Here is a 288358-nt window from a genome sequence, read left to right on the forward strand (position 1 = left end):
GAAGCAAACAACTGTCAAAGTCAATCTTGAAAATATGCTTGACATCTTTAGTTGAAAAGTCATTTTTGATGGCCAGGCAGCTCCAATAAAGATCGTAATGGAAAAAGAAATGAATCACCCTATAGATGCCCCAGGTGCATTGAATACCTTTAAATGGCACTGACATTACCTCTTAAAAACAGAGGTTTGGAAAATAACAGAATTATGTACATGTTTATTTGCCATTCAGCTATATGTCCTCCAGTATTTATCCCTTTTGAATAGTAAAATCAACTGTAGTTTATGACCGTTATGCCATATGAATAGTAATTGAACTGTGCACATACAATGTTTCAGTTGCTAGCTATGACAAGAACAGCCCATTTTCCATTCCAGGAAGTTTTCATGTAATCTCTCTCTGCATAGCAGGAAGGGACCTACTCTGTAGGGTTGCCAACTGATCCGAGCAGAATTTACATGATTCTGCTTGGTATGCAGGAACTGGTGTGTGAAATTTTGGGGTGTGCGGAGATAACCATCACCTGCTGATGTTGGCATATGTATATATATGCTGCTGCTGTTATATATGTATATATATGTATATATATGCTGCTGCTGTTAAAGCTGCTGTTAAAAGCACATTATGTTTTAAAAAGTTGATACCCCTAATGCTGTGGCATACCTAATATACAGCTGTTCCTGTCTGTGTACTTAAAAAAAAAATCCACTGAGTTTAACTCATTTTTGCCCGGTCCACAGGCCGGGGTACAATTAGTCCCTGTTGCATATATGCAGTGTTGGGCAGAAATAGTTTAATGGTTCTTGCTCCCAAGTAGGTGTACATAGGATTGTAGTAAACCAACCTCTTGATTGCAACAACTACTCAGGGTTAAATAGTTTGAATTCCTTTATGTTCTTGTTGCCATTAATTATTTATGACATTCCTGAACTGATTATTCTATATCAGAGGTCTCCAAACCCCGGCCCGGGGGCCAGATGTAGCCCACGGCAAGCCTCTATCCAGCCGGTGGCAAGCCTTTTGTCCCCTGAATGCCCCTGGCCCACTTTGCCAAACATGACTGGAACTATGCTCTGGTTGCATCTGGAGGGTGTTCTGAGGGCCAGAGAGGCTGAGTGATTGAGCCTATTCGTTCATTTATTCACACATCAAAGTTCCATCTCTAATTTATTTATATAAATTTTATATTTAAATTTTTTTCCAGCCCTCAAAACCTGCCAGACATTTGATGCGGCCCTCTGGCCAAAAGGTTTGGAGACCCCTGTTCTATATGTAACATTTGTATTCCAGGCTTCCTCCCAGGAGTTCAAAGTGACAGCTGTGGATTTCTCAGGTGGTCTCCTAGACCTTGTTCCATTTTGCTTTAGAAACAGAACCTCACCATCAGACTGCCTAGGATTTGACACACCCATGCAAATTCCAGGGTATGCCCCAAAGGCAGATGATACAACTTCCTAGCTGAAGCCAGTCTGAATTTTCTCAGTTCATGAATAGGAGACCCTGCCTATCCTGGGTATGCAGCTTTGAGTTCATGGAAGTAAAGCAGGATATGTTGTAACTAAATACGCAGAAATTAAATGTGATTTCCATTTGCTCGTACAGAAGTCTAACCTTCTATCAGTAATCAGGTGTGTTACAACTGTAATTCTTTAGTTGGCATTTCTGTGGGGAAAGATGGAGAAACATATTGGTGGCATTTTTTATTTTTTTTTGCTAAAAGTATAACTCAGAACTCTGAAGAACTACTTTTTGCTAAAAGTAGAACTTACAGACTTTTGTTTGTTTGTTTGTTTGTTTCAAGGGGTGAATTTTTGGTTATGTGTTAAACTGTCTCGTCATGTGGCCATCATCCATATTCCTGTGATGTTTGTCCCATATCACAGTGTTGCATGAATCCCTATCTTCTTTTCCAGTGTTCAACAAGAAGAACTGGGGAATAATTAGAGTCACAGGGGGCAGATAGTAAACTAGAATAATTAGATTATAATGTATAAAGAGATAAACTTATGGTATTGTGTCGCCTTGATTTGCCCAGTACAATACATTTGCCCAGTGGTTCCCGAACTGTGAGCCATGGCTCCCTGAGGAGCTGTGGAATTTTCATAGGAAACCAGCTGCCCTATAAAATGTATAGGATTGTAGTCGAATAGGAAGCTGTGGCCAATGGCCCAGTAGGTCAAAGGAGCCACCAGTCAAAAAAGTTTGGGAATTACTGCATTTGCCAATACAATCACAAGCAATCCGTTGGTCTTTTGGTCATAAGAGGCCAAAACATCTTAAATATTGTCTTGATTGAGTGTTGTGCTTTACCTTCCCACTACTCCTTCTCTTGACTTGCTCAGTCAACTCCTCTAACATATATATTTACCTATATTTACCTATAATTCAGGAACAAAACCTTAGAACTGCACAAGTAACAACACGCAAACATCATGCAACATCATGCACAGGTACCACCATGCAGTTTTAGTTATCATGAAAGTGCCCTGAAACAACAGGGATGGGTACATACTATCCATATGTATTTGGACAATCCATTTTTTAAAGGATCTGTCAAATACTTTTCACAGCTAGGTTATGATATTTTGCTTACTGACACAAATATGCTTTGGAGTGGATCGCTAGTCTGGCAGTCAGTCCAGGAAATCAAGGTATGATGTTTATCAGGGTTCTGACTAAGTACTACAGACTCTGGGATTAAAGGTTCTCCATAAACCAATTATATTAGCACCACAATGTTTTAAGCATATGACAAGTGATTTAAATGTTTTACTATTAAAATCTACAGCTGTCCCTTTGAACAGCCAACTTTGATTTTAATTTTTTTTCCAAAATCAGCTGGCATATGGCAGCAACATTTAAGTGAATAATTTAGGAACAAAAACAGAAGCTGCTAAATGGGAGTGTTAGTGGTGTCTCTCAGGACAATTAAATATGTTACATTGAAAAGAAAGGGGGACAGATTTAGAGCTTTGATTAGTTTTCTTTAGAAGAGGTTTATGAGTAACTTCCTATACTTTGCAAGTAGATCTTGTTGGCTGGAGCCATCTGCTTTTGCATTAACTAAGCATATTGTGGGATCTTTTGCATTTATTAAGCATATTGTTGTGGGATCTTTCCTCGTGGAAGAAGCTGGTCTAGTTAATCATGATATTCTCTTTGATTCAGGTGATGTTGGAAGGAGGCATCTCCAACAAGGAAGTTGCTAAGGAAAACAGACCTACTTTAAAAATATGTAGTAAAAGGAGTAAGAAAAAATATTTATTTAATACACATGCGTGCTGTCTTTCAATCAAAACTCTGTTTTATGACAAATAGCATCACCTGACATTTCTCTTTCTGTAATCACAAATGTAGTCACCCCAGCTCCAGTACCTTTTAATAGTTACCTAGTGCAAGAGGAAATGTTGACAGTTTGTAAGGGCCCCTGCCCCCTCCAATTCTTCCCCCAGGGAGGAGCTCAACATCTAAAGGGATAAGACAAATTAGGTTCCATCCCTGACCAAAGGAACATTCTGTGTCAACGTTTACTATAGTCTGGTTTGCACACCAAGTCAGTAAGCACATCCCAGTCTTGTTCCAGGACCCCCTATTTTCTGCCACTGGTGGTTTTCCACAGGTGGCTGCTCACACAGAATTTCTTCACTCTTATGAATAGAAGTTCTCTTTAGAACTTCTAGATGAGAAGAGACAAGTTGCCATGCCTAGTGGGACATGCCCTCCAAACGGGAACTGATGGACCTGAGAACCCCTGGGGTGGATGGCTAGACCCTTTGCCCCTCATCGTCATTTTTTTCTCTTGCCTCGCTTCTCTCTGCCCTTTCATCCCAGCTGCCTTTAAAGCTGACCACCTCAGGCCACCATGCCCAACATATCTCCTTGAACAAACCTTTTAACTGCACCACATCAAACTGGATGTGGTTTATGGCTTTCCACTCCTTCAATGCATCTTGGACATTAAGTCAAGAGTTTTTATCTTATGGGGGAGGGGAATTAAAAATTTTTCCTGCTTTATATCACTTCTGGCCATGACATCAATTCCAGGCTAATAACATCCAGTGGGTCCCAACAGATGATCATTCTAAAGAGTGGGTCCTGGTGCTAAGAAGTTTGAGAACCACTACTCTAGAACAGGGATGTCAAATTTGTTTCATACAGAGGGCCGAAGTTAGCATTCATGGTATCTGCTGAGGGCAGAAGTGACATCAACAAGCTGAGATGATGGCCAGAAAGAAGCACATTGTTCTTACATAGAAACTCATTAGCTGCAAATGGCAGAAGAAAAAATGTGCAAATTTGTTCATATTTTCAAGATATGAGAGAATCCAAATATCAAGCTGGAAGAGCCCATTTATAATGGGGGCAAGAGAAATTGCTTCTGTCGGTCACATTTGGTTCATGGGTCTTTTGTTTGACACCCCTGCTCTAGAAGCTTCTGAGGTTGGCTTTGCTCAGTCACAGAACTCAATTACTGTACAGAGACCCTGAAGAAGAAGAAAACATTTCCGTAAGCACAAAATCTTACCTTTATACAGATCAATGCTTAATTGTACTAGAAATAGGTAATTTTAGTTTGCCTTTTTTTAAAGTGTTCCTCTTAGAAATCACAGAAAGAGCTACTTATTCAAATACAGTTGATTGCTTATTCCATACCTGATAACTTGTTTACTGATAAGCTACTGGGAGACCTGCAGAATACAGAAGATGTATGACTTGTATAGGTCACTAATAAAATCTCTTCCTTGATGTAAAACTAAAATTGAATAATCAGAATTATGATTCACATGTTCTCCATGCCATAGGTTATAGCTTGAAAGGATCTGATTAAATTGAAAGGAATAGCTTTATTACTCATTGTTTTCACCTTAAGTAGGCTTTTCTGACTGACTGAAGATAATACATGTAGAATTTGATTACAAATCACTTGTTTTTATCTGATATAGTGCTTTTACTTATATTCTGGTAAATGGGGAGGTAAAAAAAACTATAATTAAGAATTTTTGCCTACCTTTTCGCTGTATTCCTTCTGCATTACATTTCAGAAGTTTAATATTTAATGTATGCTAGAATGGTAGCTGTTCTAAATTTAACTAATCTAAGACTCCTTCAAATATTTCTTTCATTTTTCCGGTTACAAAGCCAGCTTTTCACAATCTATTTGATGCTTACAGAGTTAAATTAAAAGACTTTTAGCAGAGAGAAAGAAAAGTAATGTCCCAAACTTTCAATTTAAGATTAAGAACAAATAATAGGAGCACTTCTATAAATGTTCCTGGTGATGGTTGGCAAGAGAAAAAGTTTTCTTCAAATCTTAAAAGCTTTTTCATCAAATATTTTTGTTCAGGCTTCTGAATGGATTGCCAGATCCTTAGAAAACTACTGTAGGTGTCTCAGAATTATCCGCAAGGCTTTCAAAGATTTTCCTATGTTTCATCTCCCTTACCAACTTAGATGATGCATTTAAAAGGTCATAATTCCACCACCTGCCAGAGTGGAAAAGTTTGCCCTTTGAGTAGTCTAGAAACCAGAATTAGCCTCTGCAGAGTAGATACAGGTGAGCTTCTCTGATTTCTCTGGTTACCCAGTTTCTCTGCCTCAAAAGTTGACAATTCTAGCATTATGCCATCTGTAATGATACTACCTGCAAGGCATTTTTAGGTAACCTGGAACAACTACATAAGTGCTCCACACCAATCAAAGACAAAACCATGCTCTGCAGTTCAGTGTCAAGACTCGAAGGGGAGTCCATGGGAAAGGTAGTTTGCTCCAGTCAGTTCAGTATTAAAATGGTGGTGGGAGCAAGCCAGATGGCAGAAGCAAGCAATTTCAATTGGAGACAAAGAGCAAGAGAGAAAAGATACAGACAAGAAATTGCTAATGTCATTTAAGCGTGACAAAGTGAGCAATGGAGGTGTAGAACTGGACAGCAATCTCAGACAGAAGCAAAACAGGGAAGACTGTTCAGAGGTGGTCCAGAATACAGCAGCTCATGTCTGAGGATGGATGCTCATTACAGTAGATTTGATGCAGAGTCTGCATCACCTTCACATAGTACAATGTATGGGAAAGCAGCCAGGTAGGCAAAGAGCCTGAGTGTGACAATTCAGAGCCCACCCTTCAGCTCTGGCACTACCTCCTTTCTCTATATGGCCCTGTTTGAAATAAACAGGATAAGTGGAGCATGCTGGAAGCTCCCAGCATGCTCCGCTCATCCTATTTATTTGAAACAAGACTATTGTGGAAGGAGGTGGTGACAAGGGTATGGCGTGGGGGCAGGTACCAAAGGAATCACTTTGCTCCATATTAACCCTCCTTGCCTATCTGGCTGCTTTCTTTAAGCAACCAGGTAGGCAAGGAGGCAGTAGCAACAGTTATGTTGAGGTACAAGCTGGTCTTTTGGGTGGGGGAAGGTATATACTAGCAGGGGTGGCCCCAATTTAAGTGAATGGCTTCTTTAAAACTCTTACAGTGCAAGTGCCTGTTTTCAAGAGGTTAGAAACGACAAATTCTTAACAAAAGATACTTTTATTGGATCTTAATATTCAATCATTAGTTTATGATCTTTAGAAAGAACATTAGAAAAACTTAGGGTTTTTATTTCCTCTAACTCATGAGCCGAAAACATACCTTTCAACAACATGGTAGGCAATGTGCTCTTGTGAGAAACATGCAGGCATTACAACAGAACTGCATATAAACCTAGACAACTCTGCACTATAAACATGTTTTCAAAGATGCATGTGGATAAATTTAATTCTGTATCCAATAATCTGAATTAGATAAAGACTGTGCCTCTGCACTTGTGTATGTCCAAGGACAAAACAGTTATCCACTCTACATAATATACATCATTAAAGTCTGTTGTGAACATACTTGGCAATAAATCTTGCCTCCACGTATGCAGATCTTCTCAACATATTATCTAGTCCCTTAATCTTGTCAGACTAGTCGCAGCAGAACTGATACTGTAGTGTAGCAATGAAGGTGCAGTCTTATGCAGTACAAGGTAACTTTCACATAACATGGAATAGTTTAACAAAAATTGAATCAACCAAGAATTTAACATACCATAAAATAATCTACATTTTTTAAAAACATCTCATCAATAAATTTGTATTTACAGAATTTTGTGGACTTATTTATAAGATGTAATGATCCACTGAAAATGTTTACAGTATTTATTACAATTATGAATGTATAGCTTCCAAGACTCAGAGGCACATAGTTTGAGAAGCCAAATACATTGGAACTTAACAAAAACCACAGAAAAAGGGGGAAGAGACTGATGGCCATAACTCCAGCATTAAAAAAAAATCAAATTAAAAGTGACATACTGAGGAATCCTCCAAAATCATGATAGAAAGTAGCTACTTGCTTGCTGAAAAATAATTAACCCCACTCTATAAGTCTACAAAATCATATTTACAACCAGACTTTATTCAGAAGTATCACTAAATTCTGCAATGCAGTCATTTCTAGCCTGTCATTAGAATTTAGAAGTTCCAGTATAGTAATTACAAATGAATACAATATTCAGCTTCAATCTTAATTAAGAACACCCAAGTGAAAACAGATTGCAAAGTCACATTACAAATATTTAAATGGAGAAAAAGTACATATTCAGTATTGTTTGCAAAGTACAGAAGCCAATACTTCAGGTAAAGCTTCAATTCTAATCCAAGAACATATATTTAAATTAGCTTGATGGCTCCAATATTTTGTAGTTTCTTCAGTGAATAGTGTCTTTAGTCAACTTTTACCACACTGTATATTTTGGTCACAAACCAAAAACAGGCAAAGAATCCAATTGTTCCTAAAAAACACAAAAATGGAGAAATAACTATCAAAAATATATCAAAAGATTATCTGATGGCAAATGAGAACTCCAGGAGATCCCCTGGAGAACCCCACTTCCTCTATACAGATGCATTTATTTCACATCATAATGGGCTGAATAGGTATAGATGATAAAAATGCTGCATAAAAATGCAAAAGCTAGTGCCCTTTTGCCCTGACAATATTGCTTTTAAAAAGGGAAGCATTTATTGGAGTCTGTAGTGTAGTCAACATTTAAATTCAACTTAGGTCACACCACCTTATTATTCATAAGACATGTTATTCATGCCTTATGAATAACAGAGCTTGTACACATGATTTCTGGATGAGAAAATTTATCTCTGTATCTCCATCCACAGAACAGTCACTGCAGACCAAGCCTGTGAATATTTTCCCACTGAGTATAGAATACTATGCCCCTTGAACTCAGTGGGACTTACTTCTGACTAAAAATACATAGGATCAGGTTTCACAGTGTAGCATGTATGGGACTGCATCTTTAATGAATTTACACCCATAACTCATGCTTTTTCCTGAAGAATGGAAGAGAGTCAGTGAGCGTGTTTTTGAAAATTCAGGAATGGGTGGGGTGGACAGGCATGTGTGTCCTTCAGAATGCCAGTCAGATCCAGAAAGACACCGCAGAATGGAACATTTCTGGATAGCCTGCCCATGATTGCATGATAACCACCAGCTCCCCCAAACCAACAGTTGCCTTTAAAGACATACAATCCTTTGAAGATGCAAGCAACAAAGATCCTCATCTAGTATTTGCAACATGATCTGATATATTAGAGAGCTTTTTCATGAGAAGTGTGTGCAGATGGATTAAAAATGCTTTGTCTGTTTTGTGTAATGAACTAAGAATTTTATATGAATGTATAAAACCTACTTTCTGAGGATAATATAAATGATTGGAAATGGGTATTATTCCCTTTTATTCTTGTATGATACTTTTCTGCTTTTTATATAACAGGTGTAATTCCATTTCTCCCCCTCAGTAGAGGCAGAATCAAGATTTAGCAACAGTTCATTCACTATGAAAAATTTCAGCAAGACCCACGAATGATATCATTGTAATTTTTTTTTTCCACACTAGCTAAGCTACTGATGTTTAACTGACTCATTTACCCTGAGACACTGTTGAGGGCCCAGCTGTGAGTCAGAGATTTGTCACATAGCTCCCAGTATTTTGCCTGCTGTGTCTGATCAATGACCCGGAATGCAGTGTGAGAAGCAAGTGCCCCAAGCATGTGCTACACCGACATAGCAGCAGGGCACCGTCAAAACCCTTCTTGAGACTGACCATTTTTAACAGATGAGTAAGCAGCAATATAATAGTTTTGATACAACAATTATGAGTTTCTCTTTCTAGCTTTTATATCGTCTTGACACAGGAAGCTCAATGCCTTTGGGGCCTGCATGTGCAATTTTGATAGCTTGCTAGAGTGATCTCATTTTAATATAATGAAATTTACTATGTACACTTGATATACTGCTTCTTTTCTGTTGTAAACAATTTATGAAGTTATTTGGGGGATGGTGAAGCAAAAAATCACACTGTACAGTACATGCTGAAAGAGACTCAACATTACAAATATATACAGAAACATAGTTGAGAATGTTACTACAGTGGAGTCAATTCACATTTTACATGTAATGGTTCTGATGCATTTTCCTTGATCCCTTAATATTTGGAGAATGCAATTCTCAGAATAGAGCAGATCTAGTTATATAACTACTCTAATTCTCTAAGATATAAAGATTAGGAGAGTGCAACAAAATAAAGGGAAAGAATTTGTATCTTGCAAATTAAGACTAAATTCTGAAATGGTCCCATCTGCCTTCAGAAATGGTGACGCTGACTGCCAACATTCAGTATGAATGTAGCAGATAATATATAGAAGGCATAGGAAAATACATTCCAAGGACCACTTCTTATCTTAGAATTCCAACAAGTAGGCATTTTTTTGGCAGTCACCATGCTTGGGTCCAAAAGTGCCTTACTGCTAGTGGAAAGCCTGTCCAGAAAGCTGTTTCCAAACTTAAAAAAGAGTGTTGAGTAAAAAGTGATTCCAGTTTCAAAGAAGTTCTTCAGTTTGCACAGGACATTGCACATACCCTCTGAACTTTTAAAGGCCCACTAAAGTTTGTGTGCTAGAGTTTGTGCCTTATTTTTCTTATTCACCATTATTTCTCACACAGTAATATTACCCCAGATTTATTTTTATTTTACCTGCTCTTGTATTGTTTTATCTAGTTATATTTTACATTTTGAATTGTTTTATTGTTGTGTTATACACTGATTTGAGCTTTATGGAAAATGGTACATTAATAATGAATGAATGAAAGTCAGATGAATTTTAAATAGAAATTCTATTACTTTTACAATTAAGGGAGGGACTTACGTTAATAGCTTACTTTAGTTTAGTGTTTATTTATAATTGTTTGCCCATTCTAACTTAAGATCGAGTATCAAAATATATACATATTTACCTGTGAAAAGGAAGAAGATCAATACCATTATCATGGTGTAGCCAAAGTATAAAATTGTGCTTGCTGTACCCGCAATTTGAAGTTTGGAAAAGAAATAGTGTACTGCATATATTAGAAAATAAACAGCAGTAAAGCCACTGGTAAGGAATGAGCGCCACTGCCAATGGTAATCCTAAAAAAAGAAGAAAGATACTTGTTTAAAATTAGAAATTTTTCTAGACCAAGGCTATACTGAATATCCTATCTGCACATCTGAGTCAAACAAATACATTGGATACATTATTGGATATTTCACATTTAACATTCAGGTCTTGTACAAAGTCTTTACTACCCCTTTCCAAAATTCTATGAATTTATGGAATTCAGGGAATTTTCACCATAGACATAAGTGTGCCCAGTTGTACCCCCCCTTCCTAGACCACAGGATTATACATCCAAGATTTATGCACTTGTCCTGCAACTATTTTTCCCAACTCCTAGATACAAATATTTTGGGAAACAAAGTACCTTAAATTTCCCCAATAGTGAAAATAATTTTTAACAAAGGAATATTTATTTGATGATATTAGAGAGGACCTTTTCTGATGCTTTCTTTAAACTTCATAAAATCAGAGCTGAATCAGTCATTGTGTAAAAGAAAAAAAACCCTGTAGGCATACCTCTGCACACAAGTGGAAATAGCAAAGTAGAATTGTAGCCTCAGAACATGTGATAACCAGAATAATGAACACCAGAAACAGAAAGCCGAACATGTAATACATCTGATGAGACCTAGAATAGGAGCATTTAAATATTAAAAAATTAATACAGGTATTACTACAAATGTAGTATTGGTGCAAAAACACTGAGTTTAACCAATTCACCCCATTTTATAAAGTAGCAAGCAGTCTATAGTTCCAGCAATATTATTTGGAGACTGCTCAGCCAGTGTCCATCTCCAATGGGTTATTCAAGAAACCATGGCATATATACTATACAACTGCTCAGTATGGGAGAGTACTTCCTGATGTTCAGAGTGCTTCACATATATTCTCTTGATGTAATCCTTACAACAACTCTGTAATGACTGTCCTCATATTGCATCTGGGGAGCTGAAAGAAAGTGACTTGTCCAAGGCAATTTGGTGCATTCATGGCACAGGCAAAATCTGAACCAGGGAAGTGCTGATTTGCCATTTGGCTGCTCACAGACCTTAGAATCTAGAGTCAGCTTATCCCAACTATCTGTCCCAAGGCTTGCAAGGCACCGAGACATAAAGGAAGTGGTCCCCAAACTTACCTGAGTGACGACGCCCCACAGCCTCTTCTTCCTGGCTCAGCCAGGCACTGTCATCTTGGATCTTACAAAAATCTTGCGAGATCCAATGTGGTACAGCCTGACGAAATAGGTAAGAGGGGCCGCTGGGGACATTCCGCAGTGCCCTTGTGAGTGTGCCGTGATGCCCTAAGATTCCAGCCATGAGGTGAACTGAGGCAGTTGCTTTAGGCAGCAGGCTTAGGAGGCAGCAAACGGAAGAGGAGTGCCCTGCACTCTATGCCTGCCATGTCCCACACAGCTGTATCGCTCCACTCTCCAATCCTCTTTATTCAAGACCAGGTGAATAAAGGTGGTGCAGAGGAAAAAAACACAGCAGAGGGCCATGGTGATCACTGTTCAGATCACTTGCATACACTGCTGGAAGGTAAAACAAGATCATTCCACTTTCATCTTGCTGATGCAGCCAGCAACAGCCAGGCAGACGAGAAAGATATAGAGTGTCCATCACCTCAACTTCCACTGTTACCCATTTATTCCCAGCTGGATTGTGTCTACAAATAAATAGGCGAGACAGAGCATGCTGAGAGCGGAAGTGGACTCTGCTCCCAGGATGGTCCACCCAGCCTGTTGGAAGATGTATCTGGGCAGGAAAAAGTAGAAGGTAACAGGTAAGGACACTCTGATATCACAATGCTACCATTCCCTTTCTCTGGTTCTTCAAATAGCTGGGTAAAGAAGGCAGCCACACACACACAGCAACAGCAAGATCAGGCCTGCTTGCAAGCAGAAGGCAGATAGCTGATTTACTTGCAATAGTAATGACTTTTTACGACATCAAAGCAGATCAACAATACCTCTAAGACAAACAAGCACAGAGCCAAGAGCAAGTGCTTTAAAAACAACCTAACATAAGTATTGCCTTTTACGGGGATCAAGCAATCAAGTAGTACACTGGCTTACCATATGCTATTAAGAATGAAGAAAAGTTGTATGAAGATACATCCAAAGGGCAGAATGCCTCCCATAATAATGCCAGGTAATGGTTTCGTGTAAAATGACTGTTCAGGAATTTGACGAGGAATCTGATTGGTACGAACTGGATGTTCTATCGCCTTTAAAATAAGAAAGTGGGGTTGAATTCCTAAACAATTAAATTTCACTTAAACACTATGTTCAGAAGCAAGTATCTATTAAAAACAATACTAGGGTAATGGTATGCCAATGATCAGAATGCATTTGACCAGGACACAATTGTGTCTTGATCAAATATATCCTGGTCATTGATGTCTCTGGACATTTGCATCCCACTGTAACTGAGAAACAAACCTCATGTTATATGTCCTAAGCCTGTTATCCCAGCTGTAGCCCTACCTTTGCATTTTAAAAATAAATATTTAGGCGTGCCCGAGAATCCACAGGGTTTCTGTTCTGGAACCTCCTGTGTTTAACTGAAACCACAGATACCAGGGAACGACCCCCCACCTCCTGGAGGTGAGGGTAGCTCTGCTCCCCTCAACTCCAGAGGGCCTCTGAGAGTCCTCTGAGCCTATTTTTTCATAAAACCACACGTGACTTTTTTTTACTCTCAGTCTGAGCCCGGCAGAGGCCGCGGACGGATGTGCATGGCCCCGCTGGGCTCAGAAGACCCTCCAGAGGTGAGGAAAACAGAGCACCCCTCGTTTCCTGAGGGGGCACACATGCGGGAAGGCAAGGGGGTCCCATGGACCCAATCCTCAGATAAGTGGATCTGCAGATACTTGATCCTGCCCATACATATATTGGGAAACAAGTGTCCAGGACACAAAAACAAGGGCCACAAATGTTCAATATCGGGATGCATTTGACTGGGACACAATTGTTCAGGAGGCAATGGCCCAGTCACTATTCAAAACAGTTCACAGCTCTACTGACTTTCTTTTGTTGTACTAGGAATCCAAGGAAAACATAGGAAGAGCGATGTAATTAGAAGTTCAGATCGAGTTCGAGAACCTTTATTGGCATAAAACAAATTTGAAAGGGCACAAGAAACAAGTTCTGTTCACAGCATAAATTCAGACAGATGGAACACATGGGGATAGAAGTTCAGATATTTCCTTCTGAAGCTGAACAAGATGCAATTGTTTATGCAGGATTGCTGCAATGTGATGTTTTATTCATGCAAATCAAGCATCTAATTTAGAGATGACCTCAACAGCCATCATACTTCCTGTAGGATAGCATGACCAAACATTTATTTTGTAGGCAGCTTAAAATCTGTGAGTGGTCTCTATCATATATTACATTCACATAAAACAGTATCAAAAAGATAATCACTTACATTCTTCTTAAAACCAAAGTAGGCCCCAATGAATGTCAATGGTACAGATATGCAAAACCAAAGTGCCAGAACAGCTACCAAAGTACCAAATGGAATAGCTGCTGAGGAACCTTCTCCCCAAAGAATCAGGTTCATGAAAAAGAAATCTGCAAACACAATGCTAAAAGAGACAAGATTTTTAAGTAATAATACTCACACTTGATTAATTTCAATGTTACTGAAATCATATTACTACATGTCTAGCTGAATGTTAAAGCCAGGTGACATGCAGAAATATCAGGCAGAGAGGTCAAGCTAGCCTTTCTTCCTTAATCTAACAGGACTGAATTCCAGCAGGAGCTGACGTTTCAACTAAATAGCTCCAAATATGTGTCTGTCTTAACTGCACTTGAGGGGATGGCTGCTTGCTGTGATTAAGCATGAAGATTTAACATAGGGATTGTACAGTATATGACACCACATGAGACCAACGACAGTGTAGTTTGATAAGGAGCCTAAGGAGTAAGGCCAAGAATCAATGAACAGCAACTCTGCCTAAAGAGGTACATCTGTCATGCTGGTAAGGCTTAATCAACTTTTTCACATGGTAAATGTAAGCATGGTTTAACAAACACACACAAGTTGTACATAGCTCTGGCATGCAATTTTGTTGACATACTTTACATCTGTTAGCCTTAGAAGTTTTAGGCTTATCATATACATAATTTAATCATACTTAGCTTACCCGGGACAAAGGAAGGCTGTCAGCAGAACATTTGTCTTCCATTTTTCACCACCAAATGCTGCATAAAAATATGCCCCACATACAGAGCACCAGTTAAATAAAGACACACGCAGTACATTCAAATACAACATCCCATTTATTTATGCTTTGACAGTATTGAATTATCATGAACTACAGAAACATGTCAGAGAAAACAAAAGCTTATTATGTTTAACTTCTTAAGCTGAAATCAAAATGTCAGACTAACCTCTTATCTGATAAGGTATATTACAACCAGTTTACTATTGTAAAATATAAGCCTTCAGTGTGGCATCTACTCTGTATGTATCTATGTCTTGTCTATTCTATATAAGTTAGGGTTTCATCCTTGTTCATTATTCCCACCCCAAAGGAATCTTATTTATTCATTTCTGCACTGATTGGAAAGTTAAGACTCAACCATTTCAAATGAAATGCTTATGCAGTTTTATATATGCGACAGTGAACAATTACTGGATGCATACTAAAACAAAACACAAATGCCACAACAATGGCACTGATAAAAGTCGAGTAAAGCCAGCTGTATTTCAACTTAATATGGCACTTATCTTCCTTTCAAGTACATGAAAACCAAAGAAAACTGCAGTAAGAGCAAACATATGCCAAAAATGCAATACAATTTCAAAAGCCACGAACAGACTAGCTTCCTTATTCAAATGTTGTCATTTATCCCTCTTTCCTTATAAGAAAATTGAACTGAGAGCAATTAAAACAAGAGTCAGTACAATGAGAACAGCAGATTGAAAAGTTTACTAGAATACGAACAATCTAAGCCTGCATGCAATCTCTCTTCAATCTTAAACATTCCTCCATCTTGCCCCGAGGATAAACAGAATTTTTTTTAAAAATCACTACTGTGATGATAATTTAGACTAACGAACTTAAGTGCTGCCATATTAAATATACTTTTATACTTACATTTGTAGAACCTGGCAGCAACGTAACCTGCTGGAGTTCCAAGCAGCACCCATAAGACCACAGCACAGGTCATTAGTGCACCTCGATTTGCAGGTGACAAAAACCCCAAGCAAGCAAAGACTGCAAAAGGCAGAGAGAAAGTGTTGCAAGAGGATTTTTAAAGGTTCAGGCATGTAACTTTATCTGTATCATTTTTGTGCAAGCTGACTAAGTATAATGGGAGAATATTATATTTTTCCCAAAAGGTTCAGATTTTCACTTTGTAACTTTTGTATACTTAGGACCAGCACAAACATAATGCTGCTTGATTCCAGAGCCACAGTTAGGAGATTTCAAACTACTCTGGTGCTATCTTTAGTGAAATGCCAGAGCACATTCAGCTCTATAGGGAAACATGTGAGGGATTCTCCAGAGCATGCCAATGATGCATGCGCTTAGTCCCATGCCTCCCCCCATCCCCATGATCAGCATTTGCAGCAACAGAGAGCAAGGCTTGGGCTAAGTGCACACTCTGGAAAATCCCTTGTGCATTCATCTCCCCTCAGAGATGAAGAACTGGACAGGTCTATTTGCCCCACTTTCAGAGCTATGTTGTTTTGAAAGGAGAAGGAGAGCCCGAGTTAATGGGCCACTTTTGACCCTTAACTAAAATTAGGCAATTAAGGAATATGAAATCAAACAGCCTGCACCAAGCTTTACAAGTAATCAGTATTGTTTTATCAATTCATCCCCTTTTACTTACATAGAGTAACACAAGTCATAATTAAAATCTGTGTTCCAGAGCCTAGAAACACAGAAAGTAGCATTCCTTTTCTTGGGGGCCTAAAGACATCCCCGTGAACCAATTTCCAGCCAAATTCCTCCTGAGCATCTTCCTGAAAAGGAAAATAAGCCAACTGAGCACTGGGTACAATTCTCCATGGCTTAATTCTGAAATAAGAAACCATAATAGTTTATCATTATAATAATTAGCAGCAGCAAGCCTTTGAGGTTGGATACTGGATTGAGAGCAAACCATAGATTGTTACATTTCAGTGAAGTGGCAAACTGTATTTTGCCTCAGACTAGAAGGCAAAGAATTGGCATTGCCAATTCTCACTGCTAATCATTGTCTTAACAACAAATCATGGTTCACTGTGAAGTCAGAATTAAATATATTATACACATGCAAAAGTGTCAAGCTTTACCACTAGCTGCTCTCATTCCATCACAGATGTTGTGGCACACAAAAAGAATCACTCATTTTCCTCTAGCTGCTCTGCCCATCCAAAAACTAAAATGCAACAAAAGCTTCTAGATAAAGATGCCAAATCTCCATTCTTGAAGCCGCATAGTTTTAGTTCTTTCCAAGTCAGAAGCCTACAAAGGTGGTGGAAGAAAACCCTTGTGCTTTTTTTCCTGTTTGTCCAATGTGAAAAGAATTATCCTTCTTATGGGGCTTTTGGAATTAAAAAAAAAAGTAACTCAAAAGCTATTCCAATTGTTTCAGTCATTGGGCGCAAAAAAAGAACAAAGAAAACCAATATAGAATTCACCATCACCTTCTCACCTGCTGTGCTTTTAAATGAACTGTGTTTTTAAGCAAATGAGAGCTGCCTGAGAACTTCTTAGGAGGTGGAAAGTTGGCATGCCCATGAAGATGGAGAGAAAAATTTAAAAAGCAACAATATGGGGGCCCCCATATCCACAGATCCTGTATCTGTGGATTTACTTATCCGCGGATCAAGTTCAGAGGCTCCCTACGCAGCTCCCTCTGAGCCCAGCAGAGGCCATGCACGTCCATCTGCAGCCTCTGCTGGGCTCAGACTGAGACTTACAGTTTAAAAAACGCAACTTCCAGTTTCTCCGTGAAACTGGAAGCGACATTTTCAATGCCTTATGAGGCATTAGGAAGTCAACCAAAGCCTGGGTTCATGGTTTAACTTAACCACAGGGGTTCCGGAATGGAACCCCCACGGATACGGGGGCACACCTGTACTTAGCATTTGTGCAGTAGTGGCACAAGTCAAAATACTTGGACTCACATTACTTTGCATGTATGAACATGCAAGAAGAGAACAGCTATCCCCATTTTGCAGATGGAGGTGCTGAGGCTGAGAAGAGGAGGCTTGCCTAAGGCCACCTAGTCAGTTCATGCCAGATAAAAACAGACTTAGAGAAATGGGTATCCTACTGGAAGGAACAAGATCAAACAATCATCAGCCCTTAAGTGCAGCCTAACTTTTTTATAGATTTCAAAAAATGCCTCAAGTACCCAATATTACTAGGCATGCTATATTATAGCATCTAGATAGGAATTCTACTGACAGGCATAATGTTCAACATGAACCAATAAGTTACTCACAGTAAACTGAATTTTACACAAGAGCAAACTAATAATGAGATAACTTCTTAAAGATTGTATCATTAAGAAGTCCAAGTCTTGAAAGATAACACAAATATTCTATTCCCTATTAATATCTACAAATGGAATATATACTAATGGAAATGCAATTATCTCCATAGACAAGCTGTGTTTGTCTTCCTTTAGGAATATTGTATGCTGTGATCATATACCAACTGCAAAATTCTGCCATTGGCTCTTGCTGCACAAGGAACAGCTGACTAATTTATGAATGTTAGCAATAATTCTGAGCATTTGTCCCCTGCTGGACACAAGCAGAGCCAAAATAAAGCTATTGTGGATTTTAAAAAAAAAAAATTATTCAGAACAAGACATGACTGAGGCAACAGCATTCATACCAATTCTAAACACCAATATTTAGAACATATGTTATAACATATGAGATGTGTTACTTGGCATGTTTAGGGACTGGAAAAATTTATTTATTTATACAGGTATTTAGATACTGCCTTTCTTTGGTTGTCAGATTTCTCCTCAGACTTTAATCCAAGGCGGTTGTAATGTCCACTCTGGGGGCCGCCTCCCCCCCGTGGTTCCCCGCCATTTATCCGCCGTCTGAGTTGAAACAGAGGCAGCAGTCCAGGCCCTTCTTACATGGTTTAATCGGGTGAGTATCTTTACATTCATTAGCGTTGCTACAACACTCCTCTGTTAACAAGAGTTCCTCCTCTCCTTCCACCCACTCTCCCTTGCAGGTGTCCAGCTGAGTTGTCTTACTGGCTGAAGACGCCCAGGAACCTCCCTGGTCCTATGCTCAGCGCCTGGAGCCTCCAGAGGTAAGCCCCGGTATGCTCTGGGTTCCTCCCCTCTCCACTTGTCCTGGGGTGCCAGGTGCAGGGGCCTCCTCCAGGGCTTGCCCAACCCGTTTGCCCTCCTCCCTGGGCTCCCGCCTCACTCTCCTGGCACCAGCAGGGGGTGGCCTTGTTCTCTTCACAGGCCGTCCTCCCTGCCCTTGTCCTGCCTCCTCTCTCCTCACCCTCCCTGCTCCTTATGAGGCTTTGCCTCAAGTCTCAGCGCCCGGCCCCTTCCAGGTCAGGTGGGGCCGTGGGAACCCGGCCGCAAGGCTCCGCCCCTCCTGGGTTCCCCCAGGCAGGGAATCCCCACCTCCCACCATCCAGCCCTCTCCTGCGGCCACAGCTGGGCAAAGGCACCTCCCATGTGCCTTCCCTCTGGCCGCCGCCACCACCGGTGCCAAGAGGTGAGTCCTCCGCCTCCATGGTCAGCAGTGTCCCCAGGCAGGGGCGGGCCACAGGGAAGGTGGGCACCTCGCCTGGGGCTGCCGCCGGATGAGCCGCGGAGTGCTCGCATCCGCCCTGGCCGCCTCTCCCCAGGTAAGTCGCCTCCTCCCCTTGTGCAAAGGGGCCCCTTGTGCCGGGCTGGGTCCCTGTGGGCGTGCCTTCCCCATTGCAGGGCGCATCCCTGTGACAGCGGTTTACATAGGCAGGCTGTTCTAAACCCCCGTAGGGATTTTTAAAATTGAATAGTTCTAGTCTTTCATAGAACTCCTCCTTTCAGCCGGATTCCTTCCCGGTCTGGCCTCTCTCTGGCCCTTCGCCTGCCAAGCTCCACTTGATGGCAACTGCCACCGAGGGTCAGCTCATCAGTGTATCAGCGTGTCGTCAGTTCTCGGTTACTTCTGGTTGTTTCGAACTGGCAGCCTCAGATCTTCAGGCAGCCTAAGATCTTCAAGCCTACAAGGCGGCAGCTCTACCAACTGAGCCAGACCTCCTGCCCTGTTTTTTGCTGTCAAAATTAAGTTGACAGCAAATGCTAGGAGCAGCTATGAAGAAAATTGCTATACTTACAGTTGAATCCATTTGATTATATCTTGCAATGTCTTTATGCAGAGTTCTTAACATGATCATAGCTACCATTCCAGAGAGGAAAAGGACGATCACTAGAGAATTCATAATACTGCAACGAAACAAGATTATCAGCTATCAAAAGTAACATCTTGTATACCACAAAGAGCACTCCAAAATGCTGAATTATATAATTAAGATTCTGCCTTACCTAAACCATTGTATATGTGTATGTGGCATGGATTCTAAGATGTAATCCCATCTGGATGCCCACCTAATCTCTCGATTTTCCTGAAGAATAAATTGTAAGTTACTATAGTATATGCCTTACCATTACAAGTAAATTCAAATGTTCTGACCATCCCTATACAGTAAGTTGCAAAGTAACTGGTACCATTTAATATGGCACCAATCATTTTTCAGGACCAACAACTTTTCTGATTGATATTTTTCATATTATTTACAATACATCAGAATTCCATTCGATATCTTCAGTAAAGTCAAGAAACCAAGAATGGTCTTAAAAATTTAATATACAAACTAATGAACACTACAAGTACAATATCTTGTACTTTGGGACACTAGCCAAAATCTCTTCTCTGTGAAGAATGCATAAAGAACCACTTCCAAAACACTGTAAGAATTTCCCCCACCTTAGCAATAGCAGAGAAAAACAAAAGGCACAATCCATAGAGCACCCTAGACAGGCTCAAGTTCCCTGCACCAGTCTCCTGGTGTTGAAAAAGTGCTGTAAGGCACTTCTGCTCCTTGGGTGAGTCAGACGGCCAGCACAGGGGACTCACACTGGCCTCCGGATGTCAAGCCCCAGCAGCACAGCAGAGGGTAGGAATGTGCTGATGGGAGTCTGGGGACAGCAGCATCCCAGAGGTGTTCTGGGGTGGAGGGAGAGTGGGTGAGCCAGGCCCAGGATGGGGATGAAGCCAGCATGTGGTACTGAGCTGGACTGTAACACGTGCGGCTTGAGCCTAGTGCTGAGCTGTTAAGATCAGTGCCAACTCTTTAGGTGGCACAGATCCAAATAGTCCCATTTGGGCCGCTGCCACATTACCCAGGGAAGGGGAGTTGATTCCCCTTGCCTAGGTTGCACCGCAGCCAGTTCTAATCCTGTGCTGCATACAGTGCAGGCCAGCTGGCCTGCCTGTTCCAACCCAAGATAAGATTGAGCTGAAAGTGTAACTACCACCATTAATGCAATACGTTCTGGAAGACTACACTGCATAAACAGACTTCTGTCATTGAGGCCTGAATCCTGTGCAGATTTACATGGGATTCAGCCCTACTGGAAATATTCTGAGAAAAATGTTTAGGATTATGTTTCAAGACTAGAACAAATATACCACTAACTCCAGCTACAGAATTACTTTTGCTTAGGCATTAAACTACTTATAGTAGAAGCTTGCTGGGAGATTGCTGATTAACCAAATATGCTGGTTGACAAACCTACTTTCTAAGCAGAGTCCTTGTGGAGGAGGAGTTCCCATTCCTATAGGGCCCTCATGAGCAGTGGTGTAACTAAAGGGAGTGCAAAACACTTTTGCTCCAGCAGCCTGGAATAGCTCCAGAGGTGGAAGGTCTGTTTGCACACTGCAGTGAGGTGCCATGCAAAACCTAGTGTTTTGCACCCCCCCTAGCTACATCATTGCTCATTAGGAAGAAAGGTGGGTGTTGCAGCACCACAGAGGAAGTCCTATCTAGTAAGTGGACAGATGGCCTGGTAATCAACAATTTGTTAAGCAGCAAACCAGTTAACTGTTGACTCAAGTGGGTAGAGATGCTGCTTAACCAAATGTGCTGGTTAAAGTACAAGTTAACCCCTTTATGCCCAGTGCACAGATGCACACATTTGATCCCTGCTGCATATATGCAACATTGGGCAGAAATGGCTTAAGCAAGGTATACTGTATCAGAATTCTAATATTTCAAAATATGGTTTATTAAGCTACTTACAAGAGTTATTTCCCCTATTTAAATCACTGTACAGCACAGCTCAATGAACCAAACCTCTTAAGTCATTTATGAGTTTTTATGCAAATTTCACAAAGTTGCTTTAAAATTTCTTTTAAAAAAAACTACTTTTCACATTACAGCTCCTCCAGAAGACACAAGGAAAAACAAAGAGAACCAACCTCAAAGGTAACTGAATATGTATAGGCAATTTTGACAATATCATTAGTAGCTTCGTTACTTAAGTCCATAGGTGGTCCTGAGCAGTCTGGCTTGTCAACATCTGTGTGCTTGAAACTGTCCCCCCCCCCCAAAAGAGGAAGATTATTAGTTAATTCAGACATTTAAAAATTTGACCTATGAAACAGTAAGTTTTATTAACTACCATATATTAACACAACAGCGCTAGGGTTGATCAAGAAAACACCTTTGGAGCAGTTTATATGACTGCATTATCCTTTCCTACTATCAGGAAGTTTCCTAAAATGGAACAGACTGCAAAGCAATAATATAATATCTAATATTAAATCAGAATAAAGTTTAACTGCATTTTCTTATACAACCTCACCTGACAAATGCACAAAACTGGCAGATATACAACTGTATGGAATTTTCCAGATCCGTTTTAAAAAGCAGAAGGAATTGTTGATGAACACAGTAGATATTCAACACTGTACCACACTAAGAATAAGAAATACTCCCCTCATCCACTAGTCACTGGACAGGGCGGCCGCAGCAGTGATCACAGAGGTGCTGGGAAGGATGGGGAGAGCTTACCTCTCTTCCTCAGCATCCAGCACCATCACCACCACCACCACTTCCTCTCCCACCATTCTCTCAGTCAGCCACCACAGAAGGCAGCAGCGCTGTTGGACACCAAGGGACAAAGATAAGCCCCCCCCCCCCCGCACACTGCAGTGTGAGAAGAGGACAGAGGACTCCCTGGGCAGCAAGCTAGGGGAGGCAATAGATAGGTGCAGGGTGCTGCCTGCCTACATGCCACTTCCTCCAATTTGCTCCCCAACAATGAATTCTCAACAGAAGTCATGAATCAGCTGCCCCTTCAGGGGGTACAGTGGTTTATACATGTTTAGGACTGCATGTCATTATTCACAGTCCCTACCCCTATTGTTTCATATGGGAGGAAAATTCCCCTTTATAAGTTGTTTTAATATAAGACCAAGCTTTCTGATTTTCCTTGTGACCCCTTTTTTGAATTACTGTGTATAGATTTGCTTACTCTGTGCTGCTTTTATTCTTGTTGTGTTAGATTTTTTTATCTGCCCTTTTAATTGGTAATTGTTTTAATATTATTGTTATTATAAGTTTTATTATATTAACTGTACACTACTTTGAATTTTGGAAAAGTGGTTTAAAATCTTTTAAATAAAAATATAGGTGATGCCTCAGCATCTGCAGGGGGTTCTGTTCCTGGAACCCCCACGGATGCTGAAACATACAGATGATGAGAGCCGTGGGTCAGGGCACCCAGACCTCCGAATGTGACCAGAGCTGTGCTCCAGTCGTGACTGGATGGTGTTCTGAAGCTCCCAGAGATGTTTGATGGGCACTTCCAATTTTTATCAAAAATCAGAAGTTTTTACAGCTATCTGTAAATATCTGATTTTCTTCATGCAGCCAAAATCTTTTATTTCACAAATAAAGCTGAATGATCACCTTTTTGGTTCAAGTTTAGCAGCTACTAGTCTTGCACTAGATGCGTCATGTTCTACATAATGATAGAATATTTTGATCTCCACATGGTTGAATATATAGAAGGTATTATGCTGCTGAAACTCTGTCTACAGGGGAAAAAACACAACAGAAAAAGGTTAACTAAATACATGTGTGAATAGGACAAAAGCATAAAACATGATTTCAACTTGAGAAAGTCAGTATGAATGACCTTTTACAAAATATGAACAATGACTGAGTGACAGAGTATATGTTCAAATTTTCCAGAGTTTTAGCTTTGGGGAAGGTGTAGTACTTAATAGTCTACAAAGGACACTCTGCGTATGCAAGTTCCCAGGCTCAATTCCAATTCCCATTAAAAGATCTTCAAGTGTAGGACTGGGAAAGATTTGGACCCACGAACCTACAGAAATTCTGCTAGATAGAATAGCCAGTACAATGGATCATCCAGTTCAAGTCTAAGATAGCTCCTTATATTCTTGCTGAGAAAACCAGCACATTTTCTTAGGTTTCATTCTGCAACTATGCCGAAGGTTGACAGTGTTATTAAAGACATGAAGAGTGCTGTTCTAAGTGCCTTTCCCTCCCCATCAGAGAAGAATAAGGGCAATAGTACCAATCTTTCCTAGAACTTCCCCATCCTCTGACACTTCATGCTAGGACTGGAGAGAGAGAAGTAGAAAAACTCTTCCTCGAGCTTTGTAATCTATTGTTCTCAAACATCTGCTTTGGGAATGTCAGGAAAGAGACCACAAGATAGCTCATCTTTGCACTTCACTTTCAACAATCAAAGTATGCAACAGAAAGGGAAACAGAAACACACACACACACACACACACACACACACACACAATTCAAGTATCCTACAATAAAAATGAATTGTTACTGGTAATTTCTGAAAAGCAACACATAACTAATCTCTATTTTTGTATATGGACCTTGTGATGAAAGCATATGGAGGTCGAGCCTCATTATTTGTGAGGGTTCTGTTCCAAGCACTCACACGGATGGCAAAAAATGCACTATAGCAAATCAATTTAAAAAACAAAGTTTCTTTGCTCCGGTGATTTAAAAACAGCCTTGCTGACCTTTGCAATGTAATATAAGATCTTCTTAATAAGACAATCCATCAATCAGTCCTCCTCCAAGCGCTTCACTCAGTCCCTCCCTTCACCAATGCAAAGTGATCACCTTTCTTTCACGTGCTCAGGGGGAAGGGACGGGTCCCCTGGAGAGAGAAGGATTACTGGATTGTCAGCCAGCTGCCCCCCTCTCTCTCTCATTATTGTTAAAGGACTGTTCAGTTTTTTAAACTGATTTTAAAGGGATGCATTTTTCCCCTTCTCCAGGGATCAGCACATTCCCTCTCATTTGCAGTGGCCATTTGTGTTGAGTCAAATCCGTGTATAAATAGTCTGGACCTGTATGCACAAGGAAAAAGCAAACCCTTGTATCTGTTATTTACTAAATTTATTAAAAAGTCAATCTACACTATTCTCCCCTCATCCAACTTTCTACTGTATCCTGTTTTAGTGTAGGAAATAGAACTGACATATACTAAAAAACATACTATGGTTTGAGTTCTAAATATTTGTCTTGACAAAACAAAGTTAACATTCACATACCAGCTACTTCAGAAGGTGTTAGTTCCCACATCATTAGTACATTAAAAGATTTGAGCACTGCTTCCCAGCACAACTTTCTTTCTATTTCTTTCTTTCTTTCTATTACTTTCTTTCATTTATAAAATGAAGCATAAACTGCAGATGGTATGACTGCCAGAAAAGAGACTTCAGTCACAAATTTCAATATAGAAAGATATATAAAGACTTTCTATAAAGACTTCAGAAATTAAGTCAAACTTCTTGCAATGCAAGAAACAAAATACAAAAGGCTAAATTTTAGACCAACTGTTTACCTTCATTTACCATATCAAAACCATTTTAAAGCTTTAATTACAATTAAATATCTGTACTTTTTTTTTATAGAGAGTATCAATGATGCTGTATCATGAATACTAGAAATGCACAATAGCCAAGCACCTGTAAGGATTACACAAAAAGTAATGACTAAGCAAAGCAATCTATAGCACAATACACCAAAAATGGCATCAGTTTTGCCAGACTGGCTGTAGTTTAGAGAAATGGCATAACCATGTAATATGCCAATTCAAGCCGCTTCCTCATGAGGAAGCCACTGAGCAAAACCAAGGCCATTTTCTATCCCAAAAATATCCTAAAGTTGTTCAAACACCCTTGGCAACAACAAAAAAGTTTAAAACTCTTTTAAAAGTAAACCTATATAATATTTCACAGTTTGGAAACAAGTTATCCTACCCATGGAGACCAAAAACTAATTTGAAAAATCCTAATTTTCAAAATTAGCAAGATGGCCAATAGATTAACATCCCTTTTCTCACATAATCATATCACACAACTTCTTTTTAAAAATGCTGTTTATTAACAACCCCATCAATAATAACTGGCAGGGCACAAGTTGTGCAAATTAATCAACGAACAGGCTAATGCCAATAGCCCAGTTGTACTGATCAGCTATAGTAAACTGCAGAGAGACATCAGAAATAAGCAGACTGAGGGGAGCACAATACTATGCTACATTAGCTACCTATTGTCATTTGAATTAGCCTTTGTGCATCTACTCTGTCTTCTCTCCATCCAGGATGATTCACAAATGTGTCAAAGAAAGTTCCAACACTCATCTATTCAGAGAACATATGAAAAACTTCAGGGGACAAGACAGCCACACAAAATAGATATAGTTTATGCACTAATAAAAGCCTCTTCAAACTTACACTGATAACACAGGCATCTTTGGGACGTCCATCTTTTGTTATATAACAACCAATAGGAAATCCAGGATTGCAAAACCTTTGGTTATCTTCTACATCATAGCACCATGTTACAGGCATGTTGTCTATAATCCTATAAAATAAATATATTATCTTAGATAAAGGACAACAGATTAGGACATTCCAGAGTTATGTGCTTTGACCTATAGAATACTATGCAAAACCTATACACATCAAGAACTCGAGAACTTTCTTTCTCTGTAAAAGGCAAAAAAAAAGAGAACAGGATCCAGAGAACTGTCAGAGGAGCACCATCCCCAATATGGTGCTTTCCTACACTCTCTTCCATTTTTTAGCCACCACTGACCACAGAAAAACTGATCCTGGGGATCAGGAAACCCTCAAAAATAGCATGATTCATGGTATGGGGGGCTTCCAATGGATAAAGGAGTCCAAAATTGTGCCCTTACTTGCATAAGTAGAACTACGATTCTGCCCATACCAACCTTCCTCAGGACAATACTTAAAACACAAAAGCATACTATTATACTGTTCAGCTGTTTTGGTAGATTTAAATTTAATTTAAACAAAAACAAAACCTGAACTAAAAGTTTAAGAACTTTTAATTCTCCAGGCCTCCCAATCTCTTATAAGGCATTAAAAATGTCACTTCTAGTTTCTCTGTGAAACTGGATGTTGCTTTTTTTTTTTTTTTTTTTTGCTTCAGAGGTGAGTCTGAGCTCGGCAGAAGCCTAAGATGGATATCCTCAACTTCTGCTGGGCTCAGAGGCCCCTCCGGAAGTGAGGGGAGCAGAGCTCCCCTTACCTCTGGAGGGGTGCACAGAAGAATGCGGGCACTGAGGAGGCCCCCCCAAGGACCTGATCCATGGTTAAGTGAATCTGTGGATAAAGGGGTCTCCCTGTAAGCCTGGAAAGCTTTGTGACATGCATGAAGACCAGTTGTTGATCCACAGCTGGCTCCCAATCCTGTCAGAGTGCTAACTTTCCTCAGTAGGTATGATGTCACCTTACTGGACTCCATTCCCTGGACAGGGGAACATACAAGGTACTTAGATAATGGTAAGAAAATTTTTTCCAGCTAAATTTGTGTGCAAAGCAAATGTAAGTTATCCTGCCCCTTGCTTAAGTTTGCAGTACTGTGAACAGAAGAGCTTGGTCCATGAGAAAAAAATTCAGTGAGTAACAAAAGGCTATCCACTTAAAAAGTAGGCCACTGATGAAGATATTTTAATCAGGTCAAATATGGGAATTAAATGGGAATTAGAGTGGTTAAACAAGTGGGTAAAAGATCAGACAAGCAGCATCCAAAAGTTGGTGTGGCATAGTGGCTAAAAGACCAAGCTGTGAATCAATTACTTGATTTGACTCTTGCCTCTGCCTGGAATTCTCACTACACTGCCTTAGGAAAGCTATCACCTTTCATGTTCAGCTCCCCACCTGAAATACGAGATAATAATACTTAAACTTACAGGGTTCCTGCAAGGACATCAAGATAATACACATGAAATTCTTAACGTATCAGAAAGTGCTATACAAATTCTCAGTATTATTACTAAACACAAATAAAAAGATAATTCTTAGCTGGCCTAGCATGTAATATGCTAACAGCTTTTAACTTTCAATAACTATAAATGTAAGAGTTAAAGATGTTCAGAATCTGAAATTTTTTCATATGGCAAAACAGATAATGCAAATGTTTGCATTCAGTTTCTATTGGTGGGATTGAGGTATCTGCCGCTATCAAAAGAAAGGATATTTTTCCATGAGAGTGAAACACTGTCATAGCTCATTCATGAAAATGCAGAGACACTGCCTCTTCAAGTGTGGTTTATACCAAGACACAGAAATGTTTTTGCATGTCTACTTTTGACACTTTGAGAATGAACAGTTAGCATCCTCCAAGTATTAAAGAAGGGGAGAACAAAAGTTGAGAAATGAAAGATACTTCCAATCTCCTCTTGGAAAACAGATCAAATAAAGAAAATTTTCTGTCCAAGTTCAAATGTGAGGTGTTAACATTTGTTACATGCTGGGACAGTAGGTGCATCATAGTGGAAGCAAGACAAGGATTAAAATGGAGTATCTGAATAAGGACATGCTAAAAAGATTAGACTTTTCTCCACAGCATCATTGCAAGAACACAGGAAGTGTGGCATTTGTATTTCTCATCTTCTTCATTAAAAAAACAGTGGTTCAAAGCAGTCCATGAATACAAATGAAATCACAAGTACCACAAATATGTAACTTTTTCTTTAATTGTACAAATACCTTATAATAAGTATGATCCCAAATGATTGTTCTGCCTACCAAAATGAGGAGGCCACCACAGCAGGGGATCCCAGAAAGTTCAATCTCTCAGGCATAAGGCATCTAGAAGAGGACACCCTCATAGAGCAAAATCGGTTCTCTTTCTATTGAAGTGCCACTATTTGTTTACCATACTTTGCTACACTCACTATATGGAATAAATTTAAAGGTTTTGCCAGTTATGTAACAAATTATTTTAGAAAAAATTAAAAAAGATTCTGGTTTCAAAAAGCATCTTTAAAATCTTCTTATAGCTTATTAGCTACTTTCTCAACTGTTCTTCAGAGGCTAACCTTCTTGCAGAAAATTTAGAGTCATGAACAAGACTATTAAATACACAACACAGCACCAGCTAAATAAATGCATCTGAAAAGACTGATATTTTGCTTATGACCACCCCTTTCCTACTTAACAAAAGCTTTTCCTAAGTAGAAGTTAAGCTTTCTTTTATACAGTACAAGGAAATAAAATGGATGTAATCAGAATGGCACACTAACACTCTAGGCATATTTTACTGGTCCATTAATACAGGGGTGCCCAAACCCTGGTCCTGGGGTCACTTGTGGCCCTCAAGGCCTCTCAATGCGGCCCTCAGGGAGCCCCTAGTCTCCAATGAGCCTCTGGCCCTCCGGAGATTTGTTGGAGCCCACACTGGCCCGATGCAATTGCTCTCAGCATGAGGGCGACTGTTTGGCCTCTCGAGTGAGCTGTGGGATGAGGGCTCCCATCACTGTCTGTGATGCAGTAGCGGCAGCAAAGGAAAGACCAGCCTTGCTTTGTGCAAGGCCTTTTATAGGCCTTGAGCTATTGCAAGACCTACATTCATTAACCCCTGCTAATTGGGTAAGAGGCACTTTTTCAAGTGGGTGCTCCTTTTTTAGCAGGGGGAGAGTAATTGGCCCATCTCACCCCAGCAGTGTCTGTTCTAGTGGCTGTCTGCTGGTATTCTTTTGCATCTTTTTAGATTGTGAGCCCTTTTGGGACAGGGAGCCATTTAGTTATTTGATTTTTCTCTGTAAACCGCTTTGTGAACTTTTAGTTGAAAAGCGGTATATAAATACTGTTGTTGTTGTTGTTGTTGTTGTTCATTCATATGTTCATCTTTAATATATTCATTTATGTAAATTTATTCAAATTTGAAATGTAAATTAATTCGGCCCCCAACACAGTGTCAGAGAGATGATGTGGCCCTCCTGCCAAAAACTTTGGACACCCCTGCATTAATACTAAAATGGACGAACTAAACAGTGTGCTTGTTGTGTATCAGTGATTAATAGCCCAGTTGTAACCTAACATCCTCTGTGCAGCCATGTCCCAAAATAGGAATGCTGTATCCAGTGGGTGGGGTGGTGGCTTAGGAGGCTTTGCATTGATACATTTCAGCGTTTAAAAGCTATACAGAATGGATTCAATCGTAACTTGCAATTTTCAAGAGAAGCAGATATGCTATATCTCCCACTTCAAGTAGTTTATAAACATGAAAAATTAAGTTTGAACTCACCAGTGATGTTGATAGTTCAATAGCATACTATTTTTCAGAAAATTTAGTTTTTGCTTGTCTTCTGGCTTCTTTAGATCATATTCTTTCTTACAAACTGACTTGCACGTCTCTTTTTTCTTAAATGTAAACTAAGAAAAATAAGAGGATTTATAGAAGAAACCTTTTAACATATTATTCACTGAAAATTACCAGAAGACCTACAGTAAACAAACAAACAAAAAAAGAGCTACAAGGACAAGAACTTAACATCAATTTAATTTAAAAATTACTGCAAGTTTCTAGCTGTGGGTTTATTGCTGGTTCTCAACTCATTCTATTATACGTTATCAATTAATGCAACACAATGAACACATCATGCATACAACAGAAGCATCTTTTGTTATACTACAAAAAATCTCAAATCTTCACTCTGTGTGTCTGTGCGCATACGCACACCTTTTTACTTAAGCTAGAGCAAGACTTGAACCAAGGCTTTGCAGAATCTAAACTGAAACCAAATCATACCATATAAGAATATGGTACAAATTTACAGGTTATTACCTGGTTTGACCCCTTCTAAATAGTACGTTGCCAACTACATGATGGTAACATCACACACATATTCCAAAGAATAAATGCCTGGGTGAATTTTTATATATTATGATCTTAGACTTATCTAGACTTTCCTGTCCTTGTCAGAATTCACCAACAGGTATAACGTTGGTCTAACGCAGGCTCATCAAGTAAATGAAGACTATATGCCTAGAGACTGAGTGAACAGGACACTGAAAAGTAAGACCCAACCTACACATTTTGCATATATTTTCCACATTTGCCCAGGTAAGGCAAGTAGCCCATAATGGGGCTAGTTGATTCTGCAGCAGCCCTTGAGCTGCCATAGAAACGAGAGCCTCTGTGTCAGGCTTGTGGCTCAACACGAAGGCTCAGGATGCGACAGAGCTCAGCTCCGCCAGTCTCGCCTCCCTCCTGCCCCACTCCCACCCCCGGCACACCTCTTCCCGGCATCCCCCCACGTCCCCCCTCACCTCTCCACCACCCAGTGATCTGCATGACCGCCAAGTGGCACAGCAGCGGCAGTCCACTGGTGCTAGGCCAGTACCGGCCGGCACTGAACTAGCATCGGTGTTGGACCGGCGTTAAGGGCTGCAGACGTGCCTTATTTGCAACACTCAGCACCAGCGCTTGTCCAGCACTAAGAGCTCAGGACTGGGCTCTGAGGTGATAGAAATCTGGACAAATGCAATGCAGACTGCTAGTGGGGAGTCATACATAAGAATAATCTCCAATGCAGAAAAAGCATATTGGAAGAACGGTTTAGTGTAAACCTACTTTTGATTTACTGGTTTATGGTATGATTTGGAGGAGGCCTCCCTGGCGAGTGGAGGACAGGGATCAGCTCTCCCACCCGCATAGCTCACCAAGCCTTTTACCTCCATCTTAAAGGGGGTTCCCCAACCAGTGTGCCTTTTTCTCCCAGCCAACGTAGATCCCCTAGCAGAGGCCCCAGTGATGTCAACTGGGGATTCAAAGGAATATGAGACTTAAGGAATGGATAATGATCTAAAGTGTATAATATACACATCTGAAGTGTATAATAAATCAATTACCATACAGCATACAACTGTATGGTGTGCTCTCTAGATACAACAGACCTCAATTTACCATTCCCCAGCCCCTTTGATGCGGAACTACCTACATAGTGTAACAAAAGGTACATCTGTTGTGCACATGAAGCTCTGATTGCAGTGAATTAATTGATCATATATAATAGATATGACTTGAACTAGAAACAGACCACAACCAGAAGCTTACAGCCAATTTTTAATTAATTTGATGTTAAGCCACCGCTGTCCTTGTAAAGCCAACAGATGGCTTTAACTAGCCATCTGCTGAGCAATTAAAGGGAGAATTCTGTGCAAGACTGATGCAGATCAATGACTGTTACTATTCGACACAACTCTGGGAGTGTGGCACTTGAGCTGCTGTAGACTGTATTTGAGCACTTAAACCCTTTCCCATGCCTGTTAAGGAAACCTCCTCTTTGAAGCTCAGGGGTGCCTTATTCTGCTTATTCCATGTCTTCCCAAGTTCTTGCCTTGCTTAAAATGTGCCAATTGCAACAGTATTATCATCTTCCTCAAAAAGCAACAAAATCCTCTAATCACTACAAGGAATGTGAAAAATCTAAAATCAGAAGGTCAACTGAGATCCACTTGTAGAATATTTCTTTCCAGCCCCATCGCAAGACTGACAGCCTCAGTCCACAATCCCCACACAGTACAATATATTCTTTCTGAAGTGCGAAGACATTTTCCAAGTGACCTCTCTTTTACTATAACTTGGGCCCCTTTCCATTTATCCTCTGGTAACAGCCAGTAGGAATATCGTTTTCTTGGATCCACTTCTGCTGTTCCTCTTGTACTGGCAAATAAATGCAGAGGAAGGTTTATTCAGACCTAGGGTGTACCTAGGAGCATCATGCCCTGGCATGTTTCCAAGCTGGTTGCTGTACAAGCCTTTCTGGTTCACCACTCAATCTCCTGCCCCAAACACATTTGAAAAGGGTTTAACACAATGTTTCTCAAACTGTGGGCACATTGGCACACTAGGTGGGTCGTGAGCCCATTTCAGGTGGGTCCCCATTCATTTCAATATTTTATTTTTAATATATTAAACATTTTTAATATATTAGACTTGATGCTGCCATGGTATGTGACTGCATTTGGGGAAATGTTACAGATCTGTACTTTGAACAGACTATTATGTAGACGCTTTCAACAACAATAGTCAATGGGACTTACTCCTGGGTAACTGTGGGTAGGATTACAGCCTAGGATGGTTAAAAAGTTCCCTCTTCATGATGTCACTTCTGGTTATGACATCACTTCCAGTGGGTCGTGACAGATTCTCATTCTAAAAAGTGGGTCCTGGTGCTAAAAGTGCAAGAACCACTGGTATAACAGATTTGAAATCTAAATCTCATGTTGGATAAATTCTGCAGAATATTCATGTACAAAGGAACGTTTTCCCTACAACCCACTGGTTTTCAAACTCTCTGGGAGTTTGAGGACCAGGATAAGTCTTTGCGGGGGGTGGGGGTGGAAAGCAACGACACAATCTCCAGGATCGCGTTGCTGTGGGGGACATTTTTAAACAATCCTGAGTCCCTGCCAGCATCCGGAGGGGAGCAGGGAGTTCCGTGGAGCCCTGTGCAGGGCTCCCCGCACCTCTAAACACTGACAAAACAAGATTGCAACTCAATTCCAGGTTGCAGTTGTGAAACCGGAAGTGGGTCATGATCACATTTTGTCAGTGTTTAGAGGTGCAGGGAGCCTTGCAGAGGGCTCCACGGGCTCCCCACATACCCCGAATGCCAATAGGGACTCAAGTATGTTAAAAAAGGCTCTATGTCACCCACAGTGGCACAATCCTGGGGATCATATTGCTGCCTTACCCCTTTCCCCCCCTTAAGGGTTCTCAAGCTGGTGGTTCGAGACCCACATGATAGTATAGCCTATCCAGGTTAGTTTACACAAATTGATGAAAGTTCAAGACATGCCAGTAACCAGGATTCCACTGCTACCAAATTTTAGCTTCTTTGTATGCTTTGATATCTGAAGCAAACTACGTACCTTATAGGGCGATGGTTCAATCCGCTCTCCAAACAATACCTGACCAAGATTTTCAGATGGACGTTTCTCTCCAGGTGCTTCGCAAAAATCAAATCTATGAAAAAAGCAGGACTATTTAATGTATTCTGACTATGGCTGCAGCTGAATTAAAGAATTGTTAATCAACTGTCAGATTTTATTTGATTTAACTGACTAATCAACTAAATTATGAATGTTTAGGTACATTTTCTTGATCCTTCTAGAAGGAAGAGTAGGCTCTGTGAAAAAGCCAACAAACAAAAATTAGAGGTACAGTACTGCTGTACATAAAGAGTTCATCTGAAAAAGAACACAACTGTCTGGCAAGATTGCAACAAGAATTCATAATCTATAGTAGAGTTTCTTAACTTTTTTTAGTTCATGGTCCCATTCTGAACCGCATTTCATCATATGCTGGGCAATTTGGGTGATCCCCTAATGTTCCAATTTTTCCATGTGGCCCCCTATGGAATGGTGTGGCCCCATATGGATCCCACGGGGCCATATGGCCTATGTTGAGAACCACAGGATCTACAGCATTCGGTTCCTAAAGCACCAAGCCAAATGCAACAGCTCCTTCTCCTTAGAAAGAAGGACTTTGCTAGGCTCTTGAAACTCCAAAAAGGGAGTGTGGGTGTGGGCAAGTGAGAAAGAAAAGTAGGATCTCACTCAACCTGCCAAATCACTGTCCCTTCACTGTGAGAAGGGGACAATGATTATTCTTCATTATCCTTTATGTTAGTCCAATATCCTTCAAGAGGATATTGAAGACTCATTTATTCTCTCTCACTTCTAGGAACCAAAAATCTGCTGTTATTCCTGTTATGAGTTTTTGCTCTGCAATTCTGCTCTCTGAGAGGTTTTTAAATTGTTTCATTTTATTTTGTCATAAGCTGCCTTAGGGCCAATGTGGTAACACTATATATAAACTAGAACACAATCTTCAAAGTTCTAAGGTAGTTAAAACAACAGCTGCTATTGTTAAAAGTCTCCAAAAAACATCAATACTGCAATTGATTTTTTTTAAACATAAGAACAGAATATAGATATAAAGATTTTTGCTTTGGAGGACAAAAAGACATGAAGCCAGAAAAAGCCAACAGCATCTTTGGAGTATGCAAATAAGTTCAATTTTATTATATTTAAATCTAACACGGACACTGATCAAATGAATGTAGTCGTGTACAATACATGTCATCATTTCAGTTGTAGAATTCAGCTGTAATATTTAGTAATAATTACAGATGTAATATAATGAAGGCATCCCTTTATTCACAGAAATAAGATTATGTCAGGTGTAAGTATGCTACTGAAGATTTGGTGATTACATTTATGACCTCAGTTACCAGATTTCTCTGTGTGCTAAAAGACGAAAAGTGAATTGTGGATTTTCTCATAGCTTGACACTGGAGTCAGTCACAATCCTTGGGCACACAATGCCTAGTGGTTCCCCGTTCCCCCCCAGATATAAAGTTGCTAGACCTACAAGTCCTTTTGTGATGATCAGGTACTTTGGGAAGGGTGAAATTTTAAGTGCTGGTAAATAGTTACGACAAAGCTCAACTTGCTAGTGATTTGTTAGTGCGAAACACTTTTCACATTTCTAGAATGGAAATTCTACAATGCAAGAGATCTATTTAGGTTCCTGGAGTGATGACTCCATGACCAGCAAAAATCAACAGATAAAAATTCTTCCCTAGTTTGCCTTCTTTAGAGTCCCAGAACGGGATCCCAAGTCAACTTCTAAGTGTATCCTATTCTCAAGACACATATTAGAAAGATATAACATGGTAAATTGGGGTGCAACAACACAATTTTATGCATGTTTACTCAGACAACCTTATTATGCATGTCTATTCAGAATGCATAACCTTATGCATTCAATTCAGTGGGGCTTACTTCCATATAAGTGTATACAGGTTTGCAGCTTTATTCATGGATAAACCATCACGAACTTTTAGCTGTAACAGGACTATCATTACATTTTTTTCTACTTTTGTTTTTTAAAGAAAGCATCCAGAAAGTTATTCATTATTGGTCATTTCAATTCAAGTTAAACAAAGAATAAGGTTTAATGTACTTACGCAGTATATTCATATGGAAGGACTGATTCTACTGAGTCCAATCTATTTACAAACAGCTCTATTCCAGACTGCAAAAGATGCAAGGGAACATTAGTATGCACAATTTAAGCTATATTGCCAGCAATCAAAATGATACAAAATAAGATTATGAAGTATTTGGGTCATCATGTAAACAAGTGCAATTTTACATATACTGTAGTTATGAAGAACTGCTGTCTTGAACTAGGAACACAGTTGGGCAGGTCTGTGTTTGGTAAATATTATGTTCCACAGACTCTGAAGACACTGGACCTTTCTGTGGACCACTTTTCTAGGGAAATAAAACTACATAGAAAAAAATATCTAGGTAATATTTCAAACTGCTCAACCAGAACATAAAATATCAGTAAAAAAGGATGCATTTCAAACACAACTGAAAAAGTATAATCAACTATTTCTGCAACTTAAGCTGAAGTTACAGAAGACAAAGGATACATAAATTTATGAAAAAGAACACACTTAAAACTGAAGTAGTATTTATCAATACAAATACAGAACCGTCAAATTAACTCAGACTTATTAAGTTACCCAAACCTACCTTTCTGGAAAAAAAAATAATAATAATGATTATCTGTACTGCTGAGAGTGCTTTCCTTGGTTGCTGGGGGTAGCAGGAATTTTTGAACTTTTTTTTTACACTACACCTCTGCAGGTAGTAGTGGTTTCATAAGCACCAACTGCTAATAGCATTCCAGGCAGTTTTTTTCCCCTTCTTTTTAAGTGATTTTTTACTGCACCTCTGTGGGCTGCAGCAGTTCCAGCAGCACCCCAAGCACTGCTAGTGCTTCTGACAGTTGGCAGCTCCTGCCAATTTGGTTTCTTTAGAAAGTAATTGGGTTATTAGAGCATTCACTGACAGAAGCACAGAGAAAAATCACTTTAAAAAGAAAAACATCCCTACAACAGCCGTGCACCATGCATCAAAATTCAAGGATGTCAAATTCAGACTGGTCAAGTGATTAAAAACAAGACTGAATCAACCAGCACAAAGTATAATGAAACAGACAGGTTAACATTAGCTTAAGCCAGTGTTTCTCAAACTGTGGGTCGGGACCCACTAGGTGGGTTGCAAGCCAATTTCAGGCCATAATCATTTCAATATTTTATTTTTAATATATTAAAAATTATTAATATTAATAAATATTAATTAAAAATATTAAAAAGACTTGATGCTACCATAGCATGTGACTGCATTTGGGGAAATATTACAGACCTGTATTTTTAACAGACTACTATGTATATGCTTTTAACAATGGCAGCAAATAGGACTTACTCCTGGGTAAGTGTAGGTAGGATTGCAGCCTAGGATTGTTAAAAATTTCCCTGCTCGATGGTGTCACTTCTAGTCATGACATCACTTCTGGTGAGTCCCAACAAGATTCTTTTTCTAAAAAGTGGGTCCCAATTCTAAATGTGTGAGAACCACTGGCTTAAGCCATTTCTGCCCAACGTTGCAAATATGCAAAAGGGATCAAATGTATACACCTTTGGGCTGGGCGAAAATTGGTTAATTTAATTTCAATTCCAAATTATTATTAATGATGAATACCTCCGAATTAATTAAATATATAAATCACTGTGTAGCCCTGTTAGCATGTGAAAAGTTGAGTTATAGCTCTCAAAGCAAACTTCCTAACTCTCAGGCCCAAAGGAATTAGCAGGGTGCATGAGAGTTAAGAGCAGTTCAAGTTACTTGGCCCTCTGGTAGCAATGAATGCATGGACGCATGAACAAGGCAGTACATACTACAAGGAAATGGCAATGAAACTCTATTCCCAAATACTAGTAAAGGACATGAGGGTGGCCATAATATCAAAAGGGTTTTGAAATGGCAACAAAATAATGTTTCTCCTCAACAGGGCTGCAGATTTACAAGTGAACTCTAGTTGATGTCTCTTCTTCCTCACAATTGCTCTAAGCAGCAACAATGGTGGAGGGATGGGGACAACACTCTTCACCCCAGTCCAGGTATACTGAAGGCTACTGGCTTCTAAGGTAGCCCTGATATAAATAGTGGCCAGAAAAATGGCCACCAGGAGAATCTGACAGCTGTGGAGGGTATGGTTTCTTCTCAATAGGGCTGATGGTGTAAGAGCAGCTCCTTGCTGCTGCCTCTTTTTCCTCATAGTGGCTCTAAGTGGCAGCAAGGGGAGAGGATGAGCTGGCAACAGTCCTCATTCCAGTCCAGTTGCTGGGGTGGTTGCTGGCTCCTGAAGCAGGCCAGATGTCTTCAGAGTCCGTGGAACATAATATTTACTGAACACAGACCTACCCAACATATATGACCATGCTGCCATTTAAAGGAATCAGATCTCCCTATGCAGTAGTATGTCTATGACAGGAAAGGGAATCTGAATGAACAATTTTTACGGGCAGAGCGGAGCAGGAAGTAAGATCATGCCCTATAGCACAATGAGAGAGCCCTAAAACCTACATTTCTAACTATAGATGCCCATTCTAGGAGCTGAACCTGCAGCATCCTGAAATAAAGGTTTCCACTGTCTGAGCATTTACCCTCTCCTGAAGAGAAATAATTGAATCTAAACTCGTTCAAATGCCTTTCAATTCCTGACAACAGTCAACTTACACTTTTGGTTACTTTTGTTTATATATTCTCTTATCTACTGTTTTATTTCTTTTTGTATGTTTTGCATTTGGAAAGCACAACCATGTTTTAACAAGTAAAATTAAGAGTGCTAAGAAAAAGGTGCAGGTAGCCACCCTAGTGGACCACTTTCTTGGCACTCCCATATGGTGGAATTTTGACAGATGAAGCTGCACAGCTTTCTTTCAGTGCTTCCTTCCAATCCACTTGCTTGGCAGGACAGGGCCCTGACACAAGTCATCCAAACTGCCTCCAACAGGAAAGGGGAGCAGCAACAACAGAGCATGTAGATTATACAGTGGGGGGGGGGGGAAGGATGTCCTGTCTTCCTTATCTTCACTATACAGCTCCTGATAAACACAAATTATCACGAGCAGGAGCAGCTCCTGATGAACACAAATTATCATGAGCAGGAAGCCAGGTTATGAAGTTATAGTGGTTATGAAGATCCAGGTTCAAATCCCTGCATAGACATGAAGCTTCCTAGTTCAGTCACTGTCTCTTTGTGACCAACCTCACCCTGTGCAACCTGGAAGAAAGACTGATACACACACACCCTCCCACACTCACCTCCACACACACACACCCTCCCCCCCACACACCCCGACACACACCCACCTTACACACACACTCCTCCCCACACACACCACACACACTCATCTCACACACACACCCTCCGCCCCCCCTTTGAGCCCAGAGCTTGAGGCAAGAGCGGCCCGGGCTGCGGCCACAGCTGCTGCCAGCCCCGCTGCCTCCAGCCCAGCCCAGACCAGACCTTGCACTCAGACTTGTCCGGCTGCTCGCAGAAGTTGACGGGCGCCAGTCCGGGCAGGTAGAAGAGCGACGCGAGAGGCGCGGACACCAGCAGCAGCCAGGCGGGCAGCAGGCGCCGCGCGAGCGCCATGGCGGAGGGATGGCTGACAGCACCGGCCCGACAGCCACAGCGGCCGCCGCTTCCGCGGACACGTCACCCGCACGGACGCCGGCGCCAGCCGAGGAGCGTCGGCAGCCACTTCCGGCCCCCTTCGGGCCCCTGTTCCTCCAGGGGAACAGCGCCATGAGGAGGCGGGCGGGACGCCGAGCCGAGAGCGAAGGCGGAGCTAGTCGAACGCAGAGCGATCGCGCCGAAGGTCTGCCAAGTTTGTGCGCGGCCTCGGGTGCGGGCAGCGCGTAGGCATCAGGGGCCCGGCCGGCACCGCCAGCTTCCGCGCTTTCCGGGGATTGGAGTGGGACTGACTGCTGAGTAGGCAGCACTGCAGCAGCCCAGCCTCTGCCCGCCTGCTCAGCAGGCAGTCCCAGCAGAGAGCGGGGCTTCCTCCTCCCAGGAAGCGGGCAGGACCCTGGAGCCAGCAGGGTGCCAGCAGGGAAGGTGCCGGAGCATCTCGCTGGAGGGAGTTCCCAGGGCCAGACCAGCCCTGAAGGCCCTGTGCATGAGGGACACAAGAACAGCCCCGCTGGGTCGGGCCATGGCCCATCTAGCCCAGCTTCCTGCATCTCACAGCGGCCCACCAAATGCCCCAGGGAGCACACCTGATAGACCTTCATCCTGGTGCCCTTCCTTGCATCGGGCATTCTGACATAGCTCATTTCTAAAATCAGGAGGTTGCGCATACACATCATGGCTTGTACCCCATAATGGATTTTTCCTCCAGAAACTTGTCCAATCCCCTTTTAAAGGTGTCCAGGCCAGACGCCATCACCACATCCTGTGGCAAGGAGTTCCACAGACCAACCACACGCTGAGTAAAGAAATATTTTCTTTTGTCTGTCCTATCCTTCCCAACACTCAATTTTAGTGGATGCCCCCTGGTATTTTCTATGTCTCAATCATGGCCCCCTGAGGCGGCTCTTTTCTAGGCTGAAGAGGCCCAAACGCCGTAGCCTTTCCTCATAAGGAAGGTGCCCCAGCCCCGTAATCATCTTAGTTGCCCTCTTTTGCACCTTTTCCATTTCCACTATATCCTTTTTGAGATGCGGCGACCAGAACTGGACACAATACTCCAGATGTGGCCTTACCATAGATTTGTACAACGGCACTATAATATTAGCTGTTTTGTTCCCAATACCTTTTCTAATGATCCCAAGCATAGAATTGGCCTTCTTCACTGCCGCCGCACATTGGGTCGACACTTTCATCGACCTGTCCACCACCACCCCAAGATCTCTCTCCTGATCTGTCACAGACAGCTCAGAACCCATTAACCTATATGTGAAGTTTTGATCTTTTGCCCCAATGTGCATGACTTTACACTTACTTACATTGAAGCGCATCTGCCATTTTGCTGCTCATTCTGCCAGTTTGGAGAGATCCTTCTGGAGCTCCTCACAATCACTTCTGGTCTTCACCACTCAGAAAAGTTTGGTGTCGTCTGCAAACTTAGCCACTTCACTGCTCAACCCTGTCTCCAGGTCATTTATGAAGAAGTTGAAAAGCACCGGTCCCAGGACAGATCCTTGGGGCACACCGCTTTTCACCTCTCTCCATTGTGAAAATTGCCCATTGACACCCGCTCTCTGCTTCCTGGCCTCCAACCAGTTCTCAATCCATGAGAGGACCTGTCCTCTAATTCCCTGACTGTGGAGTTTTTTCAGTAGCCTTTGATGAGGGACCGTGTCAAACGCCTTCTGAAAGTCCAGATATATAATGTCCACGGGTTCTCCCGCATCCACATGCCTGTTGACCTTTTCAAAGAATTCTATAAGGTTCGTGAGGCAAGACTTACCCTTACAGAAGCCATGCTGACTCTCCCTCAGCAAGGCCTGTTCATCTATGTGTTTTGAGATCCTATCTTTGATGAGGCATTCCACCATCTTACCCGGTATGGATGTTAGGCTGACCGGCCTATAGTTTCCCGGGTCCCCCCTCTTTCCTTTTTTAAAGATAGGCGTGACATTTGCTATCCTCCAGTCTTCTGGCACCATGGCCTTTTTGAGGGACAAGTTGCATACCTTAGTCAAGAGATCTGCAACTTCATTCTTCAATTCCTTAATAACTCTTGGGTGGATGCCATCAGGGCCCGGTAACTTATTGATCTTTAATTTATCAATGAGGTCTGAAACATCTTCTCTTTTAACCTCTATCTGACTTAATTCCTCGGTTAGGAGGGGCCGTTCGGGCAGCGGTATCTGCCCGAGGTCTTCTGCCGTGAAGACAGATGCAAAGAACTCATTTAATTTCTCTGCCATCTCTAAGTCTCCTTTTATCTCCCCTTTCCCTCCCTCACCATCCAGAGGGCCAACCGCTTCTCTGGCGGGTTTCCTGCTTCTAACATATTTGAAGAAGCTTTTATTATTCCCCTTAATGTTGCTGCCAGGTCTCAATCCAGGAGAGGAGCTGCCCTCTAATTCCCTGACTGTGGAGCTTTTTCAGTAACCTTTGGTGAGGGACCATGTCGAACACCTTCTGTAAGTCTAGATATATAATGTCCATGGGTTCTCCCTCATCCACATGCCTGTTGACCTTTACAAAGAATTCTAAAAAGTTCGTGAGGCAAGACTTACCCTTACAGAAGCCATGCTGATTCTCCCTCAGCAAGGCCTGTTCATCTATGTGTTTTGAGATCCTATCTTTGATGAGGCATTCCACCATCTTACCCGGTATAGATGCTAGGCTGACCGGCCTTTAGTTTCCCGGGTCCCCTCTCCTTCGTTTTTAAAAACCGGTGTGATGTTCCTGCCAGTTGAACTTCTGGACACTGATACCCATTAGGAGGACTGTAATGCAAAATGGATCCTGAAACCCCTTTTTCCCACTTGGTAAGGTTACCATGGCCAATTTCTTTAGCAACTGGACTTCGCAGGTTAGCACTTGGTCCCCATCAAGCAACACTAACACAGCAGGATTTCTTCCAAAAAATTTTTACCATAAACTTTAGAACATATAACCACCATATGACCACCACATGGTGTCAGAGGTTGACCAGCCTTGGAGTGTTTTCCTCCACTTGCTTTTGAATAAAGTTAATTTGTTTACTAAAGTTCATGTAAAAAAGGAGCCGCCAGTAGCTTCCTCTTCTTGCGCCCTTCCATCTTTATAGCCTGCAAGGGCCAGATTGGGAGCAGGGAGTTCCTGATCTGATGCACAGTGGATTTAAAATGGGCTTAAAATGTGTGTTAGAGAGAACGTGCAAGAGCTACCAGCAGCCTGCTGTTCTCAATTAGAACTTCTCACCCAATGACTATTTAATTCACCAACCACAACAACTCAAAGTAAAAAAAAAAATCCTTATATATCTATATGGTGGGTTTTTTGGTTGGACTTGCTATAAGACAGCAGCCCAATCTTAACAGGTTTGAAGAATCCGTCACACCTCTCTGATTTCCAGGAGGCAGATGACAGTGTGGCCCCACCCAGATGCCATCTTTGAAGACCAAGCCAGAACACCTTTAAGCATCCTTGTGCATGTCCTTAAAAATACCTAGGGTACATGATGTCACTGGTCAGTTTGACCAGGTAGTATATGACCACCTGGGCATCTTTACTAGCCCTCTGACCTGGTCAGGTGGGTTTGGATTACCAATCCAAAGGTGGGTGGGTTAGTTAGGAGCTATTGTTCTTTCTGGAAACATGAAAAGGTGTACACAAAATGACGTGTCTGCCTGGCCATGTGGTCTTTGTGCCATAGTGTGTACCCGTTGGGCAAAAAGTCCGGGTATAAATTAATAAAATAAATAAATAAAATAAATAGTGCTTATTTCAAAGTGTCGCAGGTGTTATATAGTGGGTCCATGTGAATAAAGGAAGGCATAGAGATAACAACTCAATACATTTATTCCATCTTCAGAACAGGACCTGGCAATGAATCTGACACAAGGCAAACACCTCTGGCTTTTATACCTTTTAGCTCCGCCCAGACTCCCCATGATTGGTGCAGTTGAAACATTAACTAGAGGGCCAATTGGATGGTAGGATTTCGATTCATCACCCAATTGGCCAGCAAAAAGTCTGGGGCAATCAGTTATGCAGGATTTTGATCCTGCATAACCTGCATACATAACACCCCTCCCCACCAAAGTACAGTTTAAGGTTAACAAACATAGTCCTCAGAGTGGCAGGGCTGTACCCGCATTTGCAAGGTGCGGCGAGGTATTGGGACCTCTGGTTCCTTAGTCTGCTCTGGGGTTGGCACAGCTATGGCAGAGGGACTCCCCATAGGTGCACTGACACCAGGTGGCTCAGATAAGTCCAGGGAGGTCTCCAGTTCCCGTGGTAACACATCAGGAGAGATGACCTCTCCGCTCTGTGGCAAGACCTGATGCTGGTTACCCAGGACTGGAATTGGCCCGGCGGGTGCTGAGTCAGCCAGGCGGCGGCACATCTGGTCCACATGATGGTGGAGAGTCTGGCTGTCCTGGATGGCAACCTCGTATGAAACAGGACTGGTGAATCTAATGATGGTTGCTGGGATCCACGCTGGACCATTCGGATAGTTCCGGACATACACTTGGTCACTCGGGCTGAACCCACGAATGGCCTCTCGTATCTCGGAAGTCGGTGGTCTTTCTGAAGTTCTGTCTGGCATAGGATGAATGTTGTCAGCATCAAAGTCTAATTTGCTGATACTCTGGACCCTGAGAGGATCAAACCACGCAAGGCCAAGGAGACTGGCGCAATGTCCCTTAATGACCACCAGATCCAGGAGCCCCTCAAAGTGTTTATAACGAACCTGAAACCCACACCCCAAACAGGGACACGGTTGCCCTGAAAATCCGTAAGCAAAAGTCCAATCGGCTCCAGGCTGGGGCCCTTTCCAGGGCAAAGGTGCTGAAAAGTCTGTAGAAATAATAGAGTGTGCTGATCCGGAGTCCACTTCCATTACGCAGGGAGACCCTTGAATTTCTACTGTCACATGTACCTTTTCCTTGGTTGGCAAACAGACGCTCTGGATGGAGCATACTGAAGTAGTGTAGAGCTCTTCCTGGCTGACACCTAAAGAACTTTCTGGCTCCAAGCCCAAGAAGGCTTACTGCGACAAACACGGGCAATATGGCCCCTCTTTCTGCAGGCCCGACAAGTCACATCGTGGAACCGGCAACTCTGACGTTCGTGCGGTTCCCCACAGCTGGCGCAAGGGCCCAGGATGGAGACATTGGAGGCTTGCCGGACCCCGGGTCTAGGTGCTTGTAGTTCCTGGCGATCATTGCATCTCAACATATCTTGATTAATTCATAGCACCTCCCCTTCTTCCAAACGGTCTGAGGCCGTGTCCTCATGGTGAACTGCCTCAGCTTTTCAAGTTGTGGCTGGACTGCGAGAGCATGAATCTCCCTTGCTGCTTCTTCTGCTTTTTCAAATGCCAGCGCCTCCTTGACAGCCTCTTGAAAGGTCAGCTCCTCCTTTGCAAAGAGCTTCCTCTGAATCCTTTCATCCCGGAGGCCGCATACAAACCAGTCAAGAAGCATTTCTTCCAGGTCTTAGAATTCACATCTTCATGCAAGATAACGAAGCATGGACACATAAGCTGGAGCAGACTCACTGGCAACCTAATCTCGCTTGTAGAAGGCATGGCGGTGTGCAATACTGGGGCAAAAAGTGATTCTTCAGGAGGGCCATGATGTTCTTATAACTGGTAGCCCTTAATTCTGCTGGTGCCACAAGATTCTGGGCAATTTCAAAAGTGGCAGAGCCACAGATGCTGAGCAAGGTGGCCCGGTTTAGGGCGGCATCTTTGACTGCGTTGGCTTCAAGGAAGAACTCAAGACGTTCTGCATAAGTGTCCCATAGCCCCGGGGACGCTGGATCAAATTCCTCGATGTGACCTCAGGTGGACATCATGTCAGCTCAGCAGGCTTATGGAAGCAGGTCCTTCTTTCTTCGTCTGGGGTGACAATTCCCCAGTGATGAATCAGCTCTAAGTGAATCAGTTCTTGGTCCTAGCATTGTTAAGCATGGAGGAATCAAATCCCATCCTCGTCACCAGTGTTATATAGTGGGTCCATGCGAATAAAGGAAGGCGTAGAGGTAACAGCTCAATACATTTATTCCATCTTCAGAACAGGACCTGGCAATGAATCTGACACAAGGCAAACACCCCTGGCTTTTATAGCCTTTAGCTCTGCCCAGACTCCCCATGATTGGTGCAGATTAACTAGAGGGCCAATCGGATGGTAGGATTTCAATCCTGCATAACTTGCATACATAACAGCAGTGAAACCTCTTTCTGACTAAACCTTATGCTGAGGCTTTTTTAAATAATTGTGGGAAAGCAGGGAGCAAGGGTGGGCTTATTGATCACCTCATCACAGTTTGGTTATAGGGAGACATGCAATACCATGTAAAATATAAAGTCCATTTTTAAAAATGTAAAATCTCCCTTACATCTTCTATCCCTTTTTGTAGAGAACTGAGGGCCCAATCCTATCCAATTTTTCAGTGCCAGTGCAGCTATATCAATGGGGCATGCACTGTGTCTTGTGGTTTGGCAGCAGTCACAGAGACCTCCTTACAGTATGGGGTCATTTGTTCCCTTACCTTGGAGCTGCATTGTGGCTGCACCGGTGCTGGAAAATTGGATAGGATTGGGCCCTTAGTGAGGTCAAGCCAAGTTAACCCTGGTGGACACAGGGTTAACATACAACTCCATGAATGGGTATCATTTCTGCACTGAACATGGAGTCCGGTTAACACTCAAGGACTGGGAAGGGGTAAGTTACTGCTGTTCACTCCAAAATGCCTACTTCCATAATCCTCAGAAATTATTTGAGCCACTGTGTGAACCAGCAACAGGCAGTAACCATCCAGCAACCTGATGCAGTGCATCCTTAAATGGGATGAAACATGCCTGGGAAAGCTGCTGCCTGAGCAGCTCCAGCTGCAAAAGGGAGGGAAAGGGAAAATTCAGTTTTTCGCCTTCCACCCCTTCCATCAGCAAAGGAACCCACCCACGTGGAGGAAGACAGGTTGGAGACCAGGAGGTGGCAGCTAGGTGGGAAGGGATTCCCCCATCCTGGATCTGAAGGAGAAGCAGAGGGAGTGGTTGTTCTCTACCACAATACTCCAGAATATGTATTCCCCCTCCCCCCATGCAAAGTTTAGTTGGCATCCTTCAGTCTCAGAAGACTATGGTATCGCGCTCTGAATAGTGGTTCTGGAACAGTGTCCTCTCCAGTGCACGAAGCCTGGGTAAGGTAGATATGGAGGATAGACTGTTACCCATGCAGCAAATCCCCCCTCTCCACGTCGCTGAAATGGTCCAATGGAAAGGCAGAAGCCAATACGGTTGTTTCCAGCGGCATCACAGGAGTTGCCAGAACAAGACTGTGTTCAGCCATGAACTGCCTTAGGGACTCCGGCTCCGGACTTTGCCTCGAGGTTGACTCCTGAAGCCTTTTCCATAACTGAATGTAGCCACAAGGCAGTGGAGGTTTGGGATCAGAGTTTTCCTTCTCTCAGATGAGCTGCCTTCCCAGGCTAACAAGTCCCATCTACCCGGTGGCTGTTTAGTCACTTCTTACGACAAATACAGCCAAACTGAGGGCCTATTCTTATCCCCAGCCCCCAGGGGAACATGCAAAGTATATGTTTCTCCTTCCTACTTTTTCACCCATCTTTGTGAACCAGCTGCACAAAATCAGTGAGGTGATGTTGTAGGAAGGTGGGTGGCTGTATGGGAGGGGGGGAAGAGAAGGAGTTTAACTTTGGCTTTCAGCCATCATTCCTCAAATGTAGTTCCTAATCTTTGCCACCAGAGGGTCTAAATGGACATCTGCTTGGCCTTGTATGCAGGGGTTGAGTCCTTTACCCAGAATAGAACAACCCTTTTCCAGCTGAGATTAGAAGACACCTCTGCTTCACTCTGTTGGGCACTTATTTGCATTTTGTCATGTGCTGGTTTTATTTTAAAAGTGTTTGTGCTTTAATTCTGACTATAACTCTGTTCTCCATATATATGTGTACAGTATTGTGTTATAAATACTTTTGAACCTGTTCTGAAATGCTCCCTTTCTGGTGCTTTCTTAATGTTGCCAGATTGTCTGGTTTCACCCCCAGAACAAACAGGTCCTGGCCCAGCCTCCTGCTAGAACTGGCATGCAATAGCTGATTGGACATCCCAGTGTACGTGACCAGGCCAAGGGGCAGGTAGAAATGCTCACGTGGTTGTAAATCATTACATTTGATGAACCTATGGCATTGTCAACACAAGGTTTTTTCAGGTCATGCACAAGTTTGCATGTGGGTGTTGCTGAATCCACTGCTGGCAAAGAGCTGTTATTTTAGTAAAGGGCACACCCAACCATCTTGTGACATTATGGGTGCATTGATCAGAACCTGAAACAGTATGAGTAAAACTAGAACAAAGACTGTTCAGTTAAGTATGTCAGGAGAATTTGTTTTATTTTGCCACTCCATTTTAATCTCCGTACTAAGCACCCCACCTTTCTGTTATACTTGTTTGTTTTGTGATACATGCTTTTCTTTGACCCTCTTTACAAATCCCCTCCTATGATTGGAGGTCCTTCAACTCTTTAATAAACTTTTTTTTTTTTACTGTTTTATCTACCTAGTCCAAATTTATTCAGGAGGGGGCAAGGGGGTTGCCACATTTCCTAGATCAGTGCTTCTCACACTTTTAGCACCGGGACCCACTTTTTAGAATGAGAATGTGTCAGGACCCATCGGAAGTTATGTCATGACCAGAAGTTACATCATCAAGCAGGAAAAATTTTTAACACTCCTAGGCTGCAATCCTACCCACACTTACCCAGGACTTAGTCCCATTGACTATCATTGTTAAAAGAATGCACATAGTAGCTTGTTAAAAGTACAAGTCTGCAACATTTCCCCAAATGCAGTCACATACCATAGTAGCATCAAGTCTATTAAAAATAAAATATTGAAATGAATGGGGACCTATCTGAAATCAGCTCATGACCAACCTAGTGGGTCCTGACTTACAGTTTGAGAAACACTGTCCTAGATGGTCATGTTCTGCTACTGCTTGTTTTGGAAGGGGATCCCTCATATTTAGGGACTTTTTTATTATTCGGAGAGAGAGAGACTTTCCCAAGGCAGTCTCTTTCTGTCTGGACTTTCTAACCTTAAATAATGGCAGCAAATTCCAATCCCAGTAAATTCCAGTCTGACCAGCAGGAATTAAGTAGAAGAGCAAGAGAGAAAGATTTGTCACTAACTGCTAGATGCTACACCCATTATGTTCTCCCTTCCTCTTATACCACAAGGTATCATCTCTAAAAGATGAGACACTGCAACCATCTTTGCTCTTTTCAACCTTATTCTGAAATCTCAAAGTCTTCCCCCTTTATGAATATGTTATGTTTTTTTTCTTTTATCAGACCTTACCAGCCAGCCATAATCTTGCCTCCCAAGGCTAACTGTTGATGGGGCTTAATATGGAATTGTCCTTAGCTATAATGTGAAATAAGGATACAAGTGAGGGATGAACTTACTAAAGTATGTTGGAGGCAGGGACGTGCGGTGGGTGGGGAGGCAGGTGAAGCAGAGACTCACTCCTGGAGTCCTTCGAAAAGCACCGCCATGTGAGGTGCCCAAGTGGTCACAACCCACGTGCTTTATGTGCAGGTTGTGAGCACTTGGGCACCTCACATGATGGTGGCACTTTTTGAAGGAATTTGGTGGGGAGGCTCTGCCTCCCCTGCCTCCCCACCCACCACACATCCCTGGTTGGAGGGATCAATACACAAGTGCTAAAGAGAATTACTATTATTCCTATCCCCAGACTCCTGTTATTAGTTTAAAAAGGAGAGGACAACTTTTGGCTTAGAATCTTGAGTCCCACTTTTTAAAAAATAAGGTTACTATGTTTTGCTAATGCTGCGAAAAATATCCAGAGGATAAGGTCTGTTTGCCTATTGCAGCAAAAACATTTCTGTGTGCTTTTTAAAAACTTTCTAGCTGTGAAATAACTTCTGCAACAATCTATATCTTCTAGCTCGTTTTGGAATTTCTAGTCAGCACCCAGGGTGAGATGTAATAACTTCACTGCCAGAACTTTTATTTCTGGTTAATGGGATTAAGCTACTAACTGGTCTGCCTAGCCAAATTTTGGCCATGTGAAAGATAATCCCATCACTTTGTCTCTGACAAAGCCCTCCTTGTAATATGTCCTGGCCTGTTTTAAAATAAAAACACATACTAGTTATTTCAAAATGAAGCATTGTATTTTACATTGTATTTACTGTCTTCATTCTCCTTTTTACTATAGATCCACAAATTATAAATTAGCCGCCTTGGGCATTTGCTTACGCATGGGAAAGGCTGGATATAAATTTTTCAAATAAATAAATAAATTTTACTCAAGATCATACATTTTTGTTCAGCCTCTTGTTAGAGAGTCTAAATATTTTTGTAGCATTTTATTTAAAACTGTATTTACAAAATGTCTTCACCTTTTTACATTGACACTTTGGAAATAAATAACTTATAACCTGGATGTTGTGTTATGAACTTAATATACTGAAGCATCACATTGCCAGAACCTCTTTGCCAGTGCTACCTGCTTTCCACTTGCTGCAAAAGCACTTCTGGCAGCACACGAAGTAGTCCTCTGTCTATGAATCGCTGGTCATCTATTGGAGCAGGTAAACCTATGAGGGAAGTGGGAGAGGTGGGGATAGCAGAACGAAGCAGCAAGGGGGAGAAATTGGGCAGGAAGGGGGAAGGAACAGGAATGTGAAGGCGGAGGGAGAGGGTGGATCCAGTGGCAATATCGCGCACCGGATCCTATCCCCTCTGGCAGCTGCCTGCCTGCCCCCTTTCTCTCCTTGGCCGGCCTTGTGCCAGCAAAATTGCTGGCCCATGTACCACTCCAGAGCAGGAGGCTTACAGGGGGGTAAGGGGATTTAAATCCCCATTTTTGGTACAGATGCACCAGTGGGGGGGGGGGAGGAGGATAGGATTGTGCTGTGAAGCTTGTCAGTGAGAGGGGGGATGGCTGCTGCTCTTATTAATTAATGTGTAGCGTTTTCCCTAAAGAACTGTGGGAGTTGATGTGTTCTTGTCATAAACCCAAACAAAGTAACTTGAGACTGGTCTGGATCATATTCGCCTGACATGCACCCAAAACTCTGAACATAAGACAAGCAATTGTTGACATTCTCTAATCACTCCTAAAAGATTGATACAGTAGGGCTTCCATTGCAGGAGCCATGCTGATTCTTCTTGAGTCAAACTTTATGTAAGTCCAACTTGGAAGGAAAATGCTCATGGTGGGGCATCTGCAGGGGAGAACTGGCTACCCAACTCTTTCTCACTTGTAGATTGCTTATAGAAAGAGGCAGCAGGTTTTGTATATATGTTGGATCCAAATATCTAGTGCCATGGAGAACGTAATTGTAGAACAGCACTTCCCATTTCTGGTTCACGAGAAAGCACCACAAAGCCTTGAACAGAGCCATATCTATCAAGGAAAGCATAGACAGATGAGTCATGAAGAAACTTTACATAAATAATTTCATTTAATTTCCTCTTTCAGGCTGAACTGTCAGTTAAAAAGTCCCATCCTTGACTGACATTTTAAAATGTCAGCGTATGACAAACTTGTTGCACAAGTTTTATGTGGAAAAACAAGAAGGGTACAAAAGAGAGGTGAAAAAAAATCAACAACATAAATTATGTGCTCTTTTTAAATAGAAACATTATTAATAAATGATATATGGTTTAATTCTAGCCCTCCTCCCAATTTTTTTGTTCACAAAAACATACAAACCGTGTGAATATAATTATCAAGAACAATGGGAGGGGGAACCCTGAAAACTGATATTTTTATACCACAGGAAAGGTAAGATCTTTTGTTACTATTATTACCCCATCTCTCTCGCTCTCCCCCCCCCCAGGTTGTTGCAAATTATAATTTTAAAGTGTAGATACACTTTAGATTTCTTTAAAGTGTAGATACACTCAGAGGACACCTTGGGGTAAGGGGATAAAATTCCAGCTGTCCCTATGGGGCTTCTCAGATCTGCAGCAGCTATTTAGCTGGTACAAATTCAGAAAACTCAATGTAATACTGGGTGGGCCGGAGGTGGGTTAGGATAAGTCCCAATCCTCGCCCCTTGTTCTGGCTCAAGCAAGGGTTTGTACTGGGCTGCCCAACAAATAAACTGTTTGGACAACTTTGGATTATGCTCCCCTGCCTTGGAACTACAGTCATAGCATCAAGATGGGGGGCAGCTGGGAATTTTAAAATAACTGGCCAGACGAGGAAGAGGATCCTCCATTGCTGTTGCTGCTCCCCACACATTGTCTGGTAAGCCAGCCTGGGCAGTGGGCAGAGTGACCTCTTCCCTCTCTGTCCAATGCTTTAAAAGTGCCATGAACACCTACACTCCCATCCAAATTCTCATTTAGAAAGAGACCTCAGAATGCCAGATGCAGGGGAATGGCAGCAAGATGCATGTACCTTGTGGTCTTGTGTGTTCGCTGAGGCATCTGGTGGGTCACTATGAGATGCAGAAGGTTGGACTAGTTGGGCCTGTGGCCTGATCCAGAGCAGCTTTTCTTATGCTTTTATACAGAGAAATCCCCTTGTTTTAATCCCCAAGTGCTACAGCTTAATAAATAACTGCCCTGAGATTCTGACCTTCTCTAATGTACTGATATGGATTCAAAACTGAGAACATAACATGCAAGAAAGATTCCAAAGCTTTGGCGTACTATTCTTTTCCAATGTAGATTACTGCAACAGATGTGTGCCACTTAACAATGGGGATACATTCTCTGATCCCTGTTGTTATGCAGTTAGGTTAATAAGCGAACATTCAGCCTGTGCAGCCAGCTAGTGTCTGGCAGGGAGTGCCTGTTAACACAACAAAGAGTACTAGATTGTACCTTTGTTGTGTAAATAGACATTCCCTGCCAGACAATAACTGGCTGCAAAGGTTACAGGAGATATTGCCTCTTCTTTGCATTAAGAGCCTCTTTGTTGTTTAAATAGACACTCTGCTGCAGGCTATTGGAGTCCTGACAGCCTCATTAAGAGCATCTTTGTTGTGCTTTGACCACTGTTGTTTATGCAGTCTGTCATTAAGTGGACAGTTGTTGAGCAGTGCACACCTGTATTTGTTTCTAGAAAGAGATCCCCTTACATAACTGAGATTCCCCCCTTTAATTTGGGGGAGATAAACATAAGAGTAACCCAAGCCTTAGAGCAGGGGTCTCCAAACTTGTTGGTCAGAGGGCTGCATCAAATGTCTGGCACGGTTTTGAGGGCCGGAAAAAAAATTTAAATATAAAATTTATATAAATAAATTAGAGATGGAACTTAGATGTGTGAGTAAGGGCGCAATCCTAACCCCTTATGTCAGTGCTTTCCAACACTGACATAACAGCAATGCAGCTCTGAGGTCAGGGAACAAACATTCCCTTACTTGGAGGAGGCCTCCATGAGTGACACCCAACTGCAGGATGCAGCACATGTCCCATTGGCACCGCTATGCCAGCGCTGGAAAGTACTGACATAAGGGGTTAGGATTGCGCCCTAAATGAATGAATGGGCTCATTCATTCAACCTCTCTGGGCCTTAGAACACCCTCCAGATACAACCAGAGCACAGTTCCAGTCATGTTCAGCAAAGTGGGCCAGGGGCTTTTAGGGGACAAGAGGCTGGCCGCAGGCTGGATAGAGGCTCGCCGCGAGCTGCATCTGACCCCTGGGCCTAGAGTGACAGTTTCCCCTTTGCTTAAGAAAATCTACTGAAGCACCATCCAGGGCAAATCATATCTGCCTGTCATTAGAAAAGAGGTAAGAAACCTCTCCATGAGGCTATGAAGGGCCGCCTGCTGTGAACACTAATCACAAACACTCTGATGTGCATTATAATTTCAGTGTGTAAATTAAAGATATTTAACATTTATAGACTTTGACTGCACAAGCAATCACTTCATTATACTTAAAGGAGGAATATTTCCTTGTGTTCCCCCTTCTGTTAAACCAAACCACATTTCTAATAAACATGGAAAAAGATTAAAAAAAATAAAGTCCCTACTTTTATGTATGGTGCACTCGAGACTCATTATTAAAAGTTTATCACCTAAGTGAATACATGGTACTCTTAAAAATATTAATCTTGCTATGTAGAAGAAGCCATAATTCCGAGCTGACATGGATACCTCATAGAATCAGTCAGTAAAGTGCAGTAAGAGTTTTATTGCCCAAAAATTAGAACATAAAAATATGTTTTAGAGTAGTTTAGAATGAAATACAATGAAAAGTCTCGTGGATGTATATCTCTTTCAAGGGTACCGTCTGTTTGGGCTGCAGTCCTACATAGTAAAGCTGTAATACTTAACTTCCATCTATTTCAGAGGGATTTAAGAAGTTTTTGTCATGTGCCGTTGCTAACATGTATAGGATTTATATCCAATCATAGCTCACATATGTTCCAACAGTTCCTGTTCACCAGAGACAGTCATTTTCTGGCACATGGTCCTGGGAAAACATTGTACCTATTTTGTGTTTGGGGGATACATTTGAGATTCCTTTTTAACCTGTTGTTAGTATTTGTACCTAAATGTGGAGTACATTTATTCAGGTTTCAGTCCTTTCCAGGTCTCTAGAATTTAAGGCTGCAAAGTGAAGTACACTTATTAGGGAACTAGAGCCGGGGGGGATATCAGGAGTTTTGCTGCCACCTATGTGCACCAGAGGGCTCACCCAGCCAGGCTGACCCCAGCCCTTTAATATCAGTGACAGTGCCCAATGTGCTTCAGCGAATAGGTGGGGGCTGCCACAGAAGGTTTGGCTCAGGGCTTTGTCCCAAGGCCTCCAGTAACCTGAGGATGGCATTCACCAGAGCCTTGGAACTTAGTAATGTGCTTAGGATCATGATTCTTATCTGACTAAAGGCACAATCCAAACCTGCGCTGGAGCAGGCAAGCCAGGAGGCTTGTGCTGCATCCAATGCAGGTTCATTGGCTGCAGCGCCTCAGCCAGGGGCAAGGGGAAGCTCTTCCCCATACCCCTGGGTAAGGGCTGCACACCCCAATGGGTCTCCTCGAACCTGTGCCACCTCTGGAGGTGGCGCAAGTTCAAGGAGAGCGGAGCGGCTCGAAGCTGCTCCGTTCTCCCCAGGGACTGGGGTTGGGATCCGGCATAACCACTGGGTCCCAGCCCTGCCCCTGGTTCCTCGCGCGCCCACCCCCAGGGCCGCCCATCACCCGCCCTCCCCCCACCCAGAAACGCCCCCTCCCACCTCCTCCCTGCCCCCCACGCCTACCTTCGCCGCTTGTATCGGCACAGATGCGCCGGCACAAGCACTGGGGAGGAATCCACTGCAGAGGCTTCTGCCAGCTTCCATGCATTGGCGCATCTGGATGCACCGACACAGCTTCCTCCCAAGGAGGCGCAAACGTGCTTTACGGCACGTTTGCAACCCTCCAGGGGCTCCTATGCCAGCATAACTGCCGGTTAGGATTGCGCCCTAAGCAGATGATACATCTTGATTCTGTATTTACATACATGTCACTCCATGGACATGGACACACACAGCCACCCTTAATCACTATGCAGATATTAAACATTGTGGAGTGTGTTTGAATTGCAGGTAGTGTATTCTATAATACATACAATTGGACCTAATCAATAAGTACAATGTATAACAGGCAAAGAAGATTCTTTAGCAAAATATAAAGTGGGAAGGAAAGCTGCTCAGGCAGTAATCCTCAGCATCAGGAGTGTTACAAGACACAAGAGTATCCCTGGCTTCATTAGTGAAATTTTGGAGGCTGTGAATTTGTATCCTCCTCTTGTACCTATTGGGCATGACAATGCTACCATTCTCATTTTGATGAAAGGGCCTATCTAGATGTGGTGGCAGGAGAATTACAACTGGATTCCTGACAATTTTTTTCAAGATAAAAGGGGGGGTAGCCTTGAGGCCATGACACTGCACAAAGTGGATGTTAACACATTTTGACCCACACCATTTTCCTGAACTGAATTCACCTTCCTGAATTTGTCCCAAAGGAGATAATATACACGTGCTACATAGATACGTCCTCCCGACTGTCATTAACTCCCACCCCCTCCTTATTCAGCAGCCATCACTACTACTGTGTATTTTGAAAAGGCAAAGGATGGGGAAAGGATCCAAACAATTATGGCCAAATCCTATGGGCCCTTTATGACAGTGTCCTGCTGGCGTAAAAGGTCCTGTCAGTGGCGTCACTAAGGGGGTGCAAGGGATAGCAGTTGCACCAACATCAAGCTTTGGAGGGGGGCAACAAGCTGAGCTTGAAACAAGCGACCAAAATTGTGAATATCTTGGTAGGTATGAGTAATACCATCATGTTATATATCATTGGAAAGTTAATTTAATGCAGAATGGAATAAAATAAACCACATTGAAATATCTGTATTCTATCAAAAGTTATGGCCAATTAACCAGAAAATGAGAACACAACTACCTTATGGAACAAAAAGTGTATTTTCTTAACTCAAAACTGACCTATGGGACTGATTGTTCTAAGAGCCAATGATATGTTGTTATGTTATTGACATGTTGCAATGACATGTTATCATGATACAGCATGAAACCGATAAGGTGTTAATATGAGTCAGCTCTCGTGTCCATGTATCATAATACAGGTACCCCTGCTAACTGGTAAAAAGGCACTTTTTCAAGTGGTGCTTGAAAAAGCAGGGGGGAGAATAACCATCCCTCTCCACTCCAGCAGTGTCTCAAACTAATCATGGGCACACTTTTTCTTTATTTACTTAATTAAATTTAATTTTATCTGGGGGGGGGGGCCTACAAATCTTCTTTGACCTCTGTTAGCAGATAGATGCCTTAGCTATGCCACTAACTGGGAGGAGGCAGAAGAGCAAGTGGGTGGCAAGCTGCTGGGGGGAGGAGGTGAGTTCCTCCTAATTTTCATTTTTTTAAAAGCCCAGGCATGACATCACTTCCAGTTGTGACCACTTCCGGATTTTTGAGCTTGGCACCAGGCTACACACCGTTAGCTACACCACTAGGTCCTGTGATGGTGCAAAGATCATTGCTGGGCCATTCAAGACCACTGCCAAAAGGTGGCTTCAGCAGCAATTCCTTGCCACCGCAGACCCTGGACAGCAGGGGGGTGATACATAGGCGGGGAGGGAAGGGGGAGTAATGGGGTGGAGAGAGGGAGGAACCAGGAGTATGCTGAGTGTGGGAGGAGGTGGATCAGGCAGCAGTGATTTTGGCTAGATCCTATCCCCCATTTTTCAACCCGACACACCTCCTGGATCTCCTCAGACTTCTGCAGGAAAATGGCTGGCGTAGGTGCAAGGAGGCCCATAGACAATCAGGCAGCCTATTGGGGGTAAGTAAAAAACACCCCCTGCAGGCTGTCCATGTCCAATCTTCCCCACCAAGCTCTTTGGTTGAGGCTACATGCTATAATGTGGTGGGGGATAGGATTGAGCTGGGTGCTAAAGCAGAGATATCCTAACCCACAACTCTATTATTTCCTTAACCTAATATTTTGTCTATGAACCAGATAGCCATCTTACTCCTTTTCATGAAGTCTGAGGCCTCTGTGGAAACTCTAGAAGGTATGCTCTAATGCAGTCATACAAATCCTGCCTTTCACTGCCTCTTGCCAGGGTAACTATACTGTCCTGCAGTTTATAACAGCAAAACATGAGCAAACTTGCAGAGAACACTTCCTAATGTCTTGAGATGTAGCTTATATGGCAATCAGATTGGCATTGGGTGGGGTTCTCATCCAAGTCAAAGTGATGAAGTCTGAAATTGAGAAAGGTCTTGATCAGACAGATTGTAAAGAGCATGACTGAGATGTTCGGTTTTTTACACGTCATTTTGAATATTTTTTTAAACAGAGAAACTACTGATATGGCTTTAGGGAGAGCAATTTGCCTAAGTTCACATGGTATGTGGCTGAACTGAGTAATGAACTAGGGACTGTCCAGTTGACACTGTTACCCAATACAGTTCACCACTGTTTCAGCCTCAGCTCACATCAAGGGAAAGTACTTGAGCTTTTGGGGTTTCCCAAAAGACCACTATGGTTAAATAGACACATGAACAACCACATTCCCAACAGAAAGTCCAATGTAGCCACAGAGTTTTTCCAGAGACCACAGTCGGGTCACCTGCAGGAGAAAAGAGCAGTGACAGAGCACAACTGGGAAGAAGGCATTTTTGCCTGACTCCCACTTGTGGAAAGCAGCACAAGAAACAAGAAATTGCAAATCCCTTAGCCTCTTCCCTCAGTTCCCAGAAGCAGCAGCTTCTTCAGAATTGCTCTCAAGAGACTTACTGGGCTAGCCTGCAGAGCCCCCAGTGGCCAGTAATCTTTTCCACAGTCTGACTGGGCCCAGTGCCAGGTGGCTGGGTTGCAGTGACCCACCTGAAATGACAACACAGTCCCTGCTGAGCCTGCTGGGACAAGCTTGGCTTGCCAATGTGATTGGTGGCCAATTTGGCAACCAGCCCCAGGTCTGCTGCAAGGCACCTGAGTTGCAGATAGCCCCACTCCCTCCAGATGACTGGCCAACACAACTGCAGCGACCTTACAGCAGAGCTGGCAGGACAACCAGGCATGGAGAGGAGGCGCCTTCCAGGATTGGTACTTGTGAAGGGAGCATCACTTACACAGGGGCAAGGGCAGGAAGGGGCAGGATGGAGAACAGAAGTACCTGTATATAAAGATTCCCCAGCAGCCAATGAGGAGCTTAGTAAAGGGCTAAGCCAGATGATTGATTGCATACCCTGTTCTTTCGACAAATACAGCATTGGGGATGTTCATTTTTCAGCATAATGCTTTGTTCTGTCCTAACATAAGACAACCAGATGCAGAGTGGACAGGGTATTGGTCTGGCTTTATTTCAAAGGAACTTTGAAAATATATTAAGTTGCTTAAGCTTGTTCTCTGCCTATTATTTAAATCCACCGTAAAATATTTCTGCCTTCCCCACAATATCTGTAATGTGCAGGATTGTGACTAGCTGCATCTAATACCTGGGGTTAGAGTGAAAACCTTTCAGGCAGATTTGAGGTTTAGCACTTTTTTTTCCCTCTTAAAAATTAACAGTTATATCAGCTATAAAGAATTATAAAGAAATCTGGTCCTGAAAAATCAAAAGATTGGTTGAAAGCCTGAATCCATAGTGTACCAACCACAGTGAATAGAAGCAATTCTGGTGCCTGGCAATTTCTCTCCAGGCACCAGAATCTTATCTGCAGAATTTTTTTTTAATATAGGGCTGAGTCACTTAACCCTGATGTGTGCTGTCATTTACCAGGGCTTAATTTGTGCACACAAATGATGAAGTTACCATCATGTGATTGTCTCACTTCTTTCCTAGATCTTGATTTTTCAATGCATATTCACATTCGACTGCGCCACTGTCAGCTACCCGATGAAAACTTCTGCGTGAGAAATAACATTTTAAAAAGCTGGGTTCTATGAAATGAGAACATAACTACTACAATACATGTACAAACTCAAATGGGGTACAGTCAGCACACATGTCAGTATGGGCCCAGATTCATAGGAACAAGTCCTTCAATCACCTGTAAATATGTTCAAGATAAAGGCAAGCAGCTTCACAAACTGAACTTTCAGTGTTGCAGGAATTTGTTGAAATGCTGACCTCTAGAGGCACTGAAGGAAATTTGGTAAGTGTTGGTTGCTGGTTTTTGGAATGGATTTTAGGCAATACAGTTGATCATTTAAAATTAGCATTTGTTGCATTTCAGAATGCTCTAAGACAGGGATGACCAAACAGCGGCTTGGGAACCACAGTCGGCTCTTTGACATATAATGTGCAGCTCTAGAAAATATGTTGCCTGAGATCCTTTTTGCATCACAATTAATATAAAAGGTAAATAATTTTACTCAGTCAAGCTGAGTGATTCCACCTGCTCTTGGAGTGAGCAAGAAGCATCTTGGTTGCCCTCCATGTGAGAGATGGAGCTGCTTGCCAGCCTGCGTGGAACAACAGGAGGCCAGAAGTGAGACCAAAACCAGGAAGATCCATTCTGAAATGTTGTTGGTTCTTGAAAGAGAGAACCTCTATGATTGTAAAAATTCCCTGAGGGATTTAGAAAAGCCTGCCTATGTAAACCGCCTTGAATAAAGTCAGAGGAGTAATCCAATGACCAGAAAGGTGGTATATAAATACCTAGTTATTATTTTTTTTTTCAAGCTTTATAATTATTTACCAGATATAATCTAAGAGTCCACTGGATTAAAACATAAGTTTAATAACTTATATGTGAGTAAAGTAAAACACATAAGTGAGTAAAAATATTTAAGAATTTAATTGCTTCTTAAGAGCCACAATATTTTTGTGGCTCTCAAGCATCTCTCTTGCAGCTCTCAAACATCTGAAGTTTATCATATGTGGCTCATGTGTTAAACAAGTTTGGCCACCCCTGCTCTATGATATCTTGAAGGCTAAGTGGCGAGACACGTTCAATGAACATTTAGATAAAAACTCTTTTAATATATTTGCTATCTTTATAGACTGAGAATAGGGAAATAATAATAATAATAACAACAGGTGTTTATATACCGCCTTTCTTGGTCTTTATTCAACAGTAATAGTCAACAGTACGAAAACAATACCAGTATGTCAAGAAATTCATGTCTCTTCTTCATGCAAACAAGCTACAAATGCAATAAAAAGGTAACGAAAATGTCTTTACTATCTCTTATGTAGTGTCTCAATCCCAGGATATGTGGGGCTGGTATGGACATACTGCATGCATTTGTGCAGGCATGTGGAGCTCTGGTGATCTCTGTGATGGCCAAGGGCTGTTCTGTAGCTTCCACATGGCAACTATAATGTTTAAGCCAACAACAACATGGGAAGCCCAATCCTAACTTGCGCTGGAACAGGCAGGCCAAATGGACTGTGCTGCATCCAGCTCTGGATAGGATGTGGATGCCGCACAACTTGGAGTAAGGGGATATTTACCCCCTTACCCTGAATGTCCCAGCCACCCCATGGGGCTACTTGGATCTGCACCAGCGAAATTGCTGGTGCAGCTCCAAGCAGCCCAGTGAAACGCTGGTGTGACTGGGAGAGGGGTTAGGATCTAGCGGACGTTGCCCGGGCTGGTCCCACCCCCCTCCCAGGCCTGGTCTGCTCACAAGTCCACCCTCCCCTGTTCAATACTGCCCCATTCTGCCCTCCCACTACCTTCTACAACTACTCCGACCGGCCTCCCTAGGTTGGCACTTACCTTCACTGGGCATGGATCTGGTATGGTGAGGTCAATGCATGTCCTTACGGCAGCCTCTCCAATTCCAGAGTAGTTGTGAACGTGCTTTACGGCATGTTCGTAATACTCCCAGGCCAGTGCAAGAAACTTGCACCGGCTGAGCACATAGTTAGGATTGTGCTCTAAGGCAATTACTTAAATCTCCTGTTGAAATCAACAGGACTTAAAAGTGCTTTAACTCTCTTATCTGTCCATCTCTGGAGGAACACCATCTGTCAGTGACAGAAATATTTGTCATGGATCTCTGCAAGACTTTGTTTGGATTGACAAGAATTGCAGGACAGTCATTTTAGGTTATCCACACTTACCTGACAGCCCAATACTAATTAATGCTCCCAATGCTGATGCTGCCTATGCCAATGGAGTGCATGTTGTGGGAGGGGGCAGTTGTGGAGGTCTCCTTGAGGTGAGGGAATAGAGTTTCCTTTACCCTGACTATGCTCTCCCAACAGGTTTCCTTGGATTTGTGCCAGCCATTTTGCTGGTGCAGAGCTGAGAACAGTAAGGGAGAAGGAACTGGGGAAGGAATGAAGGAACTGGGGAAGGAATCATGGCACATGCTGGTGCTGCTGGGATCTATCACCTTCCTCCCCCATTCCACTTCCTGCCCACCCCGCCAACGCAGACAAACCTCCATTCCTCCCTCACCCTGCTCCGTTCCTTCCACCATCAGGCCCCTCCTGCTGCCAACTTACCAGTTCTGGTGGTGAGTGGCTGCTCCGTTGGCACACTCCAGCAACTTTGTCACACACGTTTTTGCAGCAGCACTTCCTCTATTGGAATGCTTAGTTAAGATTGGGCCTTGAGCCCCACTGAACATAGTGGGACTTACTTTCTGAGTAAACATGCATAGGATTGTGTTGTGAATTCATTAGAGCATTCACTAGTTTATATTTTATGACACTGGCTGTAATCAATTATTTAAAGTGCTGGCTTCTGCAACCAGTCTAAGCAACAGGGGTTTTTGTGTGTGTGTGTGTGTGTGTGTGTGTGTGTGTGTGTGTGTGTGAGAGAGAGAGAGAGAGAGAGAGAGAGAGAGAGAGAGAGAGAGAGAGAGAGAGAGAGAGAGAGAGAGAGAGAGAGAGAGAGAAACTTGTATCAGTTTTTTCTTCTACTTTAGGTGGGTGGGTTTTCAAAACAGATTTTTTGAGCTATTCACTTACTGGAAAGTTTTGTTTCTTTTTATTAAATATAATCAGGAAAAATACCACAATTTTTTTCCCATTAAGGCTAGCTAGTCATTTGTAGATTAAGAAGCAGTAGTAAATGACTACGCATCAGTCACCCACCTTGTCTATTGCTTTGACAAGCCCACAAGTCAAACCTCCTACTTCCTCAAACATACTACTTCTCACACAGACATACTCTTCCATCCTTTATGCTTATGCTCTTCTCCTCCTGGGAAAACGGTACAATTCGTAAACATTTTTACTTTTATGACACATGACTGAAGGTCACCACATACCCACGCTTAAAAAAAAATTCAATTACTGTTACCCCTCCCTCCAACTTAGCATGTTGCACTTACTACTCATTTGGCAAACCACATCTTATTTAAGGAATTTTGGCATTTATCATATGTTATATGAAAAATAATAAATCTGAACTATAGTATTAGCAATCCTTGTTGGACAAACATATGTATCCTGCTATTGACTTGGTTTGCTGATGATGTTTTCTTAAAATTTGCTATTTTTTCTTACTCTGTTGCCTTACTGCCTTCTGCTACAACTTTTTCTTGATGAAAACACACCCTAAAGTGTGATCCTGAAATTAGATATGCTATACCCACATAAGACTGCGTGCAGAAAGGCAGTCAAGTTTGAAAGATCACCAAGATAATATCTGAACAATGTACAAAGTCTATAAACCACAGGGTGTGAAAAACAGAGATATGCACAACAGAAAAATCAAGGCTTATTTTAAAAGTTGACACAGAGATGCTCTTTCCTTTCTGAGTTTTAATCACTGTGATCCAGAACCAGTGATGACTGCCCACCACAAAGACAAAAGAATAAAATTTTTTAAACAGACAGAATTTGTTTTGCCAAGTTATCAGAAGCAGACCCCAACTATCCAGAACTAAGATGCATAACTTTCAGTTAGAAGGCGAAGCTGCAAGCAGGCTTTCATCCTGGAACTGCTTTTCTAAGAAATAAACCAAAGACTGTATTGTTATAGAGCAGGGGTCTTCAGTCTTTTAGAGACCAGGACCCAACTTTAACTCTAATTTGCTATTGCTACGTGGAACCCACTTCCCATTTGTTTAAATGATAAATCTTTCTGAACATAAAAACTGAAGAAGAGCTAAAGGCTCATCTGATCCAGCATCCTGTTTTGCACAGTGGCCAATCAGATGACTTTGGGAAGTCCACAAGCAGGAGACAAAGGCACACCTCTCTCCTACCTTTGCTCCATGCAATGTACTGCCTCTGAACCTGGAGATTATCAAGTAGCCATCAAGACTAGTAGCCACTGTTAGACCTGTCCTCCATGATTCTCCTTCTCTCTCCCCTTTCTCCTTATCAATTTCTATGCCCCACTTTCTGGTTTTTGTTTGTTTGCTTTTTTGTTGCTTTCCCTTCCCCTTTAAAAAAAGTTATCCCCCCCAAAAGAAAATGATGCTTGTGCTCCTGATACCCACACTAGAATGGCCTGCAACCTAGTTTTCAGTTCCAGTTGAAGACCCACGATACAGAGAAGAAAATATAAGTAATACACTTGGATTCAGGTCCATAGCAGAATCTGTCCTATTAAGAAAAAACAATGTGATGAGTTCAGATTTTGTCATCAACAAATTCACTTTTATTTCCTCCATTCCTGTATTTTCACTGAATTATCTTTATTTTTATTGAAAATTTACATGGCTGCTTAATGTAACCTGCCAATATTCCTGTTATACTTTTTGGATCCCTGTTTTGTTATATGCTGCACTTAAAGATTGAGGAAAAAATGGAGATTTTTTTCTATAAATATCAACATAAATCTCTGCAGGACAACATCACAATTCCCTCTCCCTTTTTTGAAATGGCAAGGCTAAGAACTTCTGAACATTTCTTAAAGCTGTGACGAAAGGAATTTGTAGGAACTCAGCATTCAAAAATACTCTGCTTAGAGGGGAAAAACTGATACAAGAGGGAAAAGACCCTGTACTTTTGGCCAAAGAAGCTTTTTTCAAGCTTCTCTGTTTCCCCATGTTTCCTAGTTATTTGAAATGGTAATACATTTTATGTTGATTTTTGAAGAAACATCCAATTTTCCAAAATAAATATTGGAGCTGTAGTGCATTTTGTGACTAAAAGCACGTTTAAGGTGTAACCTGGCCAGTAAGCATGTCCATTCAAGGGTCAGACATCTCCAGTGCTATCCATCTTGGTTGCTCATATGTGCCACACATGAAGGGAGAGCTTCCTCTTCTTGACAAAGACCTTCAGGAGTCTATCCAGCAGGTGCCTATGGTCTCTTTTGGGCAGCATGCCAAACGTGTCAATTAAAGTTCTTCATCATATGCAGTCATCAATGCTGGAGCAGAAAGTTGGTAGCTACATTAATGTCATTATTTGAAGCCCTCAAAGCTTCCAAAGCATCTACTCGAGAAAACCCCATTTCCATGAGCCGTGCAACCTATCAGAGAAATAAAACAAGAAGGGTCTTCAGCTGGAATTTAAGTAAGCAGTCAATGTTAAAGTATGTTTTAAGGGACTGAACAAGGACAGGTAAATATACCACAAGATTACTCCTGTTCAATTGGTGTCCTTCCTACATCACTGATATATGAAGGCTAGCAGCTCATATACAGATATAGGCCTCTCATGGAAATGCATCACCTTCAATTTCAACCCATCCTATGCTTGTCTACTCAGAAGTAAGTCCCATTGTGTTTGTTGGGGCTTACTCCCAAGAAGGTGTGTATAGGATTGCAGCCTGTATTATTGAAAACCCACATATGTTGCTTCTCATAGAAAAATTTAGCACAATATTCACACTATCCAGATGGAGGATGTAGGAAGGAGGGGCTACAGTGCCCCTCCTTCCTACACCACTGAACCATATGGGAGAAACCCATAAACAGCCCCCAACTAAATCATTATTAGCCCAGGTTCCAAAGAGTTGATGCTGATGTGAGAAAATGCTACAAAATGGATTTCTCCTTTGTGGTCTGATGGCATGGGAAGGAATGACTCTACAGCGATTCTCACACTGCCAGGATGGTGCAAAAACTTGGCCTTAGTTTTAAAGTCTTTGACACTGAGTGAAATTTTCACATAGGGATGTTTTCAAATAACCAATTTTCAAGGGAAATCTAAAATGGTGCTGTCCTTCAAAAGAAGTGTTCCATCTCATACAAGAAACTAGCTGTGATGTAATTTGAGGAAGACCTCTTTAAAATAAAAATCCCCACAGTTGTGCTCATAATATCTGCTTCCTTATCACAAGACGAAAGAGTCATCAGGGACCAAGTTCCCAGTGGTAGGAAAATGTATAATATTACGAATTTTCCCATAATAAGGATAAACATATCTGAGCATTCTTGGGCATAGTCAAGAAGAATGAGAATAAGACTGACTCTGGTGGTGTCTGTCGTATCTGTCAGTGCAGGGAAAGAGGAGGAAACACAGGAATACAGGTAAAAGTAATTTGGAGTCACATCATATTAGGACCACTGTTAGGGCTTCATGGTCTACTGCATTCGGCATTGCAAAACCACATGCAGCACCCTGCCTATGTTCTCTTGAATGAGTGCAAATGTAAACAAATAACAGCCCAATCTTAAAGGTGGCACCGCCGCCGGGTGCAGCACTGCCAAAGCAGCTACCGCTGCCTCCTGCAGCACCATGGCAGCAGCTGGAGGTTTCCTTGACGGAAGCTCCAAGTCCCGCAACAGGGCTTCTCAAGTCTGCGCTGGCTGTTTTGGGAGACAGCATCAGGCTGAAAAGCCCAACACTGAGTTCCGGATCCGGCTGAGCCTTCAGCTCTGGTTCCACTAAAGTTGCTCCAAAGTAGTTGCTGGGGCTTATGTCCCCCTTACCCCGAGGAGACCTCCAACAGCTGAAAAATGCCCCGTGGGATGCAGCAGAATTTGTGCCAGGGCAGTTTCATCACTGCGTGGGGACTTAGGTGGGCCTGGTCTGTAAATCACATTTTCTCAGTAGTGGCATAGGAAATGAAGATAAATTTATAATAATAGTATTGAACAACAGAAAGCAGTGGTTCTTCTTTCCTTCTTTATGAACATGAGAGTTAGAGCTGTTCAGTTCCACCTGAGAAGGCTTAAAATAAGTTAATGTTTCAACCATAGCAGGTCCATTGTCCTCTCAAGTATGTAATTTTAATTATGAATCCTCAAAGTATCTTCAAAGCATTGCTTTAAACATAAAAGCCAGTTAAGGAGGGGGCAATTTGGAGTACAAAGATAGCAAGCAGTTAAAGAGTTAAGTACACATCCCTGCTATTTACCTCACTCCAAACTTTCCTTCATAAAGCAGCTTTTCTCTTTCAATTTCTGTGCAATGGCATGTAATGTTGAGCTAGGATAAACTCTTTCTGCACAAAACTGATACAGTTCCAGTTCTACCACTTAGAAAAGAAACAAGGACTGTCATCTTTTGTTGGATAACTTTGTTTGGATGTAGGAAACATCCAAATTACTTTTTTCTGCTTGTGTATCGAGTTATTCCATGAACAACTAAGATATAAAAAGCTAGATGACTATCATTTTGCACTGTGGAATGTACAAATTTAAAAAGGCAAACTTCAGCATTTCCATGACAACAGTTGTGTTTGTAAAAAACAAAGAATGATCAGTATTTGTCATTGTTCTGATTTTCATTTGTTTTCCTCACATCTGTTTTCAGATGAAGAGGCAAGAGTCTCTCTAGCAACAATGAGAGCAACAACTATCTGAGGCTTCTGTTTCTAAAACTACCTCCATCAGCAATCACTCTACACAGCTGAATTAGTAGGAGAGTTGAGTTGAGTTAAGTCATGTCCATCAACTGGTAGAGCCAACTGCTCTTTTGATTCTTCCCTGCCAGAACCTGGGGAGGTGACCTGGTTTCTGAATTTCCTGCTCTTGGAAATCAGGTAGGCTTCATGGTCCAATAAGCTGGCTCCAAGTTGTTTACTGATCAGTTAGAGAACAAGAAGATGCTCAATGAGAAGCAATGACAAGGCTATGGCATCTGATGACTCAACAGCCTTGTCAGGATGCTGAGGTGTCACAGAAGCTTCTGGGGTACTAGAAAGATCCCAAACAGGTATAAAATAGGCAAAAAGAGTGGGGGGAAGTTCGGGGATTTTCTCCACAGCCACACTCTTACTTCCCATCAATCAGAGAACAAAGCTATGAGAACATAAAGAGTAAAAGAAGGAAAATTGGTATATTTAGTCATCTTTGACTGACAGTAGCATATAAGAATTAAAGCTGTCGAAAATTTCAAAGCATGCCTCCAGCAAGGCCTCCATTTTCCTTATTTGCAAACTTTGCTAAAGTACTTAAAGTAGTTTAAGGAGCACACGTCTATACGGGTTTTATACAGAAGACTGATTTACTAGTTCCGGACATGCTTAGCTGCAATGCACAGATGGAGAGTATTTCAGCTGCATGATCCCTGCCCCCTATGGCTAGCATATACCACTGTCTGGAATCTGCATCATGTCTGATGCAGAATCTGCATGGCTGGTTTCCTATATGCAGTGGGGGATAGGAATTATCCCTATGCTCTTAGTTATGGCCAATAGTGTCAGATTGGGGGGGGGGGGGAGAGGAAGCTGGAGATATGCTCCAAGTTAAGCAGAATCACAATATTCAACATAATTTTTTTTTAAACTAAAAACTTTTTTAAAAAAGTTTTTTTTAAAGTTTTTTAAAAACTTTAGTTTTTTAAACTAAAAACTTTTGTTTTTAAACTAAAAGGACCTTATAATATATGTAAGTGTTCACCTGTTCTTCAGAAACTTCAGATGTAGGCAGTACCTCGTGATCAGTTTGGCGATTGTCCTGATAGTTTGCATTATGTCGATGACGTAGAGGAGGAAAGAGACGATTCCAGTTAATTATCCCGCCCTGCAAATAAATATCCCATATGTCTTTTACTGAAATACAAGATCAGTAAGACTTATTAATGAAATTAATCTGTGCAATGTAAAATCTCATTTAAGACAGACCCTAAACATTGTAAGCATTACGTAAAATATAACCTAAGAAGACATTCTACAAGTCTCAATCTCAAAACAAGACATGGTACAGTAATAAAGCTTGTACTTGACAAGCATAGATACGCTTTCCTGGTTGCCATTTGAAATCCATAATTTTCCGATTCAATGTTGTCCACAACTTAGTATTGGTTGGTTTGCTTAGTAAACCTTCCTTTTCCTTGTTTTGTCTATCAGATGTAAAAATGTCCTTATCTTCTGATAAAAATGTATTAGATATTTCAGGGTTTTCTGCTTCAATTTTATACTCACTTACCTGGGAGTATGTCTCACTGAATTCAAAAGGACTTAGTTCTGAGTCAACATGCGTAGAACTACTATGTTGTTAGCTAGTGTGGTACTCTAACCATCTCAGGACATAGTTCATGTCTACCATTTCAAGGAAGAAATGCACATAATGCCCTGCTTTTAGATTTTTCTAGTAGCTGAAGTTTCTTCGACCACTTAGATACAAATTACCAAGTGTTTCAGGTGTTGTAAAAATGCCACTACAATTTTGATCTGTTTGTGTGTCCATCTGTTGGTCGGCTCCAATCTTCTCTTCTCTCATGTGTGTGTATGTGCATATGTGTAAACCAAGTCTTTGCAGAACTTAAACTGAAACCAGATCATTCAGGTTACCAGTTCAGAATAAGAATATGGTACAAGTTCACAGGTTATTTATTACCTGGTTTGCTCCCTTCTAAATAATATGTTGCAACTACATGGTAGTAACATTACAGATGTATTGCAAAGACTAGGTGTCTGGGTGGATTTTTATAAATGTTCTTATCTGGACTTTTCTGTCCTTGTCAGAACTCACTAAGTAATGGGCATAATGCTGGTCTAATGCAGGCTCATCAAGAAAATGAAGACCAAATACTAACATCAGAATGAACACACACACATATTATGCAAAAGGAACTCTGCCCACTAACATATTGTAACCAAGGCTACTCTGAAACATAAACCACACCCAAGCCATAGTCATTTGTATGCTCAATATCAAGTATCACACATACACTAAGGCCAAAGTCCTAGCCCATTTTCCAGCACTGACATAAGGACAATGCAGCTCCAAGGTAAGGGAACAAACATTCCTTTACTTTGATGAGGCCTCAGTGAGTGCCACCCAACTGCAGGGTGCAGCACATGTCCCACTAGCACAGCTATGCCAAGGCTGGAAAGTGGGTTAGGATTGCACCCAAAGACATGTAATAATACTAAGCATTTGTGCAGTCCCACCCATGAGGCCAACTGAAGTTGTCACCTCTGATAGCAGATTGGTGGGGGGCTCCCATCTCTCTTCTGGACTGGAAAATGAACATGGGGACAGAAGTAAGACAAAATATGGAGGGCAGAAGAGTGTGCTGAGCTAGAACAGAGTGGGAGAAGCAGAGAATGGTAATTCCTTGGGTAATGGATGCTAGCATCTGGTATGCTGCCTTAGGCATCAGGAGTTGGGCTGAACCTGCACTTTTTGAATACACAAAGTGCTTCACGTGTATAATCTTAATGTAATCACTACAATTCCTCTTAAAGGTAAGTATTCTCATATTGCAGCTAGGAAGCTGACAAGAGAGAGAGAGTGGTTTGCCTAAGATCACCTGATGAATTCATGGCAGAGGCAAGCTTTGAACAAAGGAAGATCTGATTTGTTGCTCAGGTTGCACTCCTATGCACACTTACCTGGGAGCAAGCCCCAGTGACTACAGAGGGACTTACTTCAGTGTAAACATGTATAGGATTGTAGTGTCTCTGAGCCACTATGCCAGCTCTACATTCCTTTCATGTGTGCATTCATGTTCTTTGAGTAACACACAAAAGATAATATGGCAATGAAAGAGGAAACTGCTCCTCCCCTGAGCAGGGAGAACACAGTTTGCCCCTGATGGGATGAGCACAGACAAGTTGTGGGAAAGGAGAAGGCAAGAAATAAAAAGAGCTTCTGTACAAACAGCAAGGAGAGCTTTGATTATTATATTTTCAGCTACTGGGATGGGTTTTTCACTTGAGAGCTGTAATGTTTATATCAGCCTTCATATACAGATTTATCTGCGACCCAGTGAAATGTGAAGCACTAATATGAACTCAAGGCATAACCTGACTCCCAAAATCTCAGTTAATGACATTAGCAGAGAATTTTAACATTAAAAAAATCTCTTTTTAAAGTCAGACTGTGCCCATTTCTTCTTCTGCAGAGAGACTAACCTATCTGCCCTATTTAGACATCAGAAAAGCACTTTTGGCAGATAATACCACATTAGAGGATGAGCAAGTAAATGAGTTCCTAATGACCTCTGTCACCTACCTCCGCTACTTTTTTTTAAAATTTTTATCAAAGCTTCCCCCAAAAACTGTTGCTTTCTCTCAAAGCAGAAAACGTTCCTTTTTCCATTCTCCCAAACTTGCTGAGCAGCTTGTAATTTACGAGGCTGATAAAATCAAACAGTTTTGGTGCACTGCACCATCTTTCTAACCTTAACCCTTCCTGTTTTTTCAACGTTATTGAGCTACCACCTGACCTCTATTACGGTAGTGACAAGCTGTGGTATACATTCATTAGAAGGCCCTTAAAACTATTTCAAGGTAAAGAAGTTTGTTTTAATTATTCCCCATAGTGTTTGTGTGTCTAAGGCAGACGTGTTTCTTTTTTCTCCCTTCCTCTCAGATCTGCAAAAAGATCCACTGCTTTCCTGTTTCTATAGGCTTCCTTCCTGCTGAGCATATAAGTCCTGTTTTTCAGCAGAATTCCATCTTTGAATCTATTTTTGTCTGCTTGGATTGTTTTTTTTCCTTTGAATGGTTATTTTTCTACCCTATGCTTCTTCTAAAGGCTTGTCTAACTCAGGGCAACATTTTTTGATATTATTTCATTCTGAGTTCCTTTTTAGCAGTAGCAGGAACCATCACTCTAAAATGTAAGGCCTCATCCCAAGACTTATTTAGAATTATGTAAGAATTTAGGAACAAGTTTATTAAATACTGTTAATTCCACTGCATCACAAATATGATGTTATGATAGCACTGCAGGGATACTGTATTGGCACTGCACCCTCATATACACACTCAGTTCATCCTACCACAATAATGACCAATATTTGTAATAATGATACACTTTGTTAGCTCCAAGCATAGCTGGAGAATGATAGATCATGTAGCATACATCACAAATTGTGATGTTCCCTTGTAAGTAGGAGCATCTCTTTCTCTCCCCTCTCCCCATCCCATTCAGACGGCAGGAACATAACTTCGCGTGAGCAAAACAGAGAAATCTATATTTTAATGTGTTCCATTAGCCATTCTTTTCATCTTGTCTTTTCTCTGTTGGCAGAAGCAGTTAGTTTGTTAATATCTGATTTGCAAAAACCAGAAGTGCCTGCTGAATTGCTCCAGCAGGTATTCTGAGTCGCAGGGAGGCCATGCACATCCTCCCCATGATTCAGAAGACCTCCTGAACACAACTGGAGGTTGCATCTGGGAGGTCCTCTATGGGTGCTCTAGCCATGGGTTAAAACCCGCAGTGGGTTAAATCCACAAATACCAAACTCCTGGATAAAGAGAACCCACTGTACCCAATTTAGCTTATCAGTAATACTGGGCCAGGCAGACCCAGGCTTGAGACTCTGTCTTTGCACACATGTAGTGGTAGACACATGTCCATATGCATGAGAGCAGTGCTGGCAACACTGCTGACTTATTGTGGTTTCTTATTTTTTTATTTTATTGTTGTTTTAAAAGTTTTGCTAAGTTAGTTGCCTTGATTTGAGGGCCTTCCTCATGAGAGGGGAATGCACAGGATATATATATAGTTTAAAATAAACAAATAAATGAATTTTGTAATCTATCAGAAAAGTCAGAAGTATGTTCAAGACTGAGAAGTGAATGGGGAATACATCCTGCCCACCAACAATTTTGAGCATGTGGGTCCAAAACTCTACTAAGGATGAGCTAAAAGGGGAAAAACAATAGTGGTCCCTTGGCAGAATGCAGGATACTTGACACTCTGCCAAAAAGACACAAGCTGTAGTTAGTTCTAAGAGAAGTAGCCCTACTGCACTTAATGCAACAATCCACATTCTGAAAGGTTACATGAAATAAATGATACAGAATTATGAAATGGTTTAAATGTGCACATACATTTACCACCTCTTAACCAGAAAACTCATGGCATGTAACAACAAAATTAGCATAAATAAATTTCAAATACTTTCCCCCTCCCCCCTCCAAATCAAAGCTATACATGGAAACAGGATGCTGGGGTGGGGGGAGGGTTTAGCCTGTTAAAGGGTGTGGGGATTTATGCAGTTTGCGACTATTTCATCTTCTGGACTTCAAATTTTGCTGTTCACTTTCTAGATGGCCTTTGGCAATCCACTCTCCCTCTCAGCCTCAGCCTTTTATCTGCAATATGGAGAGGATTTGACCATACAATAGGCATGTAAGGTATTCTGAAATAACACATGCGAAATGCTTTCAACGGTTGAAAAACATGCTACATAAATGCTAAGTATTATTCTTATGAGTAACACCTCAAATACTCAGTCTTCTTTGGGTGTCATTAAACATTCTAACTGTGAACTTCGTTTAACACAAGACATCCGGATAGCAGAAAGGAAACAAACAAGCAGGCAGGTGGTTCACAGGATCCTAGACTTTATCACTGGCACTCATAGCCCACTCATAGCCAAGACATTTCAAGAAGCATAGCTGGGCCAGAGGGACTTATGTTGGTCAAGTATTAAGACTAAATGATCCAAACTCTGCTCATGTCTTCCACTCAGGGACATCAGCAACTGCCTGGAAAAGCTTAAAGGGAAATGGTCTATAGAAAGGACCACAAACTGGGAAAAAGTAGCAATTGAAAAGGAAGAGGCAAGCAAACAGGGTAATGATGCTCAACGGCCAAATCTGTAACCATTAATTCATTTCTACTATTTTCATAAGTGTACACTGACTTCTTAAACATTATAATTCTGAACAAAGATTACATAAGAAAAATTACATAAAACAGAATTTATTTATGCAAGAGTACTTATTATCTCAGCTTTTTATTTGAAACCTTTAGCAATTTTATTTAGGAATATCTTTAATATTCAAGAGCTAATATTGTTCAATGGGGAGCAGAATTCCTCTCACAAACACGTTCACATTTTCCAGTTTCTCTCAGATCCAGTAAAATCTCTGCCACCACCGATGTCTCTAATAGCAGAATATGCAGCATTAGTAGGTTTGAAAATAAATTATAACAAATCTAACTGCTTTTCAGAACAGTACTTAGAGGAAAACAAACTTACTGGAAAAGATAATTTGGAAAAAAAAGTATCTCTAAATTATATTAAATACACAGAAATTAAGAGCCCAATCCTATGGGCTCTGAGAGCTGGCGCTGAGCTCCAGTGTCAACTCCAGTGCCAGTGCCAGCACCAGCCCAGAATTGGATGGATGCCACCTGGAGTAAGGGAGCAGCTCCAGGTGGTAGTAAGATCTTGGGGGGGGGGAGGTGTTTCATGGTGGGAGGAGGGCAGGTGGAGGGTGGGACGAGGAACTGGAGCAGGAAAGGGGTGGGAACACTGGAGCCCTGTTCCACCATATCCTATCCTCCATGTTGGGCTAAAAAGCCCAACACATACAGCAGAAACACACACATAAGTCGATCTCACAGATAAGTCAAGGGCAGGGTTCAAGTCAATAATCATGGAATTTTCTATGACCCTCAGATAAATCAGGGGTTAAACTTAGGGGGTGTCTGACTATAGTTTTGTCTGATTTTACCTGACGCCATATCCTGAAAAATAACCTACCAGTAATTGTTACCTAAGAACTGTACAGTCTCTAATTTATTAAAAACATAGTAAAATATCATAAGATACATTTTTATTCTTTTTCAGTTCTGGTCTTTGCCACTTTTTTGTAAACACTATCAGAGTAAGTGCACTTTAAACAATATACCAGTAAAACAGTATTCCCAGCCTGGAGTTCATGTTCCCCTAGAGCAGGGGTCGGCAACCTGCGGTTCTAGAGCCGCATGTGGCTCTTTCAGCTGTCTGCTGCGGCTCCTCCCGGTGAAAGTGGCAAAGGGGATAACAGGAGGCACCTGTGCTGGGAGGGCAGGCTGCTTCCCTCCGCCTCCTGAGCTCACTGCCCTCCTCTCCCTTCACCCCCACCTGCCCCGCATTGGTTTCCCTTTTCAATTTTGGCCGCTCTGCAGGCTTCAGCTCCCTGTTTTTCCCTTCCCCAACTCTCCAGCAGGCTCAGCCAATCAGCATCCAGCAGGCTCCTGGCTTTTTCTGTTGGAATGGCTCAGGGCCCTTCACTGGCAGACAGACCAGCCAATCCTGAGCCTCCCTTCTTCTCAGCCATTGCGAGCCCTTGCAGCCTGCCTTTCCCTGAGCAGGTCCCCACTCAGTGCAAGGAGAGGCTTTCCCTCCACAGCTGAGGAGACATCCTGTGTGTCTACTCAGTAGTAAGCCCCATTACAGTGGATGAAGCTTACTCCCAGGAAAGGGTGCCTGGGATGGCAGCCTTGGAGCCAGTAGGAGCCTGCGCAGGTCTGTTCCAGAGTAAGCCCCGATGTAGTCCCTGGGCTACACCCAGGAAGGTGTGGAGGGCTGTAGCCTCAGCCGCCTCCTGTGCAGGTCTACTTACAAGTAAGCCCTGCTGTAGTCAGTGGGGCTTCCTCCCAGGAAGGTGTGGAGGGCTGCAGCCTCAGCCCCCTCCTATGCAGGTCTACTCACAAGTAGTCAGTGAGGCTTCCTCCCAGGAAAGTGTGGAGAGGACTGCAACCTGAGAGCTCCAACTAACTTGTCTGCTCAGAAGTCCCATTGTAGTCAATGGGGCTTACTCCCAGGATAGTGTGGAGAGGCTTGCAGCCTGAGGGAGGGCAGGCAGGCAGGCAGAGCAGAAGCTGGCCTGTGGCTCTTCCCCACCTCTGGAGCCTGTGTCCTTTTTTCCTTCCAGCAGGGTGCCTCTGGAAGGTGGGGGGAGTTCTTTAGTATCCATGTAAGATAAGCAGATGTCATAACTGACATACCTATTGGAATCCTGGAAGATCTGGCGAGGAGGTAGATGTGGTGTCAGCAGTGGCCTCTTTAAGGGTAAGGCCTGGGCATCCAGCAGAGTATGCTGCACAGCTGCAGCCACTTGAAGGCAATAGGGCCCTCAGGGATATAAGGAGCACCTGAGGCAGGAAGAGGGGGGTGGGTTGGAGAAGGAGTGCAGGTTGGAGAGGAGACTGACTGGGCTTATTGACTTGGATACTCTGACTGATTTGACTGACTTACTTTGGAATCTGACCTTGGACTGTGACTTGGCTTATTGACTTTGGACTCTGCCCTGGATACTCTGACTGACTTTGTGACTAATGGGCTGCTGGAGACACTGGAGTTTGAAGTGTGGCTGCTGTGCCCAAGACCTGCTGAGGACCAAGGGTCTGCTGTAGTGGCGGGAGGCTGCTGGCAGGAGAGAGGACCTCTGCAGGTTGAACAGGGGAGCTATCCTGGAGGTGGGGTCCAGCAGGAGTGCAGGGCAGAACCAGGGTCATTTGTTGGGGGAAAGAAGGGGAGCTAATTTGCTTAAAGTGGGCATAATTCTCCAGGCAGAGAATGGCCTTGGAATCAGGCAAAACATCAGAGGACCAGGCGTCTGAAAACACAGGACAAGAATGTATGACAAAACTAACTAAAAGCTATAAGAGGGGGCTACATTATAAAAACGGGACCTATAAGAGCATAAAGGTAAAAAAAAAGCAACTATATATGCAGTATTATCTTCATTTTAGATGTCAAAAGGGTTTTGTAGCTCCTGAGGTTTTTTTTTCCTCTGGAAAACAGGTCCAAATGGCTCTTTGAGTGTTTAAGGTTGCTGACCCCTGCCCTAGAGGCATGCAACAGAACCTTTAGAGGTACTCAAAAAAGGATGGAATAATGGCAGAAAAATGCAGGTAGTGCTCCAGAATGCCTTGCAGAGCCAGTAAGGCAAGAAAGGAGGTAGCTAGTTGGCTGTAAAAGCCCCACCAATAGCTAGTTTTTGTTCATCAATTCATGTATGAATCAGTGATTAAAAACCAGCACAGTAAAAAAGCTGAAACGTAATATTTTCCAGTGATCAATCACCCAAAATTTCTCAGCACATTTCTGGTGCAAAACAGTGCAAAGGTATAGTCTTCTGTTCTTCAAACAGATAAAAAATACTGTGATGAATGTATGAAGTATGGGTTTTCATAGAGAGGAGATGAGGGCTTATTAATTACAAACATTTTGCTAATATGAAGGGTCCAATTTATGGAAATGGGCTGTCAAGGGATATGCAAGTGAAAAAGGTTGGGAACCACTGCAGAAGAACCATGAATCAAATCCACCTTTGAACCACCAGGTGCCTTGTGTGTTAAGCCAGAAGCTCTACATATAACATACAACTTATAACACATAACTGAGAGTTCACAGCAGAGATGAGCAAGTGCAGCTGCATACAGTTGCAACCTTTTTTTCTCAGAAGTAGACCCACTGCTTTCCATGGGTGTTGTTCTTAAGTAATGGTGCACTGAACTGTGGTCTGTTACTTCAAATGGAAAGGAGGGTGACATCCTGGTGTTGAAAAAACAGACCTCTGCCAAATGCAAGGATTTGCAAAACGGAACCTGGTTGCAGCAGCATTTGCAAAATGGAAGGAGGAGAATAAAGGGTTAACTTTGGCTGGAATTTCCCAGGGAGGTTACCACAGAAATAAACAGCCCTCTAATGATCTCTGAATTGCTTCTAATGATCAAGTGGTGCCTGCTTCTCATGATCAAGTGCTGCTTGAAATGCAACAGATTGCAAGGAAACTCGGGACAGGACAGAGCTGAAAAGCTCTGCCCTCTGATCCACCTCAGAGATAAGGTGAGGTGAAAATTTCAACTTGATTACTTGGCAAAAATTTGTTGCCCTGTAGGTGAGTATCTATGGTAGGTTCTAAGTCTGCACCAGCAAAATAGCCAGTGCTGATTTGAGAAGCCCCATTGCAGGGCCTGTGGCTTCCCCTAAGGAGATATCCAGCCACTGAATGGTGATGCCACTGAATACAGCGGTAGACATTTTGATGCTGCTGTGTAGCACCAGGTAGAGGATTGGGCTGACTGTTCCCCAGAGAGTACTCTCAGCTAAGGAAACTAAATCTTACCCTGCTTTGGCAGGGTAGAGAGTTAGATTGACATCAGTGGGACCAACTTCCTCTTTTTATTAGGCCACATTGCCACATATAAGATGATGTTATCACCAAAGGTCAATTTTCTTATTTCTACTATATCAACCTTGTTACTAGTCAAGTTCTTTTCAAAATATAGAACTCTTTATAATTAACTGATACTCATATAGAAAAAGTTCAATTTCAATAACATGACAATATAGCAGCAAAATACAGCCAGTGGTGTGTGGATTCCTAATCTGAGGTTATACTACCAGATTTCTCAACTCCAACAATTGGTATTATTTATCCATCATATTGCTTCTACAGTTTGGGACATAATGGAAACCAGGGTCATACCCAAGACAGATATGAACACTATTTCAGCTTGACACATATATAAGCTGTAATACACTACTCTAAATACTTTTTAAGTTCCACGCTATTTACTTGGAAGGAGTGGCATTTCAAATTGCAGCAAACAGTATCACCCCACTACTTTTCTTAATGTATCCATGTTTTTTTATCAGATGAAGATAGCACAATTTAAAGGTTAGAGAACAAATGTGAATTATTTCAGTTTGTATGAAAATGAGTCCCTTATCAAGTTTTCAGATGGAAGTCAAGCTTTTAACTGTACAAGTTAACTGGTTCCCGCTACTGCAAATTGCACATTTCATTTCTCTACCAGTAGTTAAAGAAGAAACTTTGAAACCCCTCTGTTTTCAACTCCATGATAATTAATTCACTTCATGTCTTTAAGGGAATTGCCTCTACAAATTACTAGAGGTTGGACATCCCTCACCTGAAGTGCTTGTGACCAGAAGCATTTTGATGGTATAAAATTTTTATTGTATAATAATAAATGAGAAAAGGATAAAAGGAGAAACACAATTTTAAAAAAAACATTAAAAATATACATAAAAATACATAGAATATCTCTAATAGAGTAGCAAGAACAAAGTCAAATATTCTAGTTACTTACAGTTTTATATATTTATAATCTAAATTTCCACCCTTACATATGCTGTATCTCCAACAGGACCACTTGTCTTCTCATTATATGTATTTCTTCTCAGATTATTATTCTCTATTCCTTTTAATCTAATCTTTGAATCCACAACTCATTAAGACATTGTTCTCTCTCTCTCATACAGAAAGTCAATAACTGATTTCAAATTGTTCATGAAAGTTTTTGTTGATTTCTCTTAAAGTAAAGTCGTAAGTTTGTCCATTTCTGCAAAGTTCATAACTTTTGTCCATCATTTTTCTGTTGACAGAATATCTGTAGTTTTCCAATGTTGTGCATAAAGTATTCTAGCCGCACTTATCATATATAAAAATAAGATTTCAAATCTTTTTTCTACCTATTTATCATATTCAGCAAAAAGACTTCAGGTTTCATTTGCACATTTCTTCTTAAAATCAGCTGCATCTGTGCATGTATCTGTATGCAATACTTTTTGGCTTTAGTTTGTACATGTCCACCACGTGGACATTTTGGATATCAGATTTTTCTATTTTCTATTTTTCTATTAAAATTTTCCAATTTTCTATTTTTCAGATTTTTCTATTTTTGGAATACTTGCATATACATAATGAGAGATGGGGGATGGAGCCCAAATCTAAACACAAAATTCATTTAAGTTTCATATACCCCTTATACACATAGCCTGAAGATAACTTTATACAATATTTCAATAATTTTGTGCATGAGACACAGTTTGTGGTTTTTTTTTTTAGGCAAAAAAGTTGGGTTTTTTAAAGTCATGTGGGCGCTCAAAAAAGTTTTGTATTTTGTAATATTCTGGAAAAGGAATGCCCAACCTTGTACTATCTTTTGTATACAAGGAAACTGTCAACCTCAGATGGATGTGGAAGAAAGATTTAATGTTGTTAATCCACTAACTAAATGGCAAGAAATGTGGATAGAGAACCATTTACACCCACTTCCTCAGTAATAAAAGAAAAAGCATTTAAAATTAACCCATAGATGGTATCTTTTCTTACATAAACTAACAGCACAATCCTATCCTTTCCTCCACCCCCCCCAGGCTGTGCCAAAAACAAATGCATAGTGGGGGGGGGGATGAAGAGGCTTCGGAGGGGAATGGGGATTTAAATCCCCTTACACCTCTGTAAGCCTCCTGCTCTGCAATGCGTTTCTTCGCGTCTGTGCCAACGAGAAGGCTGCTGCCAGTGCTGATAGGATTTGGCATATACCTCTCTGCCCCTCCTCCTCTCATCTAGTTCTCCCCCCCCCCACCGGGTCCCCTGCAGTGAGTTACAAGTTCCTGGTTCTAGCCTCAGTGGTTCCTGTCATATATACAGAGCAACTGGGTAAATATGAGATTAAGGAAAACTACTAACATTATTCTGAACTAAAACACTGACATGACAATGTAACCATTGTAACCATTGTCATGTATAATTATAAGCTTTCTGTTGAAACAGATTGCTCAGGTGAGTCTTATTTTTAAAAACATTTAAAATACACTGAATCAGATTTTCCAATCTAATTCAAAGTACACATAGCACAATGGAAATGTTGACAGAATGTCCAACTATGCTGAAAAAAATTGACTCAGTATTATAAAACAGTGTAAATTAATAAAGCAATTTAAGCAACTAACCAGAATTCCAGAAATGTGCCTTCCTGTTAAGAGGCGGGTGTGCACTACTTACTATGAACTGTTCTCACCAATGCTTTCATTTGACACTTGAGTCCTAATGCTAAGATCACTATGTTGGTCAAGGCATCAACAATAAGGAGATGGGGAAATAGAACAAATGAAAGAAGAAGAGCTCTTAAAAATGTACTTTTAAAGAGAAGCATGCACATTGTTTCTCTACTCTAAAACTAGCATTGAAAAAGACACTGTTCTTACAACACTATGTAGAAGCTTCTCTGTTTCGGAAATTTATCTGAGGCCAATGTAGACTGGGGGTCCCCAAGAGTCCCCGAGGGCCGCGAATGGCCCCTGGGCCAGGGTTTGGGCAAGGCAAGGGCAAGAGAACCTTTCCATTCAAAACTGAAGAGTCCACTTTCTCTGGGATACAGAGCCACTTGGAGATACTGTAGCTTGGTGGAGCCCTCAAAAGGGAATGTTTCACTACTAGTTTCTGGGTGCTGAAGTTTGTAGAAGACTTGTAAAAGTTCCATTTCAGTGCAGAGACTGAATCAGCAATGACTGATAGTCATATTGGATGGAAAAGCAGACGGGAGACAGGTTGCAGAGGAAAAAGCAGGGGGTGAGAGAGTACTAAATAATGTCTACACTTTTCTGCTGTAAAATACTCTATTTAGCTTGCAGGCTGTTTCTTACTATAACTGGAAGTGCCCCTCTTAAATCCAAGTTAGAAAAGGTGAAGGATCTCCTACACCCAGTCTGTGTTGTAACCAACATGTAGCTTGCTTTGCTCTGCACTGAAATGCTGTTCACTTTTATGTGATCTCGGGGGTAGCATTGGAGTCCCCCTGCTTATAAGTGTTGGGGGACTTCAGTGTTCATGCCAAGGCCCCTGCAGCAGGTGCAGCTCAGGATTTCATGGCCGCCATGACAGCCATGGGCCTGTCCCAGAAGATCTTGGCCCCAACACATACTGAAGGACACATGCTGTACCTGGTGTTTACAGCTGGGCACGGGGGTAGTGATCTGGATGTAGAGGAGGTTAAGATCACTTCGTTGTCATGGACAGATCACTTCCTGGTAAGGTTTAGGCTTGTTGCAGCTTCTTACCTTCGCAGAGGCGGGGGACCACGTTCCATGGTCCGCCCTCAGAGGCTAATGGATCCTGAAGGTTTCCTGAGGACTCTGGGGGATTTTCCCACTGCCAAGACTGGCGTCTCATCTGAGGCCCTGGTTGACCTCTGGAATGGGGAAATGACTAGGGCAGTGGATGAGATTGCTCCGGAGTTACCTCTGCCATGTCGCAGACTCGGAATGGCTCCTTGGTTCACTGAGGAGCTGCGAAGGATGAAGCGGCAGGGCAGGTGTCTAGAGCGACGGTGGCAGAAAACTTGTGATGAATCCGATCGGACACAGAGTAGAGCTCATTATAGAGCCTATTCCGTGGCAGTGGTAGCAGCGAAGAGATCTTTGCTACCATTGCGTCTGCTGAGAACCATCCGGCAGAGCTGTTCCGTGTGGTACGGGCCTCCTCCATCAGGCCCCTCCAGTAGACCAGGAGGAACACATGGTCAGCCACTGTGACGTGTTTGCACAACATTTCACAGATAAAATCTATCATATTCGTCACGACTTGGATGTCACATTGACAATGTCTGACGATGTCCCCTTGGCAACTGCTTGTCCAGTGTTGTGGGATTCTTTTCAGCTTGTACAGCCCCAGGATGTGGACAGACTCCTTTGGAGTGTAAGGCCATCTGCCTGCCTGCTCGACCCTTGCCCAGCTTGGCTGATAAGAGCTGCCTGGGGTGGACTGGCTGAGTGAACAGGGAGGGTGGTCAACTCTTCCTTGATGGAGGGGACGTTACCACATGCTTTGAAATGGGCAGTGGTTCACCCACTCCTGAAGAGGCCCTCCCTGGATTCCACTGTATTAGACAACTACCGGCCAGTCTCCAACATCCCATTTCTGGGCAAGGTAATTGAGTGGGTGGTGGCGTCTCAACTCCAGAGGATCTTGGATGAAGCGGATTATCTGGAACCTTTTCAAACTGGTTTCAGGCCAGGCTTTGGGACAGAAACCACCTTGGTCGCCTTGGTGGATGACCTATGCCGGGGACTGGACAAGGGGAGTGTGTCCCTGTTGGTCCTGCTGGACCTCTCAGCAGCTTTTGATACCATCGACCATGGTAGCCTTCTGGGCCAATTGGCTGAGTTGGAGGCACTGTTTTGCGGTGGTTCCGCTCCTATTTGGAGGATCGGTCCCAGATGGTGGTACTGGGGGATGCCTGTTCGACACCCTGGCCCTTGAGATGCGGGGTGCCACAGGGCTCAATTCTGACCCCCATGCTATTTAACATCTACATGAAACCACTGGGAGAGGTCATCCGGGGGTTTGGAGTGGGGTGCCATCAATATGCTGATTAAATATGAAATTAAATCTGGATAAGACAGAGGCTCTCCTGGTTCGGAAATCCTCTATGCAGGTGCTGGACTATTGGCTTGCACTGAATGGAGTTGTACTCCCCCTGAAGGAGTAGGTCCGCAGCTTGGGGGTCCACCTGGACTCGCAGCTGCTCCTGGAATCCCAGGTGGTGGCTGTGGCTAGGGGGGCCTTTGCTCAGCTTCGACTGGTGCGCCAGATGCGGCTGTACTTGGATCATGCAGACCTGGCCATGGTGATCCATGCCACGGTGACAACTAGGTTAGATTATTGTAACGCGCTCTAGGTGGGGCTGCCCTTGAAGATGGTTCGGAAACTGCAACTAGTGCAGAATGCGGCGGCCTGTGTAGTTACTGGAGGTAGGTGGTTTGACTCTGTCAGTCCACTTCTCCAGCGGCTGCACTGGCTGCCCATTTCTGGGCCCAATTCAAGGTGCTGATTTTGACCTTTAAAGCCCTACACTGTTCTGGGCCAGGGTATCTTAGAGACTGCCTACTGCCGTACAATCCAGCTCGTCCTCTTAGTCATCAGATAAGGCCTTTTTACAAGTGCTGCCGCCTAGGGAGGTATGTGGGGCGGCGGCAAGAAATAGGGCCTTCTCAGTAGTGGCACCAACACTATGGAATTCTCTTCACTTTGACTTAAGAACTGCTCCCTCTCTTGAAACTTTTCAGCTAGGCCTGAAGACCCTTCTGTTTAGATAAGCCTTCTGAGTTCCTGGCCTTTTAAACATCTTTTTAGCATCTGTTAATATCTTTTTTAAAACCTGGTTACAGGCCTGATCCTTTTATAATTTGCTGCGCTATGCTCTTTTACCTGACTACTTTTTTATCTGACTACTGTTTTTATGATATGTCGTTATGTTTTTATCTGTTTTTAAATTATGTTTTTTAATTTGCTTTAACCTTGTTTGTAAGCCGCCTTGAGTCCCTCCGGGAAGAAAGGCGGGGTAAAAATAAAGTTAATAATAATAATTAATAATAATAACTTTATGCCTTGGGTTTTGAAGGCTGAGTACCAAAATGTCCCCTTTAAATTTTGGGGAACAAGCTCCAGGTTCAGAAACTTTGGCTTATGACAGCAGTTACAACAACCGTGATACCACTCAGAAACCTACACCTAGTGGATTGTAGGACTCATAACCTTGAAGCAGATGATTGAACAAAACATTGGGTTGAGATATATATAACACAAAATGATACTTGTCATAAGAGAAAAACACAAAAGTGGTCAGACAAAAAAAATTGCACATTTCCACTTCACAAATAAGATACATTCCTCAGAAAAAGTATTTTCTTTACCTGCTGCTGTCTTTGACGTCTCATCTGTGCAAACTGAGACATCAAGATTTGCCGATCCAGTAGCTCCATTCTCTGTTGCCTCTGTATGTCCACAGTTGCTCCCATTCCAACTCGGACCTCATTGGATGGCTCCGCAGATGAGAAAATTGGTTCAAGTGTCCAAGCAAATATCCTTGCCACACCACTGGGCACACAAAGAACACGGTACACTTTTAACACACTACTGTTGTAGCACATTCCAGAAATCTGAAAAACCAAAAAATTAAGAATGGTTAATTTGCTGAAGGTATGTATGTTGAGTGTTATCAAGAATGTAATTATTATGGCAACTAATGCAATTAAGTCTGAATGATACTCTACAAATTTCTGTAAGTCAAATTCATGCTTCTGCTAATTATGCAGTCTTATAACAATGAGATTACAGTCATGGGATCACCTATCATAGAAAATGGTGCTGGCGATATACATATAATTAGACTATCGAAAGTTTTTGATAGTTGTTTTTGATGGCTTCAAAATGGCTGCTGCAAATTAAAAATGGCCACCAAAGCAGATAATAGCTTCAGGATGGCCGCAGATATCCACAGATAGCCTAGAATAGGCAGCAGATGGCACAATGTAACGCTTCTGATCCTGCGAATAAGCAAATCAATGGGAACTGAGTGCACAGATAGGGAGAAATTATTATAATTAAATAAGGAGCTCCACTGGGCAAGAAACAGCTTTATTATTCTTTCATTTCATTTCATAAACCTTTATTGGCATTAGAAACAGTTGAATACATACGGTAGCTTGCCTTCATTTACACGTCCCAAATAATAGTTCACAAGCGACCACATTTTTTGATAACCGCTACCAGGAAGTCGGGTACAAAGTTTATAATTACTTCGGAGCTATCTTCAGCTTTATTATTAAACCTTTGTTAGTTATCTGGAATAGAAGATAAATTTTGCCAGGGAAATCCCCTATGGTTTGGTTTTGATGGGTGAGGATTTTAACAAAAAGGTGCGTCTGTGTTTGTTTTCTGGATGGATTAAAATTTAAAAAGAACTGTACCAAGGCCAAATGGTTAAAAATCAAATTGTATCATGCAATTGCTTACTAGAAGGTAGGGATGAGTTTTCTCCACCTTTTTATGAATATTTTGTTAGCTCTTTGCTCCGACATAGCCAGAACTGGTTGCAAACAATTGGTTCAGGGCAAGTTGCAAGCAGCTGAGTTAACTGGATTGCACTACACCTGTGCAGACACACCCTAATTAACTGGGGAGACTCAGATTGGGTGCTGAAGCCCACTTAAGCCTCACTGTGCAGCTCCACCAGTGCAGTGGGTGAACTGTAAGCTGCTGCTGGAGACTTTGTTAAACAAATACTGTATATGACCATGGACTAACTTTGACTTTGCTTTGTGGATACTGGACTAGAACAAGGTAACTCTGGACTGCTATATTCCATGTGTATGACCTGGACTGCTTTGACTATTTGGCGTATGGCTCTGTGCTCAAAATACAACAGCAACTTCAAGACTCTGCTGTGTCTACTAATTTGTATGCACCCTGCTCTGAAACAGGACATACCCAGGTTCCTACCTGACATATTTACAGGTCTGACACTCTCTCTATGAACTAATTAGTGGGACTGGAGGTTTTAAAAGGTCTCTGATATTACATGTGGGGCCTCAGTGTCTGTGGGGGATCTGTTCTTACTCATGGATCAACCCACTGATACCAAAAACCATAGATAAGCAAACTTGCTGATTTTGGCCCCTTAAACCTTCAGAAGGTGATTGGAGTTGTACTCCGGTCACCTCTGGAGGGCTTTCTGAAGATGGCAAAGGCTATGTGCATTCGCCTGGGCCTCTGCATGCTTCACACTGCCTCCTAGAAGCAAAAAAATAACTGACTTTCAGTTTTCAGAGGAAAATCAGAAATTTTTGACTTTCATCCATGCTCTGGTCCCTAACCAGTTGAAAGTGCAAAGTATTGCTGTATAATCCAATTATAAGCAATAAATAGTTTTTGAATTGGGAAGATTTCAGGAAAGCCAAACAACTATTCATCTTAGACAATCCATTTTTATTATGATGATTAAAGGCATAAGTTTATGCCATGAATAGTGTGAATTTTAGTGGACTATAGGACTTTGTCAAAGCTACATAAACAAATAAAATTACTTTTATGTATTTATGTTGTAAATATCTTTACAATCACATACTGTTCTCACCTATTTGCATGTTTATGAAAAAAATTGTGATGGTATATGCTTATAGCAGCAAGGAATATGACTGTGGTGTATTGAAAACAGTAACTATTGCCTTCAGTTGAACTTTGACTTAGGTAAGCATGAAACAATATTTTTCGCACTTGAATGAATAAAGTTAGAACATACAGGTTTAGCCTCATTATACACATGGGTTCCCTTCCAAGTACGGATGGCAAAAAATGCACTATAGCAAATCAATTTAAAAAACAAAGTTTCTTTGCTCTGGTGATTTATAAACAGCCTTGATGACCTTTGTGATGTAAGATAAGAGTCATTAAGAAGACATTCCATCAGTCAGTTGTCCTCCAAGAGCTTAGAAAAGAGCTTCACTCAGCCCCTCCCTTCACCAATGCAAAGTGATCACCTTTCTTTCACCTTCTCAGGGGGAAGGGAGGGGTTGCCTGGAGAGAGAAGGATTGATGGATTGTCAGCCAGCTGCCCCCCCCCCTCATTAAGAAGGCTATTGTTAAAGGACTGTTCAGTTTTTTAAACTGATTTTAAAGGAATGCATTTTTCCCCTTCTCCAGGGATCAGCACATTCCTTCTCATTTGCAGGGGCCATTCGAGTCAAATCCGTGTATAAAAAATCCATGTATAAATAGGCTGGACCTGCATAAACAATTGGGGATTCTAGATTAGTCTGAAATCAGATTTTGTTAAATTTGGACATCTAAAGCACTTCCATGCCACTCTTGAGGCAGTTAGGCCAGCACAAGGGACTTGTGCCAGCCTCCGCACACCGTCATGGGCCCCGGGGAAAGTGAGTTTCAATCATCCAAGTTTGGCCAACACAGGGGTTTGCGGAGGGCAAGGAGGAGGCAGGAGAGAGGCGTTTCAGGGCAGGGGGGGAGGCAGGCAGCAGGCGTTCCTGGGGACGGGTGGGTGGGGAGAGAGGTGGGGCCAGGATGCCACTGATTTTGGTGGCACAGATCCAAGTAGCCCCATTAGTACTGCAGTGGCTCTCTCTGGGGTAAGGGGGCGTGATTCCTCTTGGCCCAGCATGAGCCACTAAGTGCCTGAAACTTGTGCTTGCCTGTTCCAGTGCAAGTTAGAATTGCACTATTAGCTATCTTCAAATTCACTTATTTGCACCAGGCAGAACTGCCACCTACCTCTCGTTATCCACAACTCAGTTCTCATTATCCCCAAATACTGCACCAGTGCACTCGAGGTGGGGGGGGGCTCGATGTAGTTATGAGCAGGCAGGCAGGCGGGGCGAAAGAGGTTGCAGGAGGAAGAGGAGAAGAGACAGTGGTCTCCTCAGGAACAGAAAGCAGTGCTGGTGCTGTGCGGAGGGTGAGGAAGACACGCCTATACAGTATACGCTGGGGGGATTTGCAGTAATCACATCCAGCCAGTTATACTTCTTGGTTTTTAGAGAGTTGCCTGGATTGGGTCAATTTTCCATAGCAAACAGGCATTGGAGAATTGCTTCCAGACACGCCCACCATATTGAGCACCATCTCAGTGACTCCAGCTGAACCTTCACAACCCTGGTGATGATGAGAAGCCAATGATGTGAGGTCTCTGGAAGGTTACCTGAGGGCTGCTCTGGGGCAAGCCCAAGGAAGGAACCAAGAGACAGATGGAGGAAGAGGAAGGGTGAAACAACTCGCTCCCCACTGCTGAACTCTGAGGCCTTGTTGTTGCAGCAGCAATCTTCCAACAAGCTGAGGGATAGCCAGCATAGAGGAGGAAGCATCAGATGTTGATGAGCCTTTTGCTATCACCCAGCCCCATGCAAACACATGCTATCTCTGCAGGGCTCTGGAAAGCCTCCAGAGGTGCACAAAGCTCTCTTGGGTTTGGAGGTTTAGTTTAACGTCAAGTCTCGCTTTATGATGGGGGTGCTGGAGCCAATCCCTAAGCAACATATGACTGTATTTACTTAAAGATTAAAAAAGAAAAGAAAAAGGCATGTGGGATGTCAATTAACACTGTTCAACATTTTAAATCTAGATGGTAATATGTTTTCCTACCTTTAGCACCAAGCTGTTCAGGGATTAGTTCCTCCCTAGCCCTGTCACCATTGCCTACCACTGCTACTCACGGATTAGAGAGCCTCTCCATTTGGCTCTGCAATTCAGCTATCAATTTGCCAAAAAACAGCACCCAATACTCTTACAGAAATCTATACACAGGGACTGGTACTCCGTTCAACTGAGGGCTGAACGTTTTTGCTAAGCGGTTTGTTTGCAGTGATTCAGGGCAGAAAATTCCATTTTCTACTGGAAAGAATACCTTGAGTAGAAGTGAAAAGCCCATTCCTCCTCTCCTATGGGTCTAGCACAAGAGCAACATTCCTTCTTTTGCTTTCAGAAGAGTCACGGCGGATGCTGGCCTTACATAGACAAATATAACACACGGAGGAGAGGCACACAGCTGGCATCTGAGATGTAGTTCATTTGCCCCTTGATGTTTAGTGCAGTCTAATGATGGTATCATACACTCACTCCTAACAACAATTGGGGAAAAGGCAAAAAAAAAGTCATAGGGCTAATGTTGTTCAAGGACAATCATTTAGCTATCCTTAGAGTAAATATAGAAATTCAAAAGCCACTTTACCCAAACATAATCTGATGTCAGCCAGTGGCGTCGCTAGGGGTGTGTGGGCCGCACTGGGTGACGCGCACAGAGGGGGTGACATGCTAAAATCACGGTGGTTAGGAGTAACCCCATCATATTATAGGAATTTCATATATCATATATGCGGAATTTCAAGCGGAATGCAATGCAAAAACCTAGAGTGCAATATCTGCTTTCTATCAAAAGTTATGGCCAAAAAACTGGAGAACAATAAATGCATGGATCCCTATGGAAAGTGAAAGTGAGCAGTATCATGCGTTTACTCATGAGTAGGTGAACTTGCCTTACTCTGTTGGAAAGGGCTGGCTGAGAGGAATCCAACAACACCAGAATGGTCCTGATCCAATGAATGCAGCCCCCAAAAACACATGAGAGGGAAGTCCCTGCCTCCAAGCAGATGAATGTATTGAGCACTATGGAAAGTGAAACTAAAAATGCATTTACTCATGAGTAAGCAAACATGCCTTGACTGGTGTGGAAGATCAGGTGAAGGAGAGTGCAAGGCTACCACAATGGTCCTGATCCTATGCACCTGGAACTAAACAAGTGCTCCAGAAGGCAGCCTCCCCCCCACACACTAAAAAACAATCAAAACAGAGGCTTCAGCTTATAAGGTGAACCTTTTTGAGACTTGCAAAGCCAGGTGGATTCTGATTATGATCTGGTTTAAAAAGAAGTTCTTAAATTGAACTAGGCACTGAGCAGGGCTGAAAACCTTACTGATTTTGGAGGGGGGGTGTTATTGCAGGCAGGCTACAGAGGAAATAGGAAATTCACTTGGTGGAACAGGGCTGGCTTCTGCTTATTTAATTATTTGTTATACTTTAATTATTTATACTTATTTATTTTAATTTGCCTGATAATGTCTCTTCCACCATGACATCACTTCTGGTGTGTCCTGGACACATTGTCATTCTAAAAAGTGGGCCCCAGTGCTAAAAGTTTGAGAACTGCTGTAATAAGTTGTTAGTAAGTTGACACCCTGGGGGGGGGGGTGACACCAATAGTGACCAAAATCACTAAAATCACAGTTTGGAGGAATAATACCATCATGTTATATATCAGTCAATGCGTAATCTCATGCAGAATGTGTTCTATCTTTGTTACAGCCAAAGGTACAGCCTTTAAAAGGTACAGCCAAAAAACCAGTGGGGGCAGAGTGATGGTTCATCACCACGCCCAACACCTGGGGTGTTGCCCCACCCACTGCATGGGGGGTGATGAGCTGGCATCCCACACCGGGTGACGCGAACCCTAGTGATACCACTGATGTTTTCAGAGTAGCATAGTTTTACCACTGTTACCACCAGTGTTTTCAGAGTAGCATAAACGTTTAAGACTTCAGAGCACAAAACAGTATGCTACATATTCTCAGTTCAGTCTATCAAGTATGTAAGCGTACACAAAGGCATTCCACTTGCACTAGTAATTTCTTTAACATTTAGAACTTCCTCTTTTGCCAGTTGTCACTTGGAAAGCTAAACACATGCAAATTCAAGTTATTTTTCTTTCTATAAAAATCTGCTTTTCTGACAAAAATAGGAGGGGCATTTAGATTTTATTTTATTTTTTTAAGGTCCAACCAACAATGTTTGAGAAGGGGCAACATTTTGGGCACACCCATGACTGTTAAACCCATTGTGTTTAATAGAACTAAGGTGGCAAATGTTGCATATTCATCACCAAAACTGTATCACTAGTAAGCCATCAAGCTAAACATTTATTGAGCCTGTCTGAAATTGGACATTAAAACAGACTGATTCACATGTTGTCTCTTCTAAATGTCAAGTGTTCACATTGTTTTGGACTTCTCAATATTGCTATGCTGTAAGTAGAAGATAATTAGTGCCCTGCATGAAATTTGACATATTAAAATTTTTCTTTTTAAAATTTGGTTAGTTCTCAGTTGAATGCCTTTAACATTTAAAAAAAAATCTATTTATTGCTGTCTAGTGGTCTGTACCCTCCCATCCCAACATGAAACCACAAAGAAAACGGAAGTGGCTGTGGCTTTGTTTTCACTTCCGATAAATCAAACAGACGTTGTGTGCTGACATGCGACAGGATAGAGATGTCCATTTGTATCCTTTTTATTAAATGGCAGATTTGCAATTCAGCAAGAATTATCCAAACTCCATTCAAAAAACAAAAAAAAAGCCAAGAAGTGAATCACTGCCCAAACAGTGGTCTTCTGAGCATGTGAAACCAGACTGTTTGCTTTCTGTGAGCAAACATCATGAAACTCCAGAGCAATTTTCTTACTCCACATTTCCAGGACATTCAGCATGACTCACAAGCTCTTTGCCGTTTAGTAAGAAACATAAGCAAAACCATATCTATCTCACCAACATCTCTGAAGCAATATTAATTTGTGAAGGAGTGCCAGTTTGAAGTGATGGTAACCAATGTGAAACAGACAAGATGGAAATCAGGTCTAAATCAGTCAAAAGCCTAATCTTTCCATTGCATGGTAAATGCATGGGACAGAATGTAATCTGAAAAAAAACACAGTGTGACTTATTTTCAACTTCTGTTTTTGAAGTTTTAGCTTTTATATGTATTAGAAATTAACAAAACAATTGGGAAGTTGAAAATCTAAAGGAGCAAAGGAGTAAATGTCAATAAAGGGACATCATGCAGAGAAACCAAGAAATTACAAAGAATGAAACAGATTCTACAAGACAACTCTCGCACAGCATATGGGTCATTCCGAGCTCAGCACAGATTGATCACCTGTTTGAAACAAGAGAAAAGTGTATGCTCTATCACAATAAACAGTAATCACTGACTACCAAGTGAAGCTGTGCAGGATAGCTTCAATCAGAGCACAGAACAGTGGAAAAGAGTAATATATATACATGATTTTAAACCAGGAGTACCACGTGCATAGCAATGTTAACAATGACATGGCCTATATACTTCTAGTTTCTGTATATATAATGTATTTTTGGAATGCATAGTAAACACTGAAAAAAGAACAACATAAATTCAAATTAATATTAAATGAGTCCCCAGGAAACCAAAACTTTAATTAAAAACTTGACAAAGCAAACAATTATTCTGACATATCATATCACCTCTCCACACTTCCACTTCAAAGGAGCTCAAAATCTATGAGATAACATGGCAAATAAATTTGAAATATTATTCTTATTACTATTATTACTATTATTAAGTGCCAGAATTAATCCTAACATTGGGGGTGCTTCAGCGGCTTCAGGTATCTCTGCACCAATCTGCAAAGCATGGGGAACAAGTAAGATGAACTAGAACTAGATGTAGAAGGTAAATACATCTTAGGCCTTATTGAAATCTGTTGGGATGTGATGCACAAGTGGAATGTAGTAATCAAAGGGTATAATTATTCAAAAGGTACAGACAAAACAAGAAGGCTTGGTGGAGTAATACTATGTGTTAAGGAAGTTTATGTCTGTTAGGAAATTCATGGTGAGAGGGAAAAGCTGGATGAGTCTCTTTGGGTAAAAATAAAAGAGGACGGAAGTGATGGTGAACTGTGTGGGTTGGTTTAGGGCTGCTGAGGCAGAAAGAAGACCTGGCCTTCCTGGAGCTCATGGACAAATTTTCAAAGAGGAGAGAAGTGGTAGTAATGAGAGACTTCAACTACCTGGATAACTGTTAGGAAATGTACACCACCAAGAATGAGTAGTCAAATTCTTGATATACCTTGCTGACAAGTTTATTTTCCAGAAAGTAGGAGGGGGAACTAGGTAGGGGGCTGTCTAGATCTCACCTTCACCAACAGGGAGAGACTGGTTGATGAGATGAGGGGACCTTACGAGCAACTAACAAGACAATATCCTCCTGGATTCACAGTACAAATAAAGGGGGAAAGCTGAGTGGAGTCAGACATGCACCCTGTTCTTTAGGAAAATCTACTTTAAAAAGATGAGGAAAACACTGGGCAAAATTTCATTGATCAATATTCTCAAGAAGATAAGGGTTCATGATGGATGGGAGTTACTTAAAAGGGAGGCACTGAAGACACAATTGCTTCCTGATCAGGAAGAAGTGGGATTGGTGTCTAAAAAACCAGAGTGGATTCACAAGGAGTTTTCTGAAGAATTGGCATGTAAGAAGGACATATACAGGCAGGGTAAGGCGGATCAAATTGACAAAGGGCACAATCCTAACCAGGTCTACTCAGAAGTAAGTCCCATTTTGTTCAATGGGGCTCACTCTCAGGAAAGTGTGGTTAGGATTGCAGCCAAAGATGAATTCACACATATAGCTGTTGAGAGAGTCAAGAGAGCTAAATGGCAGAATGAGCTTTAGAATGCAATCCATACTTGCCCTTGATCCAGTGCAATTCCCTTATGGTGGCCCGGAGGTATTGCAAAAGTGCCATAAAGCACTTTCATGCCATCTCAGGAGCAGGGCGCACAGGTGTGTGCTGGTCTCCGGAGGCTGACCCTGTTGCCATTGCACTGACGGACCAGTAAGTACATGCCAGCAGAGTCAGGCTGACACAGGGGTCTGAAGGGGGGGAGGGTGAAATGGAGGCATTTAGGGGCAGGTGGGCTCGTGGGTGAGCCAGGCCCAGGAGGGGGTGAAGCCATGATCCAGCACTTAGGCCAGATCCCAGCTCCACTCCCAGACAACCTGGCACAGCGCCAGGCTGCTTACATTTACACCACCTCTTTAAGTGGCGCAGATTTGAGTAGCCCCATGGGGCTGCTACCATGTTATCTAGGGTAAGGAAAATCAATTCCACTTGCCCTGGGCTGAGCTGTAGCCAGCCCCAACCCTGTGCTGGATACGGGGCAGCTGGCCTGCCTGTTCCAGCGCGGGTTAGGATTGGGCTATAAGTTAGCAAGGGAGGGGATGGAAAACAAAATGGGATTTTATGGCTACAATTGGTGCAAGAGGAAGACAAGGTATCAGCGGGTCTGCTGAAGTGAAAAGATGGTAAATGTGAACATGCATTAAAAACATGTGACGTGGCATTAAATACAAAAACAACCACCACAAAATTAGCTATTGCAGTTTAAAACAGTGGTGAAAGCAGCACTAAAACTATTGTTAGGGAAATGTCTGGAAGAATACAAAAGTCTGGAGCTTGAAAGCACCGAAGTAGTTGCCAGGTAAGACACCCTAGGAAAAGAATGCTACAAGCAAGGTACCAAGAAGGTTTTCTTTCAGGTCACCATACACCCCACTTCCAAAGACAGATGCACTAGGAACAGGGCCTCCTAAGATGATGTCAGATCAGGGAAGAATAGAGGAGCGAGCAGGCATTCCTTCAAGCAGGTACGCAACAAAAGGCATTTTTCATTGTTCTACAAAGACACTGCAAAATATTTCAGTGCAAGAAGAAGCTGCTGCCAAGGATCTCACTCTTCAAGTACATTTCAGATTATAACTTGAAGCCATGCCAAATATATAGTGCAATTCAATTAACGTGCTTTTGTCTCCAGCACAAAGGAAGCTACATCTGTCAAAGGATGTCAAGAAAGACCATTTCCCCACATCTGTCCAAATAATTAGTGTCAATCTTCCTTTGCTTAAAAAAACAAAAATGAAAGCTTTAATTTTCCTGCCGAGTCTCCAAAAATATCAGCTTTCAATCAGTTAGAAAAACACAAACAAGGGAGGAAGTTTAAGCTTCTGTGCTATGGACTAAATAGCTGAATTAAAAAAAATCTTACAGCACAATCCTAGCCCTATGTTTCCAATGGGAAACAAGTCCAATTATGTTCAGTTAAGCTTACTCTTAGGAAAGGATTGCAACCAGGCAGCCCAATCCCATATGGGCCTTATGCCACCAAAACTAGCATAATGCCCATATGCCCACTAGCATTCTGTGGTGTAAAGTCCTTGACAGCTGCAGCCTCAAGTCACCTTCTGGGATCACTCACTGGTGGTGGCGCAGGTCCAAGTAAAACCTTTCCAACACTGGATTTTAGCCTGGGGAAAGGGAACAAATGTCCTCCTCCTGGAAGAGGATTGTGCCCGCCCACCCTCATGCACAGCCTCTGGTGAAATGGCTGCATTGGCAGGGAGAGGATAGGATTGGAGCCTACAAATATGGTGCTTTAACCAGTTTTATGTCTAGCCTGAGGAAGAAAACGACATGAAAGTTAAGAAGGGAAACCAAGAAGTCTGAAAGTATTACTCCGTTGCCACTGGCTTATGTCCATGCATTTGGACTATTAACTAGAATCCTGGACACATTTAGACTTCCTAGTGATGGAGCTCCATGCATGTATAGAGCTCTTTCTTATCCACTTACTGACATGCCCATAGAGGCTTTGGTTTAAAGGTCTAAGAATCGTGGCTCTAAGTTTCAAATAATTTAATGTAATGTAATACATTAAATTTAATGTAATATTAGCCACAACCAAAATATACATAGGTAGATAAGCAACATGCAAGTTATTGATCTGGAGCAGGTACAAGCACCAACATGTGTGACTATAGTACATTGTAAAAAAAAAGAGTGTCATATTCAGTGGCATAGCTGGAGGAGAGCAGGAGGGGTGGACCTCACTTAAGGGTGGCACTCTCTGGTTGTGTGTGTGACACCACTAGCGGCCAAGATTGTGGAAACTTTGATATTTATGAATAATACCATCGTCTTATATATCATTATAGGTAATTTAATGCAGAATGTAATGAAACAGACCACATTGAGTTATGTATTCTACCAAATGTTACAGTCAACTAGAAAAAGGACACATAACAGCCTTATGTAACAAAAAGTGGGTTTCAAAATTGACTAATGAGACTGATGGTTCCGATAGACAACGAGATGCATCCTTCAGCCAATGGATGCAGTGGAAGACCAGCGGAGGTGCCTCACTGTCTGGGTTCCATGCAAAACCCAGGAAAAATTGTTACCTTTAGCAGAAAGCACAGCAGGTGCAACATCAAGAGACCCTGACAATTTTTTGGAGTGCAAACAATAAAAAGTTAACCTTTTTGCTCCACCCCCCAGCCCATCATTGAACACTGTGTAACCTGCTAGCTGCTGCTGGAGCGCACATGCACAAAAAACAGCTTCCCAGAAGAACACAAGAGGCTTTTCGTGCAAGACAGAAGCAGCACAACCCATGTCCGTTGGCATGCAACTCAAGTCGTGGGAGTGAAATGCAAGTCACAAATCAGAGGGCCCTTGACTCGAGTGTTTTTCTGAGTCTTCCACACACGTGACTCATGAGTCAATGAAAAACACACTTTTTCACGACTTGCGTCCGAGTCATCTGACTCGAGTTACAAACCCTGCATGGAACCAATAAGGTGTTAGTATGAGTCTGCTCTCATTTCCACGTATAAGAGCTAAATCTACAACTCCTATTCAGTTGTGTGAATGTCATCAAGTTGGCCATGGTTTTTTGTTTGTTACTGATTGGTTGGATGACCTGCATTATTATATAGTTAAATAGATAGGTAAATAAAGTTAATGGGGGGGGGGGTAACACCATGACTTACCGCACCCGCTTTGCTGTTTGCGCCCGCTTTTTCATTCCAAGCCTCAGGGAACCCTGCAGAAGGCTGTGCAGGGTTCTCCGCACCTCCTGCAGCCCTACCTAGTTAAACGTAAGTGGAAAGCACCTGCCTAGTCCCTCTCATAGTGACACAATCCTGGGGATTGCATCGCTGCCCTAGCCCCTCTCCTGCAAACACTTACTGGGGGAGTAAAGCTCCCTCAAAGTTTGAGAAACTCTGCGGTAGACTATGTGTCTATTAGTGGTTGTTAACCATGATGGCTGTATTGAACCTCCTCCGAAGCAGGGACAGTACGTCACTGAGTACTACATACAGGGAAGCCAAAGCAGGGGAGAGCAATGACTTTCATCCCCTCCTTGTGGGGAAATGTTCATTGTGTTTATTTCCTGGCCATTATTATTATTCATTTCATGCCATGACTATTACTGAAAATAATTTTGTCATATACAAGGTGTGTGTGTGTGGATCCTAGATGTCAAATGACCTAGCTACGCCTCTGGTCATACTCACTGGCAACTTTTCATCTACTATTACCATTACTATTACAGTGCCAGAATTTGGCACTGGACATATCCCTCATATTTCAAGCCTGCAACACTATAACAATAAGACTAGTTGCAAGCCAATCAGAGTTTCTATTCTGGGGAATTGTTTGGGTTTACTGATGCATATCAGTTAGGTATGCTATTTTAATGAGCCCTTTCTATAACTTGTAAGGGGAAGTACAGACAGGGGAAGAAATGAAATCTAGTTTCCAGGTTTAATTGAATGACATCAGCACTAGAAAATGACTCACTGTCCTAAAACAAAGAACAAACCCACCTATTTTGTTAAAAACTTGCATTTTGCTAGGAATAACATCTTTTTCTTCAGCTTCTTTTACTTTAATAATAATCATAAGAATGATGTAGTAGTGGATTTGGGTAATTGATACCCTGCTAATTACCCTGCTAATTGGGTAATGGATACCCTGCTAATTGGGTAAGAGGCACTTTTTCAAGTGGGTGTACTCTTTTTAGCAGGGGGAGAGTAACTGGCCCTCCTCACCCCAGCAGCGTCTTTTCTAGTGGCTGTCTGCTGGTATTCTTTTGCATCTTTTTAGATTGTGAGCCCTTTTGGGACAGGGAGCCATTAGTTGTTTGTTTGATTTTCTCTGTAAACCACTTTGTGAACTTTTTGTTGAAAAGCAGTATATAAATACTGTTAATAATGATGATGATGATGATGATGATGATTTGTGTCAGGAGATAAGTTGAAAAGATAGCACTGAACAGAAAAGCTATATCAATAGGGAGTTGGGGGATGACAGAACTGTTGGGAGGAAAAGTTTCTCCTTATGCCTAAACTTTTAAATATCCATATCCTTATTCTGGACAAAACACTTTCCCTCTTCGTTTTTCAACTACCAATTGTTGCACTGGCAAAGGAAAAGTTTGTGAAGGACGGCGAATAGATAGGGAGTCTGAGATGAGTTGACAGACAAGGCTTATGAGCCAAGCAACTAGTATGCCACACTAATTGTTTTCTGTTACTGCCTTCATATGAATTTATATGGGCCAAATTTGGAAAATGTTATAAATATTAAAGAAGAAAAGTCTATTTAGCTCTGTTGAAACACATACATACTTAGTAATAAAGTAATTATACTTACCAATCCACTTAAAGCTACAATCCAGATGTAAGACCCAGATGTTAAAAGCTGCAAGACAAAAATGTGCAATTTAAAATAGGAATTAGAATATGCCAATATTCCTTTCTGATTGACTGTTAATATCAATTACAAGAAATAAAGCAACAGATATCAATAAAAAGACTGAATAGATCTGTAGGTATAGGAAATTAATTCAAACATGGAGCTACAGAACAAGTAGCAAATCCAAAGAATAATCTCAGATAAAACTCTGTGTCAAGAACAAGATTTTTGAATTAAATTAAAAGAGTTTGAATAACAACAGGCTGGGTCTAGCTGAATAGGGAAAAACTACACTCTAATTTCCAGATATTTTCATGCTGCAAAATACAGCAAAGTCGAATGCAATTTAAAGAAAACCACTACTAAATACTGTAAGCTGCCTTGGACTCCTCCTGATGGGGAGGAGAAAGGTGGGATATAAATCATCATCAAGAAAGGATTACTACTTCCTTCTATAATGAGAAGCAAAATGATGTTCTCCAGTAGTTACTATCTATCCCAAAGGACAGCCACTATTCTAAGCTAAGCTGGTGGCAAGAAGTCATAAAGAGTAAGGAAGTAGTTGTTGATAAGCTACTTTCTGAGCAGAACGCTATTCAAAAAATCACCACAAAAAAGTACATCAGTATCACCTCTGTTCCTTCAAAACAACAGGGCAACATGCTTTTTCTAGAGAGAAGAACAAGGACATAGATATGAAACTGCAGATAGAACAGAACATGCATAATGGAATTCTTAAGCTAAGAAGGGAGGTATTAAGGAGCAAAACAATTTTGCAAAGAGTAATGAGTAATACACTGAAGGCATGAGTAATAAACGGAAACTGGTATATTAAACCCCCCCACACACACAAAAAAACCAAAACAAAATGACCATGTGACAGATACATATAATAGCAATTTCCACTGGCAGTTCTATTTTTCACACTTGCAAGCAATATGTATGGGGAGGACTTCTCATAATATTGTACAGTTATTCTTTAAAAAATTGTGCTATAATCTGTGAACTTCTTCAAACTTTTTCAAGCTTGCATGTGCATCATGTGTTGAACATCTATATAGTCTGCAACGCAGAAGCACTTTCAAATGTTAAAACCATGTAATCTAGTATGATCTCTGCTGCTGACAGATTCGAAATGATTGCAATAAAGTGTTTAACGGCACTCCTAACAGAATGCCATGATAAGAAGGGAAAGTAAAATGAAACAAATGAAATGTGAGATAAATGTCTAGCAGCAATGTTAGTACTTATCTCCATAGTAGTAAGAGGAAAATGATTAACCAAAATAACAGACTTTACTGATGTATACTTCATTTTTCCTAAAATATAGAGACAGATTTGTTAGATATTACATTTTTTTAAAAATGGAGGAAAGCCATTTTTCTTTGTGTTCCAACAGCCCTTAGTGCAGAATTTGTCTTGTACCTAGCAGAAGTTAGTAAGTACTGATAATGTAGTTCTGTATGCATAAAACCTCCTGTTCTCCATCTGAAGCCCGTTGGAAACAGTAGACTTTAAAGCTGTTTCTTTTTCCCAACTTTGTCTATGCCAGCCATTTTCAACCACTGTGCCATGACACACTGGTGTGTTGCAAATGGTCCCCAGGTGTGCCATGGGAATTTGGGAGATGGTCATTTATCAATAGGACCATCGGGGGATGCGAGCCCTCATTGACAGCATAGTATGCCTTGTCAATTGTCAAAAAGCTGACGGTGTGCCTTGACCATTTTAGTGTGCCACGAGATAAAAAAGGTTGAAAATCACTGGTCTATGCCCCATCTCCCTTTATATTGCTTAACATCCCTCCTGAAGAAGAGTTCTGAGGAACTTGAAAGCTTGCTCACTACTTTGAGATATTTTAATCCTCCTAATAAGGGTATTACCCTACTTTGGATTCTGGATTTTTTTTTTGTATGGGTAATTATGAAAAAGTAAACAATGACTCTGTCAGCGCCAGGCTGAGGCAATTTAAGTTCAGCCCTGGAAGGTGTGCTGCCAAGCCCAGGATCTCCAAGATCAGCGACCTGAGTAAAAAGATGAATGCACAGCTCTGTTCACCAGGCAAAAATAGAGGATCAGAATCCTAGTATTAATATGAACCTGGCCAATCCAGGTAGTTTCACTCGGCTGGATCCTAAAACACTAGAAGTACCATGTTCAAGCCACCAAGTCCCTTGCCCAGTTCTGTAACATTCTTGTTCATGTTCTTTATTATTAAAATTATAGAAAGAATTAGTGACAAAATCCATTTAATAGCTACAAAGTTAAATACTAAGGAGCAGCAGACAGCTATTACCAGCTATGGCAGAAAGTAATCGGCACTCTTCCATCTTTCAAGCATGCAACATGCATGTACAGTCTGGATTACTTGACTAACCCTTTACAATGTTTGCAGAATTAGTGCCCGTCTTAGATCCATCTTACAGAGGGATACAGTATAGGATGTACTGAAAAATTCTATTTCAAATATCTGTCTTAACAATTTAAGACAAATTGTTAAGATTTGTCTTAACAGAAGATTGTGTGAACTCCTCTATGTAGCAAATATACACAAATAGAGGATGTTGCACTGTCTAGCAAATAAAAAGCAAAGAAATCAATACGTACTGTACCTGCAAACCCAGTACATAGACCAGCGTCTTGTTTGTGATGGAAAACTGGCCTAGAATCTGTGTCACTTGCACTCTTGGAATGGAACAATAAAATGGTACAAAAAGAGCAAACACAGGGCCCAAGCTGTTAAGACAAAATACAAATGCAAAATTAGGGGATCAGTAGAATTCTTACAAAAGTCTCTCGGCTAATTCTGAATAATGTAGCATATTTAACTGCCTTAAAAATTTTTTAATATTATGCCTTGTTTACTTATACCAAAATTCTAAGAATTACTTGAGATTGTTTCCCAAATTAGCATTAGGCATACACTAGCAATATGCATCTCAGAGTGGAAATTCAGAGGGGGAGGAAAAGGGGCATTGCTTGCATATTAAAACTGCTGCCATCACTAGGTAAAGAAAGATCAGGGCAAGAATGAGATCCATATTCACTCCCTCCTTGGCACCCACCCATCCATAGTATGAAGGATGATAGGTTGCACCTCCCCTCCTTGGTTCATCTTCCTTCTTAATACTTGGTCATTCTGAAATGCAACCAAGTAAGCTATGAAGCTAGCTTATTCTGTAGGTGATTTAATAAAATACAAACAGATATGGAACAGTTATAGACAGCAGAGGGGTGAATTCTAATGAAAGCATAGTACAGTTTATCATGAGCTTCTTCTTTCAAATAGCAAAACAATATACAGCGAACCTTGATTTAACAGACTTCAAAAAAGCAGGTGCTTGCTTCTTTAAAAACTAGTCATATATGTTTTGGACATGTGCACTGTTATAAATGCATTCAGATTAAAAGACTTTAGGCATGAATAGACACCACTTCCCTGTATCAATTGGTTAAATGAAAAGTCCACTATAATACATAATACTTTCCTAGAATGATGTGATTTTTCACACCCAAATAGGGAATAGAAAGAATTAAATTCTACATGCAACACACACCTCAGAGGCCCTTCTACATGTGTTGCCACACTGTCAGCTATTAGGTGTGTGGCATCGGTACCCAGGACTTTTTTGACTTTGATGCTCTGTAGCTCCCTCCTCTTCCTATAGAGAGTCACCTGACATTGACTCTTATGTTTGTTTGGTGACAACATTTTTAAAATTTTCCCTTTTTTAATTTTCCCAGGTGTTTTTAAACATTAGCTGAAACTGATTTTCTCTGGATCCAACATCATATCCAGTTATTCTAAGCCACAGACATCAGAAAGTTGCATTCTCAGATTAAAACAATTTATCAAATGTTCTCTTAAGTCCAAGCAAGAGAGTTCACAAGAGAATCCAGGGTTTATTCATTTTATGCAACTTAAATCATTAACATTCTTCACATGAATTACATATCTGAAAAGCCCTTTTAGCAAAAGAGGAAATAGTATGGGGAATAAGAAAACCTTCCCAACCTTGTGATAGAAGGAAAGATTGCCTCAAAAGCCAGTTGACAAAAATCAGGGCAATTCTCACCTCCCTTTCCTCCTTCAGCCACAGCAACAGCTCTCAAAGAAGTGCTATCTGGAAAGGCATCTCAGGCTCTGACAAATGCATGTTTTGGTAAATTGGTGTCCAGCTTCAGACCTATTCAATGATGGGGGGGGTGCAGCTTACTGCAGGCCACTGCTGATGGGGCAGGCCTGCAGATCATCATGCGTCAGTTGTGCTTGGTGACTTTGGCTCCAACACAGTCTGCTGAGATTCCAGCAGTGGCCATACTAAGGGCGCCTACTGGGGAAGAGAGTGGCGGAGGCAGGCCAGGGGAGAAAAGGCATTTTAAGTGAGCATGGCCCTAAGCAGGACTAGGCTGGAATGAAGAGGCAGGACAGGAAGAGAGGAGTGAGAGGGGCAAGGAGAAGAGCTTCAAAATCTATAGGGAGGCCAAGGTGATGATGGCAGGTGCCTAGGTGGAAGCTGAGGGCCAGACAGGCCCTAGGAGGCAATTCTCCCTTCCCCCCACCAACCTGTGAACAACAGTGGTTGCAATCCCCTCCTCAGGGATACTTTGGGGCTTCCCTGTGAAGACAGCAATCAGAAGCCAGCCCCAGTGGAACCTGAGAGACCAGCCTGAGTGACGACAAGAGGCCCCTCTCCTTCCTTAGGAGGTAGAGCTTCCTTCCCCACTCCTCTTTACACCCCTCCTGGAGCGCACAACTGTTTTGTCATAAAGCTACAAAGCATTGGTCTGGAGGCAGAACTCCACATTAGAATATTAGGAATACATGTACAGGACTAACAAAGCACATGATCTGGGTCAGCATGATGCTCCTGTGCACACATGGGAAATACTAAAATCTATAGTACTGTTCCTACTGAAAGCAGTCCTATGTTACATGGAGAGCAAGCATAAGCCCTTATCAATCTTGCATGTTACATGGCAGTAACTAATTGCAACAGGTATTTCAGTACTACCATGGTTCTCATAAAGATGATTTTAAAAATGTCATTCAGTCTTTGCTCTATGGCCCCAGCTGTGGACTTTTGTACAAATGAGCATTTAATGAACACTCATGCTCCAACATTTACTGATATGCAGAATTCAGAAATCAAAACACCATGCCCATCTTCTTCAACTGAATCTGTTTACATCATTCTCTGTTCTTTCAGAGTTTAGCAAGAGTATGTCACAACGCCTATTTCTTGTGAAGTGATATGTTTGTTTCGGGTGCAGAAGATTACTCAGTTGAAAAGACAAGGTCATATGCTGCCGGCAAGAACAATCAGGATTATCTAAGCATGTAGTACAAGACAAACATAATAGCCCTACTGAATCAAACCAAGGATCCATCTAAGTCAGCAACCTGGCCAAACATTATTTCCCCAGGCCAGATATGAGCCATGTAGTAGCAACAGCAGCAGCCAATTGGGGTATGATCCATCTAGGAGAGCAAGAGAGGGGAAGAGGCTGAGGAAGGACCCATGTTTCCTCCATTCAGACCAGGATGAGGAGAGACCTCCCCACTGGAACATTTAAAACAGTGCGTCCTGTAGGCCATTTCTGGGTGGGTGCCATATTTCCCCCAGGCCTGGTATGAGTGCTGGGCTGCCAGCAGTGGGATCAACACCAAAGAAGATTATCTCCTTGGGTTTGCCACTTGGGAGATGATATGAGGATGAGGGCCATACTGCGTTCCTCCATTAACCATATGTCTATGGATGTGGTTGTGTAATTTGCATATTCTTCCTCATTTATCCTTGTTTCCACTTCCCTTCCTCTGTTACTTTCCTACGTCCCTTAGATTGGAAGGACTTTGAAACAAGGAACTATCTCAATTCCTTTCTTTTGTAAATCACTTTGAGAACTCTTTGTTTAAAAGCAGTATATAAATACATTGAATAAATCAGAGCACCAGGAAACTTCTAAATCAGCAGTTTCCAATCTTTTAACCGCCACAACCCACATCGTTCTCTGTGGTGGGTCATGACCCAATGTTCAATGGTGGGCAACCTTCAGTCTCAAAAGACTATGGTATAAGCCTACAGCACCCAGTAGTCCCAGGCAGTCTCCCATCCAAGTACTAACCAGGCCTGACCCTGCTTAGCTTCCGAGATCAGACGAGATCGGGCATGTGCAGGATAACAGTTGCTGCCAATGCTGCACTGCAAAGCCTTACTGGGAGCCCTGGGGGGCCACTTCCGGGTTGTGCCAGGCCCATGACCCACTCCATTAACGTCAGCAGGCCTCAGAATGCCTCTCAGAAGTGACCAAAAGTTGTGGAAGCAAACTAGAAGTTGCTTCCAGTTGCTTCTGAGAGGCATTCTGAGGCCCGTGGAAGCCAATGAAGTGGGTTGCAGGCCTGGCATGACCCAGAAGAGGCATCTAGGGGCTCCCAGCAAGGCTTTGCAGAACAGCACTGAACATTGGGTTGCAACCCACAGTTTGAGAAATGCTGGACTATACCATTTTAGAAAGCAGATGAGAAGTTTGTTTTTTTCCAATGCTCTCTTACATTTAACAACAACAACAACAACAAAATCACTGGCATATCAGTGTGAAAAGATTACACTCTCCTGTGCTAGCTTCTTATTTACAGGGAAACATGTTGCTGCTGTTTTTAACATTTGGGATAATTTCAAAAAATGCTCTATCTACAATAAGCAATGGTACCATCCATACTCCACCACCACATTCTGCTGCATAAAAACCACCTTACAGTGATGGAAGAGGATGGAGAGCAAGATGGTGACTTGCTTTGGCCCTTTGCATTTCTTTATAATCTTTTCCAACAGACACTTTACTGCAGTGCAGGCTCTTCCAGGAACAGTAGCCTCACATGATATATCTGTGGATGAGTCTTGGTTTTCCTCACTGTAGCTACGGAATCAAACACTAACACACCAAAATCCAGAGATGTGTTTGGGGGAAATACATTTGCAAGGTATTTTCCTTTGGAATGACCCTCCAGCATACATTGCTTTTTAGTCATGCTAGACATTATGCAGAACAACAGGTGTTTCTTTTAAACTTAAGCCTTTTCTATTGTCTTTGGGAGTTTCTACTCTAGAAAAAAATCACATAGTACAGAATACAACATCATAGCCATTCAGATTTTTTTTAAAAGTACTTTCACCTGTTAATTCTTGCCACTGAATTCCATAAGAGAGCAATTATTTTAACTTCTAGAGTCTGCCTACATTAGAGAACCAGCTACGCCACAAAATGTTTCTTTACCTAGAAATCAGGGTTACTGACTAAATGACAAACAAATCTGGTTGCAAACACAATTACAAGGAAATATTCTCATTGACCGCAGTAAGACTTACTTTTGAGTAAACATGCACAGAACTGCACTGTGAAAATCTTCAATGATGCTTTCCTTTTGTGGGTGATAGTTACTCAGAACATAACCTCTCTTCTCTGACTAGTCATATTTTACTTGTGGAATTTTAATTTCTGTCTCATTTACTTAGAGCATTTGCAGAGGTTGATAAAGATTTCACAACTATGCCGTGCATACATCCAAAAACAAGCAAGAAGCGTTCTGCTGAAGCACTTTTTCACATCTTACAGGAACTCTCTCATTTGAATTCACATCATTTACAAGTCATCATGGCTAGGATTGGGCTTTTGGTTGCACTATTTTTTCTTAAATACACAAGCAGGCAATTGGCACTTCTCTTTTCACCCACCCCCCCACCCACAGGTACAATTCCCCCCCCCAAAAAAAATCTCACAATTGCAGTTAGTACCTCTCTTACTGTCCCTCCCCTCACTCATCCCCACCTTCCAAAGGCCCACAATCACTTGCCTCACATTCTCTCTCTTTCCTCCCACTCCAGCTGAATCCTGCAGTTGTTTCAATCATGTCTCTTCATTGCTTAACACCCCACGTCTCTCCGCTATGTGCTCAATCTGACCTCTCTTTGCCAACACTTTCTGGCATAACACTTTAATAACAATCTGATCACCCTACTTCAAAACATTTTTCCTCCTTTCCAGAATCACATATACTTTCTTCTCCAAATTTCTTGTGAGTTTCTTTGTCATGTAATGATTTAATTGTATTAATTAAAAATTAACTGTAACGTAGTAATTTAATGTAAGTAAAAAAACTGATAGTGTGCCTTGACAATTTTAGTGCCTTGTCAGTGTGCTGTGAGCTGAAAAAGGTTGAAAATGGCTGGGGTAGAGCAATGTTTCTCAAACTGTGGGTCAGGACCCACTAGGTGGGTTGTAAACCAATTTCAGGTGGGTCCCCATTCATTTCAATATTTTATTTTTAATGTATTAGACTTGATGCTATCATGGTATGTGACTGCATTTGGGGAAATGTTACAGATCTGTACTTTTAACAGGCTACTTTGTGTTTTGTTTTTGTTTTTAATATATTTTATTTATTTATTACAGATACAGGAAAGGAAATAGGTTTAACTTTGGGTGGGTAGAACACAGGTTACACATAAGGTTTGGCCCCAGATTCCAACATACATCATTCAGTTAACACAAAAACATGCTACTCTGTATATGCTTTTAACAATGATAGCCAATGGGGTTTACCCCTGGGTAGAATTGCAGCCTAGGATTGTTAAAAATTTTCCTGCTTAGTGATGACACTTCTGGTCATGCCATTACTTCCGGTGGGTCCTGACAGATTCTCATTCTAAAAAGTGGGTCCCGGTGCTAAAAGCGTGAGAAGCACTGGGGTGGAGAATGGGACATAGATATAAACAATAAATAATAATGTGTAGTTTGGTCTTGTAACAGTAAAAGAAGAATACGAGACGGACAACATCAACACCACACTGTACCAAGCTCTCAAGTATTGTGCTATGAGGGGTCTCATGTGGGCATATGGGAACTTCAAAGCTTCCCCCTCCCTCCTGTGTGGCTAGGAGATGGGGGAAGGGATAGGGATAGGGAAGTGGTGGGGTAGGGGGCGGGATCAGTGCCTTCTGCTTTCTTTTATCACCCAAGACAATGAAAATTTCCCTCCAGGGAAGAAAGTAACCACCAAGTGATGTGCTTGACTGAGCATGTTGCTCTGCTGTCTCATGTTCAGGTGAGAATTGGGACCTTCAGGGGTTTTCAGGAAGGCTTTTGGGAGCTTGTGGACCCGGCCTGGTTGACCTTTGATGCCAGTGATGCAGAAGACTGCCGAATCCCCCATCTTCTATGCCTTACTTTCTTGCAGCTAGTGCTTCAAGTACTTTTCTACTTCCCAACTTTCAGAGAGAGAGAGTTGGGTGCCCTTCTCCTTCATAGAACTTTTATTGTTAAATTCCCACCTGCTCCTTTACGTGTGAAGGGGGGTCTGTGGCTATTTGTAGGAATGTACTGGGAGGGTCCATGTTTCTCTCTTTCTTGGGTGGTGTTTTGGGACATTTTTCTGATGTGCTAGTTTGGATTTGCCAGGGGTGTGTTTTATCTGTTGATCTTGACTATGACAGAGCATGACTATCTTACTCAACCTGCTGGAAACTCCACTGGTGCAAATGGAAGTTTCATTCTAGGTCAGATAGCTATGGGGGGGGGAGAGTCTGGATAAAATACTATTTTGAATGATTTATTATTTTCATTTATTTGTATAAAATCTTCTAGAAAGTCTTTTAGTTTTTTCAAAACAACACCTAAGGCAGTACATAGAATTAATTTTCCAGTTGTTTTAAGTGAGACATATCTAGTAGTGCTAATTTAAAAAAAAAAAAGACACACACATAATCTGACAAAGGCAGGTTTGATCTATGAAAGCCACAACGATCCTTTTCTTTCTTTAGCATTTGAGGTGGTGTGACATTTCTTACTATACTTTCAAAGGAAGCATGAAAAATGTGAAATGAATAGATGCTCTCACTTCCCATAAAAACCTTTTCTTTGACAGAGTTCTATCACAGGGAGGAGAAATGCCGTCAACTCCATAAAAGGATAGTCTGACATAATCACTCTTAAAAACAGCATGCAAAGGGGAAATGGTTGCTAATGACATGTGTGGCCAACAGCAGCACAACACTGGGGTCTTCATAATCTTCTGAAACGTGAGTTCAGAGAATGTTAAGATGTTAACATTTTATTTTCTTCAAAATGGTAATTAATTGTTGCAGGGAGTTAACTTTTTTGATGTGGTAATCAAGGAAATATTTCTTTAATCATAGAGAGAAGTAACTAAGGAGGAATCTTTATGATACATCAATAGTTTACTGATGAGATAAACAAGAGAGCCAGGACAGTAGTTAACTTTTATTCAATTGTTATTTTTATTCAGTCACCTTTTATTTCAAGGACAAATTATTAGCATTAGCCTTATATAATAGGTATTTGGAGGCAAAATAGAAGAATGCCTTTAAGAGAAAAAGTATTCTTCTAGTAAATTTTTGTTGTTTTAATAACAACAACCCTGGATACTGAAGCCAGGATGGTTTCTAAAAAGATGTACTCTTTGGCTTAGCCAAGAAGAGGCCTTGGTAGTCTGTTATTTCTGAAAGTATTCTGAAATAGAGATAGTACATCTGGTTCTGGACAAATGTTGATAGAACATGGAAAAAACAACGGTCTTATGGCACCTTAAACATCTGATGGCTTATAATCCTCAAAGCTTCTGCTACAACAGATTCATTAATCGTTAAGGTGCCACAAGACTCTTTGTTGTTTTGCTGCAACAGACTAACACAGATAGTTCAATTTGCCTCTGAAAAATAAACATTGACATGCATTCTCTTATTTAGCTTCTTTTTTGTTTCTCACATATTTATTTTGGTTACAAAATCTGGAAAATGACATTAAATTAATGCCATGAGCTTGGGCAGAATGGAACCATAACACTCTGCCAGTTAAACATATTACAACATTTCAAACTAATTTTTATTATGCAGCCATGGAAACCAATGCAGCCACGTGCACACTCAGCAGCCTTGGATGCATGTAAGAAATCAACAGTTAGAACTGTACCAATCAGCCATTAGGCAAAAAGCAAGGCAGCTTTTTTTCTGCCATCATTACCAAACACGTTTCATAGCATTATCCAATTCTTCTCACTCCATACCTTGTTTCTTGGTTTTCTACTATATAACACAGCTAATGTAGCTGTACAGTATGAAGGAATGATTGGTCTGGAAGAAAACATTTCAGCCTCTCACAACCTGACCCAAACAACTAATGAACATGATTACACAAATGCCTGCTGCCTGCTTCTGAGCATATAATTGCCCTTAACAGGATTCAAACTATGTTTGCCTCAAATCCACTGCTGTTGTTTTACAACTATTGCAAACTTGATCATTAGGAATCACATGCTAACAAGGTAGTATGATACATGGAACAGCAGTGCTATCTAATTATGTGAGATACTTGATGTTGACACTTGAAACCAGAAATTGCTAGGAGTTGCACTGGTGGTGGCTTTTCCTTCCTTCCTTTTTCTGTTAGAAGAAGCAGCTAGATTTTGTTTTGCCAAATGAAAAATCCAGTGTAATAAAGGAAGGAGTATAGTGCAATCCTGTGTATGTTTACTGAGAACTATATAGTGCAATCCTGTGTATGTTTACTGAGAACTAATCCATGGCAGGACAGTGTGCAAAAGACTAAGGGTACAATCCTAACCAGGTCTACTCAGAAGTAAGTCCTATTTTGTTCAATGGGGCTTATTCTCAGGAAAGTGTGGTTGGGATTGCAGCCTTACAGCCCAATCCTATCCATACTTTCCTGGGAGTAAGCCCCATTGACTCTAATGGGACTTAGAGTAGGCATGCATAGGATTGGGCTGTAAGTTATTTCCAAGTTATTTTTGCTGAAGAAATATCATAAAACTCATCCCAGTGAATAATTTCTTGAAAGTTTTACAGAGAGAAGAAAGCAACCATGCTTTATTATACCTAAACAATAACGCCATACTATGTAACAATGAAAACTTTAGAGATGGCCGGTGGGGAAGGGGGCAAAGAGATTTTCTGCTCTTGTAAAAAGGGGATACAGCCTAGTCATCAGAACAAAAATGTAGAAATAATTTTCATAGACCAGCATCCTGTTTATATAACCTGGCCATAAGATAATACAGTTGTGAAGCAATCTGGGTTGCTAACTATACCACACACAGGACTCAGCAATGTATGAAACACCATGGAAGGCTGGAACTTGAAGCCACAGAAATGCTTCTTCAGCCTTCACAGCCAAAGCCACTTCTAATTTTTTAAGCAGTATGAGCTGCAGAGAAAGCATATCAACCTTATTTCTTTTCTCTCAATTATTCCTGCTTCATAAAGACATTTTTTGAGCTCACAATGGGCAACATAGCTAACATAGCCAGGTAGTGTAAAAAAATTATTGTACTAGATAAAATCTTACACAGCAAAATAAATAAATAAAAGGGAAATGAGTAGTGGAAGTGTAACAAATTGTTAAAATATTTTCACAAATATTTGTGAAATCCAGCAGTACTGGGCTAAAAACAAAGAGAAAATGGTTTGTGAAGAGAGGGGTCTTAGCAGGCATATACACAAGACAGCATATGACAAACCTAACCCCACCCAACACATCATTAAACAAGAAGTTTAATGTCAACAAGTGTTGTATCACTTTTAAGCTACAATTTATGTACTGTATCGCAGTTTATTCAAAATGCACTACTTCTGGAGCCTGTCTAGCTTTGCGACATGTTTCAAGAGAAGTAACTGAGTGTCAAGAACCTTGGCAAGAGTATAATGTAATATTTAAGAATTGGGATATGACAACACAGTTTCCCTAAAAAGATTCAAAGACTCAATCACATGGAAAAACTTCACACCAACTTCAAACTACAATTTGTTGTATTCCTTAATGACAAAATCTTGAAGGCCTGCAGACAGTTTGGCCCATTTGCTAAAATACATGAAAAATACAGGATATTCAATACATTCTGCTACTTGGATTTCCTTGTACACATTGCTAATCCCTGGTATTCCCACTTCTTCTGTCCACTCTATTCCCCCTAACAGCACTCAACTGATCCTGTTTGGGCTGTCGACTCATACTGAAACTATTCTTGGGAGAATTTTTTTCCCCCAACATGATATAATGTTGGAAATTCCTGGAAGCCTGTCAAAATCTCCAGGCTTGCTTTCAGTAATCACCTGGAGATTAGTGCTGATTCCTGGAGACTTCAGGCCAGTCCTGGAGGATGGGCAACACTTTCCTGTTCTGAACCCTGTGTGGAAGACTATGGTCAGAGGTTACATGGATGGCTATTAGAGAGAGGGTCCTTTTCTGGAGTAAGAAAAATTAGAGTCGCAGAACTTAGTAGCAACTTTTAGATGGGCAAGTATGTTGCAAAACAACGAAGAGTCTTGTAGCATCTTGAGTAATAACTTTATTGTGGGATAAGTTTCAGTGGATTACAGGCCATTAAATCAGATGCATGAAGTGTCATCTCAGGGCCCAATCCTATCCAGTTTTCCAGTGCCGGTGCAGCCATGCCAAGGGGGTGTGCACTGCATCCTGTGGAGGAGAGGCAGTCATAGAGGCCACTTCAAGGTATAGGAACATTTGTTCCCTTACCTCGAGGCTGTGTTGGGGCTGCACCAGTGCTAGAAAGTTGGATAGGATTGGGCCCCCGGCTGGCAGGGACAGATACACTTGCATGCACAGAGAAAAAGAAAAATAATTGTAAAAGTCACCAGGCTGTGAGATGGAAGAGATCAGTGATCATTATTATATAAAGTCACAATTCATAATAACAGGAAGAGTTAAAGCATTCTCCCTATTTGTTTGTTTATTTTTTGCAGCATTAATATACCGACTTTCTTCCCAAGGGGGCTTACAAAAGTGTAACTACAGAAAAAGTAAAAATCACACTTAAAAACAATTTTACCCTGCCCTAAAAATCCATAAACCATTAAAACAAACTTAAAACAACCATAAAACATAATTACAACACAAGAGCAACAGCAACACCTAAAAAGGACAAGTCTGCAAAAGCTTGTAAAAGCTTCCTAGCTGAGCTAACTAACAGTTCAATCCTGACCAAAATTTCCATGCTGTGGTGCAGCGGAGCCAATGCAGCCTCCATGGTATCCTGCACAGGAACAGAGGCTGCAGAGGGTCTCCTTGAGAAAGGGGACCTTTGTCCCCTAAGGTAAAGCCCCAGCAGCCTCTATGGGCCTATTCAAATTCATGCCAGTGAAATTGCTGGGGCAAAGCCAAGCAGCTCCAAGATGGGCTTTCAGGCTCAGGAGGGGGAATATGGAGGAGGCCTCATTCACTGACCCCACACCCTCCTCCCCACTTCTGCTCTGTTATTTATTTATTTTTCACATTTTTATACTGCCCTTCCTCCAAAAAGCTCCCCTCCTTTTGTCCTCATAACACCCGTGTGGTACTTGAGGCTGAGAGAAAGTGACTGGCCCAAGGTCACCCAGAAAGCTTCATGGCTGAGGGGGGATTTGAACTTGGATCTTCCAGGTCTAAGTCCACCTCCCAAACCACTACACCACCCTGTTACTCCTTCCCTGCCCCCATTCTGTCCTTCCCACCCTTCTGCAGTCCTGCAGAGTGGGAACCACAGCTGTCCTGCAGAGTGCTTATCTTCTCCAGAGGGTGCTTCCTTCCAACTTGCAGTGGGAGACTGGCACAGGCCTTTCCACTGGCGGGATGGGCCTCCCCGCTGGCACATTGTGCCTTATGGCATGTTTGTGACACTGCGTGTGCCGCTGGTGGAGGCCAGGATAGGATTGGGCTGCCTGAACACAATCCTATGCGTGTCTACTCAGAAGTAAGTCATATTGTGTTCAATAGAACTTACTCTCAGGAAAGTGTGTATAGGATTGCAACCTAATGTGCTGAGTCAGGAACAATGATTTTCTATTAGAGCCTATAAGGATTGGTCTGAGCTGTAAAAGAAGTACCTAGAACTTAGTAAAACTAATCTTAGTTCAAAAAAATCTCAAATGTCATGGTGTATTTACTGGTTCCTAAACCTTTTCCTTGTTGCAAAGATTAAAGACTTCCCTTCCCCACCTTACAACAAATACTTCAAATAAAAGCCTCATTTTATTTATTTAAAGCATTTGTACCCCACCCTTCAGATGACAAGGCATTCAGAGCAGCTTCCATAAAAATCAAACAATGCAGTATAATTACAATAGAAAGGGGTTGGAAAGGAGATGCTTTGCTTGCTTCCTTTTGCTTTTTTCTCACAGGGCAATTGGTATTTCTACAGCCACTGTGAAATGAGGAGGGGCATGGCACAGTCCAAGCTTAAAGAGGCACTAGCAGGTAGAAGTGGCAATGGAAGTTCATTGCCCTGCTGGCTTTGTTGTTTTTTTGTTGCTGTTTTCCTTCTCCTCATCCATCTCACAGGCCAGTTTGTTTTCCCCTGGCCTCTGTGAACTTGGGTGGCACAGTCTAAGGTTTAAGAGACACCAACAGGTGAAGATACTGTCATAAGATTACCATCATATTCTCACTTCCAGAAAGTAGTTTTCTCCATTTACAACTTTGCTGGTTTGTTGACAAAGGCAATTAAGGGCACAATCCTAACCAACTTTCCTGCACAGACCTAGCTGCATTGCAGCCCCAAGGTAAGGTAATAAATATGACCTTACCTTGAGGGGGCCTCCTTGACTACCTCCCCACTGCAGGATGCAGTGCATGCCACATTGGCACAGCTATGTCAGTGCGGGAAAGTTGGTTAGGATTGTGCCCTAACTGTAGAGTTCACATGTGCATTTAGGTTAATTCCAAAAAACCACAGGCATAGTTTTGCTCACTTCCTTTCAAGTTCAAACTGCTTTTTCTCATTTCAGACTTTTGATTCTCTATAAACTGATGTACTGAAAACCCAGGAATCCCCCCAACCTTTAAAGTTTACAGATATTAAGTTTCCAGAACATCGACCTACCAACCTTTTGAAAAGAGGAACATGGTTGTTCATCATTAATGATTCTATCTCTTCTATTGTTTTTGCTAGGTCTTCTCCTGAGCTTGTTGAAGACCAACAGTTACAAAAATGAACTGCAACACCACTGCTCCTAATGAGTCACGCTGTGATCTATATGAGCACCGAGATTCAGCACGTGTGTTATTGCCTATATTCTACAGCTTTGTTTTCATAATCGGAGTGCTTGGAAATGGACTTGCCCTCATCGTGATCATTAAAAACAGAAAAAAGATGAATTCTACAACTCTTTATTCAACAAATCTGGTTGTGTCAGATATTCTTTTTACTACGGCTTTGCCTGCAAGAATAGCTTACTATGCACTAGGCTTTAACTGGCCATTTGGAGAAGCACTGTGCAAACTTATAGCACTCATCTTCTACATCAACATTTACGCAGCTGTGAATTTTATGACTTGTTTGAGTATCGACAGATTTGTAGCTGTGGTTCATCCTTTACGCACCAAGATCAGAAGAGTTAAATGTGCCAGATACATTTGTTGTTTCGTGTGGTTTCTCGTATTCAGCCAAACTCTCCCATTACTAGCACAACCGATGTTGGCTAAAGATGGAACATGCATGGAATATCCAAACTTTGAAAAAATCCCACATCTTCCATGGATTCTTCTTGGTGCCTGCTTCATTGGATATATAGTTCCACTTGGGATTATACTAATCTGTTATACTAAAATCAGTTATAAACTCTGCCAAAACACAAAAGAAAACCCACTTGCTGAAAAATCAGGAACAAACAAAAAAGCTATCAATACAATTATTTTTATCATTGTTGTCTTTGTCATCTGTCTGACCCCCTACCACGTTTCCATTATCATCTATATGATTAAGAAGCTTTTACTGCAAGGTTGCCAGCCTGAGTGCAGTCACCTACAAATGTTCCAGAAGACTCTCCACTACACTGTGTTCCTGATGAACTTAAACTGCTGTTTTGATCCTTTAATATATTTCTTTGCATGCAGAGGCTACAAGAGAACAATATTGAAAATACTGAGACGTCAAGGAAGCATATCAGTCTCAAGTGCTGCCAGAACAGCTTATGATGAAAGCTCTCGTGACGTTGGAGACGCACAACTGGCTACTCTTACAACAACTTTGAATGGAAAAAGATGAATGCAAATTCCCACTTGAAACAGACTTAAAGGTGTCAATTAAAAACAACAACAACAACAAAAGGCGCAAATTTTTCAAACACACCTTTTCCAAACACGTTTAGAATGTTTGGGGAGGGAAAGGTCATATGGCACATACTGTGTCAGGAAAATAAAAACAAGCATTTTCCTTGCTTTTTATTTGGTTTCATGTAATGCCTTGTTTCCAGAATATTTTCACCACAAAGTATAGCATATTCTTTACATGTTCATATTTGGATCTTAATAATCTTGGCCAAAGGGCTAAATCACATTATGAAGTGGCTCTCCAACACAGAAACAAGTTAAACTTGAATTTATCTGAATGACTGGACTCTAGTTCATACACACTTGGTTACTATGCCTGGCACAAAAGTGATGGATGAAATGAAGATTCTTGGAAGGAGAATAAGATGGCATGATATACTGTGGGAAAAATGGGAGAGGGGTTGCCAATCCTCAGCCATGTCTGTCCCAAAAGCTATTTGCTGCAGTGCTTATTGTTAGTTGTTCGTATTGTTTTGATTACTGATTTGTTCCTTTACATCCCAAATCCGGAACTTTTGTTTGAATGGGTCTTGTACTTATGCATTTCCATCCCTCAGATTTAGGGAACTGTTACTTTAATCAGAATCATGTGCATGGTTTGTTTGTTTTAACTTTGAAACTGTACAGACAGCTGTGCTTTGGAACACACCAGTAACTTTATTAGGACTGGGAAGTTTGCAAAAAAAAATAAATAAATGAGGGAGAACATAAGAAAATCCATGAGCTGCCTGTGAAATTGGACGGTAACAAAAATGTCACAGAAAAAGAAAAATATTTAATTAAATAAGGGATTGGTGAATGATTATATATTGTAAGTGCAAAATCATATTTTTTAAATTGCAGTTTAAAAACCTTACAAATAAAAAATAAACAGGCAGAAAAATGACTGTGGTGTCGGCCATTAATAAATATTTGACAATACAAATAAGAGCTAGAGCAGGAAAGATGGTACTTGGTTTTCCACTCAGCTAAGTTTCCAGCTAAGAAACACAGAAGCAGATACACTGATTGACAGACATGGAACAAAGTTCTGATGGAACAAGCTACTGATAATATTTTTATAGACAAATCACATGCACGTCAGCTGGTATGTATCATTAAACGAGTTCTCATACTTCCTGATGTTGCTTGTGCTACCATCCTATGTGCCTAAAAATAATTGTGTAGTGATACTTAAAAACAGTTAATCTGCAGTAAACAATGAAGAAGGGGCAGCTGCTTGTGCAGGTGTGAAACAGTGGCTGGATAGAAGTGAAAAAAAGGAGAGGAGTGAATGCTATTGCCAGTTCCCTTGCAACTTTCTTCAGTTTATGGACAAACAGATTTATCACTTATCTCAGACAGGAGAATCCCCATGTTGACCTGGTGCTAGGAAGCACAGATGTGAAACTAGTTCAATGTTTAGAATTGCAAGATGTTTTTGTTTTTACCATGTCGAATATTTGTTTTTTGGTTTGCAACTGTCAAGGAAAGAAGTGCCTCTCTTATTTGCCTGTAAAAATGTTATAAACAGCTACTCTTAAGTCCATATACAAGTATATACTCCAAATTAAAACAAAATCAAAGTTCTTTTTCTGGTTTTATATCCCTGAAGTTTTCTCAATGTTTTACTTCCAAAAAAAGATCAAAAGTTAGGATGATTGAAGGGGTAAGAGTCCAATCCTGAACTCTTCTGCACCAGTGGTACAAGCTTGCCACCAGCGCTGGGTGTCATAAGCACATTTATGACACCCTTGATATAGGGACTGCTGGTGCCAGCCCAGCGCCACTTGGTGCTAAGCCCAGCGCTGAACAGATGCCACCCAGAGCAAGGGTGAGCTCCAGGAGGCAGTAAGGTTTGTCAGGGCGGGCGGAGGCGTTCCAGGTGGGGGAGGGTTGGATCAGGGAGGAACCGGCGTGGGAGAGGTGTGGGACTGGCGGAGCCCTGCTCTGCAAGATCCGGTGCTCCATACTGAGCTGAAAAGCACAACACAAAGCTCCTCCATTCTATGTCACCAAAATAGCTGGCACAAACTGAAGGAGACCCCCTGAGGGAACTGCACCCTTACTCAGGGGAAGGGGCTGAATGTCCCCTTCCCCGGAGGAGAATCCAGTGGCTGCTGCAGCACCCATAGGATGCAGTAGTAGCCACTTTGATGCTGCAGCTCCTCTGGGTGCCGCACAGCTCAGGATTAGGCTGCAAGGCATCCCACAGAATATGGAATATGCCCAGTGACTACTTTCCGTTTCATCAAATTGTGATAGCAAACTTCATGACAAACAGATAACCAGAGTCTGACGTAATAAAATTTCATATAATTGAATCATTTACATATATTATAAATATATGCTAATATATTAATATAAAGAACATTCAGGAACACTACCAAACAAGTTTTTTTTCATAAAGAGTTACACAGTCTTTTCAAGGGAAAAAAGACTCGCGTAAAATCATGCTGTATTTAGTCCCACTGTTTTCAACCAGGGAGCATTAAACATGCCTTAAACTTTTTCCACTGCAACAAGAGGTGTTTAAAGCATTCAACTTTGAATGGATCGCACAATTAATTCATTAGTCACACTAATGTATGGTATTTTGTCCCAATTTCCTCACTGAATTTTGTCAACTACTGGGGTGATTTAAATCCAAGTAATTGTATATTATGTAAATGAAACTACTATTAGGATATAATTCAGATGAAAAAGATAACAAAATGGAACACCCTACTTAAAAAACTGGCAGTGGTTCTGTTTTCATTTCAGCAGACAGAAATCTAAAATGGCATGAGACAGAACTGTGGGCCAATCTATTAAAAACTACTTCACAGGCAGATGACAGGGGACACTAAAACAGGGGGTAGGCCCAGTAACCAGAAAGAGAAAACCAGAAAGTTCAAAATGAAAGATTGCTGTTTATCTTTTCACAGTTGCAGCTGGTGCAACTGTGGTGGTCACAAAAGCAGAATGAATTACTATGCTTTTTATCCATTGTTATATACCAAAATTCTAACCACCAGGGAAAACATATTAGGAGAGCATTTGACAATTGATTATTCTGTGCAGATAAGTCAATTTGTTTTGAACTTTAAATTTAAAGTCAATTAGTTAAAAGTATTCTCTATGATCTCCAGAGGAAGGGATCACCACTATCCTATGTGGATCAAAGTCAGGCTTCCTCCAGCAAACAGATGCAACATGGTTGGCAGGGTGGGGTATTGCACAAATCAACAGCATGAGGGGCCAGCAGCAACAGCGATGTATTTATATAGCATTTTGCCTGAATACTCAACATTATTACATTACCTTTATAAGATATTGTTTTCTCTAGACTCTGAATATCTACATATATGGGAAGGCCCCCATATCAGCGGATCCCTTATCCACTTATTCAGTTATCCACGGATCAGGTCCGGGGTCCCCCCTTTGTGCCCTCTCCAGAGGCGAGGGAAGCTGAAATCTCCTCACCTCCGGAAGAGCTTCAGAGCTCAACAGAGGCCAAGCTCATCCTTGGCCTCTGCCAAGCTCAGACTGAGCTTTAAATCTCAAAACACATGACTTCTGGTTTCACAGAGAAACTGGAAATGACATTTTCAATGCCTTATATGGCATTAGGAGGCCTGGGGAAGCCCTCCAGGGTTTCTCAGTGAAAGTGGAAGTCATATGTTTTCAGCTCTAAAGCTCAGTTTGAGCTATCTGCGGGGTTTCTGGAACGGAACCCCCACGGATAAGGGCGCATGCCTGTACCCTTGTAAAACAGTGTGTAAATTTAAAAAAAAACACAACTGCAAGCAAAGAATTGACTGGTTAATTCAAAATAATAAGTGCAACTAAGCCTCCACCTAGCCTTCCTTTTTTTCCTGTCTCATGTGCTTTTTTCCTTCAATCCTCTATCTACCCTTCCATTTGAATCCTGGTTCTTGGTCCACTTCCTACTCTGCACCCTTCCTTCAGCTTCCATGCCTTTAGGCTCTCAGGTCCATACTTCCCTATCTGCAGTATTCACTTCCCAGTTCTCAGCCTTTCCCACAAGTCTATTCCTGTACCTAGGATTTAGGAGATTTAATCCCAGGTGACAGTGCTCTCTTTTCCTACAGCAACAATACTGCAAACATCCTGTTGTTCCCTGAGCACATCAAATGTCTTTGAACATTCTATACTGTCACCCCAGTTCAGCCAATGAGTGCTAGATAAGTTACCACCACAAGAACAATATAATATAGATTTATAAAACATAACATAATAATCAGCATCAAAGTACAGTATTTGCCTAAAAACAGCAAAGTCGTGTATTTCATTTTCCAAGAGACCTGTAAACTAGGTCAGGAATACTATTTCCATGTTACACATGTAGTGATGGTGAGGCAGTGACTGCCTATGGCCATTGATGAGTCATGAACTTACATTTCATCACCCATGCTCTTTGCTACTATGGCTGCAATCCTAACCTCACTTTCCTGGGAGTAAGTCACACTGAACACAACAGGACTTACTTTTGAGTAGACCTGGTTACGATTGTGCCCTATCTCATTCAAGCTCTTCCACATCTTGCTGTGCTTGGGATGGCTTGAGAAAAGATAAATGAGAGGTATTGCAGGAAGTTTTCAAGTGCTATTAGTTTTCCTGCTAAGAAACTCAAATTACATGAAATTTATGGATGTATTCATAATTCATTAGGAAATCTCTTGTACTTGCAAATATTGTCCAGCAACAACTCCCAAATGCTTATAATTACAGGTTGAGTCTCATTATTCGAGAGGGTTCCGTTCCAAGAACTCACTTGGATGGCAAAAATGCACTATAGTAAATCAATTTAAAAAACAAAGTTTCTTTGCTCTGGTGATTTAAAAACAGCCTTGATGACCTTTGTAATGCACAAAGAGTCTATCAGTCTCTTTCCAGGAGCTTGGGCTTCACTAGGAGGCCCAAAGTGAAGGGGGAAAGAATAGTGATAATCGCTGCCATTTAGCCTAGCCTTCTTTCACAGTGCTCAGGGGGAAGGGAGGAGTGAAGCCTGCAGAGAGAATGATTGATGGATTGTCAGCTGGCTGCCCTCTCTGCCAGTATTAAAGGACTGTTTTCCTTTAATTTAAAGGGCCCTTCTCATCAGCTTTGAGATAGAAAAATCTGTAGATACTTAGGTTATACCTGTAATCGCTTGTATGACTGTCTCTGCAACAGTGAAAAGCAGTTTTTTAAACTGTGATTTTAAAGGGGTGCATTTTTCCCCTTCTCCAGGGATCAGCACATTCCTTCTCATTTGCAGGGACCATTCGTGTTGAGTCAAATCCCTGTATAAAAAATCCATGTATAACAAAGCTGGACCTGTAGTTGCAAATGTGATGCAATGGTTTAGGCTTCAGCCATCGCTTGCTATTAACCTTCTTGTTAATCAAGCAAGATATTTCAGCATTTAGATGGCAGTGCTATCAGTGTTGCAGAGACAAGGACTATCTGCAAGAGACAAGGACTATCTGCAAAATCCAGACATCTCACAGCAATGTCTCATGATCTCCCGCAGTGGCTTCACCATGGGTGAAAAAGAGGAAGGAAGTTTGGTGACTAAGCTGGGCAGGTGACAAGAAGATGTTTCTCACTTTAAAAACATAGCCTGAAAAAGCTGAGGTGTATTTTCCCTCTGTTGGAAAATATCAGCAGTATATTCAACTGTGATCAGTGAACTAAATGAAATAATTAGCAATGTAGTTACTAGGGTTACTAGGGTTAACCCCTGCTAATTGGGTAAGAGGCACTTTTTCACGTGGGTGCTCCTTTTTTAGCAGGGGGAGAGTAACTGGCCCTCCTCACCCCAGCACTGTCTGTTCTAGTGGCTGTCTGCTGGTATTCCTTTGCATCTTTTTAGATTGTGAGCCCTTTTGGGACAGGGAGCCATTTAGTTATTTGATTTTTCTCTGTTAACCGCTTTGTGAACTTTTAGTTGAAAAGCGGTATATAAATACTGTTAATAATAATAATTAATAATAGGGCTGTCACCCAAGTTTGGGCCAGCTTGGGCAGACTGGCACAGTGGGCAGGAGAGGGAGAGTGGAACGGAAATAGGAAGGGGGCATTTATGGGCAGGGGAGGGTGGCCCAGGAGGCAGATTGAGTTGGGAGGGGGGTGGGACTGGGGTGGTGGTTCAGGCTTGATCCTAACCCTTGACCTGACCAGCTTTACACAGGCTGCTTGGATTTGCACCAGTGAAGTCACCAACACAGATCCAAGTAACCTCATAGGGCTGGCTGGCAAACGAACCAGGGTAAGAGGAATAAAATTCCCTTACTTCAAGTTGTGTCCCAGCCCACACCTACCTTGCACTGGATTCAGTGCAGACCAGTTGGCCTGCTCATTCCTGTGCAAGTTAGGATTGCGCCCTCAATCAATTAATAGTCCTTTTCTTCACTGACAGCTTCAATGAATAGCTTGGTAGATGGGGGAGGGTACTGTGGACATTATATATCTGGATTTTAGTAGGGCATGTGGCAAGGTTCTCCATGACATCCTGGTGAACACACTGTGAACATCTACCCCACATTCTCATGGACCTGCAGCAGGGTTTTTCAAACTGGGGTGCTGCTATGCCCCAGCCTGTGGGCCCTGCCCACTGCCCCCTTAAGGGGCGGGACAGTGAGGAGGCAGGGAGGAGGCATCGGCATGATCCCCAGGATCGCACCACTCAGGGGCTGCAGGGGCTTGGCTGTACTTACCAGAGCCTCCTGCAGCCTCCTGGGGGTGCGGGGACCCTGTGCAAGAGCCTGCAGGGCTCCCTGATGTTTTAGAAGTGAAAGCAGAGTGATTGTGCCCCACCTCCGCTAAACCGGAAATGAAGTGTGATCGCTCCACTTTCACTTTTGAAGCTTCAGGGAGCCCTGCAGACACTCCCACAGGGCTTCCTGCACCCCCAGGAGGCTGCAGGAGGATCTGGTAAGTGCAGCCAAGCCCCTGCAGCCCCCTGAGCGCCGCTGCCTCCCTTCCGCCCCCCAATGCCTCCCCCCTGCCCCCGCAAGAACTTAGAGCGGTTTCAAAACTCCCGGAGTGTTTGAAAACCGCTGACCTACAGTAAGGTCCATAGATAGCTGACAAACCGTTCTTCGAGAGAACTCAATGGCTCCTCTTCAACCTGGAGAGATATGAGGAGAGCGGAGCCTCACTGTCTTGGACCTAGTATTGTTCAATATCTTTTTTAATGACTTAGATGAGGGAATATAGGGGATGAGAACGAAATCTGCACATGGTATCAAACTGGGAGGGGTAGCTAATGCACTCGGACAGGAACAGGATCCAGGAAGATCTTGACAGGATGAAAAACTTGGCAAATGCAAACAAAATGCACATTTATTCTTCAACAGGGATAAATGTAAAGCTCTGCATCTTGGCAGGAAAAATCAAAAATACATCTCTAAGACCGGGGATATTTGCCTGAGCAGTAATATGTGTGAAAAAGTTATAGGCGTTTCAGTGGATGAGAAGCTAAACATGAGCTGGCAGTGTGATATGGTGGCAAAGAAGGCAAATGTGAAGGCAAACATCAGAATAGAATGGCATTGTAGTCTGAGGGTCACTCCCTCCTCAATCCCCCACATACTATGGGATTATGGTTGTCATGACTACCAATGCCAGACCAGTCTTAATACCACCACTCTAATAGCCTGGGTCCTGCCCCTATGTAAAGAGCTATGCATGGTACTTGCTTAGCACTGGCAAAGGCAAGGACAGCAGCAGGACCCCACCTAGACCTGTTTGTACTGGTCCTTTTTTTAGCTGCAACAAAATTGTAAGCAGATATTGGTTTTGCCTCTTCGCCTGGAGTGAGATGTATGTAACTTTAGCTACATGAATGTAGATGCATGTAACTTTATTCAGTGACACTGAAGTCACCAATAAATACATAATACCATTTATGTAGCAAACATTTAAAAAGATTTATACAGAGATGTTGCTATAATTATGCAAGAATGCCAAACCAAAAATTCTACTGTGTAAATCCTTGGACTAGCCTAAGATAGCTCTTTGGAGTCCACCCACCGCCATCTTGAATAATACCCAATATAATAAGACCCCTGTCTCGGTAAAAATATAGAATAATTGTGCTTTTCCTGCCATTAAAAACAAATCAGTTTTGCAACTGAAAGGGTGTTGGAAGCATATACCTCTCTCCAAACACACATTTCTTTTGAACTAATAAATCAAGGGCAATGAACATCTGAATGTACTCTACAGTGTTGCCAAGGTAGCTTGCCGCAACATGTGGTTTGTATGTTGAAATACTTTCTCCGAACAGCCTAGAATTATCATCCTAGATATCTTTCACAAGGCGATATTCATCAGTAGCAAACAAGAAAAGGAAGTGAGGGTGCTGTTGTAGCTGGTACACATAATTTGCTTGCAAAACATTTTGCTGCTTCGACCAGTCACCTCTTCACCCCTTGCCGGCAATTTCTAACTGGGTTGCCCATTTTATTTGCAGGAATGCTGGTCATGAGGTTCTCCAAGAGGTATAATCAGTCACGGAAACTACCACAGTTTCACAAACACATTTAATTTTGATGTGTATTTCTCCCCAGACAGCAGACAGAAACACAGTACTACCCATTAAATCAAATTTTGTAAAGAAAACAAGTCAACATTTAACTAGGAGGTAAGGGATTCTTTCAGTCCATGGGGGATTAGCATGGCTTCACTGCTTATTCAAGAGGACCCAAGCAAGACACTGCAATTGCATGGGCAGCATAAAGGAAGCAGTAATCATTTTACTGCCAGGGTGAGCCAATATTCATATAAATCCTTCCAAAAGGGCAGTGTTTGGTGTTCCAGCAATCCTTTGCAATTTGAAGTTACATTGCCCTTGCTTTTCTTGCCAAAGTGAAAGAAATCTTTTGCCTGATTGTTTCTTTCCTAACCCAAGTATCCCTAGTTTAAGCTAGTCTTTATCTGTTTTAAGTATACAAAGTGTTTAACAATCCTTTCCTTGCTCACTCTCACAAGATGCTCAAGAAACATGTTACATAATATTCTGTTTTTCAAACAGAGGGTAAAGATTAGTCATACATACCCTCTTCGGTTGGTAAAAATCATACCACTGGACCTGGAGGGCAGTGACTCATTTTATTTTTTATCACTTATAATGGTAAAGGAAAGACAGTACTACAAAGCATTGCCTCACAATGAGTCCACGGCTCAGGTAGAATTTGGACCATTTTCTCACTGAATCAAGATATTCTGAAAACATTGTTGTGAGAAAATTTAATGAAAATTCAGAGTAACGTTGTATAGAGAACCTCAAGTTAAAGCTGAGCTTGTGGATTTGGTGGAAAAAACAAATATTTGATACGTGCTTTATTGCTGACAGGCTATGTTGAGGGGAAAAGAAGGTAGAGTGTTGTGTTTCACACTAATGCGATGATTTTCAACTGCTGCGCCATGGCACACTGGTGGAGTCAGGCAGCAGTTGTGCACGCAGGAGAAATGGCCGCTTGGAGCCACGCATGGCAGCAGGAGGAAAAGGAGCAGCCTGCGAAGGGGCTTCAAAGCTTCTGCTGCTACTAGTGCCTGCCCGGCATGGTTATTGGGCAGCCAGAGAAGCCTGAAAGAGCTCCCGGCGGGTGGAAGCATGGAGGGAGTGAGAGCGAGCAGCGAACCAGAAGGTAGGAAGTAGGTACAGAGCCAGTGAAGCAGCTGGCTGAAAAGGATCCATTTCCTTACTTGCAATGTCCCAAAGTGGTGCTCCCTGCGTTGCCTCCACTGGCAAGGCTTTGGTTTTGGCTTTGACAGTAAGAGTGCTGGGCCACAATCCTATCCTCACTTACCTAGGAGTATGTCCCATTGAATATAATGGGGCCTACTTCTGAGTAGACCTGGTTAGGTTTGTGCCCTCAATGTATTAGTTATATTAATTAAATTAATATAATAACATAATAATAAAAGTAACATAATAATGTAATTAAAAACTAGTAGTGTGCCTTGACAACTTTAGTGCCTTGTCACTGTGCCATTAGCTGAAAAAGGTTGAAAATGGCTGCACTAATGTATTCCAGTCACTCAAAGATGACAGAACTGTGGTTTGCATGTGCTAGGACAGGGGTGCCCAAACTCTGGCCCTGGGGCCACTTGCAGCCCTCGAGGACTCCCAATCTGGCCTGCAGGGAGCCCCCAGTCTCCAGTGAGCCTCTGACCCTCTGGAAACTTACTGGAGCCCACGCTGGCCTGACGCAACTGCTCTCAGCGTGGCGGCCAACTGTTTGACCTCTCGCGTGAGCTGTGGGACAGAGCCTCTGCCCAGCTGACCAAACACAACCAGAATTGTGCTTGTGGGGTGGGGGAATGGGGGGTCCATTTAAGTGTGTGCCTTATTTCTTGGTCTGTGTTGGTGCTTGGAGAAATCCTGGGCATTTGGGCCCATTCATTTATTCATTCGTACATCTAAGTTCCATTTCTAATGTATTTATTTAAATTTGATATTTAATTTTTTTCCCCTGCCCTTGACACTGTGCCACATTTTTAATGCGGCCCTTCGGCCAAAAAGTCTGGAGACCCCTGATATAGAATATAATAGTATAACAACATATGTCAGGTTTAGGTTCTGATAGATGACCTGTATTGGGAAAAAGTCAAGGAGAGTATTATCTTGTTGATTCTCCTGGATGTCTCAACAGCTTTCAGTCTTATCAACCAGCCTATCCTTCTGGATACACTGTTTGGTGGAAATTGGAAGAAACTGCCCTTCATTAGTTCAGCTCCTACCCTGAGGAGAGATTCCAGAAAATCTCTCCACTCAGTCTCATGGCAGGTATACTACAGAGCTCCACCCTGAACATCCAACATTCATCTTAGCTAATACTCAACTTGTTCTAGGAGTTTCTCTTCCTGAAAATCATAAGGTTCACAGACTGGGCAGTACTGACAGATCCTCATCTAACCCTGTCAGTAAAGGCCAAGTAGCATCAGTAATATGAAATGTCTTTCAACAGCTGAAGCTGTGGCACCAGCCACAAACCATCCTGGACACAGATAACTCAGCTATAATTACCCATGCTGTGCTAATCTCCAGACCAGACTACTGTAGTGTATTGCCTTTGGAGATTTTTTGGAAAAGTCAGTCCAAAATACAGCTGCTAGCTGCAAAGCTGCAAAACACTAACCAGCTAAAGCAGTGGTTCCCAACCTTTAATAGTCTGTGGACCACTGAGGCAACAATTGGAATTGTGGACCACATGCAACCCCCCCCCCCAAATAATTTATAATGGAAAAGTTTTATTAGAGATTTATTATTCATAGAGACAATCTGTGGGTTGCTGCTTTTGTTGCTGGCTGTGGGCAATCCATTCTCTGCCCTTTCTGGTGGTCTGTGGGGGAACACACACTCAGCAAGATGCTAGAAGTGTTCAAAGGCAATCTTTTTTCTGATATCGTGAAGACCACTTCTTGGGGTCTTACAGACTATGTGTAGTCCACGGACCATGGGCTGGGAACCAGTGAGCTAAAGGGACCACATGTCCTCATTTTTAAAACAACTATACAGGTGTGCCCCGGTATCTGTGGGGGTTCCATTCCATCCCCCAGTTAACTGAAATCACAGATACCAGGCAATAGGAGGCATTAAAAACAAGTAGGAGGAGCCAAAAGTTTCACAATACAGCCATTGCCTATTTGACCATAGCAGGTCTGTACAGTTTATGACCCACCAATATGAATATTACCCATTGGCCTGCATGATATCTACCACCACCACTTTTACGGTCTCAGACAGGGAGCAAAGACAGGAAGTTTACTAAGCTCCTGGAAAACTGCATTTGGATAGGTGTGTCATAAGTTCTGCAGTCTTAGTATAGCATTCAGTAAAGCATTCCTATACACATACCGCAAAGTCATAAACTGCGTAACTGTTCTGTGTTTATACTATATATTGAACACTAGAGGGCAATACTGCTGCATTAATGTCTAGCTAGCCTGCTGAAGAAAGAGATAATGTTCAAAAACTACCTTTCAACATCTTAAGCACATTTTTGGTACATTCAAGGTACCAAAAATGTTTTGAATCACGTAACAAGCAGCTTTAATCTATTGTAAAACACTGCTGTCCTTCTATATCATATACCGAAAGTTATGGAGCAAAACAAATACATGCAAAGCCTTCTAATCAATGGGACAACAAAAGTGGATCTGAAATTAACTACCAAAAATTCTAATTTTTGCTGCACAAGAACCTCAGATTCTATGCAAATTACAGATAGCCTCACTGTAAAATTCTTGTTGGAAAAGTCTGAAATGGAACTACTCAATTCTGCAGCACCTCTTGAGCTAGCACAGAATCAAGGAGTCTCGGGTCAGGCCGCACAGCCCAACACAGGGTTCAGGATTCGGTGGAGCTGAGCTCTGTCAGTCCTGCTCCCTCCCCGTCCTATTCCCTCCCCCACCACACTTTCTCCCTGCCCTCCTGCCATCTCAGAATGCTTCCCCCCACTGGTGTCGCTAGGGGGGTGCATGGAGTGCGGGCCACACCAGGTAATGCGCTGGGGGAGTGACGCACCCTTGGGGGAGGACGCGCTAACATCACGGGGTTAGGAGCTACCGCATCATGCCATAGACCATTGGATGCAGAATGGCTGGCAGAGTGCAGGGCAAAATACAGAATTGAAATAGCTCCTTTCGTTCAAAAGTTATGGCCAAATAACTGGAAGCAAAAAATGCATGGAGCCCTATGGAAAGTGAAAGTGAGCCGTATCGCATGTTTACTCCTGGGTAGGCATACTTGCCATAGTCCGTCAGAAAGGGCAGGCTGAGAGGAATCCAATGACATCTGAATGGTCCTGCTCCAATGAATGCAGCCCTAAAAAGCACCCGAGAAGCTCCCCCCTCCCAGCTGCAAGTCTGAATCCGAAACGAAGCCACGTGGCCACGTTTACTCGCTAGTAGGCAGACCTGCCTTAGTCAAGGCAGGCTGAGAGGCTCCAAGGACATCAGAATGGTCCTTATCCAATGAGTGCAGCCCCCAAAAACACTGGAGAAGTAGGTTCCTCCCTTCCAGCTGCCTCCCTCCTAGTCTATGGAGCCCTATGGAAAGGAAAGCCGCCTCACAGTCGCATTTACTTGCGAGTAGGCAGATGTGCCTTGGCTGGTGGTCAGGCCAGGCAAAGGGGAATGTGAGGACACCAGAAGGGTCCTGATCCGCTGGAGCTGCTCCAGAAGGCAGCCTCCCCCCCCCCCCAAAAAAAAGAACAAAAAAGAGACTTGAATGGTAAGGGGAAAGTTTTCTATTTTGCACTTGTGAAGCCAGGTGGGTCTTTATTCTGATGTGCCTGAAATAGAAGAACTTTAAACTGGGCACTGGGAGGGCTGAAGAGCTCACTGATTCTTTTTGGGGGATTCTTATTGCAGGCAGACTACAGAGTAAGCTCCATTGACCACTATGGGACTTACTTCTGAGTAGACATGCATAGGATTGGGCTCACAGGCTGCAATCCTAGCCACACTTTTCTGAGAGTAAGCCCCATTGACCACTATGGGACTTACTTCAGAGTAGACAAGCATAGGATTGGGTTCACAGGCTGCAATCCTACCCACATTTTCCTGAGAGTAAGCCCTATTGACCACAATAGGACTTACTTCAGAGTAGATTCACTTGGTGGAACAGGACTGGCTCCCCCTTATTTAATTATTTTATTTTAATTTAATTATTTATAATTATTTATTTTAATTTGCTTGATAATGTCACTTCTGGCCTGACATCACTTCCAATGGGTCCTGGACAGATTGTCATTCTAAAAAGTGGGTCCCAGTGCTAAAAGTTTGAGAACTGCTGCATTAAGGTGTCAGTAAGTTGACACGAGGTGTGTATATGAGACTCTACAAGTTTTGTAAATCACTAAAATCAGAATTTGGAGGAATAAGACCATCATGTTATATATCAATCAATGAGTAATTTCATGCAGAATGCAATGAAACAAACCATATTGAAATATCTGTGTTCTAACAAAAGGTACAGCCAAAAAACCAGTGGGGGTGGGGTGATGGTACATCACCATGCCCACCAGAGGCATTGCCCTGCCCACTACATGGGGTGACACACAGGCCTCCTGCACCGGGTGACGCAGATCCTAGTGACACCACTGCTTCCCCCCACTTACCTCTCCACAGTCCAGCGGTTCAGATGAGCCACTTGGCAGTGGAACGCGGGCCCAGCACTGGATCTGGCACAGTGTGGGGGCTTGCGTGGGGCTAGCTCTGATGCTGGTTCCGCAGTAAGGCTCACAAACATGACTTATAGCACATTTGCGACAGTACGTACTGGCAGTAAGCCAGTTCGCAGAGCACTGGATTGGGCCCTCATAAAGCAAAGCCTCTTTTGGAAACAGAGGCCTTTTTAACGTAGCTGGTAGAGGCAAAAGTTAAGCTTCTTACTGTAAGACAGTGTTTTAGTATTTAATTTTCTCAGCTTGACTTTTGACATTTTGACATGCAGTAACCACGCTTCGGGATAGGCAGGGCTAGAAGACCAACTGAAGAAAATAAAGAGATTAGCAAACTGGTTGCTGGCATGAAGGTTGAGCCATTACTAGTTCAATAGATTATAACCACTGTTTTGGAAACCATCAGATTTGTAAAGGTGTTCCATTCTGTTGTATAATTAGGTCCCTGGATACAATATTAATGAATGTGGACACAGCAGATTGGTATAACTGTAAGTTTCAAAATGAGTCTCAAAACCAGAAGACTAGGGTTCAGTATATTTTTGGAGCTGATGCACAATTTTAGTCTACGTGAAAGTCCACCCAAATCTATAGTTTGGTTAATGAGCCAAAAACACCACAGAATCAGAAGAGAGTAAAAAACATAGAATTAACACATTTATTTCTCCCCCAGCTTTGAGCAATTTTGTGAGCTTCTTAAGCCTCTTGTCGGCAATTTTGCCTGCTCTTTCTTGCCTCAAAAGGCTTTTTCTTGCCCCATAATAAATCACTTTCCTGTGTGACCACAGCTGCTCCTGTTGGGGGTTTGCTTGTAAAGGTAACAGGTTTAAGCAAATGATAAGTTACCAAAACATCAAGAATTAGCATGTTGAAAAGTGTGCATCATTCTGACAGTGAACAGCTAATTGAAAGTACAATGAGGTCCCACAACACAGTGTTGCAATGTATCTGGAATGTTCCTCTTATTCAGGGCTCCAGACAGCCTGGAACAGGAACCTTGTAGCACTGTCTGGGGCTTAGAGCTGACATGTTCTTTTTTCTCCACCCTTCTCCTACTGTTTTATAAAGTGCTAAACCATTTAGGATTGGGGCTGATCCTGAATCTGAATGCTTTATTACTATTTAGTGGGTCAGATGGAGAGGAAGAATAGTATGGTGAGGTGAGCTTTTAACCTCATGCTACAGATGTCCCTGTCCCCAGTGTTTCCATCCAGGATACTAAAAACTGTTAGGGGCTCTTACAGGTAGTGCTTTTTAAAACACATATAATGGGCCCACGTGGGAGAAAAATAATCACGTGCAGGGATCCAGTGTAAAGACCAATGGCACCAAAAAGATTGGTAAAAGGAAAACAGAGGTGAGGATGAAAGAGCAGAAACATTTATGAACGTGTTCAAAACCAAAACAGGGGGCAAGGTTCAAACTGGTCTCAGCTGAATGATTTAATCTAGGCAGGGGAAATTCTACAGCTAGGGGAAGCAGTTAGAAGGTGAAGAAACAAGAAGAGAGAAGGAAAGAGGAACTTCTTAGAAGACAGAGAAGAGAAGGGAAACACTGGTGGGGGAGAAGGGGCATAAGGAAGAACCTGGGAGAGAGGTTTTTTGGATGCAAGGAAAAAGAGGGGAGAAGGAAAATGAGGGTAATTGCTGGTCAAGGACCCCAGCTGAATCCTGCATTGTTTTTCCTCTAACAGACAGTTCAGGACCCATCAATGAATATGTGACATTTTAATTTCTTGTCCCAATGTGTATCAGTTTACATTTACTTGAAGCACATCTGCTGTTTTGCTAACCATTCCCCCCATTCAAAGCAATTCTTGGAGAGCTTTTCACTATCTATTCTGGACATCAGAAAAGTCCAATGTCATCTGAAAACTCACAGACTAATCCTTGGGGTACACCACTTTTCAATTCTCTTCTTTATGAAAATTGACCATTTACACTCACTGTTTCCTGTTCTTCAACTAGTTCCTAATCCATAAGAAGACCTGCCCTCTTATTCCTTAACTGTTGAGATTTCTTAAAGGTCTTTGGTGAGGACTGTGTCAAATGCCTTCTGAATATTCAAGTATATAATATCATTTCACCCACATCCACATGCCTATTGATCCTTTCAAATAATTCTAAAAGATTTGTGAAGCAAGACTTATAGAAGCCATGCTGGTTACCCTCAGCAAAGCTTGCTTATTTATTTATTTATTTATTTATTTATTTATTTATTTATTTAAAGAATTATACCCTGCCTTTCTCCAGGTAAGGGCAATCAAGGCAGCTTACAGAATTAAAAACAACAATAATAAAACAACAAGAACAAGACAAACCCAAATAGATAACATAAAAACAGTTAAAATTGCATTTGATTAAAACACCAGCCCATTGTTTTAGCTATCAAATTTGATCCTGAATTAAAAGGTCTTAAGGCCCCACCAAAAGATCTCCAAGTAGCTGTTCTTCATTCCTAGGGGAGGGAATTTCACAATTGGAGTGTCACCATCAAGAAGGTGCTGTTCCTCACCGCCATTAAAGGTGGTACAGTTAAAATGGCCCCCTCTGCTGATATCAGAGAACAGGTCAGATTATATGGAAGGAGAAGGAGTATACTGGTCCCAAACCGTAAAAGACTTTAAAAGTCAAAACGAACACCTTGAATCGTGCCCCCCCAAAAAACCAGCAGACAGTGTGGCTGCTGAAGCAGTGGCCTGACTGAACTGAACGGATGAGCCCCCCAACCACATGGGCACTATATTCTGCATTCTGTATTGCAGCTTCAAGGCCAGCCCCACATATAGCACATTGCAGTGATCTACTCTAGATGTCACTAGGGTATGAATCATCCTTGATTAGGCTTTCCACCATCCTACCTGGACAGATCTTAGGGTGATCAGCCTGTAGTTCCCTGGGTCCCCTCTCCCTCCTTTCTTAAAGATTGGCATGACATTAGCTATCCGCAAAAGATCACAGTATGGTCAGTGTTACACAGTTATTCTGTAACATTTACATCCCTCACCAGGTCCTGGGTACCACATCAAATCCAGAGTCACCTGACTTCTGGTTGGATTCATGACTAACTGCTCTAAGGAACAGTCATTTAACACATTAAGGGCGCAATCCTATCCTGTGCTGGAACAGGCAAGCCAAGAGGCTTGTGCTGCATCCAGCTCAGGATAGTGACCAGAAGTGGCTTAGCCAGAGGCAAGGGAAAACTTTTCCTCTTACTCCTGGTTAAGAGCCGCTGGCCCTATGGGTCTCCTCAAACTTGTGCTACCTCTTGAGGTGCCACAAGTCTGAGGAGAGCAGAGTGGCTTGAAGCCGCTCCGTTCTCCCCAGGAATGGGGGCTGGGATAACTGCCAGAACCCAGCCTGCCTCCTGCTCCCCATCTGCCCACCTCTGGGGCTGCCCACCGCCCGCCCTCCCATTGCCCAGGAACGCCTCCCTCCTGCCTACCTTTTCCACTTGCATCAGCCCAGCTGACCAACACAAGCACCCAAGAAGAAGCCAGTGCAAGACTTATGTCAGCCTCCACAGGCTGGCACATCTCAGAGCGCCGGCCTGGCTTCCTCTTGAGGAGGTGCAAACATGCTTTACAGCATGCTTGTGACCCTCCCAGGCCAGCGCAAGGGACTTGCACTGGCCAAAGTCCTTTCTAGGATTGCGCCCTAAGATATCTGGTCTCTTATGACCAGAGCATAAATTGACCCAGTCAATATGAGGATATTTGGAGTCTCCTATGATCACAACAGTCACTCTCATGGATGTCTCCCTGATTTGTTTCCTAATCTCAAGGTCCCCTTCAGACTTTTTATTTAGAGAACAATAGTATGCCCCCACTATTACATCGCTTGTTGGGCCTGGTAATTTAGAGCCCAATCCTTAGGTCCACGGTGCGGCTCTGCAACACGGACCTCAGTCACAAATGTGCTGTAAGGCACATTTGTAGGGCTTACCACCAGGTTCCCGTTAGAGCTAGCCCAGCTCTGGTTGGCACTGAGCCAGCACACAGCAGGCGCCTGGCTTCCGCGGCTTGGCGGTCTCCCAGACCACCGGGTTGCGGAACGGGAGATGGGAGCGTGGTCGGGGATGTGTGGGAGGCATTACGGGAAGGGGAGAGGCATGGCCGGGGGCATAGGGGAGACGTGTTGGGGGGGAGGGGGAGAGGCGGGTCCGCAGAGCCAAGCTCCGCAGGATCCAAGGCACTTGGGTAGGGCTGCTTGCCCTACACGAGCGCCTTTACTTTAGCAGTGACCAAAAGGTTGGCGCTAAAGTGAGTAGCCCCATTGCGGGGCTGCTTCCCTTACTCAGGGGAAGGGGAGGAATGTCCCCTTCTCCCGAGGAGCTTCCCGCGGTAGTGTGGGAGGCGCAGGATCCAGCAGGAGCCCTCCGTGAAGCTGCCAGGTCCTGGAGCTCTGGGCAGCTCAGAATTGGGCTGCCCATCCACAGTAATTCTAGGGCAGAGTTTGACCCCCTTCAAACTCTACTCTCCTAGATTCTACCCCCCCCCCTTTTTTACATAGATGGCCATTCCATCTTCAACACACCAGTGGCGTAGCTAATGATTGTGTACCCGGTGCCAAGCTCAAAATGATGCCCTGGAAGTGACGTCACAACCAGAAGAGATGTGACACCTGGGCTTTTTAAAAAGTGAAAATTGGGGAAAAACCTGCCTCCTCCCTCGCATAAGCTCACCACCCAGTTGTTCTTCCACCTCCCCCCAGTCAGTGGCAAAGCTAAGGCATTTATCTGTACCTGGAGTCAAAGAAGATTTTGTAGCCCCCCTCCCAACAAAATCAAATTTAATTAAATAAGTAAATAAATTGTGCCCCTTATTGGTTAGAGACACTGTGCTGGGGTGAAGAAAGAGAGTTATTCTCCCCTGCTAAATAGAAGACCACCACTTTGAAAGTACCTGTATGTGTGCTTGTTTATGTGTTTATGGAAAAATAAAATAATAATAAAGTACCTGTTTACCCGGTTAGCAGGGGTAACTGTATTATGATACATGAAAATAAGAGCTGACACATATTAACACCTTATTGGTTGCATGCTGTATCATAATAACATTTCATTAGCTTTCACAACAATCAGTTACATAGGTCGGTTTTGAGTTAAGGAAATCGACTTTTTATTTCATAAGGCAGTTGTGTTTTTATTTTCTGGTTTATTGGTCATAACCTTTGATAGACTACATATATTACAATGAGGTTTATTTCATTGCATTCTACATTAAATTACCTTTCCAATTATATATAACATGATGGTTTTATTCGTATATACCAATTTTTTCACAATTTTGGTCACTAGTGTCAAGATCAGCTTGTTGCCCCCTAAAGCTTGTGCAATGGTGCAACTGCTACTCCCTGCACCCCCTTAGCTGCGCCACTGCAACACACACACACACACACAGAGACTCCTATCCCTCCTATATATACCCTAGGATTGCAGTATCCCATTGGTTCTCCACGTTCCACCAGGCTTCTATTATGCCTACTATGTAAATGCTTTCCCTAGCCACCAAACCTTCCAGTTCCCCCATCTTAGCTCAGAGACATCAAGCATTTGCAGAAAGCAGTTGTGCACTGGGTCCACTGAGAATGGCTGCTTTTTTGTGGCTTTATCCCTGCAGTCTCTCATTCTGCTGGACTGGCTGTCATGTCCCACCATGCTTCCACTCCTAAATTCTTGGCTTGCTGCTCTAGAACATCTTCACCCTGGAGCTCTTATGCCCATGAGGCCCACAGCTTATGCCCATGAGGCATATAGTCATACACAGGACACTGACCAATACACTGAATACAGTGGATAGCCCCTACCCTGCTGCTGGCTTTCTGCCTTCATACTTTTGTTGCAGTGATGTACTAGTAAAGAAAGAGAGATGCAAAATAACCAAAATGTACACTCACACCATACTTTCAGTTTCAAGGGTTGCAAGTCAAAAGTCGAGAACAAGTGGTAGGGGAGGGGATTTCTTCATCAGCATAGCTAGGCATTATATCAGCACACTTCCTCCCAAAAATTAACTTATGCCTGTCATGCACATCACACAAAATTCTATCCTACAAAATAACAAATATATTTCCCTACAATACTTGAACAATGTGATTGCTTCCTATATTCTCCAAGAAAATTTTAAACTGTTAGCATGTTAGAAACCATATTATTAGACCAAAGGAAGTATTTTGACGTAACAAGAATAAAATGACTTGTTTATACATTAACAGATTATGATGCACAAAATTTTATAAGAGAGAACAGATGTAACCAATCGAGAAACCACTTGCATTATGACATTTCCTGGCTCTACAGGAGGTCTTCTATTTTGGTACACGGAAGTTATTACAGAGAGAAGAAGTCTGAATCTCTTACAGATCTTGGAGTCCAGAGAAGGCATCTCTATTAACATCAGCATTGTGCAAAAAGGTAAGAAATGTGATCAACTATCCATTGCTATGTGTGCCTTTTCTCAAGTAAACTTCTTTAAGAACAAATATGTATGTATTTTTCAAAATTACTGAATAAAAATTAGTGCCTTCAGAATTAAAGTCTTTCAACAGCACTATCCTATGCCTGTTCACTCAGAAGTAAGTTTCACTGAATTCAATGCAGCTCGCCACTGGCAAAGTGTGTATAGGATTGCAACCTCATTTTCATATTTCAGTACTGTAACCTAGGTGAACTTTCACTCTTTTCAATGGTACTTATGTAATTGTATGAAATCTGTGCTCTTTTAAATCAAATAACTGGATGAGAGAGGAAAGAGAATTCACTTAACAACATAAGAACAGTTTCTACAGCAAAGTTAGCACAACTGTTTCCACCTGGCAGAAGTAATGAATGAAATATCCTCAGCTGAATAAGCAGAGGGACATTTTAAAAAATTATGTCAAAAATGACAGCAATAATTTGAAAAAGTGAGAGTTTCTCCTGTGAATTCAAACAAATGAAATTACTAAGTCCCAAGCAAACTTATTATGTACACAACCATGACTGGAATCCAAGGAGTTACATTGGTCACACCTTAATTGCTGGAAGAGCTCAATTGTCAGGTGGGCTGAATAAAGAGTTTCCATGGGTCATATGTTTGACACTACTGGTTTAGATGATAATCTGAAATCACGTGATCTTTTGCCCCCCAAATCTACCATTTGAGACAACTTCTCATTGTCTCATAGCAGGATTGCTGATGCTCTGCCATAAGAAACATGAAGGATCATAGGAGGGTGAGATGGGCTAAGCAAATGCTTTGTAATGACAGAACAGGAAGCAATCTCCTTCAATAATGTAATAAACCCATTTCTTGAAGTCAGAATCCTGCTTTGCTTTGCTTCCTAACATATAGTTGGACTAGGTAATCCTGGACTGAACATGGAGTTGTAATTTACAGTGTGGCAACAAAGCCTTTAATACTTTGCTCTTCCAATTTCCTCGAAACTGAGAGTACTCTTCAGTCAAGTATCCAAATTTCATGCCTTTATGTTCCTATACTACTATTTCTTTTTTTAAAATGTATAAAATTTCTGCAATAAATTCATTCTGATGAGTTTAAATTACCAAAACATAACCTAATTTTTTGGTCCTTGCTAACATAGCTTTTCAGGAGCAGGTGAAATGTGCAGAAAAGTCTTGCAATAAAAGACTTGCATACACACAAAAGCTTGCCAGGATACACAGGGTCCAGTCCTATCCAACTTTCCAGCACTGGTGCATCCGCAATGCAGCCCGGAGATAAGGGAACAAATATTCCCTTACCTTGAGGAGGCTTCTGTGACTGTCTCCCCACCAAAGGATGCAGCTCACATTCCACTGACACCACTGCACTGGCCCTGGAAAATTGGATAGCACTGGGCCCTAAGTATTTGGTTTGTTTTCCCAAGGTGCCATTGATTTGTGTGGCCTAATGATTCAGTAGGTAATAACATGTAAAATTTGCAAATGGAATCCATATTGGAGCTGATGAGAACACCCTATTTTCTGATCAGATGTGAAGAGCCTGCACTGTGCCAGAGTAAAAGCAGAGGAGTTACTTCACCAAACCAGAATCTGGTTTCCATTTCAGTCACTTGTGTCTCATGTCCTGAACCACATCACTGCAACAGCTACCAAGTCTACTCTGCTAATCTCACTGTAAGTTTAAACTCCATTATAATTGCATACAGCCACTTACCCAGTCACTTGCACTCTCATCTAGGAGACAAGGCAGGAAAGTTTAGCGAAAGGTGGATTGTGCAGGGCAAACTATTTATATAGATATGTATAAACAGGCAGGATAGTAAAACTTTTGTAGGTTAGTAACTTGTGAACTTATTTTCAAGGTTTCATTATAGTAAATGACTATCACATAGTATTCTTGGCTCTTGTGCCATCTGGGAGCCAGGAGCAAGCATGCTGCCCCCTCTCACCCAGAAGTAATTGCAGTGACATGATGACGTCACCACAATTACTTCCGGCATGTTCACTTCGAAAATAAAAAGTGAAAAAAGTATAGCTGTTTGGAGCCACAGCTCTGAATGGGCCCCCATTTTTTTTCAGCTTCTTTTGCTTTGGGGGGAAAAAATGAACAAAAAGGGGCATCCATGCATAACCATGCTCTGAATTGGTGCCCTCCCTTTTTTTTTTTTTTTAAAGCAAAAGAAGCCAGCGGTTGGCTTTCACTCTAGGGGGGAAAAAAGCGAACAAAAAGGGGCAGGCATTCAGAGCAGAACACAACCGCTCCAACGGGCTGGCCACTGAGATTGGTTGCACACCGCTACAAACAACTGCCTCCTTTTCAAAGCAAAAGAAGCTGGCAGCGCCACAGGCTTCTTCCACTTCAAAAACAAAAGGGGAAAAAAACAGTCAGTAGGGTGGCAGTGAATAGTGGCGGCGGCCCTGCAGGTCTGCCACCCAGGGGCCCTTGTTACCCTTGACCACTCCCCAAGTATACCAGTTATCTGGCGAACAGGACTGTAATGTCTTAATTGATTCTTTGGCAGCTGAAGGTCTTTAAAATTAGGGGTAGGCAAGTCATTTCATTTCTGCCCTCATCACACCTTCTTCCTGTTCATTTCTTATCCTGTAGCTTTGCATACTGTTGCTAAGCCTCATCTGGCAATTATGACTGTGGCTGGAACAGTCAGGTCAACGGACGTCACTGCTAACTATGACAGACTACATTAACTCTGCAAGAAATGAGCAAGTGTCAAAACTGGCAGCAGCCCCCACTTGTGCAGATTTTTAAAAGGTGGCTCACCCACAGCTGCTCAAAAGATGAAGCGACAGCAACTGTTTGCTCCTTTAGCCACAAAAGCAAAAGCATGCCTGTGTGGGGGGAGGGAGGATGAAGTGCAAAACAGCAGATCACTGCAACCCACCCAAGAGGTTCCAAGGAGAGCAAAACAAGGCTGAGAGACCGTCTTTCAGCATGCTTGGTGGCAAAAGCAGTCAAACGTCCCCTCTGCAAATACTCTTTGTGGGGCTTTGTTTTCCACAGCGTTTACCACTCTGCCTTATTTCAGTCACTCACAATCTGCCAAGCAGAAAGAGTTTACATCAACCTGTATAAGAAGATCCATTGGATATTCAGGAACTCTTGTCTGCCAATTGTTTATTTATGTAAATTACTTACACAGGTTGAGCCTACTTATAGATGGATTTTTGATCTGCAGATTTGGCTCAATGGGGGTCCTCTGGATCCCTGCTGAGACACATTTGGCCCAACCTGAAGCCTCCGGAGGTGACTGGAGCAGAGCTCTGGTTGCCTGGAGGCTCTTCTGAGACCTGTGGAGGCTGCGCACAGTCTCCATGGGCCTCATGATGGCCTCCATTCTGGCCTCCATACTTTTCGGCTGAATACTGGAAGTGTTCTTCTTACCACTGAAGGCCTTTCTGAGGCCCCCAAAAGTGTCAAAAGGTGACATCTGGTTTTGCATTCCGATGCTTTTGGGGGCCGTTGGGGGCCTTTCTAAGGCCTGTAAGTCCACGCACAGCCTCCTTGGGCCTCAGAAAAGTGCTCTGAAAGTGTCGGAAGGCAAAACTGGAAGTCGCCATTCGACTCTTTTGGGGACCTCAGAAAGGCCTTCTGTGGTCCTAGAAAGGCACTTCCAGTTTTCAGCCAAAAATGGATAATGAGCATCCACCTGTACTAGTGGATGTTAGTACAGGTGTACTAGTTATACCTGTACTATATAACTAGGTATAACTATAGGTATAACTAGGTAACAACCAGCAAATTCTAGTTGTGCAAATTCCAGGTCATCTATTTTATACAACATTCAATGACAAAGAGTCCTGCAGTACTTTTAAGACTAACGTGCATTAAGTATTATCTTTAGAAAGTAAGTATATTAATGCTTGATACAATCTCTTAGTGGCAGCAACTGCATAGTAAATCTTTTATGAAATGCTCTGCGCTTCTCTATAACAGTACTGATAGCAGACTCTGGTTTATTGGTAAACCACTGGTCAGTTTCTCATGGACCTCCTAGAACAGGGGTTCTGAACCTGGAGTCCATGGATAGTTTCATAGGGTTCATGAACCAGGTGCAAAAATGATTTTGTCTATACATTCATGTTCATTGTTCTGGGGAGCGGGTCTATAGCTTTCATCAGATTCTCAATGGGCTCCATGAACCAAAACAGGTTAAGTACCGTTATCCTAGAGTTTGCAAGGATTTTTGCAAAGAATGCTCAATTAGATGGATTGTGGTCTGGCCCAGTAAGACATCTCTTATGTTCTTAAGTATGAATGCATACTCAAAATTGCTTAATGCTTTTGTTGTTATTGTTAGAATATTCTCAGTATGCACTCTTGCTTTGTAATTCCAGCACTCATTGGCATGACCCTTAGGGATTCTAGTCAAGAAAAAAAGTAACTGTATAAAACTGAAGTTAGCCTCCTTGTTCTACAATACTACAGATTTAAAGAACACTTTATATAAAACTTGTTTGTGGCTTTTCTAAGCAACATTCATTGTCTCACATTTTTATTTCATTGTTCAGATAAAGGTCAAAAACTTTAAAATTTCACACACATACATATATATAATGCGGAAGGATGACTAAAGGAAGAATTGTTCCACAGTTTTTGGACAGTGGCTTCAGTGAAATTATTGGAGATGCTCATTTTTAAAATATTTAAAAGTCATTTTTAATGTTACATTTCTGCAGAAACAGATCAAACTAAAATATTACCTTTGAACTACAGTCTTATAACTGTAGAGAAATGGAATGAACTGCATTTCAATCTAAAATTTTGTACTAAAGTCAACTTTGATTCTTCAGGCTAGTTAACAAGTGCCTCTCTGCAAATGTTGCATGGGGAATGGTATGGGGAAAAAACACACTTTTTAAAAGTTAAAAGAGCAGAAAGGAGGTAGAAACTTACCATAGTCCATGCTTCTTGCACAAAAATGACCCAAAATGTTTGTTTGGGTGACACTGACTTTTGAAATTCTTCTCCTCCCCACGTGACCAACCTGTCTCTTTGGTACAGTAAGTTAGCATTAAGATTTTAAAGCAGCTCAGGAACTTTGGGTCATATGCACAGATCAGTATTATTGTACGTATTTGTTCCCTTATAAAGCATGGAACTGCTTGGTTCTAAAAAAAGTCACTCCAAATGCAATACTAAACAGATTTAACTGCAGAACATAATTGTTTTATGATTCTATTTTGTCCTTAGATATCATGTTCTAGAAGTCATTCATGACTACTACAATCAATCAATTCATGCCTTCTAACTACAATCAAAGTCTAATGACGATGTATGGCAAAAACCACCCTGAAGAATGCAGAATTTCATCACTTGTCTTCTACAGCTTTATTTTCATAATTGGCTTACTCGTTAATGTCACAGCACTCTGGGTGTTCAGCTGTACCACTAAGAAGAGGACAACAATAACAATCTACATGATGAATGTTGCACTGCTTGACTTAGTATTTATATTTTCTTTGCCTTTTCGGATGCTTTACTATGGGAAAGGATCTTGGTTCTTTGGGGATATTTTTTGCAGGGTTCTTAGCGCTTTCACTGTGTTTTACCCAAACATTGCTCTGTGGTTGCTGGCTTTTATAAGCGTTGACAGATATTTGGCTGTTGTGCAGCCCAAACATGCCAAGGAACTCAAGAACACAACCAAAGCTCTGATAGCTTGCACAGGCCTCTGGTTAACAACTCTTGCAACAACTTCTCCACTGTTGTTCTTATATTCGGATCCAGATAAAAAGTCAAACTTCACCACCTGCATTAAGATGATGGATATTATCTACCTAAAGGAAGTCAATATATTAAATGTTTCTCGGCTAATATTTTTCTTCTTGATTCCTCTGTTTCTCATGATTGGTTGTTACCTAGGCATCATTTACAGTCTCATTCATGGAAGAACTTCCAAGTTGAAACCTAAGGCTAAAGAGAGATCAATCAGAATTATTGTGACACTGATTATCCAAGTGTTGGTGTGTTTTGTGCCTTTTCATATTTGTTTTGCATTCCTGATGCTCACAGATGGGCCTGTAAGCTACAGTCCATGGGGAGCCTTTACCACCTTTCTTATGAATCTCAGCACATGCTTAGATATAATTCTGTACTACCTTGTCTCGAAACAATTTCAGGCCAGAGTTATCAGTGTCATGCTTTATCGCAATTATCTCCGAAGTGTACGGAGGAAAAGTTTACGATCTGGGAGCATGAGGTCAATAAGTAACATCAATAGTGAAATGATATAACAACAACAAAACAATATAAAAATATATTTAAAAGACTCAAAGGATAAGAAAGTATATCAACACTTAGAACAAATTAAATGAAATTTTCCGCTAACTGTAATGTCAGCAAGGAAGAAAGAAATGGCTTTATCATTGCTATCTCTCTCAACAGTTTTCTCTCTGCTAAAGAAATTCCCTTGCTTCAAAGTGACAAGTTTAATAAAATTTATAAGTTGCCTATTTCATAACTTTCTTTCATAAATTTCTTCTACTTCGCATCTGTTATTTACTAATACAGTGGTTCCCAAACATTTTAGCACCAGGACCCACTTTTGAAAATGACACTCTAGCTTTACAAGCCTTAAAAAAAAAGTTTCACTTTATCAATCACTCAAGCCTCTGTTTTTATCCTTTTTACTAAGGGGGTTGCCTTCTGGAGCATTTGTTGGGCTGCACATTCATTGGATCAGGACCATTGTGGTGGCCTTGTGTTCCCCTCTGCCTGGCCTTTGTAAGAGCCGAGGCACATATGCCTACTTGTGAGTAAAAGCACATGTGTGGATCATTTTCCATAGGGTTCAATACATTTTTCTTTTTCAGCTTGGAGAGGGGTGACTTCCCTCTTGAGTGTTTTTGGGGCCTGCATTCATTGAATTGGGACTATTCTGATGGCACTGTGTTCCTCTTGACCTGCCCTTCAAGGTAGACTGAGGCATGGTCACCTGTTCGTGAGTAAATAAAAAGTGCGGTTCAGTTTCACTTTCCATTGGGCTCCACAACAGTTTCCTTGTCAGCTATCAACTTGTCAGTTTCATAACTCACCAACAATCAGGTCAGGACCCACAGTTTAGGAAACGTGCAGTCTCACTGAGCCTCAGAAGGCTTGCTTGAGCCTTCTGACAGGGACTTCTGGTTTTTCGGAAGGCCAAACCCGTGTGCCTTTTAGAAGGCTTCAGCAGGCCTTTTAGAGCACTTCATGGATGTGACCAGAAAGCATTTCCAGTCGCACCTGGGAGGTCATGTGAGGCCCTCTAGTGCAGGTCGGCACCTGCATTGGGTCAAATTCATGGGTGCCAAAACCATGGACATGGGGGGCCTTCTGTATTCTTTCAGTAACTACTACAGGAAATACATCAAGGGGCTTTTTGAAACCTTTGTACACAACTGTGTACAAACCACTGATAAAAACTGCCTTTACATGGTATACTGTAAGTACACACTCAGGCAGTGGAAAACTTCTGAATATAGCTTACTACAAGGCAGTGTACTACAAGTTCCTAACAGCCCAACAAATGTGACCTTCTAAGAATTAAGTAAATTGTATGTCCACAATTCTGGCAACACAAAATTTACAAGACTTTGAATGGAAATATTTACAAGCCTACAAAAGGCAAGGCAACCAATTTTGGTCACTTGAGACACAAAATATCTGAAATCCTAACAAGCACGTCACTCTCCAAGTGGCAGTGTGTTAAAATTTTTGTGAGGTTAGATTTTCACTTCAGAAGAGACATTTTGGGGTGTGTGGATAAAAGTTTTCCTACAAAATATGAACTTTCCACTGTTTCACATATATTTTCATGTCCACTTTGCAGCCTTTGTTCTTCATCTATTACTGCTTAAGTGCCTTTTAAAAATTTGAAGATGTTTCTTGCCTTCATGATCCCAGCTAATTATATAGTTAAAATTATATATATTTTTAAATACATATATCATAAATGTAGACAAACAGGTCCAGCTATGTAATGATATAACTAAGCGCAATTTAGGTCTTTCCTTCTGCTTTCACTCTGAATGGAAGAAGAAGGTACAAGAAACCCATCTGCTGCTGCCCAGGAATGTGCATTCCATTAAAACAATGTAGTATGAATGGACATGTGCATCCAAATGCATATTTGCTATTCTGTCCCAATCAGCCAATTACATATAGAATTTGAGAAAACAAGTGTTGGACTGGCTGTCTTAACAATGGGGATGCATATTCCCTCGCAAGCAGTTTTGTAATCTTACAAAGATATGTGAAAAACTGCCAAAGGAAGATATGTTGTGTAGGTGACAAAAACTACAAAATACATCTCTGTACACACAGTTCTGCTCAGCACTGTTTCCAAGCGCAGAAATAATGCAACAAGCACACCATTTGCCTAGAAAACTGCCATCACTACCTAAGCATCTAAAGTTCCAATCAGTTAAGATTTTGGCTATATTTTAGACACAGAACAAATTTCTGTTTCAGAGACTAAACAACAGATTGAAGGGGTGACTCTGTTGAGACAAACTGTTCCACCCCAACATGGCATGTGCAAAAGCAAAAATCTGGAAAACAAATTGCTTGATTTTTAAATGCCAGTAACATTAAATGTCTTGCAAAATTCAAAGTGCACCTTTCACTTTCATGTAGCTGCTCTATAATTATAGCCATATTGCATCTGAGCTAGCAGTGTTGATTTTTAAGAAAAATATGCCAATTAAAAAGTAGATATTTTCTCCTTTTTCCAAAGAGCAGGAGAATTAAACAGATGCTACCTAGATACTCAAAATGACCTAGAACCACAACTAATGATGGAAAAAAGAAATAACTGTAAAGGATTCTTATTTGTAAAATATAGTAAAGGTTACATAATGAAGGACAACATAAATACAAAAGGCCATATCCATTCAAACACCAAAGGAGGATGATCAGAACATGAAATAAATAAGTGGTACTATCTACCTCAGCTCAGCTAATTCTTAACAGCTACTTACAATCCTGAAGGCAAGGTATTGATCGTGAAGCCAAAAGAATATTCAACAGCTTCTACAAGGAGAAGATCAAACAGCACTGACAGAGTCCAGGATCCCAACAAAAAAGACTATAAAACAGAAAAAACAAGGGGTCAGGATCATGAACAATGAATTCAGCATTGATGTAGCTTATTTTTCAACAGGACTTGGAGCACTTGAAGCTTCTCAAAGACATTTCCAAAATCTCATTGTGTGGGAATAACAAAAGTTGTTTAGGCTCGTAACTCAGGCGACAAGTATCATTTTTCCAAATGTAATAGATTTTCAGCATCATTTTCAAACCAATCAGGTGACCCAAAGTCTAACCACAATTTTAAACTTCTCAGACTGACAAAACTGCAGCACTTTGCTATACTAGCAGGCAAAGTACTCCAAATAAAAAAGCAGTGCACAAAGTGCAAAAATCAGAAGATACAGCTCACATACACAGAAACTACAGGTGAACTCTGAAAAGGATTTGAGTATAGGCCAGGTTAAATACAAATTGATTCACAATGTCATCTCAATACACTACTCCACAGCTTCAAACGGGGTTGAATGGGCAGCACTGATAAAAAAAAAGTTGGGTTGAATGAGTAGCACTTTAAAAAGCGGTCTTGTTAGGAGCTGCGACCCGTGTCAACCTTCAGCCTCCAAACACAGGACCCATCTTTAAGAGCACAGCGGGATGAGAGATGAGCAAATGAGTGGTCATTGGTCTTCTTTTGCTGCCCAGTAGCCATATGTGTTGCTACTATACCATTCCGCTCTTTCCTTCCTTTCAGGCCACTTGGAAGGAGAGGAGGGACAGAGAGTGATATGGAAAAAGCATGCACTTAATTTTCAAAGGTGAAAAAAGAGGAAACAAAGTGAGGCAGAGCAGAAGGAGAACTGTGGCAGAGGAGATCAGGTAGATGACTGGGAGACCAAAGTAGCTGCTGGGGGCCTTAGCCAAAGCAGTCCTTCCAGAGTCTAGGTCTCCAGGATTGTCTTGCCTAGGACTCTTAGCCCTGGCTACTATTCGAAACTTACAGGTCTGAGTCTCAAACCAAAATAGCAGCAACAGCACTACCACAACCCACCCAAATGCAACCCCCTTCTGAGCTTTAACTGTTGAATTTTGAACATGAAAATTTCTGTTGCAGGAATTGTTCTTGACTTTGAATAAACAGAAACAGATAATGTAGCACAACATGGCCAAAGGGCACAATCCTATACTCCACATATGCTGCCTGAGAGGCTTTTGGGTATGGCTGAAGCCTTCCATGTCCGTGCATGTCAAGATATGCTGGAGTACTTGCAACACTGTGGAGGGTCAAGAACAGGGCAATGACAGGGGTATGTCACAAGGAGGAGCAGACATATGCCAAATCTCATACCTTCCCTTAGTCTAGTGGTTCCCAATCTTTAGGAGCCCATGGACCACAGGGGCAAAAACTAGAATTGTTGCAGACTACATGGGGCTGTGGGTGGCCTGGCCTTCACCCTCTCTGGTGGTCTGTTTCTCAAGCACTCCCCGTAGACTATCAGAGAGAATGGACTGCCCAAAGTCACGGCTGACACTTAGGTTGTGGCTGCTGGAGGCCTCCATCCTCTTTGGTGATCCATGGGACACAGGTTGCTTGGCAAGACACTGGAAGTGATCAAAAGTGATTTTTTTTTTCCCTGAGACCTCGCAGACCACTTCTCAGGGTCTCACAGACCACCTGTGGTCCACGAACCACAAGTTGGGAACCAGTGTCAGATGTCAGTACCTGATTACACCAAATTGGACTGGCATAAACAAATCTCTATTTGATTCAACACACTATTGTTCTAGGAGGGGGTTCTGCCCAGGGAGCAGGCATGCTAAGTATTAGGCGCTATTGCCCTGGATCAGTGTGCAGGCACTGGCACCTCCTCTCTGGACCCTGACAGTTCTGCTCATAACTTTTCATGCTGGCCTGTAGAACTAAACAACTGAACCGGTTGTCCAGACAGAGAGCCAATTTAGGCATGCAGTCTATCAACCCTGTTAACAGGAAAATGAAAGCAGGATATTAAGTTTTTCTGTTTGTTTTTTTCTAAAATTAATGTTTGCAGTTTGCATACAATAAAATAATAACCTTAACCTGTGGGATTTTCTAACAGTAGCTAAACAAAAGGCTGCTGCGCATATGAAACTTTTCCTACAAACATGGGATTGCAGAATTATTTATACACAGTCACTTATGAAATTATGATAATTGAGAAAACTGTTCGGCACAGCAAAGCCCCAATCTATATATTAGCAGCATCCCTGCACACGTGCATACACACGAAGTACATCTTTATGCCATTGTTTTACAACAGAACCTGGGGCGTTTTCATAGGAAGTGGGCTTGTCTAGCATAAGATTTTGCCTTAGCAAGCCAGCATTACTGAAGATATAGAATCTCATTTAGCTCAAACAAAATTGAAACTATTCTAACTACTGCACATGCTTTTCTAAAACTACAGTAAATGTTGTGAACTACTTACACCTACTATAGAAGACTAATAGTTTTGTTAGGATTATTGGTCTGTACTTATTAAACGAAAAGAAACAACAGATTCTAAAAGTGAATTAAACAACAGCGAAAGATACAACAGATTCTAAAAGCATTTAACTTTCGCTTTAACTATGTGAAGATTTTAAATATGAAACTGGAACTTACTGAAAATTTTCTGCTGCCATATCTCCTTTCAAAAATCCTAAAGTTGTAAATAAGCAAGCTGCTGCAGAATGTGTCTTTGAGATCAAGACATACCGTTCGTCCACATACAAGCCTCCATATCTACAAGATAAAAACACACAGGTATTACAGTTTTCTTTCACACCCTATGGAAATTATTTAAGAGAGATGTTTTGATTACCACCTACAGCATATTATGAAGTATTACAAAAATAGCAGAAAATAAGTTATGTATGAATATTTCCATAATATTAATAGTTCTTTTTGTATGTTACTTTTCAAGAAAAGGTGACTATGTTAATACATTTTCAACTGTTTTACAGCTTATATCTTATAAATTGTATGTTAACTGCGGTTGCTTTATCCAGATACATTTCCACTTCACCTACCTAGAAAACCTGTCCTGAACCTTGAGATCCACTGGTCTATAGCACTATAAAATTAGTGCTGGTCATAGCACATCTGAAATTCTTGTAAGGTCATTAAATGCTGCTAACAGTGGTCAAAAGGAATCCTTCCAGCAAGGACACTGCTATTGCTGGAACAAATTATTATCTTAGTTTCCCCTTTAAAGACAAACCACAAAAGGAAAAAAGGAAGGTGTCAGAACACTTCCTCTACCCATCCACCTAGGTTTTACAATGTAGCAAAGATTATTATAAGTATTTTGTCCATTAGATCATCAACTATTTTCTTGAGCAAAAAACACCAAAAATATCAGTCATGTATTTCAGACTAACAGCCCAATCCTGAGCTGCCCGGAGCTGCGGGACCCGGCAGCTCCACGGAGGGCTCCCGCCGGATCCCGCCGGATCTCTCCTCGGGAAAAGGGGATGTTTGTCCCCTTCCCCCAAGTAAGGGAAGCAGCCCCACTATGGGCTACTCACTTTAGCGGCGACTGTTTGGTCGTCGCTAAAGTGAAGGCGCTCGTGTAGGGCACGCAGCCCTCCCCGAGCGCCCTAGATCCTGCAGAGCTCCCCCAGATCCACCTCTCCCCCGCCCTGACACACCTCCCCCATGACCCCGGCCATGCCTCCCCCCTCCCCAGAACACCTCCCCCATGCCCCCGGACATGACCCCATCTCCCGTTCCACAGCCCAGCGGTCACAGAGACCACCGAGCTGCGGAACCCGGGCACCCACCGCGTGCTGGCTGAGCGCCAGCCGGAGCTGGACTAGTGTAATGGAAGATCAGAAGATCATCAGGTGGATGATGTGGTGTTGACAGCAATTCCATGTTTTGACAGCTGTTTGACAGCTTTGGGAAGGGCAGGGCTGGATCCACAGCTGTAATCAATCAAGGCCAATGGAGACTCTGATGGACACCTGAGTTTCATTTGACCTTGATGGGACTTTGAATGGACATGGACTGAAGGGATGGCTCACAGCTGAGCTGCATCTTGGACTTAACAAGGGGCTACAAGGATAAAAGGCAGCTTCAGAAGGAGCAAAGCTACCCTGACCCAGAGAGAACCTGACCCCAGACCTACAGGACAGACACACGGGAGAAGGGGACTGCCAGGACTCTGCTGCAGAGGAGGGACTCTGCTGCAGAAGACTGAATTGGGAAGATTGGACTGTGCTTTGGAGATTAGACTGTGGACTTGGACTGGAGGCTTCAGACCTTTACTCACAGAGTTAAGTGGAGTTTTGGGGAGGGAAAGCCTCTGGCCAAAAGGACTTGCAGGGAGTGTCAGTGTTTGTAGCAATAAATTTGGTTAATTGCTATAGATAAGGAGTTCTGCATTTCTTTGCACACCACAGCTGTTGTTCATGGAAAAGGAGGATGTTAATTAGCCTAAAAGTGGGCATTAGAAGGAAGTTGGAATATTTGGACAGCTAGCTCCGGTGGGAACAGCTAGCTCCGGTGGGAACAGAGAAGACTAGTATATTTAAATATGGGTCTGCTCAGTCATATTTGAAAAGGGTAGTCCTGCGGTTTTCAAACTTTCCAGGAGTTTGGAAACTGCAGTAAGTGCTTGCAGGGGAGGGAAGGGAGGCAGACAGGGCGGGGGGGAGGCAGCAATGTGATGCGATCCCCAGGATCGCATTGCTCAGGGGGCTGAAGGGACTGAGATGCACTCATCAGTCCCTGCAGCAGCCTTCCCGAGGTGCAGGGAGCCCTGCGTGATCATCTGCAAGGCTCCGCAGCATGCAGAAAGTTAAAGTGGAGTGATTCTGCTCCACTTCCGCAAAACTGGAAGAGGAGTGCAATCGCCCCGCTTTCATTTTCTGCATGCTGGGGAACCCTGCAGACACTCGCGCAGGGTTCCCTGCACCCTGGGAAGGCTGCTGCAGGGTCTGGTGACTTTCTGACACTTGCAGAGGCTGCACACAGATTCTGTAGGCCTCAAAAATGCCTCCAAAAGGTGCCAGAAAGGCACTTCTGGGTTTTACAAAAACCACCTCCAGAGGCCTTTCTGAGGCCCACAGAGGTGGCATGAGGCATAGCTGGGCCTCAGAACAACTCTGGACATGACTGGAGAACCTCTGGTCCTGTGGACTGGATCTGCGGAGTCACTTATTCACAGGTTTCTGTAACCATGGGGGGGGGGGTCCAGGAATGGATCTCCCGCAGATACCAAGGTCCAACTGTTGGTGGTTCAGCATCCCTTACTCACCCACCTCTTAATATCAGACCCCCTTCCACAAACATTTTATAAGAATCTTCCACTTTGGGGCAGTTTCACATTTAAAAGAATGGGTCTGTCAATTTTGAAGTGCTTTCTGGGTCTATATAAGAAGCACCAGAAGACAGAAATGATGTAACATTTTACATCATAATCTGAACTGCTAAGGTGTATACAGCTTTTCATCCCTCGAGCAGACAATGGGAAATCACAATAGTTTGTTATTTTTCTGCCTTTTTGTAAGACTCACTCCAGATTGATGGGTGTGGGAGAGATGAAGAGAAAAAAGGCTGAAGTTCAAGTTGATAATATGATAATGTGAGAATAATCTTCTCAAAGATTTTAGCATGTAACAATGGTCAGGTGCATAACAGATAGGATACAGGCAGTCTTAAATACAGATTAGGTTTCAGAGGTCTGTGCTTAAGTTGAAATTTACTTCAGTTAAAATATTATTAATTTATCTATGCAATGTAAGCAAAATTGTGAACACCTTTCTGTAGAAGTAGGAAAAAAGTATAAAAATACTATTTCCTAAATAAATTATCTATAAAATAGATAATAATTCACTCCTGGGTGAATACACACTCTGTAGTAATCTTTCTTTTTTGTTAGGTAATGTAAAAAATGAGCTTTATCGCAATTTAGATGGGGGAGCTGCATTTGTATTATTTGCATTGTACAACTTGCATTTTACATTTTGCAACAATTTGCATTTGTACTAGCCAGAAAGGAACACAAATACAATTCTATTAAATACTGTACTGGCTCTTCTGTACCCACCACTTCTGTATCTGCAATATACAGTGCTTCCATCCTCAAAACCAGTGTTATGCCTGTGTAAAAATGTCATAGCAAATGGACTGTGCCTGCATGAAAGCACAAAGCAGCTGTGCTTATTTTCAGGCATCTGTAAGTTGGACATCCTTAACAACCCAATCCTAGGCAGGCCGGCCACCGGCAGAACATGCACTGTGCTGGCAGCAACTGCTTTACAGTTTTACGATTGGGCTGCCTGTTGGGAACCGCCTGTAGTTGCGTGCAATACCTTCTCTAGTTGAAGATAGTTACTTCAAAGCTTGATACAGAGTTCCAACCCCATAGGTTTGTTGAATAATTCATTAGGGGAAGACAATGCTCAGAGGAATACAATTCTGAAAAACTGGACATGTCAGCACCATGGTATTAGCAAGTGGCTTCATGGTAGCATTCAGCACAGGAATAGCAAGCATGGCTAGGGGGGGGATGAACCCTCGCCAGTTTACATTAAGAACCAGAAATAACTGAGGAGATCAACAAAAGTACCAAATGAGAGTGATTTGAAAGGGGCAGCTAGGACTATTTCAAGTTGTTCAAAGAAACAGTAGATAATAGGTGGTGGAATTACACTTTACGAGCAGATGCACAAGTTTAACAAAAATGTGGCTTTCCTGGGCAAAAGCAGATTTCAGGTGGGGATTTTCAAAAGAGAGGGGAAGGAGAAAGAGATAGCGCTTATCCTTTCTCCTGTCTGCAACTTCAAATCTTTCTTTCCAAAGTGGCTGTTTCTCTGCATTGTTTTTCTAATGTGTGTTTAGAACATAAGACTGGAAAGGGAAGAAAATTAAAACAGTAGAGAAGAACAGTTTGCGGCTGAGAAGTGATGGCTGTGGAAGGGATTAAGTGCACGCATTGCTTCCCCCACTCTAAATACACTCCCAAAGTTCTTACTAAAATCAGTCACTGTACTTCTGCAATGGGAACTGTCAGAGATTTTAGCCCTCTGAGCTACATGGCAGGAAGAAGAAAAGAAGAAAATGGATAGTGGGGTAAATGAGAAAGAAAAGAGATTAGGAAAGACTGGGCGACAGAGGGACAAAGAAAACAGGTGGGTAGGTGTGAGATGGGGAAGAAGAAAAGCAGTAAACTATTATTCCTTCCTTATTCTGGTCTGCCATCAGTTGCACATGTGCAGGAGAGAGAACATGCATGAGAATCAGACGCTAATATACGAGTGGGACCATCTGTTACATGGGCATATATGTGCATGCATCCAAGTTGGTGAAAGACTCTCCTTTTTCCTTGTGCCCTTCCTGGCTCATAGCAGCAACTCTTAATCATTACTCTGCACCAGTTAAAGCACTTTGTCACTTTAGTTAAAGCACTTTGTCACTTTAACTGAGTATGCTGCAAAGAGTGCCTTGATTTTTGCCACATTTTGCCTTGATATGAATCAGTTCCCTAAGTGCAAGTTAGCTGAACTGTATATTGAAATAATCAATGCTGTTCCCCCTTCTCTATCCCCAGTAAGACTATCCCCCTTGTAACAAAGCTATTAGCCAGTCTTGGAATGGATATTTCTGTTTCAGTTTTGAACTGGGACTTGCAGACCAGACCACCAGATCTGCAGGTACTATGCAATGATCAGGTATGTGAGAAATCATTCTAATTCATGGGTCAGGAAAGCAAGACAGCAAATAAAGAGCCTTTCTCCCAAGCTAGGTTGTCTGTTGTGATGTTCTTCAAAGTACATGTTAAGACACGCTACTGGGAGACACATATACATACACCAAGTACACCAGGAATTCAAGTTTTTGTCAGGAGTTCACTCAACTATTAAACATTAGTTATTACATATTAGTTACTTTACTGGTGTACTCTGTAACCACAATATTATTTACAATTATCATTTTATATTGTATTACTTGTATATAGCACAATTTATATATTTTATTATTAGGTATTTATGGGAAAAGTGTATGTGATATTATTGCACTGGGTCATGGAAAAAAGTTCGACGATCTATTGCAGCCACTGCTTTACCATACTTGACTACATTCAACATGAGATCTGGTAGGCTATTATATCAACTGACTGTTAGGATTAAAAATGATTAGGATTCCAAATCTATTGTGCAGTTCTCAGATATTAAAAAAATAAGAGTTACAGAACACCTGTTCTATATGATTATACTCTACTTAGCTATCACACTCCATACAGTCTTACATATGAGTTATTGCTTACCTGAAATTCCTCTTTTGCTGCTTGTAGATTATATGTGAAGAACTTCTGATAATGTTGAAAAAGTAGAACCAACAGAAGTGAGAGGGTGCTTGGTATTATTAAAAGGCCCTTTGATAGAGGTGCTTTATCTTTAAAAGAAAAAGATGTATGAAATGGTCTCAATTACAAATATACTTCCTAATATAAGCAAGAACATGCTTTCCAATCATAACTGAAAGATCTCTCCTCCAAAAAACCACAGATGCCTATCAAATTGAATATGATTAAAATGAATGAATTGTACTTCTTACATAACTTTTTGCCTTACTTTTTTTAAATCCAAGTTGTAGCCAGGATCCTGATTCAAACTGAGGATTTTAGTGACAAAATATAATATAGGTCTCAATGCATGGCACTAACTGAACTTTTGGGAGTGAAGTCTGCATTATATCCAGGCCAAAACAAACCTTATAAGCTGAAAATTTGTTGTCACACAAAAGAAATGTAGAGCCCAATCCAATCCCCTGCCAGTTCATACGAGTAGTATGCAGCGCCATTGACAGAGTGTGCACTGCATGCTACTGGGGGTGACCAGATGGCCCAGGATTGGCAAGTAAAAATTTGTTACGTATCTTCCTGTAAACCACCTGGTCTCCAATGGGTCTCCATGGACATACACCACCTATTTAGCTGGTGTAAGTCTGAGGAGACAAAGGAGTAGGTCAAGCCTGGGAAATCGGGATAGGATCTTAGTGTGTGCAGCTACTGCCATGATCCTCCCCTTTCAGCCTCCCAGCTAAGGCTGTTCCTTGCCCCCTTACACCACCCATCATCCCCTGAACTGCCTTTGCCACCAACCTATCTGCTCCAGCAGAGGATGAAGAGGTTTTGTGGCCTGATGGCACCCACACACAGCCTCTAGCCATTTACACTGAAATGCCTGGTCCACAGAACAATGGAACAACTTTTGCGCCATCAGTCCAGGATTTACAGTGGTGGACTGCGAGATCTGTCACCATAAGGCCCTGGTAGAATTGGGCTGTTAATCTTCTATATGAATTACTGATGGGGATACTATATCCTATTAAGAAAATTTTTGTGTCTCCCTCGCATTCGAGTCCGGAAGATAGCAATGCTTTTATGAAAACCGAAGTGAAACCCGCTCAAAAAGCCATCTAAGTTTAAATGTTCGGTTAAGTTTAAGTTCAGCAACATGTTGATTTATTTTATGAATATCTTAAGCTATATAGGGTCATAATACTAAGAATTCTATTCTTCTGGATATTACTTTTTCACAATATTTATATAATTCATAAACTCTGTATACTGAGGCACAGGATTTTGTTTTGTTTAAAACTCATTTTTGCCCGGCCCACAGGTGTGCACATTTGGTCCCTGTCGCGTATATGCAACGTTGGGCAGAAATGACTTAAATAAATATGGACTGTAATTCTTTCATTACAATATTTGTCAAAGCATATTCTCCTTTTTTGGACTCAATATAACCGGTTAGATCCAAAATTGTTGTAGTAAGTAAAACTCTGCTCCCACAACAAGCCTTTCCCACCTCTCCTCCCCACAGCAGCTCTCTATGCCCCTCCAAGTGCCTTTTCAAATGCCTTTTCAAAGAATTAGGGAATCCTCCTGAAGGATTCTACAAAGGAAAGCTACAAAGGCGCTACAAAGGAAAGGGAGAATTGCTGAAAAAACTCTGAATACAACCCAGTGGGAAGCATTTACATTTCCCCTTAGGATGGAACAAAGAAAAATGTTGAAGCTATCCATTTTATGCATCCTTTCGTGGATTACAGTAATACTGCCCAAAATACTGCTTCTTTTGGTACTGTTTTGTTACAGTCCCCTGGTCCTGGGTGTGACTGATCGCTGCTGAAATCAATGGCAACAGTGTATTCTAGGTAGGATCCACCAATCAGCACCTGTTTCCTGTCTTTACCCACAACGATGTCTCCTGTAGCATTGTTTCATATACAGCACTTTGCAAGAATGTATCCCCCAGCATGTCAAATGCTGCCTCCCCTTATCCAATGATGTTCCAGTTTCTGCTCTTAGCACTCTCCAGTGCTCTAGCTCTGCATTCCACTCCCCTCTACATTTATTTTTCCTCTCTGCCCCCCTCTTCCTTTTCAAACCCAGGGAGTGGAAAGAGTCTGAGAAGCAGCAGATGCGGACAGATATGGGTACCTCATGGATTATTGGAAGCATTACTCTAATACAGATCTGGCTGCAACAGGAATATTCAACATGTGCCAGTGACCATATTCTTTTCATAGTTCATGGGCATATTCTTGGCAGATCTTAGCCTGAACTATAGTTAGCTATGACTCAGCACCAGAACCAGTTCTGAATATCTGACTCATTCCTGGAGCATGAAATAATAATACAAGAGCATAGATGAGGAAAAGAGCCAAGGAACACACAGATGGTACTGGTCTTCCCTGCTGTATAACTGTATAAAACTGTATTACGTAACTCAAAGATTTGGGAGAAAGAATTCAAAGTCAGAAAATTTGAGTCCCTTCTTTTTGATAAACAATGGTACAACTCCTGTAATACAACAGAAAATTATTGTTTTTTCCCTTTTCCCAATACTTTATATTACAAAGAAATTATTCAATTAAACTCAAGGCCCCACTTTACTATATAATAAAGAGACAAAACCCTTTTATCAGTACTCTGCCATTACTGTTCACATTAGACTTCTCAAATTTTAGTACACAGGAAGTGGTTATTTTTACTTATATCACAAAAAGTAGAGTAGCCACAGTTGCAAACACCACATAAATGTGACAGTAACCCACAGTGGAAAGCACAGCTGTCTGCAAAATCCTCAATGTCCTCATCTGGTCCCGGAAAATGTTTTAAAACGTGACTGATGCCGGTTGAAGGGTACAATAAACACTGTGATTCTAGAAAGCGGTTTACTGTATCAGTACAAAAGCTTCATAGTTCAGTAGTACAAATAGTGCTACTTAAAAACAGTGGATGTTCAATTGCATGGATAAAAAGTATTCATACGGTACGGATAAAATAAATTTGAAATAATCTATAGCAGAATTCTTTTAATAAGATGACCCAACAGGTGTTCAAGGCTACCACATAAATCATTCAAGCCAATGCCTCCACCATACTAGAAATCATTTTATCAGCAAAGGTAGGTAAAAGAAAGTATCCCCCCCCCACATACATTTTCCTGTCAAAAAGATCTTTGTGAGAGGGAAGAAATCAGGCTTTGACTGGGAGAGGCTTGCTAGTGGGCCCTGAGAGGCAGACTTCCTCTCCAATCAGGGACTGGCTCTGCCCACACTTGGCAATATAAGAGCTTCACTGGGACAAACTGGGCAACTCCTGCCCACGCCCACAAATGTTCGCAACACTGGGAGGGTAGAGATCTCAAGTGGATGTGGAGGAGGCAGGAGGGTCTGAGCAGGAATTAGGGAGCAGGTTCAAGTGTTGGCAGAGTTTAAAAATCCTGCCATTGGCTTATAACAAAGCTGGCAGGTAGATGCAGGCAGCAGACCACAATAGACCCTCTGAGCCCCTGTGATGGCCCTGAGGATGAAAATGGAGGAAGACAAGGGTACAATCTTAACCCCTCCCATGCAAATGCTTTCTACCCACCTTTTCTTTAGCTTTGGAAGGCACCCCAAATCACCTTCAGGGAAGTGGGACCAGGGGCCAAACCCCCTTCCCTTTACAGGCTTGGAGAACTCATGTTCTCAACCACTAATTTTCCCAGTCCCTGGATCTTTACAGGGACAAGAAGGTGTGTGTTTTTCTTTTGCTCAGTCAGCATGATTCTCCTATTCTCTGTGGACCATCCCTGCTGGGGATGTTCCATGGTCCTTTTTTTCTTTTTAGGGTACAGAATGAGGGTTAAAACAAACACCAGTTACTTTTCTTCAAGTTGAAGTGGTCTCCCACTTGTCTGCAGCTTGCCCACAGGCCTGCCTGCCGCTGGCCCTTCCCCTGCCTGGAACACCTCCATTCCACCCTCCCCCACACCCCAAACCATCAAGTCAGCCCAACATGGCCAGTGTGAATTGTAATAGAAGATCAGAAGATCATCAGGGGGATGATGTGTTGACAGCAGTTCCATGTTTTGACAGCTGGTTGACAGCTCTGGGAAAGGCAGGGCTGGCTCCACAGCTGTAATCAATCAAGGCCAATGGAGACCTGGATGGACACCTGAGCTTCATTTGACCTTGATGGGACTTTGAATGGACATAAACTGAAGAAATGGCTCACCTGAGCCTAATTCAGACTTAACAAGGGGCAAACAAGGTAGCTCACAACTAAGCTGCATTTTGGATAATGGGTCATCCAAGGATAAAAGGCAGTTTCAGAAGGAGCAAAGCCAAGCAGGTACACTGACCTAGACCTACAGGAGAAGGGGACTGCCAGGACTCTGCTGGTGGACACAGAAGACAGAACTGCCAGGACCCTGCTAAAGAGACACTCTGCTGCAGAGGACACAGAGGAAGGGACTCTGCTGCAGTGGACTGCTATTGGATTGAACTTGGATTGGAGGCTTTGGACCTTTACCCACTAAGTTAAGTGGAGTTTTGGGGAGGGAAAGCCTTTGGACAATAGGACTTGCAGAGAATAAGTGTTTGTAGCAATCAAGTTGGTTAATTGCTATAGATAAGGAATTATGTGTTCATTCCTTTGCATACCACAGCTGTTTCTAGAGATAAGGACATGTTAATTAGCCAAAAAAGTGGGCATTGGGAGATGGAACATTTGGACGGGACATGAACTTACTTGTTTGCATTGGTGCAGAGGCCAGATCTGGTGCACGGATGTGCACCAGCCCAGCTGACTCAGAAGAAGGAACAAATGTGCCTTATAGCATATTTGCAACACTCCTGGGCCAGCATAAGGGGCTTATGCCAGCGTAGCACAATTGTTGGATTGCACTCTTAGGCTGTCATACTAAACATACTCGGTTCCTAACAGAGCCTGACTTGTAACATACTTCCAAATAAACATGCATAGGATAGTACTGTTAGTATGCACCCACACAAGTTAGCACTGTGCAGAGAAGATGGATTTCCTTGGCACAGAATTTTGATTACTTCCTGTAAATGGAGATCTAAATGCGAAGCTTGTGCATACGACAATACTATGACAATATTGTACTACGACCAATAGGCTGATCTCAATGTTCACAGTATACTGCATCCGACAGGCCTAGTTCAACATCAGTCAGGCCAGCAAGTAACTATTTGCTGTGAAGAGATAGATGACAAAGATTTAAGTTGAATACCTTTATAATATTCCTTTAGAAAAACTGCTATACTTCCCAGTACAACTTGCTCAATCCAGAGCTACTGCAGCACATACAGTATTGTAAAAAAGTTCAAAGATTGGCCTTGTCTGCCCTCTGTCTGTTGCAGATATATTTTATTTTCCAACCTGTCTGAAGTTTCCTGCCTGATGTGAATACATATCATTACAAAGGAAGGCTGTAATCCTGATATTCCAAATTAAGGTGGTTCACCCCAGCATGAGCTATCTTGATTTCTGCACATTTCAAAACTGTCAGCTGAATGTGTGCACTGATTCAATTGAAAAACACTGGAATTGAGCTTATGCGAAAGATCATCTATGGTGTCCAATTTGTGATGGTCCATTCATAAATGCAAATTATTTGTTTTAGTAATGAAGTGATAAACATGCATATATGAACCAATATCAAGTTTTGTCCCATTTTCTATAAAAAAACCAAACTTGCAGAAGGCAAGAGTGGTTAATACTTAAATGAAACATTTGTTATATGTTTTAAGAGCGTACAAAGCACTTCCCATGTTTTATTCTGATGTTGTCCTTACAACAACCCAGCAGGGTTAGCATATTATCTCCATACTGCCAGGGGGTTGAGGGAGAGTTTGCCTAAAGCTGCCTGATAAGTTCATAGCAGAGTCCCATTTGTGCACATGCATCAAGGCCCAAGCTACCCCAGCTGTCCACACGTTTTGCAATGGCACAACCTCCAAGTATTGGGTCACATACTTCACCATGACAGATCATAGATATGTCACACCCAGAGTCTAACAATGATAGCCCTCCCATGAATACCTTTTTCATTAAGGAAAGAGCCCACTGAGCATGGGCTAGCCCTTGACAGGTGACTCCTTGTCCTAGAACCCATGAACTTACACTCCCTCTTGAAATAGCCCATCTCCCAACAGGTGAACATGGTCTCTTCTGTGGCCTTTCTGCACTAGTCTCTCCAACATTGAGTGTCGGCTAGCAGAGGGTTGGTTAAATCTCTACCGACCAGTTTGGGTGGGCCGTAGCTTCTAGCCCTCCACCCCAGTGAGATCCCCCACCATGGCTGTCCTGTGACTTCTTCCCCTTGGGGCTTCTCCTTGGGTCCCTTCACTGCCTCAGCTGCTAAGAAATTCTCAAACATCCAAGTGGCTGCCTATGAAGATGATGATAACCTGTAGGGCTTGGTTCAACACCACCTTGTTGACTATGTGGGTCTTGTCATCAGTGGTTGGCATGAACCATATGACAACAGCTTCATGGACTTTGGCCATGAGTACATGGCAGTGGTCCCCTCACTTATACCTGATGACCAGGAAATAAGGTGTAATATGCCCTTTATCACCCCACACTAGTCAAGGAAGGGTTCTTTCAATTTCTTGTAATCCCTAGCTTCCCATATTGGCAGCATGCATAAGACTGCTTGAGTGGGCCCTGTCAAATATGGCCCAATCAAGTAAGCACATTGCGGCCAGGGTCATTGGGCCATCTCAGTCAGGTAAGTTATAAAGTTATAAGGAATGCTTCCATTTCTTCTTCCAGGGTCTATTTGGTTGGGCAGACCAGAGGGACATTCATTAGCCCCCCTTCAGCAGTCACTGTCCCACCTTCCATCCTGGAGCTGGTTAACAACTTTCCACAAAATTGGCCTGATGCTTCTGCTTGTTACTGCATTAAATCCTTTATCAGCTACCATTAAAGTTCAGCCAGCCATTAGCCAAACTGTGCTAAGTCCAGAATGTGATCATCCTGGCCTCCAGCTCTTCCTATCACTGTTTCACCTGCATTATTCACCACAAAATGTGGGGGGTACACTGCCTGTACAAAAGGAAGAGTGACCAGAGGAGACACCCCAAAGCCCTAGTCAGTCAGATAAGGGCCTATTGGCCTCAAGATGGTGTTGCTTGGATGCTAGTCACAGCTATGAGGCCTCAGAGCCCAGAGGAGGGAAAGGGTACTAATAAGACACCCCTTAATAACTTGGACCCCTCTCCCCCCACCAGGTGGGGACTTCAAGGCCAAAGTTGTCCCACTTGCAGCCTTGGTCAGGCTCTCAACTCCCTGGTGTGTAGTCCAGTCAGCCATCATAGGCCAGCAGGGGGCTTTTAAGTACCACCAGCAGCTATGCCTACTCATCTGTCTCTTGCAAGTGCCACCACCAGATGTGCCTCCTCATTCACCAACACGTCTGTGACAACTTCCAGCTACAAATGGGGCAGGTGCTGCCCCCCCCCCCACACACACCTTGGCCACTACTCCCAGGATGGTAGTGATGCTTCTTAGGCCACTGCAGTTGGTTTTCCAGGATCACAGCTGCCCATCCCAGGATAAGGAGGACATGAAGATTGAGGATAGCCATCCTTTGCATCCTAACTGCATCCTTATTTGGAAAGAAGCTTCACAACTCATTCCAAGTGATAACCATGTTAAGCATTCATAAATTTATTATAGCAGTCGTTCCCAAACGTTTTCAACCAGCAGCTTGGCTCCCTTGACTTGCTGAGCCATTGGCCACAGCTCCCCATTCAAGATACATGGTATATACATTGTATATTGTATACATTATTGCCATTGGCCATGGCTCCCCATTTGGGATACATTGCATACGCATTGTATACACTGTATAGGCTGAGGGTTTTTCATGAGCATTCTGTAGCACCCCTGGCTGGTTTCCACCACTCCTTGTCTCACAGTTTGGGAATCACAGTATCATAGCATAAACTTCCATGCAGTCATGCATCTAAAAATGCTGCAATGCATTAGTTCCACAAGACTTTGGGGCTACAATCCTCGCCACACTTTCTTGGGAGTAAGCCCCGTTGACTCTAATGGGACTGACTTCTGAGTAAACATGCATAGGACGGGGCTCTAAGGCTCCAATCCTGCTCACACTTTCCTGGGAGTAAGCCCCACTGACTCTAATGGGACCGACTTCTGAGTAGACATGCGTCGGCTTGGGCTCTGGGTTGCTCTCTTCACAGAACCAGAGACCATTCAGATGCACGCAATGCATCCTCCAGGGGGCGGCTTACATAAAATCTGTAGCCTCGGAGCTCCACGACGTTTACTTCCGAGTGAGCGTGCACAGAAATAGGCTCCGCAGGGTGCATGACGATCCACCCACTGCTGGCTTTGGGCGAGAGCAGGGACTCAGAGGGGAAGGCGGATTCCTGCGGTGGGGAGGAGACTGCGCCGCGCCTGGCTCCCTGAACACTGGCCAGGGAGGTGCAGAGGCGATAGGGATTCCCCCCAGTTGCTGCAGCGCTGCACCCCTCGGCATTCCCGGGGCGGGAAGGGAAGGGAAGGAGTCCCGGGGAGGGGGTACTTACACAGCCCGCTGGAGCCGGTACTGGTGAACATGATCCCGGGCTGCAGGAAGGGGGCGCGAGGAGGGAGGCCCCCAGCCACAGGCAGGCTGCAGTCGCCCGCTGCTCACCCCCGTCCGGGGGGCTGCCCTGCCCGCTCTTCCTCCCTTGGGCGGCCCTTTTCCCGAGGCCGAGGAGCCTGGGCGGCAGCCGGGCCCAGGAACTAAGCGCTAAGGCGGCTGAGCCAGCCGAGACCGGCAGGGCAGGGCAGGCGGGCCGGCCCTGGACAGTGCCCTCTGCCGGAGATGCAGCCTCAGCCGCCGGCGGGGAAGGCAGCCCGCGCCAGGCACCGCCGACCCGCTCCCAGCCACCGCAGCCCGCGCCTGCCTGGCTGCTGCCTCCAGCACGCTCCTGCATTGAGGTTGCTCGCAGCCGGGCCAGGCTAGCCACGGCTCTTGTCAAACGAGCCGCTCAGAGCTCAGTGGACGAAGGGTTTGTGTCGGGTGCACAACACACCCGCTGGCTGGCTATTGCAGCCCAAATCCTATGCTTGTCTACTCAGAAGTAAGTCCCATTACAGTCAATGAGGCTTACTTCCATGAAAGTGTGGCATGGATTGCAGACTGAGAGCCCATGCCTATGCTTGTCTACTCAGAAGTAAGTCCCATTAGAGTCCATGGAGATTTCTCCCATGAAAGTGTGGATTGCATTGCAGCCTGAGGCTGCTTAAGTTGGCAGTCTCTCTCTCACACTCAAAAACATACACACAGTGCAAAGACTCTGACTGACAGAGGCCCTCTCAACACACCCACTCATCTTTGACAACAGAGACAGATTCCCATTCATCTTTAGTGGAATGTGCAAATCAAATCTCATTGATCTGTGTTGCAGGCACACAACTTTTGCACAGCCCTGTCTCCAAAACACACATCTTTCTTTTGCTTTTGGTCTGGGCACGCAAACACAGGTTTTTACCTGCACGTACTTAACAAGGTGGTTACACAATGTTCACAGGCTTATAAAAACATTGGAGCATACTCTTGGTCTCTTTGAAGTTGTTGGGCATGCTTTAACCAACTTTAACCAACCATATAACCAAAGAATGATAAAATAAGAAAGGATTTCCCTTCCATTCTTTTTTATATTTCATTATAGGTAAAGTAGAGATTTTAATCAGTGAGTGAAGTACTGTGTAACATACTCTGGACTAATTTAAATGCACTACTAGCGCTGGTGTTAGGTTCCTGCACAGAGCCTCCCATGGTCTCTTGACCACAAGACTCATGCTGCAGTTGCCACTTCTCTCCATCTCCTCCACCACCCCCCTGTCAATGGAAACATACTCTACAAATCCTAATGATGAGTGAAGCAAGTACTCGAGAGAATGCTCCCAATTGTAAATGAGGGTGCAGGGTGCAATGGTTTTATAAGTTTCTTGGCCAGCTCATACTACCACTGGTGCTGGGGGCACCAGTAAACCAGGGATCAGCCTGACTGAGTTCAATGGAACATTGATCAGCCCTCGAACAGTGCTAGACCTAGTGCTAGACCTAGCACTGTGAATGTAGTTAGCATGCATCTCAGTATAGAGACCCCTTGCACGCACACAAGAACTTCTGCTTCTGGTTTTCTCCACACACACAAGAAGGGAAAGAAATGCTGTGGAGCCCCAAAAAAGCATGCACCTTGCGCTTTGCATGAAGGTGGATCCGATTTTGGGATTTGGCTTCAGCACTTGTAGCAAAGTGCTGGATATTTTCCGAAAATATCTTCCCAGTGATACCATTTGGAGCCATTTGATTTCCATCTCAATGATTTCTCAGTATGAATTTTGATTAATGATTAATAGAAATGAGATACCAAAGAAGAAATAATTAATAGAACAAAAATAAAGGAAAGGAAGAAGATAACAGCAGAAAAGACAGGAAAGTACAGGTGGGACCTCAGTATCCACTGATTTGACTCACTACTGATACTGGGTCCATCTATAAATGCCTTATAACAAGGGGGAAAGCGCCAAAGTTCCATTTCCTACCTTTGGACTATAAGAACATAAGAACAGCCCCACTGGATCAGGCCATAGGCCCATCTAGTCCAGCTTCCTGTATCTCACAGCGGCCCACCAAATGCCCCAGGGAGCACACCAGATAACAAGAGACCTCATCCTGGTGCCCTTGCATCTGGCATTCTGACATAACCCATTTCTAAAATCAGGAGGTTGCGCATACACATCATGGCTTGTACCCCATAATGGATTTTTCCTCCAGAAACTTGTCCAATCCCCTTTTAAAGGCGTCTAGGCTAGACGCCAGCACCACATCCTGTGGCAAGGAGTTCCACAGACTGACCACACGCTGAGTAAAGAAATATTTTCTTTTGTCTGTCCTAACCCGCCCAACACTCAATTTTAGTGGATGTCCCCTGGTTCTGGTATTATGTGAGAGTGTAAAGAGCATCTCCCTATCCACTCTGTCTAACCCCTGCATAATTTTGTATGTCTCAATCATGTCCCCCCTCAGGCGTCTCTTTTCTAGGCTGAAGAGGCCCAAACGCCGTAGCCTTTCCTCATAAGGAAGGTGCCCCAGCCCCGTAAACTCCAATTAAACTCCGTTTAAAGTCCCTATTAAACTCCATTGGCAACAATATTCTTGGGGTTAAAGATAACTTTAAAAATCCACTTCTGAGTTTCTTGCTCCTCGATTGTCTTCCCAGAATGCATTGGTATAGATGCTATGCCCATTCTGCATTCACTAGATGGAGTGAATAATGGAATCTAATGGAATAATTCACCCCATCTAGTGGCTGAATGCGGAATAGCATCTATACCTTGTTACAAGGCATTTAAAGGTGGATCCTGGTATCCACTGAAGGTTTTGAAACAGAAACCAGTGGCGACTGATGTCCCACCTTTACTTTCCAAGCACATTTCTGAACAGTTCTATATTTGTTCAGAGAAGTCTCTTTGAGTTCTTTAAGGACTACAGCTATTAAAGACACAGAAATTTGCTTCCTATATTATTATGTAGCTTTGGAGCTACATAGCTATTATGTCATGACACCCCAGCCAGGGAAGCCCTATCCCTGTCTTTTAAGGCAGTGTTTCTCAAACTGTGGTTCGGGACCCACTCAGTGGGTCATGAGCCAGTTTCAGGTGGGTCCCCATTCATTTCAATATTTTTACTATGCTGTATTAGACTTGATGCTACCATTGTATGTGACTGCATTTGTGGAAATGTTACAGACCTGTACTTTTAACAAGCTACTATGTATATTCTGTTAAAATAGGTAGTCAGTGGAACTTACTCTTGGGTAGGATTGCAGCCTAGGATTGTTAAAAATTTCCCTGCTTGATGATGTCACTTCTGGTCATGACATCACTTCTGGTGAGTCCTGACAAATTCTCATTCTAAAAAGTGGATCCCATTGCTAAATGTGTGAAAACCACTGCTTTAAGGGAAGGGGGAAGGCAGTAACATGATCTGTAGGATGGGAGATGGGAGAGGTTTTTCTTTACTTACTTTACTGCCAGGTATGGGAGAGGTTTTTCTTTACTTACCAGGAGTGAGTGCAGGAGTCCTGGGAGGTGGGGCTGGTGGTGGTCTGGCGAACGCTCTGCATGGCTCTCCGCACTTCCAAACATCTAAAAAAACCCAAGAAAGGGCACTTTCAGTTTTCATCATGGTTTTTGTACCCTTTTGGAGGATTTAAGATGTTTGGAGGTGCGGAGAACCTTGCGGAGGGCTCCCAGGACTCCTTTACTGGTAAGTAAAAAAATCCCCTCCTGTCCCTGGCAGCAGCGCATTCCTGGGGACTGTGCTGCTGCTTTAGTCCCTCCCCCGCACACACTTACCTCAGAGAACCAAGGCTGTAGGTTATTTCAGTGATCAGATTAAGCAATCAAAGCTTTATTTACAAACAGGGATGACAAGATACATGGTTACGTTCTCTGTAACATTTGTTCCATGCCTAGAGATGGTTTTTTTAATTGTTAAAAACACAAAACACCACATTTTGTGTTTAAAATGTTCAAATAAAAACACGCTGCATTTTGGAGTGTAAGATATTTTCCAGAAATTAAAATAGATTACTTTTTCAATTAAAATAATACTGTAACTGCATCTGCTAACACAATATTGCATATATCACCTACCTAATACATTTTTAAGTGTTTAAAATTAATAAAAATAAGAACTTGGAATAAAAACACATAACACCGCTTTATACCTTTCAATTCCTGAAATTTGCAAAAAAAACCCACCCCATTTTCAAACAACCCTACCCATGCCTTATCTCCAGTCTTCCTCTCCTTCATATTTTCAAGCCCTCTGGCTTCAGAGGCAGCCTCTTTACACTCATCTCTCCCCCTAGAGTTTGCCTTTGGAGATGCATAAAGCATTTCCAATGCTTTACCTCTTGTTAACAATTGCTGTCTGCTGCTGAGACATTTTATAACATCACAACAATTCCCCTTTCCAGTGACACAATCATGACATGACTGCAGATGTTCATGAATAGCTGTTCAGAGGCATTCAGGAAACAAAAGCTGGTACTTATCAGTACAATGAACAAAGCGGATGAGGCCTTAGGGTGGCCTCTTGCCCTGTTTCTAACACTGATCTAATTGCTGGGGAAGAATCCTGTTCTGCTGCTCATGATAATTGTCTTATGCACAGAGAGAAAATCAGGAAGCTAATCTCCTTCCCTCAAGACTGCAGCTGTTTAAAGTCCATCAGAGATGGCCATAGCTGGAGATGGGATGCTAAAATAGGTGAACTATGTATTACTAAAGGAGATGAATAATGTGGCCTTCAGGTCCCTTTCAGCCCTATAGCATTTTCATTGTATGAATTTCCTCTTTGAAATCTTGTCATTGTAGCTACTACAGCCCATGACTCATTTACTCTGGAACAGCACCAGGTTTTCCCAAAACCAGACTGATTTTGGGAAGCTATTCTGGAGTCCAAATGTTTATAAACCACAAATGCTTATCAAAGAGTTGTTTGCATCCTGAAGTTGCTCTGGGGTGTAGATTATTTTTCATAGATTATTTTTCTTATTTATAAGCCAAAAACTCTGAATGAGCTCTCACTGAGGAGGTCAGTTTGTGTCTGGGCTATACCACTTCAAGTTGCAGGTATAATGTGCACATGATTGTATATTCCTATGCGCTGAAGGGAATTCCTGTATATTCCCCCCCATGATTGTATATTCCTATGCGCTCACACACATGTGACATCTAGCCATCTCTCTTGGAGGCGCAAATGTGCCTTATGGAACATTTGCAACCCTCCTGGGCTGGCGCAAGGGTGAGTCAGGATTGCGCCCTTAAGCACTTAAGTACATAAATGACTAGAGAACTCATCAGTAGGGTTCAATTGTCTTTTTATATGCCATGCAGCATATATTCTCATATGTCCAGTTCTAAAGCATAAGGAGAATGTATTTTCTTCCATTAGGGATATAGGATACCACTGATCTGATGAACTGACATAGGTGCTAACCTACTAGTAACAGCTTGTAAGATATTGAAGCTTACCTTCAATGTTGTATAAAGAAATGCATGCTATTCAGTGTTTGGTATCTATTAAAGATACCTTTATAGCCAGGTCCAGTTATGGTTACATAGCTGTAAGTTCCACTGAGTTGGAGTTTACTCCCAAGAACAAGTGTTTCAGATTGCTTTTAGGATTGAGAATCTCTCAGTTGCTGTAGCTTTTATTTCCTTTAATATTCATTCAGAAGGAAGCTACTGCTCCTCCTCTCTTCAAGAATTAATTATGCTAGGCAAGCTTCACCATGAATAAATAGCATAGAAGCAGCACCTTCTTTTAAAAATAGTTCCCAGGATTGAATCATCTGATTCATGAGAACAATTCCAATTCCCAGTGAGCATATCAATGTGGCTAAAAGCAAGTGCAATCGCCACATCGTTGTGAGATGCATCAGTTCCTTTCTGGGGTTGATCTCAGGTAAAACCAGTTCTTCTGTGTGGGCTGAGGAGGAAATTGTTGATAGTCCAAAGATTCTAGAAGTGACTGTTAGGGCAAAGCAGCCCCATATACTCTGAGATTAAACTCTGGAGCCTGCAATTATTCTGCTCAGCAGTGAGCTCACTTGTCTGTTACTCTTTAATCTTTACAGAAAGAATTTCAGATTTCACAAAATGCTATAAGATTTCAGTTCTCTTTTAAAAGCAAATGACTTGGCAAAAGTTGTTCCAAACATCCCATAGCCCAAAAGAAGGGGGAAGCCAGCACAGTCCTATGCATGCTTACACAGAAGTAAAGCCCAATGGGATTTACTCTCAAGTAAGTGTGTCTAGGATTACAGAGTACATTACAGGTTTAGTGTCAATAAGTCACAGTACACTTACATTCTGAATTGCATTTTTTTCTTCTCTTTGAGTTGCCGCACACACTTTTTTGGTGTCTATGAATTTGTGATGTGCCTAATACAAGAGCAATACTGAAAACTGGCATCAGAAGACATATATTAATTGTATATGTGGTGGAATTGTGTGTGTTATTTATCTTTAACAGTGGTAATCCGTATTATGTTTGTTTGTTCCTCTTCTTGTTTGACTTCCACACCACAAGGGGGAGATCTATATAAATTGTGCTTAAGAGCAGTATGGAATTTCAATGTATTTCTTGTAAAAGCAGGTTTGCTGATTGCTAAAATTAACTAAAAAAAGATTTGCTCTTCAGTGAAGAAGATTAATATCTTGCATGATGAATTTCCTAAGATTTACATTTAGATGAGAGAGGACCACAGTTGGCAACTCTAGTTGTAGCTCAAATGGAAAAGCCTTTGTAGCCCTTTCTATTTTGGAGGATTCAATGGCCGGTCTGGGTAGGAAAAGCCAGGTCAGAATCTGGGAACTCCTATTGTTCCAAAAGACACTCTAGTCTGAAGCTGGTGGCTCACAACATGGGACAGCCACACATTGATCCATGGGTTTTAGTTCCAGAAGCTTCTGAGAGTGATAAAGTTCTAAGTTCTAATTTCTAATGAAGGTTATTCATGCCAAGGTGCACACACATTAGTGGAGAGCAAGGAGACAGGCTAGGATGAGGTCAGTCAGCCATCCTACTCCCTCCCCACCAACTATTCATGAATGCTTCATGAGGCGTTCAGTGGCTTGCAGTTTACTCTAGTTTCTATGTGCTATGTGCTTGGCAGAGCAGCAGGTTCTGTGCGCTACCCTCTGAACATTGTATCACTTTTGGCATTTTAGGTTAGATCTGAATCTGATTCTACACAGCCATTTTGAAGAGAGTACAGTGTGTGACTGTTTTAGATAACTCACTGTGCTGGCCATGGAGACTGTATGGACTTGAAGCATTGGGGGGAGAGAAGATATCAGTCTGACTGTGAAGAAAATGTATTGAGTCACATGCTGAAAGACCTAGATCAGTGGTTCTCAAACTGGTGGATTGTGACCCACCAGCTTGTATAAAGATGCCCCGTTCCCTTTAAGGGGCAGGGGCAGGGGGAAAGCAGCAAAGCGATCCCCGGGATCACACCCCTGCGGGGGGAGGGGGTGCTTTTTTTTTGGTTTCCGGTTTGATAACCTGTACACCATTTACACTGGGTGCCCTTGCTTTTAATTGGTGGCATCACTAGGAAGGTGCAGTGGGTGTGGACCACACCAGGTGATGCGCAAAGGGAGGTGACCGCACTACTAGCCAAAAAATTTTTAATGTTGGTATTTTTGAATAGTACCATCATGTTTTATATCATTCAATGTGAAATTTCATGCAGACTTCAGTGAAACAGACCATGGTGAAATATCTCTATTCTATCAAAAGTTATAGCCAGAAAACCAGTGGGGGTGGGGCAATAGTGCATCACCATGCCCACTGCATAGAGTGCTGCCCTACCCACTACACTGGAAGAGGGCCATCATGGGGGTGACGGGCTGGCCTCTGGCATCAGGTGACCCAAACCTTAGTGATGTAATTGCTAGCTGTATCCTCAATGAGGTGCAACAGAATAATATACATGGAGTCTGAGATATCTGTATGCAAGGCAAATACTTTCTGGGAGATAATATAAATTGGGAAACAGTGTAGTACATTTGGAAAGGGCTAATCAGTGGTGTACCTAGTGCTGGGCAAATGCCCCAGGCACTGAAACCCACATGACTCTAGGACTACACAGGAAGCCTTCAGAGGCTCCCAACATGATCAGAAACTGTACTTCCAGTTTTCCTGAAGTACAGTTTAATAGTCGGCCTTGGAGTTGCACAAGGCTCCGTGTGCTAGATCAGTATGGGGGGGAGCATCGTGGACCTTTGCCCAATCAGGGCAGGTCCATTACTGGGGCTGACCCCTCTCCATCTTGATGACCCAATCTGAATTCTAGCCCTCTGCTCTTATATTATTTAGAAAAAACAGCTCTCTGTTAATATTCCACCACACATCTAGTTTGACCCATAGATAATTCCAGCACTTTGACAGATATACCAAGATAATACATATTATATATACACCTAAACATCCTTATATGTGTGATATTATTATACTGACATAGAGTAGAGCACATGCTTTGAAAATCCTAGATACAATCACTGGAAGGCTTCAGACTGTTTTCGGAAACCCTGAAGAACCACTGCATATAGAATAGACAACGCTGAGTTAGATGGGCCAGTGGTCTAATACAGTATAAGGTACTTTCAGGTAAAGTAGTCCTTTCAGCGACATTATTTTTTTTACAGATTAACTGTTGAAAATAGATTTCTTAGCAAAAACACAAAAAGCATCCTTTTCAAACAAGTGTGCTCTGGGATAACAAGCCTAATCACTTACATTTATGTGACAAGGAGGAATCAGCTACTGTTTAGTTCTTGATCTTGTGGAGAACTATCATTGAGTAAGCTGCGCATACAGTGTCAGTTTTGCTGTCAAAAACATAGATAGTTTAAAGGTAACACCCTATGTTATTTCACCACAATCAGATGTTGCAAAATGAATGCTTCACTCATATGCAGGTGAGCTGTTCCACTCATTTATGACACCAACAGGTGCACAGTAATTATCTCTTTCATTTGAATGACTGGTTTTTGTCAAGGATGACAATGCCGTAGAAATGAAGTTTAGGGATAAGGCAAGTATGTACTGCAAACCAGATTATGGATTCAAAGGGGAGAAACGGGGGGGGGGGGAAGAGAGAGAAGAAAATGGGTGGTAAAGAAGGGAGAAGATTCAGCAAAAGAAATGGCCAAGATAGGGGTAAAGAGGAGGCAGACTGGGCACATGGGTTTTTGGAACTTGCCATTTTCAACCCCAAATCCAAAAGCCTTTCTTGAGGTTACTGTTCATCAGAAGCTGGAACAGATCAGTTCTTTTCCTAACACTGGTATCTGACCCAGTGGGGTTTGTTGAAATTACATGGAATACTTCATATTCTGAAGGCAAGCAGTGCTGACGTGAAAAGTTCTTATGTGCTAAGAATGATGCACTGCATAAGGACTTGCAAATAGTAGCCTTTACCATGTAAAAGAGTACTTCCATATGAAAGATGTGGAGTTTGTTTTTTGTGTCTTCCACATAAATGGGGTAATATTTGAAACATTGCCCTGCCACTAGGAGTCTTCTAGCGATACCCTTCTCTCAGTCTTTCTGCTAGACCTAGTTTTAGGCAGTAATCCTATCCACACTTACCTAGGAGTAAGCCCCATTGACTATAATGGGACCTGAGTAGACATGCATAGGCTTGAGCTCAAAGTCCTCTCCTGTGCTATTCTCCCTCTCTTCTAAATATCACTTTCTGAAGCTTATTTTCCATCCTTCCGGTGCCAAACCACCTTACAACTATCAGACCTGTGGAGAAGAGGGATGGTAAATTTGCTCATGCTCAGAAGGAAACAGTAGTATCAGACAAAAAAGTACAAGCACAATCTATTGTTAAGAGCCCACATCCACTTTCCCATGGATGTCAATCATACTACAAATCATGGTGAGGCTTTCACTGAAATAATTTTACATTCCTTTCACAGTGTGCTTCAAGCATCATTAAAATATACCAGGTTATCATACTGTAAGAGAGAATAGTGCCAAATAACAACATCAAATAAAAATATTCAAGTTGCACTAGTCTTGGATTGGATCCTAATCCACAAACAAAATTAGCATACTGCTATCAAAATCAGTTGGACAAAGACCTATAACTGGTATGATTCATGGAACACATGCTTATTTAGCAGGTTTTTTCAAAGAAGGAGGAAATGACATTTCATGATGATAAGAGATGTTGTCCTTGTGCTGAATATAAACTAATCAAATGAAATAATGCATGAGGCAAAGAATGGGAAAAGAGACAAAGGAAATAATCATGAGATATGTGAATGATGGAATGTAAGGAATTGGCAGGGTGGGAGGAGTGTAGGAAGAGATGTTGGGAGATATAATACCAAGTCTGTCACTGTGCAAATAGTAATTATTTAAATGGAACTGAGATAAAAGAAGCTAAGATAATGCTTTAAGGAGGAAAGAGAGAGAGTGAGAGTGTGTGAAGATAGCCTTATAGCCCAAACCTATGCATGTTTATTCTAAAGTCAGTCCCATATTAGCCAGTGAGGTTTTGTTCAGTGTGCGACCTAAATAGAACTAGGGCCAAGTTCACTCTGCACAAGGAATTATTTATATTTTACTAAAGACTAATTATCTTGTCATATGAAATGATATGACAAAACACCTTGGCTTGGATCCAAAGAACTATGAGTGGAACATGTAGTTAGGGCTGTTCTGCTAACTCTTGTGCAAGTTGAAATGGAAGATTTCTCACAGTGCAACAATCAAGAGACAAGAAACACAGGTTTGGTTGGCAAACAGCAGTCTCGAAAGACTATGGTATAAGCCTGCAGCACCTGGTATTCCCAAGCAGTCTCCCATCCAAGTACTAACCAGGCTTGACCCTACTTAGCTTCCAAGATCAGATGAGATCGGGCATGTGCAGGGTAACAGTTGCTGCAATTAAAAAATGCAGTGAAAGATACAGGTCATTGGTATATAACCTCTTGAGGGCCATATGTTCAAGAATTGGGATTTGCTTTAGGTTTACAGCTGCTTAAAAAAAGCCATGGGGAAGTAATCCACTAAAGCAAATCTTTCCCTGCAAATGTTTTTATTTTTACTTTTTACTATATGGTCAAGATGCAAAGGATTGCTAGTACTGTACATGCAGATGAGCAATTTACCATGCAGCTTCAGTCAGTGCTTTTTAATGAGCAAACACGGCTTCAAAATGATCCCACAATGAAGAGAGGGTTTTCTCTATATTCCTTATCAAGGGAGTGTCACTTCAAAGCCACACATCCAATGTGTTGGTTGTCAACCTTCAGTCTCGAAAGACTATGGTATAAGCCTACATCCAAGTACAGTACTAACCAGGCCTGACCCTGCTTAGCTTCCAAGATCAGATGAGATCGGGCATGTGCAGGGTAATTGCACAATGAATAAAATCAAAAGATACCATCTATTTACAAGGGGAGGGGGGGACAAAACCATTAATATGTTAAGATTAAAATAATAATCTGAAGGAAACTAAAATTAAATACAACAAAAATCACACTGAAACCAGTAATTTATACACCTTGAAATTACCTTAATGGTATCATGCTTGTGCTCAGCTAGTTTAAAGTGGCATTGTTTCTGAATTTGAACTATGCTCATTTAAACTACTTCAGAAATCTGGGCCAACTTTCAAGTCCAAGCCTATAAATACTTATCCCTTCTACACAGTCTGTATAATATGTGTGAGTTGGTTGGTGATGTGTCAACCTATATTTTGTCTGAGCAAATTCTTCCCAACTCGAAAATAAATATCTACACATTTCTTTCTATAAATCATTACATCTTAAATTACGACAATATTTTAAATGCTCCCTCCATTGTACCTATCCACTGAGAGAAGCATGCTTTCATGGTTTGTTTTCCCACTGCTTTTGCTTGATGGATGAATGACAACCTTTCTGGGAGCAACCATTCAGGAATGCATAGATGAAAAGCCCTTATGGACTCAGCCATAAAACACAGCAAGTATATAATTAAAGCTACAGTGGATAAGAGAGATAGGTTGTACTAAACATGTTCTTAAGGGAAATGAGTGTATATTGATTGCAATACAATGCAAGCTTACCTGGAAGTAAGCCCGATTGAACATTAGAACATGCATTGGATCATACCATGTATCTTTTAATATAGCATCACAAAACCTTCTGAAAAACTGCAATACAAACTTGTATCAGCCAGCCCCAAACACTGTACTCAGTAAGCTACAGTTGCATGCAGCTGCCACAAACATATACACACATACCACACACGTGTCTCTCCCCGATCCCCTTCTGTAACATCTGCAGCAACTTACTTTGCCATCACAATACTGTCCCTTTTGCTGCCAATAGTAGCCAATGACGTGGAGTAGGGTATTGCACACAATGTTGCAATGTCAGGACACAGGAACATGTTATGGAGGGGGAAATGAGACATGTGGCTATCATTTTTGATGGCAATTGAATGTGTTTTGTAATATCTAGCTTCAGCCTCACATCTTTGTATAGCTTCAGTTATGTTCGAAGTTGGGCAAAGTTTGAATACTAAAATTGGTAAACATGTTAACAGAAGAAATAAAGAAGCTTTCTTTTTGTTGCTGTTATTCAAAGTATAACTATTATTTCAATTGTTGGAAAAAAGGGTCTAAGTCAAGGAGAGTCATATCGTAGAAGACACTTTTTTTGACTGCTTCTCACTAACCTACTGTTAACAATAATATCTGGAGCTGATGCAGTAAAAGGTTTCAAAGAAAAATACTTTACAGGTTCTTACAGTTCACAAACATGTACATTTCTGTTGATAGTACAGGCCCTCAACTTGGAACAAGGAATCCTAGAGCTATTCCCTTTGCATGTCTGTGTGAGACCTCATGGCATGATGGACTCCATGCAGCTCATCAGAGCTCATGGAGAGAGGTCTTGCACGGAGGGAAACCAGATTGTGAAACATCCCACAGGTCAAAGAGGACAAAAGGTCTGAGACAGGCAGCCCCTGAGTAATCTGCCTCCTAGGCCAGAGGTTCCCAAACTTTCCCTGTTCATGGAACCTCTACAGTTCCCAGTAATTTTTTTTTTTTACAGTGCCTCTACAGTTCTGTGGCTGTGTTTCCCTTTAAAATTTAAACTAGCCCAGGGCACCTATGAGTTTACTGCAGTGCCCTGGTACAGTTTGGGAACTGCGGTTTTAGGCCCCCTAGTGTCTGCAGATAGCATTGCACCCACTTTCCAGCAACAACATCATTTTAATGACTATTATTTAATAAGATAAGTAATGTTTACTTAAAATTAATGCTTACTGTGTTTATAATAAATAATGTTTACTTAGAGACCAAATAAATTAAAATAAAAAAACCAGAACAAAAAAAAACAATAAGGTAGCACTTCACTCTTTATGCAGCACACACAGATCTTACACAGAGATCTTCTAATAACTAGAATTTTGCCTCTTAAAGAAGCAGCTAATAATAGTCATTTTAACATAATTGTTTCATACATCACAGAGATAAAGGAATTGGGTATCATCGGAAGTGCAGTATGATTTGAGAGACTAGGATGGGCAGAACACATAGCACCTAAAAAACAGAAAAACTGCAGTCCTGTAGCACTTAAATACTGTACTAACACAATATATTGTGGTATCAGCTGTTGTAGGCTAGAGTTCGCCTTGTCAGGTGGGGGAAGTGATCTCTTAAAGTTTGTAGCAATGTGTCTGCTAAGATAAAGAGAGATGTTTAAAAAATGGGTTTTACATAGTCAGACCAAATGACCAAGAACACAAGAAGTAGCATTGGGTGTGTCCCAGTGCTATGCAGATCAAAAAGACCACAATATGCTAAATTGTTGGAAGATGACAATGAGATGCCAAATCCAACCAGAGTATTCAGAGGACAGAGGCAGAGAGTTACCAGAAGGCCAAGAACAATTTGGGTTACCAACACACAAGGGAGGGAGAAACCTAGCTGTAGGCTTTTCATTGTTTGTTTTGCTTTTGGGCTGATTTCCAGAAAAACCAGTCATATCTCTCCCCAGACCATTTTATCTATCGTTGCAGTGGTGTTGTTAACAGTGATGCCTTAAGATAGTGAACAAGCAGATTTTATGCTTTGTGCATGACAAAAACTGCTAGGCTTTGCTCCCCAGCACTCCAAAAACTCTTAGATTCTGTGCCTAGACCTGTCAAAACCTGCCAAGCTCTGCCATTGCCTCTGTACATAGACCACACTCTGCTACAGTTCAGGAACCAGAGTTACTCTGTTTTGAAAGTTGGCAATTCTAGGAACAATCTGGAGTTGGGGCACCAGCCTTGCTATGCCAATGTTAGGAAACCGAAGACCTGTGGTGTTCTACACTGGAGTTGATGTGCATTAGATTCTGGAGACTGAGGTGTGGCAGAAGTGGGCAGATCTTGAAACAGACAAAATTGAGCAGATCTATTACACAGAAGATGTAGGAATAAGGAAAAATATGTGGCAATTAATAGCTAATGGGAATGCTTGAACTTGAGAAATAGGATCAAGCAACCATGAGCAATTCAACTTTCTTTTTCTTGTGTGCACTGGATAGCTCCTTGCTATGAGCATATACCAGCACCTCCCACAGAAATCCAGCCCAGCTTCATCTTGCATTTTTTCTGAATGAATATGTACAGTACTGTACAAATACTGGTGTGAATTAGACACTGTAATTATCACAGGCATGACTATACAGTATAACATTGTGCAATTGGGAAGATGTCTGATCTGGAAGAACGTGCACAATGCTGACAACTCGGGAAATCCTCCGACACACCCCAGGCACTGCCAGTTAGTCACAATGAACAAACCAGTACACCTGAGCTTCAGTTTGTACAAGTAAGTCAACAATATGTCCTTTCATCAAGGACAGTGTTTGAAATGTCTGAAAATTCACTTGCATATATCATACCATGCTAGTACTTGTACCTGCTCTCTCAAGGTAACCCAAAATAAAAACATACTTGCAGCATCCTACTAATTATATGATGCTACCAACTTTAATATTGGTTTATGAATGGAAAGCCTAGGATTCTGTTATTGTTTGGGTCAAGGTATTGTTATTGGTGGGGAATCAATCTCCAGGTGGTCCGTTTTGTGAGTCCAGAGAAACCAGCTGCCAGTGTCATAGGAGCATAAGCAGTTACTACAGTCCAAAGCAGGCAAAGGTCAACTTTTGTTGAGCAGTAACTGAAGATCAGAAGTGAGTAAAACAGTCTGAAACAGAAAGGCAGTCAAGTTCTGAAGACAACAGTGTAGGGGAAGGGATCAGTTGCTTAGCTGCACAGGATCCTCATCAATGAGAAAAATAGTTCAGACTGAAGATCATATTCTTAGGCTGGTCTTTTATAGGATTGGTGCTTGAATACAAGTCAGCTTGTATTGGAACCTAGGCAGCACTCTTGAAGAAAACAGTCTTGTCGAAGCAATGTGTACAGGAGGTAAGGAATCAGAACCTAGCTACTAGAAGCCCTGAGTTGAAAGTGGCGTCACTACGGTTAGTGTCACCCAGTGCGGGAGGCCAGCATGTTACCCTATGATGGACCTCCTCCCATGTGGGGCAATGCCCCTGGACAGTGGGTATGGTGATGTGCTGTTGCCCTTCCTCACTTTTTTGGGGGGCTATAACTTTTGGTAGAATAGAGATATTTCAACAGTTTGTTTATTGCATTCTGCATGAAATTACACATTGCTTGATATATAACATGAAGCTATTGTTCAAAAATACCAAGATTTAAAAATTTTTGTAGAGTAGTGGTGTCACGTCATCCCTGTGAGCGTTACCCAATGTGGCCCAAACCCTCCGCACCCCCTAGCAATGCCAGTGGTTGAAACTTCATTCAGAAACCTTATGGCTTTATGGTTACTAGTTAAAAAGTAAACAAATTTAAATTTCCTGACTTAAAAGTGTATGTCTCTGATCAAGATAAATTTAATCATCATGACCAAGTCCCTTTGAAACCAAAGAAAAAAATCAACTTTGATTAATCTAAGTTCCATGGTTTTCAATGGTTGTAGGCCATTACTAAATTTAGCTGGATTGGAGTCATTATTTATGAATTTTTAATACATACAACGGTATTGGTTAAGCTACAAAGCTCAAACAAAATATAAATAAGCAATACAAATTTAAAGAGCAAATAAAGACCATTCATATGGTTACTATTAAGTTCTGGTACAACTATATCAAATTATAAAAACAGATGTACTTTTTGAGGAGCCCCTCAAGATACAATTTTGTCTAATTTTAATAACTTAACCTTATTATAGTCATTTTGAATTCAGCTAAAAAGCCTGTACTATTTTAATATGACTCAAACTTATCAAGGATAACTCCTTGGTTATTTTACTATGTGAATGATCAATTAAAATTCTCAGGCACATTAAATTATTCTTGTATATCATCATAATTCTATCAGCTGAATTACTGAGAAAGACATTATTCCTACGAGACTGATGTGACATAACTGCAGGAAAAGTTATTAGTCTTGGGAATTTTGTCATTGCACATTATTAATCATACAATCCAGTTAACATAACATTTATTCTGAAAAGACTGAACAATTTAGTTGAAAATTACACACTGTATCATGAAGACTAAAACATTCATAGCTTTTTCTAGACTGTCACATTTAATTTAAACTTCTCAAATTAATGGCCCAATCCTATCCCATACTATCCTATGTGAAGCAGCCAAGCTAGTGGTGTTGCATCTCTTGCAGGGTGTTGGCCGGATGGCCCAGGAAGTGTATGGCCAGGCAAACAGGGATAGGATCTGTTGTGCTCTAGTGTAGACAAAATACACCCCGTCCTGCCTTCAAAATGATCCCTGCCCACCCCACTCCCTGCTCAGTTCCTTCCTCTCCAACTCTCAAACTGCCCCAACTGCCACCATAGCTGCACTGGTGCAGTATTTGGAAGCCACTGGCATGTGTATGTGCCTCTGGCCATTTGTACAGAGTGTAATGTATCATCACAAGTTCTTCCTGTAGACCACCAGTGCAACCAGCTCTCCTAGCAGACCTGAAGCACACAACAGTGTGCTTTTGCAATGCTGTAGCAGCACTGAATGGCAACAAATTGTGAGATCTGCCACTGTAAGTGCCCTATAGGATTGAGCTGCCAAGTGGGAACTGTCATCAGTAGTATATATGTAAAAATAGAAGACAGGATTTGTAATCTGGTTATCCATTGTTAAAATAGATACAAGAAATTAATTTACCCTTGTTGTCCCTGAAATTGGGTACAAGCCCCACATGGTGACATAATGTCACATGAGCTTGTAGGATCAGGGAGAGAATGGAAAGAATGACAAGCGACTCCTGGAATGTATCATCACTAATTCTTCCTGTAGACCAGTGGCGTAGCTAGCAAGGGCGGGGGTGAGGGTGGTCCTCCCCAGGTACCAGCCTTGGGGGGGTGACACCACAAATGACCCAACATCACTAACATCACAGAGGTTACAGATAACCTCAGCATGCTATATACCATTGGATGCAGAATTACAAGCAGAATGCAGTGGATAAACCCAGAGTACAATATCTCCTTTCCATCAAAAGTTATGGCCAAAATACCAGAAACAAAAAAATGCATGGAGCCCTATGGGAAGTGAAACTGAGCCATATTGAGCATTTACTCATGAGTAGGCGAACTTGCCTCAGTCCATCAGAAAGGGCAGGCTGAGAGAAATCCAACAAAACCAGAATGGTTCCTATCCAATGAAAGCAGCCCCCCAAAAACACTCAAGAAGGAAGCAGACGAACAGTGGTGAACGTCATCGTCACAGCAATTACTTCCGCACAGCTACCTCCTCCCTTTGAAAACAACTTTGGAGGAGACACTTGCTGCTTCCCAGGCCCCCACAGCGCCTTCCGCACCACTTACAAGCAGTGCGGAGGTCTCCATTGGAGCAGTTTGGGGCCGCTGGAAGCAGCCCCAGACCACTCCAATTGAAACCTCTGCGCTGCTTACAAGTGGCACGGAAGGCTTTGTGGGGGCCTGGGAAGTGGTATGTGTCTCCTCCAAAGTTGGAGGGAGCTCATGCTGCTTCCCCTCCACCTCTGAGGGACACCCTCAGAGGTGGAGGAGAGGTACCCAGGAGCACTCCTGGGAGACAGCAAGAAACTGCCTCTCAGGCAATGCCTCAGCGCCGGACTGGGCTGCCCCCCTCCCCTCCTCCTCTATAGGAGGATAGGAGATGGGCAGCCCAGAGTGTCAAGTGCAATGGGAGATGCGACTCCTGTCATGCTGACATTCTAGGGCGCCTGTCTTGTATCCTCCGGAGGAGGGGGGAGGGCGCCCTAGAGCGTCAGTGCACGACGGGAGTTGCATCTCCCAACACGGTGCGTCTCTAGGCGCCTGTCTCCTATCCTCCTATAAAGGGGGAGGGGAGGGGAGGGGAGGGGAGGGGATGGGCGGCTCAGTTGGCGCTGAGGCACTGATGGAGAGGCAGTGTCTTGCTGCCTCTCCACAACGCTCCTGGGCACTCCTTCTCGAGCAGGGGGGCGAGGCTCGAAAAGCGCCCCTGGAGGGTCGGCGCTTGGGGCTTTTGCCCCATTTGTCCCCTCTAGGTACGCCAGTGCAGAAGAATGTATTGAGCCCTATGGAAAGCTCAAGTAAGTCACATGGTTGTGTTTACTCATGAGTAAACAAACGTGCCTTGGCTCCTGGTCAAGTCAGGCAAAGGGGAATGCAAGGTTGGTTGCATGGTCCCAATCTGATGAAAGTGGAGCTCAACAAATGCTCCAGAAAGCAGCATCCCCCAAAGAATAAACCAGAGGCTTCAGCTGGTAAGGTGAATTTCTATTTGTTTTTAGACCGATAGTGATATGCTTGAAATATAAGAACTTACACTGAACTGGGCACTGGGGAGGGCTGAAAATCTCACTGATATTTTTGTGGGGGGAGGTGTTATTGCAGGCAGGCTACAAAGAAAATTCACTTGATGAATCAGGGCTTTCCATTTAATTATTTGTTTTTCTTTAATTTAATCATTTATAATTATTTATTTTATTTTGCTTGATGATGTCACTTCCAGCCATAACATCACTTCTGGTGGGTCCAAGACAGATTGTCATTCTAAAAAGTGGGTCCTGGTGCTAAAAGTTTGAGAACCGCTGCCTTGACTCAAAACGATCCAATGAGACATCCTTGAGGGAGGGGTGTGTGACACCCTAGTGACAAAAATTGTGGAATTTGTGGCTTTTAGGAATGATACCATCATGTTATATACCATTTGATGCAGAATTTCATCCATCGCTTGTGGGGAAATATTCACTGCATTTATTTTCTGGCCATTATTATTATTCATTTCATGTCATGACTATTATTATCTCTGTCTTACCTACCTCACAGGGTTGTTGTGAGGACAAAATAAGGGGAGGAACCATGTACACCACCCTGAGCTGCTTAGAGGAAGGGTGGTATTAAAATGTGAATGAATGAATAATTAATATAATTAATAATAATAATTAAATAATTAATTAATTATTTCATATGGGGTGACACAAATTTATGGGCCCTGGGTGTCAAATTACCTAGCTACGCCACTGCTATACACCATCAGTGGGGCCAGCTATCCTAGTACTAAAGTACCTAATAAGATGCCACTTTTCTTTCAAAGAAAAAGTTAGCTAGTGCCACAGCAGCTGACTCAACATATATCATCAGTTTTCTTTAACATGGTGTAATTGGTTCAGAGAATGTTGTGGGTGAACAATGTGCTTGTCCCTCAGAACTGCTTAGCTGATGACTTTTAAACATTTGATTGAGGCTAGATAAAGCAGATTTCCCCTTGAAGCATAACTCAGTTGCATTACTTCTTCCCAGGTTATGACCTCTTTAGCAACTGTGATGCAAACAATTTTAATGTAGTTGCTGTAAGCCCCCCAGATCCATGGTAACATAAACAGGTGAGCTCAAACTGATGTAACTTTATGCATATTCTATTTTAACAAAGTAGACTTTCTGGTTTACCACTTACCTCTCTTCAGCATTGTAACTAGAATAACGGGGTTTTCATTAATGAACTAGGGTTTGCAATTTTATACACACTTTCTTGGGAGAAAGTCCCACTGAACACAATGGGATGTACTTCTGAGTAGACGTGCATAGACTTGTGCTGTCAGACAGTGTTGACACAGCTGTCTGGCAAAATAGGGGAATTAAAAATCAAAGATAAGATATATGATAATTTGTTTCATGAATATACATTTCCCATAAAAAGACAGGAGTGTTCAGGAGGCTGAACCTAAGTGCTACCTCTAGTTGCTGCTGCCCCCTTAAACAGTAGCTGCCTTCTTTTTGTCTCTTTTAACCCCCACAAGCAATTTTTTTCTTTTAAGATTGTGAACCCCCTGAGGATAGGACTACTACTTATACGTAGGGGAAAAGAACCACTGTATGGCCCCTTGGGTACTTCCGGACTGGGAAAGAAAAGGCAGGATATAAATATTTTAAACAAATAAATAATACATGAATAAATAAGAAGATGGCAGGGATTCTAGTAACTGCAGTAATAGTTCACTCATGCATTCCAAGAACTGCCTTGCAATAGTTTTTATCGATTGCTTCTTAGTGTTTCACAATTTCATATGAAGACACTGGCATTCCAATTAGCATTCCTAACTAATGTTGAATAAGCCTCAGAAATACAGGTTTGGGATTCAGGTTTTCAACTCACCCCATCTTGGTTCTTTTTTCAGCACAAGCATAAGGGGATTTTGGAATTTGGTTTCCAGAAACAGCAGAAATTGACCTGGTGCTTCAAGGCTTGGGCCTAAGTTTGAAAGAACCAGTGCTATTGCAAATCGGTATTGGTTTGGTATTGTTTGCTTTACAATTGTCGGGATAGAGCTAGGCAGTGGTGTAATCATCACATGGGTTCAGGGCACTCAAGTATTCGGAGAGCAGTGGTCCTCAGAGACCAGGACAGCTTCAGAGTAGTTGTGGGCAGGGGATTAAAGTTGTACCCTCTTCTTCCACATGGTGTGCTAGATTTGTACCCCTGAGATCATTTGCTGGCTCCCTTCCCATGGGCAGCCAGTCCATTCCAGCACTCTGCTTCCAACTCGGGCTGCCTGCCTCATCACAGGCTAGCGGTATGACTTTTAAACCCTACCACCTTAAGTGCCTGTCCTCCCCTTCTGGTCCCACTCCTCTCATGTCTGAGTACCCTGCTGCAGTGTTTCCACTGCCAAACCAACTGGGATATCTGTCAGGACTTGCACAAGTTGTGCAACTGGCCTCAGCGCAGCCCCCATTGGTTCAGTCCATTGCATGGTCAAGCATCGTGTCACTCAGCTGAGCTCAGATGCGGAAGAGGGTGTTTTTCTCCTGTTATGTGAGCCCACTTTCCTGACAACAATATTTGTTAGCAAACAGAATAATAGAAAAGAATATTAAGAATTGTGTGTTAAATTTAAATGACGAAAAAGGCAAATTCAAACTTTCTTGACAGAATGCTAGAATAGTATATTAGGGTCATGGTTCTAAAAAGTTCTAGTTCATAGTCCTGGTTCTAAGAAGCAACAAAGGGAAGTTATTTCTGTGAGATCTAGAAAATCAAGTTTGAGTACATTTCTTGAAGCCCAATCCTGTACTAAACCTGTGCCAGTCTGAGTGGCATATGTCTTTGGATGCTGGTGGAACAACAGCCACATCAGCACAGCAGCTGGCCCCTCATTCTAAAAGTGGCAGTGACGGGGTGTACATCCATGGTGGGATCCCACCTCCTCCATGGGGGTCTACTGGTGGTCCTGGGTCAACTCACAATATGCTCCGCTTACCCCACTTTGGCAGTAACCACAGGGACCAATGACTGTCTTGACAGACCCTATTTATTCTGGTCAAATGCTTGACATTCATTAGGTTCCAGTTTCTTCACAGGGACCTGCACATTGCTCACCACTGGCAAGGTACAAACCCAACAAGTATGGCATACTAAAGTCCACTGGCTATAGGCAAATCCATAATCTAGAGCAGGGGTGTCCAAAGTTTTTGGCAGGAGGGCCACATCGTCTCTCTGACACTGGTCAAGGGCCAGGGGGAAAAAAGAATTAATTTACATTTAAAATTTGAATAAATTTACATAAGTTTACATAAATGAATATATTAAAGTTGAACTTATATGAATGAATGAAGGTCTTGCAATAGCTCAAGACCTAAAAAAAGGCCTTGCACAAAGCAAGGTCAGCCTTTCCTTTGCTGCCACTACTGCAACACAGACATGAAACAAAAAGCAGTGGAGGGAGCCCTCATCCCACAGCTCATGTGAGAGGTCAAACAGTCACCCTCATGCTGACAGCAGTGGCGTCGGGCCAGTGTGGGCTCCAGCAAATTTCCAGAGGGCCAGAGGCTCATTGGAGACTGGGGGCTCCCTGCAGGCCACATTGAGAGGCCTCGAGGGCCACAAGTGGCCCCAGGGCCAGGGTTTGGGCACACCTGATCTAGAGGTAAATCCACAGACCATATGTAAATCCAAGGATTAAGGCTAGAACAATTAGTCTGAACCAGGGTGTAAGCAGAGCCAGGTAAAAAGTTGGGGTTTAGCAAGACCTCCAGCATTGCTGCCCAGGGGTTATTGGATGACTCAGATACTGTGTGGGGGCCGGCCCCCCAGATGGCTGCAGAGCTGTGTTGCCTGTTTGCTGGACTGGTTGTCCTGGCCACCCCCACTGCACAGGGGCTGTGAGGTCTCCCAGGACCCCCAGGTGGTTCCATTCTCCCTCAGTCCTCCAGGCAGCCCCCTCCTTGAGGATCCTTCTCCAGACCCTTGAGAGGGTTTGGAGGGGCAACTCCCACCCCTCCAAGGCAAACATCCAGTACAGGGAAGATAAGGGGTTCACCTGAGCACTCCCCAGCCACCCTTGTGGAACCCATGTCCCAGGAAGAGCAACCTCTCTCTCTCTCTCTCTGGCTGCCAGGCTCCTTATGAATCCAGCAGCCAACCCAGCTTGCCCCACCCCTTCTGGCCATATGATCTCAGGCCCTACTCCCAAGGAGACCCCTTGCCTGGGGGCTGGATCCAGGTAGTATTCACTCAGCTTCCCTACGCCTGAGGAGTCCTTTGCTCTTGAGGAGGCCTGCCTCGCCAATAACACAGGGGCAGAACAAGGAGGAAATGGCATATGCAATATCCTAAGTGGTCTCCCAGAGGTGGAATGCCTCCAAAGTCAGAAAGATGCTATGCCAATGACAGAGCTAGCACAGGAAGGGAAAAATCAATAGGGAACAAAGGGAAAGGAAAAATAAAAAACCTGAAAATCTCACATCCCGCCATCTCCTCTTTCCCACACATTTTCCTAGAGTGGTCATAGGATACAGACTACACTTGGCAGCCAATCACACCAACCATAGTATTTAAGCCTCTGCCAGAGGGACTTCAACCCAGACAATAGGGCAAGCAACATAGGGTTATACCTGGCCTCTTGGCATGCACATTTAGAGTGCACACACAGGAACTTTGGAGAAAGGGCACTTGGCACACAAAGGAAGCACTTAGTACAAACTATCTGTTGTCCCTCATAACATGTTTGGCGAGATACTTCATTAACATTTGTCTTTGAATTCTTATTGCAAGTATTCTACACAAACACCCAAGTGAAACCTCAATCCAGGAACCCAAGGGCAGGAGCAAGGACAATGCACCCCACACAGGTTAGCGAAGGAAGAGAGGGAATTTCAATGTATTGCTGCTGCATCTCTCTCTCATGCCTCCTCTGTTGACAATGATCCTTCAGTATTGTCAAATGTGTACCTGTATTTGCTAAAAACTGTCACATAACCATCACTTCCTTTTGTAACAACTATGAGCAGGGTGTGTCTGCTTTCCCTTGATGAATGAGTACTCCTCCAACCATTTCCTTTGCTGGCTAAACACTCATCTGGTGACCTTTTGTTTTCCAGGATTGCAGTATTGCCACATGGGGCATAACAGTAATTTCTTACAGAATTCTACTGCAGTCTTTCCCCCTGAAAGGAGTGAGAAAGATAATATTCTGAGCCACTGTATTCACCCCAACTGCATGGCACCACGCTACCGCTCAATACCAAGTATGCATCTTGATCCAGAGAATATATGTTACTGATGCTGCTATCTATTCCTTCTTTTGCTGTGCGTGTGTGTTTGGTTCCCACAGAAAGCTGTCCCACAAGCACTGTGCAGATGCCAAGGGAAGCCCACACACAGCCAGCATGCCTGCAGTAACCAGTGTGAGCTCACCTCCTGCTCGGCAAAGTTGCCAACCTACTTCCTATTACCTAAAGAAAAACGACAGTTTTTAACCTATCCTTAACATTACGCCATGACTTTATTAGATGAGAGGGGATCAATTTCTGTTTTATTGTACGTTCATATTTTCTCTTATCCATCAAGAGCAGGGGTGCCCAAACCCCAGCCCAAGGGCCACTTGTGTGCAGGGAATCTTGCCTGCAGGGAACCCCGAGCCTCCAATGAGCCTCTGGCCCTCTGGAGACTCATGGAAGCCCATGCTGGCCTGACGCAACTGATGTCAGTGTGAGGGTGTCTGTTCGACCTCTTGCATGAGTTGTGGGACGAGGGTTCCCTCCACTGCTTGCTGTTTCACATCTGTGATGCAGCAGCAGCAAAGGAAAGGCCAGCCTTGCTTTGTGCAAGGCCTTTTATAGACCCTGAGCTATTGCAAGACCTTCATTCATTCATATAAGTTCCACCTCTAATATATTCACTTATGTAAATTTATTTAAATTTTAAATGTAAATTAATTCCTTCCCCCCCCCAGTCCCCAACACAGTGTCAGAGAGATGATGTGGCCCTCCTGCCTTAAAGTTTAGACACCGCTGATCTAGAGTAAAGTGTACAATGGTACTGTTACCATTTTTTGTTCTAGTAAATAATCAATATTATCTATGTCTTTACTTAAACCACAATTTAAGCCATCACATTTGTGTGACTTAATAATATAGCCAGAGATGATGAAAAGTTAACCAACCTTATAATCCACTGAAAATAGGAGGACATGAAAGAGGTCTAAAAACTCACTTGTAAGAATGGTCATCTTAATAGTTTCGATTCCTGCAAACCATGATTAGTTCAGTTTCAAGCATCTGTTCAAAACTTTTTAAATGTTCACAACTTGATTTTAAATATATTTTAAATCTCTGAAATGCTAGGCCCTAAGAGCCCTTTGCCAAAGACCATTTCTGAAGATTGACCTCTTATCTGTCATTGGCTGCTGCACATGGGAAGGCTAAAAGATACTCTCCTAGGAGACATCAGAGGAGAAAAAAATGTCAAGAATGAGTTCCAAACTTAAGAGAAAACACAAACAAAACACATTCCTTTAATTATTTCCATAGTTATTTTGTGCCTTGGCCTTAAAGTTGCTTTAAAAAAGTTTCAATGAACTTGTTTTCCCATTCTCAGCTATTTACATACACAAACACACAGAATACTCTGCATTGATTGACATTTTATTCAACATAACATACATGCCCTGTAGTATGAATATATTTTGACCAGGTAGATCATGTTTAAAGGATATTTTCTATTGCTAGTGAAAATGAAGTTGCCTTGGCTGCTAGCCATCATGTCCCCTGTCCAGCAGTGAAAAATGCCACAGTGTTTGTTACCAGTTTCTTCTAATTTTTCAAGATAGTGGTGTTATTTAATGTGCATGCACACATGAGGCTTTCCTCTTACATAATATATAATTTTATCCTCCATTGGTTTTAAAATGTTAACACACGCAGTCTATTTCCATTTCTCATGCCCTATTGGCCTTGGCAGCGAGCTTACATTTTGAATGATTTTTTTCCCCTTTCAATATTCTTTGCTTATGCTACTAGCCCAGCATCCCACTATGTTTCTATTTTTGTATGTTTTGCATTCCTAATAGCTTTCCCAAAGAAATAGTTAGAATCAGTAGTTCATGCTCAGATGGTAAGACAAATGAATACTGCATAAATCAGATTATAGGAAAAAAGAATCAAAATTGTTTGCTATTATATTGACACAACCCTGACCACAAGCAGTGCAAGTGTAAAGCCTGGGCAACATATGACAAATCCTAAACCCAATCAGCACAAAGGGGGAGGGGGTAACAAGCACTGGAACAATCATACAGAGATGCTACTCTGTCAGCAACATCCCCCCCTTGACAGTATGCACCAGTCACCATGGGTAGGCATCCCAGTGCAAGGAACTAAGCATAATATGGTGTCAGGAAAGTTCTTCCCAGGTAGCTCTGCTACCTAATCTTCTACCTAGTCTTCCACTAATGAGGGACTTCCACTTCCTACTACCTAGTCTTCCACTAATGAGGGAACTGATGCTCCCCCTGGGGGGATTCCTGGAGTGCAAAAGTGGATGGGCAAGGGCATGCTGGCATACAAGGATGCCCATATGAAAAAAACTGGAAACAGAGTTCCTAGAGAGTGTTATAAACAATATCTTTTTCCCAACTCTTGTGCAGTCTAATCTAACCCCATCTTGGTTCTTGGCTGGCATTTCTGCGAGCCAGGAAGGACTTGACTTTGCAAGGGGTGAGGTTAGGCTGAACACTTAGGAGAGATAAGAACATAAGAACAGCCCCACTGGATCAGGCCATAGGCCCATCTAGTCCAGCTTCCTGTATCTCACAGTGGCCCACCAAATGCCCCAGGGAGCACACCAGATAACAAGAGACCTGCCTCCTGGTGCCCTCCCTTGCATCTGGCATTCTGACATAGCCCATTTCTAAAGTCAGGAGATTGCACATACGCATCATGGCTTGTAACCCGTAATGGATTTTTCCTCCAGAAATTTGTCCAAACCCTTTTTAAAGGTGTCCAGGCCAGATGCCATCATCACATCCTGCGGCAAGGAGTTCCACAGACCAATCACACTCTGAGTAAAGAAATACTTTCTTTTGTCTGTTCTAACTCTCCCAACACTCAATTTTATCATGCTTATTAAGGGCCATTACGGGGAAGATAGGTTGTTGGATGTTTCTATGGCTCCTTTCCTCCAAGGCAGCAATTTTCAACCCTTTTCATCTCACAGCACACTGACAAGGTACTAAAATCATCACAATGCATCATTGGTTATTGCAAATTATGCAGGGGATGGACAGAGTGGATAGGGAGATGCTCTTTACACTCTCACATAATACCAGAACCAGGGGACATCCACTAAAATTGAGTGTTGGGCGGGTTAGGACAGACAAAAGAAAATATTTCTTTACTCAGCGTGTGGTTGGTCTGTGGAACTCCTTGCCACAGGATGTGGTGCTGGCGTCTAGCCTAGATGCCTTTAAAAGGGGATTGGACAAGTTTCTGGAGGAAAAATCCATTACGGGGTACAAGCCATGATGTGCATGTGCAACCTCCTGATTTTAGAAATGGGTTATGTCAGAATGCCAGATGCAAGGGAGGGCACCAGGATGAGGTCTCTTGTTATCTGGTGTGCTCCCTGGGGCATTTGGTGGGCCGCTGTGAGATACAGGAAGCTGGACTTGATGGGCCTATGGCCTGATCCAGTGGGGCTGTTCTTATGTTCTTATGTTCTTATGGTTTTTTGATAATTGACAAAGCCCACCATGCTGCTGTTGGGGGGCTCACACCCACCCAATGGCCCTACTAATAAGTGTCTGGCTGGCAACCTTCAGTCTCGAAAGACTATGGTATAAGCCTACAGCACCTAGTATTCCCAGTTGGTCTCCCATCCAAGTACTAACCAGGCCTGACTCTGCTTAGCTTCCAAGATCAGATGAGACTGGGCATGTGCAGGGTAATAGGTGACCCTCCCACAAATTCTCATCGGACATTTGTGGACCATTTGTGGCACATCCATGTGGCACAGTGGATGAAAATTGCTGCTCTACGGTCTTGCAAATCTAGGTGCTCCTTTTTGACAAATTGCTGCAAGCACAAGTCCTGCTGCATAATAAATTGTTTCAAATTACTCAGTGGCCAGGTCATCAAGCATCTTTTCAGAGTCCTGTGCCAAAGAAGTCAACTGGAGCCTGAGTACAGCATACACCCTGCCATTCCTTTTGTCCCTTAGGAACCTCTCTGATTGGGGTGCAATCAAGCTTTTTGGGTTTTCCTGGAAGGACGCACTAAAGCCCAATCAAGTCCAGGGAACTATGCTGTGTACCCAACGAGAAGCCCAAACCTCATCCACCCAGAAATGCTTTTGTTTTCTTTTTGCAAAGTCCTATAACTGCCCCAGCTCTAGAAGAATTTTGTCACTTCTCTATCCCTTGGAAGTGTCCACACTGTTTTTGTCACTTCTCCATCCCTTGGAAAATGTCCATGCTGCTGAGCATTTTCTTCATCCTGCTGTGTGTTTTAGTGGTCCCGTCCCTATACGGGCCCTCCATTTTGGTGGCACTTTCTTCTCTGCTGAAAGCCTCTGCATTTCTGCTTGGCAAATCCATTCAGCAGTCAGGAAGCTTCTTGGTGAGTCCTCTTAGGGCCCAATTCAAGCCAACTTTCCAGCACTGGTGCAGCCGCAATGCAACCCTCAGGTAAGGGAACAAATGTTCCCATTCCTTGAGGAGTCCTCTGTGACTGGTTCCCCACCACAGGATGCAATTCACACCCCATTGGCCCTGGAAAATTGGATAGGATTGGACCCTCACTCTAGTAACTTCCTTCATCCTTCGAGGAGCTACATTCCTGGCTCAAAACCAGGAGCACTTTGTTGCTGCATTTTTCTCCCCTGGATCCTGAAATCATAGCCCTGCCCTTGCTGCTTAGGATTTTGCATTCAAAACCTGTCCAGCCAAATATGATTGGCTTCTCCCTCAGATCTCTTTTGTCCCACTCTCCATCTTTGAATGAATTGGAAATATACAGGGCCAGTTCAGGGCTCAGGTGATGCCTGAGGTGACATGCCCCTCTCATGGATGGGCCTGCTCTGGAAACATATTCTCTGCATCCTTTTCAGTAATTCACTTGTTTCCATTTCTTCAAGCAAAATGAAATCAGGAAAAGAATTCACAAGGAAGTGAAATGACTTACTGTTCCAAGAAACAGAGAGAATGCTTGACCAAGCAACTTTAGATGCTCAAAGAAATGATATTGGATGAATTGATTAAAAATCAGAAGAAAAATGAAACAGCAAGACTTTGGCACATTAAAGTAAATGTAATTAGAAGATGGGAAACAGTAAGATAATGATCTAAGTTTACCATAATAAAAACATATAATTAATAATCTGTAAAGGGAGCAATAGGTGAAGCAAGTAAGTTGAAATGACATCTGTTTATCTGCTTTATTTTTGTTAATCCCAACCACTGTTGCATCACTTTGAGAGGCTGTAAGGTGCTGGAGGGCTTGAAGCAGGGGATCTGGCAGCAATGCTCAGGCAGCATACTTCTTGTATGACAGGGGAGCTGTCAAACAAAGGGGGCTATTGGCCTGACCTCTACTGTGCCACAGCATCACCCAGATAATGGGCATTGGGAACTGCAGCCTTTCTGGCAGGCCTAGTGATCTGGGGATCCAAAAAGGGCCTGGCTGGCCTTACAGATCTGTTGCTCCAGGTCTGACTCCTCAGTTTTGTTGATTCAAGCTGCAGTGCAGACTCCCCAAACACTGCCTTGTCAAGGCATTTATAACAGAAATGTTCTACTTTTAATGTCTGTGACTTCCTCCTCACTTGCCAAATGTCTGCGGATAGGGATTAAACTGCGGATAGGGATTAAACTGCGGAAAGGGATAGGGATTAATTTAGCCTCATTTTGCAAGTGTTGTACTAGCACAAATCATGTTGAAATGACTATCACTACTATTATTAATTTTACCCCACCCTCCCTCTAGGAGCTCAAAGCAGAGGTTCAGGATCACAACAATCCTGAGACAGACTGGGCTGATAGTTGATGCCTTGCCCAAGGCCACCAAATGAGTTTCATAGCTGAGGGAGTACTTAAAACTGGTTTGGCAGCTTCAAGACCAACTTCCTAACCTGATAGTTGATGCCTTGCCCAAGGCCACCAAATGAGTTTCATAGCTGAGGGAATACTTAAAACTGGTTTGGCAGCTTCAAGACCAACTTCCTAACCACTATACCATACTGGTTCTCTGGTGCCAGTGGCAAACTCTGAGATCAAAAGATTAAGTGGATGGTTGATGCCTTACCCAAGGCAGCCAAGTTAGTTTAATGACTGAAAAAGCTGAGCTGGTTTAGTTATTACAACACCAACTTCCTAACCACTATACCACACTGCTTCTCTAGTGCTGGTGGTGAGCTTGGAGATTTAAAACACTGATGTATATCGTACCAGAAATCTATATGACTGTTGGCTACCTGGAAGATTTACTCCAATTCTGAGTATTTCAGTATTAATGTAAAATATTTCTTATTTTTGCAGCCATAGAGAAAATCATGACCATATATGGGCAGTGCATATGTCAAGACAAAATCTCAAGAAACAAACTGGCTTGAACTGGTTTACCAATGGTCAAGGCCTTGTGTGTTCTCTGAATGTTTTCCTGACACTCCTTATAAATCCATTATGTTCACTCCTTTGTTCAAAATTCTGTGTTCTTGTCAGAGATGAACAAAACAGGATTTAGTATCCAAATTAAGTTAATATATGGCTAAGTTAATACATATGGCTCAGGTGCACAATACAATATGGCCAAATAATTTTAGTTTGTCAAAAACAAAGTTGTGGATACATGTGAGTTGTGATTTGAGATTCTTTCAATACCAGCATAAGGAACCTTTTTATCTACTAGACCAGAGATGTCATTTGTGGGTTTCTCAGGAAGAAAACCCACAAGTTTTCCTTTGAGAGCCTTTATCAAGAGATATTAATATGCCCAATAGCACTGGCATAAACGCAGGAAGGGAGAAACCAGGTCTTCTTTATTCACCAGCAAGCTGAACAGAAGTTAGGAACTGACATGCTGGGTGAAGCAGGTGGTTTAATAACGTAACCTACAGCTTCTTTATTGCTCTAATGCAGCCATTTTCAACCACTGTGTCATGGCATACAGGTGTGGCGCAGATGGTCTGCAGGTGTGCCATGAGAATTTGGGGAAAGGTCATTTGTTAGTAGGGCCACTGGGGAATGTGACCCCCTGCCATCAAGGAGTGTGCCTTGTCAATTACAAAAAAAACTGATGGTGTGCCTTGACAATCTTAGTGCCTTGTCAGTGTGCCCTGAGATGAAAAAGATTGAAAATTTCTGATCTAATGGATGCATCAGGAAACAAGAAATACAGTTCTGCCTGAGGAACAAGCAGAACTGCCAAAGATGTAATGGAATTGCACATCACAGGCCGGCACCATCTGGTCAAAAGGCAGCAACAGGAGGCAATGCTCCTGTGTGTCTGTGGTGTGGGTAACCAACACTTTGAAAGCAAAGGCATGTCTTTTATAGCCTTGTACTGTTGTGCTAGTACAGTCTTGACTATACAGCCAAGTCACTTATCCTGTGTTTGCCCGGTCCACAGGTGTACACATTTGGTCCCTGTTGTGTATATGCAACGTTGGGCAGAAATGGCTTAAGTAGAAGATATTGTCAAACTGCTTCTGAAACTCATCAAAGAGGGCATTAGGTGGAGGCTGCTGTGTCAAAAATAAATGGAAAACGTAGATATTCTGGAGCACTGCCATTGTCTAAGTTCTTCTATGCAGTAATGCAAAGAATCATATTCCAGTGGGGTAAATTTAGAGACTATCCAACTTTCCAGCACTGACGCAGCTGTGTCAATGGGGCATGCGCTGCATCCTGTAGTGGGGGGGCAGTAACAGAGGCCTCCTCCAGGTAAGAATACTTTTCTTCCTTTACCACAGGGCTGCATTTGCATTGGAAACTTGAACAGGATTGGGCCCCAAGTAGAATAGTTAAGTAAGTGTGGTAGCCTGTTCAGTCTGAAAGCTGCCATACTTTGAATTTAAGGCTGAAATCCTATATACTAGAGCTGCAGTTTTCAAATTCCCTGGGAGTTTGAAAGCTGCAGTAAGTTCTTGTGGGGGGAAGGCAGCAGTGCGATCCCCAGGATTGCGTTGCTCAGAGGGGCTGTAGGGGCTTGGGTGCACTTACCAGAGCCACCTGCAGTCTCCCAGGAGTGCGGGGAGCCCTGCGCGGCTGTCCACAGGGCTCCCCAATGCTTCAAAAGTGGAAGTGGAGCGATAGTGGTTTAGCAGAGTGCAATTGCTCCACTTTCACTTGTGAAGCTTTGGGGAGCCCTGCAGACAGTCGCACAGGGCTCCCCACACCCCCCAGAAAGCTGCACGAGACTGGTAAGTACATCCAAGCCCCTGCAGCCCCCCTGAGTGGCGTGATCCTGGGGATCGCGCCACTGCCTCCTTCCTGCCTCCTGGCTGCCCCCGCCCTTTACAGGGAAACAGGCCAGGGCCCACAGGCTGTGGCATTGTGACGCCCCAGTCTGAAAAGCCCTGCACTAGAGATTCCCAAACTGGGCATCACAATGCCATGGGACATTGTAATGAGTCTCCCAGGGCATCACAAGCTGGCTGAGCTGCTCGGTAGCTTTAGCATTGCAGATCACGGAGCACTCTGCACTGTGAGCTGAAGGCCACCCGTGCTTCATTTGGGCCCACTTGTTCTCCCTGGGGGTTTTACAGAGATTTTGAAGGTGTATTTCCAGGTGCGAATCTGGAAGTAAGTGCAGATGATGTCACTCTATTGTGTGTCATTGCATCATCGGCACTTCAGGATTCAGTTATTGGCAGCTGCAGGAGCAGGGCACTGCTAGCCCAGTAAGTTTGGGAAGTGCTACTATACACACTTTCCTAAGAGTAAGCTCCATTGAACACAATGGGAACACAATGAATAGACATGCATAGGATTGTACTTTACATTTCCATCACTTAAGCACACACAATTGCCTTAAAGGAAATGTGAAGCTTTTAGTCTTGCAAATTATCTGAGTAATCCTATAGTTTCTTTAAAGAGATTGGCAAGGGAAATGCTCCATTTCCACTATAGCAGTGACTTTAAAAAAAAAAAAAATTAGTTTTGGGGAATCTGTTTGCCCAGAATAAGATGTCTGTCAAAAGCTTAAGAATATGAAGTTGAAGTGTACAGTACACAGGTGGCAATTCAAGAATCTGAATACTCATCATGATCTTTGGGATGGCCACATTAGCAATTTGTTTTAACTAGAAGGGTTTCAGACTTTCTGGTGGTAACTGATTACTTAGTTCAGCAAACCTGTAAAATCAAAAACCAGCTGAATCTGAATTAAAATCACCACCATGGCAGGCATGTGCCAGCCAGCCAGTTTTAATAATCCTTTATTTCTGTAACAGGTTATGAGTCATTATGGTAGTTACTGTTAAGTGTCAGGATAATACGAAAGCCAACACATATGTAACCTCCTTAAAAAGAAACAGGATTTGGATTGAGAATGTGAAAGAAAAATCTGCTTGCTGGCAGGGAGCTCAGCTTAGTCAGCTGTTTTTCCATGGAACAATTTTCTGAAGATACTCATGTTATATATACTGCCAGTTTTACATCTGAAAAGCACCCTGACTTGCTCCATCTTGTTTTTCCCTTCACTCAAAGGCACCATAGCACAGAAAAATACTAAATATAAATTTAGTATTGTAATCCTTCACCTAAAGGAAGATGGATTCTTTGGTTACTTTCAGAAGCCATATCATCCACTCAGTTTTACTTTCCAGTGTTAAATAGTGGGCTTATCTAAGCTCATTTATGCTATTCAAAAGCATTTGACTTTAAAAGAGATGCAATGGATGTTAGGCTGCACTTGGGCAGATGCCCACATACATTCCATAGCAAATTACAGCATCATATATGCCAAGACTTTTCAAACATCTTCCTAATGGAAACCCTTTCCATGTCAAGTTGTCTGCTAAAGAACTACAGACATCTAGACGGCCAAGGGATGGAGTTAAGGGAAGCAGAATTCATCATGTCAAGATCAGAGCTATGTCATGGGTGGAATCGAGCAGAACCCCCAAGTTTTTGGTTACCTAAGGTGCCCTTTGGATTTCTCCCAGCCCACTCCTTTGAAGGCTGTGCAGTTCTTCCCTCACATTGCAGCTTACATTTTCCCTTGTGACTAAAAAGATCTTCAATGAAAATACAGCTGTAGCCTTTGGCTCCCATGGTAAGCCCAAACCCCGGCCCTGGGGCCACATGTGGCCCTCAAGGCCTCTCAATGTGGCCCTTAGGGAGCCGCCAGTCTCCAATGAGCCTCTGGAGATTTGTTGGAGCCTGCACTGGCCCGACACAACTGCTCTCAGCATGAAGGCAACTGTTTGACCTCTCGCATGAACTGTGGGATGAGGGCTTCCTCCACTGCTTGCTGTTTCACATCTGTGATGCAGTAGAGGCAGCAAAGGAAAGGGCAGCCTTGCCTTTTATAGGTCTTGAGCTATTGCAAGACCTTCATTCATTCATAGAAGTTCAACTTTAATATATTCATTTATGTAAACTTATGTAAATTTATTCAAATTTTAAATGTAAATTAATTGTTTTTCCCCCATCCCCCAACAGTGTCAGAAAGATGTGGCCCTCCTGCCAAAAACTTTGGACACCCCTGAATTAGAAGATGATGACAAGGTATGGGCTGCAGCTAGAATATAACAGCAGTGAGCAAAATGAGTCCATTTTCCCCCTAGTTATCTGGGAAAATGCTTAGGGATCAGTAAAACTTAATGAGAAATTAGACCAAGGTTTGTCTTCTGCTATACCACTTCACATGGTCCACCTGTTTGAAGAGCCACCGGAAGTAACTGGTGATGACATCATTGCCAGTTACTTCTGGGTTGGGAAGCCAGATGTGAGACACAACAAACATGAGTAAGGACACAATCCTATCCAATTTTCCAGCACTGACATACCTGTGCCAATGTGGCATGCACTGCATCCTGCAGTGGTGAGGCAGTCAAGGGGGCTTCCTCAAGATAAGGGCATGTTTGTCACCTTGCCTTGGGACGGCATTGCAGCTTGGTAAGTGCTGAAAAGTTGGTTAAGATTGCACTCTAAGGGGCTCAGGGTAGAGGGGAGGGATTTTGCGAGTGGGGGGGGGGGAGTGTGTTTTAGGGCTCTGCCTGCTGAGCTGAACCTCCTACTGCTGTTTGTTGTGTTCCTGGTCTCACTGCCAGGCAGCAGGTGACCAGGGGTTCTGTGAATACCACCAGACACCACTTTAGGTACCACTGGAGGTACCTATACTACTGGTTGGGAGGCTTTAAAATACATGAAGCACAAGCCCAGCACATCTTCATGCAGGTTGTTTTGTTCTGTTTTTTAAAGGTCCTGGCTTTGTTCCTGGAGCATTTTACAATACCAGTATTGAGACCAGCATGTGGAGCTTGTGAGCAATGCGCACTGCTCATGGAAGCCAGCTCTTCAGTGTTACTTCATGAGAATAATACTCAAGGCAGAAATGCTTGTTATACCAGAGAAAAACAATATACAATACCAGAGAAAAAATAATAATTAGGTCCCGTTCCTATGAATTGGTACGAGATGGGAGTTGCATATTACGAGCCTTGCCTGACTCGGAGCCCAATGCTGGTCTACTCAGAAGTAAGCCCCATTCTCTTCAACGGAGCTTACTCCCAAGAAAGCGTGCACAGGACAACAACCTCTGGCGGCCCGTGCCGAGAGAGGCGGAGGTGCTGTGTGGGGCCATCAGTGCGCGAGGCTCCAGGTTCCCGCACCAGAGGGAAGGGAAGGGGCGCGCGCCAGCCTGGGCCTCGCTGGATGGAATTTCCGCCCTCCGCTGGCCACGCCCCCGCGCGCCTCGAGGGGGAGAGCCAATAGCAGGGTGGGGCCTGTGCGGGGGTGGGGGCGTCGCCACGCAGGTGAGGCGAGACCCAATCGGGGGCGGCGTCGGGAACGGCAGCAGCTCACTTTACTTTTACCTCTGCGCATAGGACGAGAACGGCCGGCGGGGACACGCCCCCTCTCCTGCCGGGAGCCAATGGGTGCCCGCGCGCATCCCCGTGGCCGTGCTTGGGGCGGGGCGCGCCCGCCGTGTGTAGGGCTGAGCGGAGGGAAGGGCCACCTGACAGGACTGGCCGGGCGCGAGCCGAGCCGGCGCCAGGACTGGCTGCGACACTGGCGGGACTGACTGGCCGGCTGCCGGCGGCTGCGTGGGGGATGGGAGTGTGGGGCCGCCGCCGCTAGGCAGCGCCCTGACAGGCGGCGGGGCCGGGCCCAGCGGCTCGAGGCTCTCCTCCCTCCCTCCCCAGAGGCCACCCAGGTCCTGCGAGGAGGCTGCCTGGAGCGATGGCGGCGCCGGGCGCGATGCCTCTCCACCCGGCGCTCGTCCCACCTGAGACGCGGAAGTTCACGCGCGCGCTGAGCAAGCCCGGAACGGCCGCTGAGCTGCGGCAGAGCGTCTCCGAGGTGGTGCGCAGCTCCGTTCTGGTGGTGAGTGCCGGGAGGGGCGGCGCGCACCTGGGGACCGTCTTCTCCTCCTGCCCCGGGACTTCTCAGGCGGGGGCGGTGACACTGTCCTTGCGCTGAGCTCCCCCACTGAGAGTGCAGTTGTATCCAGACTTACCAGGGAGTAAGTCCCATCGACCGTAGTAGGACTTGCTTCTGAGTAGACACGCATAGAATTGGGTTCTCAGGCTGCTATCTACACTTACCTGGGAGTAAGCCCCATTGACCATAATGGGACTTGCTTCTGAGTAGACACGCATAGGATTGTGCTGTCGGCCTCCACTGAGTTTTGCAGCCCAAGCCTAAGCGGGTCTACTCCAAAGTAAGTCCCATTGTGTCCAATCGGGTTTGCTCTAGGAAAGTGTATATAGGATTGCAGCCTCACTCCCTGGTAAGCATGCATAGGATCGTTGCTTTAAGGGTTCAGAGAGAAGGAAGTAAACGATGGAAGAGCAGGCGAAGCAGTTTGTGCTTCTCCTCCAACTCTCAGCCAGCTGCTTCTTCGCCTGTCAGGCTGATCAGCAAGAGGGAGGGAGAAAAGGTACACTTGGATGGATGGCAAGAAGGGGATGCTTCATCATGGTCAGCTCTCTCCTCTCTCTCCCTTCCCACCTTCCCTCTTTGCGTGAGCACAAATCCTATTTTCTGTTGCCTGAATTCTTCTGTTTTCCGTTCCCTGTATGGGGATATGTGCTTAGGAATGGGAAGGAGGGGGTGGTCCCTTTCCATCCGCAGGGGCTAGCTCCAGACACTGCTTATTCCTTCTCCTCTTCCTCTGTAAAAACTTCCGTCTATTCACAATGAGTCCCGCCCCTGCTTCCTTCCCTGCAGTATCAATGAATGAGTGACTGGGAAACTTTGAGGGGATTTCAGGTTGCCTATGAGAACCAAGGTAATAACAGTACAGAAGACATTTTTCTGTATCCTTCAAACTTTTTTAAAAACAAACTCTAAAGCCAACAACGTATTGACACACAACTGTGACTATATCTATAGACGTCGCTATTGGGGTGGTGTTTAATTTTAATAGTCGGTTTTTATGTTCTGTTTGGAAGCTAGGCTGCATATCACTGCCACAGCAACCTGTTTTATGACTTTGAGCCTTGGTGTCTTTGCAAATGGGTGGATGAACAGATGGTGTGATCTAAAAGGAAGATACCTACTTTTATTTATTTTGCTATGTAAACTGCTTTTGGAACTCTTTGGTTGAAAAGCAGAATATAAATATTCCTAATACATTGTTTTGACAGTTTTATTTTTGCTATCCTGTTTCTTTTTTAGTATGAGAATAGCAGGAATAGAATAATCCAAAGGTATACTAAAAAGCTGAAGGTTCACAACAATAATTGATAATATTTATTTCAAATGAAATATTTTTCCATTAAACCTTCTATAATCAACATGGAATACAGTAGAACTTGTTTCCTTTATTTCTTTTCATCTTCCAGTTTCAATAATGAAAAGCAGGAATAATCACATAATTTGATTCTGATGTATAAGAATCCTTGCCATTGTTTACTGATGTCCTATTGATGGAGAGGCACTTCTTGTGCTCAAGAAGCTCAAGGCTGTTTGCTTGTGGTAATCATGATGCTGTCATGAGCAGAGCTTAAACATTTGCAAGCCATTGCTTAATCCGCATTGAAGAGAGCCTGCAAATGTTAGCAACTGAGGCTTCAATCCTATACACTCTTTCCTGGGAGTAAGCCCCACTGACTATAATGGAACTTACTTCTGAGTAGACATGCATAGGATTGGGCTGTGAAATGGTAGTCTGTTCACCATTAGTTATTTATCTGCAATAGAGAAAACTGATCACTTTAAGGAGAGCTAGCCTCTCTCATTCTTGGGCTTAGTGATTCTTCTGACACTCTCATGGCCCAGACCTATGTGGCCACAGTGCTACGAGCACAGAGCTGCTGGTGCAATATCCACTGAATGCAGTATGCTGTCCTGTTAGAGAGGCCAGTTGAAAGAGGTGAGAAAGGTAGTACTTACGCTTTCTTGCTGCTTCATAGCCTTCTTTGGAACTCCTTAGAGCTATACCAGCACTGTTGCTAGCATGGAGCTTTGGAGTTGCTGGGGATGTGTATGACTTGGGAGAGGAGTTTGGGATCAGGTGGCTGCCAATTCTGCCTTGTCCTGCTCCCATCTCCCCCCTTTTTCTACTTCTCCAGTGGTGAGGTTGTGCCAACAACCAGTCTGTGTCCCATTGCTGGTGGTGTGCAGCTTTCCAGCTGCTGCGCTAGTGTCTGTGGAGCAGCTGCTGGTGGTGGGTGCCTTCAGCAATGACAGGGCTAGCTTTGTTCTGGCATACCTCATGGGGTACACTGGCATTTTACAGGTATTGGCTTGGGCCATAAGTTACCCTGCCTCTAGCTGATGAAGTAAAATGCATTATTGTTTACAGTTTATTTATTTTTCATATTTCTATACTATCTTTAAAAGGAAATAAAACAAATTTGAACATAATGAATGCAATTAAACATGAGAGAAGAGGACAGATTTTGTCTGATAATTGTGAATGGTGAAGGTGACAAGAAGGCTGCAGTTTTGTGATGTGATGCCATGCCACCTGGAGCATCCTGTCCTCAAAAGATAAGCAAGCAAGCCCTGTACCTCCCCTTCCTGCTCTTCAGCAGGAGAGAGAAATGCCTGGGGTTGCTATGTTGCAGCTTGCTCATGGTGCTCAGAAGCAGGAACAGGAGGCATGTGGTAACTAAACAGCATCCAAGCATACCCCATCTCTGTCAGTTTCTTTCCTGCTACTGAGCAGAAATGGGAGTCTGTATGAGGTAGTATTTCAGTTTGGCTGCTGCTGGAGCTGGGTGCTCTGGAGTGCAGTGACCAAATAATATTCAAGGTAACACCCACTCCACACTCACTTTTTGTGCCTGCTCAAGAGCAGGAGAGGAAGATATGTGGAACTGTGTTACTTCAGGGAGTTTGGCTACTGTAAGGCCATACCACCTTGGAGAGTAGTGACAGGTAGCCCAATCCTGAGCTGCTTGGCTTGCAGGGCTGCAGCAGCGCTGAAAGTGGCTGCAGCTGAATCCAGCATGCCCCAGGCAGCTGCCGTTGCCTCCTTGGGGGAAGGGGACTTCCCCTTTCATCCTCTTCCCCTGGATAAAGCAAGTAGCCCCACAGTGGGGCTACTCAATTCTATGACGACCTGACAGCCCAACACGGAGGCTCAGGATCTGGTGGAGCAAAGCTCCACTGGTCCTGCATCCCACCTGCCCTGTTCCTTTCCCCTGGCATGCCTCCTCCCCACCCTGGAACACCTCCTCCCCACCTCTCCCTATCTACCTCTCCACTGCTCCATCGGTGCTAGCCAAGCGCTTGCCAGTGTTGAGCTAGAACTGGTGCTCCATGTTTGCAACAGTGTGTGCTGGCGGTGAGCTGGGCGTACACTGAGTAGGATTGGACCCTCAGTGACGGCCAAACTAACACACACAGTCTGAATTGGGGTAGCAGCTTGTTAGGCAGGTGATCATCATTTTTTGTTCACCAAGTCAGAATTTTGGACCCCTACTAACATATTTTTCTGTATTGTTTTTTATTACATGTCCTTGCTAACATTTAAGCTTGTAAAGTTGTCCCTTTCAAGGATGCATATTTTTCTGGCACAAGTTTGCAGAGCAGGGATCCCTGGGCCTTCTTTCATATGAAATATGTATTGTATCTTAAATGATATGCGTATATATTGCAGTAATTAGCAGGGTAATTTTTTAGTCGTCAAGTATTGAACTCCTAATTGGTTTCCTCTTGTTTTGAAATAGGATATCATTGTGCAGTACATAAACTTTCTAACTCTGTTGAGGGGGAGAGAACTTTCCTTCACTTTGTAGTGTGTGTCTCTTATATTGTGAAACTGTAAAAGAATTTTTGCTGAAGTCTTAATAGACATTTAGAAGGCAGGTGTTGTCTACGCTATTGCAGAATAATAATACTTAGCATTTCTGAGTGTAATTTGCTTCATGTGAATGATTGTGATGTAGTCTTTGCCTAGAAGGTATCATTATCCTTCTAACCAGGGCTGGCCCAAGACCTTTTCATTCCTGAGGCGCCATGCCAAATGCTGACCTCCTTACCTGATTATGTGCCAGCCTCTGTTTCTTCCATTCGCCATTGTTCTAGAATGACACTCTCTTCGCTTCCATGTTTTGCCATCCTCTCTCTTCACTTTTTCATTTTCCAATCCAGGGAGTGGAAGGAGGAGCAGTAGAGTCAAGTAGGTAGTTGAGGTGGGCACCCTGGACCAATCTACTGCCTGAGGTAACTGCTTCAGTTTGCCTCAAGGATGGGCCAGTCCTGATGTGAACTAAGAGGAAGTGGTTGGTCTAAGGATATCTGGTGAGTTCATGGCGGAGGTGAGGTTTGAATCAAGAAGTTCTGGAATCACAGCTCGTTACGCTATACTAGCTGTGTCATCTTGTTGCACAAGTATGCTTTAATATATGGGAGATAGATTGAGGTGTGTGTCTGTGCATGTGTGTTGATTGATGGAAGAATAAAAGTTTAGCTCATTCAGCTGCCAACTGGAAGTTTGTTTTGTCTTTAGCAACATTGTATGTCTAGTGCTTTATGTTTATTAAGTGAATGAGAACAGCATAAGATGAAGGAAACATATGAAAAACAAAGTTCGTTTTGTTTTTTATTTTAAAACACATCTAGGGGGTTATTTTCCTTGACATATGCAAATTCCTATTTCCAAAATAAAACCATTCTAGTTTTTGACGAAATTTATACTTGTGCCTCCCTTCATTAACTTGAACATAGTTTTTGACTTTTGTGGTCAAGACAAAATCCTGGAATTTTATCCTCTTGCTAATTTAGTATATAGGATTCATGTTGCCACAGGAATACATGTAATGACCTTTGTTATATGTAATGTAATTTTTACAAATGCATATATGTTATGCTTTTAGATCACTCAGCAAAAACATAGTTGAATTTAATATCCTAACACGGTCTTTTGAAATGACATTTTTTGATCCTCTATTTGAACTTGTACCCAATTCTGTCCCATCCCCAGCCCAGTTTGTTACCTCCTGTCTTCTGCTCCCTTTTCTTGACTTCTTCCCTATTCTGGTCTGCCCTTGACTGCATCTAGGGGTTTTTAAAGACCAAAAAATAGTGATTCTCACTCCTTTAGCACTGGGACCCACTTTTTAGAAAGAGAATCTGTCAAGACCCACCGGAGGTGATGTCATGATTGGAAGTAACATCATCAGGCAAGAAAATTTTTAACAATCCTAGGCTGCAATCCTACCCACACTTACTCAGGAGTAAGGCCCATTTACTATCATTGTTAAAAGCATCTTCACATTAGCCTGTTAAAAGTACAGATCTGTGACATTTTCCCAAATGCAGTTATGTACCACGTACCATTATGCATTATGTACCATTAGACCATCAATGCATTATGTACCATTAGACCATCAAGTCTAATAAATTAAAAATAAAATATTGAAATGAATGGGGATGTACCCGAAATTGGCTCACGACCAACCTAGGGGTCCTGACCCACAGTTTGAGAAACACAGCTGTATAAAATTAAATGCTGTACATGTCTGGGCCTATTGTCTTTCAATTATTGAGAGGGCCAAAAAACTGCTATGAAAATCTGAAAACTTAGAAAGATCTATTGTCTCTAAAATGGTCTGGACTGAGGGATTAACTGATTCATTAAGCTTATTATAGTAATGAAAATTGTTTATACTTTGATGGAAGCTGCAAAATAGTTATTATCATGTTTAGTTGATATAGGTTTCTGCTGCATATAATCTGGTTCTTGTTTTGGATATGCTGTGGTATAGGACTAGGAGACTTAGCTGCAAATTGGGACTTACCCAGTTTGAATCTTGCGTCTGACAGGGGCTTAAGGCAAACCTCTGCTCCTAGCTGCAATGTAGGGATAATAATACTTCTATAGAGTTGTTGTAAGAACTACTTCAGGATAATATGTGATATGCTTTGCATGCTCAAAGTGCTATAAGTACTAATATTAAATATTAATTACATAGGCCAACACACATTTTGTTTCCTTAAACGTTACACCAATTCCTGGGTTTATTTGGGGTGCTGATTCCAAAAATGACATCTATTTTGCCCTGTCACCTACACCATGGCTTCCACATGAGCAAGCTGCTTGAACCATTCACTAATGAGGCTATACTATATCTCCAAAACTAGACGTGACAGGGCAAAATGAATGCCATTTTTGGAATCAGTACCCCAAATTCATATCAAACCACCATAAAGTTTGGGAAAAACTTTTCTGACCCTCAATTTTGTGGACCTGTGTTATTGTTTGCTAATCTGGTTTGAGTTCTGCCTGGTTTTTCTGTGTTCAGCAAGCTGTTACTTTGACTTTAACATGCTTTTAGCCATGGAACTGATTTCTAATCATTTTAGTTTAACTTTCTCCAACTACCTTCTGATCTGTTGTGATCTCTCAGTCTTAAGGTATTGTTCTAAATTTGCATTTTCCTGGAATAAACTTTCTCTTTATTATACACTCTTATTTTTATAAAAAGGCCACAAGAGAAAATTTTAAATTTTCCAAAGATGAATAATTAGAGGTGTTTGTTTCTGTGAATATGATAGGATTACAGTGTAAGTCTTATTGAACACAATGGGCCAAGGGAGATATGGCGATAGGGGTTGGACAGGCCGTTACAGGAGAAGGAGAGTTCATCATAGGCAGATCATCTCTCCTTCTGGTCCTTCCCCCAATTCTCGGATGCCTGGTGGTCTTGGCGGTGAGTCCCTGGATCTGAAGCTGCTGCTTTTGAATGCCAGGTCGGTGAATAATAAAACCTGCATCATCCGGGATTTAATCCTGGATGAGAAAGCCGACCTGCTATGTATTACGGAGACCTGGTTGGACATGGCAGGAGGAGTTAGTCTCTCTGAACTCTGTCCTCCAGGTTTCCAGGTGTTGCAGCAGCCAAGATTGCAGGAACGGGGAGGGGGAGTTGCAATGGTCTATTGTGAGTCCATCTCCCTTGCCAGGTGCCCTGTCCAGCAGTTTGCTGGGTTCGAGTGTCTGCATGTTGTGTTGAGAGGGCCGGACAGGATTGGGATTCTGTTGGTGTACCGCCTGCCCTGCTGCCCAACAGTCTCCCTGCCTGACCTGACTGGGGTGATCTCGGGGGTGGCATTGGAGGCCCCCCGCCTATTAGTGCTGGGGGACTTCAATGTGCATGCGGAGGCTGCTGCGTCAGGTGCAGCTCAGGATTTCATGGCCGCCATGACAACCATGGGCCTGTCCCAGAAGATCTTGGCCCCAACACATACTGCAGGACACGTGCTGGACCTGGTGTTTACAGCTGGGCACGAGGGCAGTGATCTGGACGTAGAGGAGATCAAGATCACTCCGTTGTCATGGACAGATCACTTCCTGGTAAGGCTTAGGCTTGTTGCGACTTCCTACCTCCGCAGAGGCGGGGGACCATTTTCTATGGTCCGCCCCCGGAGGCTAATGGATCCTGAAGGTTTCCTGAGGGCTCTGGGGGATTTCCCCACTGCCAAGACTGGCGTCTCATCTGAGGCCCTGGTTGACCTCTGGAATGGGGAAATGACCAGGGCAGTGGATGAGATTGCTCCGGAGCAACCTCTGCCATGTCGCAGACTCGGAGCGGCTCCTTGGTTCACTGAGGAGCTGCGAAGGATGAAGCGGCAGGGCAGGTGTCTAGAGCGACGGTGGCAAAAAACTCGGGATGAATCTGATCGGACACGGAGTAGAGCCCATTACAGAGCCTATTCCGTGGCGGTGGTAGCAGCGAAGAGATCGTTCTTCTCTGCTACCATTGCGTCTGCTGACAACCGTCCGGCAGAGCTGTTCCGTGTGGTGCGGGGCCTCCTCCATCAGGCCCCCCCAGTAGACCAGGAGGAATACACGGTCAGCCGCTGTGACGTGTTTGCGCAACATTTTGCAGATAAAATCGATCGTATTCGTCACAACTTGGATGCCACATTGACAGTGTCTGACGATGTCCCCTTGGCAACTGCTTGTCCTGTGTTGTGGGATTCTTTTCAGCTTGTACAGCCTGAGGATGTGGACAGACTCCTTTGGAGTGTGAGGCCATCTGCCTGCCTGCTCGACCATTGCCCAGCTTGGTTGATAAGAGCTGCCCGGGGTGGGCTGGCTGAGTGGACAGGGAGGGTGGTCAACTCTTCCTTGATGGAGGGGACGTTACCACTCGCTTTGAAACGGGCGGTGGTTCGCCCCCTCCTGAAGAAGCCCTCCCTGGATTCCACTGTGTTGGATAACTACCAGCCAGTCTCCAACATCCCGTTTCTGGGCAAGGTAATTGAGCGGGTGGTGGCGTCCCAACTCCAGAGGGTCTTGGATGAAGCGGATTATCTGGATCCTTTTCAATCTGGCTTCAGGCCGGGCTTTGGGACGGAAACCGCCTTGGTCGCCTTGGTGGGTGACCTATGCCAGGGACTGGACGGGGGAGTGCGTCCCTGTTGGTCCTGCTGGACCTCTCAGCGGCTTTCGATACCATCGACCATGGTATCCTTCTGGGCCGATTGGCCGAGTTGGGAGTTGGAGGCACTGTTTTGCGGTGGTTCCGCTCCTACTTGGAGGGTCGGTCCCAGATGGTGGTGCTGGGGGATGCCTGTTCGACACCCTGGCCCTTGAGATGCGGGGTGCCACAGGGCTCAATTCTGTCCCCCATGCTATTTAACATCTACATGAAACCGCTGGGAGAGGTCATCCGGGGGTTTGGAGTGGGGTGCCATCAATATGCTGATGACACCCAGCTCTATCTCTCCTTTCCTCCAGACTCCAGGGTGGCGGTTGAGGGCCTGGAGCGCTGTCTGGAGGCAGTGAGGATCTGGATGGGGGCTAACAAGCTGAAGTTAAATCCGGATAAGACAGAGGCTCTCCTGGTTCGGAAATCCTCGATGCAGGTACTGGACTATCGGCTTGCGCTGAATGGGGTTGCACTCCCTCTGAAGGAGCAGGTCCACAGCTTGGGGGTCCACCTGGACTCGCAGCTGCTCCTGGATTCCCAGGTGGCGGCTGTGGCTAGGGGGGCCTTCGCTCAGCTTCGGCTGGTGCGCCAGCTGCGGCCGTACTTGGATCGTACAGACCTGGCCACGGTGATCCATGCCTCGGTGACATCGAGATTAGATTACTGTAACGCGCTCTATGTGGGGCTGCCCTTGAAGACGGTTTGGAAACTGCAACTAGTGCAGAATGCGGCGGCCCGCGTGGTTACTGGAGTTAGACGGTTCGACTCTGTCAGTCCGCTTCTCCAGCGGCTGCACTGGCTGCCCATTCGTTTCCGGGCCCAATTCAAGGTGCTGGTATTGACCTTTAAAGCCCTTTACTGCTCTGGACCAGGGTATCTTAGAGATCGCCTGCTCCCGTACAATCCGGCTCGCCCTCTCAGGTCATCAGAGAAGGCCTTTTTACAAGTGCCGCTGCCTAGGGAGGTACGTGGGGCGGCTGCAAGAAATAGGGCCTTCTCAGTAGTGGCACCAACGCTATGGAACTCCCTTCCCCTTGACTTAAGAATGGCTCCCTCTCTTGAGACCTTTCGGCAAGGCCTGAAGACCCTTCTGTTTAAACAGGCCTTCTGAGTTCTCGGCCTTTTAACATCTTTTTAACATCTTTTAATATTTTTTACAGGCCTGATTCTTTTATGACTTGCTGCTGCTCTATGCTCTTTTTACCTATTTTTTTTACTCTGACTGCTGTTTTTTATGATGTGTTAATATGTTTTTATTTGTTTTTAAATTGTTTTTAATATGTTGTAAGCCACCTTGAGTCCCTTCGGGGAGAAAGGCGGGGTAAAAATAAAGTTGTTGTTGTTGTTGTTATTATTATTACTTCTGAGTAAAATAACACTGTTTTCCAGCACCTCTATGAATAATACTAGTTGATCTTGAGTTTCAGAAAGAGTTGATTTCCTGTTTTAATTATATCCTGTTTTAATTATATCCTGTCTTGAATTAAAAATGATAAAATCTTCAATTAAGTCTAAATTTTCTCAATAATATTCAACCTATGTCCTGCCTTGCTGAACTCCCCCCCCCCCCCCCATAACTTTGATACTTCTTGACCAAGATAATAGAATCTTAGTCTAGAGCACTGATTCCCAGAAGTTCTACTCAGACTTTGAAATTGTGATAAGTAGTTGCAGGGTTTGGGCTGGACAGGCTCTGATGGTATCACAGCGATTGTGCTGTAGGCTGAAGCAAGGTGATGTTAAACTTACCTGGGGGGGGGGCGTGCTGGCTTCTGGGAGGATCCTGGAGGTTCACGGCCCCCTCTGTAGGCCTCGTGCTACAGCAAATAGCTCCAATCAGTGATTGGAGCCTATTTCTTATTTTTGCACAAAAACTGGAAGTTGACTCCGATCACCAGTCAAAGCTATTTGCTGCAGCATGGAGGCCTGCAGTGGGGACTGTGAGCCTCCAGGACCCTCCTGGAGGTTAGTGGGGACCCCCCCAGTACGTTTTAAATTGCCTTGCTTCTGGTGCTGCTATGATAGTTGTGACTCTGTCAGGGCACCCATTTCTGGACCATTTCCCTTAAGGGAGACTAGCCCCCTGGTGGGTTGTGAACCACTGTCCTAGAGATATAGGAACAACAGATTTTGAACTGCGTGTTTCTGTTATAAGGAGGAAGATTGAGGAATGGGAACTAAATTCCCAGAACCTGACTTATATAATACTTCATAAGCTTTTGACCCTCTGCCTATGCCTTAACTGAATTTCAAGGCACAGAAGATCCATTAAGACGTTCAAATTTGGAGGGGCAGACAAAAGAGCTGTACTTTGGGAAATAGTGTCCCAAGAACATGTTCAGAGTTGAAAGCAATGATAAAAATCTAGTTGCTTAGACATGGCAACAGTGCACATGCCTTGGTGTGTGGAGATTTGTTTTCCTTTGAATCAGTTGATTGTTTTTTACGATTTAGTTTTTTTATTGTTGTGCTGTTTGGGTGACTCTTCATTGTGGTTTAAATGTAGATGTGTTTGTAAATTGCTGCAATTTAATTTTGGGGGAAAAAAGTGATATTGGGCTTCTTACAATAAATGAATAGTATCATCACTAGGGATGATTTGGGATGTTTTGTATAGATCCTTAAGATTCATGAACTTGGATGGATTAGTGAGAGATTCCAAAGCAAACTCACAGCCCAGTCTTAACTGGACTGTCCAAAGCAGCTGCCGCTGTATCCCACTTCCTTGAGGTAAGTGAACATTTGTTCCCTTGTTCCCTCTAATTACCCCATGTCAAGCACCAGCAGCCTCTGTGGGTCTACTTGGAGCCATGCCAGGTAGTTCAGTGTAGGGCTTTCAGGCCTGGGATGAAGGGTTGTGATGTGGCGGAGGCTTCCTCTGTCATCCCCACTCTTCTCCTGCACCAAAACACCCTCTCCCTAATGCCTGGCGTTGGACTTTCCCCTGAGCGAGTGCTGCTGCAATGCCAGCACAGACCTCTCTGCCAGTGGCACTGGCCTTTGGGCTGGCACTATGTGCTTTATGACACTGTTTGTGACCGCCTGCAGGAGCTGGCTTAAGATTGGAATGTTCAATCAGTTCTTAGAGAGTGAATCTTAAGCTCTGATTTTCATTTCCTTTGGATTTCACTTTTAGGATATTTAATTTTCAGTTATTTAAATCTCATTTTTCTCCTCAAAGGTATGCAGTGGCTTGCTTATCACAATAAATAGACAATGTTGTAATTGGCTTTGAAACATTGCAATGTGGAAGGAAATGAAAGGGAACCAAGGGGTGATCCTTAGTCTTTTCTCTATGAATGTGGTATGCAGTAAGAGGAACTGCTCAGGCCTTCTGCTGCAGAAGAGCTGTAGACAATTGACCTATTGAAGATTTTTTAATTTATAGTCTAAAGTGCACATGCTAAATAGATGAGAGAGGTTAAGGTCCAACCTCTTTCTTCCATCAGCAGCTAAACTCTTTTACAGAAAGATGGGGGAGACCACTGTTACTGAAATTCTTCTTTTAGTCAAACTGATATACCTTATATTTTGGTAAGTCATACTTGGCCTGGTGATAGCTTGTTCAAGAGTCAATGCCTGGGTTTCAGCCCCTGTATGTTTGTGAAGCATATATGCACTTCAGAGACCATTCCTCACTGTATGACTTTCCTTCCCATCCCCATGATATAGCTCTTTTCCTTTCCCTCCCTCTGGTTTATCAGGGTGGTGAACCTCTGCTCTCCTTTCCTTCCCAGGTTTACTTGTGTCAGTACAGGTAGAGCTGCCTGGCATAGTCTGACAAAGCACGAGTCAGGATGAGTGACAGTAGTGTATGCGTTTCATTTACTTCCTATTTGAATTTTTGATTTAAAAAAAAAAATCTGAATTCACTACTTTTGTTCTGTAAGTTTATTCTGATCTGAATATGCCTAATTACATTATTCATATTTCATAATGAAAAATACGACTTTGGATAATCTTGAATCTAGATTAATTTTTCAGTATGTTGAGTAACTTTTTTCAGTATGAGGTGAGCATTCACTACAGACTGAAATTCAATCTGATCATAGTAGATTGGTTGTTTTAACTGCTGTGCTGTGCAGTCAGAGCCTCTGAGAGGAATTTTATCAAGAGGTACAAAGTTTCTTTTGAGCCCCTTCCCAAAGAGGGAGGGACTGAAACAGAGTGGGGGGGTGGCAATGCGGTGGGCAGAATGGGGGCAAAACGGGGAAAGTGGCAAAGACCAGAATAGTCTTTGTCAGCATCCTGCATGAGCATTGAGTCTGGGTGAGATTGGAAAATGGAAGATCCTAGGAAATTTCTGGGCCCCCTCCTTTCACTCCTGGGCCCCCTTTCCTGGGCCTGGAAATTACCCCCTTTACCCCCCTCTCCTAGGCCTTGTGTGCAGTCAGCTGTAATGTGCCTTGAATGTAGTGTGCAGTGATGTTCAACAATTCCATAGGAAGAGATATAGAGGTATATGTAAGCTGAAACGTTAAAGTTGGCCTACTTAAAGCTGTGATCCTACATGTCTCCAGTCAAGCAGAGATTGTGGCCTTTGGATATTACAGTGCGTGTGGACACAGTGAGTGGCTTTTCACCCCCTCAGAAACAGAACTTAGCACACTGCGTTATAGAAGGTGTCATTTCTGGGTAATGAAGCATAGCCCAGATCTTATTTCTTTTCAGAGAGTAGGCACTGTTCTATAAAAAGGAGTAATTTTTAATGGTATTAGATGTGACTCACAATCTTCTACTGTCAGCGACCAAAACCATTTGGGCTTCACTCAGAGCAAACCCCCTCATCCAGTTCTAGGGAGAATAGGGAGCAAAAGGTCAGCAAACAATACATAACTCCAGCTCATTGGTGGGTTCTATTGCCAACACTGTACATTTGCATGTGTATTCCTTCATGTGTCAAACATATATACACAATTACTCAAATGGAACCAAACTGGGGGTTTTAGCAATATTGAGAGAGAGAGAGAGAGAGAGAGAGAGAGAGAGAGAGAGAGAGTTCCCAGGTCACGGCTGTGGCAAGAGGAGCTTTTGCTGAGCTTCAGCTGATCCAACTGCTTGCTGCACCATGCCTGAATTGCTCAGACCTGGCCATGATGATCTATGCTATAGTGATGTCTAGATCTGTGGTTCTCAGATGTTTAGCTCTAGGACCCACTTTTTTAGAATGAGAATCTGTCAGGACCCCCCAGAAGTGATGTCAAGACCGGAAGTGACATCATCAAGCAGGAAAATTTTGAACAATCCTAGGCTGCAATTCTGCCCACACTTACCTAGGAGTAAGTCCCACTTAATATCATTGTTAAAAGCATATGCATAGTAGCCTGTTAAGTACAGAGCTGTAACATTTCCCCAGATGCAGTCACATACCATGGTAGCATCAAGTCTAATATATTAAAATAAAATATTGAAATGAATGGGGACCCACCTGAAATTGGCTCCGACCCACCTAGTGGGTCCCGACCAACAGTTTGAGAAACACTGGTCTAGATTATTGTTAACACGCTCTGTGAGGGGCTGCCTTTGAAGACTGTTCAGAAACTGCAATGAGTGCAGAATACGGCTGCCTGTGTGGTTGCAGGGCTCATTAGTTCAACCAGTTGGGCCGTTTCTTCATTGGCTACATTGACTGCTGGTTTCTGGGCACAATTCAAAGGGCAAGTTTGAAATTTAGACCCTTTACGGCTAGACATATTTGAGGAATCACCTTTTTCAGTATAATCCAACTCACCCTCTGTCATCTGACCATACTGCCATTGACAGGGTGTGAGGGGTATGGTGGTGAGAAATAGGGCTTCTTCATGGTGGTGTCCTGATTGTGCAACTCCCTCCCCTTGCAATTAAGAACCGCTCTGTCTTTGGAGATCTTTTGGCAGGGATTTAAGACTTTTCTGCTTAGGATCTTGTGTGATGGTAGATGTAATGGACTGGTGTTTTTGAAGTGAATGTAATTTTAATTGTTTAATTCTATGAAATCCACAAGGTTTTCTTGTTTTTAAATTGCATTTTAATGTTATGTTTTCAAATCTGCAACCCACCTTGAGTTCCCTTACTGGAAAAAAGACAGAATATAAATTCATTAAATAAAAAGAAACTACCTTAAAATTAGGATACTGGTACTCACAAGACTGCACTTTACAAAAGAAGATAAGAGTTTTATTAAAGAATACACATGAGCCCATGTGTCTGCGGACCCAGTATCCTTATAGCATGATGTGAGCAGGCTGCCAACCCCCTGAATGTTTGGAGGGAAAAAACTAGATTGATGGTAATGAAGCAGTTAACTTCCTGCTTCCTGTTAGTGTCGATCTAGTTTTTTTTTTTCAAGCATTCAGACTGCTGGCAGCCTGCTAGCATCATATGATAAGACCGAATGCTTATAGCAACCTGTTAAAACAAGAAACATTTCACCGGTAAGCTTTTAAACAGCACTAATTAGTGTGGGAGGTGTACTGGGGGCACTGTTAATATCGGCATCCTTGTATCCTGTTTCTGTAACCACGGGGGGGGGGTCCTGGGAATGGATCTTCCATGGATACGGGGGAATGCTTATATAGGCGAACAAGAAAATATCATTCAGTTACTTTGCTTATAAGATCATTTACAGAGCTTTAAATGAGTGCAAGTGAAATAAATATAGGCATGTGCCGTTTAACAACCTTCTGCTTAACGACAGATTGCATATGTGGCAGTGGTCAGAGCACAACAAAGAAGTTCTTAATGCAAAGAACAGGCAATTGGTCTCCAGAGGCCTGTGCAACCAGCTAGTGCAGCGGTTTTCAAACGCTCAGGGAGTTTGAAAACTACTCTGAGGCAGTGGGGGCAGGGGGAAGGCAGTGACACGACCCCCAGTATCGTGTCACTCAGTGGGCTGCAGGGGCTTGGCTGTACTTACCAGAGACTCCTGCAGCCTCCCCGGGGTGCGGGGAGCCCTATGCACCTGTCTGCAGGGCTCCTCAAAGCTTTAGAAGTGAAAGTGGAATGATTGACTTCTGTGTCGTTGCCTCCTCCTTGCTTCCTTGCTGCCCCTGCCCCTTGAGGGAGCAGAGGCCAGGGCCCTCAGGCTGGGGCATTGCAACACCCCAGTTTGAAAACCCCTGAGCTAGTGTCTGGCAGGGAGTGTCTGTTTACACAACCAAAACACTAGATTGGGCTGAATGTTTGCTTAACAACCTAATTGTATAACAACGGGTATTGGAGAACATATCCCCATCAAGTGGCATACACCTGTACTGTAAATGGCTGCATTTGGATGGCAGGAGTTGTTAATTGAAGATAAGAGACAATGACTGAGTGAAGCTGGACTGATGTGAATTTCCTCCCCAGTCAGCCAGCAGAAGAAGGTGGTTTAGCTGGAAGCTTTGAAATACACATGCATGGAAATGGAGGCTTTAGGAGGGAGGGAGACTAGGTTATGAAACTCAGTGGAAGGAGAAAGGAGAGTTTATTAATCCTATTCTGCTGGGAAGGTTTTAGTATGAAGTCTGTAGTATGAAGTCTGTCTAAGCAGTAAGAGCTGGGCTGCATGATTGCAATGTCCTAGAGCAGGGGTCTTCAAACCGCGGCCCGGGGGCCAGATGCAACCCGCAATGAGCCTCTATCCAGCCCGCGGCCAGCCTCTTGTCCCCTGAAAGCCTCTGGCCCACTTGACTGAACATGATCAGAGCTGTGCTTTGATTGCATCTGGAGGGTGTTCTGAGGGCCGGAGAGGCTGAGTGAATGAGCCCACTCATTCATCTAAGTTTGATCTCTAATTTATTTAAGTTTTATATTTAATTTTTTTCCCCAGCCCTCAGCACTACACCAGATATTTCATTCTGTCCTCTAGCCAAAAAATTTGGAGATCCCTGTCCTAGAGGGAGAAATACGAAGCAAAATGGTGCTCCTTAGATTTAAGAAGGTAGCTCCTCTGAGGTTGGGGACAGCTACCAGAGAGAGAGTGGACTCAGCAAAAAGGCTCCCTGACTGCAGGACAGCATTGCCAAGAAGAAATGTGGAGGCTTTCTATACAGAAGAAAGTGCCACCAAAATGGAGAGACCATCAAAATGCAAGGCAGGATAGGAACCTTGGCACATAGCAAGAGGAAAAAATGCTTAGCATGGACATCCCTATTGAGCAAAGAAATGGAAGACGTTTCCTTGGGGGAAGGAGACCCCCCTGACATCAGCATGATACTTCCAGAGGATTTAGAAGTGACCAAAATTCTGCTTCCAGAGAAGGGGCAGTTATAGGCCTTTTCACAAAGAAACAAAAGTATTTTGGGATAAACAAAGAGGTTTCGCACTTCCCTTTGGGTATGCAGCATAAGTTTCCTAGACTTGATTAAGCTTGTGTGTGTCCTTCCAGGAGCACACAAAGGCTTGATTGCTGTCCAGTCAGAATAGTTTCTGAGATATAAAAGGCATGGCAGAGTGAGTGTTGCCTCAGCCTTGATAGGAAAGTGTTCATGGCATTGGAATCTGAAGATGGCCCTGTGGCTGGCTGTAAATTTATTATGTAGCAGGACTTATGTAGCAGGACTTATTATGTAGCAGGACCAGGGCAGGAGGTCTGGTCTAGAGGGTAGAGCCTCCGTTTGCCTGAAGATAACATCCGAAGGTCGCCAGTTCGAGGCTATCGGCACAGTGAACGGCGAGTCCTTGAAGCAGCTGACAAGCCGAGCCGAGTTATGCTGAGTTATTCCACCTGTTCTCTGGCTGCTGTCAGCCTGTGTGGGAGGAAAATGGGGGCCAGAATGTGATACCAGATCATTAAAGATCCATCTGAAATGTTGTGGTTCTTGAAAGACAGAACCTTCTTCAATTGTAAAAATCCCTATTGGGATTTGGTATTGCCTGCCTATGTAAACCACCTTGAATTAAAGTCTGAGGAGAAATCTGATGACCAAGAAAGGTGGTGGTTGCAAGCAGTAGACTATCACATTGGGCACCCAAATCTGCAGGGCCTTGGAGGAAAAGAAAGACAGATGCCCAGCAGCTACAGCCTTCCTTCCCATTAATGGCCCTCAATTGGTGTGACATTACCTAAGAATTCAGCATGACATCAACTCCTTGCAGAGCAAAGTCCTGCCTAGCTCCCCAGAATGCCAGCCAGAAATCAAAATGTACTTAGGTTAGACTACTCACATGTTGAGAAAAAGAGGATATTTATAATAGTACCCAGAACTACTTGACAGTTCTTCTGCCTGCTGTAATTGTAAGCAGTCTAGCTACTATGCAGTTGTCTTGGTGCTCAGAAGTATGTGCAAGCACTGAAAATGCATTGTTAGAAATTGAATTGGGTAATATTCTGTACTGATATTTATATTTTGCTTGACAAGCTTGCATGAGGTTTTCTCTTAAATGTATCATGCTATGTCTGTTCTCTGGGCCACTTTAGGAGTGAGCCCCTTCAGGTCATCTTCTCTTTCACTAAATTCTATTTGTTATGCACTAGTGCCCATTCCAACAATAATTTTGAAGAGCAATTTTGCATTCCTTATTCCAGTACAGACTTGTTAAGCATTCCTCAGCAATCAGTCACTTTTGGTTTTACTCACACTTCGGTGCTTTGGGCAAGAGCTATGGCAAATAAAAAAACTGAGAGTTCACCTGTAAATTGGAATTCTTCCCTAATGATATATTTTTTCTCTTTTGAACTATCCTGTCTTTTAGTTGAAAATCACTTAGGAATCCATGAAAATTCATGCACTTAGGAGTTTGTGAAAGAATGAAAAGAGATTTGTAGTCTAAGAAAGTACGTCATTTGAGCCCAATCTACCACAACCATTTTGTCAGCGAAAAGGCAATCTCCCTTACTCTCAAAATATTTTTGGTGAGGGGAGGATTGGAGGAGACATTCATTTCAGGGCAGGAGGTCTGGTCTAGAGGGTAGAGCCTCCGTTAGCCCGAAGATAATGTCAGAAGGTCGCCAGTTCGAGGACACCGGCAGCTCCCTGAACGGCTGAGAATGGCGAGACCTTGAAGCAGCTGACAAGCCGAGCTGAGTGATTCCACCTGCTCTTGGTGTGAGCAAGAAGTGTCTTGGCTGCCCTCCATGTGAGAGATGGAGCTGCTTGTCAGCCTGCATGGGAGAACTGGAGGCTGAAAGAACTGAAAGAGAGAACCTCTATGATTGTAAAAATCCTCTTGAGGCAGTGGTAGCCTGTGGATCCTGGCCTCTGCCCCCTTAAGGGACAAGGGCAGCCAGGAGACAGGGGGAAGGCAGCAGCGTGATCCGCAGGATCGCGCCACTCAGGGGGGCTGCAGGGGCTTGGGTGCACTTGCCCAAGCCTCCTGCAGCCTCCCAGGGGTGCAGGGAACCCTGAGCAACCTTCGGCAGGGCTCCCCAGGTCAGGAAAGCGAAAGCGGAGCAATCACGCCCTGCACCGCAAAACCGGAAGCGGCGCACAATTGCTCCGCTTTCCCTTCTGATGGGGCTGCAGGGACTGGGGTGCACCCTCCAGTCCCTGCAGCAGCCATCCCTGTGTGCGGGGAGCCCTGCGCGAGTGCCTGCAGGGTGCCCCAGGTCAGGGAAAGGGAGAGTGGGGCGATTGCAATTGTAAAGTGTCAGTCCTTTACAACTGGGAGGCTCCTCCCTCTCAGGCAGGCAGGTCAGGTTACAAAGTCTTCCTGAGGGGAGGGGCTCCCTTGATTGCCCAGTCTGACCTTGCCTCTAGGCATGGTAGGTTGGGTTTGTTCTTGGTCAGCTTACCTGACCTTCAAAACTGTTTTCTTCTGGGGCTTTGGCCCCTTTTTTAAACAAGTTGTGAGGAAAAGGACTGCAACCGTCCTGCCTGAGTTTCCCTGACTGCCATCCTTGTTGGGGCAGAAAATGGGGTTGCTTCTCGCCCCTTAAGCAGCCGGACAACTGTAGGGCTCATGCTTTCCCCTGGTTTTGGGAACAGCATAGGAGCCTGGCTGCAGGGCAATTCTTGGGGGTGGATGACAGCGCAAGCCCTTTCCTGCCAAAACTACCACAGCAAAACTGCACCACAGCAGTAGGTGGTATTTTTCCTGCTAAAACTGCACCGCAGCAGTAGGCTGCTGCCCAGAAGCTGTGTGGAGAAGGCAGATCTACTCTCCCGATTCCTGCTCAAACCGCGGTGCTGACAAGACAAGCCTGTTTCCCGCCAAAGCACCACACAGCAGGTAAGGTGCTGCCAAGACCCTGTGAGGGCCAGGCAGAGGGCACCACAGAGCTTCAGAAGCCAGGTGAGGCGTTTTCTGATTCTATAGGGGTGATTGTGGAAAATGGCAAGCCCCTCTAGAGAGGCACCTGAGACCCTGAGTCCAGGGTCTCTGCCTCTACCAACTGAGAGGAATTAATGGCCGTGCTTCAGGCTAATGTTTCCTCCAGCTCGACCACAGCCGTGGTGACCCTCCAGAGATAGCTGGCCCATGTGGCTTCGATGCTTTCCAAGTCTGAGCTGGCCGTTGAGCTTTCTCCCTCCCCCCCCCCAAGTACTAAGTTCCTCAGTGTCGGGGGGGGGGGAGTATTTTTACCTTGGGATTTTTACCTCAGAAGCTGCTACTGCAGTTAGAGGATTGTTTGGCTCCTGCCTGGGCACATCCCTCTCCTCAGCATCTCAGCTGAGGGGGATTTCAGCCTGTTCCATCAGGCGTGGAGGCCGCACTCCTAAGAAATTGTGAGGCTGCCAACTGAGTCGTCCCTGATGAGGCACCACATCCTGCTGGGGCTATGTTATCCCTTCACATCTCAAACAGCGAGGCGGAGGGTTCAGGAACTTGCAGACCTCCTGTTGACCAAGCTCTGTGCTTTGGCACGCTGAGGGTCAGGCAGACTTAAAAGAAATCTGGTGCCCAGCCTGTCCCATGCTCCAAGCTTTGTTTTTTCTCCACAGCATTTGCTGAGGAGTGCCGTAAGGACTCCATTTTGTGAGTCATGGTTCCCTCATGGCTTCCAGGGACGCGACAACATGCCTGAGTCTCTGCTTTAGTGTATGCAGGGTCAAGTTCCCTTTCCCCAGAGCATTGGGGAAAGTGCTGGTTTGACTGGAGATCAACCTGAGAGGGGGTTTGGCACATCCTGGGACAGCTGTTTCTCCCCCAGGAGAGGATTCCCCAGGCACAGGATGTCTGCCAGTGTCCCAGGAAGCACAAAATTTAGTGCAAAGCTGGGTTTTAGGGCTTGTGAATCAGACTGTGGCTGTCAAATTGGGGCAGCTCATGAGGACTCGGCAAGGGGTGAGAGGACAGGACCTTAAGTCCTATAGCTTCAAGCACCAGTGTTCACTTTCCCCCTTCCCAATTTTCACTGGGTTCTATTTTCTCTAACTCTGAGGGGACTCCACTAAGATGTGCAAGTCTCTCATCCTTTTCATCTTCCATGCCACCCCAAATCTCCTACGGGGCAGTCAACATAAGAGGGCTCCAACTGCTAAAGGTAACTGGCTTCTTGAAATGGGCACAACAGACTCCATATCCTCTGGGGAGGAAGGATATCCCTTGGGGGAGGAAGCAGCTAACACAGAATTCACTAGACAGGCTTTTACCAGTGTCCTATTCCCTAAAGTGTTACCTAAGGCAACTAGGTCTCTCAATCTTGGCTCAGAGGCTGGGTCACCTTCTGCCTCTGCCAGTGTAACCAGGCTGGAGGCCAGGTGTCCATTTTTTCCTCAGGGTCCCACAAGTCACCTGAGGTTCCCTTCCAGAGGCATTTAAGTCCATCTTGAAAGCAGAGTGGATGATACCATCTCAGAGGAAACATACTTCCAAATTGCTTGGTAAGCTTTATTCTCTGCCTCAGATTACTCTGCAAACTCAGTCAATGCTCCCATTGCTACCTTGTCTTCACATGTGGTGATTCTGTCAGGGCGAAGGGGAACCAAGGGACCCTTGTGATACAGAGGTGGCTGTCAAAAGGGCTTTAAAACCTCTTCTTATGCTTTCAAGGCAGCTGCCACTAGCCTCCTAATGTCTAAAACTACCTTTTTGGGGGCAGAATTGGCATTTCAGACCACAACCTATCCAGGAGTGGCAAGAAGGTGCTGAGGAAAATTGCTCTTTAAGTAGCCTGTTCTACAGATGCCCCTCTTGATGCTTGTTAGTTTGCTGCAATATCCATGGCCCCTGCCTTGGTGGCTAGAAGAAATGCCCAGCTCCGACCCTGGGATGTTGACACAGGTTCCCAGGCCAGATTGGTTGTCCTCCTCTTTGAAGAGAATAAAGCCTTTGGGAAGCAAAATATCCCATCCTTACTGAGAACAGGGGTCAGAGAAAGGTTTTGCCCACTCTTCGAAAGGACTATTCCAGATATATATAACATCAGTCCTTTCAATGGTCACAAGCTATCCTTTGTCCCAAGGGTCAATCCAAGTTTAGATCTCGGTGGTCCAAATTTAAGTCCCATCATCCCTTGGGCAGATCTCCAAAATCTGCATCCTCTAGCCAGAGCATCAAGTCTAACAGATAGGCTGGAGTAGGACTCCATCATAGGTTAGGGTTATACTGCAAGGCTGCAATTCCATGCATAGGATTGTACTGCACATGATTTAACATGGATGTACTGCAGCCACTAGATGGAGTAATATGAATGTATTTTAAATAAGGTGTATCATGTTTATAGTTTGCTGTTGGAGCACTTAAGTTTTGTACTCTTTAGTTTTTAACAGAAAATATCTATATCATTAGTGACAAACTTTTTAAGGGCCGTCTATAATAGTATTTGTAAGGTGTACATCAGAAACCAATTTGTTGGTCCATGTATATTGTACTCTAAAAAACAAAAAAACTCTGTATATCTTAAAATAAAATTTGTTTCGAACAATTTTAACATAATGCATATGCAATAAGAAACAAGTATTTTTTTATGCCTAGATAAGATCTTATGTACAGATGGAGATGAATTAGGCGTTAGCAATATTCTGGTTTTTGTAGGGCTTTGTACAATGACTGGAGAAGTATTTCAAGTTCCTAGGCTGAGTATAATTGCTCTCTTAAAATAAATTAATTTGGTGGGTAGCATCCACATGAGGGAAAACACGTGGGTACTAGTATGCTTTTTCCTGAGGGGGAAAATAGTGTGGGAATTAATTTGTATTAAGCACTGGTTCCCAACTTGTGGTCCTTGAGACCCTGGGAAGTGGTCTGCGAGGTCTCAGGAAAAAAAATCATCTTTGATCACTTCCAATGTCTTGCCGTGCAAGCAATCCCCCATGGATGCAGAATAGAGTGGAGTAAGGATGGAGAATCTCCATTGAATTATCAGTTGTGGCTATGGGCAGGCCATTCTCCATCCTCTCTGATAGTCAGTGGGGGAGTACTTGGAAGACAGACCACCAGAGAGGGTGGAGACCAGACTCTACAGCTACATGTGGTCCACAACGATTCAAATTTTTGCCTCGGTGGTCCGTGGGCTCCTAAAGGTTGGGAACCACTGGTATAAAGGTACAAAAGAAGGGTTAAACTCCCCCCTCCCCCATGGCTGCTATTAAAGTTCTTTTAAAAACAGTGTGAGATTCTGATTGTAAATCTCCTGCATGAAGGTCCTTCATGAAAACCTTATTTTGAATGCAATTTAAGATTGAATGGTTGTGTGTAGTGTAATAGAAAAAGGCAGCTTGATAGTCTGCATTGAAGTATGGCTCATTCTGTAGCCATGAATGCTTTGCATGCTAAATTCATACTTCCACCCTAATTTTGTTTGTTTGGAAATAAATACTGCTGAGTTCTATGGGAGTTACTTATAAGTCATATAACCCAATCCTATGCATGCTTCCTAAAATGTAAGTCCCAATTAATTCAGTGGGCTTTTCTCTTAAGTTTGGCTAGGATTGCAATATTTCATACTTAGGAAGGCTATACAAATGAGAGAATCATTCAGATATGTTTGTAATGTTTCATTTTGTGAAAAATTGAACTATTTCTCCATGTAGAGAAATGGGGAGTGAAAAATAGGGTCCAGCTTTTTTTCTCCTAGTGGTTTTCTGTTAGCAGTACAGGCATGTATAATTTTTTTTAAATATACTTGTACAGTAATATGTGTTACATGTTTCCATAGCAGCAGTAGGTGGGGTAGCTGTTCTGAATTTTGACATTTGTGTGTGTGGGAGGGGGGAGGGAAAGAGGATTCCTTGTTGAGCAGTTTTCAATGCAGTATTAAGAAATACATGCACACGCATATTTAGGTCAAGCAAAGAAACGTCGTCTGCTGGTACAATTCTAAGCCAGGCATTCTGGGAGAGCCTTTTCTTGCAGCAGATGCGAATTCTTTGTGCCTGACAGCAGAAACTGCAGCAGTATCTTTGTCTGCTTTAATAAGATTTGAGGATATTTGGCAAATGGAAATAAGAACACTTAGTGATGTCACTTCTCAATCTGTTTATATTAATATTGTCTGACAGAGCATCTTATTTGAGGGAGGGTTACATTGTGAGGTGTGGCTCTTGTTGAAACCTCCAGGATTTTTGTCATTGCTAAAGAGGCTTGCAGTACGGTGTCTGATGGCATTTGATCTCAGTAGATACTAACTGCTGGACTTAGTGAAGATGATGGTGAAGATTGTTCTTGTGAAGCAAAAGAATATGTTCTGTGAATAGATTGGTTTTCTATAAATACAAGCTTCCATGTATTTGGAATGGGTTGCACTACTAGTGTAGTTTTATTTAAAGGTATTCGTACAGTTATTGAAAGAAACTGTTCCTATATTTGCAAGCATCAAGGAGAGAATAATGCTCTGGAATTTACAACACATAGTCTGACAAAAGAAGATTCTGGAATATTGATCCATTCATTTCTGGTAAATGTTGAGTTGCTTCCTTTTAAGATTTCTTAACCGATTTAATGTGTTCATGTTTGAAAGCTAGTGTTTCAGAAATTGTCAAATTCATATTTAACGCAACAATGTTGAGTGTTCTATTAACAAGCTGTTGTATCTCTTTTGTTCTTATAAATGAACAAAGCACATGGTTGGAGATGTAGGCATTGCTAAACCGTAATTGGGAATAGAATGTGTATGTGGCGGGGGTGAATTAAGACAGATTTTTATTTTAACCTTGCCTGAATAATATCTTCAGTGTAGATGCAAGGATGGGCAAAATGCATCAAATAAAAAATGAAGTCAAATAAGAGTTTTTGAAATAGAAGCCAGATATAAAAATAATAACCTTACTTGGTAGGTGTTGGCTGGTACACTGGAAAAGGCTGTTGGGTGAAACCTATTTACTGATCTACTGAAGCTTGTTCTTATCGGACCAACTGTGCTGTTAAGAGGGTTGAAAATATAATAGCTGGGAGGCCACTTGCTCAGCAGTCCTTTTAATAACTGTGCCTGGGCAGCATCAGTTTCAGTGGCCTTCATAATTACAGAGATCTAGAAAACAGTAAATGTTTTTTAGTTCCTCTGTTTTCAGCATGGCTATTGACAACACTTGTGTTAATCTGGGAATGGATTATTTATAAAGTTCAGGCTTTACCATGATACCACTAATTTGGGGGGAATGGCTTGCATTACAATAATGTTACAGTTAATGGTATTCATTTATTTTGCCAGTGCATGAGGAAGTAAATTGTTTTGTGTCTTATGTTTTATTCCAATATCAAAAAATAGGGAGGGAATTGGATTTGAGTAGGCAATTTTCTTGTGTAAAGTGCTAAAAATGATGATGGTTAAATAACCAAACATGGATTATGCTCCCATGTAAGTTCAAAGGAACGCTTTTAAAAATATTTATTAGATTTTTAAAATCAGCATTTTAGAAGTGACATATGTCTAACTATTTTGACATACAAATAGTAGCAAATGACATATTTTGATAATGAAATGCCAATCTTGAGGAACCTGATGCATTCAGCATTTAAAAAGACATGCTTGGTATGATTAAGTGAAAAAAATACACATGTTCATTCTGCTTCTTAATTGTGAATGTACCACACTTAAAAATGATTATAGAAAAAGAACAAAATGTTAGATTTATTTAAACTACACCATGTCCAAGAGATGTGATGCCCTTTATGGTTTTTGCAATTTTGGAAGGAATGTTGTCTATTGAATTATATTTTTAGGCATAGGAAATGTTAAGTGTTTTTCTAACCATGACTGATTTGATACTGTGGTTTGATGGTTTCTTTCAATGTGTTTCTTAAATGTAAGCTAGTATAAAATCTGTCCACTGAACAAGTGTAGTCTAACTAATGAAATGTCATCATCACCATCTGCACCAGTTGTTACCTTTCCAGCTGTGACTGGGCTGATCCGCCCTTCACAGAGGTAAGTAGAACCACCAAGTGTTCTGTAATGAGGGGAGAAGCTATCAAGGTAGGAAAAAACCCCATAACTTTATTTTTCCATTATAAGTTTTATGTAACCCACCTTGGAAGCCACAGGGTAAAAATATATACCATTAAGACCAAAAGACTAAAGACAGTTTTGTCCCAAAGAAACTGGATTTGAGTGGATATTAAAACCTGTTTTGAATATAATATATTCATCTACTCCAGTTCCTGACTACTGCAGTAGTTACAGATGTGTCCCTGATCATTTTTGCAGCTACCTGATGTGCTCTGTGCCTTGAGGACTATCTGGGTGGGGGGCAGCAGATGTTGTCTTCTTTCTCTGCCATAGGGATTGTGCTGGATGCAGTGTGCTGTTGGTACTAGCAGAAACTGTATTGGAATAAGTGTAAAATTATAGTATGCATCTACCAACAATTGGGCTAGCGTTTGACACCAGCAGAACTTTCTGGACTATTTTCAAGATCAGTTGTGTGTAGAATGTGTTGTAGTGATTCAAGCAAGAGGTTACTCAAGCATGAATTTCACTGGAATAGGTATCTGACTTCAGTGGTCGGTGTGGTTGACAAATCAATTGATGATGAAAGGCACTCAAGATAACTGCCATCTGGGAATCTAGGAGCAGTGCTGGATGCGAGTGTATCCCTAAGCTATGACCTTGTTTCTTCAAGAGTTCATTTGTGTCCAGGACAAGCATTTCTCCATTGGACTGATCAATTGAGCCTTGCCTTATGGTACATCAGATCAATGTAGTTTATTTTCATAATGTATTTTGCTTTCTCTACTTTGATAGTGCCAGAAGACTATCCTAGAATGACAGTTCCATCACCGCTACTGGAAACATTCCTAGGCCAGTGATTCTCAAACTTTTAAGGTTAACTTTGGCTGGAACTTCCCAGTTGCTGTAGAAACGATCTCTGCCCTGTCCGCCTGGTGCTTGCCTGCTGCTTGAGAAAGGAAACTGTTCAGAGTTGAAAGGCTCTGCCCTCTGATTGACCTGGAGATAAGGCGAAGTGATAATTGGAGCTTGATTCCTTGGCAAAAATGTCACCTACTATACCTTAGTATCTATAGTAAACTTCATCCATTTCTCGTAATGAAGTGACCTTAATGAATAGCCTCAGGGCTTAGGGCGCAATCCTAACCCCTTATGTCAGTGCTTTCCAGCACTGACATAAGGGCAATGCAGCTCCGAGGTAAGGGAACAAACATTCCCTTACTTTGAGGAGGCCTCCTTGAGTGACACCCAACTGCAGGATGCAGCACGTGTCCCATTGGCACTGTTATGCCAGTGCTGGAAAGAGCTGACATAAGGGGTTAGGATTTACGCCCTTCGTGATGTAACCCAGCCTTCATCTGCTCCCACTATCTGTCATTCATGAACTTGGAAAAAAAATTCAGAAAAAGATACTCAAACTTTTATCTCCCTATTGACACAAACTTGCAAACTGCAAGAGCTCAGCTGCTTGCAGGGCAGTTAGCAGTTGTCTGATTTTTGAATAGCCTTAGGGCTTGAGGCAATTAGTTATCTGGTCTTTCCATCACTCACGTTTTCATTGGAGGCTCTGTGGGACTCGCCAGAAATCAGGTCACAATCCACTAAGTGGTCCTGACCCACGCTTTGAGAAATGTTGACCTAGACATTACTTTGTCGTCTTAGCTTGTTCATGGTATTGTTTACATACATCAAAGCCTACCATTTTAGGCATAAGGAGTACATGTTTTTGGTACTTATTTTACTGTGTCTGAATTGAATAGCAGCACGTACATGGTCTTGGTTGTGTTTTGCAATGGAGCTACAGTAACAATGGTGTTTCTTCAAATGTATGCATGTCCAACTCCTTAGTAGTTGGCAACCTTCAGTCTCGAAAGACTATGGTATCGTGCTCTGAATGGTGTTTGGAACAGCATCTAGTGTGGCTGAAAAGGCAGATTCGGGAGTGACAATCCCTTCCACACTGGGAGCAAGTGCAGTCTGTCCCTGGTCTGTCTCCCTGGCTATGGGCCTTCCTTCTTTGCCTCAGTCTGTTGGCCAAGTGTCTCTTCAAACTGGGAAAGGCCATGCTGCACAGCCTGCCTCCAAGCGGGCCGCTCAGAGGCCAGGGTTTCCCACCTGTTGAGGTCCACTCCTAAGGCCTTCAGATCCCTCTTGCAGATGTCCTTGTATCGCAGCTGTGGGCGCTGTAGGGCCCTGTACCTATAGGGCGTTTTCCTTGCACGAGTTCTCCATAGAGGAGATCCTTTGGGATCCGGCCATCATCCATTCTCACGGCATGACCGAGCCAACACAGGCGTCTCTGTTTCAGCAGTGCATACATGCTAGGGATTCCAGCTCATTCCAGGACTGTGTTTGGAACTTTGTCCTGCCAGGCTGGAGGTAGCGCATGTGGAAAGCGTTCGGTTTCCTCTCCTGTTGTGAGCGAAGAGTCCATGACTCACTGCAGTACAGCAGTGTACTCAGGACGCAAGCTCTGTAGACCTGGATCTATGACAGCCACTCTTTATAGCCTTCATAGATCTCATGAAGGCTTTCGACCTGGTCAGCAGGGGCGGCATCTTCAAGATTCTCCCCAAGATCGGATGTCCACCCAGGCTCCTCAGCATCATCAGGTCTTTCCACAAGGACATGAAAGGCACTGTTGTCTTTGATGGCTCCACATCAGACCCCTTTGACATCTGAAGCAGAGTGAAGCAGGGCTGTGTTCTTGCACCAACCTTGTTTGGGATTTTCTTCGCTGTCCTGCTGAAGCAGGCCTTTGGAACTGCAACAGAAGGCATCTATCTCTGGACCAGATCAGATGGAAAGCTCTTCAACCTCTCCAGACTGAGAGCAAAGTCCAAAGTCCAGCTGAAATGTCTGCGTGACTTCCTCTTTGCCAATGATGCAGCTGTCACTACCCACTCTGCTAAAGATCTCCAGCAGCTCATGAACTGTTTTAGCAAGGCCTGCCAAGATTTTGGACTGACAATCAGCCTGAAGAAAACACAGGTCATGGTTCAGGATGTGGACTCACCTCCCTGCATTACAATCTCTGCACATGAACTGGAGGTTGTCCATGACTTTGTGTACCTTGACTCAACGATCTCCGACCCTTTTTCTCTCGATACCGAGCTAAACAAGCACATCGGTAAAGCAGTTACCACGTTTTCCAGACTCACAAAGAGAGTCTGGTCCAACAAGAAGCTGACGGAACATACCAACTCCTTATTCTGTTATATAAGATATTAAATTGTTGAGCAAGGTAAGCAAAGCATTTTTAATTTTGGTTTTTATTTTATCTTTATTTGCTCCCCCAGTGGTGATTATGGTGGTGCTTGATGTCAAAGTGTATGTGGTGTTTGAGTTAGAGCACTTTTGCATTCTGAGCTATTTTTTAAGAGCATCAATGATGCTGGATAATTCTTGCTCAGCATTTGGCAGATTTCTATGAACAGGGTTACTTGAAGAAGATAATGCTATAGGGTTCTGCAGATAACTATTTAGATAAAGGTATCATTACTTGAGGCATGGCATCAAGTAAGGTAGCTGTGAGCCACCTGTTGGTTTATGGAATAAATTCTTCATGCAAAGTATATTTCTGCAGTGATGGTTATTTCAGGTATTTGAAATTAGAAGTGATACATTGATAGTAAATAATAATGGTTTTGAGTGATGTGCTCCAGGGCTCTGTCTTGGGGCTGGTTCTCTTTAACATCTTAATCAATGACTTGGATGAAGCGATAGAAGGGGGCCTCATCAAATTTGCAGATGAAATGAAGCTTGGAAGAGTAGCAAACACAATAGAAGGCAGTAGAAGCCTTCAGGAAGTCCTTGACAAAATGGAATACTGGGATGAAATGAATAAGATGAAGTTCAACAGGAACAAATGCAAGGTTCTGCATTTAGGCAAAGATAACCAGACTGGGGATTCCTTGCCGTGTAAGTAGGTTAAGCTAGGGACCACAGTAACATTTTTTCTCTTGGTTGTCTTCTCAATTTTTAATCTTTCCAGCAGACTTACAGTGCTTGGAAGTGTGGGAATCAGCAGTATCTTATCTCCGTTTTTTGGACATTAATTGTTGTTGCATTCTTTTGTTGAAAACCATTTGCTTCCCACCAGGCATTTTTCATCATCTGGCTGTGCTCTTTTACCTGTCTTTTTTTCTATTATGTTTAATCCTTTTTGGTTGTTGGCAACCTTCAGTCTCGAAAGACTGTGTTATCTAACCTTTTTGGTTAGACTTTAATAAACTAGTTCTATTTTGACCCTTCTCTGCCCGGTCCATGTTCACTGGTGATTCAGTGGATTGTCACATCTCTTCACGCTGCAGATGCTACTGTGGGGTTGAATTTTAATAAGTACCCCAGGGTTTGGTGCTCTCCTGGCAGGGTTTTCCCCCCAGATGTCCCTCCTGTGCTTGGTCTCTGTAGCCTGGGATGGTGGCAACGAATACAGTCCACCAAAGTTTTTATTCATTCAGCTGCTGGTTTACTAGTACAGACACTACTCCGCTGGTGCACAAATGACATCTGAGCTATGGTGTGGCCTGCTTCAGATGTTGCACTAGCATCTGTGGCACATCTGTTGGTGGGTAGACTTCTACGCCAGTGAGCAGCTGTTGCACTTACATACTTAGGGATACTCTGGCATATCTCTATGATTTGGCCTTACGTTTATTGTATTTAGCATTTTATCAATTACACTATGAAACTCTTAAGATTGCCTAAATAAAGTCAGAAATTTTACAAAAATCATAATAGTAAACGTCTTTGTCTTTGTCAATGCATGTTAACAAATTTAGGCTTAGCTGTTTGAACTACAAATAATTGTCTTTTTAGACTTTGTAGTAGGCAAGTATGAATGAAGTTTTTGTTTATAATCCTCCAGTACAGTAGTAAATGTGTTCAAGTATTTTAAACTGGGCTAATGCTAATTCAGGGTGTAAAATACTGCCAGCTACAATGGCACTTAGTGTTTGTGACTAGTGAAAATTAGCAATTTTTTTTGTTGATTATAATGCCTCCTATGTCTGTCCTCTGTGTACAATACTTCCATGCAACACAAAGAAAGCATGCTACCCACCACTCACATTCTATTCTTTGTCTAACAGTTGTGTACCTTTGTGATAGAAGGAGCATTATCTTTCCTGTAGCCCTTCCCACTGAGAACAACATCTGTTGCTAGGCATAATGTGTTGACTTTATGGGGAGAAACCACTGAGCAAAGAGGCACTTTCAAGTGGTGCAGGGAAAGAGTAATTGTCCCTTTCACCCAAACATAGTGTCTTTTCTAGTGGCTGTTTGCTGTTGGTCTTCTGTATCAATTTAGATGTGAGCCCTTTTGGAAGAGGAAGTCAATTGATTTTTTTGTCTGTAAATTTGCTTTGTGAACTTTTTGTTGATAAATAATATAGGAATATTCTGTAATAATAATTTCCTGGATCCCTTTTGAAAGTCATTGTAACATTGACTTCATTTCTCTGGTAGCTGATTTTATTGATCTTGCAAGTTTCCTTTAGAAGCTTTTAGAAACTGTGAGGTAAATGTCATAAGGCAGGGGCCTCCAAACTATGGCCCACAGTGCACCAAGAACAGTCCCTCAGGCACAGTGCGGTGGTGGCAAAGCCTTACTGTTCTGCCCCGCCGCCTCCTATCTTTGTGCCTAATATTTGTAGATCCTCATGCCAGGTAGCTGCTTCCACTGTCGATAGTCCCAGAAGGTTCTGTGCCCAATTTTGGGGGGGATGTGACTGCCCTGTGTGAATTTCTATGAAGATTAGGTGCGAAGACCAAAGGCATCAGGGCGAAACAGTAAGGCTTTGCTACCGCTGCACTGCGCTGTGCCTGAAAGGCTTTCTTGGTGTGCTGGATCTCACCTGTGAGCCAAAGTTTGGAGACCCCTGTCATAAGTCATTGGTGACTCCCTTATATGCTCTAGAACAGTGTTTCTCAAACTATGGGTTGGGACCCACTAGCTGGGTTGCCAATTTCATGTGGTTTCCCATTCATTTCAGTATTTTATTTTTACTATATTAGAATTTATGCTGACCCTGGTAAGTGACTGCATTTGGGGAAATGTCACAGATTTGAACGTTTAACAGGATACTATGAAGATGCTTTCAACAATGATAGTGAATGGAACTTACTCCTGGGGAAGTGTGAGTAGGATTGCAGCCTAGGATTGTTAAAAATGTTTCTGCTTGATGATGTCACTTCCTCTTCTGGTGGGTCCTGACAGATTCTCATTCCAAAAAGTGAGAGTGAGAGTGAAGAGTGAGAACCACTGCTCTAGAACTTGACTGTTGCTTGATTTGTGTCATCAGACCCCACAACTAAATAATTGCTCCAGCTTCTCTGCAGTTTCCCTCTCTCCTTTTGCCATTGAACTCTTTTCCTGGCAGGTTGAATTTGCAACATACTCTTCAAGTCATTTTTTGCTCATCTTATCAATTTACATTTGTTCCTCCTAAATTTTTCAGTTCACTGAACTTTTTCCATTTTTGATAGAAAGCATGTTTCCAAAATCCCTTATCCTGCCCTTTCTATACTGTTTATATCCAGGGCTAACCATATTGCCCAAAAGGCAGTATTCGTTCCACAAGATTTCTCGGTTGTATCCTCATACAATGTTAAATTACGTTTGAAAAAAATTCTTTTTTCTTAGCTAATGTTTTTCCTCTTGGGTTTAGATGCTGCCTTCGAGTATCTTTCATGTACTGGTCTTGCTGCAGTTAACATATTATACAGCAGGGATTATTACATCTTTATTGGATATGCCTGTTTAACATAAATGAGACACATGGAAGGTTCTGATTTTGTATTTGAAATTTCAGATTGGATAATTTCAGATATCTCCTAACTTATAACATTTTCCAAATAAGGAGTCCATTTTGCAACTGGATAGGATTGCAGCCACATTTTTACTAATGTGGTACAAATCGCAGTTGTCATCTAAGCAGTGCCAGCATTTGCTGTCTACTATGCTGTAAATTTTATGTAACTTTTCTGATGGCAATAAACTGTTTGTACTCCATATGAATTAATTCAGGAACTAACATTGATTCTACACCAGTTCCCACTTTATCTATAAGCACGCATTACTTATCTATAAGCAAGGGAGGGGTACACACTTGTTCCCACCTAGACTAACAGGATAAATAAAGGGTGTTAAAAAGTCTCTGTCTGTGTTATCTTTAAAGTTTACAATTAATATGTTCTGTTATAGTTAAGAACCAGGCATTTAGACAAACTTTTCTGAGACTTAGAGTCAATCCTTTGCATGTCTACTTTGAAGAAAGTCCTATTATAGTCATTGGGGCTTACTCCCAGGTAAACATCAGTAGGATTGCAGTCTCAATGTACTAACTTAGGGCCCAATCCTATCTAATTTTCCAGTGTCAGTGCTGCTGTGCCAATGGGGTATGCACTGCTTCCTGTGCTGGGGTGGTAGTCACAGAGACCTTGTCAAGGTATGGAAACATTTGTTCACTTGCCTCGGGGCTGTACTGCGGCTGCAACAGTGCTGGAAAGTTGGATAGGATTGGGCCCTTAGTTGTGTAAAAAGCAAGGACTTCTGTTAACTAAAGTGATGTGTAAAGTTTCTCTCTTCAAATTTGACCCGAATGGATTATTCTGTAGGTACTAGGAAATGGATATGATCCTTTTCTGAATCACGTTTTTTACTTTCAAAAGTAGGTCAGATACTAGCTGTATCTAGATAAACTGTGTATGCATATACATATAAATGCATAGACATACTCACAAAATAAAATGTACTATTATCAAGATAAGTATATGGAGGGCTCAACTTGATCCATGATATCATTCCAATTAAGTAATGAATAAAGACCATTGTTCAGTAAACTGGTTATAAGAAGATTGCAGCCCACACATTTGAACAGCATAGGTTAATGTAATTGTGTCCCAGACTACCTTTGATCAAAAGATCACTGCAGGAGCTGTTTTAATGAACAGCATTTTGACTGTGTCTGCCTTTTTCATGTCCACAGATTTTCACATTTTTTTCAACCTGCAGACACTACTGTGCATTTTATTCTTTGTATAGTAATCCCTGGGACTCAATGCTCTCCGTGTAGGCATGGCTGCTGTTGGTCATCCTGCCTTCTTTCCCCTTTTCCCTGAGAGATGCAGTTATGGTTCCATTCTGATCTGCTGATAATAACAGAAAAAATTTTTTAACTATAAGTTTCTCAGAAGAGATCATGATTTTGTATTTCAAGTGAAACTATAATAAAAACATATTTATCTATTATATCAACTGCAATTAAGATATAGAATAAATGGAAGGCAAGACTTAGCTCCAGAATGTTACTTCAATTTTCAGATTCTTCAGTGCGAAATTTCCTAACTCTGGGTTAGATCTGAAGAGTTGATAGGAAAAAAGGTGACTAGAAAAAGTATAAGCAGGCTGATGGAAAATGGCCAAACTCAGCTGAATGAGCCCAAAGAAAAGGTTTCATCAAGTGGATACAGTAACCATTAACCCCCAGCAAATGGAGTTGGAATGGAACTCAAAAACAGTGCCTATAGGCCCCCCCCAATACATCACTATGTTAAACCCAGTGAAGTTGACAGGCTGAATTGTAATAAAAAGATTGCCTCTAGCTGTGAACAGCCCCTGGCCCTTGAGACTTAGATATGTCCCAATCCCAATACTTCATGGTCCCTGCACTTACTCTCTTGTAAGTGGGTGTCTTCTGTGTCCCATCATTAGGCTCCCCCATGGCAAACTGAGGGGAAAAAAACATGCAGAACTTCTTGATACTTGGTTGGCAACCTTCAGTCTCGAAAGACTATGGTATAAGCCTACAGCATCTGGTATTCCCAGGCGGTCTCCCATCCAAGTACTAACCAGGCCTGACCCTGCTTAGCTTCTGAGATCAGGCAAGATCAGGCACCTGCAGGGTAACAGTTGCTAGACTTAAATAAATTTGGTTTGATGTCACCAAGTGACCTGAATGGTGGAGTGAAAGCCACCTGGCCTTGCTTCCCCACCACTTCACCGAGATAGAGTGTTTTGATTGCCCAGTAGCAAGGCAGCTCTTATCTCTAGGAAGAATAGCTTCTCTAGAAAAGATAGCTTCTGTAGTGGACCCTCACTTTATATACGGGAATTTGGTTCCGGGCCCCTCCTGGATGAGAAATTCTACAGATGCTCAAGTCTAGTAGGTTGACTAAAAGGGAAGGGGAGAGGCAGGTTAGCCTGGGAGTGAGACTCACCAGCTATTTAATGAATTGGGGCAGCTGCCATCCTGGGGAGTAGGAGAAAGCCCATCAGGCAGCCTGTAGCTACTACTCTCCATTGCAGGAGTGGAGCAGCTGCAAAGACCAACCCAGCTGGGGGCTCTTTGCTTTCCCACCTCTGCTCCTATAGCTGCTGACTTCCGTAAAGAGAAAGCAAAGAACAGTGGACTCGGTTGTTCTTTGTTGTGGCTCTGCTCCTGCAGAGGCTGCAGGGGTGGAGCTGGTGCTGCCACCCCCTCATCACTTCCCCAGTGGTGGACATCTTGGCACCCTCAGGAATAGGAGCAGCCTGAGCAAATCTGTCACCTGAATTGGAGCAGATCCACAACACCTGTTAGCATGCAATTAAAAAAGATCACTATGTTTTGCATGCTCCATCACTGCTGTTGCTGCAACTAGTTAAAGCAGCTCAGTCAGTAATGGGCTGGAAGGTTGGGTTTCCTCATTTAGCTATGCAAATTAAGCACTCCTGTCAGCTTCCTGGCAAGGCTGCCCCTGCATTGGAAAGACCTTTTGGGGTTTTGTTGAGGATGCAGGCGACCTCCATGGCAAAGTAATCAATACCAACATATACTCTAGTCTTGGAGATTAGAGATTTAAAAAGGGAAGGAGAGGGGACCCGGGAAATTATTTGTCAGTCAGCCTCACATCTGTTCTAGGTAAGATGGTGGAATGCCTCATCAAAGATAAAATCTTAAAACACATAGATGAACAAGCCTTGCTAAGGAACCCGTGGACTTTCAGAAGGTGTTTGATATGGTCCCTCACCAAAGGCTGCTGAGGAAGCTCCACAATCAGGGAATTTGAGGGCAGATCCTCTCCTGGATTAGGAATTGGTTGAGGTCCAGGCAGCAGAGCGTGGGTGTCAATGGGCAGTTTTCACAATGGAGGGAAGTGAAAAGCGGTGTGCCCCAAGGATCTGTCCTGGGACCTGTGCTTTTCAACCTGTTCATAAACGACCTGGAGGCAGGTCTAAGCACCAAGGTGGCCAGGTTTCCAGATGACACCAAACTTTTTTGAGTGGTGAAGACCAGAAGAGATTGTGAAGAGCTCTAGAAGGATCTCTCCAAACTGGGAGACTGGGCAGCAAAATGGCAGATGCGTTTCAATGTAAATAAGTGTAAAGTAATGCATATTGGGGCAAAGAATCAAAACTTTACATACAGGCTAATGGGTTCTGAGCTGTCTGTGATAGATCAGGAGAGAGATCTTGGGGTCCTTGTGAACAGCTCGATGAAAGTGTCGACTCAATGCGCGGCGGCAGTAAAGAAGGCTAATTCCATGCTTGGGATCATTAGGAAAGGCATTGAGAATAAGACAGCTAATATTGTAATGCCGTTGTACGAATCGATGGTTAGGCACACCTGGAGTATTGCGTCCAGTTCTTGTCACCATGTTTCAAAAAGGATATAGTGGAGATGGAAAAGGTGCAAAAGAGAGCAACCAAAATGATTACTGGACTGGGGCACCTCCTTTATGAGGAAAGGCTACAACATTTGGGCCTCTTCAGTCTAGAAAAGAGGCGCCTGAGGGGGGACCTGATTGAGACATACAAAATCATGCAGGAGATGGACAGGGTGGATAGAGAGATACTCTTTTCCCTCTCACATAACACCAGAACCTGGGGACATCCATGAAGGCTGAGTGTTGAGAGAGTTGGACAGACAAAAGAAATTTCTTCTAATTTCTTTACCCAGCATGTAATTAGTTTGTGGAACTCTTTGCCACAAGAAGTAGTTATGGCATCTTGCCTGGATGCTTTTAAGAGGGGATTGGACAAATTTCTGGAGGTGAAGTTCATTACGGGTTACAAGTCATAGTAGGTATGTGCAGGCTCTTGGTTTTAGAGGCAAGCCACCTCTGATTGCCAGATGCAGGGGAGGGCACCAGGACACAGGTTGTGCCTGTTGTCTTGTGTGCTCCCTGGGGCATTTGGTGGGCCACTGTTAGATACAGGAAGCTGGACTAAATGGGCCTTTGGCCTGATCCAGCAGTGTTCTTATTATGTTCTTATTGCCAGAATTGGTGAGAGGCAAACAGGTCAGAGAAAAGTCTCAGTCCCTCAGGTCATTTCTCACATAGCTTTTGCTGGCATTCGACATTCTAATGGTATTTAGAGGTAAACATAAGGGTAGTTCTTGTTTTTAATTGCCCTTGATAACTGTTTATTTACTAACAGTATATACTATTTCTGTGGGAGAGAACATGGAAACAGTGAGACCATCACCCTCCCTATTAAGCCACAGACTCCAATAGATGGCATTGGATGACAAGCTCCAGATACTCAAATACAGACATTCCCCAAACTCCTGTTGCCATCACAAATATTTGTCATGGGCTAGTCCTGCTGGTTCTAGGGTCAGGGACCATCTCTGTTTATTGCGCCTTGAGTCTTCATCTTCATCCAGCACCCTAAAAACCAAAGGAGCCTCTATTGGCCCCAGTGCCAGTGCTGCCTGCAGTCTCCACATTAGCATTGGCATAGATGTCAGTACCAGTCAACAACAGTACCCTCAACTGTACCCTGCTATCATTATTGACAATTAACTTCTGTCAGCACCAACAACTCCATCATTCTTTCCTCTTTGGTGCTGGCAGCAGAACCAGGCTCTGTCAGAAACATTTACGTCCTTGATTTCCTCCGAGCCTTCCCCAACTTCTTAATGACAGTTGCAACAGTGGCTGCTCCCATAGAAGACCTAAAAATGTACAGTGAAGATACTATTAGGATGGTACTATATTAGGAAGATACTATTAGGATACCCTTGCCTTAAAATATAAACGCTAGGTAGACTGCATAGGGGGTATGACTACACATGCATGATCTTACCCATGTTGTGTGTCCTCTTAGAAGTGGCCAAGGAAGCTTAGGAGAAATAATTTTTGGGTCATCATAATCTTTCAGGCTGGAACAAATATACATGGAACAAGATGGCAGATTTTTATTTTACCATCCTAAATGGAACTCCTTTATATATCTCAACTAACAAAAAGAAAACTCATCAGACTCTGAATGACTCATAAGGGCAGGGAGCTGGATAACTTGATGAGGAGATGTTCATGGCTGGGGTGGCATAACATCATGATAACTAATTTCCTGTCCTACCTCACCAGATGCGTGCATATGCAGTGGGAAATTGTGGCACCATTGTGAAGCAAACGGCTAGAGCAGTGGTTCTCAAACTTTGAGGGAGCTTTACTCCCTCAGTAAGTTCTTGTGGGGGAAGGGCTAAGGGGGGGTGAGGGGGTGCTTGTACCTTGCTTGTGCTTGTGAAGGCAGGGCTGCAGGAGGTGTGGGGAGCACTGCGCAGCCCTCCCCGAGGCTTGGAATTTTCCTGAAAGTGGGTGCAAAGTGCCTCATGCAAAACGGTAGTGCTTTGTGCCCGCTTTCAGGGAAAGTTCCAAGCCTTGGGGTGCGCTGAGGAGGGCTGCGCAGGGCTCCCCGTACCTCCTGCAGCCTGCTGCAGTCCTGCCTTCACAAGCAAATCACAAGCACCTCCCCCTCGCCCCCCATATGGACTTGATCCTGGGGATTGCTTCCCTGCCTCTCCTCTTCCCCTGCCAGATGCAAGGGAGGGCACCGGGATGCAGGTCCCTCGTTATCTGGTGGGCAGCTGTGAGATACAGGAAGCTGGACTAGATGAACTGATCTGATCCAGTCTGATCCAGCAGGTCTGTTCTTAACATGTACCCCCAGGGACACTTGACAGGACCTTTTGAGGTACTTGAAAAAGAATGGAATAATGACAGAAAAAGGCAGGCATTGCTCCAGAATGCAATGTAGGGCCAGCAAAGCAGGAAGGGAGGTAGCTAGTTGGCTGTGAAAGCCCCACCAATAGCTAGTTTTTGGTCATCAATTCATGTATGAATCAGTGATTGAAGATCAGATACTTTATTAACGGTCATCCAACCAGCTAGTCACAAATCAACACAACAAAATACACAAAATTAAAACCAACATCCCTTTACACATATATAAAATCATAAAACCATCAGTTTATACTCTCGATTTTCTTTCTTATCAACTGTGCAGCATGGCAGAAACGGGCCACCCTGAGCGATATATCAGGATTTACATTAGATAGCAGAAAAGCAAGCTGCTCCTCCACCTGCATCCCCGTTACAGCACCAAAAATTGGGGAAATTATTTAGATCGCAAATCATCATAATTTGGACATTGCAGAATAATGTGGGCAGTTGTCTCCACCACATTATTATGGCAGGGGCACAGTCTCTCTGAATAAGGACGCCTTGCATAACGTCCCAAAAGAACTGCTGATAGAAGTGCATTGCACCTGGCTTTAGTAAAAGCAATCCTGAATTTTGGAATAACGATGTTATAAAAATAACTGGCAGGAGAAAGCATAAGAGCTTGCTCCGCAAGAAAAACATATGTAGAAAGTCTGGCTCTCGCAGATCTCATTTCAAGATCCACCAACCTCTGACGCAAAATTTCTTTTGCATCTCCCGGGCTCATCATCGTTAAAGACTCAGGGGAAAGATCGCAAAAATTAAAGTAGTCCAGGCACCTCTTTTCCCAGGAGCCTATAAAGGGATCCAAAAAGATCAAATGAGTAAAATTACCCTGCCTCGAGAGAATCTTCAAGAAATAATGCAAGGCATTTAGCCACATCGACATCTCTATACTTGGGGTACCGGATTCCAGCCTAACCACAGCATTCAGCACACATCGGGGGACATACATCAGTTGACGCAAAAATTTGGTCTGGATCACCTCTAAAGACCTGGTGTTTAAATATGGGGCGATCTCAGAACCATAAAGCAATTGAGCCCTAGTTTTAGCATTATGCAGCCTTAGAGCCGCAGGGAGAAATTTGGCGCCTTTGGATGAATAAAAACGATAAATGGCACCAGATGTTTTCTGTGCTGGTTGACCGACATAGTTTTTATGGGCCAAACGGCCACCTTGATAGTGAAAAATCACCCCCAGGTATTTTATTAATTTAACCTGCTCGAATCAGTGATTGAAAACAAGCACGTTAAAAAGCTGAAACATAATCACTAAGAATTTCTCAGGATACCTCTAGTGCAGCCATTTTCAACCACTGTGCTGTGGCACACTGGTGTGCCGTGAGTGGTCCACAGGTGTGCCACAGGAATTTGGGAGAAGGTCATTTATTAATAGGGCCAATGGGGGATGTGAGCCCCCACTGGCAGCATGGTGTGCCTTGTCAATTTTCAAAAACCTGGGGGTGTGCCTTGACCATTTTAGTGCCTTGTCAGTGTGCCATGAGATGTAAAAGGTTGAAAATCACTGCTCTAGTGTAAAACAGTGAAAAGGTGTAGTCTTCAGGTCTTCAAACAGATAAAAAGAAAAAATACTGAGATGAATACATGAAGTTTGGGTTTTCATATAGAGGAGGGCTTATATTAATATTAATTACAAACATTCAGCTAATATGCGGGATACAGTTTATGGAAGTGGGCCACCAAGGGATATGAAAGTGAAAAAGGTTGGGAAACACTGCAGGAGAACCATTAATCAAATCCTTCTTTAAGGTGCTCTGTGTGTGTGTGTGTGTGTGTGTGTGTGTTAAGACAGAGGTTATGGGAGTGTGCAATTCAATTCACAGCAGAGAGACAAGCAACAAAGAATGATTGTGACAAATGCAGCTGTACATAGTTGCAACCCTATTTACTCAGAAGTAGACCCATTACTTTCCATGGGTATTATTCTTAAGTAATGGTGCACTGAATTGTAGCCTGGGACTTTGTTTAAAATGGAAACGATGATTACATCCTGGTGTTTAGAAAAACAGACCTCTGCAAAATGTAAACATTTCCAACATGGAATGAGGCTGTAGCTGCATTTGCAAAATGGATCGAGGTTTGCATGATTTCAGTTGAAGCTTTTAGCCCTTTTCTAAGGAGGAGAATAAAAGGTTAACTTTGGCTGGAGTTTTCCAAGGAGTTTACCATGGAGATTAACAGCCCTCTTATTATCTCTGCATTACTTCTGTGGTGCTTTGACTTGAAAAGCTCTGCCTCTCTGAGCACCTCAGAGATAAGGCTAGGTGATAATCTAAGTCTGATTTATTAGCAGAAATTTTTTGCCCTATAGGTGAATATCTGTGGTAATAACTCAGAAAACAACCACTTTGTTTCCTTGAATTTGAGAGATTGTAGAGATGCTTAGAAATCAATTGCATCAGACCAATTGATGATTATTGTAGTTGGTATCCGCAGTGCACTAGAGCAGTCCTTACCAAACTCCTACAAGGGAGTTGGGAGCATTGTAAGTTGTTGTGGGGAAGGGAGGAAATCAGCAACACGATCCCTAGGATTGTGGTGCTGCTGGGGACAAGAGATGGGTTTTACTACTTACCTGCAGCCAGAGCTGCAGTCCTGGGGGGTGATGGGAAGCCCTCCTCAGAGCTCCCGGCACCTGCAAAAATGTGAAAAGAGAAAAGAAAAGGAAAAAAAACAGGCACTTCAGTTTCATCCCCAACCAGAAGTGCCTGGTTCTTCTTCTTTTCTTTTCTTTTCTTTTTTTTTTACACTTTTGCAGAGGAGCCCTGCTGAGGGCTTGCCCACCCCCCAGACACTCCAGGATTGCAGCATTGGCTGCAGGTAAATATAAAACTCTCCTCCAACTTCTGGCAGCAGTGCAATCCTGGGGAACACATTACTGCCTTCCCCCCTCCCTATCCCTTAAAGAGGCATTGGCCAGTGCGTTCCAGGCTGTTGGGTTGCGACCCACCAGTTTAGGAGCCAGTGCAGTAGGGTTTTACATACCTGTTTTGGGGAGCATTTTGGTCAGCCTTCTCATTCTAGCCTCTACTGGACAAAATAGACAGTCTTCTCTAGGTACGTTCCATTGAGCAGATACCCCATAGCTTTCAACAACTCTTCTAGGTAGTTTGTGATGCTGAAGAGAGAGAGTGGCTGTGTTCCATTAGTTTGTCACAGAGAGTCAGCAAAATGTGCAATCTGATCTGACCTGCTATTCATCAGACTGCATCCTGATAAAGTGGTGGGGAGACCACACACTGCCTTTTTATTTCCTCTCAAGGTGGGTGCAGCATTCCACATCAGTCAGGACTTCACGCTGACTTCTTCAAAGGAAGAACGTGTTGTGCACATGCTTGATTAGTTATTTTTCTTCTATGTTGAAAACAGCAAGCTGTTCATATGCTACTGAGGACACTGCTAAAACCTAAATGTTACACCCAGCATCTAGCCCACTGGGTGATCAAAACTTTCCTGACTTATGAATTAGCTAAGAAGGTTTAGTTGGCTTTATTGCTTCATTAAAAGCAAACTGCAAGGGAATGCGCTCATCTTCTGTTGCCAGCCAGAGAGGTGTCCTGCTCACAGAGCTGCAGTGTGGTCAGTGCCATCAACCTTTATAGGACACTATGCCCTGGATATGAGGTCAAGAGTGGATGCTTCATTTAGGCACGCTGTGCTGAAAAGCATCTTCTCCTGATTGACTTACACCCTTTCCCCATCCTTGTTTGTTGTATGTATACTGTACATTTAGGCTGACCAAGGAGACTTGCTGTTCTTCCTCTCCCTCTGTTGCAGCCAGATAGAAGTTGAAAATGTTAAGGCAGTATCGTAGACAGTAATGTTGTCATGGTTGCTGTGTGGGGTATTATTAATAAATGGTTTTCTCAGAAGGAGATGGGAGACTAGCCTTTACTGCAACATTCAGAGAGATGTGGTTACAATCAAATACTCGGCTCCATAGACAAGGGTTCAAATAGTATTGTGCAGAAATAAAAAACATCATTTTAAGTAACAGATGGAAGGAAAGAGAACTTCCTCATAAAGAATATGGATATATTATTTTCATATTTTTATACTGCAATTCCTCCAAAGAGCTCAGGATGGTGTACATAGTTCCCTCCTCTTGTCCTCACAACAAAAGTGAGGTATGTGAGGTGAGAGATAGTAACTGACCCAGTACGCTTCAATATATCTAGTATGGTTGGGAAATCTTTTCAGGGGTTTCATACAATATGGAAATTTTGACATGATACATTAACATGCAACAGTTGTATCAGGTAGTGAACACCTGACTGGAATGCCCCAATATGTATTTGAATTTGGGATTCTGCCTGTTTGCTGCTCTGGGGGTAGTCATTCATAAAACTCTTTCATATGACTCTTACTAGGAGCTTAATTAGGGTTGTTTTTGTGTGTGTGTTAATGTGTGATGGTGTGTAAACAGAATCTAGCACTAATATGGGTGCAATGTGCTTTCAATATAGCCAAAATATAAATAATATACAGGTGGGCCCTGATATCCATGGGGGCTGTGTTTCTGGCCCCCTACTGATTCCAGAAACTGCAGATATCCTATATAAAAAGCAGCCCCATGCCCATTACAAGTACCTTTTATTTTCATAGTTGCGCTTGTAGCACAAGAGTTTCTTCCTTTACCTTCTTGCTAAAGAATTGAATGCACACTACAGAGAAGAAACTGACTGGAATTAACGGGAAGCAGGAGTTCCTGCTTCCTGTTGACATTCAGTTAGTCACCCTCTAGAACAGGGCAAAACACATTTCATATGGAGGGCTGAATAGCATTCATGATGCCTGCTGAGGGCCAAAAGTAAAATCATTAAGCAGGAAGTGACATCACTACACTGGTCATGATAAGAAATAAGCACTCTGTTTTCACTTAGGAGCATATTAGGTGCAAATAGCAGAAAGGGAAAATACGCAAATCTTGATCGTATTTTCAAGCTATGGAGAGCTCAGTTATCATGTAGGCTGTCTTCCAGTAGTGAGCTCAGCAGCTGAGAGCAGCTGAAGGTAGTGCTGGGAGAGCCTGAGGGCCCTATAAAGAGCTTCTGCGGGCCTGTTTGACACCTCTGTTCTAGAGCGCAGGCTGCTGGCCTGCATGTTCAGTTCTTCAATTTAGCAAGAATGTAAAGGAAGAAAAACACGTGCTACAAGAATGACTATGAAAACAAATCTTACTTGTAATATGGGTGTGGGAGGGTCCCCAGACGTGCAGATAATGTAAAAAGATTCTGTCCTACTGGGTCTGTGAATGCAGCCTGTAGCTACCAACAGGAGATGGAAGATTCACAAAATAAGAGATTGCAACATTGTTCCTTTTCCCCAAAGTACATGAACTGCATGAGATGACACCTTGTGGCCAACAGAGGTCAAGATGGAGTCCTGCAAGCTTGAACTGAGTTCCAGAAAGAGTAGTGTCTGTACAGTATTTCTTATTATGGTCTGTTGATGTACAGGCCTGCACTCCTTAGCAATGTACCAGCTAACATCAGGATCACATATGTGATGACCACATGTGGTCATTGGGGATGCACACTCCCATTCTCTGAATGCGAAGGGAGCTGGGCTCCCCTCGCCTCCGGAGGGTTGTCTGAGCCTCCCAGAGGCAGTGCACGTCCTAGTGCTGCCTCTACAAGGCTCAGACTGAGGGAAACTGTGGCTCTTGTGTGATTTCTGGCTTCCTCCGTGAAACCAGAAGTTGTGTGAGAGCCTCAATTTCCCTTAGTCTGAGCCTCGCAGAGGCAGTGCTAGGATGTGCGCTGCCTCTGGGAGGCTCAGACAACTCTCTGGAGGTGAGCGGAGCTGAGCATCCCCTTCCCTGCGAAGGGTTCAGATTGCATCAAGCACCGCTTGACGATGGGGATCGCGGTCCCGATCCCTGTTGTTAACTGGCGCTTGACTGTATATAGAGACCAGAAAAATGATCCAGAAATGTATTGCTGGTAATAGTTGAGGTTTTCAGACAGTCTGCTACAAGTTTATACACTGTCTATGGTTTATAGGTTATATGAATACGAGGGGATGATTCAGGAATAAAACAAAATGAATTGAAAACACCACTTGTAACAGCAAAGTCTTTTTGTCTAGTATAAAAGAACTGTATTTCTGATCTTCACAGATCATTGTGGAGTGTCCAAGTGACACTCCCTTTCTTCCCATTTCCCTGTTCTACAAATGTATATTTTTAAAAGTGAGAGTTTAAAGTTAGAGGGATTGTATGGGGAATGTATGCCAGTAACATTTCTAATTACTTATGTGGGAAAAGCCGATACTGTTGTCTCCTTTGATATGTTAGCACCAGACTAAGAATTGAATCAGAAATATACTGCATCTGGGTGATCACCAAAATAGACTATTTCATTTTGCTCTCACACTGAAAAGATCACACAGTAGTGCTGCCTCTAGAATCTAACTGGAAAACACTGACCTTAGCTAGCTGTTGTGTTAATAACATTGCTATCCTGCCTTTTTTCTCCCCTCACGTCCATGTTATCCTCAAAGCAGCTCTGAGAGATAATGGCCACCCCAAGGTCACCAAAGAACTTCAAGAATGAATGGATTGTTGAGTTTAGATATCCCTGCTCTGGCTGTTAAACCACTCTCTTAACAGTCAGTCAGCAATCTAGATATGGATTTTATAGATGATATGGAATTCCACAGGTAATGATGTTTCCACGACTGCTGGCAGACTTTGCCTGATCAATAGGCTATTATAATGGTATCCCTACTTAATCATGCTGCGTGCCCTCTTGTTCATGCATTATCTTCCCCCAGGCTTATGCCTTTTGCTCTTAACCTCTTATTGGTTACAAATTTGGTTCTTGTGTTTCAACCTAATTGAATAGATACTCTGGTTATCTGCCAGTGTTATGCCTTGTTTTAGGCAGCCTTAAACCTTGGGCAGAACGCAGTAAAACATTTTTGAAAAGCACATGGGTGGAATTGTCTGCATCCTTCTATTATAAAGTTAGCCATCTGTACACAGCTTTGGTAAGACTTTACTCTGCAAAATACAGTATCTTAAAGACATGGACATTTAAAGACATAAGACATTTGGTCTTAGGTTTGAAGACCTAAGGGAAGATGAAACTGCTTTCAAGTGCATGAACACCAAACTTTTCCTGTTATATCAATAATTCTATCCTTTATGGTAACTCTGACTTGAGTTAGGATTTTCATTGCATTGTTAGTGAATGATTTTGAAGATCTGCTTATCTGGAGGATTTTAAGCTGCAGAGTTTAATTTGATTTTACAGAATTTGTTTTGTGTTTTTGTTGCTGAATGGATCCACCTCTCCTCCCACACTTCCTCCCTCCTCCTGCAGAGGCTGGCCTTCATCTGTCATGCATTCCCACCATAACTTTACTCAGACGGCTGTGAAGGAGTACAACTACTTTGTATTCCGTATAGTTCATTGCATTCATATTCTCTAGGTCACTGGAATGCTGTTGTCAGAAGATAAAACTACTCCAGCTTATGACAGTGTCTAATTTTTTGTGATAATAATGTTGGCAAGAACAAATAGTAAAAGCATTAAAAAGGAACTTGTTATAGAATCTCCACAAAAGTGCCAGGATGCAGCAGCTTCTGAAGCAGAAGTGAACAGTCCAGTAGAAGTTTTGGTAAGGGTCTGAGAGATTGCATAGATAAATGTTTATGCTGATAAGTCCTGCTAGCTTGTAAAACTGCTTAATTTTCTCCTGACTGATAGGTCATACCTTGTAGTATGTAATGTAGTATGTACCTTGTAATGTTTGCTGTTCCCTTGTAGTCTAACTTTTGTGTCCTTTCCAGTAGCTATATTCTATAACATACCTTCCTCTTTTATAGTTCAATTAACAGTTTTCAGTTCTTTCCTATATGTCTGTCTGGTATTAAATTAGTATAATAGATCAAAGGAGGAAGTCATAGTTCTCTGATATTTGAAACAATATAAATATTCTTTGCAGTAAATTTCTGCTGTTTCTGATTATTTTTCAGTTAAGGTTGTTTTTTTTTTTGGAAGTAATTTAATCTTTGCAGCGCACATATATTATTGCTCTTGTTATTTTCCTGTAAGGCAGTGCTTTTAACATGTGCTTACTGAGGATTTTAATAGTTTTAATTTGTGAATTGTTTTTCATTGAAAAACAAAAAAGCAATATACTTTCTGAAGGAGAAATGTTCAGATTCTGCTTTGTATAATAATATATGTTGTACAAGCAGTCTGTATAGTGCAAGCAAGGTTATACTGCTCGCTTCTGACTGCACATGCTTCTTGCAACATCAGAGTGAATTTTGTCTCCCAGATATTTATGCTTTTGTTTATTCATATGCACTGTGGCTGGGGAGTATCTTATTATGTTTTCATAAGTGTTTGGGAGTAAAAAGAGAATGTTATGTTTTAATAGCTCTTAAGTTGATACCAAAGGAAGTGTGTACTGGTAACAAAATAGAATGGAAAAGTGAGCCACACCCCTCATTTAGTATTTTGTGTTGCAAAGCCAGTAATCCTTGGGTGTGTATTCTATGCTGTGTCCAAGTTTTCACTAAAGACTTTCTGAACAAGTTTTCTGGGCCCTTTGAGGAAGGCTTATTAACTCTTCTTATTTAGAGCTATTGGCTTTTGGGGAGTCTTATTTTATCTGCAAAATAAACTTTTAAATTGAGTTATGTTACTATACATATCACCTTGTAAAGTGCAGCTCTTATGCACACTGCAAGCAAGCAGGAGGCAGGGGAAGAAACACTAGCAATTTTGATTTCTTCTCACATTTTCTATGTGAAATGGAAACTTATGCATGGATTCCAGGTACGTGTGGAGTAAAATGCACATAGTTCCTGTTATACAGAAATTGTGAAACAAATAATACTTAACAATGGCTTTTTTTGTTTTGTTAACTATATTACTTATCTATAGTTACTTCTGATTAGCTAACCATGATTGGTCAGAAACAAGTATTTGGAACCATGGTTTAAAATAGATTTTCCTCAACCATGATTTAGCATAATGAATATATTTAGATGTTACTTGATTTTACAGCTGAATCCTAACTAGCTCAGGCACAGCAAGGCTGCATGGCCTCTGTGGTATCCAACATTAGTAAGGAGCAGCCAGAGGTCTCCTTGGGGCAGTGGCATCACTAGGGTTTGTGTCACTGGGTGCGGGAGGCTAGCTCATCGTCTCCATGATGGACCTCCTCCCATGCAGTGGGTGGGGCAGTGCCCTGGGCGGTGGGTGTGGTGATGCACCATTGCCCTGCCCCTGCTGATTTTTTACTATAATTGGTTGACTATAACATTGGAATAGAGATATTTCAGCATGGATTGTTTCATTGCATTCTAGATGAAATTACACATCAAATGATATATAACCTGATGGTATTATTCAAAAACAACAAGATTTTAAATTTTTTTGGCCAGTACTGTGTCACCTCCCTTTGCATGTCACCTGGTGCAGCCCGCACCCCTGCCATCGCCACTGCCTTGGGGTAAGGGGATATTTTTGCTCTTACCCCAAGTAATGCCCCAGCCTCCTCAATGGTGCTACTTGGATCTGCACCAGCTGTTTAGCTGGCACACATCCAAGCAGCCCCATGTAGGGCCTTCAGGCTCACGAGGGAGGTAGGATGTGGTGGAGGCCTGCTCTGTCAATCCTGCCTCTTCCTGGACCTGATCTGTGCTGTCCACCCTCCCCCTGCCCAAAAGCACTCCCTCCCCACCTCCATTCCACCCTCCTGCTGCCCCTCCACCACCCAGCACTTCACCTAACTCAACTGGCAACTGTTCTTCTGGATGCAACATCAGCAGGGAGGTGGCTCAGGCTTTCCTGCTGGTGTTGCCTGCCTGCACGGTGCCACAAACTAGCTTTACGCCCATTTGTGACACCTAGCGCAAGGTCAGGGGGCATGTGCCTGCGGAGTGGGTAAGTAGAGATTGCGCTATCTGTGTTACATGCATGAGTTGTAGTAAGCTTTAGGCTTGCTTACTCCTTTTCTCTCTGTTCTTTATTACCTTTCTGGTTCTCAGCAAACCATTGTTTGCCATGCCATTGGAACATGGCATACTATGGTTAGCATAAATAAAAATTTGACCTTAAACAAGGTTCCAAACCAGAGTCTGAGAGTCTCTGCTGCTTTTGCGTGTAATACCAAACCCTGGTTTGACATTAGATCTGAATGCATTTATGATTCGTTCTGAAGTCATGGGAAACCATGGCTTTCTGCTATGTGAATGAGCCTTTCATCTCCTGTTGGTTCTTTTGGATTTCCTTTTCCAATTTCTCTTTTAGTGTTGTTTTTTTGCCTTTTTGTTGCTATTGGGTATTCAAAGTAGCATGCACAATAAACCATTCAACCATATTAGTAGCAGTGCTAAACACTTATCCTGTTGAACACATACAGTTACTTTAACATGTACTATAATTGCTTAATGCTCTTTGATCCTGCTTGTAGTATTTGCATTGAGATGTCATAAGAAAGGAAACAAGGGTATGAACTAGAAAGTAGAAATGAATTCCTATCTTTTACTCATTTTGAGAAGATGTCTTCAACACCATGGTCCATTTATCTCTTACTTAAGCAAAGAGGTTACCTCGTTATTAATGTACAGATAATTCTAAATACAGTTTTAGAGGAAAGTAACCACTTTCAAAATATGACGGTCTGGGTTCAAATCCCTGCTTAACCATGAAGCTTCATGAGTGAACTTGGGCCAATCACTGTGTCTCAGCCTCACCTATCTAACAGGTTTGTTGTGAGGACAAAGGGAGGGAAGGGATCATATATACCATCCTGAGCTCCTTGGAGGAAGGGCAGTATAAAAATGCAAAAAAGTTTAAGATCTGTATTTTAGAGACATGAAACTCTCTCCCATCAGCTTGGAATAGTGTGAAAGAGTAGAAGTAATCTCTACAGAGCTAAATAGTCCAGAACTACCTCCGTCACCCTGATTGTGAAGGTATAGAATGGAAAATGTTCATAAGGGAACAGAAGAGATTCTGTCTTCCTGGAAAGTGGTAGTGTCAGTGTAAGCAATGCCAAAGTAAATATGTTGTCTTAGTATTCTTTTGTTTGAGATGATGAAATATCCTTCCTGTTACTGTGAATATGAGCTTGTAGAAAATCCAGCAGATTCTTCTTTTAAGAGAACAGAAACTATTTCAAATACATTTGATTAGTCCTAACTACATAAGTACATCTTCAGAGTGGGAATGCTTTGGTAGCAGTAAATTCACATCATCCTGGAAAATCTAATAAGGTCTAAGCTATATGTACTGTTAAGCTTGTTGTTGGGGCTGATGGGTTTATTCGTATCTGAGGATATGACTGGATTGCCCATTGGGTTTGCATCAATGGGAACTTAGCATGCATAGGACAACAGTCCAGATGAGCATGGTGGCAGCGGTTGTAGTAAAGCCCCTGTCCTCCCTGCAGTCTTGATCCATGACTTCCAGTCTCATTGTTGTTTCCTTCCTTCTAAGGAAGCAATAATGGAGTGCAATGGGACTTACTCCCAGGTAAGTGTGTCTAGGACTGCAGCCCTAAAGTCAGGGCGCTTCAAACTGGGGCGTCGTGAGGCCCCAACCAGAGCATCCTGGCTACTTCCCCTTAAGGGCATCCTGGGTCACGTCACTAAGGGGGCTACAGCCCCTGCAGCAGCCTGTTGGTGGTGCGGGGAGCCCTGCACATGTGTCTGCAGGGCTCCCTGCAGCCTGAAAAGTGAAAGTGCAGCGATCGTGCTCCACTTCTGGTTTTGCTCTCCTAGAGCGTTTGAAAACCACTGCCTAAAGTCATCTGTAATTCAGCCAACTGTGTTGGTGCCATTAGCAGATCTTTGGGATTCAGGAGATAGTAAAAGCAGCAATACTGTCATTTTTAGTGGCAAATTTAAACTGTGCTGCTAAAAACATAGTAGGTTGTTTTATTAACACTTCTGAAATAATATGCTATAATGTAACAGGCTTATATTGAAGAAAATAAAGGACAGACCTTTGTTGAACTGCAAGTTGAGCAGGAGAACCATATTTTGTGAGACTGAAACACTGAAGTTCAAACAACAAAGAATTTTGTGGCACTTTGACTCTTTTGTTTTCGCTTCAGCTGGCTAACAGGATTGCTCTGTTAGAGTATAAAGCACACATGCCAAAATAAGTAAAGAAAAAAAAATTGGGGGGGGGGGGTTTAAAATAAAGCACTGCAACCATGTTTTCTAATCCTTTCCTGGATAAAATAAATATGAATACCAATAAATTATTAATAACACTTAGAATAGGTCATTGTATACTAAATTAAGAACTCTAACAGGAGTTGTTATGACGATTGGACATATTAAGTGTTTTTCTTGTATCAAATTCATTTTAGAGCTTGCTTTTCTAATTCACATTTTCTTCATTAACATGCCAGTACTGACTGAACACAGTTCTTGGAAGTCCAGTACCATTACCAGGCAATGGAATTTTCCAAAAATATTTTCTGGGGTGTGAACATAAAGATTAAACGAGTTAAATGTAGAATTAAGCGTTCAAAAGAACCATGAATTTTCCCAGTTCTGAGTTTCCTCATAATGTTGGCAGGTAAGGTAGAATTTTCAAGAGAATTGAAACCTGGTCTGAGCTTTACATTCAGCTAGTGGCGAGTAGCTAATTCATATGATGTTTGTGTTCATTTAGCTATGTAATTACCTGAGATTTCTTTGCCAATCCACTTCAGCTTTCCTCTTACTCATTCCCATGATAAAATAATTGTATTGCATTTGTATAATTTAGACCAGGTCTGAAAGGGACAGAACATTTGATTAATTCTTTCCTTGCTAGCTGATTTCTTGTCAGTGGCCTCTGTAGCCTCAGCATCTCTTTCTGCACACCAGTTCTCTGTTGCAGATGCCCCTCTGTCTGTATTTGCATTCTCAGCAAATACAGGTTTGGAAATGTATGCTGAGTTAAAATGTAGTTCTGATTTAAGACAGTGTCATGAGAGGAGGATAATTTTACTTGAAAAGAAACAAGTTAAACAGTATCAGAGTAAGTGTTGTTCAATGGAATATGTTTAACAATGCAAAAATTATGGGTTGTATCCTTAGCTAGTCATGGCTGTTGGCCAAACTGCAATTACATTTAATGGTGCAAGTTCTGATGACCTTTCTGAAGTACAGACATACCACTGTATTCCTGCCTTCCCCAGATACTGAAACACCAGACAAAAGGGACCCTGTGCTTACTGTGGTGCTAAGCACTCATATCTTTGCAGCCTGTTATAGGATGCTAGAGGAGGAACAGCAGAAGTAGTCAGCCAGAATGCTAACAGGAATCGGAAAACTTCCTGTTAGTCTTCTAGCATTCTATGACAGCCTGCAAAGGAACTGGGGCTTCCTGTTAGTGTTCTCTTAGTTCTAGCATTCTATGCCAGGCTGCAAAGGAAGAGACATGAGTGCTTGGTACCAAAGTAAAGGATAACAGATAAGTAATGGGTACCTGGGATGGCAAAGAACTGTGGATATGTGAATCAGCAGGTAAGTGATCTACAATGTGGGGGACACCTGTATGTTATTTCCTCAAGACATGTGTTTCTTCAGTCAGCCCTTACTATTACTGCAGTTTTTATTGGTAGATAGCCACTTACTATTCTTTGGTAGAGCAACCCAATGTATCTGATAACCCAATGTCTCTGGTATAGTTTTGTAATACTATACTATTTGTACTATCATCACTTCCATTTTGTGTAAACACTTCCATCTTCTCTGATCCAATGTTTTGAAAACCAGCACTCTTATTTGGAAATAACCATCATTGAGTTCAATGGTTTTTCCTCCAGTCTTTTATTTACATGCATAGCAGTGGACATGGGCAGCAGTCAGAAGTTGAGAGCAGTGATTGGGATATAATGTATAAACTCTTCTTCCTCAGTGTTGCTGAAGGAAGCATGATGAAGGGGAGCTGGAGAGGTAACACTTGTTCCTGCTGTCAGTTTTGCCAGAGTGAATGCAACAGAACTTGCTTTCCAGTAAATACGCATAAATTATTTTGTTTGGCTGCAGTTCTGTGCACAGTTACCTGAGAGTAAACCATATTGAACAGCCCAATACTAACCATTTTTCAGCACTGATGCAACCACAATGCAGGCCTAAGATAATGGAACAAACATTCCCTTACTTGATGAGGCCTCTGTTACTGTCTCATAACCACAGAATGTAGTGTGCACCCCGTTGTGATGGAATGTTAGGATGGGCTGGACATCAGTGGGGCTTATGTTTGAGTAAGCATATATAGGATTGTTTGGATGCTTCCTAGAGTTGACAGCACCTAACTGGAACCACACATGTGGCTTGCCCTGGTTCCTTTCCATCTTCTTGGTGGAATCTTTGCTGTCACAAGGGTAAAGGAGATATATATATATATATATATATATATATTTTTATTTATTTATTTAAAGGTGAGATGACATCTGCCTAGTTTCCTGTTCTCCCACTGAGAGATCTCTACCTGTATGACTCCTAAAGAACATAAGAGGCAGTCCAGGATGATCTGGTCTATCCTCTTCATCAAAAATAATATTTGTAACTTTCTCAGTGAGTTAATGTCCAAATTAGGTAGGTAGATATATTTAAATTGTGACTGGAACCTCTGCATAAAACTAGTTCATGTTGTGTGGACATAGTTTGCACCTTTTTATAACCTCAGCAAATGCTTGTTTCACGATAAAACTTTCCACGATATGTCTCTGCTTCAAGCTTTCAGGAAATGAGAGTTTTCAGGAAGCATTTGTAAAAACAATAGTTTGGGAAATGTGTGTAGGAAATATTTCCACTTGACAACATATAACTAGTTGTTCTTTCAAAGTGTTGCTAACAGACCTGGGCCCTGATCCAGAGATGAAAAGCAAAACAGCAAAACATTTTGCATGCACACTGATGGACTCATATTCTTGCAGTACCATTTGTAATGGCAACAATAGATTCTTACAATGCTGGTCCATTGTTAGGAAGAGTAGCAGCATGGGAAAGAAGTGTACCTGTACTTGGTTCTCTACTGTAAATTGACATTAAAAGACCAATGTGTTATGGGCTACTTGTTATGAAAGAAAGAGCATGAAGATGTGCATACACATGCAGCTTTGCCTGCTATGCATGATTAATTGGAGGAGTCTCCTCCCCCACAGTTAACTTACAGTTCAATCTTGAGCTGCCCAGTGAGCAGGGCTGTCGTGGTGCCAAAATGGCTGCTATGGCATCCTGAGCATACTGGGCAGCCGCTGCCTGCTCCTCGGGGGGGAAAGGGACACTAGTCTCCTTCCCCCGGGTAAGGAAAGTAGCCCTGTAATGGGGCTACTTGACTCCGTACTAGCTGTTTAGCCGGTGCAGAATAATGGAGTTCCGTTTGGGCTGAGAGGCCTGATGTGTGGCATCAGATCTATCGGAGTTCTGCTCCACAGGTCACGCCCTGCTCTTTCCCCTTCCACACCTTCTCCCTGCCCTGGAATGCTTCCTCCACCCCCACTTATCTCTCCAGTGTTTGGAGCTCTGGGTAGTAGTCGCTCATTCTCCAACCGGTGCTGGCTCAGCATGGGCTCATGTTCAGACAGTGCCAGCTGGGCAGTATGTGTCACAGGCGTACCTTATGGCACGTTTGCAATGCTGCGCACCGGCGGTGAACTGGTGCACCAGGTTCAGGATCGGGCCCTTAGGCTTCTTTTGGTATTGTTCATGTGGAAACATTCTGTGTATATAGATTTTGTTCTCTAGATCAGGGGTGCCTAAACCCCGGCCCTAGGGCCACTTGCGGCTCTTGAGGCCTCTCAATGCGGCCCTCAGGGAGCTCTCAGTCTCCATTGAGCCTCTGGCCCTCTGGAGATTTGCTGGAGCCCACACTGGCCCGATGCAACTGCTCTCAGTGTGAGCGCAACTGTTTGACCTCTCAGTGAGCTGTGGGATGAGGGCTCCCTCCACTGCTTGCTGTTTCACATCTGTGATGCAGTAGCAGCAGAAAAGGAAAGGCCAGCCTTGCTTTGTGCAAGGCCTTTTATAGGCCTTGAGCGATTGCAAGACCTTCATTCATTCATTCATATAAGTTCATCTTTAATATATTTATTTATGCAAATATATGTAAATTTATTCAAATTTGAAATGTAAATTAATTCTTTTTTCCCTGGCCCCTGTCACAGTGTCAGAGAGACAATGTGCCCCTCCTGCCAAAAACTTTGGACATCCCTGCTCTAGATCAAAGAATTTGAAGTTTTTTTACTAGCTACAAAATCATATCATTATAGGTCTGCATGTTAGCAGTAACAAGTACATGTCTGATCTTCACTTGTTGGGTTTTTTTTTTTTTGCTGAAGTGTTGCTAATTTGAATGGTATAAGGTGTATATGCGTGTGTAAATTATGGGATAGATAAAGAATTTCTCTGGAATAGAACTTTTATTCATTGAAGGATAATTCTATGAGCACAGGTCTCTTCATGAATGAAACTCCTTCTATTTATAGAGCAAAAAGTTAAGGTTCAAATAAATCTTACATTTACATTTGAATATTACATTTCAACTGAAAGTGAACTATTTACATGTAAGGTTAAAATGAATTCTTGCACTACTATTTTCCTTAGGAGATGAACTAAAGAAATACAAATTCCTCATCGGTACCAAGTGAAATGAATTGATATGCTAAGGTGGAATTGGATGACAGTGACCTAGAAGAGAGAGAAATTTACTTCAAAACCCCTTGGAGGTTTTTTTGGGAGGGGGGTTTGTTTTTTCCCCCCTGTTGGGTTCATATAAGGTTTAGCTATAAACAAATATAACAGAAATGAAGTAGCTTGGAAGCTTTTTTTATCAAGAGATGGTATTTCCAATAAAACAGAGAACCAACAGCTGACTGCTGAAACATATAGTATTCTTTAACCAAAACCTTTTCTTGGTTCTTACTTATGCCTCTCAGTAAGTTTAACCATACCGACTACATGTTGTCTCCATTTAAGAAGCTTTCGCTAAGCAAATTGAATCTCTCTGGAGAAAGTGAGGGAGTATAAAAGTAGAGTTTAGACACTTTGAACAGACCTTTTCCAAAGTGCTGATTGTTCATCTTCACAAGTCCTTAGATTTAACAGGTAACTGCTGCTGAGAAAACATTTGAATATATGGGGCTTCTCAAGAAAATGTACATACAAACTTAATAGTGTCAAATTTATTATGCTATAATTTATATATTTATTGATTATGCTATAATTCGTTTATATACTATAATACTGTAGTTAAAGTATTACAGTATTTGTGTGTGTGCGCGCGTGCGCTCGCGTGCACATAGAGGGGAGGTTCATTTCCCAGGTTTCAAAGTCACATTCAGCAAGTCTAGATTGTAACCCAGTGTTTTGCCCTATACTCTGTACAACATTGTCAAGGAACTAAAAATAGAAATAAAACTTAGCTAACACCTGAGAAATACTAAAACTAACTAGGAGCAGGGATGTTACAACTCCATTAACTAAGAAAACTAAAGACAACCAAGACAATATCCCTGCTGGAAGTTCTGCCAGAATAGAACCCTAACCCTGGACAATTGTGATCTTAGACCTAGAACTTAGACCCAGAAGAGCCAGGCTTAAATTCCTGCTCAGCCATGAAGCTTCCTGGGAGACCCTGGGCCAGTCATGCTTTCTCTAAGCCTCACTTACCTCACAGTGTTGTTGTAAGAACAAAAGGAGGGAAGGAACCATGTATGCCAACCTGAACTCCTTGTAGGAAGGGTGGTATAAAAACGTGGTAAGTAAGTAAATAAAAATAGCAATCCAAGTTGGTTGCCAACAGAGCTGGGACTTTTTAGTAGATAAAACTGCAGTGACTGATACCATGGTCAAGTTTCTTTTCAACTGAAGGGGAAAAAATCTGCATGTTCTCTCTTCACCCACTCCATTTTAAAATCTTTTCAGTATGGATTATCAAGTTTAGCAAGGATTTCCGCAATGGAACTTGCTTCTGAAGCCAAGGTTGTGCCTACTCTTATGCATGTGGGTGTTCTTAGTATTCTCTGAACTAAGCATACTTTGCTGTACAAATAATTAAAGCATACCTTTTCCTTTCTGTGAATGTATTGTGTACACTGTGTATTAAAAAAAAAGGTTTAGCCTCTCTAGCCTCTGTGGAATAGTGTGTTTCTTTGCAAATGTAACATCTTGTTCTTCTGAACTCCTTCCAATGCTTTTACTTAATGTGAATGTTCCCATGTGGTAGAAATTGGAAAAAAAAATAGGTTAGTCAAAAACTCTGTGGTGGATGTGTGTGTTTCTGATAACCTTTCCTTGGAAAATTCTGTCCTAGCGTAGTATATTGTCTTAAACTTTTGATAAGCTTGTTTCATGTTAGAATGTAGGGGGAGGGGGAAGCAATTGTTTTTTATTAAACCCTTTCTACTTCCATGGTTTACCTAACAAAGATCAGTTTACATTTGGTTGACAGTGTAATATTTGTTCAGAAAACATTTATATTTTCAAACAGTATGACAAGAAAAGTATGGAAATATACCAAAACTTTCTGAAAATTTTTATTTTCCTAATTGGAGCCTTTCTGGTTAGGATGTCTTGATGTGACTTTTTATCACAAAGTGTTCAGGAATGCTATAATTCTTTTTCACAGAGAAAACCAGAAACTTTTATGAAACCATAATACTCAATACCAAAATTTGTTTAGGGACTGTAAAGGGGACTTGCTTGTTTTCTTTGAAATGGGGAGCAATAACCTATTAGTTTCACTATCATCGGCATTAGATTGACATTTACAGCTGCTAAAACAAGGTTCCATAGCATTCAGAGGTATAATAAAGCAGATAAACTATGTGATGGTTGTGTAACTCCTTGATTATAACAAACCAGGCCACATTTAGTGTAAACTTCATGTCAATTTAATGCTAACCTGATTAAAACAGATTGCTTCTGTTCAATATATATGACTAACTGTATACTTTCTGTGTCAATCTATAACTGAAGAAAATCTTGCCATGAACCTGTTTTGTTGTATACAGGTGGTGCCTCTGTATCCATGAGGGATCTGGTCCCGGAACCCGCACAGATACTGAAAACCATAGATAATGAAATCTGCAGTTTTCCCGCCCACTGGGGTTTTGAACACAACTGGTGCCTTTCTCAGCCAAAAACCGAAAGTGCCCTTCTAGGACTTCCGGAGGCCATTCTGGGCCCGTAAAGGCCCGTAAAGGCTTTTTGGACCTTAGGAGGCAACCAGAGCACAGCTCCAGTTGCTGTTGGAGGTTTCAGGTTGGGTCAAATCTGGCTCAATGCAGATCCGTGTAGAGCCAGATCTGTGGATAAGTAGACTCAACCTGTAGCCATCTTTTCCACAAAAATTGGTTGTATTATATTGGAACCTTTTCACTTATGATTCAGTTCAAACCTACCTTTACTGTAAAATATAACTTCATTAAATATCCATGAGCTTAAAATATGTAAAGAGGCTGTGTATTTCCATTAACTTGAATGTATTTATGTTTGTTTTTAGGCAAAACCAAAGCTAATTGAGCCAATAGACTATGAAAATGTCATTGTTCAGAAGAAAACACAAATACTCAATGATGCCTTGCGGGAGTTGCTACTTTTTCCCTATGATGACTTCCAGGTATCTTTTTTTTACTTTTTAAAACCCTGCATGATTGGTCTTTATACAATAGCCTACTAACGCATCAGCTATTACTGTTGTATTTGGGTTGTTTTAAAAACATAGTCTATGGCTATTGTTTATAAACTGTTTTTTTCAGATAGCACGGCCCAGAGGTTCCCAAACTGCGGTGTCACAACCTCTGTCGCTGCCCCCTTAAGGGTTGGGGCAACAGCAACTGTGTTCATGTGATCACCACAGTTGCACCACTGTTAGGAACAGAAGGGTTTTTCCTACTCATCTGGGTGTCGTGATGGCTCTCCAGAGGGTCTGGCAGACCTGCTACCCCCCCCCCCGAAGTTCTCCCCATACCTCTAAACCGCTACAAATAGAAAAAAAGCCCAGTTTTCATCACAAAACTGGAAATGGATATTTTTTTTCTATTTGCAACAGTTTGGAGGAGTGGGGAGGATTGCAGAGGGGGGTTTGCAGACTCCCCAGACCCTCTGGAGAGCCATAATGACCCCCAGGTGCATAGAAAAACCCCTTCTGTTCCCAATGGCAGCACGGTTGTGGCAGCCGCATCACTACACTCTCCTGTCTCCCACAAGCACTTGCAGGATCCCAGACTCACCCAGAGAGTTTGGGAACCACTGGCATAGCTTGTTTTAGCAGTTGATATTAGCACTTCAGGGAGAATATTAATGTATGTTTCCTTGAGCAGGTGAAAAGTTGATTGGTTAAGTTGAATTGGTTCAAAATGTCACTACTCAATTATTAACAAGGGCTGGCTGAGGTTATTACTCAATACTGTATTGTCAGTTTCTGGATTCAGTTCAAACTTGCAGTTTACTTTGAAGTCTTAAATGGAATGGTTCCTGTTTATATCTCCTTTCTCCGCTCCTTCCATATGTTCATATCAACACTGAAAGATCTGTACTTTCTGTTCCTCTCTGCTCTCTGAAATTTAGCAGTTAGCTTTGTAAGGCGGCACTCTCTTAGTTATGGTGACCTCATTGAGCCATGTCTTTCCTAGGGAGGCCCACCTGGCTCAATCGCTGTATTCAGTTTTTGCCATATGGTGAAAACATAACCTTTGGTTAGTGAGCAGCTTTATTATTGGTGAAGGACTTCAGTTTTTGAACTTCACTGCCACCATTGTGTTTTGGTTTACTGTGGTTTTGGCCGTGTTGGGTTTTGCTTATAAAAGTTTCATTGTATTTTCTGAAGTTATATCAGTATTTAATTTATTAGCTGTTTGGCTATCTATTTTTTTAAATTAATTACTTTTGATCACAGAAAGATGGGTGTGGGACTAAGCTTTTTTTCTTTAGGAAGGCATTTTTTTTTGTTCAAAAAAAATGCATGAACAAAGATTATGCTACCGAAACAAGGTTTTAAGAACTATGTGCGCTACTTCAGAGCTTTGAAAAGGCATTTCCTTCCTATGGATTTCAAAGAATGTGGCAAGTGTAGTGTTTAAAGACTCTTCTGTACACTACTTTAAAATTTCTACTATGAGTAGTTTCCATAAATAGCTAGTCTTCTAGATCAGGGGTGCTCAAAGTTTTTGGCAGGAGGGCCACAACATCTCTCTGACACTGTGTCGGGGGCTGGAAAAAAAAAGAATTAATTTACATTTCAAATTTGAATAAATTTACATAAATGAATATATTAGAGATGGAAAATGAATGAATGAATTCAATCCAGTTTATGATTCCATTCACCCTAATAAGAGGGGGATCTTCATGCCAGTTTATGATTATATTCACCCTAATGAGGGGGGATCTTCATGCCAGTTTATGATCTCATTCACCCTAGTAAGGGGGGGGGATCTTCATGCCAGTTCATGATCCCATTCACCCTAAGAAGGGGGGAATCTTCATGCCAGTTTATGATTCATTCACACACACACAAATGGAGGGGGGATCTTGCACACTTTCAGACACATACACCCGCCTGCTCACCTGCCTCCTCGCCCTCTCTCCTTCCCTCCTTCATTTGCTTGGGCTGCCTGCCTGCTTGCCCAGTTGCATGCCTACCTGCCTGCCCATGTGCTGCTGCTGCTGCCTGCCTGCCTGCCTGGCTGGCCAGGCAACCAGCCCTCCCTCGCTTGGGAGGGAGACGTGCTGCAAGCTGGGCTGGGCTCCCCTTCCTCGTGATCTCTCTCTCTCCTGGCTCAGGTTGCAGGAGGGGAGGGGAGGGGAGCCGAGCCAAACGGAGCTGATCCCAGCCCAGCCCAGCCCAGCCCATGGGCAAGAAAGAAGAGACTAGCAGGCAAGCACACAGGATCTTTTATAGTGGGAAGTAACGTGAGACCTGCAAGTCTCACGTTACCTTCCCACTATAAAAGGCCCTGCACGTCAGCTGGGCTTGTCTTTCTTTCACTGCCACTGAGCTCAGCGGCAGCAAGGAAAAGCAAGGTGTGGAGCCCTCACAGCGGGCCAGCGCGGGCTGGGGTGAGGGCTGAGTGCCTATTGGAGGTTGGGGGACCCCTTGGGGGCTGGATGGGGACCCGCAGCGGGCCGCAAATGGCCCGTGGGCCGGGCTTTGGGCACCCCTGTTCTGGATGGTCTCATTGCATTATGCTCTATACTTGAAAATGTTACATCTACATTGTTAGGTGTACTAACAAAAACAGTAGTGTTAACCTGCTTCATACGTAGACGGAGTGTCTTCTGAACCCAGTGTAAAACTGTTCTGAATACACTGGAATTGGTCACTATTGGTGATTATGGTGTGACAGCATTATAAAACTACATGGAGATTCCTTAGGCTTATGGTATTGGGAACTTGAATATACATTCCAAGGACTCTTAGTCAGGGCTAAGGTTTTTATGGCAGTCACTGGTTTTCTCTACTGGATTCAATCTCTTCTGAATGGTTATCCTTTCTTTGAAAGATCAGGTGGGCTTGCTGGGGGTGCTTGTGGATCCAGTTTTGTACCTGGAGGGTCAGGAGCAGTTTTGGTCAATAGAGGTTGGTGTGCCAGCTGCAAATGTTAGATTAGGCCAGGGATGTCCAAACTTTTTGGCAAGAGGGCCACATCATCTCTCTGATACTGTGTCAGGGGCCAGGAAAAAAAGAGTTAATTTACATTTAAAATTTGAATAAATTTACATAAATGAATATATTAGAGATGGAACTTATATGAATGTATGACGGTCTTGCAATAGCTCAAGTCCTTGCACAAAGCAAGGCCGGCCTTTCCTTGCTGCCACTGCTGCATCACAGATGTGAAACTGCAAGCAGTGGAGGGAGCCCTTATCCCACAGCTCACACGAGAGGTCAAACAGTTGCCCTCACACTGAGAGCAATTGCGTCAGGCCAGCACGGGCTCCAGCAAGTCTCTGGAGGGCCAGAGCTCATTGGAGACTGGGGGCTCTCAGAGGGCTGGACTGGGAGTACTCGAGGACCGCAAGTGGCCCCAGGGCCCTGGTTTGGGCACCCCTGGATTAGGCCATCAGTTCTTAAACTGTCAGGGAGAGTGTGAGCTGCAGTAGGTGTGTGCGGAGGCGGGGGAAAGGCAGCAATGTGACCTGCTGGATTGCGGCACTTTGGAGGGGTACAGGGGCTTGCTGCCACTTAACAGAGCCTGCAGCAGCCTTTTGCAGACCCTCAAAATCGTGATTACGACCACTTCCGGTTTTGTGTTCGTGACTTTGGAAGTGGTCATGATCGCAATTTTGAGGATCTCTACCTGTTGGGAAGCCCTGCGGAGGCTGCAAGGTGTCTCCCTGCACCCTGAAGAAGCTGCTGCAGGTTCTGGTAAGTGGTAGCAAGGTCCTACGCCCCTCCAAAATGGTGCGATCCAGTGGGTTGCATTGCTTCCTTCCCCCCTTTCCCTTAAGGGGGCTGAGGCCAGGACTCTTTGTCATGATGCCCCAGTCTGAGAAGCACTGGATTAGTCTATAATCACCTGCTGTTCACTTCCGTGAAATAGGCAACTAATTCATACGAATCAACAAATATCAATGTATGTTTTTATACAAAATTAATACAGATTATAACTTCTTCCCAAAAGAATACTATCTCTATACAAGACCATGTCATGTGCTTAAGTGATGTTTCAGGTGAATTACAACAGCAGTAACTGAAATCTTTGGTCAACCCTATGCAGGTGTTGCAGTGTCTAAAACACTCCTTTTTTGCTTTTAAATTTATTGCATTTTAGGATGCATAGATATTGCATTAATACTAGTTGAAACCATTTTCTGTTGATTATATAAGATAGGTGTTGGAGGAAATTAAAAATAGTTTCCCCTTTGGGGGGGAAGCAGAGTAGCTTAAGCAGCAGACCCCCCCCCTTTGGGTATCACCCCAGGGAACCTCCTACACCAGGCTGACTGCTAATCAATGCAAAAAGACAAAGAGGCAATGGCTTGTTAAAGTTGCAAAAAGGAAGTTATTTACTTACAGTTCCATTGAGTGTATATTTACAGCATCTGATTAGGATCAGAGGTTCAGCTAACACTTAGAGATAGCGAGGCCCTGGAGCTGCCTCGCCCTGCATGCCTTGTGCTCAAGATGGCCTGGGCATCAGAGCCCTGGTGTGCCCATCTTAACAGGTCCGTGGTCAGAGGACAAGAGAAAGTGCTCAGAGTAGAAGGGAAGGATAAAGGGTTAGGGCCACACCCCACAAGGATCACAGAGAGAACAGTTAGGAAGGTCAGAGTCACTGGGCCATAGCTTGATCCCTTCTGGACAGCATCCTGGCCCCTCTGGACAGCAGACAGAGTTGCACCAACGCCAACAATAGGCAATCCAATTCTGTATCCCAAATCTTTCTGAAGCTTTAAATGTCATACTAAGTAACATCAGATATTTATAAATTAATATTATAGACTCCTTTTTCTCAATTGATTCAATAAATATTTCTAAAAGTGTAGGATAATCAGAAGCTGATAATGCCACTGGACCAAATGTATGCACTGACAAATGTTGTAACTGTAAGTATTGCCATTCAGCTGATACTTCGTAAATCAGTGGTTCTCGGACTTTTTAGTACCAGGACCCACTTCTGACAATCTGTCAGGATCTACCAGAAATGATGTCATTAACCTCGAAGCGATGTCCTGTCACGAAGTGATGTCATCAAGCAGAAAACATCTCTCAGTATGACAAAATGAAATTAAAATAGATACTCGCTTAAATCAAGCTTAGATCATCACCTTTCCTTATCTCCAAGATCACTCAGGGTTCAGGGCTTTTCAAGTAACTGGCAGCACCAGAGAAGCAATGGGTCATTCCATGTCAAGTGATCTAGTTTTTGAAAAGTGCCCCGCGCGACCATCACGGATTTTAATGAAATTTTGTGTGCAGAGTCCCACATGTCTCAAACGAACTTTGGTAACGTTTTAGGTTCGCCAGTGGAGTACTTGTGGAGATATACCCATTTGTTTGACCCCATACTGCAACCGTGTTCAGTACGATTGTGAGATTTTGACAGATTTGAGACATAATATCTCCCTTGCTATTTTTTTCAAAACAAATGAAACATATCTACTTAATACAACTTTTTGCGCTCTATTTAATGAAACTAATAACAATTTTTGTTGAGCGCGTCCAAAGTGGTTAAATTGCAGCAAAGTTGGCCAAAAAAATCAGTGCTCCAAAATAATCCAAAGTTTAATGTTGAATAGCTCCAGCAATAATTAAGTAATAATTGTGAAATTTAGGGCATAATATCCCAATATAACTTTGTTTTCAAATATGTAATTTCAACCTCCTAGCTCTTTCTATTGGTTTACAAATTAAGTATAAAGTTGATGATTTTTGTAAAAAGGCCAAAAATAGGGTATTTTCAACCTGCTTTTACAAAAAAGTACCTTCTAGAAATGCTTTTAAACTAATCTCATTAGAAAGAGCATGTTTCAAACCCCCCAGAAAAATGGGTTTGATTTTCTAACGCGGGCAAACAGTGCCCAAAAAGAGGGACAAAGTTGGGAGACAGTGGTAAGTAAAAGTTTACAATAGGTATAAATTGAAAAAAATTATTTAAAATAAAGAACAACCCTCCTAACCCTCTTAAGGAATTGTTGTTCTGTTTTAAAAAAAAAAAGATTCCCAAACACCCCAAAGGTTGCAATCCTATTCACAGTTACCTGGGATTAAGCCCCATTGACTATCATTGTTAAAATATATATACATAGTAGCCTCTTACAGATCTGTACTTTTAACATTTCCCAAAATGCAGTCACATACCATGGTAGCATTAATATATTACAAAGAAAATATACATTGAAATGAATAGGAACCCACCTGAAATTGGCTCGTGACTCACCTAGTGAATCCCAACCCACTGTTTGAGAAACACTATGGTAAATCATATTTACTCGTAGTTTTGTCCAGTTAGTTGATTCTAGTAAGTAAAAATCACTCTAATATGTAAACATCATCCTATCAGTCCAAGTCTTCCACAGAAAGGATTCCTTCCCAATTAATTCAGGATTAACCCATAACAATAATTTACCATGTGAATATAGATAAGGTTTATAGTTCTGTAACATTATGTTCCACTAATACCTAACTGAAGAAACAGTAGATGGAATATTTTTGTTTGGTAGCTTTTTACAACTGTGGACCCAATGCCTTCCATTTAGAAAGAGGGTCAAAATAAGAAGCTTTCAAAATAGTCCAAGGTGGATTTCTTAAGTGTGAGGGAAGATCTCAGAAGATAATAGAAGTTAAAAGATATGCCTGATGATATAAACCAGAGGTTCCTGAGCTGGGGCATTCGATACCCCAGCTAGGGAAAGCTCTATTGCTGCCTCCTTAAGGGGTGGAGGGGTCTGGGTAGATCCGCTCTGCAAACCTTCCCAAGCTTCAGAAGAGCAGTAAAGAGCTCACAAAAAAGACCACTTCTGGTTTCTCAACAAAAACAAGAAGGAGGTGTTCTTTTGTTTGTTTGTTTTTACTGTACTTTATAAGCATGGGTAGGCCTGCAGAGGTGGTCACAGGTTCCCCAGACCCTCTGGAGAGCCATAGCAACCCCCCCCCCCGGTATGTTTTAAAAAACCCATCCCCTTGGCAGCAGGATGATCAAGGTGATTGTGTTGCTGCCTCCCCCGCAAGCACTCACCCCAGTTCCCAAACTTCTAGAGAATTTCTGAACGATGATATAAACTAAAATCTAGATATCCAGATCCATGCCATGCCTGTACCTGAGGTATGACTATGCAGCCTTTTCTGTTGTGCCTTGTCTGTGGAATGCCCTAACCCAGTTAGACTTTTCTGTAATGATATTTCACACCAACCTGAGGAGCTGTAGATTTGATTACACAGGCCTACAAAATTCAGGGTCAGAAAAGTTTTTCCCAAACTTTATGGTGGTTCGATATGAATTTGGGGTGCCGATTCAAAAAATGGCATCCGTTTCGCCCTATTGTGTCTAGTTTTGGAGATATAGTATAGCCTCATTAGTGAACGGTTGAAGCAACTTCCTCATGAGGAAGCCATTTTTGGAATTAGCATCCCAAATATACCCAGGAATTGGTGTAACGCTTAAGGAAGCAAAATGTGTGTTGGCCTGTGTTATTTTTCTCCTGGTCTGTAGCTGGTTTTTGTCTGCTGTGTGCTTAATTTTGTTTAATTTGTTTATTTTGTTGTTATAACTATTTTTGATCAGTAAATCTCATTTTGAGACAAAGTGAGGAATAAATTAATAAAGAATATATAGTATTGATAGTTATCTGGGAAAATTGGGCTTTTTGAGATTTTTTATCAGATTCCTTTCCAGACACCCCATATTTTTATAAAAAGCAAAACTCCACAATATGCTGCCACATTCCTAAGATTTGCTCCCAACCCTTTGTAAATGTTGGATGGCAACAATTACTGTAATTTTCTTTCATGGATTTAGAGAATTTATTGATTTTTTCTGTTTTTTGGTGATTCATGATGGGTGTGTTGATTTCTGGAGATGTGTGTTTTAACTCTTTGAAAAGGGTTTTTGTTTTATAGAAGGATGTCCTTCTAAGAGGTGTTGAATCATGGTTATCTGTATGTATGTATGGGTAATGCTATTTTTAGCACAATCAGGATGAAGAATCCAGGGAAGGACCAGCATTGAATGCAGGAAGCAGGTGTGACTACAAACAATAGCAAATGTTAAAGTGGCTAAAAGACACTGAAACATCTTGGATTTATAATCCTATTAAAACCCCAATTATATTTAATGCCATTGTAGAGTGCCATTGGAATGCTTCAGAACAGGGGTGCTCACACTTTTTTGGCTCGAGAGCTAAAAGCCCGGAGATCTACCAGAGTTTTTTTACAATGTTTGCGCCATCATAACATATAACATTTATGTGTACAATGTATGTTGGTGTACCTTGCATAACCGCATGAGCCAATATTGCACAACACAACATAATTAACTATAAACATTTTTTGTAATTACTTGAGTTTACTTTGATGACTTGCACTGAAGTGAATCAGCCAAGGATGCATAGTCGGACAGTAGCTGCTGACAGCCAGCCTCAAGCACACTTCCAAATGTTCATCAGTCATGGTGGAAGGGTACTTGGACTTAATGAACTTCATATAGGAAAAGGCTGACTCACATAAATAAGTGGAGTCCTTCCTGCCTCAGGTGCTCTTATATCCCTGAGGGCCCTATTGCCTTCAAGTGGCTGCAGCTGTGCAGCACACTCTGCTGGATGCCCAGGCCTTACCCTTAAAGGGGCCACTGCTGACACCACATCTACCTCCTCACCAGATCTTCCTCGATTCCTATACAAGTGGGGGGGGGGGAGCAGATCTCTATACAGACCAGTGCAAAAACAGGGGAAAGGTGTGGGGGAGGCAAGATCTCTGTATAAACATCACAGCAAGACCAGTGCAAAACCCCTTGCACACAGAACCAACAGATGGAAGTTGGGGGGGGGGCAGATCTCCATGCATACCAGTGCAAAAGCAGAGGAAAGGTGTGGGGGAGGGAAGATCTCTGTATAGACATCACAGCAAGACCAGTGCAAAACCCCTTGCACACAGAACCAACAGATGGAAGTTGGGGGGGGGCAGATCTCCATACATACCAGTGCAAAAACAGGGGAAAGGTGTGGGGAAGGGAAGATCTCTGTATAGACATCACAGCAAGACCAGTGCAAAACCCCTTGCACACAGAACCAACAGATGGGGGGGGGCAGATCTCCATACATACCAGTGCAAAAACAGGGGAAAGGTAAGTCAGCCCCAGTAGAGTCAATGGGGCTCACTCCCAGGGATGCGTGGACGGGAGAGAAGCCTGCCAGCGGCTCCTCTCCCAGGGAGGAGCCTGCCAGGTGCTCGCTCCCTGGGCTCCCTGGGCTCACTCCCTAGGCTCACAAGCCTGCCAGGGGCTCACTCTTAGGGATGCATGGACAGGAGAGAAGCCTGCGATCGACTCATTTAGCCTCAAGATCGACTGGTAGCTCGCGATCGACATATTGGGCACCCCTGCTTCAGAAGATCTGGATGAGAATTTTGGGGAGAGACAGTGAAGTTAACATCTTGCATTTAACACTTTTTATTGTCCTTTAAAATACCACAGAATATACCTGTACAAATGAGGGTATTTGTTACTGACTGAAAAAAGACTTTACACTAATTGAAGAAAGGTGCATGAAGTTTTTGAGGCATCTCGTGTCTGAGAGAATATTCTCAAATTTTTTCATTTTTAAATACATCAATTTCAACAACTGCCTCAGCAAAATTACATTAAGCTGCATTTGTCAGTTTTGCCTACTACAGTTTAACAGAGAGAAGTGAACAAGTTTGATTTATATTCAGAAGAGCTTTCTGTATACATCATGGCAGAAATTCTGAGCACTGCATTAAAAACCTTTAAGATTTCTGTCCAACCCACAGGTGTACACATGTGATTCCTTTTGCATTGGGTAGAAATGGGTTACGTAGTACCCAGATCTTATTTTTATTCTGCCTTCCCTCTGCCTGCTACAGTGATTACAGTCTTTAAAAACTGCAAGACTGAAAAGGAAGCCAACCTACACTGTTCTATAAGTGCCATGCAAGTTATATGCTCACAAATCTCAAAAAAGACTACACTTCAGATTGAGAAATACAGTAAATTGTAGGGAGGATAAGATTTAAGAATAAGGGCCAGGAAAGGCAACACAGTTACTCACACATGAAAATTTTGGTGTACATTTGACATTGTACTTTGGTACAAGGACACCATTAGCTGTAAGGATAGAGCTAATGGTGTCCTTTTCTTAAATACACATGGAAATTACTTGCAAATTGGTTCCCTCTGTTCCCTGTTGGAGCTGAGAGCTATAGGTGGAGCATTGCATAATGTGGTCAGTTGCCCAGTGAATCTCAACCTAGATTCACCTAGATTAGAATATAAACCTAGATTAGAATATAAATATAAATAGATTAGAATATAAATATATTCTAATATAAATATTAGATATAAATATAAACCTAGTTTAGAATATAAGTCAAACTTAGTCCTCAACCTAAGTCAGGAGATTCTGAGGAATTCTGAACACAATTTACATGTCTGTCTTTCTCTAAACTTGACTTTACGTTGACTGCTGCACTGAATATAGGAACATTCTCTGGCAGATGATGGGGGCATTCCTTACACATGGGAAGCCCCTTCCCTCTGGGCAGCACAGTCATTCTGTCTAACAAAGAGTCTTCTCCTCCTGTGAGAAGACCAACTCTGCCTCACCTTGGGGAAGGGCTCTTATATAGGGGTGAGCAGACTTCCAACTTCAGGGATCCTGGACCTTTAAGAATTGTGTAGGAGAGAGAATTTCAGCAGGTGCATCTTGTCATCTGTGAGATGACAAGCTGCACCTGATGAAATTCCCTCTTCTATACAATTGTCAAAGGTCCAGGATCCATAAAGTTGGCCCACCCATGTTCTTACACATCTGGGGCTTTTGGCCTCACAGCTGCTCCAACTGGGGATCGTGCTGTCTCTGAAATCTTGGCAGTGGCTGCAACCAGTGCAGGCTGCCGCCCTGTTTGTCTGACTCAGGGCTATTGCTCAGCAATCCTTCACCTGTGCTGATGTTACTAAACTTGTTTTTACATTGACTGTTCCATTGAAAAAAGGAATATTAACTAGTCTGAAGGATGTGGTGAGAAGAGAAAGGAAACCAAACCTAACCCATTTATTTACGTCCTGTTAAGAGTTGTTACCATGTTACTCTTTTATGTTAGACTTATCAGTTGCTGACTGCCGTGCAAGCGCCACTAAAGATAGTACTAATAGAGGCCGATCATTAACTGAGGGCTTAGAGATGGGGGATTTTTATTGCAATGTAATGGGGAGGTTAAGTAAAGGATGAGTGTCATAGTTCAAGAACATACTGGTGAGAGGAGGGAGAGATGGGATCAACGACTTTAGTTTAGGGGTGGAAATGAGAAAGCAGTGAAAGTAGGTGGGGGAAATCAAGAGGGTTTTCCTACATTGACAGAAAGAGAGGCAGATATGCGCGCATGGATGCACATACAGAGATTGTTGATTTGGTGGAGGATGGGGATAGGTTGGAATATTGGGATAATTTTTCATCAGTTTTTTTAGCATAAAAGCAATCTAAACACCTTAATTACAATGTAATATTTTAAAACTGTTGTTCAGTAGTCAAAAGTGACTGTAGCCAACAAAATCTGTTTGAGATTTTATATTGAGAATCTAACCATGAGTGTGTTGGTTTTAAAAATACCTCTTCTGGTATAAGGTGTTATAAAGAAAAAATAGTTACATGTAGTTCTATGCAAATTAATGAAGAAACAAGTCCTCCTAGATTAACCATTTTTCTAGACTTGTAAAATTTTATTTTTGGATAAAATTTTATATTCATTCACTTAATGGTTTTTAATAGTCATAAAAATGCAGTGTGTTTTGGAACTGACTATATTTTTTCCTCTTGAACAGACTGCAGTACTGAAGCGAGAGCGTCAGTATCTGTGTTCGACAATTCCAGCTAATGCAGAGAGAGAAGCTCAAAGCTTATTTGTAACAGAGGTAATATTTGTAATGTATTGCTGCTTGAGTTTTTGCATTTCATGTTTTTAGGTTTTTGATTATGATTTTGATCCCCTCTGTATCAAAGATTATATGGGAAGATAGGATGCTGAACAAAACTCATCACCTGTTCTAGGGAAAACCAAGTCTGGATTTTAGATCCTCTATTATTAGCATAAATGACTCCACTGTGCAACTCAAAATATATGATGAATTAATATCTTACATTCTGTCAGAACTTGGTTGCAAAACCCAGGTGAGAAACTGAAGAAGGGGGATGTCTAACGATCCTTGGTTTGATAAGGAGTGCAAGAATCTATAAGTTGATTATTATATACCATTTCAGTCTAAAAAATATACCACATATAAGAAAGCCTAGTGCTGAAATTTGAGTGGGATGTTTGTCACATGTTTATCACAGCAAAATCTGGTAAGGATTAACTAAACTTTGTGCAGAGATGGTTCAATGAAGGCATTTTTGGTTTTTATTAAAAGCAACAAAATTCTTCTCATTCCTCAATGTTCTCATTCCTCAAAGAAAAAAGAAAAACAAAACCCTGCTGATTTCAATACCTTATCTTCATAGGTATTATAATTCTGCCAACAGTGGTGATGTAGATCAACCAGTATTTAATAGCCCCATTATTCTGATAGCTTTTATTTCCTAGTATATTGAACATTGGGAAAGTAATTTTGATTGACAGTCTTTATTACATATTTCAAAAAATTGTCTTATTTTCTTTTCAAGTTAAAAATCATATGATTATCTGAAAAATTGGTTGTTAACATAGCCTTAGTTTTATATGTTTGATGAACCTATAAGATAAGCTAGTGCCGAAGCCAAAACAAATGAGAATTGTTAGTATGGGTGGAGTAAAAATGTACTTCCTCTGATCTAGTGTTAAGAAAGCTTTGCTAAAGCCTACAGTGTAGATTTAAAGCATTTTTCTAGCTATATTAAAAGTGAAGCTACATGATCCAACTCTTTCCTTAATTGTATTGGAATGTTTAGAGTATTTTATGAGTGCATGTATAGTTTTGCAAGTTTTGTATTTAAATATACAATTGTTTTAAAAGGTTATCGATTTCAAAGTTTTTGTTTGATATATGATCTTAGCGACTACAATTTAATCAAAAGAAGCGCCTACATTATTGATAGAATCACAGTGTATCAGTTATTTCATAAACCTATGTTTTTTCCTTACTTAAAAAGTGCATTAAAACATACAACTCTGACTGGCATGTCGTCAATTACAAATATGAAGACTACTCACAGTTTCGGCCTTCAAAGTAAGTAAAATTTTCTTACGTTGTGCGTCATTGAACATGCAAAATGTTTAAACTTCTTTCATATTACATAAAAGATATAGAACTCACATTTCTATTTAGCACTCTTTGAAACATCCTGCAACATTTCTTGTTGGCTAGCATTTTTACAGCCTTTGAAAGTATAATGTGACATTGAAATGGCTGTGTTGGGAGCTACTACCCAGGTACTGTACTAGGCTTCTGAAGGTTCTTTTTTTACCTTACTCATCAAGCCATGTAAAAAATTGTTCCTGAAGTAGCCACGTAGTCTAAACAGCTGCATTGTAAAGAGAAGGCTGGGAATCTATATGTGTATAGAAATCTGTGCATGTGTATGCAGGTGCACATAGGACTCTTTAAACAGAGACGCAAATCAACAAAAAAGGGGGGAATAACTTGGGATACATTTGCTGTAGCAAAAACAATTTAGGGCACAATCCTAACAAGGTCTACTCAGAAGTAAGTCCTATTTTGTTCAATGGGGCTTACTCTCAGGAAAGTGTGGTTAGGATTGCACATTTAGTGTCTTAGTGTAGACCTTTTAGTATAGCGCCTTATACTACAATTTACCAATTTATTTCACCACAACTTTTGTGAATTAGAATCTGTATTATCTATATGATCATGAAGTGTTATCCTCATTTGGTACTTATGCCCATGGAAGGTCAGAAAGAGAAATAAATATAAAAGGTGGAGTTGAAGGGATGTAATTAATTTGTGGAACTCCTTGTCACAGAATGTCGCAATGGCACCTGACTTAGAAGCCTTTAAACGGGCATTGGACAGATTTATGGAGGAAAGGTCCATCACAGGTTACAGGCTACAATGACTGTATGCAACCTCTGGCTTTCAGAGGTAGTGTGTCCCTGAATACCAGGCGCAGCAGAGTGGCAACAGGATACAGATATCTAGTTTCCTTGTGTGACCCAGCGGCATCTGGTGGAACACTGTAAAGTACAGGCAACTGGACTAGATAGGTCCATGACCTAAACCAGCAGGGTTCTTCTTATGTCCTTAGGATGCTTCTGAATACCAATTGTGGGGAAACAATAGTAGATGAGAACTATGCAGTTCTCTTCTACTTCTGGGTTTTTTTTACAGGCAGATGGTGGGCTGCTGTGTTAAACATGAAGATAAATTATGGGCCTTTGGCATGATTCTGCAGGGCTTTTCTTATGTTCTTATACTTCATGCATCTGAAGTGCACATTAGGCATATGCTGAAACAAATATGATTCAAAGTTGCTAGAAGATGTTTTGCAGTTCTTTTAAATACAAAATCGCAAAGGAGTGATTTGGATCATAGGAACTTTAATTGCAGCCTTCTACCACTGATCCATCTAACTCAGTGTTGTCTCTATGCTGATTGTCAGTGACTCACTACAGTTTCACAAAGGTTTTTTCTCAGTCTTACCTGGAAATTCTAGAAGTTTGAACTTGGGATCCTTCTGCATGCAAAGCAGGTCTTTTACGACTAAGACACAGTCCCTCCTTTTAAATTTGTATTTCTTGTGTAATTGGAAATGGGCATTCATGAAGCAGGACCCCTAAGTTCCAGATGTTACTTGGGCCTCTTCTTTCCACTACTATGATATAATATTTAAAGTAACTATGCTTGGAAACACTTTAGATGTAGATATAGAAATGCAAATTTAAATTTAAATTTAAAATCTATTTTCATTTTCGCCATGAAAATGTTCTTTTGCTTGCAGCTTTCAAATTCACAAAATGTTCCTTGGAATATATTGCGATTTAGAAATGATTGGTTGCATCAGCATTTAAGCTAATCATGCTGACTTCCTGATGTGCTTATTCATATACTCAGTATTTCCATAGTTGCAACCTTGAGGTGAGTTGCAACCTCACAGTGTGCTTTATAATTCAGATCCAATGAATATGAACAGGTGAATGTGATCATGGTTATCAAGATTTCCTTTTTATACCCTGAGTACAATGTATGTCCACAAGACCCTACCCTTTCTCCCATATTTGATGTTGATTTGACTTCAATGGCTTGTTTTATGGTTTCTCTGCAATTTGAATATTCCCCCCCAATTATTTGGATAAGTTGTCCCAAGCCTTCTATAATTTTTTAAAAAATAGATGTAATTTATTACAAAGAATTTATTCTCTTTTTTTATATGTGAATAATACCCATGTTTAGGTTTTGCCATGTATCTTACAGTCACAAACTATGAGGACAATGACATTGGCCCAAGTGATTCTGAAAGGACTATTGTGATTGCATTTTGGTTTTTTTTTCCATAGCAAAGGGATCAAATTAGAAAAACTTCCAGTTCATGTTTATGAAGTTGATGAAGAAGTAGATAAGGATGAGGTAAGCCAATGATATACTGCTTTTTACTTGCTAGTCAAGAGAACAAAAATCTAACTCGAATAGGAATTTACTTGATTCTTAGAAACAGTTTAAAATATGTTTTGTGCAATGAGTCACCTTATTCCAGTTATCTGTACTAGGCACAGGAGTTCTAGAGCACGCACATGAAACTCCATTCACCAGAACAGCTTCCTGCTTAATTGCAACTGAAGGAGCCAATCCATGTGATCATTACTTTGCACATATGTATTTTGAACTTTGAAATTGATCTGCAAGATTTCTCTGTATCTCTTGTGATTCACTAAGTTGGCATTGGATTCCACTGGTTATTTTGATTTATGAGTTATACTGAGTACCTTGAGCCTTCCTGCATTGAACCGTTAGTTCCTGATAATGAATATACAGCTCTACTTTTTTATGTATACAAGCATCATGTTAATCAGTTTTCAAACAGAGGTGTATGTTAACTTTAGCCCAACCACCAGAGTTTGTTTAAGAAGCACATCTATTGTCAGAGTCAGGAGGAGAATAACATTGTAAAATTAATTTGCCTGAAAGTCCACTGCTACTATTTGAATATAAGACATAATTTGGAGCCAAAACTATTAGAAGTACAGGTTGAGACTAATTATTCGCATGGGTTCCTTCCAAGCACTCACATGGATAAAAAAAAAACGCACTACAGCAAATCAATTTAAAAAACAAAGTTTCTTTGCTCCAGTGATTGAAAAACAGCCTTGCTGACCCTTTGACTAAGATAAGTCATTAAGACAGTGCATCAGCACTTCACTCAGCCCCTCCCTTCACCGATGCAAAATGATCACGTTTCTTTCAAGTGCTGGGGCAAGGGAGGGGTCCGAAGGAGAGAGAAGGATTGATGGGTTGTTAACCTGCTGCCCTCTCTCTCTCTCTCTCTCTCTCTCTCTCTCTCTCTCTCATTAAGGAGGCTGTTGTTAAAGGACTGTTCAGTTTTTAAAACTGTTTTTAAAGGGATGCATTTTTCCGCTTCTCCAGGGATCAGCACATTCTTTCTCATTTGCAGGGGCCATTCCTGTTGAGTCAAATCAGTGTATAAATAGACTGGACCTGTACAGTCAAATTTCAATAACAAATACGAAGCAAACAGAATTTGAAATGATAATCTGTTAATACATTATATATTTATGGAATAGATAGTGTTTGGCTCAACACTATCTGCTTATCAGCATTTGCTATTTTTTTTTTAATTCCAAAGGCATTAAAATGTGCTGTGTGCAGCTGAGATGGGAAAATGACCAGATTTTCAAGAACCAGGAAGCAACTTCCTCGATTGTAAAATTACTGCATTGTTAGCCCAGGTCTTTGCCTTCCATTGATTGAACAGATGGTTACAGATGTCCTGAAGTGCATTCAAAGTTCACAATGGACACTTGATTGTTTTCTCTGTACTGAATGAAAGAAATGTACAGCCAACACAGTTTTGTTCTTCTGTAGTATACCAAATAGTTCAATATAATTGACAGATAGGTCAATAGAGCCTCAAAATAATGAAAAATGTATGCGTGTATTTTCACTTGCTCGCTTTTGGAATACATTGAGTCCTCTTTATCTGTGGATTTGGATCCTGCAAATTTGACACACTGCAAGTTCCAAACCTGTGGCTGGAGCATCCACTGAGGACCTCTCAGGTACGCCTGGAACCTTGTTCCGGTCATGTCCAGGAGGCTTTCTGAGCACCTTAGAGGCTGTGCGTGGTCCAAAGAAAGGTTCTCTGGTTTTCATGAAAACCAGAGGTGCCCTTCTGACACTTTCAGAGAGTTTCAGAACTGCTCTGGATGCAACCAAAACCAGGCTCTTGTCACGTCCGTAGGCCCGTTAGGACCACAACCCATAGGTTTATCTGTGGGTTTAGTATCCACGGCATGGGAGGAATGGATCCCTTATGGATACCAAGGTCCAACCTGTATTATATTTACTTGCATTTTTGTGAAGCTTGGACTGTTGATGCCCCATGTGTATCTTTTCTACCCAAAAGGGTTCACAGAGTGATACAACCTAAAAAAAAAACAACAGGTCAGACAGCCAATTCCTAAACAAAATAGAAGTCAACAGCAGAACTGCAGGACGCTCAAGTAACCTGCAGAAACTAATGAAGCAGCATACTGGGAAGAAAATATATTCCAAGCTGAAGCCATTGTGAAATAACTGTTGTAACTACACATTGAAATGCTGACAAATGGAAGCTGTTCCTGAAATGTTCTTTGTGGGACGGGTTGATGCCACTACTTGAAAAGGCCTAGTTGCATGTGTCTCAACCAACCAATTCTCTGACAGTGGTGAGACATGAAGTAAACCTTCTGTTAATTAACTTCAGTTGGTGGGCAGGTTCATGTGGAAGAAGGCATCCTTTAAATACTTTGATTGTATCCAAGGACTTTATTGCTGTTTGAATTTGTCAAAAGTAAATCTAAAAAGTTATTAATTGTTAATCTAGTTAATCTAAAAGTTAATCTAATCATTAATTGTAGAGGGAAAGGTGGAGTATAAAATTGTACAAATTAAAATTTATTTTTGTTCATGGTACTTGGGTATAGAGTTCTAAAAGAAACAGTTTTTCATGGATCTGTATATGATAATATCCTATCTGGACAGCTGTAATGTGCTTGTTCCCATACACCCTTTTCTAGTTCTGTGCTTTTACAGAGCTTCTTTGCTCATTGTCCTCTTTTTTTGTTCTGTTTATCAGGGCTCACAGCTGTTTTTAGCTGTGGTACCCATCTTCTGAAATTCTCTCCCTGGAGAGGTCCACTCAGCCTCTTTCCTTACCCTTTTTCATTATCGAGTTAAAACCTTTTCAAAAAATTTCTGATGGCATTTTCAGTTTACTCAGATGTTGTTGGGTTTTTTAACATCTGACAGTAACTGGTGACTGCCTTTCTCTCAAACCCACCAAGGAAATGCAAGTGTTAACTTTGTTTTAATGTTGAATTGTAATTTATATTTTTCTTTTACAAAATGAGTTGTAAGTCATGCAGGATCCAAATATGCACCACTGTCTTATTATCTCTTGTTTTATAAATAGGATGCAGCATCTCTAGGATCTCAGAAAGGGGGGATTACGAAGCAAGGATGGCTGTACAAAGGCAACATGAACAGTGCTATCAGTGTTACTATGAGGGTATGTATGTTTCATCTCATCTGCTGAACTTGCAATGAACTGCAATGTTGCACATAGTTTTGCATGATAACTAATACTGTTTTCAATAGTACTTTTGTAACTGTTACAGCAACAGTTTGTAGTACTCTGGCTGTAATCTAAAAAACTTCTTTGTGTGGATTGTGTATTCTCACTGGTCCACTGACATTAACACATCTAGCAGCTCAATCCTAACTTGTGCTTGAATCAGGCAGGCTAGCATGCCTGCACTGTATCCAGTGCAAGTTTGGGGCCAAAAGCAGTGCAGCTTGAGGCAAGGGGAATTGCTTCTCCTTACTCCATGTTGCACTGCAGCGGCCCCAATGAGTCTGCTCAGATCTGCAGTCTACTCAGGAGGTGGCACAGATCTGAGCAGATTGGAACAACCAGAGGCTGTTCCACACCACCCAGGAAAGGGGATCAGGATCTGGCATAACTGCCAGGTCCCAGCCCGACCTCCCACCTGCCCACCCACCCCCAGGAACGCCTACTGCTCGCCCTCGCCAACCCTGGAATGCCTCCCTCCCACCTCTTCCCTGCCCTCCCCACGCCTTCCGAGACCCCTGCGCTGGCTGAACTCAACCGGTGCAACTCACCCGTCTTCCCGGGTCCTGTGGCGGTACAGAGAGGTCAGTGCATGTCTGTGCACTGGCCTAACTCCCTTCAGAGTGGTGCAAAGGTGCTTTGTAGCACTTTTGGGATACTCTTGGGCTGACGCAAAGGACTTGTGCCGGCCCAACTACCCCTTAGGATTGTGCCCTTAGTGTGTTAAAGGATGTTTCTGAGTTGTAGGATGCAAGCAGTATGACAAGGCCTGCTGAAGCCTTTATGCTCCGAAAGAACTCTTTGCATCCCAGCCTGTTTTGTTGTATTCGGTTTGCATTTTTTAAACAAATTAATCTTTCACAACTAGTCATTCAAAAGAAGATTTTTCCACCTACTCCAACTTGGTGATGGCTCATATAATCTCAATTTCTACAAAGATGAGAAAATATCTAAAGAACCAAAGGGATCAATATTTCTGGATTCCTGCATGGGGGTTGTCCAAGTAAGTAGAATATTTATGCTATTTAATATGTTGCTTTGGCTCTGTTCATATATCCTCACTGCCCTGTTTATTGTTGCATTGTTAAAGTGCTAGGGAGGTATGGTATAAATCAATGTATTTAGGGTGATGTTAGTGACTTATGGTGAGCAGTAATTCGACATAATGTATGTCTCTTCAGAATAATTCAGTAAAGGTATCAGCACTCCAGACGTAAAAGCTATTTGAGTCTTTTCAAGACAGCACTGTGTAAAGCAGGGGTCTCCAAACCCCAGCCCAGGGGCCAGATGCAACCCGCAACAAGCCTCTTTCCAGCCCACAGCCAACCTCTTGTCTCTTGAAAGCCTCCAGCCCACTCAACTGAACATGACCAGAATGGATTGTGTCTGGAGGGTGTTCTGAGGGCCAGAGAAGTTGAATGAATGAGCCCATTTATTCACTCATCTAAGTTCCATCTCTAATTTATTTAAATTTTATATTTAAAATTTTTCCGGCCTTCAGCACCACCCCAGATATTTAATGTCGCCCTTTGGCCAAAAACTTTGGAGACCCCTGGTGTAAAGCATTAATGAAAATATTGTAACTAAATGCTGCATTAGTGGTTCTCAAAGTTAATTATTTGTGTGAATATCTGGTGGCTTAGGTTGTTTGCATATGGAATTAAGTCCTGAAAAAGTCAATTGGCAAGGACAGGCAATTTAAGAATGCATAAAGATTAAACAGAAGCATAAGCAGTTCTGTAAATGTTTTGCATAACTTCTTGTGTGGGATTTTCATTGTGGGAGCTGAATCACATTCATAACCGCCCTCTCAGATGTTTTCAGTTGACCTTTGTGATATTAACCTTTCATTATTTTTTTAAAAAACTTTTTGAAGTAAATCACAACATATGCTCTGAGTCAAGAAGTCTTGCCAGCAGCAGTTCCAAAAAGGGATTTATTATGCAGCCTATTCAAAGAACATTATGTAGTTCTGATGGAACAAACTTGGAAACAACAGGGTTCACAGATTTTTGGGCATCATTACTGAATTTTAATCTCAGTGATTATCCATGCAGTCTTATAAATTGATTTGGAAATACAACAGTATTTTTTTTATGTTGTATACTAGTTTATAGATTTTTGTAAAGTTGCCTTCAGATGTATGAAAAGTAGTGTGTGTATGGGCATGGAGGTTAAATATGGCCTGCAATATCCATCCCTATGCTCTGCATCTCACTAATCTCTCCTTTAGAGAACACAGAATCATAAGGGGAGATAATTTTGAGAAACAATGTAAGGTTATTGCAACTTTATGAATCAACCATAGTTGCTTTGGTTTATGTCAGACTTGGAAATAGAAAAGCAACATTTACTATTTTGAAGACATCTGTTTACCAAGATTTCCCTAGTGTTGTGTATATTTTTCTTGGAATACTTGCCTATCCTACTAAAAAAAAAGTGCCCTGAGCTCCAAGGAGCAGTACTAAGCCATATTTTGCCCACTTGGGAAGTCTCTTAGTTTGCATTTACTCCAGTTGCTGTTTCTCAAATGTTGACCTTTGGCACAGTGGCAACATTTTGCTATGCATAATGGATGCAACAACATTGCATTTATATTTAGAGAACAGCCTGTAGATGCCAGGCCCTCTCTTTAGTATATGGTGTTGTCTTAACTACGCTTTTGCATAAATACATGCCTGTGCTGCATGCATGCAGCATGTTGTGGTTTGAACCACCAAGGGAACCTGTTCCATTTCATTACACTTTGTCCACTTCTTACCTTGCCCCTCACTTGACCCCTGTAAAGCCACTATTAGTTTTTTGTTAATTTTGTCTTTTTTTATAACTTGCAAAATGTAGTATAATACATTGCATTTTGAAATAATGTTTCAACATTAATACAAAAAAGGCACACAGTTTCTGCCATTTTCCCTCTTTGCTGTCTAACCCTCAGGATTGACTTTTCAGGGGGTAGGTTGCAAAATGGAGAAGTGGGGCAGGAAAGATCGCTTATGGTGTTCTGGATCCAGTCTGAAGTTCTGAAGCATTTTTATTATTCTTTTCTTGACAAGCCTGATACAGAGTCCAGCATCACACATACTTGGAATGGAATCTGAATGCGGGGGGGGGGCGGCAATGGGGGGAACCTAGCTATTGAAGCTAATGTGTTTCTACGTAATTTTATTGCAGAACAACAAAGTACGACGTTTTGCTTTTGAGCTCAAGATGCAAGACAAGAGTAGCTATCTCTTGGCAGCAGACAGTGAAGTTGAAATGGAAGAATGGATAGCAACTCTGAACAAAATTCTCCAATTAAATTTTGAAGCTGCAATGCAAGAAAAAAGAAATGGAGACCCTCATGAGGGTAAACACAGTTTACGTTTACTCATTAATTTGAACAAAATTATTGATTAAAAATGGGATTTATAAGACTTTGGGCCCAATCTTATCCAACTTTCTAGTACTGATGCAACCATGCCAACTGTATCCTGCAGTGGGGGGAGGGGGTCGTGGAGGCATCCTCAAGGGAAGGGAACATTTGTTCTCTTATGCTAGGGCTACATTGTGGCTGCATTGGTGCTGGAAAGTTGGATAGGATTGGGCCCTTTGTAATTACTGCCTGTGTCTTATTACTGTCCTTATACTGCTATAAGGCATGTTTGTGCCTCCTTTAGTGTCAGCTGGGCTGGCACAAGGATGTGTGCCAGCCTGTGGGAGCCAAATCCAGTTTTAGCCTCCCTCAAGGTTTATTTATTTAAACACCATCCTCAGAAGGCATCCAGGACAACAAAAAAATTGAAGGCAATTTCTCATTTTGGATTGGTACCTGCAGAATACATTTTGACCCAGTCTAATTTTGATGTTTTTGAAAATAAGGGAACTGATTTACTATTCCATAGTCTAAAGCAATTCTTTTTTAGTTCAGACACAGCCCTTTATCGGCAGATTCCATTATCAATGGATCTGGATCAGCCCCCACCCTCCATGCACCAATTAGGTTTACCTTTGATTTTTGTAGTTGCACTGCAAACATGAGAGTGCAATCCAGAGCTTTTGCTGGGCCAGTGCAAGTCCCTTGTGCTGGTCCTGGAGTGTCACAAACGTGCTATAAGGCATGTTTGTGCCTCCTTTAATGTCAGTTGGGCTGGCACAAGGATGTGCGCCAGTCCGTGGGAGCCAAATCCAGCCCTTGCACCAGCCCAGGCAGGTAGGATTGTGCAGGCTTCCTGAGACCAGCACAGGGGTCTGGCGAGGGTGGTGGCATTCTGGGATAGGGCGAGGATAGGCAGCAGTCAACCCCATGGCTGGCCTAGGGCAAGGGGTTGAAGCCAGGATCTGGCACATTCCAGATCATACCCCACTCCCAGGTCACCTGGTACAGCACCAGGCTGCTCAGATTGGTGCAGATCCAAGTAGCCCCATTGGGGCTACTGCCATGTTACTTGGGGTAAGGGGAATTAATTCCCCTTTTTCTGGGCTGAACTGCAGCCAGCCCCAATCGTGCACTAGATACAGTGCATGCCTAGCAGCATGTCCATTCCAGCACAGGTTAGAATTGGGCTACTCATGTGTCTTGCTTTATTTTCTTGTTAAACTGAAGAAAAGAGTTTGCAGCCAGCACACTGGAGGAAACTCCTGTTTCCTGTTAATATTCAGTTTCCTTTCTGCAGCATGCAGATTCTTTGTCTGCAGGCTCTGTTCTTCAGTTTAACAAGAAAATAAATCAAGGCACTCTCATGTGACTGTAAAAATCTAAGGTAAACCTAATGGGTGCACAGGGGTGTGTGTGTGCTATTTTTATAGCATTCTCCTGTATCCATGGTTTCCGATAATGTGGGGGGGGGGTTCTGGAATGGAACCCCTGCAGATACTGAGACGTGCATGTACATTGTAAATTTAATTATAGTGTTTTCCTAATGTATTCAGCAGCTTTTTATAATCTCATGTTTTTGACTTCCAGATGATGACCAAAGCAAGATGGACAGCTTCTTATCAAGTTTAGATAGCTATCTTCCTGAAATTACTAAGGTAATACAGTGTGTTAAGTGTGAATCTGTGATGGAATTATGAAATCAATCCTAATCAAAGATGGAATGTTTACAGTGCTGTAGTTAATTGTCCTAACAGCATCAACTTATCTTGGAAAAAAGCTAATGTGTGATCAAATTTAATCATATATGATTGTAGTACAGTGGTACCTCACATAACGAATGCCTCGTGCACCGAAAAACTCGCAGAACGAAAGCATTTTGCGAAGTTTGGTAACTCGCACAATGAATTTTTATGACCCGTGCTTCGCAAGACGAATTTTTTTTGTTTGTTTGTTTTGGTTTGTTTTAAGGGGGGGATCTTCATGTCAGTTTATGATGCCCTTCACCCTAGTAAGGGGAGGATCTTCATGCCAGTTTATGATCCTGTTCACCCTAGTAAGGGGGGATCTTCATGTCAGTTTATGATCCGGTTCACCCTAGTAAGGGGAGGATCTTCATGTCAATTTATGATCCGGTTCACCCTAGTAAGGGGAGGATCTTCATGTCAGTTTATGTAAGTAAGTCCCATTGTGCTTGCTTCCAGGAAAGTGTGCACAGGATTACAGCCTTCAAGCTCCCCACTCAGCATCCCCCCCCCGTTTTTGAAATCCTCAGTACAGTATGTATGCCTTTAAAGAGCACTTAATAAACACTTTGTAAACCAAATTTGACTTTGTTCTGACTTTTCTTGCCCATAGGAACGCATTAATTAAATTTCAATGCATTCCTATGGGAAAACGAGCTTCACAAAACGAAAAACTCGCATAACGAAAGGACTCGCGGAACGAATTAATTTCGTTATGCGAGGCGCCACTGTATTAAGCTTCTAAAATAAAGTTGTTATATGCTCCTTAGATCTGGCAAGATTTTTTTTTAGGAGTTCATGTATTTTTATCTTCTATCTTCTGTGTTTATGACAGAAGTCAACTTTACAATAAAGTCAACCTTCAAAGTTTTATTTTAAAACATTTTAAACCCACCTTTTCCTTCTAAATAGAGCAATAAAATATAATACAAAAACATTGTAAAAATATCCCAACAATTACACCAAATTACTTGACACAGTATCAGGGAAGAGCTTTAATATGCTACCAGAAAGCTCGATGTTTGGGGACAGTCTTGGCTCAAGAGAGTGGGGGTTCTGTAGTTGTGGTGCAGAAGAAGACCCTCTCATGCATACTGCCAGCTGAACTTCAAACAATGTTTCCTTAGCGTAGACCAGCCATTTTCAACCACTGTGCCGTGGCACACTGGTGTGCCACGAGTGGTCCACAGGTGTGCCACAGGAATTTGGGGGAAGGTTATTTATAAATAGGGCCAATGGGAGGTGTGAGCCCCCACTGGTAGCATGGTGTGCCTTGTCAATTGTCAAAAACCTGGTGCTGTGCCTTGACCATTTTAGTGCCTTGTCGGTGTGCCATGAGATGAAAATCACTGGCATAGACAAATAAGGAGACATTGCTTCAAAAAGCACTGTCATGTTGTCTTATGATTCTGCTATCACATAGTCTAATTTTCAGAAAATTCAGAATTCTAGTCAGTAAAACGTATTGGACAAGATTGCTTCTAAGTTATTTTTAGTGAAGTTAGTTCACTTACTTTTAAGTTATTTTAAAGCACACAAATATACATACTTCACTTACTTTAAAGGATGCAGTGGGCTGTCCAATATGCCTGGTTTAGCTAAAACAGCTGTTTGGCTCCAACTGTAAGTCAGAATAAATACTGTAAGTCAGTATCAGATCTGTGGCTCTTTAATTAATGTCTGCAGACACTGCCAATTTCATTTCCAAAACACTGATTTTTGTATGTAGCGTTTTGGCTCTGAAATGAAATTATTCTGATCCCATTCGTGTTTTACAAAGTAGATTTTAAGGTAGGCGTTCTCAGTGTTTTGTGTGCCTAGATAAAAATGCCTTGAGCTTACTGAAATAAGTTAAGACAAAATAAACTTTGTCTTATCTATCAACACTTTATAGAAGATTAATAAGAAAAGTCTAACTTTCAAACAAAAGTCTAACTTTCAAACAAAACTTTTTCAACAAAGTCTAACTTTCAAAGTTAACATACTTCATAGACTGTTCTATGGTTCTGCCATGCAAGGGTTGTCATTCAGTTGGGCAGAATTTCCCCTAGTAAGTGTGGCCAGGAACAGACACAGATTAACTCTCCAGTGGACTATAAATTGTATAGAGCGCCCAAAGAAAAGAAATCCTAATTTTGCTGACTTATTCTTCTGCCTACTATCTCTAAGGCGCATGGACACTCACAAGTGCTCTGGCTTTCATACAACTGACACCTCAAGATCAGTATCCCTCACAACTCCATGCTTCCATCAAATAAGCAACCATCTGCCTCCTCTATGTTCACAAGACCAAAAGGGAGTACTTGCAGATACTGGCGTCAGGCTACTTCTGTCAGGCTGCTATAGTTTCTAACTTATTTCAACTGAGACAATGTTAATCCAGCATATCCCAAATCTACTTCAAAAAGGGGAGATCTCACACACATACCCTCTACCCCAATTTTCCTCCCCCATCTCATCTCAAGGGAGGAAAGTGGCACATTAAAGTCCCCAAACCATTCCAGGGGAAAAAGATCCCTTTTCTTAGACATTGTCCACCTTTGTCCCCAAAAGAAAAATACTACAAAGGGAAAAGATCCACCTCCGTGACAGTGACCTAAGGGCTTGGGTTAGGTTCATGTGGGCAAAGGCTGTCCTTCAAGACCTTGGTCCCACAAGCTGTGTAGGGTTTTAATATTAGTTCCTTGAATTGAGCTAAGAAATGAACTGGCAGGCGGTGCAGTTGACATAATGATATGCTCTGAATGCCTCATGCCCTTTCAGCACCCTGGCTGCTCCATTTTGTGCCAGCTGAAGTTTCCAAACTGTCCCAGACCTCCTCATTTAAGGAGTGCTGCAGCAGTTCAGTCTGAACATAACCAACACATGGATAACTGAAGCTGCATCCAAGGTGTCTGGACAGAATCTCATCTGGCAAATCAGTCAAAGTGGATAAAAGGCATTGTGCATAACTGCCTTCATCTGTATCCAAGGGCAGTGCTGGATCAGGTGATTTTGACTTTTCAGGGGGAGTGTATTATTATTCAGAATATTTATATACCACTCTTCAACAAAAGTAATTTGCAAAGCGGTTTATGTTACTAAATAAATAAATGAATGATTCCCTGTTCCCAATGGCTTCAATCTTAAAAAATGATGCAAAAGAAATACCAGTAATAGCCACTAGAAGACACCATGCCAGGATGAAGATGGGCAATTATTTTCCCCCTGCTAAATATAAAAGGACATACCTTTAAAAGGTGACTCTTTGCCTAATTAATATGCAGATAATAGCCTGCTCTACCTCTCAGCCTCATCTGTATGGTGTTGGTTATTACCCTCCATCCAGATTGGTGGTTGTTCCCAATAACAGTGCCTCAATTTTATCTGAATCATGTTTTAGTTTGCTTGCTCTCATTCAAACCAGAGCTGCTTCCAAGCACTAGTTCAGGGTTTTTCCCACCTCTCTGGAACAAACAGATGAGAAGAAGAGGAAGGGCTCGCTGTTATCTACATACTGATGACATCATAGCCTGAACCTCTAGATGACCTTTCCCAGCATTTCATACAGATGTTGAGCAGCATGGGGACAATACAGAGCCTGTGGTACCCCAGAGACTATGAACCAGAGCTAAAATCCACCAGCATTTCCTTTTGAGAACAATCTTCTAGGAAGGACTTGGAGCCACTGTAAAACAGCACTTCCAGATTCCATTCCAGCAAGCCACCTAAGTCTGCTGAACACCTGCTTATTATATCTAATCTTAGTGCCACAGATGCTGCTTCCTGTTTCCATGAACTCTAGAAGCTATTTTGGCTCCTGTAATGTTTTTGTGTGCTTTATTCATCTGTGTTCTGGGGCAGTGCCTTTTGTTGCTATTTATGCTGAGTTTACTTTTGTTCTCAAAACTTTTCTGTAAGTGCTTGTATTCAGTTCTTGCTATCAATCTAGTATGCATTTTTTAATATTCAGAAATTAGCCTTTGGTTTTAAGTAATTTTGTTTTAAATAGTCTAATATGATAAGTGGGAACTCTTCTGCATTGTGTATTTTTGCAGTATTTTTTGTACTTAGATTCTTATGTTAGAATTTCCAGTGGTAATTTACTACTTTTGATGTATCTGCTTCTTCTTTTTTTCGTAGGCAAGTTAAGCATTGGCCTCTAGATTTGATTATGCCTTCCTAATTCCTAGTGATGCCCAAGTTTCCTCCTGTCACTATTTTTTTCTCTTGTTGAACCAAAATACTCTTAAAACAGGATGTGTTGGTCAGGAAAGTTGTGTTTTAGTACAGAAATAACTATCTGCTGAGCTTGTAAAAACAGGTCCTATCTGGAAGAGTATAGAACTGAATACAGTAGCAAATTGGAAGTTTAGCACATTTTTATACTAGACTTGGTCTCAGCCCTGTGTATTTTCTCTTCACCTCCCACATCCTCTCATTAAATATGTAATCTCAGCAATTTCTGTTAGACTTTGTTAACCTTAGTAGTGAACCCATGCCACTTTTTAAAAAAATCTCTCACACTGTTGCATTTTCAGCATTTCACAATGTAAACATGAGTCAGGTTTCCAAAATTTTGAGAGCAGTGCTTTTGGGAAATACTGACTCAAAGTATGCATCTATTTTCAAGGAAAGCTATTGGAGAAAAAGGCAGAAAGGAGTGAATAAACAGAGGAAAAGTAAAACTTGAGAAACCTAGAAATGAGAGCGGGACGAAGCAGGGAAGAAACTGAGTAGAGCTGTGGTTCTCACACATTTAGCCCCAGGACCCACTTTTTAGAATGAGAATCTGTCAGGACCCACCTAATGTCATGTGATGTAATTGTCATGACCGGAAGTGACATCATCAAACAAGAACATTTTTAACAATCCTAGGCTGCAATCCTACCCACACTTACCCAGGAGTAAGTCCCATTGACTATCATTGTTAAAAGAATACACTAGTAGCTTATTCAAAGTATAGGTCTGTAACATTTCCTCAAATGCAGTCACATACCATGGTAGCATTAAGTCTAATATATTAAAAATAAAATATTGAAATGAATGGAACCTACCTGAAATTGGCTCGCGACCCGCCTACTGAGTCCTGACCCACAGTTTGAGAAACACTGGAATAGAGGGAGAAAAAATTGGGTGGATCAAAGTGTGTGCAAAAACAAAAGAGGCAGCTTCACAAACTCTACTCTGGGAACAACCATTGACACAAGTTTATATAAGTATAAACTTATATACTGATTATAAACTTATATACTGAGTTGATGTAAGGAACAGCGCCTCTTCTGTAGTAGCACTGCAACTTGAACTCTCTCCCATATATCCACCATGTGACCTTTCTAACTGCTTTTTAAATGGAAGGTTATACCTTAACATTTTGTTAAGGTTATTTATTAAGGTTATTTACCTTATTTTTGTTCTGCACGCCTTTTAATGTATGGTTTTAAGCATTAGTCACAACTGCTGCATTATTGTTTTAATTGTGGTTTTTGTGGTGGTGTCACAGTCCTAAGTTTTTTTTTAAACTGGAAAGATGAGACAGAAATATTTTCAAGAAGTTTTAAAATGTTTATATATGTGAGAAGTCTGAAATGGTGCCAAGCAGAGCCTTCTTTAGAAATAACCTGTGAATCGAATTTAATTAACTGTTAAATGGCTTTAAAAACAATCAATAAAATATTTACAGTGAATTATTTACAGAAGCAAAATGTAAAAAGCATAATTGTGGTTAATATGTTTGCCTTTTTAATGCTGACAATAAAAATATTAACTAGAATGTTTTATCTTATTGTTTTGCAGGTTTCTAGAGATTCTGAAATCAAATTCAAAAGTGAAAGCAGAGTTAAACTCTTTGCATTGGATCCAGATGCACAGGTTAGATTAACGAAAGATGTAGCTTTTGAACAACTCTTTTTTAATGTGGAAAATTTTATCTTCAAGTTTTTTTTTTCCTCTTAAGAAACTTGACTTCTCCGGTATTGAGCCAGAAGTAAAACCTTTTGAAGAAAAGTTTGGGAAGAAAATTCTGGTGAAATGCCATGATTTATCCTTCAATCTACAAAGTTGTGTTGCTGAAAATGAAGAGGGACCAACAACAAATGTAAATACTTTTGAGCTTTCTTAAGCCCCCTAATGTTGGCATAGTGAGTTTATTTCATTTTTAAACTTGAGGAAGCAGAATATCTCTAATCATTCTGTCATACAATGTTTATAAAACAAAATAATTTTGAGAAATAATATTTGAATTTAGTAGTGCTTCCTACAAGTTTTAGCACAAGCAAAATGAACAATTAAGGGCGCAATCCTAACCCCTGCAGCTCTGAGGTAAGGGAACAAACATGCCCTTACTTTGAGGAGGCCTCCGGGAGTGACACCCAACTGCAGAATGTAGCACACATCCCATTGGTGCTGTAAAGCACTGACAGAAGGGGTTAGTATTGCGCCCTGAGTAGTTTTTGCTAGTGAAAGAGGAGGAGGGAAGAGGAAAAGCAGGTTGTCATAGAGAGCTTAATGGAGTGAAGCCTTTCTAAGCACCTGAAGAGAGACTGATTGATGGATTGTCTGCCTAATGACTCTGTCTTACATTACAAAGGTCAGCAAGGCTGTTTTTAAATTGCCTAGCAAAGGGACATTGTTTTTTAAACAATAATATGTTTTTTAAACAAAACATTTTTTAATATGATTTTTGCCTTCCACAGTACATCCTGTATAGTACAGTAACTTGCCTTCTAATACTTGGCATTGTGATGGCCATAATGTATGTCTTTGTTAATATCTAGGTAGAGCCATTTTTCATCTCGCTGTCTCTGTTCGATATCAAACTTAACCGGAAGATTTCATCAGACTTCCATGTGGATTTGAACCATAGTACAGTGAGAAACATGATACCTAGTTCATCACAACAGTTGTTGAATGGCAGCAGTGATTGCTTACATCAGATTCAAGATATTATTCCAGAGATTATGCTACAATACCCCAAACAGGTAAGTGTAAAGAAGTCACTGTTTCGAACTTTCAGTTCAGAAAGGATGATATTTTCATTTTATTGTCATAAAAATTATTTCTTTTTAGGGAATATTTTCAGTTACATGTCCGCATCCTGATATTTTTCTGGTGGCTAGAATAGAGAAAGTTCTGCAAGGAAGCATTACCCACTGTGCTGAACCATATATGAAAAGTTCTGATTCCTCAAAGGTACAGTCTTTTTCTTATGTTTTGTTGGCCACCAAACCGGATTCAACTTTGATTGTGTCTAATTTCATTCCCCTGTCTCAAAATTCAGTGGGGTTACCATGTTAAACAGAATGTCAAGAGTCAACTTCTTTTTGTAAAGCATGGTTTGGATTCTAGGGCGCTTGCTGTGATCTCCCTTTTCCCTTGCTATCCTCTCATGTTCAGGTTTCCTACTTGCTAGTTTTCTCTAGACACAGTTTGTAGTGACATCAGAATTAGAAACTGGTTAGCACCTTTGCCTTCAACTTAGTTTGCAAAGCTAGTGGCATATTCCTGGTCTGGAAGAGTTTGGATTTGGATGTCTTGAGTTGAGTGTAGGATACTGAAATAAAAGTTGTGTATTAGGCCAACGTTCAGTGTTTCAGGGTTGAACATCAGCTTGACTTACAGCTGTCAAGTGAGGAATGATGTGGGGCGAGGAAAGAAGTGAGGTTTTCTCAAACACTGCTTTGCTCTTTGAGATCCTTTTTTGTAAAAATGAAACGTTTTAAGTGTATTGGATTAAATGCAGGAAAAATATGATGTATCTCTTAAGTGATTCTTGGTCTAGACCAGGGGTGCCCAAACCCCAGCCCTGGGGCCACTTGCGGCCCTCAAGGCCTCTCAATGTGGCCCTGAGGGAGCCCCTAGTCTAAAATGAGCCTCTGGCCCTCCGGAGATTTATTGGAGCCCACACTGGACCGATGCAACTGCTCTCAGTGTGAGGGTGACTGTTTGACCTCTCGCATGAACTGTGGGATGAGGGCTTCCTCCACTGCTTGCTGTTTCACATCTGTGATGCAGTAGCAGCAGCAAAGGAAAGGCCAGCCTTGCTTTGTGCAAGGCCTTTTATAGCAAGACCTTCATACATTCATATAAGTTCATCTTTAATATATTCATTTATGTAAACTTATGTAAATTTATTCAAATTTTAAATGTAAATTAATTCTTCCCCACCCCAGCCCCCAACACAGTGTCAGAGAGACAATGTGGCCCTCCTGCAAAAAACTTTGGATACCCCTGGTCTAGACTGTGGGGCTTACACCACCCCATTAAAATTCTAATGAGAATTGCAAATCTTCATGCTTCTGTTGTTGCTAAGTAAATGAACAGGAAGGAGGAATACAACCCAGGTATATGCTGAAAATATTGGCAAAGTGGTGTGTGGTTGCATCTGACTTTGCCCCATGTTGCTGTGTACTGTTTCTCAGATTATTTATGTGGAAGAACATTAAATATAGATTTGTACGAATGATTTCTAATTATTTCTGTAATCACAGGTTGCCCAGAAAGTTCTGAAAAATGCTAAGCAGGCGTGCCAACGGCTGGGACAGTACAGGATGCCATTTGCCTGGGCAGCTAGGTAATGAATGAGGATCATTTTAAACACATTGCTCTACAGAGTAGATTTATTGAAGTAGCTATG

At 42.4% G+C, this 288358-nt stretch overlaps 5 protein-coding genes and 1 pseudogene across 12 annotated transcripts in view; 3 read left to right on the forward strand and 3 right to left on the reverse strand.

The window, feature by feature from the left end:
* Positions 1-6504: 6504 nt before the first annotated feature.
* TM9SF2 (transmembrane 9 superfamily member 2) lies at positions 6505-39462 on the reverse strand. The gene is made up of 17 exons (XM_066621085.1): positions 39243-39462; positions 35824-35891; positions 33722-33815; positions 30090-30217; positions 26264-26393; positions 23434-23558; positions 21939-22053; positions 20003-20082; positions 19795-19903; positions 16328-16460; positions 15586-15705; positions 14629-14686; positions 13905-14064; positions 12548-12699; positions 10990-11101; positions 10331-10502; positions 6505-7811 (listed from the first exon to the last, which is right to left on the reverse strand). The coding sequence occupies exons 1-17, from the start codon at positions 39369-39371 to the stop codon at positions 7744-7746; spliced, it is 1953 nt and encodes a 650-aa protein (XP_066477182.1). The 5' UTR covers positions 39372-39462; the 3' UTR covers positions 6505-7743.
* Positions 39463-61830: 22368 nt separating this feature from the next.
* UBAC2 (UBA domain containing 2) lies at positions 61831-161192 on the reverse strand. The gene is made up of 9 exons (XM_066619998.1): positions 161077-161192; positions 152477-152604; positions 146827-146946; positions 144134-144240; positions 100028-100151; positions 97374-97421; positions 83409-83654; positions 67622-67744; positions 61831-64302 (listed from the first exon to the last, which is right to left on the reverse strand). The coding sequence occupies exons 1-9, from the start codon at positions 161105-161107 to the stop codon at positions 64195-64197; spliced, it is 1035 nt and encodes a 344-aa protein (XP_066476095.1). The 5' UTR covers positions 161108-161192; the 3' UTR covers positions 61831-64194.
* Positions 107444-116074, forward strand: GPR183 (G protein-coupled receptor 183). Its single transcript, XM_066621724.1, has 2 exons — positions 107444-107491; positions 113392-116074. The coding sequence occupies exon 2, from the start codon at positions 113431-113433 to the stop codon at positions 114484-114486; it is 1056 nt and encodes a 351-aa protein (XP_066477821.1). The 5' UTR covers positions 107444-107491; positions 113392-113430; the 3' UTR covers positions 114487-116074.
* GPR18 (G protein-coupled receptor 18) lies at positions 136806-141594 on the forward strand. Its single transcript, XM_066622356.1, has 2 exons — positions 136806-136831; positions 140367-141594. The coding sequence occupies exon 2, from the start codon at positions 140390-140392 to the stop codon at positions 141407-141409; it is 1020 nt and encodes a 339-aa protein (XP_066478453.1). The 5' UTR covers positions 136806-136831; positions 140367-140389; the 3' UTR covers positions 141410-141594.
* A 10718-nt stretch (positions 161193-171910) lies between the features above and the next one.
* On the reverse strand, positions 171911-172030 carry LOC136646883 (5S ribosomal RNA; annotated as a pseudogene).
* A 25269-nt stretch (positions 172031-197299) lies between these two features.
* Positions 197300-288358, forward strand: part of DOCK9 (dedicator of cytokinesis 9) — a 162972-nt gene continuing 71913 nt past the window's right edge. For 5 of the 8 annotated variants that reach the window (XM_066620091.1, XM_066620093.1, XM_066620095.1 and 2 more), the window contains exons 1-14: positions 197300-197468; positions 255701-255817; positions 267693-267782; positions 268996-269072; positions 271358-271427; positions 274489-274584; positions 275516-275650; positions 277819-277993; positions 279590-279657; positions 285520-285594; positions 285680-285820; positions 286500-286703; positions 286792-286914; positions 288213-288295. In XM_066620091.1, the coding sequence (XP_066476188.1) occupies positions 197325-197468; positions 255701-255817; positions 267693-267782; positions 268996-269072; positions 271358-271427; positions 274489-274584; positions 275516-275650; positions 277819-277993; positions 279590-279657; positions 285520-285594; positions 285680-285820; positions 286500-286703; positions 286792-286914; positions 288213-288295 (1598 nt within the window). In that variant the 5' untranslated portion in view covers positions 197300-197324. Of the gene's footprint in view, positions 197469-243607; positions 243849-255700; positions 255818-267692; positions 267783-268995; positions 269073-271357; positions 271428-274488; positions 274585-275515; positions 275651-277818; positions 277994-279589; positions 279658-285519; positions 285595-285679; positions 285821-286499; positions 286704-286791; positions 286915-288212; positions 288296-288358 lie in introns of those variants that run through there. The other 3 variants (XM_066620092.1, XM_066620099.1, XM_066620098.1) reach the window with 1 other exon arrangement.

This window comes from Tiliqua scincoides, chromosome 3, assembly GCF_035046505.1.
Source record: "Tiliqua scincoides isolate rTilSci1 chromosome 3, rTilSci1.hap2, whole genome shotgun sequence".
In the NCBI taxonomy this organism is placed as follows: domain Eukaryota; kingdom Metazoa; phylum Chordata; class Lepidosauria; order Squamata; family Scincidae; genus Tiliqua; species Tiliqua scincoides.

What these genes read in the sequence shown, in the direction of transcription:
- UBAC2 (XM_066619998.1), bottom strand. Translation starts at nt 161,107, where the DNA reads ATGTTCACCAGTACCGGCTCCAGCGGGCTGT. An exon ending in CAGCAAAAGAGGAATTTCAG is followed by an intron (nt 146,947 to 152,476) that starts GTAAGCAATAAC and finishes TTTATCTTGTAG; the next exon opens with ATATGGAGGCTTGTATGTGG. An exon ending in TCTATGTACTGGGTTTGCAG is followed by an intron (nt 97,422 to 100,027) that starts GTACAGTACGTA and finishes TTTGTCTTGCAG; the next exon opens with CTTTTAACATCTGGGTCTTA.
- GPR18 (XM_066622356.1), top strand. Translation starts at nt 140,390, where the DNA reads ATGACTACTACAATCAATCAATTCATGCCTTCTAACTACAATCAAAGT.
- GPR183 (XM_066621724.1), top strand. Translation starts at nt 113,431, where the DNA reads ATGAACTGCAACACCACTGCTCCTAATGAGTCACGCTGTGATCTATAT.
- TM9SF2 (XM_066621085.1), bottom strand. Translation starts at nt 39,371, where the DNA reads ATGGCGCTCGCGCGGCGCCTGCTGCCCGCCTGGCTGCTGCTGGTGTCC. An exon ending in CATATTCAGTTACCTTTGAG is followed by an intron (nt 20,083 to 21,938) that starts GTTGGTTCTCTT and finishes TTTATTCTTCAG; the next exon opens with GAAAATCGAGAGATTAGGTG. An exon ending in ATTTCCACTTGTGTGCAGAG is followed by an intron (nt 10,503 to 10,989) that starts GTATGCCTACAG and finishes TTCTTTTTTTAG; the next exon opens with GATTACCATTGGCAGTGGCG.